Source organism: Carettochelys insculpta, chromosome 9 (genome assembly GCF_033958435.1).
Source record: "Carettochelys insculpta isolate YL-2023 chromosome 9, ASM3395843v1, whole genome shotgun sequence".
NCBI classification, from domain to species: Eukaryota; Metazoa; Chordata; order Testudines; family Carettochelyidae; genus Carettochelys; species Carettochelys insculpta.
The window spans coordinates 19,413,110-19,701,467 of NC_134145.1; the positions used below are offsets into that span (position 1 = coordinate 19,413,110).

At 41.6% G+C, this 288,358-nt stretch overlaps 6 protein-coding genes across 13 annotated transcripts; 3 read left to right on the plus strand and 3 right to left on the minus strand.

Moving 5' to 3' along the window:
- Positions 1–485: 485 nt before the first annotated feature.
- On the plus strand, positions 486–104,438 carry SGIP1 (SH3GL interacting endocytic adaptor 1). Its single transcript, XM_075003249.1, has 25 exons — positions 486–531; positions 4,106–4,190; positions 9,147–9,171; positions 12,956–13,033; positions 16,736–16,792; positions 19,254–19,308; positions 21,407–21,582; positions 31,862–31,873; positions 39,215–39,226; positions 41,656–41,680; positions 44,808–44,859; positions 46,786–46,871; positions 48,399–48,491; positions 51,037–51,111; positions 53,260–53,715; positions 59,951–60,078; positions 62,171–62,297; positions 68,900–68,959; positions 91,543–91,654; positions 100,042–100,197; positions 101,059–101,191; positions 101,503–101,705; positions 102,232–102,296; positions 103,046–103,210; positions 104,234–104,438. The coding sequence occupies exons 1-25, from the start codon at positions 486–488 to the stop codon at positions 104,254–104,256; spliced, it is 2,505 nt and encodes an 834-aa protein (XP_074859350.1). The 3' UTR covers positions 104,257–104,438.
- Positions 104,439–116,364: 11,926 nt separating this feature from the next.
- DYNLT5 (dynein light chain Tctex-type family member 5) lies at positions 116,365–141,970 on the plus strand. 4 transcript variants are annotated; one of them, XM_075002342.1, is made up of 5 exons: positions 116,365–116,523; positions 117,636–117,759; positions 121,521–121,606; positions 137,879–137,993; positions 141,463–141,970. In XM_075002342.1, exons 2-5 carry the CDS (start codon positions 117,647–117,649, stop codon positions 141,626–141,628), a joined length of 480 nt encoding a protein of 159 aa, XP_074858443.1. In that variant the 5' UTR covers positions 116,365–116,523; positions 117,636–117,646; the 3' UTR covers positions 141,629–141,970. The 4 variants fall into 4 exon arrangements, with proteins under 4 accessions (XP_074858443.1, XP_074858440.1, XP_074858442.1 ...); XM_075002339.1 differs by lacking the exon at positions 141,463–141,970 and adding an exon at positions 139,226–141,025; XM_075002341.1 differs by lacking the exons at positions 137,879–137,993; positions 141,463–141,970 and adding exons at positions 126,788–126,912; positions 128,280–130,314.
- INSL5 (insulin like 5) lies at positions 135,630–137,871 on the minus strand. The gene is made up of 2 exons (XM_075002344.1): positions 137,697–137,871; positions 135,630–136,299 (listed from the first exon to the last, which is right to left on the minus strand). Exons 1-2 carry the CDS (start codon positions 137,869–137,871, stop codon positions 136,055–136,057), a joined length of 420 nt encoding a protein of 139 aa, XP_074858445.1. The 3' UTR covers positions 135,630–136,054.
- A 2,937-nt stretch (positions 141,971–144,907) lies between the features above and the next one.
- DNAI4 (dynein axonemal intermediate chain 4) lies at positions 144,908–174,225 on the minus strand. Of its 3 annotated transcripts, XM_075002338.1 has the most exons (18): positions 173,968–174,051; positions 173,422–173,500; positions 172,395–172,584; positions 170,550–170,743; positions 169,047–169,156; positions 168,654–168,810; positions 164,564–164,703; positions 161,649–161,816; positions 159,528–159,725; positions 157,607–157,869; positions 156,023–156,109; positions 151,529–151,680; positions 150,751–150,908; positions 150,424–150,545; positions 149,468–149,566; positions 148,538–148,764; positions 147,177–147,330; positions 144,908–145,253 (listed from the first exon to the last, which is right to left on the minus strand). In XM_075002338.1, exons 3-18 carry the CDS (start codon positions 172,566–172,568, stop codon positions 145,209–145,211), a joined length of 2,448 nt encoding a protein of 815 aa, XP_074858439.1. In that variant the 5' UTR covers positions 172,569–172,584; positions 173,422–173,500; positions 173,968–174,051; the 3' UTR covers positions 144,908–145,208. The 3 variants fall into 3 exon arrangements, with proteins under 3 accessions (XP_074858439.1, XP_074858438.1, XP_074858437.1); XM_075002337.1 differs by lacking the exon at positions 173,422–173,500 and having other exon boundaries at positions 164,564–164,664; positions 173,968–174,225; XM_075002336.1 differs by lacking the exon at positions 173,422–173,500 and having other exon boundaries at positions 173,968–174,225.
- A 6,782-nt stretch (positions 174,226–181,007) lies between these two features.
- Positions 181,008–235,386, plus strand: MIER1 (MIER1 transcriptional regulator). 3 transcript variants are annotated; one of them, XM_075002913.1, is made up of 13 exons: positions 181,008–181,234; positions 198,995–199,019; positions 203,999–204,144; positions 209,484–209,645; positions 215,145–215,277; positions 217,735–217,799; positions 219,560–219,632; positions 225,163–225,314; positions 226,291–226,372; positions 228,198–228,292; positions 229,448–229,575; positions 230,765–230,901; positions 232,129–235,386. In XM_075002913.1, exons 1-13 carry the CDS (start codon positions 181,226–181,228, stop codon positions 232,452–232,454), a joined length of 1,533 nt encoding a protein of 510 aa, XP_074859014.1. In that variant the 5' UTR covers positions 181,008–181,225; the 3' UTR covers positions 232,455–235,386. The 3 variants fall into 3 exon arrangements, with proteins under 3 accessions (XP_074859014.1, XP_074859016.1, XP_074859017.1); XM_075002915.1 differs by having other exon boundaries at positions 215,145–215,259; XM_075002916.1 differs by lacking the exon at positions 209,484–209,645.
- A 21,393-nt stretch (positions 235,387–256,779) lies between these two features.
- On the minus strand, positions 256,780–284,267 carry SLC35D1 (solute carrier family 35 member D1). The gene is made up of 12 exons (XM_075002779.1): positions 284,065–284,267; positions 283,241–283,274; positions 283,063–283,149; positions 282,445–282,512; positions 281,014–281,085; positions 279,871–279,939; positions 277,311–277,413; positions 274,768–274,860; positions 265,476–265,543; positions 263,268–263,346; positions 260,285–260,367; positions 256,780–257,582 (listed from the first exon to the last, which is right to left on the minus strand). The coding sequence occupies exons 1-12, from the start codon at positions 284,265–284,267 to the stop codon at positions 257,474–257,476; spliced, it is 1,068 nt and encodes a 355-aa protein (XP_074858880.1). The 3' UTR covers positions 256,780–257,473.
- Between the last annotated feature and the right edge of the window lie 4,091 nt (positions 284,268–288,358).

A 288,358-nucleotide genomic window follows, 5' to 3' on the forward strand; every position in this document is an offset into this window, starting at 1 on the left:
TCTAATGCACTACAATCTGAAGCAACTACAGTTACTTTCACAGGAAGGGGTGTGGGGTCTGGGGGGGAGTTGGGAGAATGAGGGAGTTGTGGCCTAGGAGAGAGTATCGTGGTGCAGGAGAGGTGCACGATCTGGGAGGGGGTATGCGTATGAGTGCCGGAGAGGATTCTGACCTGGGGCAGTGCATTGGGGTGCAGGAGCAGGGGTGCAAAGGGTCAGGGTTGTGACCTGGAGCAGGGGTACAGGAAGGGGAGCACAGGGTTGGGATGCAGAAAGGGCTGGGGTTCCAGCAGCAGGTTCAGGCCAGAAGGCACTTACCTATGTGGCTTCTGGCCAGCAGACCATTGGGCACCTCGTACAGGGGTTCCCTGTCTTCCCCACCCTCACATGCTGCTTGAAGAGGCTAGTTGCGTAGGCCATGTGCTCTCTGATCACCATGAGCCCAGGGGGAAAGAGGGCCTCTGGGTGCTGCCCATGTCGCAATCATGGCTCAGGCAGCACCCCTTGGCCAGAAACCAGCCAATGGGAACTGTGAGATTGTGTTGCGGGTGGGGGCAGCACAGAAGCTCCCTTCAGAGAACACATGGCCCCAGCAATTGGCTGCTTTGAGCAGTGTGCAGGGCATGGAAGCCTCCTGCTGGGATGGTGGAGGGCTGGATCTGGCTGTTTGGTGAGCTAGATCCTGGTCACGGGCCATATTTTGCCCGCCCTGCACTAACACTAACAAGTGTTCCATGAAACACCAGATATGCATGGGCCCCAGTATGAGAACCACTAGTTTAACAAATCCATGGCCATTAGGATAGGCACTGGGGTTTTCTTTTCCTAGGGGTGCTCCACCCCTGCTCTGCCCTGAGGCCCTGCTCTTGTCCAACCTCTTCCCACCTCTATTCTACCTCTCCCCAAGGCCCCCTGCTTGCTGGTCTCCATCCTTCCACCACCCCGCTTCCCTAGCCACCAAATAGCTGATCAGTCGTGCTGCCAAACATCTGCAGCTGGTGATGCTGAGCACCCACTATCTTTTTTTTCCACGGGCGTGCCAGCCCCAGAGCACCCATGGAGTGGGCTCTGATGCCACCAAGAATGTCCCAGTGTAATGGACGCATATCATGACTAGTCGGAGCTTTGGGTCTACAGGCCGCCAAGCACACAAGCTAAAGGAAAATCTCTCCTAGAATGTATGAGCTGTGACAGAGAGCTGAGCAATTCTGATGCTGACCTTACCCTTATTCTCATCACAGAGTGGGCAAATATTGTTAAACCCCCATTTTATATACAAGGAAATTATATGAAATATTGGGTGGTTATATGGCATATTACTAACTGATCTCGCAGAAGGCCTAAAGGCTTGAAGGACAAAAGGACTCAATGTGCACAATCAAACTATAAATCTGACATTTTAGCAAATTAATTTTGAGGAGTGTGCCTGGGAGCCAGATGGCCTTATTTGTGAGACAGTGAGTTGAAGAATCATATCTAACTTAGGGAATTCTAATGAAGGTTCTTAAATCTTGAATAGCAACTGATTATTATTTCACAGCTTTTGCCATATTTCCTTTGCTGTTGTAATGAATGCCTGAAATAGCATTATCTCTGCTATTCCTAACATGATACAGGCAAGTCCTCCTTGATGGCTACAGAATTAGGTCTGCACTTTGCAGTAAAGTTTGTATGAATACTGTTGTTTTAATGGCACTTGCCCATTAACTAGTGATCAGAACTTTTCAGGTTCTGTTCTGAAGAATGCCAGCTTAATCTGCTGACATCAGAGGACAAAATCTTGCAGTCCTTCAGAACTGTGGTTTGAACTCTGAGAGTTTGTGTAAAGGTAGCATGAAAACCTAGTGTTTGTCTCATAGAAAATAGGGCAGATTTTGTTAGATCTGAAAAGTACTTTGAGATATGCCATAATAAGTGTAGGTAGCAGAATTCAACCTGGGTGAGCTAAACAGCCTTCTATAGCCCTCCTATACTATGGGACAAATCTGGAAACCCTACAACTGCTTTTGTTCAATCCTGATTCACAACTCATTGAAGTCAAGGAGAATTAGTACTAAATAAGGGAACACTAATGACTTCATGATTTGGCTAAGTGCATCTTTGATTGTTCTTCAGAGCTGCTATTATTTTTGGTATTTGAAATGGGCTGTTTATATTTTGGAAATACTCTACTTTCTTTGCCTTCAGGTAAGATTACCATCAGAACAGAAATACTGAATGATTCTTGATTTAGTCTGTTTCAGCAAAACCAACAAAGAGTCTGGTGGCACCTAAAAGACTAACAAATTTATTATAGCATTATTGTCAGATGCATGAAGTAAACACAAAAGAAACAGATATTAGGGATGTAGAGATGGGAGTGTTACATCAATGTTAATTCAATCAGGTGCCTCCAGACTTCTTGTTTTGCAGTGGTTCTTGTCAGTGCTTTCTCAGCGCTGATACTTGCTGGTATTAAGTACCAGCACCTCAGCAGCCACAGTCATGGGACTAGCTAGCGGGGGTGGGGGTAGTGAGCAAGCTGAGTGCTGGCTCCTCTTTTTTTTTTTAAATACAAAAAAGACACGGTTTCTTCTTTTGAATGACAGTGACAAAGACTGGGTGCAGCAATCTAGATTGCAGAAGAAAGCTTGGCAGGTAATTGTTTCATGCTGAGATCTTTGAGTACATTGAGAAGGGTATTTTACAAAAGGTTAGCAGGAAAGACCATTTGAGGTGTAAAATTTTTTGCAACAGGTTTGGCTAGCATTTCAGTGCTCCAAAAAAGCACTTGTAACTTGGTGCTGTCAGCATTATTTGAGCTTTCTCTGCTTCACCTCTCAGTCCTCTGGTAGCTGTTGGAGTCACAGAATCCTTTTTCCAGCATGAAGTGCAGATTGCATAGGCACTGTTTTGTAGATAAACCAGCATTTGTCCGGGGGTAGAATGAAGAGTATCATTGTAGCAACAGAAGTCTAAGTACAAGAGGGTAGACATTACCTCCTAGTTAAACCATCCATCACACAGCAAACACAAACTTGGAGTTTGGTTATTTATTTTTTTTATGGATAAATTACATTGATATTTAACAGGCTGCCGGACTGGGTGAGGAGCAAAGTTCCCCTGCAGCCTGACAATACAAAAGGGCTCCTGGCTGCGACTGCAGCTACTGTGGCAGAACCCTGGGCCCTTTAAATAGTTGCTGGAGTATGGCATGGAGCACTCTGGGCATCGTGGGTGGGCTAACATGCTGCAGTCCAGTTGGCGCTGGGGGCTAGCCCCCCCACAGCTCTGCGCCTTCTGCTTGAGTCCCCACCCCTTCCAGGAAACAAAGCAGCCCTGTCCCACCCCCTGCCTTGCACAGGGTCCTGGTGAGGCTGTTGGCCCCACTGATATTTATAATACAAATATATACTGTGCACAGTGCTTAATTTGCTCCAGTCTTACCACAGCTGAGCCTGGGCATGTCTAAGCTGGGTAGTTCATAGCCCCAGCCCCTCTGGCTTCTTGCATCAGTTATGAATGTAAAAATATTCCTTGAGCCCCAACACCTCTATCATTACAAATTAAGTACTGACCACACAGGATGATATGTAATATATTGGTATATTGGCAAGGCTGATTATTTGCATAGGTCTGAGCAAGGTAACTATGTATGGATGGTTTTGCTTCCATGTTTTTTTTTTAAATTTTTTAGAGCAGACATACCCACACACCCTCTTCCACATATATACACCTGTATAAAATATTACTCTGTATATATTAAAAGCACAGAGTTGAGAGTAACATTATGAACTCTTTTGAACTTTGGACACAAGCTAATTTGAGCACTTTACTCCTTACAATGTATTTCTATGGGCTAATAATCTGTCTTGGTTGTCAGAATTTTTTAATGAAATTATCTGTCTTAATACCAAAAATGAATATGGATGGGCCATAATTAGTGAGTGATGTGTAATGTTCAATAAATATAGAATAAAGTAAAAGGTATGTTTTGATGAACTGGTAGAAGGTATGAAAATATGTCTTAGTTATAAAGCCCATCTGTTTTTAATTACAGCTGCTTGTGAAGCGTGTGATCTTTATTTGTGTTTATTTTAGCATGATGTTAATACAGCTCTCTGAGTCATCTTCATTTTGTTCACAGGATTGAAAAAACGTACAAGGAAGGCCTTTGGAATACGGAAGAAGGAGAAGGACACTGATTCCACGTAAGTCTGTGCAATACAACTTAATAAATTTATGAATGGCTGAAATATTTACACCGGCACATAATAGAAGTGCTGCATACACTTCACATATGTAGTATACATTGCTCTCCAAAACTGGCAGTGCAATATTCAACAACCCATTTTAAAATATTTCTCTTTGCTAAGGGACAATGTTAGCATAAGAACAAATGGATATAAACTGGCCAGGAATAAATTTAGAATGGAAATTAGGTGGTTTGAGGTTCCAAAACAGCCTTTCACTAGTAATAGTTAGGTAAAGCAACTAACTGGAAGGACAAATTTAGGAACAAGGATTATATGGCAGGATTGTCTGCAATAACAATGGACTGGGCTCAATGAACGAAGTGGTCTGATCTAGGCTTGTGTTCCATGTTCATATTAATTTAGTAGCTAAATGAATTAGATGCATGTTCACTGTCTAATGTTGAAAGGACAATTTAGTATCATGCATGTTTCCAAACTGTGGTGATGGTAGTGGTATGCAATTTAAAGGAATATTACTGCTGAAAGTGTCTGTGCTGAAACTACCAAGCTATATGTATTCTGCTGAAAATCTTTTTTAGCCGCACCATCCGTTTAAATGTGCTGCCTTAACAGAAGGCCAAGGCGAGTCCTTGGAAGAGGAAAGCACTCAATTGGCTTTGTGTTTGTGCTTTCAGGGGTAGGTATGGCTTAGGGACAGAATCAAGGAGATGTTTCATTTCAGGGCAAAGATGATGGTAATCATGCATAATAGTATTACCAATTCTTAAGGGTACTCACTGTTAAGCTGGTTTGTTCTAAGCGCTACTTCCATTTCATGGAAAGCATTCAGTTTCTGCAGCCACTTAGGGGAAGAGGCATATATTTGAGTGTACTCCTTTCCAAGTGTGTAATTTTGTGCTACTGCAATACACTGTGTGTTTCTTTGGTAAGAGATACACCATTATAATAAGTTTATTTTGGAAAAGTTTTAATTGAAAATGTGCCTTCTGCAACAAGAATTATACAGGAAAGAGCGAAGGCAGAAGGCTACAATGTCACCTGCAGTATAGCTGAGCATACAGCAGCCTCTGGAGAAATGCTGAGCTTATGGAAGAAAGGGTATCTGGTGGGTTAGGGTAGGGAAAACAGGTTTCTCAGATGTGCTTAGCTTTTGACAATTCAGAAATTCTTATATTTTTGCCCAGATAAAATATGTTACAAATGGTTGCTACCTTGCAGTAATACCCGCTCCACAAAAAATAAAATAAAATCTGGGATATTCCTAAACTCATAAAATTGGACATCTGGCCTGTGAGTACTGAACATCCTTACAGACTTCTCAGGGCAGTCACCTCAGAAAGGGGTGATACTGGGAAAGGCAGAACACTAATGCCACAGCCATGTGGTCGCTTAAATATCCAACACTGATGTGAGCATTACTGGAGCCCTGTGAACACATCCAATATTTCCTGGACAGATTGTACTTTTTGACTCTGACAACCTCCCTCTGACTTCTACCTAATGAGGACCATGTTAATCTGCAGATGAAGCACCATAGGAACCCTGTAGCTCAAATTTGCTGAGCACATGCACAGATTCAATACATCCCCAGCTGCCCTGGCCATGTTCCCTTTATAACCTCTGTCATCTCTTTCCGTGGTGCTGACTTGCTTCCTGTCCCTTAAAGAAAGGCTAATCAGTGGCCTGGTGTGGCCCTTGGGCAGCCTTTCTAGACTGCAGAATACAGAATCTAGCCCCTGGTTTGCAACAGACCTTCCCCAGATAGATTGAGAGCTCTCTGCTGCTATGCTGCTGTGAGTTCTCCGTTGCAGCTGCATGTTGCTGTGTTATTGACATGCACATCAAAATAGGGCTACTTGTAGGATTTTGCTGCCCTGAGCAAAGTGGAGACTAATGAATATGTTGTTTCCAGTTACATTTTGATGCCATAGATCAGAGGCTCTCAAACTGTGGGTCAGGACCCCAAAGTGGGATGTGACCCCATTTTAGTGGGGTCAGAAGGCGTGGCTTAGACTTGCTGAGGTTTGGGGCCTGAGCAATTCAGCCCTGAGTACTGGGGATCAGGTTACATGCCCCCCTGCCTGGGACTCAAGCCCATCCCTGGGCTTTGGCTTACTGCTCCCTTCCAGAGTTTGAGGCTCAAGCAGGCTCAGGTGTCAGGCCCCTCCCTAGTAATATTTGTTGTCAGAAGGCGGCAGTGGTGCAATTAAGTTTGAGATCTGGTGCTACAGGCAATGGCCTTTTCTCCTTCAAAGACAGGAGGTGACATTCTGTAAATTTCATTGCCACACTGAAAGTGCCTGTCCAAGCTGTTAACCCCTGGAAATCTGTGCAGCAAACAAAGTGAAAAATAAAGGAAAATAGAGCTATTGAATCAGCGAAATGGTATCAACTGTTATATTGCAATCTTGGCTTTTGAATGGGTTGCTTAGCAACAGGAACCACAGGCTCAAAAACCTAGTTGAACTCATTGAAATTGGCTGGGAAACAGCATGTGAGGCCCCCAACTGCCTCAGATAAGAGCTACTAGGCAGGTGAGCTAGTTGAGAAGAGATGGGATGAAGGCAAAGAGGAGGAGAGGTGGGTGACCACAGTGAGAAGGAGAAGGGAACAGATGGATAAAACTGAAGCAATGGAGATAAAACAAGGACCCATGAGGTAGCAGAGGTGGGATGGGTGGGTAGAAGAATGAGGAGAAAGTGACTAAGATGTGTGGAAAGTGGCTAAGACCAGAAATAAAAGGAAAAAGCTGTGAATAAAAAGTGGATTGGAATCAGAAAGAAGAAGAAGAAAATATGAAAAAAATGATGGGGAGAGATACTTGAATGCCTACGTGTCAGCCAGCCAGACTACAAGACAACTAAACACACCCAAAGACATCCACATGGGTCATGTGCAGTTTCATTTTTAATTTTTCATAAAGACAGAGCAAACAAAGACTGTAAATATCTTTGCTTAAAGAAAATTGAAACAATATCTAGTTACTACATTGCATCTAACCAATTGCACAATAATAATTTGATCGGTTCATTTTTAATGATGTGTTTTTACAGAGGCTGTAGGAATGCTAATGAAAGAGTTAAGATAATGAATCCAAAAGAGGAAGTTTTTAATAATGACATAATAAGATCTATGTTAGGGGAGTATCGGAGGGGTATGTTAGGGAAAACACTTTAATTAGTGAGCTACTGATGTGGCTTGTCTTCCTGCTTAGATTGGATGGATGGGGTGATTTTTTTCCTTTTGTGCCTGGGGAGGAGGCTAGGATACCATAGCATAGAATTTAGTAGGATTTAAACAATTGCAACCATAAGCAGTAATTTAGTTAATGTGTCCATTGTAAATCTTGGTAGATCTACTTCTTGAGCAAAAGGAGCACACTTGTCTTGCAGCTGCAGACCCAAAAATATCTGCTTCCCACGTCTCCAACCTCTAGAAGAAGTGGGACTACATAATGGGTCCTTCACTGCTCCCTGCTAATCCCTTTCTTTGAGTTTGTCTGCCAATCAATCCTTAATTTTATTATGCATGCATGAGGCCCAGTCCTCAGTTAACTCCACTGCAAAATGAGATCCTATATGCATTTTCACATTTTGCCCTTCCTTCCCTTTCAATGGGTCAGCTGACTCCATGAATAGTGCAGTAGTAATGTCCTATTGGCATTGTGGTACAGGTATTGGGCTTTTTTTTTTTTTAAATGCTTGTTGTAAATGTAATGAGGACCTTTTGGCTCAGAGCACAGAGACAGCATAGCATTGAAGCGGAAGACACACTTACGTGTCAGTCTCTTGCAATTCTAGCTCTTTCTTGTTTAGTATAGCCTAAAGCCCATTTCTGCAAATGCTGTTAAGTGCATTCCTTAATACAGTAACTAGTTCTGCGACTTCAGTGCAACTACTGCTCCCAAAAGAAAAGACAACATCTGTAGAATGTATATGGTGGATTGGGCCCTAAATTGTCAGTGTATATTTCTATTGTGTCTTCTCAAAAAATGTACACTATGTCTTCTAGTAAGGTTTGAGATTGGTTTGGTAGTTATGAATGTGATATGTTAGATCACAGAAGTCCCCTGGAGATTGTTCCCTGGCACGCAGATCAAGCCACTGATGTTTGCCTTCCTGTCCTCTGGTGCTGCGCATCACTCTGTCCTGCTGAGCCAGAAGCTCTGGTCTCCTCCAGACAAGGCACAGAGTTAGGGTTACTGTCCTGCAGCAGAGCAACCACAGACACTGGACTAGCTGAGTTGTGGAGTAGTCAGCAGGATTGAAAAGTGATTGCAAGTAGAAACAGACAGATCAAAATAAGTTATTAAATCAAAATAAACAAAACATGTCAGTTAATCCTAATCCACTAAGAAAATTTTTACATGTAATTTTTACCAAAAACTATTGTTCTAAGCAACTCTTTTACAAATTAAGCAGACTCCTAGCTTGTGCCCTATCCTTCTCCTGTTCAGTCTTAGATGTTTTCAGCAGGCATCTTAGCTGGTAAGTCAGGGTCTCTTGGCATCTGATGACTACCCCTATTGTTTGTCTTCCTCCTTTTTTATCTCTTTGCCCAAGGTGGGAATTTTTTGCATTCAGAGGATCATGTTACATGACCTATTTTGCATAAAGCATCTTTGAGTGGTGTATATCCATATTCATAAGCCTATTTTCAGAAAACATGGGGGATCATGACGATCAATATCAGAATATGAATGTAAAGAATGATCACTGAAAATAGAAGTCCACATTTCTCCATAAGAAGGGATAGAGATACTAAGACCGATGAACATGTTGTTACCACTACTGGCCTGTGGTTCTTATAAGCAATTGGAAGGTGGGTAGCTGATTATAAAAATCACAGCTCATGTGAATTAGCTAAGAAAATTGTTTCCAAAGGTTAAATACCAAAGGCTGAATTAGACTGTTTTTCAGCTAATGTGTACATACTTTTGCTCTGTTGCAGAGGATCACCAGACAGGGATGGAATCGTAAGTACTGAACTCTTCTCATCGTTTTTTTTCTTAATGGCATTCAGTCTATGTCTAACTGAAAGCATCTTCCTCTTCAAATCAGTTTAAGGAAGTCATACTTTCTCTATTTATTTTTAATATAGTAAATATATTAAAATTCTCTTTATGAAAAATCTATTTTTTTAAATCAGAGGAATCCAGTACTTTTTTTTGGAAGATTGTTTATTTTTGGCAAAAATAAACAGTCAGTATCATTGCAGTGCCAAAATCATCTGTGTTGTACATACATCCACTTCATAAATCCCCTATAAAAATGGTTCAAAGGTAATTTTAAATAAAATCAACTGTATGAAAGCTGCTTTTTATTATGAATGGTTACTTTTTATGGAAAATGGACAGTATTTTATGCACAATAGATTAATAATCTGCAAATTTATTAAAATAAACATGTCAAATTTGACTATTTTCTGTACAATTTTTATTTTCTGTATTAAATTGATAATAGAGTGATTACTTTTAAACTATTGCTGATTTAACCTATAGTTTTAGGAATGAATGTCCCTACTAAAATTATACTCTAGAGGAGACTTGATTCCTAAATTTCAAGTTTGCAGAGAAGTATGTTGGGTTCAGATCTGGATTTTACTGTAAATTGTTTTTAGGAGATTTTGTACTCGGATTTAAAAAAACAATCATGCCTAACCTAAAAATCAGGAACATATTCAAAAGGAAAACTGATGCAACTGGATAACTGTTTTAGTTGCTCTGCACCATATTCAGAGCTCTGGAGAGGAATCTAAACCAGTCATTTAAAAATATCACGTCTCTCCTGTAAAATCACAAAAAATTGGAATGCCTTATTACAGTTTGAAGAGGCATAAGTCTTTGGCATCTGACCCAAGATCCTTAGCTTTGAGATAACCTTGCACTCATAGAGCCCTTGTCATTAACTGTTAAACAATAGCGAGATATGAAGTTTAGACTACTAACCTTTGGGTAACACTTTAATCAAGGCTCTATTCATCAGGGGGAAAAAAAAAGGAAATGTAGCATTCCAGATTACATGAAACCGTGAAATGAATAAAATTGTTTTCCTTAGTCTTCAACCTCTGTTTTTCCTCTTCTGCTTTTTAACTTTTCTTTCTGCATAAACTGCCCTTGGACTCATCCTCCTATCCTCTGCTTTCTATTCTGCCGCTCTCAGGCCTACATTAGGAAACAGTCAATTTCAGATACGCAATTCTAGATACGGAAATTGTGTAGCTAGCATCGACTTGTTTGCAATTGACTTGCCTGGCCATCCTCACTGACAGTTTCTCCCGTCAACCTCCCTTACTCCTCGCATCTCGCAAGAAGTACAGGGGTTGATGCTGACCCCGACAGGTCAATTTTGTGCAGCCCTACAGATACAGGTCCTTACCCTGAGTGCATCAATCTTTCAGGGTAGTGTAGACATAGCCTCAGACTGTTTAATTTCTTTTCTAGGTCAGTTGCAGCCAGAAGGTTGCCTTGTCTCTTCTCTGTATCCACTACTCCTCATGTTTCAAACACAGTGCAACTTTCCTTTTATCTCTCTGTACTTTCCTATGTCTCCGGTAAATGTGACCCCTAGGTAATGCTATGTAGGGGAATTTGCTCCTCCAGCTGTTTGTCCTGTGTACAGACATAACCACAGTACACTTCTTAGAGCAAGAAAAAAGAGTAAGGTGATGCCCCCGTATATGGAGTCTAAGAATGAAGCACTTCAGAGAGTAGCCATGTTAGTTTGTTTTAGCAAAAACCCTGAATAGTCCTCTGGCACCTTAAAGATGAACAAGTTTATTTGGGCATAAGCTTTCGTGGGCTTCTGACAAAGGGGCTCAAGCCTATGAAAGCTTATGCCCAAATTCATTTGTTTACCTTTAAGGTTCCAAAGGACTCCTTAGTTTTTAAGAATGAAGAGCTAATTTAATAGATTAGAAGACCCAATGCTGTACCTTCTGAAAGCTTCTGAAACCAATGGCAAAACCGCTGTTGATTTCAGTGACAACAAGCTTGGGTGCCAAAATGGTGAGCAGTTTGTCAGACCACATGAAGGCTTTTTTGTTGTTGCTGCTGAAGAGTAGCAGATGTCGTTAAGAGCTAGTATCACAGGCCTTCTTCAACAGCAGATTGATAGCAATTTTATTGTCAGTGAGCTAGAGAGTGGGACTGAGAGAGTAAGCATGAAAATGACTCTCTAGCCTTGTGATTAGAGCCCTCAACAAGGATCCAGTTCCCTGGTCCAATGACTCATTACTTATTTATCTATAGTGGAATGTCTTCAACATAAGAGACTGAGGGAGCTCCACATGAGAATATCACATACACTGATGTGAGAGGTAGTAGGTCCATCTTCAAATCCCTTCTCCACCTCTGGTGGAAAGGGGACTGGAACCATTGGTCTCACTCACCTCAGTTGTTGTGGTGAATTAACCACTGAGCCAGTGGGGCCCTTCAGGGGCTTAGGCCAATTGGGGGTCCCTAGAAAAAAACAGTGCCCCCATGTCCTGACTCCAGGTGAAAGGGATGAGGGGGGGCATCCACTTACTCTGGCCCAGGGCTCCACAAACCCCTGAGTCAACATAGCAGGTTTGTAACCTAATGACTGTGCTAAAAGTTATGAGGGAGGTCTTTCTTCCACCTTCCATGCCTCCAGTCATTTGTATGAACCCTCTGGTAAGCAGCCTCTGAGCGCTGCTAGCAGATTGGGTCCTGCAAGTGAGTGAGGCAAAGGAACACCTTCCTTCCCCTCATTTATGCATCACATTGGTGCCCAGACCTCTAGATTCGTAGAGAAAATATACATGTAGAGGTGGAAACATAGTTGATGGAGAAGTTTTTGCTGAAAAACTAAAGTGCCAAGCAAGGTGTTAGACCCTGCAGGTTTGAGAGAAACTGAGTGGGGGTAATTATTCACATAAGTCCTATAGTGTATCTAACCCTTAGTGTAACCTCCTACAGTATGCCATCTTCATGGCACATTCTTGAAATCCCAAACTGACTGTATCAGTTGATGGCAATTCTTGTTATAGAGCAGGAATTCTCAAGTTGTGGTCCACAGCAAATTGGTTTTCAGCAGCTAACTTGTATAAATAGATAAGCCCCTGCCAATCCATGGATATCTACTTTATATCTACTAGTGTGGATGCAGGTATTTGCAGCTCATTTTTGCAAATGCAGATATCAATTGTGCATCCATGCAGGAATCTACTAATAGACAAACAAAATGTAGTGAATCCCTTCCTAATAGTCCTTTTCTATGCAAGCAACTGCTATAGTTTCCAGAGGAATGATATGTGATTGTGCATGGGAGGCAAGATGGTCTATCGATCAAATAGAGTGGAGGTGTCCATGAGACAGTCACAAAAGCTTATGTCCTAAGAAATTTGCTAGTCTTTAAGGTGCCACAGGGCTCCTTGTTCAAAGTGTCAGAGCTCTTAATATACTGCTTGATTTTGCCTGCCCATTTTATAGAGTCAGGGCCTAATTCAGTAGGATCAGGCTTTTTAGGTGCTTGTGAACCAGGAATAGGATCTGATGTGTTCTTGAGATACAAAATACCATTGAGTTCCTCATAGCCTCGTATCCGCAAAGTCTGCTGTCTGCTGAATAGAGCCCTGGTGTGTGTACCAATGTTTCCTTTACATTTAAAGGAACCAAATTTGGACAACATTGTTTTTTAAAAATGTGTTGCGTGTTTGCTAACTCCATGTCATTTTTGTGTGTTTAAAACCCTCCTGATATTTTAACACTTTTTCTACAAAAATAAAATCCATTCCAGCTCCCCAGCCCTCATCCTCATGAGCCATCCTCCAATAACAAACCAGAATGTGCACGTGAAGGAGGGAAAAAATATTCGGTAAGGAAACAAATTTCAGCTGAAAACTTCCAAAGGGTTATAAAAACAGTGAGTAAAAAAAAGTGTTTTAGAAAATGTTGGACGAATTAGGAAAAATGCCTTTCAGACTCTTATATAGTCAGGGAAATCTGGTATGTTAGCTATAAATACAAATGTATTACTAAAATGTAAAGAAAAATTATGTAGGACACATTCAAAGCTCATTTTTTAACTCCTTGGCCTCCAAAATAGGGTACTATACTCCGTTCTGCATTTAAGTGTTCTGATAATACAATGATGAGCATGCTATAAAAACAGAAAGACTTAGGGTTTGTATACATAAGGAGTTTGCATCAAGTTGGGGTGACTCTACTACTCACTCACCTCCTCTGGACTATCTGAGGACCCTTTGGACACATTAATAGTTCATTAATGTGCTTTGATTAGTTGTGTTTCAAAGAGGTTTAGCTCAAAAGGCACTAGTGAACTGTTAATGTCTATCAACAGATGCTGCAGATAGCTGGTTTGCAGGAGACTGGTGCAGGGTACAGCCACATCCCAGATTGCTGCGAACTAAATGTTAATGTAGACAAGCCCCTACATGCTTTGTGGACTGATCCAATTCCAATAAAATCAATAAGAATCTTGGGCCCTTAACTTTCGGTATTTGAGTGCCCTGGTGCTACTGTTAACCCAGTTACATTCTGGGTGAGGCTGCTGTCTATTTTAGTTGCCTGAGTTTGAAAACTGGGCTTATATTAAGTGTCTAAATTAGAGAATTGTTTAAACATATTTAGTGCCTTAAGAGTGGCCCAACATGTTTCACATGCATACGTTTAACAGATATTTTGGAGCATAAGCTTTCGTGGGCAAAGACCCGCTTCATCAGATGCATGGGGGCAGAGGGGTGGTTTCAGAGCGGTATTTAAAGAGTGGGGTCCCAGCAAAAGGGAGGGCCAGAGCCGACAAGGTCTATTCGGTCAGGGTGGAAAAGGCCCTTTATCAGTAGTATGTATGAAGAGAGGAAAAAAGAGAGGTCAGATGGGAGTGGGAGGGGGATATGGCCCATTCTCAGTCTAATGTGGAGATGTTAACATCTAGGGCAGAGAAGGTGTTAACACCTAGGTGTTAACATCTCCACATTAGACTGAGAATGGGCCATATCCCCCTCCCACCCCCATCTGACCTCTCTTTTTTCCTCTCTTCATACATACTACTGATAAAGGGCCTTTTCCACCCTGACCGAATAGACCTTGTCGGCTCTGGCCCTCCCTTTTGCTGAGACCCCACTCTTTAAATAACCCTCTGAAACCCCCCACCACTCACGCGTCTGATGAAGTGGGTCTTTGCCCACAAAAGCTTAATCTCCAAAATATCTGTTAGTCTATAAGGTGCCACACGACTTCTTGTTGTTCTTGCAGGTACAGGCTAACACGGCTATCTCTCTGATACATGCATATATTTGTTTAATTTAAAACCTCTCAGACTGGTAAAGAGATTGTTGATTTGAAAATAAAAATTGTTTTGCTGCATTTACAGTGTATTTGAATTGTGTAGATTTTTTTTTGGCATTTTTTATTGTGTGCTGACAAGACAGTTGAATTTGCTTTAAGATGAATGTAACCATGGTGACGTTGGTAATGCAGTGCAACTCCTGTCTGAACATCAGAGTGGACTTCATCTGCATCTTTCTGTGGAAAGGTGCTTTTGGGTTTCTTGTATAAACTGTTTGAGTAAACATTTTATAAGTTTGCAGTTAAGATTTATATTGAGAGTACAACTTTCCAAGATCAGGATACAAGTCGCCCAGCTGTCAGTTTTTGTTTTTCTAATTAACCAATATTGACAAGGGAACCATTTGTGGGTGAGTGTGCGTGTGAGTGCTTGCGTTTGAGCATGCTAAATAATAGCAGGGTTTGACCCTAGATCAATCTGAACCTCTTTAGAGTGCCAACATACACCTCAGGTGGAAAATTACTCACTTTTGCTGCACCATTTAGCATACTTTCTGAAGAGAATGCAGTTTATTCCCCATAAGAAAGCAGCATTACTTTCAGCAGAAGCCAGTAATATCCGTTGGCATATCACAACTTTTTTCCAGAAGAGATTAAAGCAACGGATGATGACTAAGCAAGCAAGCTCATTTATATAAATAAAACTTTAATTTTGAAAGTCTTTCTACATATACACTTGTGTATGTCTAACCACACAACTACCTCCATTGCAGTCTGAGGAAAGCTATGTATATTCAATAGGTGAAGGTGTGCATATCTGCCCAATTCGTGGTGATTATGAAACACAGGTTGGATCTCTCTGGTCCAGCATCCTCAGGACCTGAGCTGCCCCAAAAGAGGGAGTTTGCCAGACCAGGGCTACGTCTACACGTGAAGCTTACATCAAAATAGCTTATTTCGATGTAGCAACATCGAAATAGGCTATTTCGATGAGTAACGTCTACACGTCCTCCAGGGCTGGCAACGTCGATGTTCAACTTCGACGTTGTGCGGCACCACATCGAAATAGGCGCTGCGAGGGAACGTCTACACGCCAAAGTAGCACACATTGAAATAAGGGTGCCAGGCACAGCTGCAGACAGGATCACAGGGCGGACTCAACAGCAAGCCGCTCCCTTAAAGGGCCCCTCCCAGACACAGTTGCACTAAACAACACAAGATACACAGAGCCGACAACTGGTTGCAGACCCTGTGCCTGCAGCATGGATCCCCAGCTGCCGCAGCAGGAGCCAGAAACCCTGGGCTAAGGTCTGCTGCCCACGGTGACCATAGAGCCCCGCAGGGGCTCGAGAGAGAGCGTCTCTCAACCCCTCAGCTGATGGTCGCCATGGCAGACCCCGCTATTTCGAAGTTGCGGGACGCGGATCGTCTACACGGTCCCTACTTCGACGTTGAACGTCGAAGTAGGGCGCTATTCCTATCCCCTCATGGGGTTAGCAACTTCGACGTCTCACCGCCTAACATCGAAGTTAACTTCGAAATAGCGCCTGGCGCGTGTAGCCGTGACGGGCGCTATTTCGAAGTTAGTGCCGCTGCTTCGAAGTAGCGTGCACGTGTAGACACGGCTCAGGGGAGGTCAGTCCACTCTGGGCCACCCTGCTCCAGCCAGTGAGACTCCTTGTCCCCAGCAGCAATACCACCTAGGCCAGCAGCAGTTCCACACCTCCAGCCTGTGGAGCTCCTCCCCAGGACCAGTAGCAGCTCCATGCTCCCAGCTGCTGGGGTTCCCTGACTGGGGCTGCCAGCTGCTCTACTCCCAGCCAGCCTGCCGTTAGACCAGCTCTCTGGTCCAGCAACATCTGTGGTCCAGAAGGAAAGGGGTTCAACCTGTAATAATTTTGCTTCCCTTCCTCACTGCAGTATTGTGCATTTCACTTAATAGTTGTTTATAATGTGCTCTGAAATAGGATGTGAAGTAGGATGTGAAAGACTCTACAGACATCCAAAGCATCGTTTATTTGCTGTGAATTGCCTTATTTGCTACAAAAATCATTTTTCACATTATTTGAAAAATGTTATCATTTGTATGAAATAACTGTTTACTACACAGGCCATCATTATCACCTAACCCTACAAACCAGTTTCCTTAAAGGGTTTCTAATCTGGCCGTTCTGCGACAGGCTTCAGTAGTTTGCTTCAGATAGAGACATTGTATGATTCTTAGCTCTTCAATTTAAAAATTGTACACTTGTTCTCACATGTATTACAGAAGAAAAGCAATGGAGCGCCAAATGGATTTTATGCAGAGATTGACTGGGAAAGATATGTAAGTATCTGAATTATCACCTCCCTCTCTTGTGTATGGGTATCAATGCTATGTGATGGGGAATTCACATACCATCATATGCAAACTTTCTGGGACACCATAGGGGCTCTTTGGCATACTTGGCTTAATCTAATTCTTCACTTCCCCCTGCCGCCCCCACCCCTTTGCTCTCTGATTTGCTCACCTTGATATTTTTTTTTTCTGATTTGTCAACTTTGATTACTGTTTTGGTTCTCTATGCCTTAAATATTGAGTCTGTTCTGGTCTGGCTATGGTCTGAAGAAGTGGGTCTGTCCCACGAAAGTTCACCTAATAAATTATTTTGTTCATCTTTAAAGTGCTACTTGACTGCTTTTTTGTTTTGATATTATATAGACTAACACGGCTCCTTCTCCGTTACTACTCATATGCTGCTTGTTTGTTTTCACTGCTTGTTTTTACTGCTCCAAGTGTGATTGTTTCTTATTCAGCATTCTGGTCTTCATTTCACTCTCATTACTTCAGGATGAAGATCGCATCCTGGAACACTCACAATCCCAGCCTGGTTCAAATGTTACCACCTATTGTAGGCAGACTCAGTTTTCCTTTCCAAATATTGTGTTATGTTGACATCGTGATTTTGACAGTGCTTCATGAACAATCAATTTAATCCTAGATAGTTTTCTCTGTTGTTTGTGTACTCTGCAGACAAAAGGGGAGAGAGAAAAACCTGAAATTAAAAAAAATAGGAAAAGGTAATTGTAAAACCACAAAAATTGATATGAGAGAACTAACCAATTTTTTTTCAGGCTGAGTGTGCCTCTTTAAGTGATGCAGTGAATCTTACTGTTCAATCAAAATAGGCAATTGTAAGAACCACATCATTGTGGGGAAATAAATGAATTCAGGTATTTTATCACCCTAAGAATGTACAGTTGAAACCTAACCCTACTCTGAAATATCTTTTTATATATTTGTGTTAATTAGATTTTGTAAAATTATCCAGAGACTAGGTAACTCAGATTACCCATTAAATACCAATTACTATGAGTAAAAAGGAGAGGTCTATTTGAGACTGATTATATCGTCTGTATGGAATACGTCAAAGTTAATTCAAAAGAAAAAAAATTCAGTTGAACATTGAGATCAGTTACCTGCAAAGAAGCTAACAGTTCAAAACTATGGGCAGGTTTAAACAATAGGCAGGATCAATGGGGCAGCAATCAATCCAGCAGGAGGTTCAGCTATTGTGTCTAGTACAGACACGATAAATCAATTGCTGATAGCTCTCCCATTGACTCAAGCACATCACCTCAATGAAAAGTGGAAGGGAAGTTGACAGGAGAGTTTATATCTAAGTACGTCAACGTTAGCTACACTATTCATGTAGCTGAAGTTGCATTAACTGAGATCCATTTCCCCACATACTGTGGATAAGCCCTAATAACTTCTACCTTAACTGTCTATGGATTGGATTCTATAGTCTGTGTGATGGAGTGGGGGGAGTGCATGTGTGAGACAAGCAGAGCAGCTCCCAGTGGCTAAGGATGACCCTGAGACTATAACCTAGGCTGGCAGGTAACACCTCCACCCTGAACAAAGAGGAGGGTGGAGCCAAGCTGCTTGTGAATTGGAGGCGGCAGTTAGAGGCTGGGGGGAGAGGGAGCTGTAAGGCAGCCAGCCTGAGGAGGGGGGAAGCTACACCCCAGAGGGGCACCCCTCGGGCTCCTCTCCCCAGGACGGGTTGGAATGACTGTCTCTGACTGCTGTACAGATGCTTCTGTGAGAAACTGGGCATCTGTTGCCTAATAAACCTCCTGGTGTACCTGCTGAGTGAGAGTCACTCCTGCCAGTGGACGGGGTGCAGTGCATGGGGACCCCTGAACCCCATCACAGCCTGTTCTATGGACTCAAAGGACAGCAGGGTCAAATGCTATTCTAGAATGTATGGGCTCTTGATTAGATGTCCTTCCCTTGACGATTAGTGTTTTTATACTACATCCCTGCTTATTTTTGGGGTCTGCCTTCCGTTGTTTCCATTTCTCTTCCCAGCACTTTCTACCTGCCTAATTCTGGGGACCATAGGTGCAGCAGTTTCTTCAGTGACCAGCCCGAGATTGTTAAAAGCCTATGCAATTCCTACAATCCCACCTTTCTTTTCTCTCCAAACCCTTGCATTTGCCATGCTAGCTGTGTGGAGTATACTTGGTTGGCACTTCCAGAGTTAACTACAATATAATTTACCTTGTCATGGTCAGGTAGTTTATAAATATTAGCTGCTGCCACCATTTTATGCCTCCTGTAAACAGACACTTCTTTTCAGTTTGCTCTACTTTTTCTCGTTTCAGGTAATGCTCACTATTGAATCAGCACAATATTTCCTTTGCTGTATCCTCCTAATAGAGGACATCGCCGGAGCTGCTCTTCAATAAAATGTTTAACAAGAACTTAATTACTTGCTTATATTTTGTACCCTACCCAGAATTCACCTGAGCTTGATGAAGAAGGATACAGCATCAGACCAGAAGAACCAGGCTATATCCTTTATTGTTAGCTTTACTTCTCAGTTTGCAAACTGTAACATGATCTCGGGTTCATGGAATGGTCAAGGAAATATTTTCCTGTTCACTATTATTAAAAGTGAAGCACAATGGAGAATCACCCGATACAGTTAACCAGAAGGCACATTTAATTGCCTTGTTTTATTCAAAGGAAATTAACAGAAAGGAGTAATCGGATAGGAAGTGCACTGAGAAATAATTATGTTCAGTGCATGCCACTAAAACAGATGTGATTATAATGCTCTTAGTGAATAGCAGCAGATTTGTAGCCTTTTTCTTTGGGTTGGCAGAGATTGGAGGGGTGAAGAAGCATTCATTGGGGAAAGGAAGCAGTTTACATCTCTCTGCAGCATGGCTTTGGCTTTGTAACAGAACATTCAAACTAGGGATCTGAGCAAAAGTTACGTTTTTCCTTGAAAAGTAGGAATGATCAAATAACAGAACCCAAATCTCTGGATTCTGAATCCTGTTTTCACCTCTGCTATAGACACACTTGAGCAAGTCACCTAACTGTTCTTTAGTTTCTCCATCTATAATACGGGAGTGCTACTATTTTGCTATTCCTCGTACATTGAGGTTTACCAATTCTGAAATAAGGCATCTGCTATTTCAAAATTATTTTGAAATAGCGGTTGCATCATGTAGACACTTGCATAATTATTTTGAAATAGTAGCTGCTATTTGGAAATAACTTGGCTGTGTAGACATACCCCCTATGAAAAGTAATATAGAAATGTGCAGAATATTATATTTAAGCTCCAGCTTGTTTATGCTGATCTAATAGGTGGTGTAATTGTTCACTCTTTTCCTTTTATCCATTTAAATGGGCATAAACAGGTTCAAGAGGATATATCTTGTTTCTGTAAAAGCAAATCTAAGCAAAAATGAATTTGCCTTTTGAAAATCACCATCCACTTTCGGTGATGGGTAACAAGCTATGAAAGTGTAGACACATATTTTATTTAAAATACCTATATCTAGGTTGTAATAGGCATCACAGAAAACCCTTAAGAAACTATCATAAATTTTATTTAGGTACCGAGAACCATAACATTTTAGATGTTCTCAAAATGTAGAACAATAGATACGCACTGGCCTGGGCCATCTCTTCCACTGTGTCACTCTGAACACAGGTCTGAGGTGTTCACAAGAAAAGAGTTTAAAGCTCACATATGTTCTCCTGTCATCCTCCTCCTGTTGGGCAGGACCTCTGTTTTTTGTTTGAAGAGACTGAAGAACTTTGTTGTCCTAGGCTATAATAATCAGCTGAGGATTGGCATAGTGAAGGGATGCTGTGGCCAAGGTTCTTTTCTTGCACTAAGGATAGATAGTTGGAGGACAGTTTGGAGGACCTCAGATTTAATGCTACACCCTTTGCACTGGTGTGATCTTCCTTACTGGCCTTGCTAACTTTACAGGTAGTCTGTGTGTCAGTGGTGTGATGCAAAGCAGCCACACTGCATGCAAGAATCTGGACTGTGCAGTGAGCAGCCTTTGGTAAGTAGACAGTAGGAAAATAGCTCTTAGCTTCCTCCTCTGCAGCCACAGAAACTTCCTGGTTGCCTATTAGTATATGCAGTGTAAACTGGTAAAGTGCAGATTGGTTGGGGAAAAAAGACTTGTTTGCAAATTAATGCTACCCCACAATGCAGTTTTACTTACTTTTATGAGCAGTCAACAATTTGCATCCATAGTGTATATATGTATATTGTGTTTTAATTATGTATTTATTATATACAAATACAATAAAATGGAAAGGCAGGAATAGGATTGGCCAAAATGTGTCCTCTGTTACCTATTTTTACAGGTGAACAGTTGGGGTAAAATTTCAAAAATATCTAAATCCCATTTTCTAAGGTGACTTAGGAAGCTAAATCTTATGGAAAATCAAAGGGATTTGTGCTTCTGAATACCCATGTCACTTTAGAACATGGGACAAAGGTACTTTTTAAAAACTTTGGGAGTTGAAAGGGTGTGTGTGGTGGTGAGTGGGGGTGTTCTACTGTGTTGCCTCCACCCTGTATAAAAAAGCCTTTCTCTTAGCAGAACAAACATTTCTTTAACTGTGATCTACCTACCAAAGGAAAGCATTTTTATTCCTCAAGCGAATCAGAAGAAGAAGAAGAGTCACACAAGAAATTTAACATTAAGATTAAGCCTTTGCAGGCTAAAGACATTCTTAAGAGTGCAGCTACTGTAGATGAATTGAAAGCATCCATAGGCAACATTGCACTTTCTCCATCTCCAGTGGTGAGTATCTTGTGTTTTAATATTTTACAAAGCTGGGAGAACAATAACACCCTATCCAGATTAATTGTACTAGTGACCAGCAAGTCTGATAATTGAGTGGCAGACTGATTTGCAGCTAAATACAATTGGTTTGCTTTGTCTGGTTTAGTCACCAGGCAGCTAGGAATAGCTGTTAGAGCTGCAATGACATGATTTTTAATAGATATTTTTAGTTCAGAATGTGCTAAAATATTATGAAGTTTCTTAAATATGTTAAACTATGAAGTCTTCTTATAACAACTTGTCTATCCTTGATTTTTGTTTTAGTGAGTTTCCCACTCCTCCAAATGGCCAAAATATACGTATACTTTTTTTTATTTAAAAAATAGTGTTTGCTATTACAGTAGAATCTGGATAAGCCTAACTCCATTTATCTGAAACTTCCCATTGTCCAAAACATGGGGCACCTTCCTCTCATATCTGTTAATTGCACATAAACTTCCTCAGATATGAAAACATAGTAGATCCTGATACTGCCAATCTTACATTGGGCAGTTCCATATTATATGTCATCTTACTGGGATGGATAACTCATGTAAAAAAGTTACTGCTCAATCAGGGTAAGGGTGGGATTGGTGTTTTAGTATCTCTAACACTTGAGATTGTTGTCTTCTAGCAATAAGACAATTGAGAGAAACTCCACTGAAGTTTTTGGTGTTACAAAATGTAAACATGGCAAAGTAAGATCAGAACTAGGCCTTATGTATTTCCCTGCTTTTATCTTCCTTCTTTCATCTTCATGTCTTAATTTTAACTTTAATTTCATTTTCCTCTGTACCTAAAAATCCATCAGAACTACCTCTTTTCTATCTGTTACTTTTCAGATCACAAACACCTACACATCTTTGTAGTAACACATAAGAACATAAGAATGGCCATACTGGGTCAGACCAAAGGTCCATCCAGCCCAGTATCCCATCTGCCAACAGTGGCCAATGCCAGGTGCCCCAGAGAAGGAGAACAGAAGACAATGATCAAGTGATTTATCTCCTGCCATCCATCTCCTGCCCTTGTACTGAAGGCTAGGGCACCATACTTTACCCCTGGCTAATAGCCATTTATGGACCTAACCTGCAAAAATTTATCGAGCTCTTTTTTAAACCCTAATAGAGTCCTGGCCTTCACAGCCTCCTCCGGCAAGGAGTTCCACAGGTTGACTGCGCACTGTGTGAAGAAAAATTTCCTTTTATTAGTTTTGAACCTACTACCCATCAATTTCATTTGGTGTCCCCTAGTTCTTGTATTATGGGAAAAGGTAAATAATTTTTCTATATTCACTTTCTCCACACCATTCATGATTTTATATACCTCTATCATATCGCCCCTCAGTCGCCTCTTTTCCAGACTGAAAAGTCCCAGTCTCTCTAGCCTCTCCCCATATGGGACCCGTTCCAAACCCCTAATCATCTTAGTCGCCCTTTTCTGAACCTTTTCTAATGCCAATATGTCTTTTTTGAGGTGAGGAGACCACATCTGCACACAGTACTCAAGATGTGGGCGTACCATAGTTTTATATAGGGGAAGTATGATATCTTTTGTCTTATTTTCTATCCCTTTTTTAATAATTCCTAACATCCTATTTGCTTTACTAACTGCCGCTGCACACTGTGTGGATGTCTTCAGAGAACTATCCACTATAACTCCAAGATCCCTTTCCTGATCCGTCGTAGCTAAATTTGACCCCATCATGTTGTACGTGTAATTTGGATTATTTTTTCCAATGTGCATTACCTTACACTTACCCACATTAAATTTCATTTGCCATTTTGCTGCCCAATCACTCAGTTTGCTGAGATCTTTTTGTAGTTCTTCACAATCTGTTTTGGTTTTGACTGTCCTGAACAACTTGGTGTCATCTGCAAACTTTGCCACCTCACTGCTTACCTCATTTTCTAGATCAGCTTTCTGTCAACACTGTCCTACAATATTATCTGTGCATTCCTTAATAAATAAGTAAACCTGGATTTCTAAAAGAAGGACTGTATTTCATTAAACCATTCCTGTTTTTCATTCCATTGTCATGTAACTACTTCAAGGCTTACTAAGATCTACTTCCTATCCCATATATATATATAGAATTTATATATATATGGGATAGCAAGTAGATCTTAGTAAGCCTTGAAGAAGATATATATTCACATTCAAACTCTAAGCAAGATGGCAGGCTTACAAAGCCATGAAACTCATAGATATTTGAGTTTCATGGCTTTGCAAGCCTGGCATCTTGCTTAGAGTTTGGATGTGAATACACCCTAAAAAAATCAAAGTAAATGTAAATCAAAACTGCAATCTCCACAATCTTAGGCCAATGCAATGTCACTGAGTTTTGTGAGCATCCAAGTAAAGCCATTAAGTCTTCCATAAGGGAAGAGTTTTACATTTGGGATGAAACCCAAACTCTTTAACAGCTTGTCTGTACATTTTTTCTATGGAAATTTCACCTCAGTAACTGTCCCATTTAGTAATTTTAAATTTGTTCTCCTCATTGTGATCAGTGTGCTTCCTGGAATTTCACATTCAAAGCCCAGCATCTCTTTTAAAGTTCCTTGGATCATGTAACATTATCTACACCAAATCTGTTTGTGTTTCTCTTTGCCACATCACAGCCATATAATCCAGTGTGTACCTATACCTAAGGTAACAATAACATTTTGTGGGAAGAGAAGAAATTAAAAATAATAGAGGAAGCACTAAAATTATACCAACAGGATCAACTGTGCATTGTCAGTTGCATTGATAGGGGCAAGGAGATCTAATAAGTTTCACTTAAGTCTGATTTATACTCCTTTTGAGCAACAGAAACTCCTGCTACTTTTCCCAAGTAGCAGGTGCTCTATGTAGAATTTGAATCTATAAATTGGAACAGTTATCCCACAATACAGACCCCATTCTGAGATCTCTCATCCTCACTAATATCTCATATATCCATAATTTATGACTGGCAGATGTGTAGTACTAACTCATCAAGTAATTGTGTACTTTGGTCATCTAATTGCCCTAAGGCTTTTGAATATGGGGCTGATCTCATGCTGAAAAATATTAATTATCGTGAAATATGTTTGCAGATAAAGAGAGAGGCATTTAGGCTATGCTATCGAGTGCTCTATTGACAGAAGTTTCTGTTGAAAGATATCTTCCGACAAAACTTCGGTTGACAGATCACAGACAGATGACCAGGTGGATTGAAAGAGTGATCCACTCTGCTGACAGAGAGTGGCTGGACTGCCCAGCTGCTCTCTTGACAAAACAGCTAACTGTAAGCACAGCAGACAGAGCTGCCCAGTGTCCCATAAGCCCTGTCTGTCAACAGAGGGGCCCCCCAGAAGTCCAGATGAGCTTTCTGTCAACAGAATCTGTCGAAAGAGGTGTTCTTCCTCATGGGGGAGTGCGATAAGGCTGTTGACAGTAGTGCTGCAGTCTGTCAATTTACTATCAATAGAGAGCTTTGGGAATCTGAATGCTCCCTGGGTTTTGTTGACAAAACACCAATTTGTGGACAAAACCCTCTAGTGTAGATATAGCCTAAGAGAGTAGGAAAATTTGGCCAGTTCTTGGCAATCACATTTTTTCTTAGCTGTTGCTGGCTTTAATGATTCTGAAGTGGGGAAAAAAAAACCTCTCACATGAAGCAACGTAAAGGTAGGTAGGCTCATGTGGCCACTTGTTCACTTTCTGCCTTGAGTTCCTGAAGATGAACTGCAAGAACCAAAATCCCACAGAAATGCACATTTCACTAATCACACTGCAAGGCCAAAGCCTATTTTCACTTACAAATTAAATGAGTGTCCGTGTCCTAGTTTCTGTGATTCTTTTTGCACTGAATGGGGAGTTTGGCCTTTGACTGATAGGAAGCAGGATTTAATCCTTTTGCAAACACGTTATGTTTGTTAAGTTGCTGTTGCCTGAAGCTCTTCCCTTTTGCATACAAGCGCATCGGGTGTCTGGATTGTGGCTAGTCTTTGTTCTAGACAGCTGACTTGTACAGTTATGCAACCGTAAAGATGCTGCAGCTGGCCTGGAGGCGTGACAGCAGCGTATTCTGTGGCTGTGTGCGGAAACTAGACTCAAGAGTCAATCTGAGACTCCCATTTCCTGAGCCGTGGGAGATGCAGGGACTGTAAGTTGTGCAGAATGATGGCTTTGTTGTTCTGTGGAGCACGTGGCTTCTGGATCTACTGACGCTGCCTGGAGGAAATTATACTTGAGGCTAGTTGCTGTAATTCTGATCACAGAAGGGAAATATATGATTTAGAAAGAAAAATTTAAGCCAAGATGAAATGGGAGAAAGAGAAAAGATTCTAAGAGCCTGATCCTCAGCTACTGAAAATCAGCACGGTTCTGGTCAGTTCAGTGGAGTTACAGTAGTTCACCATCAGCTGGAGAACCTGACCTTAAATGTCAACATTAACTGGATTACATGTGATCTGTCGGCAGTGAAGAATCATTTGTGATGTTATCTGAGATAAAGGCACCAGTTCAGCTTCTTGGATGCTACCAAAATACACCCAGCAGAAATCAAGGATCCCTCCTTTGTGCTGTTCTGACTCTGTTGCTGGTCTCAGCAACTACTACCATATGTTGTATTAAATTAGCCTGAGGTTCTGGACTTCCATATATTGACCTATAGCAAGTACGAAGGGTTGAATGTGTAGGCCAGGAATGCATAGGAGAGATGTGCTAAAGGGCATTCCCCTTTCCTGATACACTCAAAAAAGGAAGGCATGTGTCATTAAGCCCCTGCACTGGATGCAACCCACTGCACATGCGTGATCTTCCCTGGCTCCCTTAATTTTTGCAATCTTAATACAGTGACAGCTGGCCACAGAGCAGACACAGCAGCCATGTGGATCGATCTGGTCTACATAATGAGGCCATGACAATCAGCACTGAAGCAATGAATCCTCATGCACCAAATTTTCTGGCCTGGATATTGTGTGTGAATGCCAGACTTTCACCTTCCAAAACAAGCCATCTGCTCTCAGCTCACCCATGGTCAGAGATCCCACAGTGATCAGAGGAAGTGTTACAAAGATTCATTGAAAGTGTATCTCAAGAAAATTGATGTGGCCATCACAAGATGGGAGGAGCAAGTCACCAGCTGACCTCCCTGGCACCACATTGTCCATCAGGCAGGGGCCTGCTTCAAGAAGTGCCTTGTCCTCAACTTTTCAAATGTCCAGGTTAAAAACATATATATTTTAAAAGTTGCCTAGATACAATTGGTTTGCTTTTTAATACTTAACTTAGAGCAAGTCCTGGAGGGGTAGCCATGTTAGTTGGTAGCTTCACAAATAAAAGCAGTCCTATGGCATCTTAGTGTGGTTTAATTGATTAAATGCTAGATTGGGATTTAAAAGAACCTGAGTTCCATGCCAGGCTCTGGTCCTAGCCTGCTAAGTGACCTTCTGATTCGGTCTCCCAATTTATAAAATGAGAATAAAGATAGTGGTCTTGTTTGCAAAGAACTTTAAGATCCAGTGGTGAAAAGCCTCAGATAAGGGCTAGGAATTATTACTCTCAGAACAGAAGCAAACTGAACAGGTCCTGTAGTGCCACATCCTTGTGCAAATGGATGAAAAATACTTATAGTGACTAATCGAAGTAAACTTACTAGTCTATTTTCACTGTTGTTGACTGATAGGGTGGAAAGGGACTGCAAGGCTTATCCAGTCTAACCCCCTGACAAGGTGGAAATTTTTTTGTGTCTAAAGACAGATGGCAATCCAGTCTCCTCTTCAAAACCTCCAGTGAAAGAACTGCTGCATCTTCCCTAGCTCCAAAACTTTAATGGGACAGGGTGCGGGTAAATAGCATCCCTAGAGAAAATCAGGTTACTTACTGTCAGGATGCTATTTACCTCCATCTGTCCCTTTAAGGATTTGGAGTTCTAGCGGGGTACAATGGGAAAACAGGAAATCGGACTCCCCCTTCCCCCTGCCTTCTTAATTCTGGAGTGTAACATATATTGCTGCATCTTGTTTACTATCTACCTTGTCCAGCTCAAATGTAAAAATGAAGCAGACTACATTAAATGGAAAAACTTTACCTATCTCCCTATATGTTAATCCTTTGTCTGTGGGTAGGGCAAGTCTGTGAGCAACAAACTGAAACAAGGCTAAAAATGAAATGGCACAATGGATCTTGTTAGTAAAAGTCTAATCATCCCATTCTCACATATAAACAAGTAAACCTATGTACATTGATCCCATTATGCACTGAAATGAAAATAATCTCGAGAAATTTATTATTGTAGAAATAGTGAAAGGTGGTCACAGCAGGGGAAAAGAGTCAGTGAACAGTGTGTGGCAGCTGAAGACTAGACCTATTGAGCATTCAAAGTTAGCAATGGATTGTGAAGGCTTCCAAAAATTCTGCTTTACTGTCACTACTATTCGGACATGAATAAATGGGTTTACGTATTTTGCTAATTCGTAGTGCCATTACACTTGTTTCTTTTATAGTTATCCCTACCACTACCAGAGGTGTGTCCTGTCTCACTCAAAGCCCATTAAATTAATTACAAAAAACGTGGCTCAAACTTCATTTTTAAAAGATGGTTTGTGACCAGAAGGATGCCAGGAGGCATCCAGGTTTGTGTGTTCCCTACTCTTGTCTCCCTTGATTCTTCGGGGGAAAAGTTATGACACTTCAATTTAAAGATGTCTGAAAGAAAAACAAGACTTGTCAAGAAATATAAATAATCTTGAAATCAAAAGAACTATGCAAGTCCCTAGGGAAGGAATCTGGAAAGTGACTTGCTACATTTTTCATAACAAAAAATAAAGCTGCAACTATTTGGACAGTTTTCAGGGTAAGTATGTTGCTTTGGGGATGAGAATCACACATTTTAACAGTGGGATGTTGTCCTGTCAAAATTAATGGTATCCTAACACACAGGTCAAACAAAATCTTCTTTTCTTGAACGTAGCAGAGATGAGAATGCTGCAGTTATTTGGTGAGAGAAGAGCTGAGAGCATCCTGCTACATTTTAATGGCCCTGTTTTATCAGATTACTGGAGGAACTGTTCTCTTTTAATGTATGATCGCTCAGTTATGTTTTGTTAGACTCTCAGTACATGCTCGCATAGGCATAGAAGGAAAATAAGGTCAGATGGCTGCTTCTTACTGTCTTGCGTGGTTGCACCTATTTTTTTTTCTGTTGTTTGGAAGGACTTCAGTTTCATTTGTTTCTTTAGTTGTTGGGGTAGTTCACAATAATGCAACCTGACAGCATCAGATACTATACCCTCATTTGCTGCAGAGTTTCACATCCCCCAGCCTCCCTCCATTGGCAATTCCTGACATGTTCATTGCCAGCTATTTGCATGATAGAAAAGTCCAATCCCTCTCAAGGATAAAGTGTTTTTGGTGATCTCTTAAGCAGTGTTTATTTCTGCTGAAATGAGTATATTTCATAATACAAGCTAATGAGTTAGGGTTCTGACCTAAATTTTTGCAGTGCATGTGGAACATCGGTAAGTGCCAATATGTGCAAGGCGGAATATAACCTGGTACCTCTGGATCTTAGTGTATGAACCTCTACCACATAAGCTAAAAGCCATTTGCCTCTTAGCTAAGGCTCTAGAGCAGACTCTTTATTCTAGATCAGTTGGATTGATCACTTTCCCAGATAATTGGACCAACAACTGTTGGCCACGTGTACAATGTTCACAAATGAGTGAACTGTAAGCACGCCCCAATTGAGGTTGACTATAGTTATTAGAATAAGTTTCTGATGAAACCACGTTAGCATGTGTTAAATGGGACAGTAAATCACATCCAGACAATTAAATAAAAGTGGCCTGACTATTCAGAAATATTGAGCTCACACAAATTTTATGGACAACCAGGGTATACGCAGGTGCTCCATGCCTCTGAAAATTGTGTCAGTTTTATTTAAGTGCCATGAACTTTTGTCCGTACATAGAGGAATAATGACCTGAATACATCACTTTACTCTGAACGTAATATCCTGGTAATATTTAGGAAAACTGGAACCAGTCAGTGGGTGACCCAATAAAGCTATCATTAATTTTTACAGGAATAGTGTTAACGTTTTGAGACTGTCAAAATCATTAGAAAAATATTTCAAATTATTATTTTCAGTTGCACTGGAATGTTCAGATCTGTGTAAATGAACTGTATTTGCTAGAAAGATCATGTTAATAAGCCCAAGGTGAACCCACATGTTTTTAATAACAGAGACATTCGCCATTCACTGTAAAAGTTAGCTTTTTGATTTACACATTAACGTTCAACTAGGGGTAATATTTCTTCTATTTCTTGCTCAACTGAACTTCAAAGTGATATGTCATCCTATTTGGCACAGTAACATAACCACCCATTAAAACCAAAAAGCTCTGGTTGCCATTCCCAGAGTGACCACCGATTTGATACACTCATGCTGGAAGACAAAATCTCATTTAGAGAGATGAAAGGTTTTTTCAGGTGTAATTATGGTTCATAGCTGCTGCAGAGCACACAGTCATGGCAGCACATGCAGCAGGTTCAGTTGTTTCCAGTAAGGATTTACTTATGACATATAAATAAATTAAAATCTATGTTCTGAAAGGCTGTTTACTCATTTGGGGGAAATTTAGAATGAATTCTCTGACTCCCTCCATGGAGTGGCCATGAAGATAAGTTTCTTAAGATCTCGTTGAAAGACTAGAAATAAGGGATAGAAATAAATAGTAATTTTTATTTCAGAAAGGAGAGAGGTAAATAATGTCATTGTTGCTGTTCAACATATTAATGAATGTTATGGAAAAAGAGTTAAACAGTCAGATGGCAAAATTTGCAGATGATAGAAAAATACTCAGGACAGTGTAAGTCCAAAGCAGACTGAAAGGAGCTACAAAAGGATCTCTAAGAACCAAGTGACTGGGCACCAAAGTAGCAGATGAAATTCAGTGTTGGTAAGTACAAAATAATGTACAGTGGAAAACTAAATCTAAATCAGTTACATTCAAGAAAGAGATTTTAGATTTATTGTGGCTAGTTCTCTGATACATAAGAATTGTATTTCTGGTTGCCTCATCTCAAAAAAAGATGTATTGGAATTGGAAAAGATTTGTAGATGGTTTGGAGAAGGGCATAAAAATTAAGGGTCTGGAACAGGTTCTATATGACATTAAAAAACTGGGACTCCTGAGCTTGGAAAAGAGACGATTAACTGGGGACATGATATTGGTCTATAAAATCATGAAAGATATGGAGAAAGTGAATAATGAAATGATTACTTATCCCTTCCCATAACACATGAACCAAGAATTACTCATAATATTAATAGGAAGCATGTTCAAATCAAACAAAAGGAAGAATTTCTTTAAACAACATGTAGTCAACCTGCAGAACTCACTGCTGGGGTATGTTGTGAATCCCAAAAGAGTAGTGGAATGAAGAAGAATTAGATAAGTTCATGGAGGCTGGGTCCATCAGTTGCTATTTGTCAAGATTTGCACCTCTTTCCACCTAGCATAGCAGCTGAAGCATGCTATGGGATAGGAAGACTGCTGAAAAAGTGGAAGGTTTATTTTAAAATGGAAGAACTTCTGATGAAAAAGATGCCAGAGCTGACCAAGTGGGTGGGGTCTGAAGAGGCACAATGACAGTGGAGCCCTGCCAGTAGGCAGTGGATGCTATAGTCAGTTGGAATGCAGGGAGCTGAAGCTGCAGACTCCAAAGCAACCTCCTTGCTTACCTTGCCCTAAGGCTAGGCCTGAAAGATGTAGTTGGAGTCACCTATCGTGAGCCACGTTGGCTCTATATCTCCACCCCCTACCTAAAATGCTAGAGTACTGAGCTTGGTCGTGATATTTTTAAGGTGCCTGCAGCTTTTTGAGATTGGAGTCTTTCTTTGTATTTGTCAAAGCTTGTAGCGTTCAGCACTTTATTTTCCAGGCATGTAAACCCTGTTAAGAAATTAAAATTTTATCTGAAAATAAGCTTCCAGTATAGTTAAAAATAACCATCTATGCCAATAGCATGCAATCATTTCTGTAAATGACTTAAATAAAATTGATGTGTTGTATGCTATTTTTCACTATAATCTTATGTCTGTCAGAATAACATTCCTACTGTTTGTACTAAATATTACTATTTTACTGTCCGTTTAACAGGTAGACTCTTAACGCTGCTTTTCAAAGATGTAGATCTTTTGGTTTTCCATGTATTAATTATTTTTAGAAAATATCTCATTTTCTCATTTTCTTTTTTTCTTTTGGCTGCATTCTTTTAGAGGAAAAGTCCGGTAAGAAATAATTTGCTCTTTTTCTATCTTTTGATTACTTAGAAAAAAAAACAGAATACTTTGCTTTGGTGTTTTTCTATCCTCTATCCATTTTTTCTCTTGTTTTTGGAACTGAAATGTAAAATGCAAATACTGTATATGATTGTTTACAAGTGATGGCACGATCTTTCTCCTGTGGATTTAATTTAAGGGTATTGTACATAAATTTAATTTTTGTACTCTTTGGCTTGCATGAAATGAAGAAAGTTTAAGGGTGTTTTTGTTTTGTTTTGTTTTTGCCCAGGGGTTTATGGCATGAAATCCTTTTCCCAGTGTAGCCAATGAAAGTCTTCACATTGACTTGGGTGGGCCATGATTTCACCCATTGCACATTTAATGCATGTTACATTACATATCCCATTATCAGATTATGAGGAAACCAACAGTTGTACAGCATAATCTTTGCAACTGTAGTAATAATAATAATATTAATGTGTTTTTGCCAAGTACTTTCATACCATAACACTGTGTAGGCCTCCACAGAGTTTTGAATGCTAACTGAGGGATGTCAGCAGAAGGCTCGCAACACGAAAGACTTCTGTTAGGAGACCTTGGGTCTCCCAGCAGAAGCCTGCAATCTAGACATAGCCCAAGAGCATAACTTATTTAGGCATATTAGGCAATGTAGTGATGCTGAACATTCCTACTGTCACTCTGCTTCCTTACACTATCTCTTATTATTCAAGTTTTCCTAGGGCATACGGTAAATATTTTTTCTTCCAAAATAGTTTTGAATAGATTTGAAGGGAAGCAAGTGGAATTTTTACTTATCATTAAAAGGAACCAAATGTTTAAAAAACTTTACAAAGTATCTTACTTTTTATTTTTAATATGGAAGAAAATATTACTTTGATTAAATAAAAGAATTATAAGAGGACTTACTAACTAAGAAAAGCAATATGCAAACTGATCTTGTAATTGTAGAAAAAATGCAGGGCCAGATCCTTAACTTAGCTAACTCTACAGAGCTCCACTGAAGTTGGTGGAGATATTGTCTTGTATGTTAGCTGTGGTTCTGGCTTATAAATTTCACACCAAAACAAAAATACATTTTGATTCATGGTCTCTGTACCTCTGAAACTTTAAACTGATGTGAATAAGTAAATTACAGGTGGCGCTTTCTTGCAGTGCAGCTGCATTGCTGGTGGGTTAGGCTCTCAGAGTGACTTTTTTTTCTCTTCCAGAAATCTGGGACTTCTTGATCCTGGATGCTTGCATAAAAATTCACAAATAACAGTCAAGTTTTATCAGAAAATCTAAATCAGAATTTGAAATCATCTTAAACACTTATGCAGCTAACTATCTAAGTCACTGTTGTTTATCCAGTCCACCAGGGACTTTGTCACTCATTTGCCGAATTTCATGTAGTTATTTTTCAGCTTTGTGTATTTCCTTTGCTTAGCGGTATGGAGAGCACATTCATATACATAAAATGGTCTGTCTGCTGCGGAATGGGTGATGACATGTCCCATGGTAGGCTAGATGATCTATTCAAAGATACAGAGGTCTGATTTAGTCTTCATTGTGGATATAACGTCCATTAACTTTAATGGAAGTAATATGTGTAGAACCTGGGGAGAGTAAAGACCAAAAAATGAGATGGTACTCCGATAATGGGAAGTTGGGAATTAGGAGGCTGTAGAATGAGTCACGCTAAAGATTTGCGATGAAGATTTCAAGTAAATCTGACTTTGTCATGTAAAGGCACTATAGTATTCTCTATTTTTAAAGAACTAAAATTCTTGTCAAACTTTCACAAATACATAAAATTAAAAGCCTCACTGGACTAATAAACTGATCGCATCTATTGCATCAATGAAACAGTCTTCAACTTCTCAGATTTCTGAATTCAACAGAAAAAGGACTAACCATTCCATGAACTTAGCAAAGACTATCTTGAGTGAAACTGCCAACTATTCATTAACAAATATCACAGAGCTATGGGGAACGTCCAATAAAACATCAGCTGAACAGTCCTATATTTATTGTACGTCGAACAGTCTGCATAGCTATAAGAAACAAGATTATACCCAAGGCAGCTGTGATTTTGATATGTCTGGCTGATAGCATGTGAAGTTCCAAAATTCCATACCATCAATTTGCAGAATGTAACTGAAACACAATTCTGAGAAATGTCATGAGTAATTTCATCTTAGATTGACACATACATAGTGATAGTAAGTTGCAGGTTTTGGTTACAGGAAAAAGATATTTTTTTACAGGTTAGCTACAGCAAATGAAAAAAACAGGAAAAACCCCCTCTAAGGCAGATAAGGAGGTTCTTTGGAAAACTGAAAAATCAGATACATTGTTTCATTTACTTTCCCTGTGACCTTGCCATGACTGACCACGATGACATATGTATCATGGCTTTTCCATTTTTTTTTCTTACAGCAGAACCAGATGCTTTAAGAAATGTGAACATATCGAATCCATGACTTTATGTGGCACAGAGCTCAGAAGAACTTGTGTGGTTCTTGATTTGGAAAATCCCCAGTTGCTTCTAAAGCCTTAAAATAATTTAATTGTACTTGATAATAGATCCTTGAAAAATTCCCCCTCCACTGCCAATCTGATATTTGGCATTAAGAATATGTGTGTGTTGGCAGAAAAAAGAGAGAAGTCCTTGCCCAAGTTCTGTAACTGTTGATTACTATTTGCAGTAAAAACACCACAGTTCAGCTTAGCATTTTCTTCAAAAATGGTTAGTACTTCTGTATCAAATTCCTTTAGCCTAAAAAGACTGTCTTGTTCAGGGATCTGTGTACATGAGAGAAGAATAGTAATAGTTTTTAAAAATATGTAGTACTTTACTCTCAACTATATCAATGATTTCATGAAACTGTTAGTTTTATGCATAGGTTTTAACTTATCTCCGCTATAACACACACACGGTGTATATGTGTATACACTGGAATGGTGTATATGTGTGTACATTTGTTATACACCTGCACACACAGGCTACGTGTACACGTGAAGCCTACATCAAAGTAGCCTATTTTGATGTGGCGACATCGAAATAGGCTATTTCGATGAATAACGTCTACACGTCCTCCAGGGCTGGCAACGTCGATGTTCAACATCGACGTTGCGCAGCACCACATCGAAATAGGCGCTGCGAGGGAATGTCTACACGCCAAAGTAGCACACATTGAAATAAGGGTGCCAGGCACAGCTGCAGACAGGGTCACAGGGCGGACTCAACAGCAAGCCGCTCCCTTAAAGGGCCCCTCCCAGACACAGTTGCACTAAACAACACAAGATCCACAGAGCCGACAACTGGTTGCAGACCCTGTGCATGCAGCATGGATCCCCAGCTGCATCAGCAGCAGCCAGAAGCCCTGGGCTAAGGGCTGCTGCACACGGTGACCATAGAGCCCCACAGGGGCTGGAGAGAGAGTGTCTCTCAACCCCTCAGCTGATGGCCACCATGGCGGACCCCACTATTCGAAGTTGCGGGACGCGCAACGACTACACGGTCCCTACTTCGACGCTGAACGTCGAAGTAGGGCACTATTCCCATCCCCTCATGGGGTTAGCGGCTTCAATGTCTCGCCGCCTAATGTCGATGTTAACATCGAAATGGCGCCCAACACGTAGCCGTGACGGGCACTATTTCGAAGTTAGTGCTGCTACTTCGAAGTAGCGTGCACGTGTAGACACGGCTACAATGGGCCAAATGTTCAGCCTTCCTCTAGTTGCTTTGCTTTACTCTGCTCTGGTAGCACACAGCAGCCATTAAAACCTGCAGATCCTGTCCTCTGTGGATTCCTGCAGCATATGTGGTAGGAGATGTACACAGGAACACCAATGTGTGCTCAAGGTTCCCATCCAGTGGTACAGCACTTATGAGTCAGACAGTAAGGAGCAATTTAAAGGATATCCAAGGTTGCTGGAGTTCCTAAGCCCAGGCTGAGTGAGCTGCAGAGTATTTTAAATCGGACCCCCGCTCCCACCTACTGAGCCAAACTTCTCAGTTGCAGCTGAAGATCTATGCTGGCATCTTGTTTACCGTTTGTATCAGCATGTAACATTATAGTGGTACAGAAGAGAACTGTGAATCCAACACAAACTAATAACACCTTGTGTTGTCCAAGCATGGTATGTGAAGCTAGTGACATAATTGATGGATGCACACATCGAAGTTTCTCATTGGGACTTAGTACCCTCTAAAGAGGGAAGGGATTTTTGTAGACTCAGAGAATCATAGAAAAGTAGGACCAGAAGGAACTTCAATAGGCCATCTAATCTAGTCCCCTGCGCTTAAGGGTGGACTACATAGTAGATCATTCATGATAAGTGTTTGACTAACCTGTTCTTAAAAATCTACAGTGATGGTGATTCTGCAACCTCTCCAGGGCTTTTATGTTCATTGGGAAACACTTAAGAGGAAAAGCCAAAAGGCTTTATGTGTATGTTCAGCTTTCCACCCCAGTACACCTATGAAACACGCTCCAAGGTGCTGGCTTATATTTTTTCTTGTTCTGCTATTGAGTTGCCTTCCTCTGTACAATAGCCAGAACAGCAAGGTCAGATGTTTATGGAGGGTGGGGTGAGTGCTCCCCCATAATCAATTCTTCATGTGCTTTGCCTCTGGCTAAATATTCTCACTTACTCCTCACTCACTTTGTACATTGGCTCATGTTAACAATTATTTTTCCTTATTAATAACAGGATCGTCATTGAGCTGGGACAGCATATCCCCAAACCCCATGATTTTCATTTCAGTCACTTGAAAATTTCCAAGGAAATATTTCTCTTTCTGTTTATGATCATCATTTCACTCCTCGAGATAATTTTCAGTAGAGGTTTTTTTAACGCGTAATTTTGTCGGTTTAAAGCAACTGCCTCCCAGTCCAATTCTGTTTCTCAAATGCTTCTGTAATGCACTCATCACCATGGTAGTTAGTTGCCACTTACTTGAAATAGTTGCTGGTCTGCTGCAGTTTCTTTATCCTCGGGTGATTTGGGTTTGAAGAATTTCTCCCCGTAGGAAATCTGTGGCTTGTTTGAAGCAGTATTCTCTAAGTTTAAAACTGCTGGTGGATGTGACTATACCCTGCATAGACTGCATAACCCATTAAATTGCATTGTAGAGGTGGGTAAGACTCGAGGTGTGTTTAAACACATCGTCTTCATTTGACACCTGACTTAGCACCCCAAAATACTTAATCTCTTTTAACAAAATTGTTATAACTTTATCCTTATCATTTTTATATTATGGGGGCTTTTTTGGTTTTTTTGTTTTTGTTTTTATTTTTGACTGTCCTCATGGAAGGTTCCTGTGAGCTCCAAGGATGGCTTCTTCCTGACTTTCCACATCTTGAGAAGAAACAGTCAGTCTTTCTATTGTTATCTATCAAATTGCTTTGTAGTATTTTGTGGCTTACAAATGTAGATTAAAATGAAACCAGCCAACTGCTGTTCACTTGAGATCGGACCCAGGATTTAACTCAAGGTGACTAGAGGTGGAAGACTAGTGCCCCAAGCTACACATTCAGTGATTTAGACAGTACTTGGTCCTGCCATTGGGGCAGGGGGCTGGACTCGATGGCCTCTCGAGGTCCCTTCCAGTCCTAGTGTTCTATGATTCGATGATTTTGTATCTTATTTTTAGTGCTTCAGTCGTTTGTTGCTCCGAGATTTGAACTTTGACATACAAGCCCCTCTAACTCTAATTTATTAGTCTCAAGATGTAAGGGTAGCTAAGTGGCTGAAATGTGCAGAAACAATTCCAGGTGCTTCAGGAAAAAAGCACAAAATGAGCATACTCCCCGAGAGATCCGTAGGACACAGTGTTGTTTTTTTCTGGTAGATATTTTTCCTGTAACCAAGCACCACAACCTGGTGCTTAATTTCTAAGACTTTGAGCTTGGAACTGCTGAGTTCTAATAGCAGCACATCATGATTCTCTCTGGGCTTGTCATGTGCTCCCAGTCCTGCAATGAGCTCCAGTGACTCTAATATTGGTGATACCTGGCATTCTTACATCTCAGCTCAGAGGGAATTAAGAATGCTCAGCACCTCAGAGTCAAGCCCTTAATCCTCTGTCTTTCTGTATTTTCTTCATCTGTAAAACCTGGATAATAATATGGTCTGGACTGGCTTGTTGAGACAAGGACAATCTGGCAAGCTTTTCATTGCACACCTGTATTCAGTACTCTCTCACTCTATAATTGTGATAACTCCCAACAATAGTTAAAAGTGTGCACTCTTTCTTGAAAAAATATCTATTGACTCAGCTTTATTTTATGGTATGAGCCTAAAGAAAAGAGGGATTATTGCAAGCAAGAAAGATAAAACAAGATGAAGGGAACTTGACCTTGAGGTCAGTTGCATACCTTTTAAATTTGTTTGATACCATCTCTCAAGCTTCATTGAAAATCTGTGTGTTTTCTTTGATGGTTTTTCTCATGAATCTGCTTATGTGGGTTGGTTTAGGCAACTCCTCTCTGATGTTCACTATCCCAGCTACTCTGCTGGATACGGGCTAGTTGTATGGTGTGGGGCATGGTAGCTAAGAACAGAAGAGATAGGCGGACAACATGAGCAAAACAAATTGACCCCCCTGCTTGCCCAGTATCCTGAGAGATGGAAGGTGCTTTTAACCACAGAACTCAGTTCTGAGGGGGTGAGCTCCAGTGCCACAGGAAAGGGGAGGAAGAAAATGCTTACCAAGATGCCTGAGGGCAAGTTTACACTAGAACTTTCAGATATGCAATTCTAGCTACTGGAATTGTGTAGGTAGAATCAAAGTATCTGAAATCAACTTACCTGACTGTCTTCACTAAGGAAGGTCAATGGGAACATCTTCTCCTGTTCACCTCCCTTACTCCTCACTAGTACAGGGGTCGTCTGCCAATCCCAGACAGATCAGTTTTGTGTCTTTGTCAGATGCATGAAATCATACTCCAGCACATCAACCCTGGCCAGGTTGATCTTCCACATAGTATAGACAAACCCTGAGTGAGGTACTTACTACGCCTTACTACTACAACTTCAGGTGCTCCAACAGACATCTTTCATCCCAATGTGATTCTGGAGCCTAATGTTTATATAGGTTACCCACCCCCCAAAATTCCTGTGGTTAGCCTTGTAAAATGCTGAAAAGCAAATATAAAACACGTTTGAGGTCATCACCATTAATGATCAAAGCACAAATTTGGGCAGAGGTATGGGAGTTCAGTTTTCAAAACACCATATTTATTTAAAGAAAAAAATCTCATGTTACCCAAGTCTGTTTTACTGATCTATCATTCTCTGACTAGGTGTCTGTTCTCTCTTCCTTCTTGCTGATCACAGAGGCGCAGTCCGGTAAGAACGCTTACAGTACTGTAGTCCTTACATGTGTTGTGAAAATGGCTGACTAGTTGTGGTCTGGTCTGGTCTGGTATATTTAGCCTTAAATCTTTTTTCCTAGGTAGCCATTGTGAAGTAAATTAATATAAATTTGGTGTAAGGTTGTTACATTTTTATTGTAACCTGAATGGTGTATCAGAGAGCAATCAATATACATGCTATTCTGTTCAAATACATATGTATTTTTATTAGTCTCTCAGGATTCACCCGAGCAGCAGTGTGAGGCTACATCTACGCCACCAGATAAATTCCATTTTAATAAATTTGGTTTTACAATGCTGGGGTTTATAAACTTGATTTTGAGTATCCTCAGTTCCCACAAAGTTGAGTTAGTGCTGCCATGCTAGAGTGGCCAATATCAACCGTTGCAGGAGTGCATTGTGGGAATGTATCGCACAGTTCCCTCAGCCCTTCATTCTGCACCCTCCCCTGGGCCTTGCTTCACCCCCACCTCTGGCAGTGCTCACCCTGCTGCCTGGATCCCAGATCCCTGCAGCTTGTGGGAGCGAGGAAACTTAACAGCATGCAGTGCCTGGCTTGTGGGAGCCAGGAGCAGGCACATCAGGGAGCCAGGTGCTGCGCTCGTCAGTTTCCCAGCTCTCACGAGTGGCAGGCAGCCAGAAGCCAGGTTCAACAGTGCCAGTCAGCCTCTGGAGGTTAATGAATTCAATTCAAAGACTAGCCTTCATTTGAACTGTTAAATTCAAACTTTATGTTACACCCACCCAGTTCCAATGATATTATGCTAATGATATTAGCGCTCCCTAAATCGAGCTAATTGTATTTACAGTGAAGACAGTCACTTGGTGCAATCGAGCTACCTGCCTTAAGTTTGAATTGATCTCGTAGTGTAGATGTAGCCTGAATGTGTCATATGGATGAGCGTTATCAGTTCTCACTGGGCTACTGAGCATGGTGCAGTGTTGTTCTCGCAGTCCAACAGGGTGAAGAAAATCAAAAGGAGCAGGTGCTTTAGGCTAATTGTGAGAACACTGTGCCCAGCAGACACACTAAAGCATTGAGCTGCTTGTTGTGGGAGATATCCCACGAGACTGTTCAGAAGTGTTCTCCCATGGCTGCCTGAGCCCTGTTGTTTACGAGCAGGCCTTGAAAGAACACAAGAATAGATGCTACCCAGATAGGTGGTAAGAATAAAAGAAAACCCTGAAAATGATTGTCATTCACATAAGTTGCATTTAGATACCTATTTTTTAACCATGCGCTATCCCTGTCTTCCCTGTCACTCTGTTCTCACCTTCCTTTCCCCCGCCTCCCCAGTCTCTGTTGCTGGCTTGCTGTTGCTGGGTTGCTGGCTTTGCTGAATATTGGTCAGGTTAGCTAGCACCAGCGCTTTCCTTCCTTTCCTCAGTAGTGCTCTGCAGACTTCTAGATAAACTTCTGCACTGCGTAATTCCACTGTTCTGCCTGATGAATGAATGGGACCAGCAGCCCTCAAAGTAAATGCAAATGAACTTGTAGAGGAAGAAAATATGCTCTTCCCTCATAATCAGTAACCTTCCTAGTGCAGCTGTCCCCCCATCATGAATGGCTGGAAAAGGCTTCTCTTTTTTGTGATTCAGATAAGGGAAAGCTTGGCATTTAGAAATGTCAGAAATGTCATAGAGCTATGTTATAGTAAATAAACTAAGTAATTACTACACAATATGGCATCATGATAACTGCATTAGGAACAACAATAACTTATGATAATATTGTTGTGTTGTCTTATGTTGTTGATAAATTCCCCCATCACCACTGATGTACCTCCCCCCCAACGCCCTTGAGATGGATATTACAAGCATATATTGCATCTTTTTCCCTTCTGTTTTAGAGGTTCTATGTCTGTTGTATGTCTGATTCCCCCTCTACCCAATTGCTACATATGTCTGGATTCTTGCCAGTTCACAAGAGGCCTGAAGTGTTCATAGGGTTTCCACTAGCATGCCAATATGTGTAAAAGTGTGAGTGTATGGAGTCCAACATGGTTTAAAATATTGAAAGTCGGACACTTGATTTAAACCAATTCACAGACCATCAAAGTTCAGAATTGTTTTAAAGGATGCAACATTCCAGCTAAAAATGACTAATCAAGTCACCTATAAACACAATGCTCCCAGGTAATGGATTTACATGGCCGCAAATCGTCTTCATTGTTTATCTCTGTCCTCCTTGACTCAGGAGTAACACTGACTCCATAACATGTATGTGTATGTCATAAAGGTAATGACCAGCATGTATGGGGGAGGGGGGGTTGGAGTTAAATTTCATTTGTCCCTTAGTATTGATGCTTATCTTAATCAAATTGAGATGTCAGTTTTGTACCTGTTTTACCTATAAATTATGCTCACCTTGTCCTAAACTTTAGTGTCTGTTTCTAATTCTAGGGTGCAATTAAAAGGAATTTATCCAGTAAGTATATATGTTTAGCTTACTGGAAGAGATATCTCCAGAAGATTGATTTTCTCATGAACTTGAGAGAAGGCAAAGCTTTCACTTCCCAAAGAGTAAAGGAGAATTCTAGATACTGCATATGGATTAAAACCTTTAAATGGATTTGGGATGCAGTGCATGTGCTGGTGAATTGCTGCTCCACCCTTCAGGAATGTGTTGCTTGTAAAATTAACCCAGTTTGTCAATGTGATTTGATGCCTCTAATGGCAGAGGAAATATGGAGCATTTTAAGTTGGTGGTACGCAACCTTGTTCAACAGACTATGATTCTTAGACTGTCAAATATTAAAAACATTATGTTTGGGATGAAGGAAAACTGAAGAAGGTGAAGCTAGTGCTTACACCTTTGTGTTCTCGAGTCAGAATAATTAAAGTTTCTGCTTTCTCTGTGGACAACAATGCAATAAGCTTGAGATGGGCCAACTTGGTGAATATATATACACACATCCCTTGATTTACAAATGTAATTTGTTTCATGAAAACTGTTGGTAAGGTGAAAATTCATAAATCAAAAATGAAGTTCCCATTAATTTCAATGGAAAAAATTCTGACTGGTTCCTGACTCCTAATAAAATCACCCAGTATTTTTCCCCACATATGCTACAATATTATACAGTCATAAAAATAAGAACAGTGCTACTTTATTGCTTTTTTGACATTTCTTACCACTAGTCAGTTCTAAGATAGTGGTGAAGAACATGGTGTTGATGCAAGTTCCATGGGCTCATTTGCATCGTCATCAGAAACAGCTCTGTAGTGACTTCAACCTCCTTAATTTGGGTTTTATCTTCAGCGTTTGAGGTTGAGGATCAGCTGATGGTGATGAGGGTTTAGGAGAAGGTGATGAGTTTGAGGACTGAAAAAATGATAAAATTGAAGTTTGTACTGCAGCCCTCTTTCTCCTGTCATACAACACCCGATACCATCAAATGGCTTCATAAATTTGCCATTTGCATACTGAACTCTGTTCCAAGTTTGGGTCACTGTCATTGAGAATTTGTAAGCTGCCTCCTATGCACTGAAGAATTTTGAGTGTTTGAGTGTCCAGCCGTTCTTGTAGTTAATCCAATTTTCCCCCCTCCTTGCCTGATAACCTTTCTGCATCCATCTGAATTAATTATTCATTAGTCAATTCTCCACCATATGACAATAACAGGTCTTGAACATCATCTTTTTCTACCTCATTGAGTTGCCTGTTGTATGATACAATTTGAAGGTCTTTCACTTCACCTCAAAACCACAGAAATCATGAACATATTTTGGCAATTGCTTTTTCCAAACACCATTCAGGATACTTTGAGTAATTTTATTCCATTCAGTTGTGGTATTTTCTATAGCCATCTTGACATTATAGTTCTTCCAGAACTGCTTAATTGTAGGTTTGTCTTCTCTGTCTGATGCAGACACAAGATACCTTATACCCAGTTGCAGATAGGAAGCTTTAGATGTAGCAGTTAAGCCTTGATCCATTGGCTGAAGGATGGAAGTGGTATGTGAGGGCAAAAAAACCCACTCAAACATTATCGCCATTGATAGGGTGACCGGGAGCATTATCGAGGATCAGCAGACGTCTATTATCCAAATTTATTTTCAGCACAATATTTAGAGGTGAATGATGAGAGGTACCTTGTTATGTAATCAGCAAAAAACTGTTTTGTCACCTAGGCCTTACAATCAGAACACCAGAGCACAGGTAACGATGCCTTGTTTAAGCCTTTAAGCACCTTTGGATTTTCTGAATGGTCAATAAGGAGAGGTTTCAATTTCACATCTGCTTCCAAATTTCCACTAAGAAGTAATGTCAGTTGATCTGTCGAGGCCATGAAACCTGTTGCTTATGTTTTATCCCTTAAAGTAAAGGTTTGAGAATACAAGCTTTTTCAGAAAAGTCCCAATTCATCGACTTTAAAGATTGTTTTGGAGACTATCCACCTTCATCAATTATTTGCTGCGATGTGGCTGGGAAAATGTTAGCTGCCTGAGTATCAGCAGATGCTGCTTCACTTGTAACATGCAGACTATGATAATGTGAATGTGTTTTAAAGCACTTAAGCCAACCTTGACTTGCTTTGAACATTACTTCAGGGGCCCCAACTTGCCTCTCTTCTTGGGTTTTCTTCTTCAAGTCCTCAGACAAAGATGGGGCTTTCTCCCTTATGATAAGGAAGCTCAAAGGCATGTTGTATTCATTATGGCTGTCGATCCAATCTACTAAAAGTCTTTCAAGTTTACACATTATTGCATCCCTGGCCTTTGTTATTCAATGCAACTTTTAAAAAAGCAGTCCAGTAGCACTTTAAAGACTAACAAAATAATTTATTAGGTGGTGAACTTTCGTGGGATAGACCATTAACATCCATTTCTGACATTTCTTTTATGTTTTCTTTCTGAACGAAGATTGTACGCGCTGTCAGTGCTGCCAAGTATATATCTTTCAATTGCTGTCCCTCTCAGTTCTCTTACTACCTGCAAGTTTGGTAGCTATGGATATTGTTTTCCTTGGTTTCTTGGCCTTAGTGACAGCTCCTGAAGAACTTTTTCACAAATAACAAAGCTGTCTGAAGATTAATATCACTCAGTCAAGATGACACAAACACAAGGTAGCACATGAACCAACTGGGAAGAACGGGGCAACTGAGGGAAATGAGTCATCCTCGCACTGCATTCTTCTGTATTCCTCCGCATTTGTTACTCATGAAGTTGGTGCTCAAACAAAGGTTGGGTCTTCTTTGTAGAGAAAATATGTTTGTAAATTGAAAAACATGTATAAATGTATGTTATTTGTAGCGAAAATTCATAGATTGAAAGTTTGTAAATCAAGGGATAAGTGTATTTCTTGAGAGTATATGTTCAGTGAATCAGGGTTTTTTAAATATAAGTATACTGTATATTCGTAAGGAGAAAGTAATGAAATTACTATGTGTTGAGGAGCTGAATTATACTTCATGATCTTATTATGGATTGATATCTTGTCTCTGACTTTTATGTCAGTGTCCTAGTTGCACATCTTTGAATAGTTCATGTGAAAAATTGAGATTGAGAATTCAAGTGAGATCTGATCTAAACAGTTGTCTCACATGTGACAGGTGAAGAGATAGCAAGACCAAGGCGTTCAACACCAACTACAGAACTTCTAAGGTCAGTATGAAAGAAACTGTTACTTAATCTAGGTATTGCACAGATGTTAGCCTTGGATTCTTGCACCAATGATAGAGATGAGCAGTTATGTTCTTCCCTAACATTTACAGTTGCTTTGGGAGTTCTTACTCTATTAGTTGTAAACATTAAAATCTGTGAGACTATCTAGATTTGATACCCTTCGTGATAGCAGCATCAGGAAAAAGCACTGCTTTAAAACAGCATCTTCAGAATTTCATCTTACTTCCTGGAACGAGTCATAACTGTAAGAATGATATTCAAAATGGACGTACGCTTCATGAGGTAAATTATGTCAACATATTCTCCCACCTACTAGGTCAAGATGATTCAGTGCTCACTTGAACAGTTCACTGTGGGCTTTAAGGCTGATAAGAGAGCTTTATTTACCTATATTTAGCACCCGTCCTGTGATAACTTAGCTGTCTGGTTATCACTAACACAAATCACCTTTCATTTCAGTGGTAGCTATGATGTATTTCAGTGATGAATGTCTAGTGTGTAATCAGTGCGTGTGTCTTGTTTGTAACCCATTTACCAAGCTATATTCTTTGGCACTTTTGCAAGACATGTCAGTCAAATTGTACATAAATGACAATAATTGTAGTTTTTCCTGAGGCTTCATTTCATGTTCACTCTAACAGCATTGTAAAGATATGTTCTTATGATGATAGTCACTGTAAAAAAAATTTAATAGCTATATGAGCATATCAAAAGCATATGCAGAAGTAAAGGCTTGCTGAGATACCTTCTTGATTTATATAAGTTTTCTTTATTCTTGCTGGGATGAGCATACTATACAACAATTGGGTCTCTTCTAATCTTTGGAATAAAGCTATGGAATATAGGGGATGAAACACAAAGAGATAGTCAAGCCAAAGATTTAATATTAAACATCATACTCAGGGTTGTGTTCTGCAACTGATGTGAAGTGATTCTTATTCAGAAGAATACTTGTTTGCATTAGGTGGAGTTATCTGTGCAGGCTGTCTATATTAGTTCTCTTCTTGTGTAGTATCAACACAATCTAATGGGTCTGTGGTCACCCAAGTTTGGCTCTTTTGCTATAATTGCACAGATCCTTGTCACCTGAATTAAAGATGAATCTTCACATAGTCTGTGTCTACACTGTGCCACCAGATGGGCCAAGAGCCTTGTTGGGCTCCTGGACTAGGCCAGGGGGCCCTGTTCCCTGTCCTGGAAGGGGTGAGGCCTCAGGAGAAAAAAGGCAAGGATGAGGGCAGCTAGCCCTCAGTGCCACATGGAACACAGTGTGCCTCCCAACCCCGCGTCTCTCCCCAGCCCTCAAAGCCTGCAGGGCTTGTCGCACAGGGCTCCAGCTGCAGCAGCGGCCAGGAGCTCCAGGCCCTTCAGTATTGCTGGGGCCTGGGGCAACTGCCCCCATTTGCTGCCCTCTTCCCCAGTTGGTGGGCCCATGTGCTGCAGTGAAACTAGCCGAGGGGGGATCGCAGCACACGTTGAAGTGCTGCAGTGTATTTTAAGTGTCTTGTATGAGTACTGCAGGTGTGAGCTAAAAGGTACCTTGTTTGCATTAACATAGAGCTTGTCAAATAGGACAACGTTAATGTGAACTAGGGTCAGTTACAGCACTATGGCATGTGCTGCAGCTGGACAGTGCAGAAAAGCTATATAGTCAGACACTAGCTCAATGCTGGCAATATCTCCTGTGGAGGGTGGAGTCTGCATACTGGTTAGCCCTCTAGAGCGCTGGTACTGCATAGTGCTGGTTAACCCTCTAGAGCGCTGTATATTGGTTAGCCCTCTAGAGTACTGGTTAGCCCTCTAATCTCACACAGAGCACTCAGAGGCTAGCACCTCCAGATCACTTTATCTTTTAAGCCCATTTGCAGTTTGTTCCTTATGTGTCTCATTTGTGTTATCCTGCAGCAAAAAAGTCCCAGATGATCCTTCAGCTCTGGCCCCGCTGTTTGGCCCGCCACTCGAGTCAGCATTTGAGGAACAAAAGTTGGAAGGTATGAACATCGACCAGGATGTGTCGCTCACTATTTTTGGTTTGTAGCATGGCCACTTTTAAGCATGGGAATGTTAACTTGAAATCGTTTTTTTTAAAACAGTGAATTCTGTAACAAGGTCAAATGTGAAACAAATCTGCCTGATCACTCCCTTCCAATTCCATCCTTTACAATCTGGCCCATCAGCATGGGGCTAGACGTGCCCTGGGGCCTAGCAATTCAGAATAGCCTGGGGCTCCTAGCCACTGCTGCCACTATGGTAGCACGTGGAACCCCAGGCCCTTTAAATCTGTGCCAGAGCTCCAGATAGCACACACCAGTGTGGCTAAGGGACGAGTGGGACAGGGATGCTGGCTGGCTGCATGCCCACAGCTCCATCCCTTCTGCCTGAGGCCCCGCCCCTTTCAGGAGTGTGGGACCAGCCCCATCCGCTGCCCACCACCACCCAAAAACCTAGCAATCCTGTCAGCCTCCTTGTGTACAATACATAGAAGCTGCCACAGTTTGCATGTCATAATTTGATGATAAACATTTAACTACCACAGGAGTCTGCAATTTGTGGCTCCGGAACTGATGCAGCTCTTTAAGGACTTCTTTGTGGCTCCCAATGCTATAATTGCAAAGTAAAAACAAAAAGAAACAAAACAAAAAAACCTCCTGATTATTTTTGATAAACGATGAGCACCTAGAAGCCCCAAAATGAACAACTCATATATAAATAGCAAATGATATGTGATCTCGGAACGCTGGATCCTCGAGAGAGAGACGTGGTTTGGGAGTGAAAGTCAGAAAGACAGTGGTACAAACACACATGTAAAGTGTGAGGAAATAGAATAGGTGAAAAGTTTGTGAGCGTCCTGTATTAAACATGTACCACATTACAAATCGTTGTGTGTGCACTGTTCTTAAAATAGGGGGTTACAAAAAGTACGGTTTGATGTTATTTGTTAAGCACCATTATTTATTCATATGCATTGTAGTTCTTGAATTATTGATTTTTTTTACCAAATTGGAAAACATGGCTGTTATGGCTATTTTTGGTTGCTGATCCCTCAACTAGTAGTTTCAAAGCATGCAAAACAATTACCTTCTTGTAAAAATTAAATTTCATAAGTGATCAGTTTCATAAGTAACTTACACTTCTGATACAAACCAAACCATAGTCACAGCTCACAGGGGATATCATCTGGTCCTGGACAAGCTCCTCAGTCCAATATAAACAGAACTACATGGGGTATAATTTCCTGGAGTATTTCTCTGTTGACTATAAACAGCACCCCAAAGAATACAGTATCTTGGCATTTTCTCTGTGAATGTGATATTTTATATTGGGCAGATAGACCAGGCTTTTGAAACCCTTTTAAAAGGAACAGCAGCTCCCTCCAGACATTGAGTCAGAGGAGGAGCATGTGCCAATCCAAGTACTGATGGTAGAAATTGGTATTCATAATTAATTAGTGGATTCTGTCATTGAAATTAAGTCTTTCGTATTGATTGGGTGTATGTGATTTGTTTTTGTGTTCTTAGCTCCTTTAGATCAAACTGAGATATGGGGTTCTGTCCAACCAGTGAACTCAAGTCTAGAGTCTCCAAAGCTTCCAAGACCTTTTCCCACCGGAAGTAAGTTAAGTGTGGATTATCAGTCTGAAAAATAAGGTGTTTCCTTTTTTTATTATGGGGGCTACAGTATAATATGAAGTTCTCTAACAATGTAGTCATATAGCAAGTTAGCCTACTTTTACTGGACTGGTTTTGAGTGTAATATGCTAGAATGGAAAAAGGACACAGTTTAATAATGTGTTGGATGGATGGCTTTCAGCAGGAAGGAGACAATGCGCTTCATCCCTGTAATGTATCTGAAATGTAAGGCTAAATGTGACTTTTATTCTTCTGAAGAATGAGAGAGAGAGAGAGCTCTAAGAACAAATACAGGACATGGTGAATGCTATAGAACCTGATGGCTTATCTCCAAGAAAAATCCCATTATCCTAGGCTTAATTCACAGTTATATCTCCAGAAGGAATCGTAGAAATGTGGGGCTGAGGGCATTTGAGAGGTCATCCTCTTCAGCCTGCTACACTGAGATAGGACCAACCAGCTACATCTAGGCTTTCCTGACAAATGCTTGTCTAGCCTGCTCTTGAAAACCTTCAGTGATGGGGAGACACCCCCCAGAAAACCTATTCCAGTACTTACCTGTCCTCAATAGTTTGAAAAATTATTTCTATTATCTAACCTTGCTTCAAATTAAAACTCTGGTACTTCTTGTCCTACCTTCAGTAGACGTAACAATTGCTCATCCTCTTCTTTATAACAGCACTTAAAGTATTCAAAGATTGTTATCAGTGCACCTTGAAATCGTCTGTTCTCTAAATTAAATATGCCTGCTTTTTGGTTTTTAAGCTATCCTCATAGGTTAGATTTTCCAAACCATTTTTCTGATTTTTTCCACATTTTTCTTAAAGTGTGGTGCCCGGAACTGCCCACTGTATTCCAGCTGAACCCTCACCAATGCTGAACAGAGCAGAACAATTACCTCTTGGCTTACATATGACACTCCTGTTAATAAATCACAGAATGATGTTACCCTTTCAGTAGCTGCAGCACATTGTTGCATCTTCTATTTATAATCTGTTGTAGTTCCCAGATGTTTTACAGCTGGCATTACCTACCCCCTAGCTAGATATTTCCCATTTTTGCAGTCATGCATTTGCTCTTTTTCTTCCTAAGTGTAGTACTTTGCACTTGCCTTAATTAACACTCCTATTGACACCGTTTGTCGAAGTTGTTTTGAATTCTACTCCGGTCCTCCAAAGTGCTTGCCACTATCTCAGCTTGCTGTCATCTGCAAATTTTATAAACATACTCTCTACTCTGTTACACAAGTCACTAGCAGCCACACACCATACCTCAGAAACACTAACCCAGGAACATATCCCTGCAACAAACTCCATTGCCAACTCTGTTCATATATCTTCCAGACACACCAACACCAGACATACCCACATCAGCCACGCCATCAGGTCCTCCTACATCTGCACATCCACTAAATAACAAGCACCAGAAGATATATGTTTATGAGTTTTGTCCAGTCATAAGTATTCCTTTCCTACTCCCCTCTTTTATTTTAATCTTTCTTCTCTAATCTTTATTTTCTTTTGGCCCTTCCTCTTTCCATGTAGTCTTTTCTTCTGTCAATCCACAAAAACACTATCTCCTTGTTTTGCATTACATCTTCTCTTGATTTGTTTCTTCCTCCTGTCTGCAGCCCCTTTTGAAACTGTTAATTTCACACTTACTACACCTTATGTGATGTCTCACCATCTCAATTCTAGCAAATCGAAAAGGGTATTTTGAGTGACTGTGAGCTAGTAGGTGCAGACATCTGACATTTTGTCTGAGACAGTAGAGTCCCTAGAGCCAGTTATAATTTTAGAACTTTCTGATTCTGGTCAGTACCAGGAAGGGAAATCATAAAAGCTCTGCAAATAGAAAAATAAAGTTAAGAAACATTTTTATTGTTAACCTTTGGGTTTCTTTCAAGATTTGGGCAGAGGTTGAGGTAAGTTTTATCATACAATGAGACTGACACACTTCAAATAAAAACCATGAGCTAAATTCTCTGCTTTTGGTTTGTGTTTTCCTGAAGAAACTTGTTAGTTGTATTAGGTGATATTTACTTAAATTTTCTTTGCCATGACCCCAAAGTAATTTAGCCAGCATAACTCTTCATAGTATTCTCCCTTCTGCATATAACACCTAGATATTCACTGACAGACAATCCTAGAGATTTTATTCTGAAATGCTAATATAGGGCCTTAAAAACAGAGCATGATTTGAGATTTTTTTAAAGAAAAATTTATCTGACTCTCATGATTCAGTGAAATAATGTGAGTTCCTCAAATAGTGGTGGTGCACCCTGATTGCCCTATAATCATTATTTAATTATTCAAGGCTATTAAATTAATCTACTGTGATAAAATGCTCCTTCCATGTTGCTGAATCTTGGGATAGGGTTGCAACTAACCTTTACCAGGTCTGCATCTTCAATGGCTTAAAAAGAAGACACCCTGAGAAGGGGAAACCTACAAAGAATCAAATACATGGTTTCCTATGAACTTAATGTAGCTCTTGAACTTATTCTTTCCTCTAATCTGTTTTTCAGCACCTCCACCTCTTCCACCAAAAAACATTCCAGCTACACCACCTAGGACTGGTTCTCCGTTAACAGTTGGACTAGGTAAGAATGGGGCGTAATGTATATTAGATCATGCACTAAGACTGCATAAGATATATGTATTGTAATGCATAACTGAGCATGATCCTGTAACCACTGACTCCAGAACCCCAGCCAACTTCAGTGCAATTTCTCTATGTGTAAATGCTCACAGAATCATGTTCATTCTGAGGAAATCTGCACAATGACCTTGTATTTGAATGTATTTGTATATGTTTAACTCACAAACATTTTATGTTTTCTTTTGATTTTACATGTTTTAGCAGCTATTGTGCTTGAAACTATACTAAATCCTACATACAGAGCCCTTGGTTTTTGAATGCTTTTGTTACCTTTTACTATCTATTTGTTTACCTCCTATCCTGCCTTTTGGCACTGAGGCCTTTTAGTAGGATGCTAATTTTAAAGTTATACCTGAAATTGTTGTTGTAGCTCTGGAAATTTGCTTGTAACATTCATTTAAAATGTTTTAAAGGTTCAGTTCTGATTAACTATGGGTACAAAACTAATGTTCCCTTTTCTCAGAGCAAACTGGAGCCTGATCCTGTCATTCTTGCATCTCAAACTCCTGTTGCTTTTCAATTACAGGCTTGGGTGCAAAGGTAGACTCTAACCCAGAATTAGTAAATCTCAATGTTATTCATGCAGGGGTATGCTCAATAGTTATAGTACCAATAATTCCCCTAATATGTATGGTGAAAGAAATCAAGGTTATGTGGAATCAGCAGGAGCAAATGAGATGCTTACAGCCTCAGGTTGCTAGCAAAAACAAACTTATAGCTAAAATTAGAAATGTGTGTTTAAATAAAGAAATGCACTCATTGTTTGAAACAAATGCATTGTATTTGAAAACAATAGTTACATTACACAATAAGAAAATAGCATGAAAATGTGGTATATTATTTAGTCATTTAGTTACATAGAATCTCTGTGCAATGAAAGTGCTCCATTCATCAATATCTTTATTTGAACTCAAGTGTCTTCATTTTTCCATTATTTATCTATCCAGTCAGGTGGCAGTTTGTCTACCTACATAAAATAGCATTCATCAACAAGAATAAATGAAATACACAGCCTTGAGTGACTATATATTTCCTGCCTTTGGCTTGCTGCACATTCAAGTATATGTAGGAGTTTGGGATTTTTACCCCACAGTATCATGTGTGGTAATAAAGAAAAGTCTGTTTTTAAAATTGAATATGTTGCAGTCCCTAAAATACAGCATGAATTCTCTGTAATAACAAAGTCTGAAGAGGATTTTCTAAAATCTGAGAATATGCAATAGATGTAGATGGATGCACATGAAGTTATGTAGTCATTATAGTAGAGGTTATACTGGGCACTCTGTTTCAATCACCTTCTGCTGCCGATTGTGTGACTTTGGACAGATCACTAAATTTCTGTGTTAATTATTCAAAACTAGGAATAACACTACCTCTCTGGCATGTAGTTAGGCTGGCTTGGCTTTGAGCTATGCTATAAAAGGTGCTATACTGTATAAGTGTCCAGTTTGATCATCAGTATTTCACAGTAAGGCAAGACGAAAGATAAGTACCAGAGGAATATGTGGGGTTTATTTCCACTGGCTGCAATACAGCTATGTTGATGAATTCTATTTCCACATTGGTCATGAAGCTAGATTTGCTCAAAAACTGACAACAGATGATGTGTGATGATTCAGTTCATGATTAAAGTTATAAATGTTCCAAAATAGTATATGTGCATGTATCAATATCCAGATTATCTCCAGTTCTGTGTGTGCATATTTAATATTTAGCAGTAACTCACAATGTTAAGTTATTTTGACAATACCTCATGAACATCGTTAGCCAATTATATATTTCAGGACAAAGCAAGTGTAATGTAAAGTAATATACACAAAAGGAATACATATGCTATATAGTGCATGCTTTTTTCATACAGTGCATATATTTTAATCCCATAAATGTTTTTGTACATTGTGCGTAACTGTATTATGCAGATATTTTCATGCACATGAACTATGTCCCCAGTAGCGGGTAAGAAACATGCTTTTTAAGTATCTCTGCTGGAATGTAGCTGACTTTGCAAGCCCCGTATAATTGTAGAGTATCGTGCAACTTCAGCTATCAAATCAATATTAAAGTTTAAAATAAACTACTTTGACCACAGGAAGTGACCAGACAGCAACAGAGGTCAAAAGTGACAAACTACCATCAATCAATGACTTGGACAGCATTTTTGGCCCAGTATTATCCCCCAAGTCTGTTGCTGTTAACGCAGAAGATAAGTGGGTCAATTTTTCTGATCAGTCCCCGGAAAACGTAACTGCAGAGTTGACTTCAAGGGAAAAAGTGGTGTCCCCAGCTGTGGCATCAGAAATCCCAGCTGAACCTCCAGCTGTTGAAACCTCCCGCAATGTTCCATCACCTCTCAATTTAGAAGAGGTGCAGAAGAAAATTTCTGAGCAAGCCCACGTTAACGATGATAACTTAGAATCAGCCGCCTCTCCTAAAGATTTTGGGTTGGGACAGAGAGCTACACCACCTCCCCCTCCGCCACCTACCTACAGAACAGTGGTGTCGTCACCTGGACCCAGCTCTAGCAGTGGCACAGGAAGCACCAGTGGTATGTCTTCTAGCTTGAGTGTGCTTCAGTGTGCCCATGAATGCCTTTTTGCTGCAGTGTGAACACAACTGTTTAGCTGCTCTTAGTTGGCTTTTTAGCATCAGTCATTCCCTTTTGTTTGATTGTACTGTGCCCCCAGTGGCGTATTTTCATCAAATGCTCTTGTGGTCCAAGTCGAGCTTGTATCCTAGCTATCATGCTTCCTTTTATCCTGCCATTGTTGAGTGTCTGGCAGGAGGAATTGTGACTCAGCAAATCAGACTCCAAGGTGTAACTCTAGATAGGTTTTCACCAAATACCATAGTTACTGCCTCAAACAAGTGCATATGCTCAACAATTTGAACTACTCTCCCAGATACTCACCAGTGCTTTTGTAGGGCCCCAACCTGTCGACAGCCCTAGAATTTGCACAGTTGCCAGCCCTCCAGGGACTGCAAAATAAATACACACAGTGGAAAAGCAGACAAATCTTGGCGAAGTTCTCAGAAAACAAAACTGTCGCTCTAAAGTAAGGCAGGAAGTTCTCTGAAGTCACTCAGCAGGGTAGCCTTGTTAGTCTCTAGCTTCACAAATAACAAGCAATCCTGTAGCACCTTAATGTGTAACAAATTTATCTGTTAGGTAATGAGCTATCTTGGGTAAGATTCACTGTCTGCTCACATGAGGCACTGACAGCACATGTGCGCCAAATCACCTTAAAAGCTAATGAAGTCAAATAAACAGAAGCTCCGCAGACATAAGTTGAGAAGCAGTAAATTCAGTACATCTCTACTTCATCATCCTGAGAATGTCCTAGAGAATCCTGGATTATGTGAGGCTGAACTAGGCTTTAATAAATGTTTTTTTTTAATATAAAAGCCATAGAGTAAAACATGGATTTGTTTGAAATTTGCTAGTTGATTGGCTTTACCAGTTTAATTTTAAATTATTTTAATTTTAATTTTAAATTAATTATGTCCAAAGACTTTGTTGAAGGTTGGTTTTCCTAGTGTCTTTCATGTCATTCTCAAGGGGGATACCACTGATCACATTATTTTTAATGACTAAAGGCTCGGGTATGTAGGCAATTTACTGATAGAACTAGCTATTATACTGATATAATTGTACTGCCGTAAATATACTACTATTTGTTTCTAAATCAACATGGCACCATAAGCTAAACCAGCAAAAGACTCTCTTTTCTGGAAATAAGAAAGTCCAGGTGGGAAGTAAAAGCAATACAAATATAGAGCATAATTAGATCAGTGTAGATCTGCTAATCAACTTCTCCAGATAGATTAAGCCTTAAGCAATTTAGAAGTTATTGGTATTTGGAGAGTGCCATGTTTTACAACTGCACTGATGCTAGCAATGAAAATGTGTTTTGAAAGTCTTTGTTTGCATTAGTATATGTCCCACTTAAAACCAGTTATTTTATTATTACTTAGTCAAGCCATGGTTTTAATTTTAAGTATAAACATTTGTGGTGCTCAGCACTGTAGTGTCAGAGGGCATGAAAAACTGGAGAGTGTTCTCAAGTTAGTTTTTGCCTCCTTCTTACATTCTCTTCTTCATGTGGCAGAATTTAACTCTCATGGAAATCCCTAAGTGGGAGGAGTGAGGTTTCAGATGAGCTTTTAACTAATCCTGACTTCTACCCTGGAGGTTAGCATTTCAGAGGTGGATTTTAACGTTCTGGGTTTGTAAAGTGTTCTGTATTGAAAGCTGTTGGTCATACTTGATGTGTGCTAGAGCTGAGGATGCTCCATATTTTATCAGAGACGGACCCTACATCTCAGTGATATTTTTGTTTAACACCAGCTGATTTCTGAGTTCTGAAAAATGCACAAAAATACTGTTGCTCCCTGCTCTGAAGTGTTAGCCTTCTAAAAGTAGTCACATGCAAGATGGATAATTTTGGAAAATTCCCAGCTGGGGAAACATTCTGTAATAATTATAAATAGCTTATCAGCACTGCAGAAAAGTTGGATTTTTATGATGAATTTCCAGGAAGATAGAATAGTGGCTTAGGGGGCTGGGACAGAGAGCACATGCCACACATTTATAGAGGCAACATGGAACACACTACACAGAGGGGAGTGAGAGACATTTAAAATCACTGTAGTATGGTCACCATTGGGTACTGATAAATGACAACAGGGTGTGGGTGAATTCTGAACATAATGTAGATATTCCCATTAGGCAATGTCTTCCTTAATTTTGCTGTGTTCTTGAAGATCCACGCTGTTTCCCCAATAGCTTTGTGTTAGCATGCATGTGTGTAACTGACCGCTTGTCTTTTAGCGTGTGATCAGTTGGTATGTCTGACTTCTTTGACAATAGTGAGGTGGGAAGCTATCCCACAAGAATAGAGGATGCAGATTGCCCTGTGTGACTTTCAAAGGGGCAGCAGTTGAGGAGTTTACCATTGGAGGGCAAGTCTGACAGTTTGGGTTTTTATAAGTCCCTTCCCTTCTGAGTTCAGGCACATCTTTCTGTCTTCCTTACCTGGGCTAAAATAAGTGCCTCCTTAAACTCTGAACAGATCTTTCTCCTAATCCATTCCAAATCCTTTGGTGATATTCCTTCCTTGGTTTGTTAGGCTCTCACCTAGTGGGCGTTCAGTTTCCACTTGCTTTGGGGCATCATAAGGTCAGAGCTGTCACTGAATGTATTGTCCTTCTGTTCCTGGGAAATCCTAGAAGTTGTGGGATTTGAACTCAACAGCAGGAACTGTTGGTTCTGCTTAAACATCAAAATGGAGGCCAGTTGGAGGCCATAATAGGAAAAGATGGAGAGGTCCTTCTCTCAGCCATCTAAGCCTTAGAAAGGGAAATGGGAGGAGTGGGGTTTTGGTTTCTGTTGCTTATTAGAGGCTGAAAATTGGGTTGGCTCATTGTGTTATTAATGAGTTGGCTAATCGCTCATTTTCAAGTAGTTCATTGAGGAAACACACATACATGCTCACATGTCTGGTCTGCATATCTAATTTTTAATTTCTGCTTATGCTTTATTTTTAAGTAGAGTAGTGTTAATTAGATATGCTCCAGGGCTGTAAAATGGCTTGATGGCAGACCATTTTTCAAGGCAAAGAGTTCTGTAGCTCTGCCACTGTAATTGGATTTTTGCAGAGGTGGGATTACATTCAGTTACATGCTCATTGGTGGAATTCTGCTGCATTTGCTTGGTGCAGAAACTGATGCAGAAACACAAGGGAGTTCAAGGGATTCTCAATGTTTCAAGAATAAATATAATCCATCTTAAAATTCTGATATTTAAATCATTAACAGTTGTTGCTTCTCTAAATACTTTGAAAATTAATATGGATAAATACAGTTATAACCCTGTCCCCTTAGAATTCCTGCAGCCATTAGATTGTTTCTGTTGAATAATTTCCTGCTTGCAGGGCAATAAGTTCTTTTTTATAGGCTGAAGTGGAAAATTTTCAAACATAAATGCCTCAAGTTAGACTCCTAATTTCCAAAGTCCAAAAATTGGTGGCCACGATTTTAGAAAATCAGAACCTAATTTTGACCCAAAATTTTATGTAACACAGGGACAGTTTTTTGTTTCTAGGAATTTTATTTTCAAATTTGCATGCTTTTAAAATAACCAAGTGTTAAATTCTTAAGGCAAATGATTCTGTTTTAAAAGGAAAAATGGAAAAGTTAGCAGCCCATTCTACTACTGTATACAGTTCAAAAATTAGACAGTACAGTGCTAAATAGAATGTGCTTTCAAATATTCTGTAAAACTCATCAACAAATGGGTTTACAAACAGCCCTGAAAGTCCAGCCGTATGTAACCTTATATTTATGTCTTTTCTATTTAGACATGTCAGTAAATCAAGTTTACAGGTTGAAGAACTTTTAAGATATTTTTTGCACAGTATGCTATAAAATATGCATTTGTACAATATCAGTTATTGCTGAACTTGCCTTAGTATTTTAAATTTTCTTAGTTATATAAAAAAGTATGTCACATATTCGATGAAGTACCCCATATCTTTCCTTTTCATTAGGTTGCAGCAAGTCAGTTTTAAGAGCAAAGTGACAGTCACCAGTAACAAAATGAAACATTTGAGCTTCACAGTTAACTACTTAAAATTTTTCTTTTACGGAAATTATATTTTTAAAACAAATTGTATTAAATGGATTCTTTTTCACTCCCCAGAGGTCTTCTAACACTCAGTTCTTTCCCCATTCCAGTCCTCATTCATGTTTAATGAGAGGCTGCCCTCTTACAATAATAGGCAATGAAATTAAAATCAAAAGAATTGTGTAACATATGTCCCCATTGCTGTAAACTATTTCTGCCAAGGATTCTGGTTTTTGATTGGTTTGGTTTTTTACACCATTCAGAGTTGTTTATTTTAAATGTCATCTTTTTTAACCTCAGCCACGCTATCCGCTGCATAGCCTGGATTTGACATTGCATCACGGTAATTTTTTAAAAAAGATGATAAAAAGAATGAACATATCTGAAGTGAATCTTGAATATATCATGTGTTCAGCAACAAGAGCTGAGCTCAGTCTTACAAAGCATTACTGCTCTCTGTGGCACACTTAGAGTGAGAGAAACTGAGAGGAATTCAATCTCTTGATCTCTAACAGGATAAATTCTTCCCAGTCAGTTATGTCTTGGCCACCATACTAACAAATTATGCTGGCTGAAAACATTTTTTAAAGCTTTTTCTTGGCATGGACCTTCCTCCCAACCCTGCGGCCCTGTGGTTTGCACAGTGCTATTGTTTTAAATGTTCAGTGAAATCCATAATACATCTCCTGTCTCATATATCCCATTTTACATTTACTCTTTCATGTAAATCCATGACAATGTCTGAAATAACAAATGTCTTATGCCAATGACAATCCTTGAGAAAAGCAGGCCCGCTGAACAGCACATATAAAAATAGTCTCCTTACTACAGGAAATAGATTAGAAAATGTCAATTACTAGAAGTTTTTTTCCCTCATCCAAAAAACCTATGAATGTATAAACATCATGACAACAAGATGTTCAGAGGTAAAGGAGAGAGTCTTACATAAAAAATAACCAGAAGAGAAATCAGGGGTTAGGAGAAAAAATTGTAGAAGTTAAACTGAAGAATACCATAAAGTTATCAGTACAGTACGAACCTCTCTAGTCCAGCACTCTCTTTGCAACATCTGTAATTCAGCATGATTTGAGTGTGCCAGAGGAACACTTACCATGGATGTGGCCAAGTTTCCACTGATCTCATAAAGTTTATTTAGTCAGCAGGCCTGGCTCTCAGTATTCTGTGCTGTTATTTAGCTCAAATTTACCTCTAAATTTCTTCTAAGAGCCCAGCAACCGTAGTTGCCTGTCATAGGCCGTGTCTACACGTGCCCCAAACTTCGAAATGGCCACGCAAATGGCCATTTCGAAGTTTACTAATGAAGCACTGAAATGCATATTCAGCGCTTCATTAGCATGCGGGTGGCCGCGGCACTTCGAAATTGACGCGCCTCGCCGCCGCGCGGTTCGTCCCGACGGGGCTCCTTTTCGAAAGGACCCCGCCTACTTTGAAGTCCCCTTATTAATAATTCGAAAAGGAGCCCCGTCGGGACGAGCTGCGCGGCGGCGAGGCGCGTCAATTTCGAAGTGCCGCAGCTGCCCGCATGCTAATGAAGCGCTGAATATGCATTTCAGCTCTTCATTAGTAAACTTCGAAATGGCCATTTGCGTGGCCATTTCGAAGTTTGGGGCTAGTGTAGACGTAGCCATAGTAACTCACTGCAATAAACAGAAGTAGAAAATAACCTCTTGCTCCTAAACTGTCAGCATGCAATTTACAGATATGATACTGACATTCAAAAGAGAACATTTAAAATTTCTGATACTTTAAATAGAAATTTAAAAATTTTCACTATAGAGCTGCAGCATTTTAGCCTCTGATTTTGTGTTCAGAAAATCCCACCTAGAAGTCTGCATTATTGTGTGCATGTGCAAATTTAGAGCTCAACATGAAGCCAGCTCAAACCAGAACTTTCATACTGTAATTTCAGAGCTGATTGCTGAGTTTTGGGCTTTGCTGTGGCCTCTTTTGTTCTAAGTTGTAACTCATTCCTTCACACTCCCATGTTTACAGATTGACTTGCAGTGTGGGAGCTGTGAATGTGAGTTAGAAGCTGGATTAGTGTTTGCTTGATAGCACGCAGTACACTGTGGGGAGTTCAGAGTTGAAAGAGTAGGCTTGAGTTTATTCTTGTATTTATTGCCTGTGTTTATTTCAGGTTCTTCATCTCCAGCTCGTCCAGCAACTCCTCTGGCTGCTGGCAGTAGCACTACCCCACCACCTCCTCCGCCTCGGCCCCCATCTCGGCCTAAACTGCCTCCAGGGAAACCTGGAGTTGGCGATGTGGTATGTTTGCCCTTTTCACAACCACTAACGAGAAAGGAAGCTAAAAATGGATCCAGAATGTCATATTTGTTTCCAATCTAATAAAAAATCAGTAGAGCTGAGGAAGTAATTCATGGGAAGTAAATGAGTCTGCACCTGGTCCCTGATCACTTTAGCTTTTGGGAAGTTATTCATTGTTAGAAATTGCACAGGGGAGAATTTCTGTGAATAATTCTTGCTGGGTGGATGGCTTGCTGACAGTTCACTGTGAGTATTCAGAATGAGCTGTTTGTTGATTTTGATTGGACACAGTTGACTGTTCTATTTGGATAGACCTAAACTCTTAGAATAAGGATTTTTTGTGCAAGTACTCATGATTATGAATCAAAGATTTATTTTCTTAACAAATTTTCTAACACTGCCTTAAAATATGCTATTTGTTGCAACATTCCTGCCACTAAATTCATTCACTAGAATGTTTGCAGAAAGACAACACAAAAAGGACTTCAGTGTAGCCAAAGTGAATTATTTTTATTTGAGTTACTGTTTTTTTCAGTTAGTTATTCAGTCCTCCAGGTTTAAGAGTATCTGCAGCAAAGTGTAGATTAACTCTAAAATACAGAAGATGCCACACTCGTACATGCACGTTTCATATGTCTGAAGCTTTGCTTCAATTGAAAATCCTCAGAAATAAAGATGTGATTATCATAGGTTGCTACTCTTGTGCCAACGGCAATTGTATGCTAATTTATGTTAAACTAAGTCTAAGTGCTGTTCACACTAGTAAACTTACCTAAATAACTATTCCAGGATAAAAAGCAGTCAAGTAGCACTTTAAAGACTAGTAAAATAGTTTATTAGGTGAGCTTTCGTGGGACAGACCCACTTCTTCAATTGAGTCTGTTCTGGTCTGGCTATGGTCTGAAGAAGTGGGTCTGTCCCACAAAAGCTCACCTAATAAACTATTTTGCTAGTCTTTAAAGTGCTACTTGACTGCTTTTTGTTTTGATAGTGTATAGACTAGCACAGCTTCCTCTCTGTTACTATTCCAGGATAGTTATTTCAATAAATTTTAAAGCATAGATAAGCCTTGAGCCGATCCCCTGCTGCTAATTTGATGTGATCTTTTAGAAAACTGAGACCATTCCAGTGAATTAGCAAGTTAGGTCTAGTTTGCATGGGACATGGTATTGCTCTTACAGTATTTAGCCTGAGTGTCTTGTTATAGGAACACTGGGAAATCCTAACTGGCTGGTGAGGAAGGAAAAATTATTTCCAGTCTTGTTGGTATATCTTACTACAGTAATTGACCTGTCCCCCCATTTTAAATGCTGTATAAATAAGAACAAAACAGACATTAAAATAGTATGATTTGTAATTCTGCTATAAACCTTCTCGATATTCATGCATTGTGGAATTAAGGCCCATTCCTGAAAGCACTGGGCCTGTAGAATTCTTAGTACTGCTTAGAGCGCTACTGGCCAATGAGAGTTTTGCCTGCAGAAAAGTTCCAGAATCATGCCCAGAAAAAATAATTTTCTGTCTGTCTTTGCCTTTATACATATATATTTCCATCATAGTGGGTTGGCTCCACTAGGACCTGCTGAGCATTTACCACTCCAAGTGGGTTATTGAAACCTTTAATATGTGTGAGTCTAGCCACAGTGGTATCTCACAAAATATTTTACTGTTTGGCATTTATCCATGAAATACCATCCATCCTGCCTTTTCCAGTCTTAAATTGCCATCTCATAGTTACGTGGTGTTGTAGGGTCTAAAACAAATGCTGGGCCTTCCATGTCTGGAATTTTCCCCTCTCTCTCCTGTTTGTTTTAAAATTTTAATGGCACTGGAAAATTTTTGGAAACTGTAAAAATATATAGTGGCCAGAGATGAAAAAACAAACCTAGACTTGCAAGACAGTATTTTTCACGCATTTTCCAAGGCCCTATCTGCTTTAAAGCCTCACTCATTAACATGTGCATTAAGCGAATATAAAGATTCCTGGTTTATGAAAGCCTTGTGTCTGTGTTCACAGACATCTATTTATATTGAGTGTATATGTTACAATATGTATATTTTTAATCTTGCATTATTTTGTGTTTTTCTACAGTCCAGGCCTTTTAGCCCTCCTATTCACTCATCCAGTCCTCCTCCGGTAGCACCTTTAGCCCGTGCTGAAAGTACTTCTTCCATATCATCTACCAATTCCTTGAGTGCAGCCACTACTCCCACAGTTGGTAAAAACCACAGGTTTCTTTTGTAATCTTTTATAAAATTGAATGGCTTTTTAAAAAACTTGAGTTCCTGAATCCCTCTACTTTGTTATATCATTTTCTAAATTTTTGCTTTCATGTTTACATTCTTTGAAAGCAGTTTAAGTGAAAGTGAATAATCCAGGTATGAAATATAAACTGATAGCCAAACTATACCGGAGTTTTCTTATTCTGTTGAATATTAACGTGTGTTAAGAATCTGGTATTTGGTAAAAGTAGACCAACTGAGATCTGGTGCTAGTTTGAATTGATATCTGTACATTTCGCCAAAAGGGAGGGGAACATTCTTGTTTTCTTTTTGGCAGGAGGTAGGTTGAGGGAGCCAAGATTTTATATCGGACAGTGGTGTCCCAGAAACAATTACCATGTTGAGTTTCAATCTGATATTGGCCTTTAAAGTGGTATAAAGTAAAACTTTGTGGTCTTGCAAAAGCTTTAGCACTTTTCCAAAGGAGCAGGGCTTCTGACACGTCTTAGAACTTGGAAAAGATGGTGTAGTTTCCTTGATTCACTTGCTGCAGTAGATTAGGTAACACTTTCTGGAGTGTGAAAAAACAAATACAAAAAATATTGTAAGGGTGACAGCTCCTAGGTTTGGATGCTTCTGGATCATGGCTTTCTCCTTGGGAGCTCCTTCTTCCTCTTTCTTGGTACAAAGTACTCTTCTATTTTCTCGGTCTCTGCCACTTTCTCATTTGTAAGCCCTTTGCTTCATCCCTCCATATGGACTCTTGTTATCTGCTACAGACTCCAGATCTCTTTTTTTTTTCTTTAAATTCTCACTCATGTTCTCTCTGTTTTCATCAAGACATCACTCTCTTGCTTCTGTTCACCTTCAGTCCCTTCGAAGTGTTCCCATTTTCCATTATTTTTCACCTTTATCTCTGTCCCGGTGTTATCACCCCTTGCTGCTCGCAGCTTGCATTCACCATTTTCTTTCAGGATCATTTTCAGTTCATGTACTATATGGGATTTGCTTTGTGGAGGAAGGAGGCTTGCACTGCTACTAACATTTGTTTTTCCTGGTTAGCCTGAAATAAACAGTGTACCTCTCCCCGCCTGGAACCAATTTGCTATTGTTGAATGTTCAAACCGAGGACAACTGAAAATCAAAATTAATTCCTATGTGTGTATTGTCCCCAGTCTGATGTTGAATAGCATTTACGTTTAGAGAGCCTTGAAATACAGTTTTGACAGCCAGCTTTATTACTAGGCTTTATTCCTAAGGCACAGAAATGATTTTAGGAATTCTTTTTGTTTGTTTGAAAATGGAGGTGGTTTGAGACAGAGTCCTAGATTTGTCCTTTGTCCTCTAACATGAGGAAAACACTGGATCTGAGTGTTTGCACTTTGTGTCTGCGTCTGGCTAAAACCCAGAGGGCATTTTCATTTCTTTTTTAATTGTTTGCTGTAGCTTTTATCATTCTACCATTGCTTTTTTGTTTTCAAAATGCCTTCTTTGTGTTTGTATCCTTGGTTCCTGCTTCCTGATGGTCACCCTTATAGAAGTTGCATGTCTCTGAAATAAATGCATTTCAATTAGTCACTATATAACTTATAAAATACAAATTAGGATGTATTTTCCTCTAGTGTACAGAGGACTGTGTTCCGCAAGAATCTTTGCTCTATATGTATTAAATATCATGAGGTCTAAATGGCCAAAAAAAAAAAAAAAAAGTATGATTTGTAGTTCTCATATAGCATCACTGAAATTGGTATTCATTAGCATAAGCTTTCATTTGATATTTGGATCCTTATAATTGGGCATACTTTGAAAATAGGATCACAGATACCATAAAGAAAGCAAAGGTAAAGAACAAGTTGATTTGTATTTCAGATACACTATATAAAAAGTTTGGATAAAATTTGGATGGGTCTCTGAGCAAGTCTAACTGTTGACATAAACACTCCATGTTTTGCCAATACTGCACATTCTCACTGGATTGAACAATCTTTTCCAATGCAAGAAACCTAAACATTCTTCCCCTCACTAATCATGTTGAATTCTACATGTTTAATTTCCTGGATATCATAAGTCATAAGGTGTCATAAGGCAGAGGGAGGGAACTTGTTCTTCCTTGCCTCTGAGGATAGAACAAGAGGCAAGGGACTTAAATTGCAGCAGGGGAGGTTCAAGTTGGACATTAGGAAAAAGTTCCTAACTGTCAGGGTGATCAAACACTGGAAAGAATTGCCAAGGGAGGCGGTAGAATCTCCATCACTGGAGATATTTAAGAAGAGGTTAGATAGATGGCTTTCAGGGATGGTCTAGAAAGTGCTTGGTCCTGCCATGAGGGCAGGGGGCTGGACTCGATGGCCTCTCGAGGTCCCTTCCAGTCCTACTCTTCTATGATTCTATGATTCTATGATTTTGTCAGTGAAAGGAATTTTTTTCTGCTTCTCTCCTTATATGTGATTTTCAATCCACTTCTTCAGTCAGCATACAATGTACCAGGGGGCAAGCACAGGGCACTGTTGTAAAAATACTTCCTTTAAGGCTGTAACTACAAAGAAAGCAGCTAGTAGTATTTAATTGCCCTTTCCATTCTTAGATTGTACTTTGGGAGATGAAAGCAATACTAGTTGAGATCAGAGTTACAGCTTTGAGCATCAGAATCAAGATTATTGGGTATGAGTATAACTTTGGTATGAGTTCATTATTCTGAGCAATAGGTTAATGGTAAAAGGTTCAGAGGTCAGATCAAAGCCACATCCAAAAATAAAATGTGTATTATAACTGTCATAAACTGTCTAAACTTTTTTGTTAAAAATCAGATTGTTTATCTCACAAGAAGTAAATAGCTTTTGTCTGCATAAAGGGTTTAAAATCTTCCTAATTATATTGAGTTAATTCCCACACCAATTTAATAAATTGAATTGTTCTTGTGCAGTAGGAGCACACTGTAAAATTACCTTAAAAATAAGAGAGCCTACATGACTGCATGTCACAAGATTTATGAAAGCTCTCCTGGGTGCCATCTTGGAAAGGGTGTTCCTTCAGGAAATTAATCCCTATGGCTGCTGCTTAAGCTTTTAAGGTGTTTAATTTTTCAGTTTTTGTGGATGTAGGCAGTGCTCCCAGTAAACAATATTGAGATTGTTTAGAAGATAATAGCCTTCTACAAGCTGCCCAAGTGATCCTCACTACTGACACTTCAGCTGTAGCAAATAGAAAACTGTGGCTCCTATATTGCGCCCCCCCCCGCAAATTTCCCTCTGTCCTGCAGGATTCCAACACCTTTGAAGGAAAGTGCAGGGAAGGTGCATCCTTGTTGGTAAAACAAATGCAGAAGGCAGAGTTCTGGCAGGAGTCTTCCCTCCCTGCTCATCCCTTTTCAATAATGGCCCCTGCATATGTGGAGCTCTAATTTGGAAGGAGCAATGTTCTTGCAATAGGGTGTGTACTAGAAAGGCCAATCCTAATTCCTTCATCACTGGCCATGGCATGTTCCAGGGTGTCTATTTTAACACAGATGAATTGTTACCGAATAAATTTTTCATTGCACTAGGCACATGCAGGTTTTTCTTTAGCATCAGGAATGAATGTGTTCTCTTCTCATCTTTTTAGTGGACGAGTGTGTTTATTGTAGTCATTAGCAGGACAGCAACCCATTTCATGTTCTAGTTCCTCTGAACCCTCTTCCTGAACAGTACTGGAGGTGGGACTATATTCCTAAAATATTTCTCTGTTTTGCTGAAGTGCTCCCTACATTTCTGCCATGTCACAAGCCCTGTGGGACTGCTTATTGGTTTCTCTCAGAACCAGCATGGAGTACTTGAGATTATCTGTTTAATATAAAATCAGAATGTATACTTGTTGTGTCACCTGGAAAGGTGCATGGATGTTGACAGAGAAGGCAGAGGTAGGAGCTTTTTTGAGAGGTATCATCAGCAGTTTCAGAAGCCTAGGTAAATCTTTCATGGATTATGTGTTGGCATTTCATATAAAGGTGATTAAAGGGCCAGGATGAAAATGACTGCAACCCATCCAGGATCCCCCAGTGAAATAAAAAGTTAATGTGTGGCTCTCTTTATGGCAGCTGAATTTGCCATTTGGCTACATCTGCTTCCATTTTGACATAGTGTTGATTTTTTGCTATAAGTTAATAGGGACGGAGGCAGCAGGTAGGCCTATGCTAAAACAAATAAGGCTGCTGAAAGTGTTAAGACCATAAGAATAACCATAATGGGTCAGAAGAACAGGCCGTCTAACCTGGTCTCCTGTCTTCCAATATTGGATATTGTCAAATACTTTAAGGGAATGAATAGAACATGTAAATCATCAGGTGATTGTCCAAGTACCAGATTCTGGCAGTCAGAGGTTTAGGGATGTCTGGAGCATAAGCCTGCATCTGACTGTCTTGGCAAAAAGTGATTGGTGGACCCATCCTCCAAGAGCGTCTCTAACTGTTTTCACCCCATTTGTACATCTGGCCTTCTCAGCTTCCTCTGGCAATGAGTTCAACAGGCTGACTGTGTGTTGTGTTTCGTAGCACTTCCTTCTAGGCAGCCAAGAGAAGCAATCAAAGCTTAAGACAGCAGTGTGTCCTCAACAGAAAAGAGCAGTAGTTGTGGAACATTCATAGCTCAGAGCCTACATGGACAGTGACTCTTAGTCAAAACTATATCTGGCCAGGGGAGCAGAGTCTCTGTGGGCCCCTGGGCAATGTGTTTGTTGTGGGGGAAGGAGGCAGCTCTGCACCCCCAAAGGGGCAACCCTCAGAAGGAAGGTGCGGGACCCCGGGCAGTCAGTGGTGTGCACTCCCCTCTTCCTCAGAGCCACACAAGGCTGCCCTTCGGAGGAAGGGGTGGGGCCTGGAGCAGCCAGTGGTATGCCTCCCCACCCCTGCACAGATCAAGGTGTGTTTCCCCTGCCCTCGCCATCCCCTGCCCTCTGCACTGCACGGCAGAAGCAGTGGCCAGAGGTCCAGGCCGCTTTGAATCACTGGAGCCTGGGGCAACTGCCCTCTCTGCCCTAACCCCAGTCAGCAGGCCTATACATGGCCACTCTTAAACTAGATCTCAGTTCTCTATGCCTACACTTGATGAACCTACAGGTCTGCTTGTGGCAAAGTGGTGGTGTTTTTTTTAAATTTTCTGAATTATAAGAGTATTGGATTTGCGTTGTGTTGAGGCACTAGCTTCTCTTTAGACCCAGACATTCTCTGTCCACTTGTAATATGTATCTGTGCAAGTCCAAATACAGTAATGAACAGAGCATTTTAACTATTTCCACTGTGCTGTTAGAGATTTGTTTCCTAGATGCAAAGATTGTACCATGAGATGAACCTTATCCAAAAGAATATTGAACAGAATTATTTTTACTTGTGTCTTATTGCAATTAGGTTTTCCTTCTTTGTTGTTGTGTGTGCGGTTTGAATAACCCAATCTAGAAAGAAAAAGATGCCGTCCTTTTTATTTAAGTGACCTTTCCATTAGTCTTCTCATTTAAATTCTTCTTTGTGTTTTGTTGCGATAGTGCAGTGCTTGATTTTATTTGGGATTTGTGTTTTTATTCTTTTGTCTTTTGCGTTTCTTTTGCTCATGGTATCAGAAGATGATGCTTTTATTGACAAACTGCCCTCGTTTGAAAGGCGCTGTGAAACGCCTGCAGGTACTGTACAAGCAGAGGGGTTTCAAGAAATCTGCATTAAAACTCCAAGCCATTATCTTATGAGTGCCTATGAAACTTATGGACATGCTTTCTCCTCAACCACCATGAATGTCCGGTGCATATGACATACATGTGTTTAAAAATGGAACTCATGCCACAAACAATAGCAGCACCTTGCATGACAGTTTTTCAGTAACCAAAAAGATTGAGAGGTGATATGCTACTATTTTATAAATTTAAATTGAAGTAATACATTTAACTGCTGAAAAATACATTTTCTAATTATTTCAACCATACATAATATCTATAATGTTTTTTCTCCGGTATTTTCAAGGTGATATGAATCCACGTAAACTGGTAATTCTGGTGGGAAGGGGAAAAGTCCAATTAGATACTTTCTACTCCAGGCACGTGACCTGGAATTTTATGACCCAAAACACAATTTTTAAAAAATACCTACATTTGACTATAGCATAGTGTTAACACAAACAGACAATGTAAAGTACATCATCGTGCCCAATACAGTTTGCTAATCCTATTTAAGCACCATAGAGACATCACCGGAGAAGAAGAGGATAATGCAAGTGACAAAATTTGTCAAAACTAGTGCAGTTAATTATACTAAACAAGCCTGCATGATCAAGAAGCCTCTTCTGCTCCATGCCTACGCAACTACTGTACCATCAAGCAGGCAGATGCACCCCTCCAGCTAGACTTCCATAGCTTGCTTTTTGCTTTCTGTTTTCTAAACCAAAACAAACAAACAAACAAACAAACAAAAAAACCCAGAGTTTTAAACATCACTACCCCTTTTCCTTGCACGTTAACAGCTTGCAGTGCCCCTTCCCTCCCCCCTTAGTGAGATAAGTTACCTGCTCTGTGACTCACACTGTGTCCTTCTCTCTCCCTCTCCTTAACCTTTCCCATCCCGCTTCAACTCCTGGCCATACAGAGAATGAGCAGCCTTCCCTCGTTTGGTTTGACAGAGGAAAGTTTTATTTGACTTTTGAAGGTAAGTAGTACATAGCATACCAGCTTATAACTTACTCCCCTTGGTCTTACTATTTCAGTCTTATGGTTTCCTTCAAAAGTTCCCTTTTAATTTTTTGTGTGAAAATGCTATGGCTACTTAGATGACAAATCACAAGTTCAACAAGGACCATTTAAATTTGATTTTTACCTATGCCTCCCTCCAATTATTTTTTTCAAGGAGAAAAAAGAGACTATTCTCATGTGAATCATGAATATATTCTACAGTGCTAAATCAGTAATATTGCCAAGGAACTTGACTCTGTCAACCAGGGCTTCTTTTTACACTCTTTTGCAAACCACTAGGTACACTAAATGTACTGTTACACAAAATGATGACTGAAACCTAAATTACTATTTTATTTTCTATGGTTCTTCACCCTTGTCTGGGTGATTTAACTAGTATTAGCAGACTGCCCATTTTAAATGTCCTCATAAACCTGTGGTACATGTAAGGCATATTGGAGAATAAAGTGAAAAAATTTTGGTATGATTATATTGAGGATACTACTCAGCATTTTGTACAAATAGGAAAAAAGGGACTGTGCCCTATAGTTGTGGTACTTCTAATGTATTTGGCAAAATTAATCAGCCTCTGCATAATCCCAGCATTGGTTGTAATTAATTTTCAGTCAGTCTATAAGAGTGAGTTATCCTTCTGAATTAGAGAGCTGTCCAATTAATCTGTGCATTTTGAATTACAAGTAATCTTTACAACTCTTGCATTATAGTTGAGTCTGTAAAGCCAGTATCTTATAAATTCTTGATTACAGGGATTATATAAGTCAATTTTAAAAATTCACTTGAGGGTAAAAATGCAGTCGTCTAGCTTGTGAACAAATTAAAACACAATCTGTTTGGCCTTTACATTTTAACTGTGTGCAAAAGACAAAAGTCCACTTTATTGGTGTAGTTGGCTTACTGGAATTTCTTGCTGATCAGAATTATCAAGTTGATCACTCTGGAGATGGAAGTCCTCTGTGTAAAAAGAGACTAGGCACGGTGGGTACAAGAAATACAGGCACCCCTCCCTGTTAAAGACATCAAGCATGACTTAGGAGTCACTTGGGTGGTGAAAGAGTAACTGAATCTCCATGTCTATTCAGCAGTTAGCCTGATATTTGAGATTACTAAAAATGGTGCAGGTATGATGGTGGCTTAGTGAAGTGAGCACCTGTCTAATAGACATTGGCTGAGACCATCAACTTTAGTTATCCAATCATGGTAACTGTAGGACACTCACAACCTGAGTTAGTTGGCATGTCTATGGGTGATTAGAATAGAACAGGAGTGAGTAACCCCCTGAGCCATCTAGTTTCTCTGCTTTTTTGATATTAAAAAGTATTGGTGGAGTTATTAACATTGGAAAATCTGCTCTGCTACACATGAAGCCTATTTTGCAGCGAGGCTGTAAAATGCCTATATTACAAGTGTTGTGGTCTATTTGCCTGCTTGGGTGAGGACAGTCTGAGTTCAGTTGAGATGCTTACATTGTTAGGTTTAGAGAAGTTTATAGATTATATTTTGACATTTGTTCTTGAGCTAGCATGTTAGATGGAGATGGGCAAGGAGGGATAAAATCTGACCCCTAACCTGTCCCAAGCATTTCAAAAATTACAGGGTTTTAAAATAAAATGTATACAGTATTTATCCACAGTATTTGGGAAGAGTTATAGTCCTCTCTTAGGGGGATATATTCTAGCCAGAGAAGGGTGAGTTTTTTAGAGGTGGAGACAGTAAAGTTTGTCCTAACTGGCATTCTATCATCTGGAATGCTCAGATAAATGGCATTTTAACCATATCTAGATTTTAGTTACGTTTTCCATTACTATAGTATAGTGAAAGTAAATACAAATAAATACAGCAAATCCAGTATAAGTTTACAATGTACACTACTACTGTTATTGGTAAATAAAGTACTCGGCATACATTTTTGCTTGTTTCTTAATAGCTAATCTTAATTTTCGTTAGTGCTATGCATTGCTAGATATACCTCTATCTCATCCAGAATATTTAAACATCTGGCAACCTCTTGGTCCTGGGGCTGCCAGTAGGAAAGAGTTTACTGTATAATTTGGCCCAGGGTGAGTCCAGTTCAGAAGTTCTAAAGTAGGCAATGGGTGGTAGATAAACAATAGACAGTGCTTCAGTAACCTCAATCAATGTGATTGGAATATCATTCCTACAGTCTTTTCATCTGATCATCCACTGGAAAAGGCCAAGGTTAAAATCGCTCAGGTATTTACAAAATCCACAATGGAATTATTTCTTTCCTTCTGGTCATTGGCTTTATTCCAAAGGTTGCCATGTCAGTGGATCTGTGGGATCTGTCATCTTAATCTACCACTGTTTCCAAGTGTTTGGATTCAGAGCCATCCAGAGTGAACATGTGCAAGGTCGGGCTTCTTAAATTAGAGTCTTCAAGAAAGGGGTAATACAGAGGAGGCAAATCCATAGAAGTTTAATCACTATCTTGTTACTTCAAGTCTTCTATGATTGTGCTTATATTTACTGAAGCTTTCTTTCCTGCTACCATCTTCTTCGGAAGCACTAGTTCTTGAGCAGCTATTTTCACCATCAAGTACCCAGCTGTTTCAGGTGCTAACTCCTTTTTGTTGTTGTTGTTGTTGTTGTTGTTTGTAGGTAAGTTAGGAATTTTTCCTCTGAACAAGAGCCAAAAACATTACCTTTCTTTTTCCTCTAGTAAAAGTTCCCCAAACAGGAAACTGGCTTCTGTATGTACTATTTCAGGTTTCCTCTGTAGTAAGTGCTCCACTTAGGAAGGAACAATCAGTGTCACACATACAGAATGGGAAAGTACTGCCTAGGAATGAGTACAGCAGAAAGGGATCTGGGGGTTATAGTGGACCACAAGCCAAATATGAGTCAACATTGTGATGCTGTTGCAAAAAAAGCAAACATGCTTCTGGGATGCATTAACAGGTGTGTTGTGAACAAGACACGAGAAGTCATTCTCCCGCTCTACTCTGCGCTTGTTAGGCCTCAGCTGGAGTATTGTGTCCAGTTCTGGGCACCGCAGTTCAGGAAGGATGTGGAGAAATTGGAGAGGGTCCAGAGGAGAGCAACGAGAATGATCAAAGGTCTAGAGAGCATGACCTATGAAGAAAGGCTGAAAGAATTGGGCTTGTTTAGTTTGGAAAAGAGAAAATTGAGGGGGGACATGATAGCAGTTTTCAGGTATCTAAAAGGGTGTCATAAGGCAGAGGGAGGGAACTTGTTCTTCCTTGGCTCTGAGGATAGAACAAGAGGCAAGGGACTTAAATTGCAGCAGGGGAGGTTCAAGTTGGACATTAGGAAAAAGTTCCTAACTGTCAGGGTGATCAAACACTGGAAAGAATTGCCAAGGAAGGTGGTAGAATCTCCATCACTGGAGATATTTAAGAAGAGGTTAGATAGATGGCTTTCAGGGATGGTCTAGAAAGTGCTTGGTCCTGCCATGAGGGCAGGGGACTGGACTCGATGGCCTCTCGAGGTCCCTTCCAGTCCTACTCTTCTATGATTCTATGATTCTAACTCTACTATGGATAAAAAAGTCCTAGAAGCTGTTTTCGTCACTCAGTAGTTAGCATGTTGCATACATCAGCATTAGAATTATGGTTGCCAAGTATTTCTTTTGCGCTGCTAATATCTTGAAAAATCTGATATGGCTCAACTGAAGTAAAGTGCCCACAGTCCATCACCTACCAGTTGTTTTTCTTAGGGTTCCTGTAATGAAGTTACTGGTGATATAATGCCACACTAGTTCTGAAACCAGGTGGATAGGGTATTGAAGAATGGGAGGAGTTCTTACCTTCTTGCCTCAGATCAACTGCAATTATCTGTGATGACCAGAGAAGCATGTTGGCTGCCACTGGACATGGTATGAACAACACCAGGACCTGGGAATCTTAGTGCCACAGGTAAAGAACATGGAGCCCATAGATGTCATTTCATGAGCCATAGTCTTGCTGGAGAGGACCTTGAGGGCTTCAATCCACTGGTGAGGCCCACCAACATAGGGAGAAAGGACAGTTGCTCCAGGGCCCAGCAATTCAAAGGGGCCTGAGGCTACAACTGCTACTGCAGCAGTGGTGGTGGCTGGAGCCCCAGGTCCTTTAAATCACTGCCAGAATGCTGCTCCATGTGCTCTGGACAGCGCTGAGGGCTGGTAGGGGTGCACTGTGGTCCAGTTGGCATTGAGGACTTGCTGCCCCCAACTCAGCTCTTTCTGGGAGCATGGAGCCAGGTCCCTCCCCACATACATTGGCCAGGGGCTTGCAGAGGCTATCACCTTCCCTGACATTGGCAGTATGGTAAAATCCTGAAACAGAAGCTGAACCAAGGTAAGGCCTTTGTGGTGATGTGTAAGTGGGATGCCAGCAACCAGTTCATCACTGGGGACAGCTTCACCTGATTTGTTACCTGGAAGTTCATCCACAGGGCCCAGCCCAGCTGCATCCCGCTGAACAGAACTATCCACCATGGGAATCAGGACAAGCAATGCAGGAAATGTGGCTATGCTAATGAGATGCTACCCAACATGTTGTATAGCTACAAGCTCCATTCCAGAGCCTGACAGCTACAACACAATGCCAGCCAGGTTACCTCAACGGGACCCTCCCACCATCTGTAGGGTAGGTGGCTGTGTATGCTGCCTTCCCCCAGAACCAGCAGCCAACTGTGACTGCATCATCACCACCACCAAGGACCAGAAGATGATCAATCATTGTGGGTGTCACAGTTTTGTTTTGAAAACAGGACCCTAGTTTTCTGTGAGGCTAATCTTGAAATCTGGAAAAATATGCCCCTCTAGCTGACACTTTGAGAACTCGGGGTTACCAAGTTCAACTCAGGTGCTGATCATTGCAATCATAGGGGCATGGGGCTCCAGTAAAGAGCGTGTGTTGCAAGAATGTGAAATTGGTCAGTGCTATACTTGGTTGATGTGGCAGCTCATGGTGTTGGATGCCATCAAGTCAAGGGACATCTACTTACAGTACATCAGCAAGCATAAGCAATACCAGAAGAGGTGAGCCGGGGTGCCAGTGAGAAATGAAACTGGAAGGTAACTGAAGTACTTCACTGATGGATTATATCTATTACAGGACGACCTATCATATATGCTCTCTTACTGAAGGACAATCTACATTTATGCCTGTATTTACTTTCTACAACCAAATCTCTGCAACTTTTCATGAGTGATGTACCCAAGTATTCATATTGTAATATCTAAACTGTATTGTTAAATTTATTCACCTAAAGATGGGTTATAGCAGATTACGTACTATGTGTATTTTACAAGGTAGAAACCAGATTTCTGTACTTCTGGATAACCTAAGCATTGCACCCAGATACATGACCTCTCTTTCCTTAACCTATACATTATATAATTTTAACATTAGCTTTAATAAAAAATTGTATTCATTTCCATAGCTGCTATGTATTAGTAGCTGAACAAATCTTGTCCATCTCTAAATTCTATTTGCTGTTTCATCTTACTGCTCTCTTTCACATGTGTGCATAGCTATGGGGCACCATAATAAAACTTCCATTAAAATAAAAGGGGCAGAACTTTTCATTGTCTCTTTCAAGAATCCACACAATGTATGACTTTATTGTGGTACATCTTAGCAGCCACCACTGACTTTTTTTTTTTAAAAATACTACTGCTGCTACCGAATATTTCATGTGAAACCTGGGCAGGAGGAAAGGGACAGGAGCTGTTTCCAGCTGTAGGGAAGAAGGAGGAGGCCCATGTCTTTGCCAGGCTAATATCTTCTCCCTTACCATCTCTCCTGTGGCTGGGTTTTTGACAGCACAGGGTTGAAAAACAGCTAACACCTCCAGGCTGCTACCAGACACCAACATAACCCAGCTATCTCTTGTCCTGCTGGCTACAGCGCAGACAGGAAGGCCTTCAGTGAATCTGGTCAGAGAGACTTGACTCAGCAGGGGAGGGTGCCAAGGGGACAGAGCAGCCTACTTACTCCTTTGGGGCAGACTAAGAGCAGGAGATTGGGGGTTGAAGGGGATGCTCCAGGGGCAGCTGTGGGGCCTACAACTTAGGGGAGTGACCAGGGTGGAAATCGCTGAAGATCAGGCCATGCAGTGGGCCCCTATTTCCTGTCTGTCTGGCTGCCCCTTGTTGCAGTGTGGGATTGGGGCTGTTAGCTGGCCCTCTGGGGTCCAGGCTGCTGCCCAGGTAGCCCCACAGGCATTATGGGTCCAGGATCCAGGGCTGCTGCATGGCTAGCCCCACACAGTGCAGCTCCAGCATTTGGGCCTACTGCCTGTCCGTGGTCCTGGTGGGTCACATAGTGGGGCCTGGGCTCTGGGGCTGGCAGGGTTCCAGGGCCCTGGGCTGCTGCCTGGCTTGCTCTTTCCAGCAGGGCTCTGGGGTTATGGGCTGCTGCCTGGATCCTGGCCACTCATAAGGGATCCAGGGTCCCAGGCTGCTGCACAGCAGGGCTCTGGGGTCCCAGGTTGCTGCCCCTCCTGCTGCATGTGGTAGATGTCTGGCGCTGCCTGCCAGCTAGCCCCACACATGAGGCTCTAAGGGCCTGAAGGCTGTCTTACAGTCAGCCCTACAAAGCAGGGGTCTGGGGTCAGGGCTGCCTGCCACCAGCTCCTCATAGCAGAGGTCCAAGGTTGGGACTGCTGCCCTGCTGCTACACCACCCACCCCATTAGGTTGGGTCCAGGCTTCTTGTCACTGGGCCCCCATGCGCGACTCTGCCCCTGGCCCCACTCTGTGGAGAGGTCTGTGGGTGGGATGCACTGTCTATAGGTGTCAGGGGACACTTACGGACATGCTATGGATCTCAACTTGTGGTCCAGCCACACTTTGTGTGTGCGCCAGCCTAGCCAGAGGCAGTGGGGGAAGGGAGGAGCCTGCCAGACTGTTTATGGGCTCAGCTCTGACCAAGGGCTGCTTCTCCAAACAGTGCTGGAAGCGGGGCACTCCCTGTCCAGGGAAATAGGGAGGTGCAGCTGGGCTGGTAGGGGGCAAAAGGGGAAAGCACAGAGAGGACAGTGAGAGGGGGATCAAGTGAAGGTTTGATGGGTGGGGACACCAAAAGTGCCCCATAATTGGCTGCTGCCTGGCACCTGCCTGCACTCACCAACCACTTATGGCACAGAACAGACGGGGGTGGTGATCAGGGCCCTGCTGGCTGAGAGCCAGCATGAAGCAAGGCCTGCACTGGTGGACCAGCCGGGGGAGCAACTCATATCACATGCTGCATCTTCACCCCTCCACCAGCCTCGCACACCCACCCCGTCATCAGCCACTGGCACTTTCCATTTGTGCCCTGCACTAAATTAGATGTGCCGTTGCCACGGAGCTGGGTGGCAGGGGGATTCACGTCCGGAGAAGACAATTGGGATTGCTGCTCTACACTGATTTGACTGATTTCCTCACCTTGGTTCTGAATTTACTGGGGGGAGGATGATCATCTGTAAGCTGAACCTATAGTCCTTGTGGGTTGTGAAAATAAGGGAAGTGTTGGGTCCACTGATGTTTAACACAGTTGGCTAATGCTCAAGTGGTGTGAGGTAGAAATATATCTGGACTCCCTGAGATCCTCAGAAGACCTTTGGCAGAGCCATCTCATCCACAGGACATTTCAGGGTGGTCACCCCAGACCCATGCTTCGTTCTGCAGTGGCCACCTCAACCATTTTATAGATGGGACACAAAAGGTTACCTGGGGGCCTGGTGTGGGGCAGCAGCAGGAGGTGTCCTCCGCTCCTGCACTCACCACGGCTGTGGGAGCCTGAGCAGCTTGGCAGCCGCCTCTGCTCTGCCACATCACCTCCTACCAGCTGGCTTCACTCTGTTTCACCACAGCAGCAGGAAGCAGAGCAACTTGGCCCCAGGGCACTCTGGTTCCTGCTACCATGGAGAAGTGGGCCACAGCAGGCCAGGATAGGGTGGTGGGGCAGAGTGGGGCAGGCTGCAAGGGTACTCCATCTCCTGTCGCCATGGTGACTGGGAGTGGGGGGGAAGAGAACCCCACTTCTGCCCCATTCTCTAGCTCAAGCTGGTTGCGGGAGGGGGCAAAGGTGTGGAGCAGGGCTGGGAAAGGGCATGGCTGGGAGTGGAAAAGGGGTGGAGCAGGGGTGCGGTGGGGCTGGACCAGAGGTGAAGCAGGGTGGGGTGCCCCAGGCCCTCCAGCTAGGGCATGGGGGAGGGGCCATCCCCAGGCCTCCCTAGGGATGGGTCTGGCCTTCAGCAGACCCTGTGATTCTGGTTTACCTCATGGTCTGTTGAGGCTCTTACTCATTGCCCTGCCAGCAATTGCCTTCCTCAAAGAGAGGGAGTCAGTGGAATGGATTAGTCCTTGGGGAATCCTGAAATTTTTTATGGCTCCAAATGTAACAACTGAAAAATTTCCTGAGGACTAATGTGGAGGGGCTTTGCAGATATGGTAGTACTATCTCAGGCAGTATTTGATTTTTTTTCCAGAGAGTCTCTGCTTGGTTGTCAATAGGAAAACCAGGTGCCCATGGTATCCTGTTGCCTGCAGTCCACGAGGCACTCACTTTCAAACTAGCAAGGTAGCAATATCTCACAGCTGAGCCACCCTTGCTCATCCCACCTCCATTCTACATGCAGATACCCACAGGACAATCTAAACCTCTTTGTCTGACTTGATAAATGTCTGCTGGTAAAGGGGCGAGACAAGAATATCTGTTGTTTGAAAGGAATATAACTGAACAGGGTATCAGAGAGGTAGCTGTGTTAGTCTGTATCTTTGAGAACAACAAGAAGTCCTGTGGCACCTTATAGACTAACAGATATTTTGGAGCATAAGCTTTCATGGGCAAAGACCCGCTTCATCAGATGCATTAGTTGGGGGAGGTGGTTTCAGAGGGGTATTTAAAGAGTGGGGTCCCAGTAAAAGGGAGGGCCAAAGCTGACAAGGTCTATTCAGTCAGGGTGGAAAAGGCCCATTATCAGTACTATGTATGACGAGAGGAAAAAACAGGTCAGGTAAGACAGAGAGTAATTTCCCTTCCACCCATTATAGCTCAAATTTTGCAAATATCTATCTCAAAGTTGTGGCATCCAGGTTTATTTTTGGACTTGACCTATGCATTGTTCTGTAATAGTATAAAAGGAGATTGGATAGCATGATTAACTCAGTGAATGATACTCCTGAAATAAGATTTCTTCTAAAGATGAAGTCAGCTGCAGTAGATTTTGGTGGTGTATAAAAGGGCGTTGCATGATTTTGTTCTGCTGGTAAGCCATTCCAATGTTTGTTCAACGTTAATTGCATTGACCTATCTTGTTTGGGGACAGTATATATTCAAAACTAGTACCTATGTCCCAGCAATTCCAAAAAGTGGTGCAGCTGAGTCATTCTTACCTGTGTGTCATGAAATCCCATATTCACTACCATTTCCAATGTGGATACATAGTTGCATTTGTTGACAGTTGAATGCCTCGTTTTGCTAGTGTAGAAAAGACATTGGGAACAGAGAGAGAGAGAGGAAAATCAGAGTGATTTTTTGGAACTTCTGTGGTGCTGGTATAACCTGCACACCTCCTGGGTGTGATGTATGATCTCATCTAGTGGCACCCAGCCCACTTACAGCAGGGATCTCATCCTCACAGCCCAGGGGCCATCTATGGCCTCAGGAGTTCCACAGTCTGACTTGCATGTGACTGCCAGCACGTGATTCCCTGTGGCCTTTGATGGGGCATGTCCATACCCTTCCTGCAAGCCCAGCCCCTGCTCTGCCCACACCCTGCCCTTCCCTCACAGTGCATCCTTCCTGCAAGCCCCCTCCCCCATGGGACATGGCTTTGGGAATTTATTGCGGTGGGGTAGGATGGGGCAGCAACAGTGGTCAGGCTTTTTCACACTCACCAAGGTGGTGGGGACCAAGCTGAAGCAGCGTGGCCAGGCTGGCTTGGGAGATGGTGGTGGAGCAGAGGCTGCTGCATAGCTCCACTTTTACACAGCTCTCACCCCTGGGGTGAGCATGAACCCTGCTGCCAGCACCAGGTGGGATCTTTTCCTGCTGTCAGGAAGCAAGCATGCTGTCATACCACAACTCCTTGCCCTAAGCAGCCAGCCATTTTATAGCTGTGTGTCTCCTGTACCATCCTTCTCCTCCAACTGGTGAGTAATCTTAGCTCCTCTTTACCTTTTCATATTTCTGAGGGTGGCAGAATCTCTCAGACTGGAACACCTTCAGCATATGTCACGGAGATGAGGTTTATACTCTCAAGTCCTTAGAGCAAATCTAGGATTGCAACCTCCTTCCAAACGTCCCGCTGGGTGTGTTGTATCGTCACTACTACTGGCACTGAGACCGCTTACAGAGAGAACAATGTGTCTGTTCTACAGCCTTAGCTACCAACCAGCTGTCTTTTAGCTGATGCAGTAGATGCTCTTGTATTAAATTCCAGAGGACCCAGGTTCAGCTCTGCCTGCAGATGACCAGGCTGTCAGTGTTAAGCTATACATTTGTTAGATGAATATTGGCTAGGTAGGGAATATGGTCTTCTGGTTAAGGCATGGAATTGGTGTTGGGATATCTGTGTTCTGTTTTGGTCAGTGCTGTGACATTCTTGTGGGAGTTTGGCTTAATCATCTGAGCATCAGTTTCCTTATTTTAGGGAGGAAAAAGGACAACATTTAATCTTCAGAACACTTCTCTGAGGTAGTTAACTTGTTAATGTTTGTAAAGTACTTGGAGACTTGTTGTATTAATTTAGATGGAATATATGGGTCCCAAATGTCAAAGGTGTTAATATGACCCAGCCACTACCCAACAATAAAGAGTACTAACTAAGTTTTGGTGTTTGTTACACAAAGACATTAGCCTGCTTAGTTCAATGCGAAACATCAATAAAAATATGTGACCCTATATTAAAGAATACAAAAAAGAAGGAAAAGCAGTTAAAGCATTTTAAACATGAAGGATTACATAAGATGTTCACTTTAAAGCATCCTTGTTGCTTTAGGTGGAGAGAATCTTTTCAAGTGGGGGAAAATAATCCTGGTCTGACAGTCACTTAGATGGCAGTAAATACAGTGCTAAACAAGGCCACCTCAAATAGGAGTAGAGAGATTATTTTACCTCTGCATTGGCGCTCATGTGACCAGGGGTGACATGTGGGCATGCAAGAGGGGTCAAAGCACACCCAAACTCACACATCCTCTGTGCTACCAGTTGTAGTTCACGCTGCTCCAGGGTAGGGGCGGGACCACTCCTGTACTCACGGGTCATGATGCAGCACTTCCAGAGGAAGAGGCCAGGGAGGTTTATTTCAGGAAGCAGTATTTCCAAATAAAGGATTTTTTTTATTATTTCCACATGTAAATTATGGCATCATAACACGAAAAGGGGAAGAATATTAAAATGGGTTGGATTGGTTAAATAAGAAAATAGGTAAAACATCAGATTTGGCTTTTTTTCTAATATAAAACCTTGTTTCACCTGACATGAAAACCCAGATGCATCATTTCCTCCATGGACCCACGGGATGGTTAGAGACGGATTAAAATCTAGCATTACATTCAAGTGTAAGATTTTTTAAAAACTGATTGGATAACTTGGCAACTTGTTTCAGTAGACTGGAAATTGATCTACCAAACTGATGGTGCTTAAAATGATTTACTGGTTTTCATGTGTAAATTACCATGTATTCAATAGATTACCGATAGATGTAGCCTGCTAAAATGGGCAGAATGAGCAGTAAGCAGAAGCAATTCAGCCACCAAAAGACAATAGATACAATGTAGTTTTGATACAAACATTACAAAAACAAGGGTTAGATAGTTATCGCTGCAAAAAATGTTATATAAAATTTAACAAAAATATTAGCTACTGCTGTTTTAAAGGAGAAAAATAGACTAGATATGATTTTTTAAAAATAGCAGCAATTCATCATTCTCAATGGATGATTTTAATTGGGGAAGGTACAACATGCATTTAAAACCAGGTACTTTCTGTCCTTGAATTTACAGCAAAAAATATTCCAATTTAACAGGAAATAGTACACTGCTATTTAGTACAATAGATCATTCTTTGGTAAAATTAAATGGTTAAATCATATTAAGAAAATTAAAGCAGGCAGTGAACTTGCAGAATTCACAGGCTACATTTGCTGCTATAAATATTAGATTTACTCTCTTCCTTAATCCATTTTTTTAAATTGCCTTGTTTAATAAATCTCAGTGACCCAAATGCTGATCTAAAATAAGGCAATATCTCATTACAGTATTTCACTGATATTTTCTGTCCAATGACTATAATCTACTCCATGTAGGTCATTTAATTTAGTATGTGTAGGTTCAACTGCTGTGCTGCTTCTCAAAGAATGGTTAAGGAAAGCCAAGTGACAAAGGAGAAATCTATAGCCAGCTGAATTAAGGTCAGTAAGAAGGAGACGTTTAAGAATGTCAGGAACAAAAAGAACGCTGACAATGCTACTGATCCATTCCTAGACAGAAATGGTAGAACTATCAGTAATAAAGAAGAAAGGACAGAAGGGTACAATAAAAGTTTTTGTTCTGTATCTGGGGGAAAACAGATAATATAGGCTCATTATTAGGTGATGACAGCACATCTCCATTCTACTATTCTCTCTGGAGGATGTTAAGCAAAATCTACTAAAGGTAGATGTTATTAAATCACCAGATGCAGATAACTTGCATCCAAGAGTCTTAAAAGATCTGGCTGATAATCTGGCTGGGTCTTAATGTTGATTTTCAATGAATCTTAGAACACTAGTCATGTTCCAACAAACTGAAAGATAGTGTCAGCTTTTAAAAAGGGCAAATAAGATGACCGAGATAGTCAATTCAGCCTGACATCCTTTCCTGGCAAGATAATGGCGTGTCTGAAAGAGAAGTTAATAAGGAATTCAGGGTTGGTAATTTAATCCAGGTAAATCAACTTGAGTTTATAGAAAATAGATCCTATCAAGCTTATCTGGATATCTCTTTTGTGATGAAATTCCAAGTTTGGTTGATAAAGCTAATACACGGTATTATTGACATTTGATTAGGCATTTCCTTTATTACTGCATGACATTGATTAAAAAATACATTGAAATAAATTTAACATGACACATATTAAAGAGATTAAAAACGAGCCCACTTTAGCCTCAAAATGTAGCTGTAAATTTAGACTCATTTGTCAAGCAGGTGTTTCTACTGGCGTCCTGCAGGGACTGTTTCTTATGCTATTTAACATTCTTATCACTGAACTGGAAGAAAACATAAAATCACCACTGATAAAATTAAAAATTACTGGAGTAGTAAATCAGGGAGAGGAAGAGTTATGGATTTAGAGTGATTTGTCATTTTGATTGCTTAAATAAGATGGGTGCAAGCAAATAATATGTACTTTAACGTAGCTAAATATATTCATCTAGGAAAAAAGAATATAGTTCATGCTTCCAGTACCAGAGAGTCTATCCTCAGAACCAGTGACTGAAAAACATTCGAGGCTTATGTTGGGTATTCTGCTGAAGATAGTGCCATCTTGGGAGTGTATATCCAAGGGTCCTAATGTCATCCTGGGATGTATAAACAAGGATCTCTCAAATAGAAGCAGAGAGAGAAAATAATCTCTGCACTGGCACTTGTGTGACTGGGGGTGATGCATGGGGTGTGCACCCCCCAGTGCCCACCCTCTCACACTTCCCTTCAGCACCACTTATTCTAGTTTACATTGCTCTCAGACAGCACCACTTTGAGCACAGGGCAGAACCGTCCCTGCACTCACCAGAAGTGGTGCGGCATTTTTAGAGGAAGAGGCAGGCAAGGGTGGAGAAGGGGCAGAGTAATGGTGGGGCAAGGCTTGGGAATTGCCCCCGCCCAAGAAAAACGCCCCTCACCAGTCATCACTATGTGTGACTGCTGTTGGAATACTATGTCCAGCTCTGCCTCCCACAAATCAATAAGGTGTTGGTAAGCTGAAGAGGGTTCAGAGCCAAGGGAATGATTGATTACAAGATCAGAAAGAAGCTCCATAGTGATTGCTTCAAGGAGCTCAATCTATTTAGCTGATCAAAGAAAAAGCTAAGCAGCAACTTGATAAGAGTCTGTAAGTGTCTACATGAGCCAAGGGGCTCTTCAGCCTAAGAGAGAAAAATTTAGCATGAGCCAATGTTTGGACATTGAATCTGGCCGAATTCAGACTGGAAGTAAGACGTAATTTTATAATAGTGAGACTAATTAACCATCGGAACAATTTACCAAGTGTCAGGGAGTATTTTTCAGTCAAGACTGGATGGTTTTCAAAAGGATACATTCTACAGGTTGCTTTTGGGACATTTTAGAGCCTCTAATGCGTGCCATGGAATCTATGAAAAGAATTGTAATGCGATGCTGTAAAACCCTGATAAAAAATAAAGATTTTTTTTCATCATCTTTGTCAGATCATCCTGCCAAAATGAAAAGTTTATAAAATATGGATCCTGAACCAACAATTCATATCTTTGTAAGGGATGCCGCAGTATATGTTATGCCAAAACTATACTGCCTGTTAGCAGTGTTATCCAGTCTGCTCAAGTAAATATCACAGACTCTACAGCAGAACTTTATGTGGAAAGCCATTTTTGTTAATTATAATATTATGTGATTTTTATAATCACCTACTGCACTGCAATTTATGAATGCCTCTAGAGTCAGTTGCCTATTATCAGAATCTACATTCTGCTTAACCAGTTGTCCAACAAACGAACATAGAGCAGGTTCCCTCGTACGTACATAAACCCTGAGTACCTATGTCTTTAAAATGTGCAAAGTCTTACTCCGACTTAATTTTTGGTGTGCTTGATCACTGCAGGTTTGGTGGCCCAATTATAACCTTCTTGGCATAAACATTTATTGCATTACTAAAATGGCCAAATAAATTACTGAAAATTTTTTATTCCATTAATTATGTTGCTTCCCAAGTGCAGATTATATTTCTTCAAGGGATAACAATTACATGATAATGAATCACAAGGTTTTGTTTCTTGGTGGCTGAAGAGGCTTGGTCCTTCTTTTCCTGTCACGATATTTTGATGATTTTGATTCTGAACAGTATCTGCAATTTTCAGTTCCCACGTACACACGGTTGAAGACATGCACCTTACTTAACCTCCAATGAATTAGACCTTACAAAAAACTAAAAAGAAAATAGAATTGTGTCTCTAATAACAGTACAATTTCCATTGTGTCATTTGTACCAATCTTCAGAACAATCTAATATCTACTCTAAGCTTGAGAAGATGTCGGATAACATTTTTCAAATGAGTGTCATATTTGTACAAATGCGGTGGGGACAGTCACACTCAGCTGGCTACTATGACTTTACAAAAGATTTTTCAAACCCATATTTGTTTCTGTTGTCACTGCTCCAGTTTTGAGCGACCTGTGCTAAATTTTCTGATTTCAAACAGAGTAAGAGTTCTTCTGTTAGTACTCTTGATTTATTCTGGGTCCTGTATCAATTTGAACAAGTGAATTGTTCCCTGCTGTGTGTTTACATGAAAATGAATTATAACGAAATAACATTCACACTCTCTAACTCTCCGGTGGCCATTATTGTCTAAAATTAAAATGCTTTTGATTCACTATTGGTTCTCTGTACCTGTGTTATCCAAAGCTGTCTCAAAAGAGGGAACAATTAAAGGCGTGGAGTAGATGGAGGTAGAGATTGTTATAACAGGGTTGAAGGCTGCTAAGATAATAAAGGTAAAGGAGCAGAGCAAGTTGAATAGAGTAAGTAAAGCTAACAATAATGTTTTGACCAGCAGGTCATCTTGCAGAATAATCTGTAGGTGGACAGGTATGTGCATAGGGGTTGGTAATAGGGAGAGATGGCCCCACATTACATGTGCCACACATTTCGTTGTGAGGAAAATATCTGCAGGATTCATTTGATCAATTTTATGGACAAACGATAAAGCACAATTGGATGACCTTGATGTTGCACACAATATTTTCCTGCTTAGTTCAACATGTCACTTAGTAGGAGAGAAGACACTGCTTTTGGCAGTACAGCAAAACCAGTTTCTTTGTTCATCAACAAAGGAAAGGCAAAACATCAGTGTTTCAAATATAACCAAGAGAGGGGAAGAAGAAATATTAGAAGCAAGTCATTTTGCCTACTTTGGGAGTGAGATGTGTCACTCTGGTGACACCATGCTAGAAATCAAGCAACAAATACCAAAAGCATCAAACAACTTCCATAAGCTTGAAAAGATTTGGAAAGGTTGTCATGATTGGCATTGATGCACAAATACAGTTTTTAACATCTACATCAGGCTTATCCTCTTTCCTGGTGCAGAGTCATAGAAACTGAGAAGGTATTTCCAAAGTCAATAGCTATGGAAGATTTCAGAGTCCACTGGAAAGAACTTTGAAGTAGAGCAAAGGAATCTAAGGCATCAAACATGGTGTAAAAAGACAACAGACATATTTAGGACTCACTTTAAGGATGCTTTCCCCAACACAACTTTCACAGGATGGAATAATGTAAACACCGCCTGGGATGAGAAAAAGAAAGAAACCTGTAGAAACATTATGTAAAACTGTACCAAAAGAAGGCAAATCTGTTGACATGACTCAGAAGCCTGAACAGACCAGTGCAAGACTGAAAAATGGGGTAAACTGGTGCATGCACTATGTTCCTGAGGATATAGGAGAAAGGAAGAAAGACAGAAAGAAAAGAGAAATAGTGTGGGGTGGTGTGAAATCTAATCTTCTATCCCCATCCCGACCAAACGAAAACCCTGGATCTCTACTCTCCTGAATGCGTAAGGTCTCATCAGTTCAAATCTGTATATTATAATTTGATTCTGTCTGCAGTAGTGAGCTCTGTGTAGCTTTTCACTAATATGCTAACACTTTGAATCTAGTACATGACACTAGTGTAAAGGACAGGGCAAATAATTTTAGGTAACTCAGATATTTGTCTTTGCTTCTGTTCTGCTTATGAATTGTCTGTGAAAAGCTTACAATTGTCTAAATTGTATTCAAAATTATTCACAGAATTCTAAATCTTTAGCTCATTTGCTGCAAGTGTCTGTGAATATTAAAAATTGTTTCATTATGATTGAACACAAAGGTCATGGCGTGTATTTCTGTTACTTGGTTGTATGAAGTTAACTCCTAGTGACTATTCATATTAATAAAGTCAGTATTTGCTTTCCACAAATAATCTCCTCAATTCAATGTTTTGTTTCAGTGAACATTCTTGCCAGTAAACACATCCACTCAATCAAAGAAACTTAACACAAAAGGAGATGTGATAATATTCTAAGAAATTCATTTTAAACTGTAATTGAATATTCCTAATTGTTTACAATATTCATTCACCTTGCATTGACTGAAAGTTGTTGACTGTTCAGTGTGTTACCTGAGATGAGTTGGTGGTCTCAGTCCAGTTCCTGGTGGGCAGTTGTCCATATCACAAGAACTGTTATCTTACTGGCATTTCTGTACTCACATTTAGCTAAGAGGACAAAGACCAAATGGGCATGGAAACTAATCCCTGCTGGTCCTAGAAGATGGTCATTTCAGACCAGATTTCAGGCCCATGGGATTGTGGATGCTCATATTGACCTGGTTTTGAGAATTAGGTGTTGGTGAATTTGGTGCATTCTTTACCATTGGAGACTAGTGTTAGACCATGTTATGTTATTGGACTGTGGAGGATCCAAACATAGAAATGGGTAGCCATTACTTTCAAACTGTCAAAGTGTCATTTGTTCTTAAGTTAAAAGGTAACCCACTTTTACCATACTTTGTTTTTATGCACCTCTAAAACTATTGTAAAGAGATCAACATTTTCCTTCCAAATTCAGTTCTATAGCTGTAGGATCAATATAAAAAGCATTTACTCGTCCCATTCCTTCATCCAAGAGAACTTTGACTCTTTTTATGTTATGGAACATGTTTACATAAAAGCTGTGCTTTTGGGAGTAAGAGTAAATAATAAGAGACTTTAAATTAGATATACAGAGCTACTAAATAATTTCTATGAAGTTCTATCCTAGTTCTGAGTTTATGATAAAACATGGATGTGGTTTCCTCCAAATGTAAACTCAACTCATCATCATATTGCAGCCTGTCATTCTTCCCATAGTAATTTCATTCCTATTCTGATTTTTTTTTCACACATGCACTAAATAACTCTGGGCTGCCATTTCGAATGTCATAAATGATATGTTTCTAGATTGTGGATTGAAGCAATGTCCAGTTTGTTCCCTCTCTGACTGGGTATCTGGGTATTTTAGGGGATCTTTTTATTGTTCATTCTTAGTTTCAAATCCTGTTCTGTTCATGAATGGAGAATGCTGTTAATAGACATTCCTTCCTTGAGGGATAAGGGATCTTATGATTTGTCAGTTGATCAGCTTTCAAGAGTTAGGTACTCTTTATGATAAGAATAAACTCTCATACATTCACCTGTAACTTTCTGTTCCAAAAATGTTGCTCAGTGCAGAATTGCTCAGTGAGAGTTATATATGTGATTAATGTAGCTAAGCTGGAGATCCCTCCCGCAGAAATAAAACTTCTGCCTTTAAAATTAATTATGCAGTCCCAGGCTCAGAATATAGTATTTGGTCCTCAGAATGCTCAAAACCACGGAATGTTTCTGCCTGACCAAAAAAGCTTATTTTTTATAGATCTAGCTGCTGCTTTTCCAAGTGTTTTCCTTCAGACCTAACTGCAGGGATTTTGTCAGGTCTGTTAGCCGCTGAGCTGTTGTTAGAGATGCTTGGACAGGTACTACAGTCTGTTCACTTCAGTAATACAAAAGTAGAATGTGGCAGCATGGAATTTGGACTGAAGGTACAGAAGTGAAGTTGTGTGTGAGCATAAGAGGGCTTGCTTAATCTGAACAGTGATCATTTTTTGCATCAATTGGTCATTTATTAGTGCATTATTACATGGCCTGGTAGTCTTCACACTACACTGGAAAAACCCTCTCTGCAGCTCAGTATGATGTGTGCTAAGGAAATCAAATCTTTGCTTCAATATTTGTGTATATATTTTGTTTTAGGGGTGAATTATCTTGTCCAAATGAAGACTAGGCCTAACTGTGGACTCAGATTTACATGTTGGATCACTGAAGTTTGCGTAAACTTATTTAAGGTGCTTCTGGCACCTTTGCATGAAACTGTGAATGCACTTGTTTTCTGCCCACCTCAAAAGGAGTCATCTCAGATGTGTATTTGATGCACTCTTCTGAACAGTGCATGTGAATGGCTAACAAAAAAGTGGGCCGGTTCTCCAAACGTCTGTTCTGCTCATCCTATAGATCAAATCATGTTCATCTTGTGCAAATTTATCAGCCATCTTTTATTTCAGACCTTTGCTGAAATAATCTGCTTTCTTGATCCTCTTCATATGTAAATTCAACGAAGAGATGCCTGGCTACCTTCATTTTTACACTCTTTTAAGCTACTTTAGAAATTAGAAGTTAAAATCCTGGCAATCGAAATCAGCAATGGTCATTTGTGCCTCCTTTTAGAACTTTAGTTCTGTAGACTGATGAATGGACAGACAACATTGAACTGAAGATTATTTACTAATGCTTTCAGGAAAAAACTCAAGTATAACCTAATATTGCTGCTAAAACACTTTGTCTAGGAGACTTAATCCCCTGCAAAGAAAAGCTTTAATAAAAAGATGATAGTTACTTTTAAATATCTCCATGTAAAACTCATGAGCTGTGTCTACACTAGAGAGTTTTGTCAACAAAACTTGGGGAGCATCTGCACACAAAATGAATTTTGTCAGCAAAAACTGTCAACAAAAAAGCTGTGTAGACACTCTGTGGGGTTCTTCTATCAACAGAGTGGATCAAAAGATAGATCTGCTTTTATGTGTAGATGTGATCTGTTGACAGGCGTTTTGTCAGAACATCTCTTCTGACAGTAACTTCTGTAGACAGATGGTTCTAGTGTAGACGTAGCCATGGAATTCACAAGAGATGCTCTTGGCTGCCGACAGGGAAGGAGAGGGGTAAAGGGGACAGCTGCCCTGGAGCCCAGCAATTTAAAAGGGCCTGGGACTCCTGGCCATTGCTGCTGCTGCTTGGCAGCAGTAACAGCCCCATGCCCATTAAATCACTGCCAGAGCCCCACAGTGAAAGGCATCCTGTGGCCTATCAGTGCTAAAGGCTGGCTGGGGGAAGCTAGCCCCCAGCCCAGCCTCTTCTGCCCAAGACCTCACCCCTTCGGGGAGCCGGGAGCTAGCTCTCCCGTCCGCCCCCTCCAAGGCTTTGTGAAATCTCTCGTCAGCCCTGAACATGCAAAACCTCACCACCAAACTGCTGTGTTTTTGGCCTATCCACGTGTCAGGGAAGAAAACCCCTGTTGAGACATTCCTTCTTCCTTGTGGAATGAAGTTTACAGGGACGTCAACAGAACGCTCCTGACTGGCAGATCTCTTCTGAGTCTGGAAGTGTGCTCTGTCAACAGAAGTTTTGTTGACAAAAATCTGCAGTCTAGACATAGCCATGCTGAACTTCATCACAATATGGATTGAAGGTTTGATTGAAGGCATGCATTCATATTCGCAGAGTGTGAATGAAAGGTAAAAGGCATTAATCCTTATTGTTTCAAAACATTAGTATGTCTTGCATTGGTAAATGACCGCTGTCATTCTAATCTATCACAATGTCCATTAAAAGAGAAATTAGATCCTTGTCAAAATACTTCTTGATGCCAAAGGCACTTGTTATTGGAAATACTCCTCTCTGTTGCTGTTCTCAGTGAACAAGGCACCTCCTTTAGCTGTCAATGTGGAAAGTACCGTGTAACTCTCCCACATGGCCACGTTTAATTTATATGCAAATTCTGAATTGATCGACTCTTTTTCCCCAACATGTTTCTTACACTTCCAGCTTTTACCCATTTAACCCTGACCTAGGATTTCTTAGGTAGAAACATACTTATTGCCAGGGAAAGAAAAATCAGTGGCTGCAAACACTGAGGGATTAGTGCTTTTAGTGTTCAAGTTGATTATGCATGGTGGCAGCTACACAGAATCTTCATTATAAACAGGAAGTGCATGACTGGAGCACATATCTTGGTACGTGAATAACTAAAAGCTTCCCATTTCTTCTAATTATATGATTGTCCTGGTTTAATTGTTTTGGTTTTACATCCCTGCCTTTCATTCTGAATTTAATTTAAACCCAAACTCAGCCTGGATTGCCAACTTCTGTCTGATTCTGTGTTGAATTCGGAGTTTCCACCTGAAACTATAATTTATATTAGTCTTGTTTATAAGTGGGCTTAAAGGTTCACAAACCATTTAGGCCAAACTGTATCCTCCTACAGATGTGCCTAAGTGGGGAGGGCCTGGAAATTCCCTGAGGTGAATGTCAAAGTCTCCAGTTCAGCAAAGCACTAAAGCATATCCCCATTCGATATCTTCAGTAGGACTAAAATATGAGCTTGTGGTTTTGCTAGATCAGGGCCAGAGTTTCTCTGAAGTATTCCCATAGATCTCCAAGAGAACAACAAGAAGAGTTACATCTCCTTCGCTGAGCATTTTCCTATGAAAGGAACAGGCTGCAGCTGGGCAGTCACACAGTATGTGCAAACCCCATCTCAGAAAAGCACTGCTTGGAGCAACATTTAACCAGGCGCAGATATCTGCTACCTCTGGGGACAGCAGCTACTGTTAGGTCTGGGTGGAGTGAGATGGAAGAGAACTGCAGAGCCAGTACTGCCTTTAGTCCTGGCCTTAGGGCAAGGCAAGCAAGGGGCACCTTTAGGGCACTGTGCTCCAATTGAAAATAGAATCCACTGCCCACCAGCTGGGCCCTGCTATCAGTGTGCCACCTTGGGCCCCACCCACCAGGCAACTCTGTCTGCCTTGGAATAGATGTGCCAGTGTGTGCTTCCCTTTGGGCACAAAAACAAAAAGGCGGCCTTGGGCCTCATTCCTTCGAAACAAAACAGTGCCCAGTGTTTGACTGTACCCTGTGGGACAATGAAGCTTTTTTAATTAAAAAAGGAAGAAGAACATGTCACTCAACTCTCTTTTATAGTATCAGAGGGGTGGTTGTGTTAGTGTGTATCTGCAAAACCAACAAGAAGTCCTCTAGCACCTGATAGACTAACAGATATATTGAAGCTTAAGCTTTCGTGGGCAAAGACCCATGGCAAAAGTTTATGAAAGTTTATGCTCCAGTATATCAGTTAGTCTATAAAGTGCCACAGGACTTCGCATTCTCTTTTGTAGAACACAGAAGTGTACTGCATAAACTGTCATGCAAATACTGCCTTATTCATAAAGAATCAAAGTTCCTATAGATGTGTGCCACTGCCTGTGTTTTTCTGCTTTCACATGCAGTTCATAGTAAAGCATTTGCACAAAAGGAGGGTAAATGACCCTCTGTAAATATATTCAGTCCTATTTGGAATGCCAGAGGGACTTTTACTACTCACAAATAAAAACAAAACACTAGACCTGACTTTTTGTTTTTGGTAAATGATTCTTTATTCCCCCACCTCTGGTGCAGTTGGCTTTGAATAATTGTAATGCTTTATATACACATAACAAGTGAAAGCTTTTCCTCTGTTGCAGGCTCTTCTAGAGGACCCAGTCCTTTGACGATGGGTGCACAAGATACCCTGCCTGTGGCAGCAGCATTCACAGAAACTGTTAATGCATACTTCAAAGGAGCAGACCCTAACAAGTAGGTAACCCTCCACCCCATGGTATAGCCAACTTCAGGTACAAACCTGTCCAGTGTCCTATTTGGCTCATGGGTTATTATTTCCAAAGCTCTCCTAGGGCATGAATCAATCTAATCATCTAGCAAGGCTCTGACACCTTGAGACTGTAAAAACTACCTGGACATTTTAAACACCATTTTCACTGAGGGGCATGTTTGCTCAGTTTTTTGTTTATAATACAATTTTTTGTTCATTTTGGTCATATTAGAGTGTATTATGCTCTGCAGGTGTGTAAGTCCCTGTCAGTGTTAGAGGAAATTATAGGTGTGAATCAAAGAAAAATACCTCCATGTTGATGGCTCTTAGTAAAATTTACTAGTTATTATGAACACATCTTATTGTTCAGACCCAGTAGTTAGTATTTTTAAAGGTGGGTAAAGCAATTAAAAAACTCAGTGGAAACCATGCACAGCAGAGTGGATGGATGTCAAGCACTGAGCTCAGCACTTAGAGTCAGGGATTCCTGAAGAGTACCAGCACTTTCTCAATAACATGGCAGACTCAACCACTGACTCATGATGGGGCCTTGGGAAAATCCCTTAACCTCTCTTCAGTTCATTTTTCATACCTGTAAAGTGAGGACTATGTTTGCCTGTCTGCTTGCCTACTTTGCAGGAGTGTTCTGACAATTGAGTCAGGATAGCATTATGAAGGTCACATTTTATATCAAAACCTTGAGTGGGAGCTGCTGATGCTCATTAGGTGCGAAGTCAGATCATAGAAAGCCACAGTTCAAAAAAGTTCAAAAAAATAAATAGGGTCAGCATATATTTGAATCTTCTCCGAAGTCAAAAAACATTCAAATCTGGTGCTATTTTTTGTGGTCGTCTCAAGCTGAATGTATTACCACAAAACAAAAACATCCAGTTCCCAAATCGTTCTAGATGGGAGTTTCCAACTTTAACATATTTAGGATAAAATCCTGGCCCCAGTCTAAGTCAATAACAAAGCTACTGATTACAATGGGGTCAGGATTCACCCTTACTTTCTGTATCTAGAATAGGTATGACACGGATAATGGCAATTTTAAACAGCTTGACTGTCCCATAGATAGAAGTAGGTCATCTTGTATGTACTGTTGTTTGCATTGTGAGATGTACCTGCTATGGCTTTCATTTCCCCAAAGGTAGTACATAACAGTTCTTTCTTAAGTTTAATGGGGAATTTTCCACTACTCCTGAAAACCTGAGGATGTATCTCTCTCTCTTTCTTATTTTGTATTTTGGACAGTGAGGTAGAAAATCAATTTTAGTTTCTCTTCTGTCTCACTCTTTCCTGAAGTCCCTTACCGGGTTCTCATTTGGCCCTTTGTCTATATCCACCAGACAGGTAAGAGGCGGGAGCTCCTGGTGCAGTGCTCTTTAAAGGGAAAATCTTTTGCAGGGCGTCAAATGTGATTCTTTCGGAGAAAATAGGGCTTGGCTAGATGGTTGCTCACAGCTTCTGTGATTTGGGCCCTGCTTCTACAAATAAACATGGTGGAGGGGGGAGCGAACACAAAGGGACAGTGAGGGAAATTCAGAAAAGAACAGCAAAAGATAAGAAAACTTTGCTTCTGACTCTCAAACATGGAGTTTAGTTGCTGGAAATCGTCAGGTACCACTCATGTCACTCAACCTTATTAGCCACCCTGGGTTTAGACCACGGTTCTCTCTAATTTTTTTCCATCCATGGGCAGAATAAATTTTGTTAAGTGCACCAAGGCATGTGTGGATGTGCACTACCAATAGAAACACATGCTGCCGGCTGAGAGTGACTGTGGGCTCTCTGCTAATCAACTGGTGGCACCTGAATCTCTCCTGGGTGGCCTCTTAGCTTACGGGGAACACTTATCTAGGTAGATAAGCTTCTGGTGGAATCAGGCATGCAAGACATTATTCATAGGCAGTTTCCTTCCTCAAAGCAAAGTGTTGCATAGACACAGAATAAAAGAGACAAGGGAATAAAGATGAGCTAGAAATGTACATGGTCATGAAGATAGAAATGTAATCTGGTTCTCTTATCTTGTCTGGTACTGTCAGAACATCTCTTGGGATCAGGGAATTGACTTACCAGTTACGGTACTCTCAGTCTTGTCATGCTAGTCAGTGTGATGGTGCTAATGTTCCAGTGCCCTGCCGTTCTCAGAGCTCACTGCTATGTTCGTGTGTGTACGTTGCCAAATGTTCCTCAAAAATAAATGTGCAAAGGGGGGAATGTGCAATTTTGCCCAGTCAAACTATCCAGTCGAAACAGGCTTCTGATGGTCTGTGAATGGATGGTTCCTCTCATTTTAAGAAGGTTCTGGTGTCTTAGCACTTTTTTATAGCCACACCAGAAGACTTGAAAACCCCTCACCAACAAGTCTTTTCATTCTAACACTTCTCTGTCTGTTTTGTGACAGTCTAGCAACAGTGCTAAATAACATGTTTGACAGTAAAAATTGCCTTTCTGCCATCTTTCACCCACATTGAGCAATTTAAAAATTCAACCTGGCATACGGCTTAACACAACAGATACAACTGAGTAGTTTTGTATTAATGACTTAAATGTTTTATCAATATAATTAACGGGGGCTAGTTTTAATGTACACATATATTATGCACATAAAATATGTAATGCTGGTAATAAAACACCTTACAAATATGAAGGATATAATATTCTCTTAAGGGCTATTCTTGGGTTAGAGATACCTGGGTAGTTAAAACCTCTTACTAAGTTTGACTTTTCAGGCGATAAGATGACCAATTTTCTTATACCTACAAGCAAGCAATCCAACAAAAGAAAATTTCTGTTTCTGTGTGTCAAGCTCATCTGTTATGGGTTGAAAAATATTCTTAATCAACATTGATTTCTGTTCATCAAGAAATTAATTTTTAAATGTGAAGAGAGAGAGGGACCAGAAATGAGTCTGTAGGGTTTATTAGGGAATAATATACATGTAATCTGCCACTCTTCTTCCCCTTACTACTTTCTGTACATTGCATTCTGAAAATCTGACCTGATGCTAGCTAGTATGGCTATATTAACCTGTTGTCCCTCCATCATAAATATGCTGGGCCAAATTCTGCTCTCATGTCCACTGCTGTAAATCCAGTGTAATTCAACTTTCCATGAAGGTGATGTGTTGTTCTTCAAAGTACTGCAGGCATTCAGCAGCCAAGATTTACTTTGTCTTAACATCCTGCAGCCACAGAGAGCTACAAAGAAATGGATTGGCTGAAGGTCTGCCTTTCTCTTTGGTGACTATCGTTGATTTGCTCAAGAGGGGTGGGTTTGTGCAAGAGAGGCCATGTCTAGATTAGAGCAATTTGCTGACAGACGTTTTTGTTGGAGGATATCTTCCGACAAAACTTCTGTCAATAGATTGTGTCCAGACCGCAGAGCAGATTGCTGTTTTGATCCGCTCTGTTGACAGAGAGCAGCCAAACTGCCCAGACACTCTCTTGACAAAACAGACACACAGAACCACAGCAGACAGGGTCACAGTGGGCATGTCCTTCTGGGAGCCCTAGTGATATGCGTCCTTAAAGGGACAGCCCTCCCCACCCCCTGCCGACACCCATTCCCTGCCCATGTTGAGGCATGCCTACCTCCACAAGGGACAGCACAGCTGCTAGAGCAGGGCTTCAGATCTTTCTGGGAGACACAGTTCTTTCAAGTGAGACATGGTGCCTGAGCAGCCCCCAGGTTCATGCTGGCTCTACACAGAGGTGCTTCGGCACCTGCTACACCTCCTGACGGCCATCCTCCTCTTCCTCATGGAGGGTGAGCCCAACACCACCTTTGAGGAGCTCACTTCTGCTGGCAGACGGTCACACCTACATCTGCCCCCTCACCTCAGTTCTGACTGGTGGGACTGGCTGGTCCTGGGCCATTGGGAAGGACCCGCAGTGGCCCTAGAACTTTTGCATGCAGAAAGACACCTTCCTGGAGCTCTGTGCCTGGCTCACTCCCACCCTCTGGAGACAGGACACCCAGCTGCATCCTGCCATCCCTGTGGAGAAGCAGGCTGCAGTCACCCTGTGGAAGTTCACCAACCCAACAGCTACCGCTTGGTGGGAAACCAGTTTGGTGTGGGGAAGTCTACCGTTGGGGTCCTCCTTATGGAGGTAAGGCACTGTCAGGCTGCAGTCTCTGCACAGGTGCGGGGTGTCCTACCAAAGAGGGTTTCTCAGGAAGTGGGTTCAGGAGTGCAAAGGGTGTGGTTGGAGGAAAGCCATATCCCTGGAAGACTGTGCTGTCCAACCCTCATACAGCCCAGCTTCATGGGGGGCTCCAGGAGAGATTTGGGGAGATGGGAGGAGGCCAGGGACACCCTCCCTTAGTCCCTGACATGTGTGCAGTCCCCACCCTCTGCAGGTCTTGATGGCCATCAACACCATCCTGCTGTGGGAGACATGGACACAGTTGTGGCCAGATTCACCACCCTAAGGTTCCCATACTCTATCAGGGCTATCAGTGGGACCCACATCCCAATCCGTGCCCTGGAGAATAGCACAGTCAAGCATATAAACCAGAAGGGATGCTTCTCAATGGTGCTGCAGACTCTGGTCAACCACCATGGCCAGGTCATAAACGTTTGTCAGGTGGTCAGGCCAGGCACATGACACCTGTGCGTTCCACAACTCCAGCTTATGCCAGAGGATGGAGATGGGCACATTCGTCCGCTGTTGTGAGCTGATGGTCAGGGATATTCAGGTGCCACTGTGCATTGTGGGAGATGCAGCCTACTCCCTCATGGCCTGGCTCATGAAGCCGTTCACTGACTAGCTGGACACCAGCCATGAACTCTTCAATGACCACCTCAGCCAGGTCAGGTTGCAGACCAAGTGTGCCTTCAGCTACCTCAAGGCATGCTTCAGGTGCCTGCTCACCCACCCGGATGTAGGGAAGCACCACATCCCCCAAACTGTGGCCATGTGTTGTGCCCTGCATAACATAGTGGAGGGGGAGTGGAAAGAGAAGGCCTTTCTCCTGAAGTGGACGGGGTGGATGCTGACTATGAGTATGAGCAGCAGGGTGCAGCTCCAATCCACCAGGCCCATCAGAATACGATGCAGATCCAGGAGGCCCTGAGGGAGAGTTTCTCCTATGGCCCTCAGTAACCCTCCCCAGAGCACTCCCAGTAGGGTCCACAGGTGCACAGCCCTACCCCATCCCCACCATGACCCCTTCCTTTGCCCCCTCACCTGTCCCCAACCCCTGCCCAGTAAAGAGGGATGTGGGTGTGGAGCTCAAATAACATTTTACTGAACTAAAGAAAAAACAGTGTGAAAGAAACAGTGTAAGAAAAAACTATTTACAAACAGTGCCATGCAGTGAACTATTTACAGTGGGGTGGGGGACTTGGGACATGGATCAGAGGCATCAGATCTTTGATGAGGGTTTTGGGACAGAGCTTGTCAAAATGGGAGGGGGGTCTGCAAACCTGAGGGGGAGCAGGACCCTGAGTGGCATCTGCATCAGGATCCCCTCCTGCCACAGGTTCAGGGCCCCCATCAGGGCTGGGTTGGGGCCAGGAGCAAGGGGAGGTATGAAGGCAGCAGGGCTGTGGTGGGGTCTGGGTGAGCCTCGGGAGCAGTGGGCAGAAGGGGAGTGGTGGGGTGGTCCCTTTCAACCAAGGCTGCAGCCATCTGGCTGTATATGGGTACATTCTGACACTTGGCTTTGGGGTCCTGCAGTGTCGTCATCTTCTCCCACCATAGGTCCGACAGGGTCTGGACCTTGGCACTGGTTCAGGAAACGGCCCACATCTTGGTGCCCTCGGGTGGATTCTGGTCCCCCTCAGTCTACTTCTTCAAGGGCCCAGCGGGGTCTCGGGGTGGCTGGCTTTCTGACATCTGGCAATGCTCTCAGGCATGGAGGGGCTGAGAAGCCATAGGGGACTGCAGATGGTAGCTCTGCTGTTTCCATGTTCTCCACTGCCTGCCACAGAGTTTCCTGCGCTCCCTGAAGCTTTAAGAACGGCCTGCTTGCTGTAGGCAGTGTCCCCCCAGGGCACCTGCACAGTGCCCTGGACACCTATTCTGTCAACAGAAGACCCCCTCTGGAACATCCAAACCTGCCTTTATTGACACATCTCTGTCATCAGAGGCATTCTTCCTTGTGGCGAGCAGGGTACGACTGTTGACGAAAAGGCTGCTTTCTGTCGACTTACTGTTGACAAAATCTGCTTGGTTATCTGGACGCTCCCTGGGTTATGTTGACAAAATGCCAGTTTTGTTGAAACAACCTTCTGGTGTAGACATAGCCAGAATGAGGTAACGTCTTTAGCGTGTTTTCAACTTTGGTCTGTATTTCCTGCTTTGTATGTTTAGTTGTGATCTTATTTGCTCTTAGCAGCTTGAGTATTTTCAGTGAAGTTTTTATATATTTGAAATTTATGAGTCCTGTATAGGAGCTGAGGATTACTCTGAAGTGCTTTATAAATGAAGGCAGCAGGTATCATTATTCCCATTGTACAGATGTGGATGTGGAGGCACAGAAAGCGGTGAAGTGCCTCGCCCACGTTTCCTGATTTCCAGTTCTGTGGCCTCATTGCCCCATTCAGCATGTAGCTGATAAACACAAACTAGTACCACTAGAATACCATTTCACACATCAGTCCCTCATTCCATGCAGCAGACATAGTACTGTACTAAAGCCCATCTTCTTGCCAGAATATCCTTAGATGCCTTTTGCCACTCACTGGAGAGCCAGGGGTTGTCCTATCCATGTTAGTGAGCAATATCCTCAACAATTTCTCTGAAAACATTAAGTATATGTGTATGAATCTCTTTCAGTGAGCTAGGTTCTCAGCCACGAGTTTAGAATCATAGCTGCAGAGGCTGTGTTATGAGATTCTGGTCCAAATGGGGCTCAAACCAGCCTGTGGCATAACTAAGAACAGCCTAAGGGTGCTATATAGACCACTGCACAGCCATGTACTCCCCACTCTGCCCCCCACCCCCACTTTCATGGTGGCTTTGCAGTAGGAACAGCTGAGTGTTTTCAGATGAGAGTACTTGAATTTGAAATCACATTCATATTCCATACTACATCTTCTCCCTGCTATGACTCCCTCTTCAACTTAGATTTACAGAATGACTTTGATACACAGTCACACTCTGTATTCTCAGCCCCTAAACTTTTTACTGCATGCTGTTTGCATAGCAAGGCGGAAGATATAATACGATCACTAAAAGATACAGGCATATAAATTCAGAGACCGTATTTTGAAATGATTGTTCCTGTAAATGATTGTTCCAATATTTGGATGCCAAGGACATTGTGGTCTGCTTCTTTGTATTAATGTGCATAGATCAGCAACAAGCAAAGAACTAATAGTATGGTCACCAAATTAGTTTGAGGCCTTGAAACAACAAATAAGCAAGGAAATAAAAATGCCAAAAATCAATGCAGAGATTTCCCAGTTAGTCTTTATATTGTATCCAGAATGCAGCTTATACACAACCTTCTGTTTATGGCATCGTTGCATAGTATTGTTCCATTTATGACTACTGAAATCCTGAAAGCTACTATTTCTTTATTAAAGAGTTGGCCTTGGCACTAATCTTGTCAGTCTTTATCTCTAACACCCGCGGTGCTGTGGGCTTGCCATGTCTGTATAAAGTTGGCATCAGAAAGCACCAAGTGGAATGAGTAAAACTAGGACAAGGTGGGCCATGTTATTTTGTTTGTTTGTTTGCAATTGTTTGACTGCCAGAAACAATGCTTTCCAGTATCTTGAGTACTCCTCTATCAAAATAATAATTCCTGCATTTTGGATATTTCCTACCTCTGAGTTGGACTCTTCCCTTTACCATTCTGAGCCACTGGGGGAACTGGCTGAGCTGAAGCTGCTGTTAGTGTGGGTGATAAAAGCTTCCCCTTCTTCCCCTCCCCATGTTCAAGCAGAGACTCTGAGACACTGCATAAACACTGTGAGTGGGCTGCTTCTATGACCAGAAGACAGCAATAACTAAGGCTGGACTGGGGGACCTGGGATTGAATTACAGCTCGGTTCCATTTGCCTGGCTCAAAGAGCAAAAAGCTAAATCTGTCCTAAGCAATACTGCACTGTTGACAACTGTTCAATTTAAGATGGTTGGTTTTGTTTTTCTGTTGTGAAGAGAAAAGTGAGTCCAGAGGCATACAGAGAAAGATCAAGTCTTCCGTTTGTTGCCCAAATATTGAATTTTTTCTCTATTCAGACTAATGCTGTTTTAGGAAGGAGTAGATTTTCTTTGCAAGTGTAACAAGGAAGGAATGAGATGTCACCACCTCCGTCATGCCTGGCTTGATGCAGATTATTCACCACCTGGGCTATATTTTAAATTGCTTTCTTTCTTCTCTCCCTTTGTCTTCTTTTATTTGATTTTTGAAGATGTATAGTGAAGATAACTGGAGAAATGGTCCTGTCATTTCCTGCAGGAATTACCAGACATTTTGCCAATAATCCAGCCCCAGCTGTTCTAACCTTCCGTGTGATAAATTACAACAGGTTAGAACACGTCTTGCCAAATCCCCAACTTCTCTGCTGGTGAGTATAATTTTACAAAAGCTTTGTAGATACTTACAAGAAATGTTACTCTGTAGCTGCAGTAGGAGAAATGGGGAGTAAGGGAGGCAACTGCACAGGGTCCCAGCGTTTCAAAGGGGGCTGGGGCCTGGAGCTCCCAGCCACCACTGCTACCTTAGCAGCAGCAGCAGCAGCAGCAGCCTGGAGCACTGGGCCCCTTTGAAAAATGCCAGGGGAGCATTGTTCCACGCAACTTTTGAGCACTGGGGAGGCCCAGTGTCATGACTGCCAGCCCTTTGTCCCACCCCTTCCACTCAGGACTCCACCCCTCCTGGGGCTGTGGATCCCAGCTTCCCCAGGAGCCCACAGTGGCTGTCATCCCTGCTGCACTAAAGTCACTTTGGCTGTGTGTTCATCTTGAGCTGGGGAGGCCATTCATAGCTTGAGGAGACATAGTCCCATTAACTCTCAGCCAAGCTGATTGTTAAAGATAGAATGTAGCTTTGGCAGTGCAAGCCGCAGGGCAGGCTAGTCACCCCAAAGGGGTGCCTGTCTAACAGCAGAATAGAAAGTTTTAACAGAGCTTTCTCTCACTCTGGCCAGTTCTAGCCAGTGCTTATTAGGCCCTCGTTCTCAACAGCATTAACTTACAAAGTTATATATGCATGTTACATCTGTGGAGATTTTTCCTGCTGAAGCCAAGGTAGGTTTTTCATGAAATATTTAAAAAAACAGAAAAAAGGGGATTGTTTTGTAAGTGTAGAATTAAATCCTATTGTACAACATATTTGAGGTTACATCCTCTGATTATTTGGAGAAGAACTTACTTGTACAGATTGTGTTCATAAAAATGGTTAACCATTTATTTTTATAAACCCACAGTGACAGTACACAAACTGATGCCAACACAAAAGAATTCTGGGTAAATATGCCAAATCTGATGACTCATCTAAAAAAAGTGTCTGACCAGAAACCGCAAGCAACGTATTACAACGTGGATATGCTCAAATACCAGGTAAGTGCTTTTTCAAAGTCAAATTTTGTAAAAAAAATGCCATTAACATTGTAACTTTTATAGAAATTGTCTCTGGCACAGAAGAGTAAATTACCTGAAACAGTCTTCTCTTTAATACAAGAATAGCTTTGCACAAGTATTGTCTTTTCAATACCATTGGACTGTGTGTGACTTGAGTCCCTTACAATCTTACTGGGGATGTGTGGGGAGTTCTCTACTCTAAAATCAACAGTGATTTTATTTCCACAGATTCAGATTTCTCCCTCTAATCCCAAAGAAACTAAATATTGTTTTTTCTCTCTTTTTCTAAGGTATCTGCCCAGGGTATTCAGTCTACTCCATTAAACCTTGCAGTGAACTGGCGGTGTGAATCTACAAGTACTGACCTTCGCATTGATTATAAATATAATACAGAGGCAATGACTACACCCGTAGCTCTAAACAACGTCCAGTTCCTAGTTCCCATAGATGGAGGAGTAACAAAACTTCAAGCTGTGCTTCCACCTGCTGTTTGGTATGAAAGTCTAATACAACAAAGCCATTCCCTATTGTTTGCCATCCTTGTCACTTTCGTGCTCATAACTGTACTTCCTCCCCAGCAGAGATAGAGATATGCTGGTATTTGTAAGGCTCCAGCAGAGACGTGCAGGATCACAATGGGAATGCTAGGCATGAGGATCTACTTTCTGCAGCAATGGAAGACATGAAAGGCTCTTCTGATTTTTTTTTTCCTGTCATTTTCACAAATGAACTGTCTGATCTTAACCAGCATGCGAGAATGTGGAAGTCATTTTAATATTAATGACACTCAGCACTTTGAGTGCTTTTCAGCATAGATCTCAAATCACTTTATAATCATGGGTAGGCCTTACGGTCCTGGTTGTGCCTCTGGATAGTACGACCTCATGAAACTCCTAGCCAGATGAAAACATTTTCAATTAATTTCACACTGTTCCCAGTACCTATTCTGGAATGCAAATGACTCAGAAGGGCTCCTTCATTTCTCCCTCATTTACACTGCTTTGTTCCTTTTTTTAAAGGAATACTGAACAGCAAAGAATATTGTGGAAGATCCCTGATATCTCGCAAAAATCAGAAAACGGAGGTAATAATGCATGTTTACATTTAATTGATTTCAGTTACTAATTGTTTTTAATTAAAGACATTGACCAGTTTATCATCTTTGTTCCCATCCACCAACGAATCAATGACATCATAAAATACTGTTCACAGAACAGGAGCAAATTAGCTTTGTAAAGTGTGAGCAAAATCAGTGTAACTGTTTGGTCAAATGTTTTCCTTCCTGTTTTAGGAGTGTAAAGGAAATGGGTAAGGACTTGGGTTTTAATTTCATCAATGAAAAACCGGCTGGTTTGTAAAACTAAGTGTCCTCAGCCCCAGGGTGATCTTACAAGTTTCTCCAGGATTAAGTAATTTCCATTATCCCCCTCTTCTCTCCCGCCACCCCACAAACATTTACTGTTCTCAGGGCCTCACCTTGGACCAATGGCCCTATAGCATGCTATAGGGCACATGCCTGGGGTCCGGCACACTAGCATTTCATTTCTGCTTTGCATGACTCCTGCAGCTTATTTGCTTCTGATTTATGTCTCTAAAATCTGCAAAGGTCACAGGCTGCTGAAGTATGATTTGATGAAACTCTCACAGTCTGATCAATGTACGGTTCCTGCCATGCGTACAGCTTGGGGAACCAGATCTATTTGTAGACACTTTTGGAATCAAGAATGTCATTCGCTATTACATTCACTTGGCTGCTTTGCTAACAGCCCTCCCAGCAGCAATGCATGTTTTGTTCTCTTGTAATGGTCTCCGTCTGGAATTCTTAATCCAAAGGTGTGGGTTCTTTGCTGGCAAGATTCCAGCTGTCGGAAGGGCCGAGCAAACCTGCGCCTTTGGTAGTGCAGTTTACAAGTGAAGGGAGCACTCTCTCCAGCTGTGATATCGAACTTGTGGGAGCAGGATACCGGTTTTCACTCATTAAAAAGAGATTTGCAGCAGGTAAGTGCATCACAAAGCCCTTCTCCTTAGCAGGGTGGGGAATGTATCAGGAAGAGCAACAGGGACAGCAGCTTTAAGTGCCACTGAGGGAGCTATAAGCATTTCACTGGCAGAATCTTCATAGGACGCATTGAAGAAGTGCAATTCCCACCCAGACTGGCCCAACTACCCTTCCTGCCTGTTTGTGAATATCATCAGAGGTGGAAGCGGGCTGGTGCGGCCCACACCCAGACGACAGCAGTATTGGTAGGGTCTGGTAGTGCTGCTTGAGCAGTGCTTCATTGCCCTTCTGTCCAGGGTGAAAGGGGCAGCAACATTAAAGCATTGCCACAGCAGTACTGTGGATACTCCTGGCAAGGTCAATGGGTAGGGAATAAAAGGGGCAGCTGCCCTGGAGCCTGGCAGCATAAAAGGGTCTGGGATTCCTGGCTCCTAAGTCAGCGGTGAGTAGCCTGGGTCCCTCAAGCCACCACTGAAGCCCCAGGGCTGCTAGGTGCTGCTGCTGCAGACCCAGGACTCCCATGAAGGACTGGCTGGAGGTGTCTGGCTCTTCTTCTTGAGAACCTTCCCCTTTCAGGGGCCGAGAGCCACCCTCTGCCTCTTCCTAAGGGTGCCAGGCCTGGTGCAGGGAGCGCCAATGAGTCCTGGTGTTTACTGTCAGCCCTGAATAACATTGTCTGGGTTCATGCCCCATGGTGGAGTGGAAGGTGAAGCTAATGGGACACTAGAACCCTGGTCTCAGTGGATTTCTTGCATCGGGGGTCCAGTGTCTGGGTGCCTCTAGGACAGAGAGAAGGAGCACCTGTGTGTGAAGTGTGGCCCTTGTGTGACAAATTCATATTCAAAAAACGCAATCAAGATGTGATTTTTGTGGTGATCTGGATAAAACCAGGATTGCGTCACTGATGAAACTAGGGTAAGATCAAGTATCACTGTTGAGTGTTAACACGGATCATCTAGGTGCAAAAGAATGGGAGATAATTATGCTCAGTAATCTGTTGTGTTAACATATTCTATTTACAGGAAAATATTTGGCTGATAACTAATTGAAGCTTATGCAAGTATACGGAAAATCCAGATAACCAAGGACTCCTGTGTGTGGAACGGGTTTGAATTATGGTTAAGGGAAATGAACTAAATCCTGCACTTGAGGCACTTCTATTGGAAGTGTCAGCGACTTTCAGCATTTTTTTTTCCTGAGAAAACACCATCTTGACCAGTATTTACTTCTAGATGTAACATTGGTAATGGTTTTAAAATGTAATTATTGTATTTGTAAATTGTACTCATTCCAGTAAGGCTGTATTTTGGCAGTTAGACACTTGAGTTTTAGCATTTTACCATTCATGAAATGGATGTAATTTAAACTGTGGTATACCAATTTAATAGTAGTACTGTTGAATGGCACAATGCTTACAGAGGTAGATTACATTTTGTCAATGTATACGATTTAAATACAATACTGATAGCTGTTAAAAAGAAGGGGGTGCCTCATGAAACGAAAGATAAGTAGAACCTGCAAACTAATTTACTTTTTTTTCAGGCCTTAGTATGGCTTACAATAGGGATAAATACAAGGTCTATCTTCAATTGTTTAGCTGGTTTAACTCCAAAAGTATATTCTATTAAAGGTTGAAGTTATAACATATTCCCCTCCACCAAAAAAAGAAAGAAAAAAAAATAACCAAACCAAACTCAAGGTTCACACTTGTTAAAATACACATTTCAAGTGTCAGAGTAAACAATGCAACTTTTCCAATACTGTTTTCTACTTTTATGGACTCTAGTTTCTTCCCAGTAGCCTGACACTTTGCAGATGTGTACATTATTAAATAAGCAGGCAATCTGGCAGTCTGTGATGACTCTGAGCCTGCAGAACTCTGGAGAGTGATTGTATTAAAGGACACATTTTCAGCAACTGCCTTCACTTTGGCAATCCTGCTTGTTGGAAGATTTGGAAGCACCATGTGTGAGATGCTTTATGGACATGTAAGAAAAGTTACTTGTCTCAATAGTTAAGAGCTACACAAAGCCAGGCCCCAGCCCCAAAGATAACTGATAAAAGAATGCAGTGTAGTTGTACTGTGTGGCCCTGATACAGCACTTTTTATCCATAGTTCATAAAGTATTTTACACAACTGAAAAATGATTTTACTCTGGGGAAACGGAGGCACTGAAAGCTCAAGACCTGCCTAAGGTGACAGAGTTGATTCCATGGCAGAGTCAGAAATAGAGCCCAGGTCTCCTAACTCACTGTCTCTTGTCTTGTCGACTGGATGGTTCTGTGTTGTGTAAAGACTGAGTCATTACAGTGGTTATACTTCGAAAAGTTTGAGCTGAGGGAGCTAACGCCTGTGTCTAGAGTGGACTGGACTAGCAGAACTAGCAAAACTTTTTCAGTAGGAGGAACTTCTAAAGTGCTCCCAATGTATATCTGGCCTATGATTTTCCAGGCCTGTGGATTTATTTATTTTATATAGTTATTTATTTATTTGGTAAGCTAGCATTTTTTCCAACACTGACCTGTCATGGAAGCAAAATTGAAAGATTGTAAAGTGAAACAAGAAAATGGGATTAATAGTTTGGCAGCTAACTGTGCCCATTGTCCATTTTGTATGCATGGTAAACACATTTGTACATGCAGATCTTTTACCCAGTTGCATCATTTGCATAAGAAAATAGCTGTACTTGGAAAAATAGTTGCATGCATAAAGTGGGTGTTTAAACTTGGAGCCTGTGACTGAAACTTTAGCCCTGTTTCTACAGAGGTTAGCAGAGTCAATCTTATTTCCACTACCCTATTTTCCCTGTGCTTGAGAACTGAATTTCATGCACATACAAAGAGCAGAATGTCAATCAAGATTTTCTGCGTGGCTTCAAGATAAGAATATTTTCGTTTGCATAGGAAACTATTTTAAATAAAACATCATTAAACTTTGCAAATTTAATGATGTACAGCCTACAAGGTGAACCAGTTTTCAGGAGAAAGGGGGCATTATGTTTGTCTTCACAGTTCTATTATATTAGAATGTGATGGAATATTAATTTCACAAGTCTTCATCTGATGGGGCAAACCAGATGTTTATTGTTTTTATACTTAGAAAAGTCTCTGAGTGAGCAAGATGTCTCATCATGGATGAATTGCAAAAGTAAAGACAGGGCAGAGCCAAAACCCTAGGTCCAAACACTCCATTTTAGACAAAGTTGGAATTCAAAGGCAATACACATTTTGTGACAAAGAACCAAAAACAGTGCAAAATGCAATTAAAAAGTATTTTTGAGTTAAAATAGGCATGTGTTAGCCTGCTTCTGGCCAACATAATTATGTCATTTGTGACATTAATGTCTTGTCAGCTGAAAGGTAGTTTCTGTACTGTTTTAATGTAGGAATTGTGCTGCTGAGAAAATGAAATACCCATTCAAAATTAAATATTTAAGTTGTTCTGATGTTGAGGTACCCAGAGAAACGACAAGAGCATCCATTAATCATGATGCTGGGTAATATGTGTAATGCCAAATAATGCTAATTTTCACCCTCTAATTTCATTCCTCATATCACTAGTTTCTCAAAGGTTGCCAGCAACAGCTCACGGATGTCAGCTGAAAATAAAAAAACATTATTCTCATGTACTTCTCCCAGATCATACATGCTGATAAGTGCTTATTAGCAGCTGACGTTTGAATGCATTTTTAAGTGCACCTTTCTTTAAAAATTACAGAGAGCAAGTAAGGAAGCCTGGATATATTGAAATTCTGAGCCAAGTCATAGATTAATAACTCAAGATCTATGTTAAAGATAATCAACTTTTGTTAAGTTATCAAAATTCATACATCCTCCACACATTTAAAAGCAAACATGATGGTATTCCTAAATAGGATACTTCCTTGTGTAGTTTGATTCTTCCCCTGATTGGAAATATGGCTGTATTGACTGTGTAACCAAAATTTAAAATAGGAATTGAATATAGGACAAGTAATATAAAAATGAAAACCTACAAGAAAATGTTTTTCAAGTAAATTTATGAAATATACAATACATTATTTGTCAATCCATGCTTTAAAATTGCTATCTGTACAAGAATGTTTATTTAAAATGTAAATATTATGGGTACACACATGCAGCTTACTTAGGGTGTGTCTACACTAGCTGGCTACTTCGAAGTAGCTGGCACAATGTTGAAGTAGCACTTGTCGCGGCTACACGAACTGTGCACTATTTCAATGTTGAAATCGATGTTAGGCGCTGAGACATTGAAATCACTATTCCTATCCGAAGATGGGAATAGCGTCCTACTTCGACATTGAACGTCGAAGTAGGGCATGTGTAGACGATCTGCATTCTGCTATGTCGAAATAGCGGGGTCCTCCATGGCGGCCATCAGCTGAGGGGTTGAGAGACGCTCTGTCCAGCACCTGCGGGGCTCTATGGTCGCTGTGTGCACCAGCCCTTAGCCCAGGGCTTTTGGCTGCTGCTGCAGCTGGGGGTCCATGCTGCGTGCATGGGGTCTGTAACTGGTTGTCGGCTCTGTGGATCTTGTGCTGTGCAGGCCGAGTGTGTGTGGTAGGGGCCCTTTAAGGGAGTGGCTTGGGGCTTTGCTGGCCCCTTATTTTGACAGGGAGCGCTTGTGTGTGTGGACGCTCCACGTTTGTTTCCAGGGCAGCTCCTTTCAACATTTTCCGTCGCTACTTCGACGTTGAACATCGATGGCACCAGCCCTGGAGGACGTGTAGATGATACGCGTAAAAGTAGCCTATTTCGATGTTCTTACGTTGAAATAGGCTACTTCGACGTAGTGTGCTAATGTAGACGTAGCCTTAATGTTTTGTGTTAAGGAGATTTAGAACTCAGTAATGATGAACACAAGTTATGGCATCTTCTTAAAATACTGCTATAAATATTTTTTCTACTTTTATTGTAAAATGCCCCCACCGAACTAACGTAACTTTTGAAAAGAGTACAATATCCTCAGTAGCTAGATTTTAAAAACTGCACAGCCTCCCTGGTGTGAGGCTATGGCTACACTACTGTTGCTATTTTGGGCTACAAATGTATCCTGAAATAGCAACTCTGGGCTGACAGAGGTAGTGGAAACCTCGAAATAAGCTAACACAAATCGCTTTGCACAAATTGCGTAAGCTGTTTTGAGTTACGACTACATGTAGCCATAGCCTATATGAATAGACTCTTAGGGGACAGAGGTTAGCCATATATATTGTACATTTTCCATTCAGAAAAACTCTCTCCCTAGCTAAGCTGTGGTGAGGCTAACAGGACATTTTCACAAAGAAGAGCAAGTAAGGGTATAACTTTATTTCAAGACCTGAATGATTGATTTAACAAACTGTAATTATATCCATCACAACAATATTATTTAGCACTTATACAGTTCTGTCCTCTCTTTCAAAGTCCTTTTCCAGCATCATGTATCTGATACCCAGCCTTTGAATAAGTGTGCTTTTGCACCCTTGTGCATACTTGGTAGATACTGCAGGTGAGCCTTCAACCGAGCAATCTGCATGCAGGTGTGCAGATGTGTGTACGCAACACCTGGAGTCAGCAAATTGGGCTCTTCATCACCCACCTGATGATGCCCCTCTGACATAGAAATGCCTAGAAATTCTGGACTAGATGGTTAAGTTTCAAATCTTGGTTCCTTGAATAAAAAGCAACCAATTCTGTCTTAGCATGGGTGCTCTAAAGTTTTATACATCAGTTCTGTGTTCTGCATCTGTAGTTTATACCATCAGAATCTCCAGATCATTAATCTGCTTTGAGGTGCTCCAGTGGAACAAAGCAGATTAAAACCTGGTTTCCGTGCATACCTGAATCCTACAGTGCTGCAAGTCTGCAATAATGGAACCTAAACCACTCACCTTCCTGCTCCACAGTGAAGTAGGCACATACGCCCAGGGGCATCCTAGCTGATCACTAGCTGCTAGAGCAGACCTTGTGGGCTTTTGGCAGCTGATGTAAAATGGAGCAGCCTGAAGTCTGGGGAGTATGAGAGAGGCACAGGATCAGAGAGCCACAGAGAGGTTTTCGAGTTCAACAAGAAGTCCTGTGACACCTTATAGACTAACAGATATTCTGGAGCATAAGTTTTTGTGGGCAAAAGATGCATCTGGTGAAGCGGGTCTTTGCCCACGAAAGCTTATGCTCCAAAATATCTGTTAGTCTATAAGGTGCCACACAACTTCTTGTTGTTCTCGAAGATACAGACTAATACAGCTACTCTCTTGATACTTGAGAGATGGTTTTAACATCCTATTTGCTTATCCATCCCAACCCCTGACTTGCGGTAAGCGCAGTGTGGTTGGTTAGAAGGAGTATCTGAGACTGCTGGGTCCCCAGCATACTGGCAGAATAATTACCACATGGAGAAATCATTCAGGAAAACTTGTCAAATATGTTCAGGACAAACAGGCTTTTCTTCAGTATCGCTTATTCATGTCTTCTCTTTCCATCCAAACAAATCAAACCTTTCAGGTTCCTTTGTGAGAAAACTCTATTAATATATACTTTCTTCAGTCCCTGTTGGTGTCTCACGGTCGTGAGTCTCTCTTCTAGTTTTCAGGTCTTTGTTTACGATTGCAGTTGAGGCATCTAACACACTTGTATTATTCTTCCAGCAGTGGTCTGGCTCAGGGTGGAGGAATTTAACTGTGTCCATCTCATCTCGGTATTTGGGATTTAAGAGCACAAGACTGTCTCCTCTGACTTGAGTGTGAGCTGACGCTAACAGAAAAGGAGGTGTGGGCAGCCGTTTGGGGGATATTAGATATGAGAACCAGCAACATGTAGGGAGAATAATAGTCCTGCCACCCAATTCCCATGTTATGCTATCAGCTAGTGGAAGAGTCCTCCTCGTGGGACGAAAGGATACAGCAAGATATGCCATTCCCGTTTAAAGTCAAAAAAATTCAGAAACACCAGACTCTGTCTCAGAAGCTGGTGTATAGTTAAGGTGTTCTTTTCCAATTATACCTTGGTACCATTTAGAAAATACATTCTTTTTGCTACCCATAAGAAGAAGAAGATGTGTGAACACAAAATTTGTTTTTAAAGTAGTGTGATTTCATGTTTGATAATTAACTAGCATCCACATTTACTCAAATGTATTAAAATATCCTCAGCTGTCGTATTTTTCTCTAACAGTGTGCCGAAGCTGCCAACCTCAACTCTGATTTCAAATATTCCAGGGCTATTAACTTGGACTAAAACTTTTTCAAGTTCAGTAGATTTTTGGCCCTTTGTGAAGATAACAGCCATGAGTAAAATTGAGATCTGGATTCAGGTTTGGATTAGGGCCCTTTTCTTTTGTCTGGTTGAGTGAAGTAGCAAGCAGAAATTAAAAGAAAGTATTCAGCTAGCTGTCTGTATGCTTTTTCTTCCATTGTTGCTGATACAGGTTGAACCTCTCTAATCTGACACGCTCTCGTCCAGCAACATCCATTATCTGGCATGATTGTAGTTAGCTGAATGACCAGTCCTGACTCAGTGTTCTGTGCTGTTATTTAGCTCTAATTTCTCACTAAATGTCTTCTAAGAGCCAAGTAAGCAGTGGGAGTGTTGGACAATATTGACTGCTAGACAATATTGACCTCCTGTAGTCCAGCAAATTCTCTTGTTCAGCACCAGTCAGGTCCCAAGGGTGCTGGAATAGAGAGATTCAACCTGTACCCACAAAAGCCTGAGCATGTAAAATCTCAATGCAGGCAAGATTCCATTGAATTGAACTGGAGTTTTTACCTCCATGGTGGTTGCAGACTTAGGTCTTTTAGACTATGTCTACATTTGCCCCCAACTTCGAAGGGGGCATGGTAATCAGGGTGATGGGAGATTACTAATGAAGTGCTGCAATGAATATGCAGCACTTCATTAGGCAAATTCTCCCCTGCAGCAACTTTGATGTGTCAAACTTTGAAGTGTCGGCATTCCATGTAGCCCTGGGCACTTTGAAGTGCCTGTACCTCTTTGAGTAATTACTTCATTAGTAATCTCCCATCACCCTGATTACCATGCCCTCTTTGAAGACATAGCCTTAGATGTTAAGAATATTATTTTTTTTCTTCTTTTTCAGTTTGGCATCCATTCATTGTATGTGAATGTGTCACTCTAGGAGCAAACATGGCTCTATTTCTAGTTTTATTTGTATGGTACATAAGAGGGTTAGAAATGGAGGCCTAAACAGCTTGACTGGGCACACATACTATATCAATTTTCACCTCACTTATGTTCCTCCTTATGTAACATGTCTTTAGTCCAGTTCTCCACCTCTTATTTGTTTTTAATAGCTATGTCCACCATGTAATAGCTATAACTACCGTATAATACGTAGTAGACTTGGAGTTTGGCTATTTTTCTTCTCAAATATCACTGCTTTTCTGTGCAGCCTTTTGTTTCTACTTACGTAAAGCTCCTATTTCTGCTCTGATCCATTAAGGTTCCTTGGTATAACCTATGCAACATAAATGAGACACACACACATATTTGTCCCAGTAGCATAGCCTTGTGGACAGGGAATTACGTTCACCCAACCAGAAAGCTATTTCAGCCTGCTAAAGATGGGACTGATAGACAGCCCCATCACTCTTTGATAGGGAGTGACATTGCAAATGAATTCAGGACCTGCTAGTAGAATGATGCAATATACGCATGAGCTCTTCTGGGAACACTGGAGAAATTACATACATCTGCACTGATGACAGCAAAGGTCCAGCTTTTATTTTGTTTTAATGTTATCAAAGATAAGCATTAAATATTTAGTTTAAATGTCTAGTGCTCAGTTTTAAAAACTAGGGGTTTTAGAAATCTACATCCCCACATAAATCAATTAGTTGAGCATCTAAGTAATATAATTTGGGTAAGCAAAATGGAAGGCTGGCTTGATCTTTAAAAGATTTTGTCCTTAAAATGAGAAATATATTTTGGGTTTTTAAAAACACAATTGTGGGCTATATCTATAAGATGATGGTATTATGTTGACTTGAAAGGGTAATGCTAAAGAGCACAAAAGAAGACACTGTGTACAAATGTTGTCGTACTTTCTGAGATCCTTTCGGCATATGCATAATATGAACAATCACTGCTTAATGTTTTGTATCAGACATTTTAAAATGGCTGAATCACAATGAAAGATGAACTTTTTAAACAGCATGAGAGGAACATTGCTGAATGTTTACAAGGCACCATAAAAATGGATGGTTTTCCTCGGTTTTTTCATGCCATTCTTTGCTTCTCAGTTTTCTAGTTTTACAGTCACTTGTTATTAAATTGAGTACAGTTCCTACCTGTATGCACTTCACTGAATGGTATTCATTTTTGCATTTACAGAACTCTGAATAGCTTGACAATTTTCTAAGTACAGTATAAAATATCATCATACTTAAACACCTATTTTGTCATGGATGTAACAGAGCTGGTTTGATATATGGATTTATTTATTTCCCCAACTCTTTTATTAATGGACATTGGTTTTACATAAGATTCTTTGTTTAAAAACCTTCATTTTAAAACTTACCATGACCAAAATATGTATCATGTAAAATGCTATTTTCCTGTAAAATTACTCCTCCATAAGACTCCATTCCAAAACCAGAGGTTTTATTTTCTTGCAGGGTTATTATGAAGGGAATTCTTATGGAGTTGACGCGCTCTCATGCTAGTCAGCATTTTGGTTATTGCATCATTCAACAGGGCTAGAAATGAGCTACAGAAATGTAAGACAATGGCCTCTCCTTATGTGATTTCCCCCTTTTTCTTTAGGAGTGGAAGCACAGGCATTGTCGCTTGAACCATTTTTCTTGAAAATGTCAAGTGTTTGGTGATGTTACTCTAAGATTTACAGATAAGCAGGATGTTACTATGGGCCAAGCAGTATGTGAAAAGTCAGTCTAAAATTAGCTTTTTAAATGAGAGTGTCTATAATATTAATGATCATCTAAGGTGATACCTTATTAATTTCTTACAAGTTGCATGGCAAATCTTAGTAAACATCTTAAACCAAATGTGCACTGCTTAAAATCACAACTTTCTCTCCCATTCAATACCTAAGAATGAAAATCTTATAGGTATTTTTAGGAAGTCCAAGATTTTCCAAAGATAATGATAACGAATTACTTCAGGTCAAAGAAGTTCTTCAAAATGTACATTGTCATTTGATGAATTGAGTCAAATTAATATATTCCAATGTAGAATCCTAAAGCTGCAAACATTTATATATATTTATATATGTCTTCAGTGGAACTTCAAAATTGCTTAATTTTCAGTGTGAATTTTCAGTATTTACATGATTAGGTCCTATTTACTAAATTTCATATTGTTAGTAATGCCCCAAAAACCCAAACTAAGTCCCAGAAGTGAATTGGAATTCCAGGTATACTGCCCTGTATTAAACTATATTGTTTTATAAAATACCTTGTGTATAAAATGTTTAAATATTTGTGGAATAAGTTTCACAAGTATATTTTTAAGATTTAAGTTAAAAAATTAGTCTGGCCTTTTTAGCCTACACGTACAATAAAATATGCTGTACCTTTAAATATACTGTACCTGCCCTAGTTACTGCTTAGTCTGTGATGAAAACTTTGCTGCTTACCTAATGTTCTCAGAGAAAAATTGTAAAAGATACAAAGATTTGTTGCATTTGACATACTGCAACAAAGCTTTGTATTTGACCACTGGTAATATGAATGTGTTGTATTGACTTGTTGAAGATAATCATGAAATAACATATTTTAAATGTTACTTGCCTTATAGATTAGGATACAAATATGTGGATATCATTTTTGTATATAATGGTTTTTTATAAATGTCTTTCCTTCATATTTCCCAATGACCCATTTCACAAATCCTGAATATGCAATTATCTACCATATAGACTATTACAACAAATAAGGTCCCAATTTCAGAACAAAGTTTATTAATTGTATACATAAGAACAAAATTAAGTACTTGATTAAGTTGTAATTTAAATGTGATTTTTTTTCTTGAAAATAAATTAAAAACATTACTCAGTTTTCTTCTGTTTTGGATGAGTTTTGTTTACAAATAGAGTATTTGCAGTGTTACTGCCACAACTTTAAACACTTGGCAATGAATCAGAATTGTCTGCTGGTCTCTTTGGCACCATAAATCTCAAATAATGTTTTCCCCTGCCAAAACATTTGTATGTTTTATTTTAATCACTTTGCTAATTTAGTGCCAAAAAAGAAAACTGATACTACACTGTGTCTTACATGTATTACAGGTAGTGATCATGCAGTCAGATTTCTGTGATAGTAATATAGAGTTTCTTAACAGCAAGGTGTATGTAGGCAAATGTGTAAATACTTTGTATTCAGAAAGAATTTTATAATGTTTATATTAGGGGATAAGATTTCAGAGAGGTAGCCATGAAAGTCTGTTTCAGCAAAAAGAATGAGTGGGAGTCTTGTGACACCTCAAATACTAACAAATTTATTTTAGCATAAGCCTTCATGAGTTGGAGTGCACTTCATTAAATGCATGAAGTGGAAGCTTCAGTTAGACAGGTATATACAGTACTTGTTTTTGTTTTTTTTAAGAAAAAAAGAGCTGGTATGCAGCAACTGCCCCCCACCCTCACCCCTGCCTGCAGGGTTCCCATAGCTGGGGCTGTGGGTAGAGCTCCCTGCCCTGGACAACTCCCAGCCCCAGGGCTGCAGGGGCTCTGGGGTTCCCCACGCCCCGGCTGGCTCAAAAGGGCTGGAGCTGTCAGCAAAGCTCCTTGCCCTAGCCAGCTCTCAGACCCAGGACTGCCAGGGGTCCCCAGCCCCAGCTGGCTCCCCAGGGCTGGAGCTGGTGGTGGGGCTGCGCACCCCAGTTTTGGGGTTGGCAGGGCCCCCCTGCCAGGAGGTGCCAGTACAGCATACTGTGCCATAGTCAGAAAAAAAGCATTGATAATAGCACACATGCGTTTCTTATTTCTGTGCTGCCGTATTCAGAGCTGGGCAGCTAGGGAATGGCGGCTGCTGACAACAATGAGTAAGGGTGGCAACCTCATACCATGCCAGCCTTCCATTGGCACTGCTGTTGGCAGCAGTTCTGCCTTGGGAGCTGGGCTCCCAGCCCCCTGCTGCTGCTTTGCAGCAAGTGCCCAGAAGCCAGGATAGCAATACTGCACTAACTTTGTAACCCTCCACAACCTCTTCTTGGGGCAGGGCCTGGCAACCACCACCATGGCATTTCAGATTTAAAGTCATAATATTTAGGGTTTTTAACATCCTGGGGCCATGAAATTGACCAAAATGGACCACTAATTTGGTAAGGTCCTGACCTCCCAGCCAGCCCCTCCCTATCCGGTGTAGCCTGGGCTGGAGCCCTCTGAGCTGCCAAGGGCTGGGTAGGGGGAAGAATCGGAGCGAGCTGGATCTCGGTGCCTGTGCTAAGTTTACCGCACCAAAAGGGCGGTGGCACCGGAACAAGTTTGGGGGTGTTGCTGAGTTACACCCCTCCCCCTTACAGCTGTACGTGCCCCTCCAATAGTTGAAAAAACTCCCCCAGACCAGACCACCTGGATGCCATGTGCCGTGAGGGCGTCCGGCGCCTCACCGCTCCTGGGGGCAGCTGATTAATTGTGGGTGGAGGCCAGGAGCAGCTCGCTGGCCTAGCAGCGAGACGCCGGTGCAAAGCATGCGGCCGCCGGCCCCGGGGGGCGGCAGCAGAGCTCGTGAGGCCGGTGGGCGGCGAAGGCAGTGGGGCTGGCAGGACCTGCGGGATCTGCCCCCAGGCCAGGAGCCTATCTGGCAAAGCCGGCAAGTTGGGGGGGAGAGGACGAGGGCCCGACCCCGGCCCTGGCCCTGGCCCTGGCCCTGGGAAGCTGCGTGCAAAACCTAAGGGTGCTGCCCTACCTCCTGCGCCCCTGCACTGGTGGGGGGAGGAGGCGGAGACCCACTGAGCGCAACCCTGTATACAAGAGGGCCCACTCCAAGCCGGGGGAGGGGTGGTGCCACTCGGTCCGTCTGGGCGCCTCCCGCACGTGCCGCAGAGCACCACGCTAAGCCCGAATCTCGCCCAGCCACGCGCTGCTCCAGCCTGCCAGGGGAGGGTACGTCACAGCCCCGTCGCGTCCCCCCCCGCCCCGGCCCTACCGCCAGCCAATCACAAGCGGGCTGGGGTGAGCCGGCCCGGCGCCGGGAGAGCTTGGCTCCCGCCCCGCTCTGGCCGCCGGGAGCCCCTCTGCGCACCGGCTGGGCCGGGCCCCCGGCGGGAGCCGCCCCCTTTTGGCCGTAACCCTGGAAACCAGCCACGGCAGCAGCTTCTCCGGCAGGCGGCACTTGGCATGCGAGCGGGGGTGAGTGAGGGCCGAGAGGGGGGAGCCAGCTGGGGTGTGACGGGGCCGGGGGGGTGGGGGGGAGCTGGGGTATGACGGGGCGGGGTTTGGATCGGGGCATGGCGGGGGAGCCGGGGGCATGTGGGACTGGGTCGGGAGCGGTTCGGTGGGGGTAGCTGGGGGACTTAGCTGGTGGGGGACGAGGCAGACCCTGAGCTCCCCTCCCTGCGCCCCAGCCCTCCCAGGCTCCGGGGGTCTCTGGATGGAACGTGCCTCACGTGTCTGTAGCAAATTGCAGCCCCGGAGGATCTCTCTAGCAGGCCCCTGCTGCAAAGCGCCTGCTCCTGGGTTACAAGTATCACAGAGGTAGCCGTGTTAGTCTGTATCGTCGAGAACAACAAGTCCTGTGGCACATTATAGACTAACATATTTTGGAGTGTAAGCCTTTGTGGGCAAAGACCGTGCATCTGATGCCATGGGTCTTTGCCCACGAAAGCTTACGCTGCAAAATATCTGTTAGTCTATAAGGTGCCACAGGACTTCTTGTTGCCTCTGAGTAGAGGATAGAGCCTGGACTGAGCTTTGCAGCAGAGGTGAGACTAGCCCAGACTAATAATAGAAGTTTGTCTTGTGGGCAGCAGGTTTTCCAAGGTGGCTCTACTATTCTGAAGAGTAAGAAGAGACTGCATTTCTCCTCTTAGGGTGTGTCAGACTGCTCTGCAGGCTTCACCGGCAAAGGTGTTTGTAATTTTCAGTTAGTCCTGCAAAAGGAGGGAGGGTTTGTAGCAATCCTCAACTATCTTCTGGCTATTCCTATGTAAACAGCTGTTCGTGGGGCTCTAGCATTTTAATTGTGCTGCTAAAGTCTTTTCACTTTATGTTCTGTGCAAGCTCTTTGCAGCAAACTCAGAAAGGAGGTATCATTTTGAAGTCAATGATGTTTATTATGTATACAGAACAAACTTTGTGTCAATGATTATTATTTCACTGTAGTAATGTAAATTCTCTTTTGGACCAATCTGTTTTCAGTAGAGCACCTACCTCCATATGCTGATTTGCTGATATATATATATTATAATTAATTCGGTCCCCTGTATATTTGAGGGTTTTTGTCACGCTGTGTAAATTTTCAGATTTAATAGACATGTCGGACATGGCTAAGGATAAGGCAGCGCGCATGTTAAAGAGGAGAGGCAGCATATCCTCTTTAAGCAGCCATGAAGTCAGAGCAAAAGAATTCCTTGGAAAAAGCAAAGAGTAAGTAGTTTTTCTCATTTGGTGGATAAAATAATGTCAATATATCAGTTAGGAGAATGTTGCATTGGAGGAATAGAGAGTGTAATTGTTGAGGGGCTGTTTTGAATCTAACTCTGCAGCATTATGAGAGCTACTTTTCTTAGTAATTGCTAAGGGAAAGTGTTCTGTCGTTTAAGCAGAACTTGAAGTAAAGTAAGAGTCTTTTTTTCTCATCGTGTAAATTATGGCCCCTTTTTGTTTCAAGAGACGGTGGTTAGCAGTGGTTGCGAGGATCTATGGGCAGTGTTTGAGGCTGTAGCTTCTCTCGTGAGTTACCCATCCAATATTGGATTTACACAGTCGATTGCAATAACCACATCAGTCTATTTCCGAATGTTTGCGTCTTAGAGTTTTTCCTTCTCAGACAAAGTTTTTTCCATGGGTTGCACACATGCTGTCGAAGGATGGTGTGCCCTGTTGTAGCAATTGTCGCCAGGTATTTCAATCTGATTATGTAGATTCCCAGGATTTTCATAGAATCATAGAATACTGGGACTGGAAGGGACCTTGAGAGGTCGTGTCCAGCCCCCTGCCCTCATGGCAGGACCGAGTACTGTCTAGACCATCCCTGATAGACACTTGTCTAATCTGTTCTTAAATATCTCCAGAGATGGAGATTCCACAACCTCCCCAGGCAATTTATTCCAGTGTTTGACCACCCTGACGGTTAGGAACTTTTTCCTAATGTCCAACCTAAACCTCCCTTGCCACAGTTTAAGCCCATTGATTCTTGTGCTATCCTCAGAGGCCAAGAAGAACAAGTTTTCTCCCTCCTCCTTATGACATCCTTTTAGATACCTGAAAACCACTATCATGTCTGCCCTTAATCTTCTTTTTTCCAAACTAAACAAGCCCAATTCTTTCAGCCTTTCTTCATAAGTCATGTTGTCTAGACCTTTGATCATTCTTGTTGCTCTCTTCTGGACCTTTTCCAATTTCTCCTCATCTTTCTTGAAATGTGGGGCCCAGAACTGGACACAATGCTGCAACTGGGGCTTAACCAGCGCAGAGTAGAGCAGAGGAATGACTCCTCGTGTCTTGTTCACAACGCACCTGTTAATGCATCCCAGAATCATGTTTGCTTTTTTTGCAACCGAGTTACACTGTTGACTCATTTAGCTTGTGGTCCACAATAACCCCAGATCCCTTTCTGCCATACTCCTTCCTAGACAGTTGCTTCCTATTCTGTATGTGTGAAACTGATTGTTCCTTCCTAAGTGGAGCACTTTGCATTTATCTTTATTAAATGTCATCCTGCTTACTTCAGACCATTTCTCCAATTTGTCCGGATCATTTTGAATTTTGACCCTATCCTCCAAAGCAGTTGCAACCCGTCCTAGCTTGGTATCATCTGCAAACTTAATAAGCGTACTGTCTATGCCAATATCTAAATCATTGGTGAAGATATTGAGCAGAACCGGTCCCGATACAGACCCCTGCAGAACCCCACTTGTTATACCTTTCCAGCAGGATTGAGAACCATTAAGAACTACTCTCTGGGTATAGTTATCCAGCCAGTTTTGCACCCACCTTATAGTAGCCCCATCTAAGTTGTATTTGCCTAGTTTATTGATAAGAATATCATGCGAGATTGTATCAAATGCCTTACTAAAATCTAGGTATACCACATCCACCGCTTCTCCCTTATCCACAAGGCTCGTTATCCTATCAAAGAAAGCTATCAGATTGGTTTGACATGATTTGTTCTTTGCAAATCCATGCCTGCTGTTTCCTAACAGCTTACCATCTTCCAAGTGTTTGCATTTGATTGCCTTAATTACTTGTTCCATTATCTTTCCTGGCACAGAAGTTAAACTGACCGGTCTGTAGTTTCCTGTGTTGTTCTTTTTCCCCTTTTTATAGAGGGATGCTATATTTGCCTTTTTCCAGTCTTCTGGAATCTCTCATGTCTCCGATGATTTTCCAAAGATGATAGCTAATGGCTCAAATACCTCCTCCATCAACTCCTTGAGTGTTCTAGGATGCATTTCATCAGGCCCTGGTGACTTGCAGACATCTAACTTTCCTAAGTGATATTTTTAACTTTTTCTTTTTTTATTTTATCTTTTAAACCTACCACTTCCCCACTAGCATTCACTATGTTAGGGATTCCTTCCTCAGACTTCTCAGTGAAGACCAAAACAAAGAAGTCATTAAGCATCTCTGCCATTTCCAAGCTTCCCGTTACTGGAAGCTTTTGGATCAATGTTGAATTTTTTCCTGGCATTTTTGCATGTATCCTTGAATCTTAGCTTTGGTCTTTCTCGTGTTTTCAACACATGACAGCTCACCAAAGAGGATTAGAAACTTCACCTTGCCAGTTTGCGTAGGTGGTCCATGCCTCAGAACCATATAGCAGGATGCTCAATACACATGCCTGATAGATTAGTATCTTTGTTTTTACTGTTAGTTTAGGATTGTTTTGTGCTCTTTTCATAAGTCTGCCAAAAATAGTAGCTGCCTTCCCGATTCTGATGTTCAGTTCTTCATCCGTGGCTAGAGATCCAAGGTAACAGAACTGTTGAGCCACATCTAATGGGCTGTTATCCAGAATGATATTGGGTCACTGAGGTATACTTTGAGTGAATACAGCAGTTTTCTTCATGCTACTATTTTTGGCAGACTTACAAAATGAGCATGGAACAATCCTAAGCTGACAATATAAACAAAGATACTTACCTGCCAGGCGTGTGTATTGAGTATCCTGCTATGTGGTTCCCAAGCATTGATCACTTATTCGAACCAGGAGCATCTTTGCTGCTTTCACAGAATTATGAATATCAACTAGGAAGATAAAGTTTTTAATGTAGCTGTCCTGTCAAGATCTGGCATACCCAGCCTCAGGGCAATCCTCAACAACAGAAGACTATGATGGCTTGGTCATGTGAGAAGAATGGGCAACAAATGTCTTCCCAAAGAAATTCTCTTTGGTGAACTGTCATGTGGGTTGAGAACAAAAGAAAGACCGAGGATTCAAGGATACGTGCAAAAACGCCATGAAAAAATTCAAGATCGATTCAAAATCCTGGGAATCTATATCATCAGATCAAAATACCTGGTGACGATTGCTATGCCAGGGCCCTTCATCCTTCAATAGTATATGTGCAAGCCACGCAAAAGAACGTCGTCTTAGAAGGAAAAGTGCTCAGGCTCAAGAATTCAGAAACAGACTGAAGTGGTTATTGCAATTGACCGTGCAAATCCAGTATTGGATGGATAAGCCATGAGAGAAGCTGCAGACTCAAATACTGCCCATAGCACCTCACTGCCAGTGCTACCCACCATCTCTTGAGAAGAAAAGGGCCATAGTAATAGTACTCCACTCACCTCCATGCAACTCAAAATTTAAATTTTTCTTAAATTCATATTAATTTGCAAAACAGAAGCTCAGTTTGGAATGCAGTTTGACAAATTAATGCATTATCTCCTTTGAGAACAGTCAGCTTTACAAGGAAGAACAGCTACTTTGTTTTCACTACTCTTTAGTGTTTAATTTGGCATAACGATGTGGCCCACTGAGTGACAGCACATTTCTTTAGCACGTAATGTCCTGAGAAAAGGCATTCTTAATTAATGCCTTTTTGACATAAATCCAAAAATTATTTAACATTTTTCTCAGACACTTGTTTCTCTCTACCATCTAAACTTTTGCAATTTATTTTTATCAACATATGTTTTCAATATACACTAGTTCATATAGTCACTTTTTGGATTATTTTTAGCTCCATGAGTACGGTCTCTTATATGGATGAACCTGGCCATGATATTCCTCGTCTTGCCATTCGGTTGGAGAACACTTATCAGCTGGGTATGGAATACTTCCTCCTCCATCTAGCACTCAAAAAAAAAAAAAAGACCCAGTACAGGTTGAACCTCTGTAATTTGGAACTCTTTCATGTGGAAACATCTGTAATTTGGCATAATTTTAGTTAGCCAGAAACAGTTTCTCATGGTCCCATAAAGGTTTGCTTACAGCCACCAGTCCTGGCTCTCAGGGTTCTGTGGTGTTATTTAGCTGTAATTTGCCCCTAAATGTCTTCTAAGAGCCCAGTAAGCAGTGGAAGTGTTGGTAATGTGCTAGACAATATTGACTTTCCATGGTCTGGCAAATACTGTCATTTGGTTCTGGTCAGGTCCCAAGGGTGCTGGATAATAGAGGTTCAAGCTGTATAGATATTATTGGGTGAAATGCAATGGTCTGTGATATATCTGTTAAATTAATTGTTCTCAAATTGTAATGGTCATAACGACTCCTGTTAAAACAGCTTTGTCATAATAGAATTTTGTTGAGAGAATTTTGGGGATCAAAATTTGTCTTAGTTTAAAATTGAAAACAGTACGATATATGTTTTGATTGGACACCTTAAATTTATTTTCAATGTTTGGAGTGTACAGGGTACTACTAATAGCAAGAGAAGGAGTTTATCCTTTTGGGCCAATGGTATAGGAGCAATCAGGGTATAGCATATTAGATGGGTAATTCTTGTCTACTTCATGGTCTTGGAGCTGGGTGAGAAATGGTTTTCCCATCCCTGTAAAATATTTGATTTAAAAAAAAAAAAACATTTTGAATTGGGGCAAAAAGTTTCAATCTTGAACATTTTTGTGATCTGGCAAAGCAAAAAAAGATTGTTCCTGTGAGTGGCAGGCAGCTGAGAGCCAGGCTCTGGCCTGCCTACCACTCACAGGAGACAGGAAACTGACTGGTGCTACTGTGATGGTTGGTTTCCTGGCTCCTCCATGTCTTAGAAGACATTTAGGGGTAAATTACAGCTAAATAACAGAACAGAACACTGAGAACCAGGACTGGTGGCTGTAAAAATACTTTACTGGACCACAGCAAACTTGGCCACACACATGAAAAGGGTCATTCAGCTAGCTAAGATCATGCCCCATTATGTATGGTGCTGGATGAGAAAGATCTGGATTAGAGAGGTTCAACCTGTATCAGCTTTGGTTGTGTTCTGTGCTTCTCCATTTTGTTTTTAATCACAGATAACTGATCTGTTGCGTTTTGGTCTGGTCTAAATCCAGCCTGTTCCTGTGCCAGTGCCATTTCCTCATACTTGCATGCTCTTCTGCAACCCTTTGGTAAATGCTTTCTCTTGTGCGGTTTAACTGTGACAAACTTACATTTCTAATTCAAACGCTTCAGAATGGGAGACCATAATAGTTCATTTCTATAAGCGTGAAACAGAGCGTTGATCAGATTTGAAACTATTTTTAAACTATTGTTTGAATCAAGAAATGTTGAAACTGATCTTTTCCTATAAACAATTTCAATGAGGGCTAATCAGAATTTTTCAATGGGAAGATGGTTTGCTGAAAAATTCCTGAATAGCTGTACATGGCTGACTGGTAGATCATCCTGTAAGGCAATCTTTTTAATTGAGACTTGTGCATGAAAATATACTTAGAACACTTAATAGCAGTGGTGGGCAAGCTATGGTCCATAGAGATTCCATGTGTGGCCTGTGAGACATTTTGTTTATTGTTGCCCATGTGCATGGTTGCCAGATTCTGCTGGTTTCTGTCTGTATAGTTTTCTTCCTATCACTAAAGTGACATGAATATCAAGCAAGCGGGGGTGAAGTGATGTGTGTGCTGCTTGTGCACAACATTGACTGTAAGAGCTGGGTCCTCCCTCTGCATACAGCTAATGCATTGCTATGGTTCAGTCAGCACGTGCTGCAAATTCTAGGTGAGCAAGTGTAGTTACAAAACTAACCTAGCCCAAGAGACCATCTGGGTTGTGACAATCTTGTGGTCCACAGAGATGAAGGAGGGCCTCCACACAGTGTTGCTCATCACTGCTTTATAGGTGCAAAGAAACATGCATTTCCGCCGCACAACTTCCTGATCCACAGCTATCTTTTTCCAAGGAGATGGTAACATTTCTTGACCTTTGAGGCAAGTGAGGAAGAAAACACTTCAGCTGCTGGTATTCTGCTGCCTATAGTACTTCCAGTGCTTTGAAGGGAATTACGTCTTCATTCAGCAGATTTCAGCATGCAAGAGGTATAACAACCCATTGATATTTTAAGAACATAAGAATGGCCATACTGGGTCAGACCAAAGGTCCATCCAGCCCAGCATCCCATCTGCCGACAGTGGCCAATGCCAGGTGCCCCAGAGAAGGAGAACAGAAGACAATGATCAAGTGATTTATCTCCTGCCATCCATCTCCTGCCCTTGTTCTGGAGGCCAGGGCACCATACTTTATCCCTGGCTAATAGCCATTTATGGACCTAACCTGCAAAAATTTATCAAGCTCTTTTTTAAACCCTAATAGAGTCCTGGCCTTCACAGCCTCCTTGGGCAAGGAGTTCCACAGGTTGACTGTGCGCTGTGTGAAGAAAAATTTCCTTTTATTAGTTTTGAACCTACTACCCATCAATTTCATTTGGTGTCCCCTAGTTCTTGTATTATGGGAAAAGGTAAATAATTTTTCTATATTCACTTTCTCCACACCATTCATGATTTTATATACCTCTATCATATCGCCCCTCAATCGCCTCTTTTCCAAACTGAAAAGTCCCAGTCTCTCTAGCCTCTCCCCATATGGGGACCATTCCAAGCCCCTAATCATTTTAGTCGCCCTTTTCTGAACCTTTTCTAATGCCAATATATCTTTTTTTGAGGTGAGGAGACCACATCTGCACGCAGTACTCAAGATGTGGGCGTACCATAGTTTTATATAGGGGAAGTATGATATCTTTTGTCTTATTATCGATCCCTTTTTTAATAATTCCTAACATCCTATTTGCTTTACTAACTGCCGCTGCACACTGCGTGGATGTCTTCAGAGAACTATCCACTAACTCCAAGATCCCTTTCCTGATCTGTCGTAGCTAAATTTGACCCCATCATGTTGTACGTGTAATTTGGGTTATTTTTTCCAACATGCATTACCTTACACTTACCCACATTAAATTTCATTTGCCATTTTGCTGCCCAATCACTCAGTTTGCTGAGATCTTTTTGTAGTTCTTCACAATCTGTTTTGGTTTTGACTGTCCTGAACAACTTGGTGTCATCTGCAAACTTTGCCACCTCACTGCTTACCTCATTTTCTATATCATTGATGAACAAGTTGAACAGGATCGGTCCCAGGACTGACCCCTGGGGAACACCACTAGTTACCCTCCTCCATTGTGAAAATTTACCATTTATTCCAACCCTTTGTTTTCTGTCTTTTAACCAATTCCCAATCCATGAAAGGATCTTTCCTCCTATCCCATGACCGCCTAATTTACATAAAAGCCTTTGGTGTGGGACCGTGTCAAAGGCTTTCTGGAAATCGAGGTATATTATGTCCACTGGGTGCCCCTTGTCCACATGTTTATTAACCCCTTCAAAGAATTCTAATAGATTAGTTAGACACGACTTCCCTCTGCAGAAACCATGCTGACTTTTGCCCAACAATTTGTGCTCTTCTACGTGCCTTGCAATTTTATTCTTTACTAGTGTTTCTACTAATTTGCCTGGTACTGATGTTAAACTTATCGGTCTATAATTGCCAGGGTCTCCTCTAGAGCCTTTTTTAAATATTGGCGTTATATTGGCCGTCTTCCAGTCATTTGGTACCAAAGTGGATTTAAAGGATAGGTTACAAACCACTGTTAATAACTCCGCAATTTCACATTTGAGTTCTTTCAGAACCCTTGGGTGAATACCGTCTAGTCCTGGAGACTTGTTACTATGCAGCTTATCAATTAACTCCAAAACCTTCTCTAATGTCACTTCAATCTGGGAGAGTTCCTCAGATTTGTCACCTAAAAAGGCTGGCTCAGATTTAGGAACCTCTGTAACATCCTCAGCCGTGAAGACTGAAGCAAAGAAATCATTTAATCTCTCCGCAATGGCACTGTCTTCCTTGATCGCTCCTTTTATATCTTTATCGTCCAAGGGCCCCACTGCTTTTTCAGCGGGCTTCCTGCTTCTAATGTATTTAAAAAACATTTTTACTATCGTTTTTTGAATTTTTGGCTAGCTGTTCCTCAAAATCTTTTTTGGCTTTTCTTTTTGTGTACCTGAATTAACGATCAAAAACATTCAGATACTATGGAGAAGTTGTTAAAGCTTAGATCAACATATACCCAAGAACTTTTCTTGCTGCTTTAGGAAGTTAAAGCTGAAGGGTGGCACAAATGTGAAACTAATTTAGAAAACAGTCTGGATTTAGATGGACTCCTTACCAGCAACTTTGTCGAGAGATCTCTCATATTGCATTTGTTTCAAGTGAAAGTGTGTGATCTGCTAACAACCTTATTTTCAAACACAGCTACCCATATAAGAGAGACCCATTGATATCTTACGCGGTTGTCGCTCTTGTTTTACGTGACAGTTTTCTGGAGTGGATGAGAACAAACAATGAATCTCATTATAGTTCCCCTACAGCTACGAACTTTAGCTTTGTTCTTAATTTTTTTGGCAAATCTATTACAGACTTGTAGTTAAAGAGTAATAATACACATTTGAAAGTGCTTTGTTTTTCAGTAATAAAAATCTCCCTCTCTCTCTCCCCCCCTGCTTGTTTTGCGGATGAATTAATATTCTTAAAGTGAAATATTGCAATAGCGCTGGCTAGAAGAGGTGCTGTGCAAGCTTGAACAAAGCACGTCATTCTTGCTCTTTAGCATCACTCCTGTTTCTACCCCCGGCCTCTTTTAAATAGACCTTAAACTATGCCAGATTGTATGATAGCTTTATAGTGGTTGAGATCATACAAATACATCTTTAGTTTTGTCCTGATCCAGGATTTAAATTCAGGTCTCCTGAGAGAGAGATGTGTGCATATACGTGTGTGCGCGCACACACACACACGCACGTGCGCGCACACACACACAGTGTACTAGTTTACTGTACTAGTCAGTCTCCTTTTATTGGTCATTTTAGTAAGTTTAAAAAAGCAGTTTACAACTTGTGTTCAGTTATTCTCAACATGGACTTATAAATTAAAGCACCATGAAATATCTATATATACCAGGTCCTGCAAAACGTTTTCCAGTGGTCACAGTAAATCATATTTTGAAGGACGTGCTGACTAGTTATCTCCAAGAAGAAAAATATGAAGCAGAGCTGTGCAGACAAATGACAAAGACCATCTCTGAGGTATAAAAAATAATTTTAGTACAGTTGGGTTTTGGGGTAAATTATGGGTCAGAGTCACATACACACCCTTCTCAAATCCATGCATTGGGGGACTTTTGTTCAGTATCTCCATACTTCCTGTGGTGCACCCTCTTCTGTATGTCTGGGTTGTGCATGGGGGGTGGGGGAGTGACTTGTCAGTCGAGTGAGTAGTGGGTGGGCCAAAGACGACATGCTTCCTGTGTCTTTCAAAATTTACTCAGAAAACGGAACAGTCCCAAGCTGGAGTAACCTTTGTGTGGGGCGCCCCAGATGGTCACGGGTTATTGTGGCCAGTGGGAAGTCGTTCTATTGCACTTGTTCTCCGAAGAAACCTTGTGGGTTTTTGTGTGCCTGGAGCAATGTGGGAGCATAGTGCGAGCTCTTCTGTTTATCCCCACAGTCTGCCAGATTTTGGGATAGGCAAACCCTGAACGTCTTACAGGACAATGCCTCGGATTTTTTTATTCTTCAGAATCTTCTTTCCTTGACTGTTCACATGGGAAGAGACAATATTAATAAGTAGAATATAGGACTTGTTTACCTGTGGATACTCAGGAAAATTAAAACCAGTATGCTTATTAAAATCTGTTAAACTTCCATGTGGCTGCTCTCATTTATAAGTAGTGTGAGTTCACTGAAGCTTATTCCTCCAGAAACATCCAAAATAGCCCCTCAGTGATAATTACACAATTGTGCAGGCTCAAATTCTATAATACAAGTATAAGCCTTCAGTGGGTTTGTCTAGGATAATAGAGTGGAAGTTGGGTGTCATCAACAGATCTGTTTGGTGAGAAAGAATAGCAACTCGCTCTTTTAGAGATGTGTCTAAGGCTAACAGGGGTAAAAAGCAGTAAAAGCTTACTTGTTTGAATGTTTTTGCTTGGTTGGTTTTGTGTATATTTTAATCAACGTCACTGAAAGCTCAGATGGAGACAATCTGTTAAACATGATGATACCATCCTTTTCATAGACGGTTGTCCTATTTGAACTGTGCTTTGCTCTCTGTAACTTGTGAAGCTGGTGTCACCACTTTTTAAATTGTAATTTCTGAAGTTAATTCTTTTGAGATACGGCATTTCCAAGAACTGATATTACTACGATCATCATTGAAAATATTGATTCATTAGTGCTGTAACCTCAGTCACTCATATTCCTCCCACTAGTGGAAGTGTAATACTTACAGGGTGATGTTTCAAGTCTATGGTTAGGTGATAACCAAGATTCCTGAAAATGTTTAATAATACTATACATAGCATGCTTATACTGTACTGTATCAACGCACTGATTTTTTGCCTCTGAACCTACTGTATAAAAATAATTTGTCTGAACATGTTTCTCTCTCATAGGTTATTAAGGCTCGGGTAAAAGACCTTATGATACCAAGGTACAAAATTATTGTGATTGTTCATATCGGACAACTAAATGAACAGAGCATGCAAATTGGAAGCAGATGTCTTTGGGATCCTGCGAATGATACATTTTCATCATATGCTTTCAAAAATACCTCACTGTTTGCTCTTGCAAATGTCTATGCTGTTTATTTTGAATAACCAATAGCTCTAGTTTCAGTGGAAGAAAAATATTTACATGTTTACATTATAGAAGAACTGTTAGACACAGTCAGTGAACGTACAGTTGTTTTAAAAAGTGGAAAATAAGCCTTTATGTGGTAAATGTAATTTAAATCTTGCACCCTTAAACCATTTTTGACCCTTGCTACTTTCCACAGGAAATGATTCATACTAAAATGACAATTTGCACCTGACTTATGGTTTTTCAGAGCTGCATATTACTGTATTAGTTTGTATCATTGTTATTTTCCCTAGTACTCAGTTTCAGTCCCAAGTAAAAAGGTTTTATGCATAAGGCCCATATGGAATTTGCAGAAGTAAAAAAATCTTTCCCTTCCTCCCTCTTCATGGTGTTAAAATGTTAGGCTGCTGTACAGCTGTGTCATGATCTATAGGCAGTACCCTACAGAGTTTTGCAAGTAGTAAATCCACATAACTGATTGTCTTCAGAGATGATGTGCCAGAGATGTCCCTGTGCAAATCCATCTCATGTGGCATCTCTGGTCAGTTTCCCCGATGAAATCTTCAGCACTTTTGAGTTGTAGATGTGGTTAGGCCTCTTGCCAGACCACTGAAGGGAGATCTACCTATTCCATGGCAGCAATGTCCCTGAGTCAAAGTCCAACATAAAAACAAACTACAAAAGTCGTTGGCCTTCTGGGCTCAAATTTCATTTCCTTTCCTTTCACACGGATCCCAGTTGCAGCAACTTGTCTTCACCGCTCTCACCACCCAGGTCCTGGTAAAAGATGAAATTACCCTTTCTGATTGGTCCCCACTAAAAACAACAAGAAGTCCTGTGGCACCTTATAAACTAACAGATATTTTGGAGCATGAGCTTTCATGGGCAAAGCCCCACTTTGTCAGGTGTGAATTTTTGCCTACGAAAGCTTATGCTCCAAAATATCTGTTAGTCTATAAGGTGCCATGTGACTTTGCTGTTTTTGCAAATACAGCATAACACAGCTACCCCTCTGATACTTGTCCCTAACTAAACTGGCTTACTTCTTTTAACTGCCCTCTTTGAGCCTGGCAACTCTTGCAGGTAAATCAGGATGGGGCTGGTTGAGTATAAATCATGGCTATATCTACACTACAATGATCTCTTCCAAAAATAACTTCTTTTGAAAGAAAACATGCACACACAAAAAAATGGATCAAAAAATTGATCCACTCTTTCAATAGAGAGTGTCCACACAGCCCTGCTCTTTCAAAAGAACAGAAAAATCATGTGCCATGAAAAAAGGGCCCCTGGAGCATCTACACATGTTTTTTTTAATTCCCTGAAATAATCTTTCAGAAAAAGATGCTGTTCCTCACCTGGGAGAGGAGGACAGCCTCTGGAAAAAGCACTGTGTTCTTTCAATTTCAGCACATTCTGTGTGTAGACACTCCGTGGGTGCTTTTGGAAAAGGCCCAATTCTTTTAGAAAGAACTTGCTAGTATAGGCGCAGACCATCCCTTCCTCCTGCTCCTATCTGCAATGTTGCAGAACTATAGAGGTTTCGCTGTTTATTTTTGTATTTGCAATCAGAGGATTTTGACCCTTGACTCGTAAGACTTAAAGGATATGAGAAAAAATCTAGATAAGTATAATGACAGGTAAAAACAGTTCATTATATTCAGAAATGTTTCATTGTACTGTAAGCAGCAATGTGTCTAATCAGTGGGATGTGTATGAAAGTCCATTTCCATTTTACTTAGATTAAATCAATTAAAACTGTACTGTGCTATGGTGGAATCAATGTGTTTAATTCATGTAGATGCTATTTCTTTATAGTTTCTAGATTAAAACAGAAATCCCATTCAAGCCTTGTATACTATCTTTTATCTTTTATCTATACTATAGACCAGGGGTCAGCAACCTTTCTGACGCAGAGTGCTGAAATTTTGACCTCTATGTATGGCCTGAGTGCTGGTGATACATTTTAAAGTCACTAAGAGCTTGTCCACACTAGCTCCCTACTTCGAAGGGAGCATGGTAAGCAAGGCATCAGGAGACTATTAATGAAGTGCTGCACTGCATATGTAGCACTTCATTAAGCTAATTCTCCCCCGCGGCAACTTCCAAGTGCCGGCTCACGTGTAGTGAGTAAAGAGTAGGAGTAAAGGGACTTTGAAGTTGCCCAGGGACTTCGAAGTACCAGCGGGTGAGCCACGGCTACACAAAAGCCGGCACTTCAAAGTTTAACACTTTGAAGTTGCTGCAGGGGAAAATTAGCTTGATGAAGTGCTGCATATGCACCGCAGCACTTCATTAGTAATCTCCTGATGCCTTACTTACCATACTCCTTTCAAAGTAGGGAGCTAGTGCAGACAAGCCCTAATAGTCCTACTTAAACAGCTTCATTAATAAATAAATTAAGATGCAGAGCTCTACTGTTTAGTTGGTGGTTGGTAGCATTGGCTGGTCTTTTGTTAATCCACAGGCTGCACGGGGGAGGGGAGGGGCTGAGCTCCTACCTTTCATGCCACTCTTGATATGTGTGCCAGGGATCCCGACCCCTGCTATAAGCCCTAAAACACTATAGCTGTGCTACTGTAAGATCTTTCATATGTAGCTACTCTGTGCTGGTGGGAGAGAGCTCTCCTGCTCTTAAACCACCCCCCAATGAGCAGCACTGGCTGTGTCAGCAGGTGAAACTTATGCTGGTGGTAGGAGGGTGTTATTTCCTGTACCCCGACTCAGATGAGTGGTAGTGTCGACAGCCTTATTTTCTTAAAAGGCTTAAATGTTATCTGTTCTGCTTCCTGTCATTTTTACACCTGAAAGTAAACACCTTGAAAACAGTTGATAAACTACCCAGAAAAGTTGAATCTGACAAAGAGAGTCTTTGCCCACAAAAGCTTATGCTGCAGTAAATTTATTAGCCTATAAGGTTCCACAGGACTTCTCATTGTTTTTCCAGAAAAATTGAGATGACAACATTCAGGATAGAAGAGAAAAAACTCTTTTTGCCAGATGCCATTGCCAGATGCCATTTTCTGTCCAATTTTACCAAATGATTTTTAATAATTACATCAGATACCACTATGCCTGAGAACATCTTAAATGCTGGAGCTAGAATATATAGATATTAGGGCTATTTCACTGCTTTTGAATCACTCATGGAATCCCCACTGATTCAAAGAAGGTGAATAAAGATGGGATTTATATGACATACAAAATCCTTTATATGACACTTCTGTGGGCCATACAGAGAGGCAGCATCCTTGCATCAGCTAAACCTTTTCTTTTGGCTTCATGTGGAGGCTTTCTGAAGGCTGGCAGGAGATGCTTCCACCTGGGGGTGGCATTACCTCCCAGAGAACAGTGAATTGATGCCTTCTTCCCAGTGAGCACTGCTCGTTCTCCTACCTCGCCTCTGACAAGACCTTATAAACTGCCATATGCTGTGGGTGAATTTGGCTTTCAGCCTTCAAAATATTTTTGTCTTCCTTCTCCTCGCCCCACCCCACCAAATAAATCGTATGAGAGTACTCAGGTATTATTGATGAGTCTGAACTCTTATATATTTCTCTGAATCAAAGATAGCATGTTACAATAAATCCCCTTTTAATTTATTATTGGATGCATGCGGTGTCAGGGTGGCACTCTTAGACTGTTTTTTGTTCAGTACTTAGAAGTCAGTGTTTGCCATTTAAATCCTCTAGCAACACCCGCTAAGTCCTGTAATATTCATTTTTAAATTACTGTAAACTTCCTTTTCTGTTTGAAGAAATGTGGAGGAAGGGGGCAAAAGGTAGGAAATGAAGTGTTATAAAGTAGCATCCTCCGATCCCTGATAATGCTACCCAGTTCTAGGCTATGTGAGAGTTCTGATAGACAAGGTCTTAGTCCCAGAGAGTTGTGGTGCACAGGATCCAGTTGGGATCATTTGGATGGATTGTTTCACATCTCTAGCTCCCAAGTAGCTTGGTAAAGCCCAACTACTTTGATTTTGAACAAATAGTGTTGTGGGAAGAGAAGAGAAATGTCCACCCTCCACACAGTGTACATTTTGGGTTTGTGCATTTTAGAGGCCTGTTGAGATATTGGATGGATTAAGTCATATTCATGCACGTATCCCTCTCATAATAAATGTTACCCAAAAATTTTCATGGGAGATTAAATTGTACCAAGATTTCAAGCAGGTCTGTTTAGGTGCGTCTACGCTTGCATTCCTCTTTTGAAAGAAGTATGCAAGTGAGGTATAAATTTGCATATTTGTCACCTTATTTGCATATCTTAATTTCAAAAGAGCTTCTTTCAAAAGAAGAAAGCCGGTGTAGACACTGCTGTTTCGAAAGTAAACCCCATCTCCGAAAGAATCCTTCTTCCCTTTATTTAATGGGAAGAAGGATTCTTTCGAAGATGGGGTTTACTTTCGAAAGAGCAGCATCTGCCCTGGCTTTCTTATTTCAAAACCACTTCTTTCAAAAGTAGGATATGCAAATGAGATGTCAAAATGCAAATATATACCTCATTTGCATTTTATTTGTCATATTTGCATACCTCTTTCCAAAGAGGAATGCAAGTGTAGATGCACCGTTTGGGTTTTAATTTTACACTAGAATGCAAATATTGTAGAACATAAGTTTTAGATTAAGTGACTTTCTAAAGCATGAAAAAACACCTTTTTTGGCATTTGAGAAACAGAGATGGTTTCCATTTATTTTTTCACATAACATGGCTTTATAGTTAGTGTTCTTATCTGAAATGGAGCTATGATTTCATGAGTGAAAATACCACAGCAGCATCTGTAATGAGAACCAACCAGTTTTAGCTCTCAATACTAAATAATATTTACAGCATAAATATCATATACTGCAGTTATATTGAACTGTGAAAAGCGGGGGGTGGGGAACAGACAAGGCCTGGGGATTCCAGTGTATCTTGATTTGATACTTTTCTCACCAGGCATTAAATAAAATGATGAGCGAGAATTCTATCCCATAAAGCTAGTTTATTTGCCATTTCTATATTATGTTCCTCTGCTACAGCAGTGACTATGTGAAGCAGGAAAATGTCCAGGTTTTACCTTTTTATAGCACTGAAATGGTTCATGGCTTTACTAGCTGATGTATCTTACTCCATAAATCATTTCTACAGTTTTGAGGCTTTCCTCTCCTTTTTTTTTATCAGAGGGAGCAAAGGGGTTTCTGTAAGGTGGAAAAAAAATGGTTTGTTTTTTTTTTTAAAAAAAAAAAAGCCTCTTAAGACTTCTCTAGAATACTGGTTTTCAGCCTGGGTTACACAGAGGTTTTCTGTTGTTTGTCAACTCAGTGTGAAGCCCCAATGGGGGTTGCTGGGTGGGTTTAGAGGGATTGCAAGTGCTGGGCTGGCAGTAGGGGGTGGCAAGCAAGGCAGTTGTCTGAGACCCTGTATCCCGCAGCACTAATAAGTGACATGCTTCAGACCTGTTGCCTTGGGGCTCAGGCTTGAGACAAGGCTCACAAATGAAAAACAGGCTCAAGTATCACACTGACATGTAGGTATGTTATTTATATTTCAGTCCATTTATTTTATAGGGTGAAAATGTGCTGTGATACTTTTGTATTTTTATGTCTGATTTGGTAAGCCAGTAGTTTTTAGAGAGGAGAAACTTAGGGTATGCAAAGACCAGACTCCTGGAAGGAGTAGTCTGGGAAGTAAGTACTGATTTTCTTACAGATATGAATGTTTAATCTTGGGTCAATTACTGCTGATGCTGCAAAGGAAGAAAATTAACGTTTGATTATACTTTGATTCTCTTCTGCACCAATATGCAGCATTGCGTTTATTACTTAACCTTCAATACAAGTTTATGTTCTGAAATTCTTGCCGTCATCTGTTTAACTAGGTCACAATGTTTTTTGAAAACACTCACCAGAAAAACAGGGGAGAGTATTAAACCCAGACCTTATTTTTACACTGCTAGTAAAATTTCAACAGTACAAGTATCTTAGATGCCTGAACTAATTTTCAAAAGCTCTTTAAAACCTGAGCCAAAGTTTACAGTTTGAGCAGTCCAAACAGCTGGTCAGCCTAACTTTTCAGTATAGGCTGGGCCGTAAGTTCTTAAATGCCTAAGTCACTTTTGAAAATTAGATTCAGGCCACTAAGACGCTTAAGTACTCTTGAAAAACTTTCCAACAGATCTGTTGATCTTCAGGGCAAACTTTCAGCCACATTTTCTTTGTTCCAGGAATGTGAAAGTGGGAGAGACTTGGGAAGCTGGGGAATTGCTGGAGATAGAGGATCATTCTTACTTTTTGCTTGCTTGGCTTGTTGATTTGGGTCATACTGGAGGATATAGCAGTTGTCTTGTTGCATTGGAGGTGTTTTGCTATATGTTTTTAATTAACATCCAAAATGCTGAGGACTTTTGAATAATTGTCGTTTTTAAAGGTACATAAAGATAATCAATATTTTGACTCTGGGTTCTTGGTTGAAGTCAGTGTCTAGTTACAAGAGGAAATATGCCTCTTGAGCACAGAATTGTATCTTCAGTCTCTCTGTAAAGGGGCAAATTTGACCTTATACCTAGAATTGACTTTGTGAAGATTTTGTTTTGGTAGTCATGGGAACACCAACTTCCCCCTGCTTGGGGGACCCAAGAAACTGACATGCACATGGCTGGTGAGTTTCCAAGGTCCTGCTAGCAGGGGGGAGATGGGAACTAGGTCAGTTTCCCAGGTCCTGCAAGTGGCAGGGGACCGCCTGGTTCCCACTCCCCACTACTCTGGGAGCCAGGAAACTGACCAGCCCTAGTGGGCTGGTCAGTTTTTCAGCTCCTGCAAGCCCGGGGTTCCCATCTCCCCCGATTTGCACAAAATTTGTGTTATGCAGGAGTTGCGAGGAACGCAAACCCTGCGTAACTTGGGGGGGTTCTACTGTACTAATGGTTGGGGCTTAGAGTAAGAATCTTTGCTAATGGGCAGCTTATTTCATAGTCACCCGTTATTAGAATTCTAGAAACTTTCTGTGCAGTTTTTGGTACTGGCCACTGTTGGAGATTTGAACCCTGGACCAGATGGATCATCATCAGTCTGATATCACAAATCTGATGTTGTGGGGGGGGGGGGCTTGAGTCAATTTCATTCTTATAACCATATTGGAAAGGTGCTAGAAATACTACATCTACGGCATTACTATGGTTTTGGTCTCCAAGTGAAAGTATTAACTATTTGTATCTCCACCTTTCTAAACCTGCTGTGGGATTTCATAATTGAGAAAGCAGAAGGAGAAACATAAATGGTACACTGCACACTTTATTACAGTTTACCCACAAACCCTGAGATTAGTACATTTACATGGGAAAATATTAGCACATGTGATTTGAACTCTCTCTTTAAAACATGCTAAATGCCTTATACAAACAGCTGTGCTATCATCACAAAAAGGCGTATCAAAACTGCTCTGTATTTTACCATTTAAAATTTAACCTTAAATTTTTGGTATGATGCAGAAAATAAAGCTAGAGTTCAAGAAATTCAATTATCATGGTCTAGTTTCCAACAGTTACATGTTGTGATTATCTTAAAATATTCAAGCTATTGGATATACTCCATCCAATAGCTGATACATTTTAGCACAGTGAACTTATATCTCTTTCGCTACATCCAATACTGCAGCAGGATGTAGTGAGCAGCGTAACTGCTTCCCGCCTTTCTTGAATAGACTTTTGCCTCTTGTGCCTTAAGTCTCTTTCAGATTGGGGTTTGGTCTTACGCGTTTCTTCACTCAGGAGTTCTGGATTTTGAATGCCATATTCCAAGGGTTCTATTGAATCACTGTTTTCACGTGGTAAATGCAGTTTACTTTTGCTGTCTTCTGTATAAAAGTTAGAAACAAACTAAAATTAGAGGGCATAGACTCCTTAGTAAAGTATATACTTTCAGCTCTAGCAGAAAACATAAAAGACCCTATGCAAAAAAAGTCAAAATATGTTCTCATCTCATTCTGGGTCATTATTTGCATCTGTTGTGGTCGAATGATTTGAGATTTACTGATCGTTAACATGTATTTCACCAGAATTTCACTGAAAGAGATGTCTGAGAATTAAAGAGCCTCATAGTAGTCATTAAAACACCTAATTCTTTTAAACCTTGTCTGTGTAACTGTTTCAGTACAATAAATCTGTTGATGCAGTTGCTTTGATGGAGTGAAACTAGCTGTATGTTTGCTTAACAGCGCAGCTTCATTCTGAACATTATATTTAAAATCAACAGACTGCACAACATTGTGGTACGTACCTTCCTGAAGCTCAAGAATCCTGGCTTTATGGATCAGATGTGAATAGTTTCAAGATTTTCAAAAAATTCTATCCTAGTATTGCAAATTGTTTCACAGCTGTTTGTAATTCAGGTGCGTTTTAAGGAATACCTGTATTTTGAAACTGACAGTACAAATATCCTTATTTCTTTTAAGACTGTTCCATAAAGTACAGCAGCAGCCACCTTTGCCTAATGCAGAGTTGAGTGATTTCCCTACTTGGGTAGTTCTATAAAGTGTTTTGCATGGGTATTTCTCACCAAACATTTTTCTCTGCATGTAGCCACGAGCTTCAAACTTGAACTAATATGAGAGTTACAACAAAAGCAGATGCTTGACTGGAAAACAAGAAATACATAGAAAAATGTTTTCCTAAAACCAAACTTACTTATTTAACTTTGTATAACTAAGGACCCAAATTTTGCATACAAATCCTAGCAGTGATTATTACATTGTTATGACTTTAATGTCTATTATTGAATTTTCTGAAATTTTCCAATAATTAGTTTGTACTGTAACATTTTTTTTGAGAAAACCATGTCTCTTGATGACAATGGCAAAACTTCCAGTTACATCAAAGGCCCAATATTTGTCTGCCTTGGAAACAAAAAAACAAAACAAAAAAAAAAATCGAGTATTTCAAAAGTTGACTAAGGGTTTAGCACACAGTTGGCTTGAAAATCTCTAGATCCTTTTTTTATTTAAAATAAATAAAACAAAAATGTAAGCCAGATAAGCTTCAGAGAAACATAGTACAAAGTTGTGCCATTTCACTTTCTTGTCTGAAATAAAGCTCCTACCATACTGACTCAAGAAATAAGTTTTACAAAGACAGAAGAAACTAAGCACCCAATTGTGCCCTGAGAGACATCCAGGGTGCATGAGCCCCTGCTGAGTTCAGTAAAGTTTGTGTGTGCATAAGAGGGAAGAAGTGAGCCCATAAACCAACACTTTACCAAATAGATCTTGTGGATTATCAGTCAGCTGCCTTCTCCATCGGGATCCCCCACAGGTGAAGACGACAGCTCTTACGAAGTCTCTCCCACAAAGCTTCATGTAATTCCCTTCACCTTTTACTTGAGAGACTATCAGGAGAGAGACTAAAACCAGACCCAAGATTGCTCCCTTCATTTTGCAGAAATAGCACCTGTTGGATCAGAAGTCAGCGGGGAAGAAAGCCAGCCAGCAAAGCCAAATCTGAGGAGTCCCTTGAATCCAGCCTATTTATACACAAGGTCCATTCACCCCATTGGGTAAGGGCTCATTTTGATGAGGCTTTAATGTTTGTCAAGCGTGTGAATTAATCAGTTGTTTCTGGTAACCATTTAAGTGCTTTAGGATTTCCACTTGGATTCTGAGAAAACTATAATTAAAGGTATATTTAGGTAGCACTATTGCTTAACAATGGAAGCATATTCAGTAGTGTGGCATGTTTATAGACCACTAACTTAGATCCAAGCTACTGAGTACCTTCTACAAAAAATGAATGGAAGTTTTATTGCATGGTTCATACATTTAATTGTGTGTGTTATTTTTGACTATAGAAAAGCTCAAACTTTTGCCACCAATTTCACAGCTGTGCTAATTATCACCATTTAAACAGAGACCTGGTCATTTGTAGCTGGAAAATCTTTAACTGCACAGCCAATTAATTTATTTCAGTTATTTAGTTCACATTTATTTAATCATATGTCTATTCCTCATTTTTGCTCTTTTTAAGAGTTTTTTTTCATGTAATTTAGCAATGAAATTTAAAAATATGGGCCAGATTTTCAAAGTTAGGCACCCATATCCATTATGCTCATGTGGATACTTTTTTGTGCACCAGCAAATCAGGTATTTGCACATGGTAAAATAGGCACTTTGTGTGCACAAGCAAATTAGGTATCTTTATTCCATCAACTAGATGGTACCCATATGTACATGTGCAGTTGTATAGGGCTACCATATAAGAAAAGAGGACACCCCTGAGAGGGAGTGTATCTGTGTCAGTATCTACCAACTCATGTTGTTGGTGGATACTGATACAGCTAAGCCACATCTACACTAGCAAGTACTTTTGGAAAATCAGGCTCTCTTTCGAAAGGTCCCATGGTGTGTCTACACACAAAATGAGCTCTTTCAAAAGTAAATCGAAAGAATGTGGTGCTGCTTTTGGAAGTGCGTCTCTGATCCCGGATCAGGAAGAACGCCCTCTTCCAAAAGAGTCTTTCAGAAGAAAACGTGTAGAGGCTCTGCGGACCGCTCTTTTGAAAGAGGAGTCCTCCATTGCACCAGCCAGCTGGTGCATGGAGATGCCTTCCTCAGTGGCAGTGGAGCATTCCAGCCACATTTAAAGCCACCAGGGCCCAGAAGCCCTGTGGCAGGAAGCTGAGAGTATGCTAGCAGTGAAGGCATGAACCTCCTGCTGCATGCCTTCGTGGTCATCCCCCTGTCACCACATGAGCCCAGCCCTCTTCCCTACTCTCCTCCATAACCCTCACAGGTCTCTCAGGAGCCCAGCCAGCTGCAGAAAAAACAAGTTCTCTCCTGGACAGAGTTGGAGCTCCGGGACTTTCTCGGCCTGTGGTGGGATGAGATCCTCTGGGAGATGGGCAGGAAGTGCCGGAAAGCGGCTGCATTTGCCCATGTTGCCACCAGCCTGGCTGCCTGGGAGCACCCTGCCCACACCCAGGAGCAAGTCTGGAGCAAGGCTAAAGAGCATCAGCAGGACTGTGCCTGGGCCCAGGATGCAGCTGGCCACGCAGGGGCAGGACCCACCACCTGCCCCTTTTACTGGGAGCTCTGAAGCCTCCTGGGGCGCCAGGACACCTTGCCATCAGCTGCCACCCTGGACACCGCAGTGGACTATCCGCACCCTGAGGCCAAGGTGGAGGCAGAGCTATGACTCCATGACTGCACTGTCCTGCCGGGCCCAGAGCTGGAGCCACCCTCCAACAGGTCCAGCAAGCATAGGGACCTCATCATCGAGCTCCTTTTGCAGTTGTCCAGTTGGGCGCCAGCCAACAGGGTGTTGCTGGACCTTGGCAAGGGGCCCTCTGATAAGTACCAAGCATGGCACATGCCCTGGCTTGTGGAGTGAGGTCACCTGCCCCCACCACAACTGCCAGCAGGCCACCTATACAGCTAGCAGCCCCAGCCCTGACACAACCCCAATGGCCACAGCACCCGGCAAGCCGTATTGGCTGCTGGTGATACTCAGCACCCATTCCTGTGGACAGCATCATAAGCCACACGCATGGGGTGGGGGAAGATGGGGCTGGATTGCACCTGGGGCCTACCACACATGGGTGGGGATTCTGTCAGTGCTTGCGATCCCCCATGGCTGCCATGCTATTGGATGGGATGGCAGGGGGCTTTTTTCCCCACAGGAGGGCGGGGGGCACAGCCCTTGAGGCAGTAGTGTGGGACTGACATGCCCCAAAATGCTGAGCTCCTCCAAGTGTGAACTGAAAGGTTCCTAATTTGCATTAATGAGGACCTGTTCTCCTGTTGTCCTCTTTGAGCACAGTTCCATCCAAAGGCATTATAGTGCAGCACTTTGTTGTGCTCTGCTATTCTCTCCCCCATAATTCAAACTGTGGGGTAATGTAAACAAGCCCTATATCTTACTTTCTTCAATTTAAAATGGGGAAACACACAGATGAAGTTACTTGTCCAAGGTCACCCAGCAGGTCGTACAAGTGGTAGTGCTGGGGAGAATCCAAGTTCTATGCGTGTCTCTCTTGTGTTGAAAAGGGAATGGGTCAGATTAGAGCAAAATTGAAAAATTATAGAAATAACCAGTTGCCTCACCAGTCTGGTTTTTAATCCTATCCCAGATGCATCTGAAGAAGAGCATTTTCTTTTTTTGCTTGCTTTGGAAATGAACTCAAATTTGAGTTGGTGACATTACAGAGAGTTTACATGGAAATCTGCATCGTGGCTAAGCTGCATGAAATATTTACAGCGCAGTTTGAAAACTTCAGTATGAGGCTTCTGCTTTTTGTTTCGATTTCAGAAATATGATTTTGTGAAAAACTGATTTTCACAGTTCTGAGTGGAAATGAGTCCATATTAAAAGAGAAAGCTCTTTTATTTTTTAATTCAAAAATTTGTTTTGCAAGGTCACTTTTCTCATAAAACATCATCTTTTTATATGTTGTTTCTGAACTCTGTTTATTGAAAATATCAAGCAAAGTTACACTCTGCAGCTGTTGAAATTAAATTTAAAATACATTCTTTTGTCATGCAGCCCAAAATTTATTGCAGATGAGAAAGTGGACTGGGAAAGGGACATCCTGAATTTAAATACAAATATCCTCAATTTTCAACTGTAGGAAGAGTATGAAATAAACAAATGCAAGGTATATAAATGTGGTTTTGTATTTTAAATGCTTAAAAGAGCTTTTCCCACTGTATGAAAATCTTTATAGGAGGATCTAGACACCTGGATCTAATCCAGATAATAGCTAAACTGATTAATTCACAGTCTTGTCAAGGGGATTGGAAATGGTTCGTAGAGCTTTTCATTCTTAGCCTGCCTTGTCCAAGACTGTCTGCATTGTACAGCTTACACTAAGCCTTGTCACCGTAAGGTACGTAGCATAGCCACTCTTTGTCGCCTGGACAGCTCTTCTGAAGACAAAATAAAACCACCTCCAAGGAGGATGGGGGGCACAGCCCTTGAGGCAGTAGTGCGGGACTGACATGCTGTCCGTCTCTTCCTTTCCATCCATACAGTTGCACCAACAGAGGGTCTGGAGAGCCCAGTCCCGTCCATCATGCTAGACACCCCACGGGGGGTGGAGAAGAGGGCCTGGGCAGCTGCCACCCATCAGCACCACAGCAGGCCCAAGCCAGGAGGGCCCCACCCTGCTGCCATCTGCCACTAGACAGAGGTGACTGAGTGGCACTTCCAGCTTGAGGAGGTAGACATGGCATGGCGGTGGATGGCCTGTAAAGGAACTCATGGAGAACCTGAGGGACATTAATGGCCATCATCTGGTGGCACCTGGCCTGGATCCTCCACCTCCCCTCCTGCCCCCACGCTGCTCCCTCTCCCCCCACCCACAAGCCCAACCCTGCTGAAGCCCTCCCACATCCTACCTCCCTGTAATTCCCACCCCATCCCAGCCCTGCCATGGACCCCGAACCCAGTGTGGGAGGGGATCCTGGGTCCAAAAGGGCTTTCAGCCCTCCACCCCTGCCCAGGACTAATGCCCCCACTTCTCCTCCAGGTTGAAGTGACCCCCCCCCGGCCCCCCAATATATATAGTTTTCCCCCTGTTCCCCACTGTAAATAGTTGCTTACACAGTATTGTATTTCACACACAGTTATTTGTGTTAAAAAGTTTATTGTTCCACCATCCCTGTGTCCCTTGCTTATGGTGGGGGGATGGTAAGGGGTGGCTCTGCAGGGAGGTTGGGGGGGCAATAAGGGATATATGTGTGTTGGGGGGGGTCATGTGTGGCGTGCTGGGAGGGGCATGTCACTGGGGCCCACGAGCAAAGCTCTCATGGAGGGCCTCCCTGATGCGTGCCCCGTCCCAGTGGACCTGGTGACTCAGAGCAGCGTCTGGCTGTTCGTAGCCAGGGCTGGACTTGGCCACCTCACCCCTACTCTCCCTGATATTGTGGAGGGCGCAGCAGGCACCCACCACCTGGGGGACATTCTGTGGGCCAACCTCCAGGCACATTAGGAGGCACCTGAAACGGCCCTTCAGGTGCCTTAACGTGTTGCGCTGCACTGCACTGGGGGGGCCTGGTTGAGCCTGGTGTTGAAGAGCTCCTAGGTGGGATGCAGGTGGCCAGCGTAGAGCTGCTCTAGCCAGGGCTGCAGGGAGTAGGTAGCTAATCTCCATTCTTCCGAAAGAGCAGCCAGGGCTGCGTTGCCACTCTTTTTCAAAAGAGCGGTTTGATCTGTCAAAAGTGTGGATCAGAAGATCAATCCACTTTTTGTGTGTGGACGCTCTTTCAAAAGACGATCATCCAGAGGATATCTTCCAGAAGATCTTTTGGAAGAGCACTGTCGTGTAGATGTAGCTATACGCTCGTTCTCAGAGGTGTCCTCTTTTTTTGAAAAGTCAAATATGGTAACCCTCCAGTTGTACATGGCTTGTTTCAAAAATCGGACCCTGTAGAAATATGGCGTTGAATGGAAATTTAAATTTAAAACAACAGGGTATATGGTGGAAAATGGATTATTTCCACATGTTCCAAACAAACTGCAGAAGAACTAAAAATTATTCTGTTCACCCTTTTTATTGTGGTAACATCTGAAAAAAACAGTTTTTGGAAGTGCACAGTTGAGAAGGTTTGTGACTATGCTGCACAGGCCCTATGAAGTGTGATTTGGAAATGTGTGACACTGCACTGTGGTCTTGCAGTATTATTTTGTTGGTATGGTATTGCTGTGCCTATCATGTCTGTAGTTTGCTAAACATTATTTGTGGTAACACATGCTTTGGAAAGTTGCTATGGTTTGGGGCAGTGGAGGTCAGAAATTCACTATTTAGAAACAATCTTCATGAGCAATCTTGAAGATCTTTATCACTTCCTAGCATCACAAGTGTTTCCCAGCACCATGACAGTTAAACTTTAATTGTTCTCTGCAGCGTGAGTTACTGCATGTTATAGGTGTGAGGGAAAGGGCATTTTCACTACTAATACCGGTAAGCAAACAGCTATCTGCACTGATGAACAGAAATCATGTGGTTTTGGTCAGATTTTTAATAATGATTAACACCATGATTCACCTTAATGGTTGTCCTCGCAGAAACGTGTGTGAATTTGTTTTCTGTCAAGGGTCATGCTAGCAGTTTTGTCATAAAGAATATAACGTCAAAGGAAATGAATGTTAATGGACCTCTAAATGATGCACAGTTTTGATACTGTGTTTAAACATTGAGCATTCACTGTAAAACAAATGAGACAGACTAAATGTTCTGTACATTTAAAAAAATACAGCTCACACCATAACACTCAAGGACAGAACAGATACTGCATTCGTCCGTTGACAGAGCATTTTACTTCCAGGCTTTGGTTATCTTTTTCTTGTGTCTAAAGATGGAGCTCACCCTAGCTGTGCAGAAAATAGAAAAGAACTTGGAATTAAATTGTTTATTGGTCACATGGGGGGATTATCTATTTTTATGGATACCCAATACCCCCAAATCCTCTAGAATTGTCCTCATGTAAGTACCCCCAGTTCCAGTATCATTATTTAATAGAAAATAGTGTAGTCTACAGAAAGTGTAAACAACTTTTAAACAAAGCATCCATGTTCAGATCTGGCCTGTCATTCACCAATGTGTAGTGATTTATGGGGGTACTGTATATAAGCTTTAGTAGCTTTTACTGGCTACTTGATGTTTACTTGTAACGCCCTGAGGCACTCTGCCTCTATCATTAGCTGTAGTTTGAATGTAGATGGCAAGGCATCTGAAAGAGATCTTCCTCATTTTGGTGTATTCCCAGGCAAGAGAATGTGAGGTTGAGAGCAAGAGGGGAAAACTGACTTCTAACACAGACTTGAGACAACGTCTTGATTTTGCATTGTGGTAATCTAAATACAAGTTTTTGTCTAGATCTTTTTCTAGTAAGTTAGGACCAAGATCTCACTGACGCTAGTGGATATCTTTCACTTGCCTTCGCTGGGTGTTGGCTAAGGCCTTCAATGTGCACATGTCAGGAAGGCAAGATGAAGGGAGTATGCATGAGGTTTGGACATGAATACTGTGAGGTTCATGATGGTTCCCTCAGGGGGTGAGTTTCACAATCTGAGGCTGTCCCCAAAGAAAGCCCTGTCTCTTGGATAAATGAGCTTTGTCCTTCAGGCCAACAGGTTTCTTGTCTGAGCAGAGCTGTTAAGGTACTGAAGGATGAGTCATTACACTAGAGCCATCTACACATGGCCCTCCCTTTTGGAAGGGGCATATTAATGAGGCACTTCAGAACAGGTTAATAAGGCACTGGCATGCACATTCAGATCCTCTTTAGCATAACTGTGGCCAGTTGCAGTTCAAAAGTGCTGCTTTCAAAATGCAGACTGGCTGTATAGATGCGGGCATTTTGAAATAAACCCCACCCTTCAAAGTTGCCTTATTCCCAGTTTGTTTTGGGAATAAGGGAATTTCAAAGTGTGGCACTTATTTCAAAGCGCCCGTGTCTATATGCCAGTCTGAATTTTGAAAGCAGCACTTTGAACTGCAACTGGCTGCCACTATGCTAATGAGGTGCTGAATATGCTTAATTTGTATGCAATGACGGGCATTTCCAGAGGAAAATTCACGGCATTCAGTTTGATCCCACAGATACATTGAATGATGGAAAAATTGTCACCTTTTATTAAACACAGTATTTCATCTGCTGGTGATTTTTTTCTGCATAATTAAATGGCAGGCTTCAAGATATACAGACATATAAGACATAATTATTTATTGTACTTTCCTTTGTTTACTGATTGAGAAGTATTACCAGTAAACTAGTTAACTAGCTAGAGCAGAGCCTATTATGTCATGTAAAGCATCCACCTGCAAAAGAAGAAAAAAAATTGTATTGCATTGTAATTCTGCTTAAGAAATTATCTAAAAAGCCCACTTAGTCCTAAATTAATGATATCCACATAATAGGTATCAAGAAGGAAGAAGTAAATGTCTGCGTTAATGGTATGACACTAGTCACTTTACAGATTCACCGCTCTTGAATAGTGCCTTTTGGAAATAATTGATGTGGTAGTTTAAAGGGATTTCATGGCAGATAGATTTTCCATGGTGTGATTTGCAACATCAGAGTTGACAGCATACACTTATTTAACCTTAGCCACTTCTTTATAAAAAGGGGCTATTCTTCAAGGGTGTCCCTGTTCCTAGGGCAGTTTGCACCAGGCTGTAGTCTATTCACTTTCTTAGTGGTAGCATTATTGTGATTTGAGTCTGCTGTGGTAGGCACTGTACATCACCCTGGAAAGAGACTCTTGCCCAAAGAGCTAACATGAGAAATAAGCAAAACAGACAAAGGGTGTGAAAAATAGTATCTCCATTTTGCAAACAGGCACCTGAGAGACATGGCCTAGACACAGGCAGTGTTGGAAATGGTATCTTAAAGCTCTTGTCCCAGTTCAATGCCTTAACCACAAGACTATCTTCCTACCTTAATTTACTGTAGATTTTTTGGTGCTTAAAAACGTAGAGAAGGCTTGCACCGTCTCATGGTAATTATGCAATACACTTTTAGGTGTAACAATTAATTACTTAAATTCTAAGATCTTTGGAGCAGGAATAGCTTTTTGTTCTGTTTGATCAGTGCCTAGAAAAAGAAGGCTCTAATCCATGACTAGAGCTTCTAGGTGTTCTGCTAACACAAATAATAATGAAGAACTATTGTTTAAGGTTAGCATTTTCTACACTTGACCCCCGAATATTACTTTACATAGTGTTTTCCAGTGAAATTGACATGCTTTACAAAGATGAGTAACAGCCCTGTTTTACAAACTGGGCCACTAAAGCACAGAGCAATGAAGTTACTTGCCCAGTGTTCCACTGACAGTGGTAGTGCTATGAACAGATTTAAGCAGAATGGTTGAAGGTATCCAGATAATGTGTGTGCCAGAGCACATGCAGACCCCACTCTATGCTTCAGGATAAATTGGCCCAGATATGGCTGTTGAGATAGAGGCAAGATGAGCAGCATGGATTCACTGCTGAGTACATCATATATTAATATGCCTGTATTAGCATGAAGTCCACAGAAGCTGTACTATAGGGAGACTCACTCAGTATTAGTCCAAGGAAACTGGAGAGACCTGGATTTTGAAACAGAGAAGTCCTTGCAGGAGCAAGGCCATTATTTTTCATCCAGAGTAAAGACAATGGGAGGAAAAGAGGCTAGTGTGTTTGTGAACGAGAGGACAGCATTAATGTGAGTCTCTATTTTGGATTTGTAGGAGGGTTCACACAATCAGCGCAGAGTCAGCTGAACATGGAGATTACTCATGCAAAAAAAATTAATTCTTGGGTGGGTGAGTCTTCAAGAGGGTATGTGATAAAATGTACAAACCACACCTCTGACTCCTTCCTCTATCAAGGAAAAATCTCTCCTTTCACTAAGGCCAGAGAGGAACATGTGTGAACTCTTCAGCTTTTGGGAGAAAGTCCAGATGTTGAACCCAATAATTCCCCTCCTTGCTGCAGCTATTTAATCAAGTAGAGTCCAAGTTCTGAATTGGACTTCGATGTGTGCCTCTGGTTCCGAAATCCTATTGTTTATGCATGTACAAGAGCAGGAGCCAGCTGTGCTTTGAATCCATTTGTGCCTTCCATGCATTACACAAAACATCTTTTATCAGCTAAACATTCGTCAACCTAATGATTTAAGAGAAGTGCTTAATGAAGGAAGATGGACCCAGATAAGCATAGGGCATCTTGGGATCAATCCACGTATCCTGCTAGTCATACCTTCTTACTATCTGAAGCAGTCATGTTCCTCAGCTCGTACACACTGACAGTTCCATCACTGTCACCTATTAGAATGCAGTCTGTGTTTCTAGCAAAGAGTACAGTTGTGAATTTCACCCCGGGGTTAGCAAAGATCACAATCAGGGGGTCCAAACTGAAAAAAGAAAATGTGTTAGCAGCTATTCAAGTGGAGACTAATAGGGCACTTAACTAGATGACTACTGCAGAACAAAATCACAGGAATAGGTTAATTCTAGTATTGCTATATCTTTACTTATCTGCATACGCTAATATACTTAAGTAATGGTGAAAGTGCATTTAGCTAGTTCTCTGATAAATACAGCTCAGATCCCAACCCTCTCTAACCAGGGTAACTTAGCGACCTGAAAAATCATCTGCTCACCTGCCCACTACCTGGGGATTTGAATTTTTTTAGAACCTAAATCATTTGCTCTTATGTGAATGATACACTGGACTTAGTTCTCTACTGCCTTGCACTTGGTATCGTCATTTGTGCTGGGCAAAGTGTGTGTTCAATGGGTCACCAATGTAAATGAGCAGAGAAGTCTGATTTCATACCTTTTTCTGCTCACTCCTCATCAAAAAACCTGAAAGGAGGAAAAGGGGGCAGGTGTCCCAACCCCACCGGTATCTGTTGCTCATATGCAAATGTCCCAAAATGTTTATACTTTGTGTGTGTGTGGTTTTTAAAGCATCCTTGAGGTGGTAGAATACATGACACCTGTGGTTCCCTGAGCTGTCCAGCTGCCTGCCCTGGATTTTTGTTTAACACTTTAGTCCATGCTACCCACTGCCTGTAGCGATGAGAATGCGATACAATCCTATTCCATCTAAATGCTTTGTTATTCCAAAACCAGCTCGGGCCTTGGGGCACTATTACGATTAAATATGGCATAACAAGGGTTTTTTTTCTGGTGGAACACACCGGAGCAGCATCCCGTCACCTTTTTCCTGTTATTTTCGTATTGCGGGGCGCCTCCAGCTGCGGTTTGTGCCCCAGAGAGCGTTTCCAGCCGTGGGGCGCCTCCAACCACGGCTCACGCGCTGCGGGGTGTTTCCAGCCATAGGGTGCCTAGGGCCACAGGGTACATACAGCTGTGGCACACATGCTGCAGGGCGCCTCAGGGTGACAGGGTCCCCCCACAACCTGGCTGAGGTTCCTGCAGCTGGGGTGCCAGCAAGGCTCAACCCTCGCTGCTTCCCAGCCATGGGGTCCCCTGTCCCACACCATGGGTGAGTACTGGCACTTTTCTTTTTTATTTATTTAAGAAAAAAAGCACTGCATAAGGGTACGTCTTTCTATTATTTCAGAATCCTCTTCGTGAAAAGTTGTTACTTACGTGCTGACACTAAGGTCCCAAATTTCCACTCTGCCTTCGTTCACTGCTGCAAATACAAAGGCTGATTTCGGAGACCACATAATGTCATGAACAACATTAGTGGTGGAACTGAAAGTTAAAATGGGCCTTACTGAATCTTGGCGCCACAAAATAATACTCCAGTCTGCAGAGCAGCTTAAAAACATGTCAGTACTGAATGGATTCCATGCTATCTTGTACACAGGACCCTTAACATGGGAGAAAAAGGAATTTCATATTATTCCAAAGCTACTAGGCTTGGATTTTCAAGAGCGCTTAAGCAAACTAAGTGCCCAACTCCCTGGTATTTTAGATGGGAGCTGGGGGCCTCACAGCCCTTTGTGTCTTTGCCAGTCTTCAGGACTGACAATACTATTATTTCACTGTCATGCACAGCATATTAGGACAACAAAGATCACAGAATGTGCCGTATGTTCTAAGACCAAAAATATTTTGTCAGTTATGTTGATGATTCAGTAGGGGTTTCGCTTTTCCCTCTGAGTCACTGTCGATTCAATGTCTTGTCATGATGTTAGGAAAAATTATTCAAAGGAGTGCAATCTGCTGGAGGACGCTAATCTGAGATTCAGACCAGTTGGGGTTGTTAAAATTCTTGTGGATGTTCACCTATGAATTTCAGGTTAATGGGATCACAATCTAATTATTAATTTTAAATAAAGCCAGGACTAAACTTAATTTAGTTACAGTCGAAATGCCAAGATTCTTTAAGAATTACTAATCCTATCTCTCTATTGAAGAGCATAATTTCTAAAGAGTTTTGAATGTTTATTATTTAGGCTAAAATCTGTATTGCCAAGTATGTTGTCTACCATATATACCATAAATTTATTCAGTATAATCAAATGTTTGTTCTGATCCAGTCACTTTTTTCTGTTGATTCATTTTACCCACCTTATGTGCTCGGTAGGTCTCTAGGAACTGCTCATTATATGAACAAGAACATTTGTGAATATGCCCTTCTTCTGTTCCAGCCAGGTACATATTAGTATCCTGAAACAAAAATCCAGGTATTTCAAACTAGAATTCACCCTGTAGGATATTTCATCTGAAATATTTAAAGAGATGTGTAGAATTTAGGTTGTGAAAGTATTAAAGGACCTGGGAGATGCTGAGCACTCAAATTCCCACAGTCATCTATGAGACCTGTGTTTATTCACCTGTCCTTGGTATCCAGCCCGAAGTCAGAGTTAACATAACTAAAATTGTGAATCTCACAAAATATAGGGGCTAGCTTGTCTGATTTTTCTCCTATCAGTTTTTAGTAATATTGTTACCACTCATGTACATTAGAACTATTCTATGGCTACTTCTGGAGAAACATTGACAAGCTGTGCAAGCTTCCCCTATACCTGAATCCTAATGTCTATTTTTGAACTGTTTTGGGCTCTCAGTAGAGTGTGCTAACAATGCAGAGATGCATGCAGTAGTTTTGTGAGACTGGAAAAAAACCACCCCCCACCCCCCTCCCATACACACATGACAGAAAAGAGAGATTTCCAGATGTGTTTCATTGGTGATGAATAAATCAGCTAATAGTAAAGGGCAAGTATATTAATTTTCTGGCACCAGACAGCTCCCCTTGTGAAATTTGTACTAATTCCCATGTGAATATTCATCCAGTTAGAGCAGCACTTGGGACTGATCTCGTTTATGTCTCTAGAATTTAGGAGACTACTACAACTTACAGGTTTTTAGCAAACACAGAAGGTGAAATCTTCACCTGCTGATGATCCATTGGTGTTCACCAGCTGATGAGGATCTGACCTATAATATTTTGTTCGAATAGACAAAAATTCAGCCAGCTGAATTTGAAACATCAATAGTCATAATGGATTTCCTGAGCCTACCCTTGGATGAAAGTCAAAGCACATTCCAGGTGCCTGTCGAGATATCAGAGCTTCACTTTTTTTTTCTTTTTCACCAGTTAGTTTTTTCCTTTCACTTGCTGTTCGCTTTAGTTTCATCAGATCTATATAAATAGACAGTACATGAAATATGAATGTTACATGGAAGAGACAGTAGCTTATTAGAGCATTCTGCATGACTCCTAAGTACTTCAGATAGTTAATAATTTTGAAATGTTTTACCTACAGTTTGTGTATGCAGGGAAATTGCCTGAAATAAGGTACTGTGCACTAGTCCAGTGTAGACAAGTCCTGAGAAAATATGCTCACCAGTGCAGCCTAGTCCTTTGTGTATAAACCACTTAGTTATTCTGCCATCTGCTGAGATGGAAATTAGTGTCTCTCCTTTGTCATCTCCCGTTGTGCCCCTGTCCTGTTCGATCCATTTCAACTGCCATACAGGGCCTATATGCTTATCAAAAGATTCACTAAAATAAAGAAATGCACACAACAGAGACATATGTTAACAGAAATAAGGGAGAACGCATTTTTAAAGTTATTACATAAAGCAACGAAATTGCATAGAACTTAGGAACAAACACTGCAGTGTGGCCCTATGGTTATAATGGTTATTTAAATTTATTTAAATGGTTAATTTTCATGGGAGAAAAGGTAGAGTTTTATGACATACCTTTACTATTTTAAAAATTTGTTTTAAAAGTACATTTTAGAAAATATTTTACAAATATAATTACAGAATAATGTTTAAAGTACTGAAGCAACTTTCTCTAGGGATCTGAACCATTGTACTTGTGCTGCCTTGTGATTGGCCCAGTCTAGTCTTTCATATTTATATATATCGAAGTCTTCATGCCTGTTTCTTTTTAAGTATATCCCAGCATTGAGTGTGTATGTTTCAAATCAGAATCAAGAGACGTCAGCAAAGATGGAAAGGGAGGAACAATCCAGCATTTCCCTGCATTCACTTAATCAATTTTTATTTTTTAGGGCACTGCTGTTCACTTACTACATTTAAGTAAGCAATGGAATGAATGTCCACAGCTAGCAAATATGAAAAAAGTACAAGGTGGGGAGTTTGTAGTTTTACCTGCTGTCCAAAACTGCAGCGGTATTATGGGTCTGTACGTTATAGATGGCTACTGTGCCATTGTACATTCCAACTGCTAAAAGGTTTGGGTTTGCCAGAGAGAAATCCAATGCAGTAACACCATGATCACATTGATAAATACGTTCTGGCCACTGGACAGAAGAAAACAGCACATTTATTTCATTCTTTTGACTTTTAGCTAATTGCTAGACTACCTATTATTTCTCTAATGCTACAAACACCTCACCAGATTCAACTTTAAAATTATAATCTAACTAACTGAGACTAGCTCTTGGTATGGCTGTCCAATTTGAAAGGTACAATGTGCAGCCATATGACTTTTGTATTGTAAATTAAATTTGAGATGGGCTTCACATGGTGGTGAGCCATGTAAGTGACTACAATTGCCCTGCACTATGGAGGAATGGATGAAGTGGGATGAGAGCCAGATTGCCATTACAACCAAACCTGACATTTGAAAAAAAGGCAAACCAATCACTTTTCATTTTTGTCCATCTCACAATTTAAAATCTAATCTTCTCTCTGATGTTTATACATGTGTTTTTCTAATCAACAGAAGTGGACTTAGGTAGTCTGACACTACCTAAATTGTTCATGCAATTTACTGTTTATAGACTGTAGCTAAAGAAATGCATTGGTCACATGGACCAAATTTAGCCCTTGTAAAGTCATGCAACTTTACTGAAGCCATTAATTTTAACCTCTGCCATCTGAGTATAAGTGTGCAAATAAGCATATTGCTTGTCAGCTTTTAATTCTCATGCTTGTACACTCAGATAACATAGAGATGGGAGCCATAATAAGTGGATTATTGTTGATCTTATATGTTAATTTCATGGTAACACAGACATAGATGTGATAGAATATCTAAAATCATAGAGGGAAGGAATGCTAATTCTTTACTCCTTAACTTAGGAATAGCTTTAGTCCAGGGGTGTCCAACACATGGCCAGTGGGCCAGAATCTGGCCCACAGAGCCTTTTTATCTGGCTCTTGGAGCTGGCAGCGGCACCATTTTTAAAAGGTAACTGAGTGGCTCCGAGTTGAATGTGGCTCTTTAAGAAGCCATTTTCATGTCTCACACCACTGCTGCCCGACTCCTCCTGCCTGCTGCACTGAAAGCATAGCACTCGACTGAACTGGGTTAATGGCCATTAAACCAATTAAATCAAGTCCTATGGTTTCAGTGAGGCACAGCGCTGAGAGCTATCCACTGGGGGGAGCCAGAGGGCTGGGGAGCTGCACAGCCACAGTGAAGAGGAGACTGCGAAAGAGCAGCTGACGGCAGCAGCATGCGGTATTCCAGTGCAAGGTAAATGAATCGTGAGTTTGGGGGTGCTGGTTTGGGGCTGCAGGGGGGTTAAGCCTGGAGACAGCTTGGGGCTATTTGGGGGTGAGAGTTAAGCCTGAAGCTAGCTTGGGACTGTGTGTGTGCAGGGGGTTAACCTGGGGATGGTTTGGGGCTGCATGGGAGGGATAAGCCTGGGAGCATGTGTACATTTTTACAGTATGAAATATTATTTGAACAATGATGCTTGAAAAATATGCATGGGGAAAAAATTAGATCCACCCATGTTACTGCAAAGTGACTTGTTTGATGTTGAAGTTAAGCCTGGGCACAAGGGGGATGGTCTGGGGCTGAGGGGGGTTAAGCGTAGGGGTGGTTTGGGGCTGCGTGGGGTTAAGCCTGAGGGTGGGGGGGGCAGTTTGGGGTTGTCAGGGATTAAGCCAGGGTGGGGCGTGTTGAGGCTATTTTGTGTTCAGCCCCTGGAACATGTAAAAAATTGCCATGGGGCCTCCCTGATTAACAAAAGGTCGGACGCCCCTGCTTTAGCCTGTTTAAAGTTTACAGCAGCACACAAGTAAATGAATTTGATTGTGTGTGTTCAATTTTATTATATGTTTAAAAATTATATTTTCAAAAATGTAAAAGAAATATTGAGCCAAATAATTTTAGGTCTTTACAAAACCATCTAGTATGATATAATTATTTCAAAGGTTTGGGTGACTCCTAATTTGTCTATATTATCAGGATCCTTCTGTATCTGAAGTGACAATTAAGTGTCTTTTGGAAGAGTAATGAATGTAACAATTCCTTTCAGTACAAAACAGCATTGCACTCCATCATATTGATTGGAATATTACAGGCATTTCAATGTTTTTAATTCCACTTCCCAGCTTACTACACTGAGGATCAAATCTTGCTCATATCACTCAAAGGTAATCTCAGTGAGGTTAGTAATATCTGCGTGCAAGCAAGATTTGGCTCTAAAGATGTACATATATAAGCAGATTTTGGACCCTCTCTTCCAGGGAATGTCTAGCAATTACACACTGAAGTAAGAGTAATTTGTAGACCCTGAGGTCCTGATCCTGCAAACCTTTGGTCACATAAAAGTTTGCATTTAATGGGTGAGTATATACAAAATTGCATAACTTAAAAAAACACTACATTAATAATAAAGAAGTATTATTTTGCTATATTATTATTATATTGGTATATTATATTGGTATAATAAATGCTCTTATAAAGCACTTTCCAATCCTAGATCTCAAGTTTTGGCTATATTTATACTAAGTATGCCCCAAAATGCTGAGCTCCTCCAACTGTGAACTAAAAGGTTCCTAATTTGCATTAATGAGGACCTGTTCTCCTGTTGTCCTCTTTGAGGACAGTTCCATCCAAAGGCATTATAGTGCAGCACTTTGTTGCGCTCTGCTATTCTCACCCCCATAATTCAAACTGTGGGGTAATGTAAACAAGCCCTATATCTTACTTTCTTCAATTTAAAATGGGGAAACACACAGATGAAGTTACTTGTCCAAGGTCACCCAGCAGGTCGTACAAGTGGTAGTGCTGGGGAGAATCCAAGTTCTATGCGTGTCTCTCTTGTGTTGAAAAGGGAATGGGTCAGATTAGAGCAAAATTGAAAAATTATAGAAATAACCAGTTGCCTCACCAGTCTGGTTTTTAATCCTATCCCAGATGCATCTGAAGAAGAGCATTTTCTTTTTTTGCTTGCTTTGGAAATGAACTCAAATTTGAGTTGGTGACATTACAGAGAGTTTACATGGAAATCTGCATCGTGGCTAAGCTGCATGAAATATTTACAGCGCAGTTTGAAAACTTCAGTATGAGGCTTCTGCTTTTTGTTTCGATTTCAGAAATATGATTTTGTGAAAAACTGATTTTCACAGTTCTGAGTGGAAATGAGTCCATATTAAAAGAGAGAGCTCTTTTTATTTTTTAATTCAAAAATTTGTTTTGCAAGGTCACTTTTCTCATAAAACATCATCTTTTTATATGTTGTTTCTGAACTCTGTTTATTGAAAATATCAAGCAAAGTTACACTCTGCAGCTGTTGAAATTAAATTTAAAATACATTCTTTTGTCATGCAGCCCAAAATTTATTGCAGATGAGAAAGTGGACTGGGAAAGGGACATCCTGAATTTAAATACAAATATCCTCAATTTTCAACTGTAGGAAGAGTATGAAATAAACAAATGCAAGGTATATAAATGTGGTTTTGTATTTGAAATGCTTAAAAGAGCTTTTCCCACTGTATGAAAATCTTTATAGGAGGATCTAGACACCTGGATCTAATCCAGATAATAGCTAAACTGATTAATTCACAGTCTTGTCAAGGGGATTGGAAATGGTTCATAGAGCTTTTCATTCGTAGCCTGCCTTGTCTAAGACTGTCTGCATCGTAGAGCTTACACTAAGCCTTGTCACCGTAAAGTACGTAGCATAGCCACTCTTTGTCGCCTGGAAAGCTCTTCTGAAGACAAAATAAAACCACCTCCAAGGATGGGTTGTAGTTTCATTGGAGGGAGAGTAGCTCATGCCAACAAAGTGCAGTCCACCACTTTGGCAATTTTCGGTCATTAAAGCTATTGTCATTTGGGGGGTTGGTGAGGTGTTTCCCAACAAATATGCAATGTAGACACAGCCTAACTATTCTAACCAGCTGTTTGATGGTCTTTGTGACATCAGCTCAGTTCACCATGGACAGATGTCCATATTACAAAACCACAGTACAGAAGATGAATGGGCACAGAGGGTAAGATAATTTCTATAGATACTTATTTCAGGTCAGGTCTGAGGCACATGGGTGGAAGAAGTGTGTAGTACACTTGTTCGCTAGTAACTCTCTTGTGACTAAGAGGAAAACTTTACTCTTCAGTGATTTCTAGCATCTTTTACCAGCACTAAGGTAGCTTAGATATTTTAAAAATAAAAAGAATTGTTAATTATTATCCATGTTGCAGAAGGATTTTAGTTTTGGGCCAACTAATGAACATTACTGCTAGATACTAATTGGCTTGCTTTCTCAAGCAACAGGAACTAAATTATCTTTTATTAAAACATGCAAAAGTATTACAGCAAAACGAAAACACCCTCCCCCCCAAAAAACCACACACAATAACAAGAACTAAAATAAATTGTGCTTTATCTCTACTTGTGTTACCATAGGATTCTTGACTGACCAGCAGCAAGCCAAACCTTTCTTCTGTTCTTTAAAACCAAACTGCCCGTAACCAACAGCCAAAAGATCCTAAAACCCAAAAATACATATAGGTGGATATACTTGAATTAGAACAGAAATTTAGAGCTAAAATGTTAAGGGGTAGCTTTCTGCCTGCAGTTAATTGTGCAAATCCTTCTACTCAGATAATCAGAAAGCATTTTATAAAGGTATGTTAATAATGTGTAGAATTTGACATAATATGGTAACTGTTTCTAGTTTTTAATATTTCAAGGGAAGACAATATTTCTATGATTGCCACCACTTGTGTTTTATAAGGAATAAACATGAAACTTAGCAGCAAGCACCTTACTCTTCAACGCCCTTAAATTGTATTTATCTACAGAAAACCATTTTATCATGAAATGAGCATTTTCAAAATAAGTATCTAACAGTCTTAAAATGCTTTGTTGTTAGGCAGTGTGAACATATGGATCAATATCTAATAGGTCTACAGATTTATACCAAATTACATATGAGGATCTGGCCCAAAGACCGCATACATGGCCATATTTCTGCGTTTCCCTCCCCTGCCCACAAGGCAATCTTGTTTTTATATTCCTTCTCCCCTATTTTCACCTTCTTTCCTTACATTGTTGTGTTTGATGTAGCCATGAGAAAGCTAAATCAAAGAAATGAGCTGTAGCCTGGTCTGTTAGTAAAAAGCTCTGAGGTCATTCTGACCTCCACCAGAAGCGAGGTCTACAATCTTGCACCAATAGCTGTGCTTGTCATTCTCATCAGTCCTTCCTGAGGAATGCAGGTGTCTAAGGAGATCATTGCCACAGAGCAAGAGGTGGTCTCTAAATTGTCTTGGATCCATGCCAGGCATGCTCTTACACATTAGTATTGAAATTTGGTATTTGACTCAGAATTCTATAATGAAAGTAGTCATCTGAACAGACCTGTATTGCTGAGAAGGTGAGCTGCTTCATATCAAACCAACTGAACAGCTCAGTGTAGATTTGTTCAGTCTTAGGAATGGTGAGGTGCAGTTACCTATCCTGAAGGTCAAGAAAGAATGGATCACTGTATCCAAAGGCATGTCTTCACTTCCACAAGGACTGACCCAGTCAGGGTCTATCTTCTGGAGTTCGATTTTGCATGTCTGGTAAAGACGTGCAAAATCGATTTCTCTGGGGTTGGTAGTCAACCCCTGTGCTCATCACTATTGCGAGGAGTAAGGGAGATTGATGGGAGAAATGCTCCTGGTGACTTTCCTTAGTGAAGACAGTCAAATAAATTGATTTCTGATACGTCAGTGCTAGCTACATAATTGCCATAGCTAGAATCGCATATCTGAAATTGACTTATTTTCCTAGTATAGAGCAAGCCTAAGTCAGTGTATGGAAGAGGAAGATACAGACTGGAGGAAGCAAACACTGCCTATCTGATATCAGGGATGAATCCCTCCCTCACACATATCTGCACCATCAGGTGCATCGAGCCCTGAGCTTATATTTTACCTTGATAATCACCCACACAATTTTATAAAAAAAGTTTAGAAGAATAGATTTGGTAACTCACTGGGTTTAATTTGTTCCAAGCCATGCTGCTCACATTGTGGCCATTAGTCCACTCACATGTATAGGACCACAGTCGTTCCAGACTGGGCAGCAAGGTTTCTTCTGGTGCTTCACTTAACTCTAACAGAATTGATGGACTAACTATTACTTCCGTTTGCTCTTTCTCATCTTCCTCTTCCTTTTCCCCTTCTTCCTCCTCCTCTTCTGCTTCTGCTTCTTCTGCTTCTACTTCCTCTTTGCTAGCATCAGCTGTAAGAACTGGTTCTAAAGTGTAACAAATATAGCAGAATCGCAGTAGTACTCACTTCACTAATCTGCAGTCCAGCTAATTCTGAGCAGAAATGCAACAATCTCATTCAACGTCTCAGCAAAAATTTTACAGTAGAGCATAGTGAAGACTGAAAGAAGTAAGACTTTGTGACCTTTTCAAAATTTGGCTAACACTTTTGCAGGATCATAGGAGCTAGAATTCTACATCAGAGCAGTGATCCAGGTAGGCTGGTATTCCATACCGATCTGTTTGTGTCAATTGCGGGACATTTCGTAGCTGGGTATAAGAACACTGCAGGAAGTAGTTGTGGAATAACCTACCCCAAGGAAAGCTCCCTCTTGTTCAGTGCTTAAGCAGTATTTTTTTCCAACTGTGATGCCAAATATTATCAATCCAGGTTTGAAAATTGTCACCATAGCATGTTAAATAGTTACTGTAAAAAGTTGTAATTACAGTGAAATTGAATTTATCAATGTAAAGTATAGTTACATTTAGTTTGCTAGTGTGTTTTGCTTAGTTGCCCATTAACAAAATTTGTGAATCTGAAATGGATTTCACTTCATTCTTGTAAAGTAATATAGATCCATTGTAGACTTTTAAAGGATCATACAAGAGCAAATACAACTAGGGGATTCACACCATAGAGGTTGCAAGTTGCGCTATTTTTGATGTGAGGATGTGGGTGAGGCAAAAGTTCTGGAGGGTCCTTTAATATGCAGGGTATAGTTGGCGGTGGGTTTCCCCTTTCATCCCTAAAATGCATTGCTTGTGGTCAAGTGTTGGATTGACAGTCTGTGATACCTGAAGCCCTCTGTCTGGGGTACAATACAAGATAGACCATGGCTATGTAAGCTTCCTCACTTCATGTGTTTTTAAGCCCTGTTTTACTTAGACCTCCCCTAATAGGAAGATAGTAGTTCACGCTAACTCCAGTCTGTTCTTGGCTTCTTTGCTGAGAATGCTAACAGTGGTCCAATAAGTGCCATACAGGATCTGCAGTGAATTCACCGTCTCATTCTGTATTGGCACTGAAGAGCCACTATTATTAATATGGTCTGAAGTGATCTGACTGTATATTATAGTGAAAATACCACGAACTTGTCCTAAACAATCTCTTTTCATCAGTAGGCCACAAAGTACTTTACAGAAGAGGTCAGTATCATTGCTCCCCTCTATCAAATGGGGACAAACCAAACACAGACTAGGGAAGTAATTTATCTGTGGCCACCCAGCAGGCTAGTGGCAAAACCAGGAATAAAACTCAGGTCTTTTGAGTCCCAATCCAGTGCTCTATCTATGAAATCATATTGTTTCTGGAGGCCCAAGATACAATGTGAAAAACTAGCTTGATAAATACTGTGGAAACAGGTCTCAGCTTACTGCTGTTAATAGTGAAGATGAGGTAGTTCAAAAACCATTTATCCAAACCTTCCACAAAGCTCTGTGTTTAGCAGGTGTTAACAAAATGGAACATATTACTGAACAAACACAGTTTGGGTTTCACAAATCCTTCCCCCACCTTTGTCTCTGTATAACAGAATTAATTCCTCTGCCAAGAATTCAGAGTAGAGGCATCTTTAGTTAGTATTGTTGTTAGTAAGGAAAACAGGCTCTTTCGTACTGAGAATGACTTATCTGATGAGAAGTATACCTATAAGAACAGGAAGTTGCCGATAAGCTGCAAGTTTGGGTTGAAAAACATTCTCCATTAGAACCCGTTCCATAAAAAATAAATCCTGCTGAAATTTTTCTGATTTTAATATAGCTTCAGAAAGGTCTTCCTCTTCTTCATGGATTCTGGCAAGAATAACACTTTCCAAGTCGATTATAGAACTTGAAGCTATGCTCTCTGGAAAACCAACAGATAATATTGAAAAAAGCAGGTTTAGTAGCATAATCCAATATGCTTATCAGGCAAAAGTCAAACAAACAAATCAACAATCTTGCTATGATCATCAAATAACTTTTCTTTGATTTTTTTTTTATTTCCAAAACTCTATCAAATGATAGTATAATATAAAACACCTATACTACAATCTCTTAGGGCTAAATTCTGCCCATGGGTGCATGTGCAAGCATCCCAAGTAATGGGACCCATATATCCAAAGGGCAGACTTATTTAGCATATAGGAGTTAAATAGGTCATGGGATAGACGAGCAGTCTCTTTCAGGCCAGGTTCCCATTCCTGGTCTGAGTATGTAGGATGTTATGGAACCAAAAGAGGCTCCAGATGACCCTGCATTGGGCTAGTTCCTAGGGGTTGGGGAATGCTGGCCAGTCAACACTCCTCACCTGGTAGCCAATAAGTGCTAGAGATTCCCAAGTGGAAGGAGATACCTACTGTCCCTTGGCAAGTGTCTCCTGCTTTTGCTTTGGGACCACCCCCCTTTCACTGCTGGCCCATCGGTTTCCCTGACTAGTTGAAGTGGGTGTGACATTATTATTAAAAAGAGAAAAACAAACTAAGATTTTTTTCCTGCATGTTTTAAAAGAAACATTTTTTCCTTAGATTTAACTATTCCCCTGCAGTGTTTGCAACTCAGATATTGCAACATGAGGCTCGGAATGTAAAATCAATTATAATATGATCATAAAAACAAATGAGGTGACTATCAATTTCCATTGTCCATGCTGAGTGACAAGCAATAAAACAACTGCATACATGGTGGAGAGTACTTGATTTTTTTATTTTTTCAGTTTTAATATTCTGAGGTGGAATTAATAATCTGATGAAGGAAATTTGATTTGATAACCTTTGTTTTTAATCTGACGTGTCCCTTTTAAATAAGGTGACAATCTTATTATTCTGCCTGGAAAGCTGTATTCAGGTCATGAAGGGAAGATGGGCTAAGAGTTCTTAGGAGACAGCATAGTTAATAAACCCCACAGAGGAGAGAGGCTTTTACATCATTCAGTAGCAACAACTGATTGATTAAAGGCACAGGAGTGACAGACTTCTAAGAGTCCTATTTAGGTCTCAGCTAGGAAGAAAAATGGTTAGAAACTTGGATGGCTGTTCCAGGTTCAAGGGAAGCACAAATGCTATCCTGTCTAGTTGGGTTTGTTTTGTTAATTGAGTACCCGGATGAGCTGCAAGACTGCAGCCTAGTCGACAATTATAGCATTTATGTCTGGGGAAAAAAAGAGCATGGAAGTTTTTTGGTCAGTAATTACTGAGGACTAGAAAATTTGTACAATATTTATATGAGGTCTTGTCTATAGCCCCTTCACTACACTTTAACTTTGTCTCTCTGGTGTGTGAAAAATCATCCCCTGCACTCGTGCCAGCCCAGCAAGTTACAGTGTTGTAAAGCACCACTGTAAATAGACTCCCAGCATTGTTAGCTACTCCCCTTGTGGAGGTGGTTCATCTAGAGCACTGGAAGACCCATGACCACACTGCCATGGCTATGCTTTAAACTTAGCAGTGTAGACAAAGCCTGAGAAATAGTACGTGACCATATTTCCCCATACCCGTATGCATACGTGACTCTCCAATGTATACGTAAGGTTTCAGAGAAAATGTAATATGAAATTTTATTTTTAGGCATGGTAGTGACCCATGTAACAAAACGCTATCATAGTACCTTTACACAAGGGGACAGAGTTGAGGTTCTGCATGTCACCCTAACCCTTCCCTTTTTTTTACTTCAAACAGCACAAGGTTAAACATGTTCTCAATATAATTTTTATAAAAAACAATATAAATAATATTCCCAACTCTATAAGAGAGAAACACTATAGAAATTTAAACCTAAAAAGGAAAGTTACCTCTATCTGTAGAACAAGTAGACATGGTTCGGTCACGGTCTTTGGTCACATTAGATTTACTGCTACTCACACTTGTTGGCCTGCTACTTCTTTCTGTTACTGAAGGTGTAAGTGTTGTTTCCAAGGCATTAAAGGAATCATACAAGTCCCAAGAAGTGGCCATTATCCCTAAAAATGAATTACAAAATACCATAGCACAACAGAACCTCAGAATTATAAACACCAGAGTTATGAACTGATCAGTCAAACACAATTCTTTTGTAACCAGAAATAGAGTCAGACAGCAGTAGAGACAAAAAAAAACAAAAAAAAAAACCCCACGAAACAAAACAGCACAGTATTAAATGTAAACTACTAAAAAACAAAGGAAAGCAGCATTTTTCTTCTGCATAGTCAAGTTTCAAAGCTGTATTAAATCAGTGCTCAGTTGTAACCTTTGGATAGAACTACCATAATAGTTTATTAGTATTTTGAAGTTATGAACTACCTCCATTCCCAAGATGTTCATAACTGAAGTTCTACTATGTTGTGCTTCTAAATATTTACTGTAAAGCACTACAACTGAGGGAAATATTACAGGTTGGTTCGTTGGTTGGTTTTTTTAAAACAGGAAATGTCAAATCTCTGTGGTAAAATGTCACAGAAACAGTCTCAAACAAGTTTGCAACAAAAGTGTCTGTGTGATTGTCATGGATGTACTAATGTAGTCTGGCTGTATGGTCTCCCATCAATGTGTGTGTCTACCCCTATTAAACATTACTATTTATTATTAAACATTACTTAGTCCTTATATACCCGTAGGTCTTTATGTATTCAACATTTCAAAACACCAAGGCTACGTCTACACTAGCACAAATCTTCGAAATCGCCATGTATTTTGAAGATTACTAATGAGGCACTGAAATGCATATTCAGCGCCTCATTAGCTTGCCGCCAGCCGCGGCTCTTAAAAATTGCTTCCTTTCGCTGCCACATGGCTCATCCAGATGGAGGTCCTAAGGACCCTGCCAACTTTGAACTCAGCAGATAGGAATAAGGGGATTTCGAAGTTGGTGGGGCTCCTTTCAAAAAGAAACCCCATCTGGACAAGCCATGTGGCAGTGAAATGCAGCAATTTTGAAGAGCCACGGCCGGCGGCATGCTAATGAGGCACTGAATATACATTTCAGCGCCTCATTAATAATCTTCTAAATGGCCATTTCAAAGATTTGTGCTAGTGTAGACACAGCCCAACTAATTCAAATAATCAGAATTACAGATGCACATAAAGTGGAGAATATGCTCCCAGGTTATTTCTGTATCTAAATCTGCATACATGTATGTGAACATTTATACCTTTTCTACTATACTATTCCTTTACATTTAGTTTATATGCATTAAATAAATCAAAGAAATAAGATTTAGAATACCTTTCCCCAACAGTCATTCTATTGCCTTCTTCATAAAGAAAATGTCAAAAAGTAGGCGCTGAGATTTGGTTAAGCTTCTAAAAGCCTGCATAATGTCCAAATTTGTCTGGAACACGGAGGCAGAAGTCTTTTAAGAGTGTACCTTCTGTGCTTGTCTGTGAAAGAGCTTCTCTTATGCTACAATATTGTGGTGTCTCTGCCTAAAGCTGAAATCAGAGGCGCTGGAAAAGCTAAAGACAAAATGGGAAAAATATGTTTGCCTCACTAAGGCTATGTCTACACTAGCCAAAAACTTTGAAATAGCTATGCGAATGGCCATTTCGAAGTTTACTAATGAACCGCTGAAATACATATTCAGCGCCTCATTAGCATGCGGGCGGCTGCGGCACTTCGAAATTGACGCGGCTTGTCACCATGCAGCTCGTCCAGATGGTGCTCCTTTTTGAAAGGACCCCGGCTACTTCGAAGTCCCCTTATTCCTATGAGCAGAATAAGGAATATGTATTTTAGCGCTTCATTAGTAAACTTCGAAACAGCCATCTGCATGGCTATTTTGAAGTTTTTGGCTAGTATAGACATGGCCTAAGAGATGTTTAATTTGAGTTTTGGATGAAGTTTTGCCCTGATGATGATACTCTGCCTCTGGTGGATGGAATACAAAAGGGGAGAGCTCTTAGAAGAAGCAACTACTACGTCCTTTTAATGGATGCAGAATGTGTGTCTCCCTGCACCAGTTTCTAAAAGCTAAGAGGCACAGAAGTCCTGCTGATGCTGCAACCCCTTCCCCATTGCTACATTTTTGTTGGGAGGCACACTTCAGGCCACTCTAGCATACCTCCATCTTATGCTCAAGAAATGCAAATACTTGTTCTGTCTGGCTCCTGCGTAGATGTATAAGCAGGAAAAGGACTGCCTCCCAGAGCTGCTCAGGAATTTTTTGACAAAACATTTGTGTGAAAAAAAAGGTTTGTTTGTCTGACCTGAAACCACCTACTGCCAAGAGATATTGAGAAATTTTTCATTTCAGATATTATTGTGAGTTTTAGGAAATGTAAAAACATTCTATTTTGACATTCTTTACATAAAAATTCCAGTTTTCCAGTTTAAAACAACTTTTCAAAACATTTTGATGGATACAAAACAAATGTTCAGATTTTCAGATTGCAAAAATTTTAGATTTTGACTTCATCCGAATCTGGAGCAAGAAAAAATGTGAAATCACAACATTTTTAGTAGGGCAGGAAAACCCTTTCCCAAACAGATCTACTCCCTGAACTCTTTACTAGCCTACTTGTGCACGTGAACAAAGCCTCAACCAAATCCTAAAGTCAGTCTTTAATTTGTTTGGTATTTATTTAATCTAATTTTAATAAGGAATCAGTAATCTAAATTTAATAACTAATGAACTACACTAATAACAATTAGCATATGTACAAAATATTTAATGGGAAAGAGCTTCTTGGTATCATTTGTTATTAGTTATCATTTTTCTGAATAATAATTTACCTTTATCCTCCATGAGAATTTTGTCACATTGAACTTCTTTATTCTTTGGTGCTCCGTTAAGAGTTTGCATCATCCTTTCCACATAGCAGTCGTTACCAACTCTATTTTTACAAAGCTCTGTGTAAATATTGTTCTGTTCCCTTAGAAAAATCACATGCATGTTAAAAAACCCAAATCTATTCATATTAAAACCACATCTTCAACAGGACATGGTGTTCCCAACTAAGGTCTACTGCTTCTGTCTCTTTTAGTGAAAACTGGGTTTGTTTGGCTCCAAATATTCCCTTGCAATGGCTACTACCTCAACTTTGCCACATGGTTTTATGTCAGAAAATAATATAGAGCTGCGCACGAGACAAAACATCAGATCCAAACATTCTTAACTTTGGAGAAATTCAGTTACAGTTCTGAAAGGCATAGCTCTGACCCATCTCTGCTACAAGGGTGAAGCTAACTAGATGCTCCCTAAATACAAAAGTGAAAGTGATTAATCTATATGTCTAGTCTCTAATAATGACTGCAGAAAGAGTAAAGAGGAAATGTCTTTTTAGTTCTTTGAGTTTTAGTATTAAAAAGGCAGAACTGGATTATACTGAGCCCGAATCTATGAATAATTTGGTCACTCTCCCACCACCAGTCAGTACACCATATATGCTGTACATACATATTAAATCAGAGTCAAATTATTCCCTGCTGCTTCCTTTACTTCTATTCTTTGATCACACTGTGATGTGATCTTATATTTTGTGGGCTGGAGAGCCACTTGGGACCCAGGATGAATTACGTCCTCCCTGCATCCTGTACTATAAGCAGCTGTCCATCAGCAATAGGCTGTTCAATATGCCAACAGCTGCTCACATGTCAAGTCACGAATGTGAGCCTGGATCCCAGCCCTTTCATCTTAATTATGCAAACACATTGTGACAGCCTTTTTGAATTCATGTAAGGTGTCCTGGCACTCTCAACCCCAGTGGAGTTCCTAAGGAAAGGCCAGGAATCTCTGAGTTTTGGGGTAACTCTTAGACAAGGTTCAGAAACTTATGCCAGGGAGGAAGGGCAGACTCGCAAGAAGCTTTTAGGCACCCTGTGAATCTCAGTGTAGTTCCTGTGATTTTTCTGAGCCTGAATTAGTTGCTTAGTTGTTTTATAAAATGAGTGGAGAGAGAGGGGCGTCTCAGACTGTGATTCATAAAAGCCAGCAAGAGACATGCATGCTTATCCTCCCAGAGAGAGGTGCCTGGTGTTATTTCTGCTAGTAATTCACAACCAGGAATTCCTCTCCTGGAGCCAAGAGGTGACACATAAGGTATTTTTTTGTGAGAATAGCTCAGGCTGATGCCCAACTCCACACATAATGGTGACAGAAGGAGGAGGAGAATGTTGCTACCACCCACATTATAACTTAGAGCCCAGTGGTCAGAGCACCACCTGGGCTGTGGGAGACCTAGGTTTCACTCTTGTAATTATTTATGCATAGGAGGGTGGTTTCAACTGTTGAGACTCAGAGAGCCCCCACACTATAATATCCCAGAGTTCAGTGGTAGAGTGCTCTCTTGAAGGGTGGGAGATGTCTTTTCAAATTCTTTCTCCCCTGCAGGCAGAGAGGGAGACAAACCCAATTTTCTCACATCAGAGGTGAATGTTCTAGCCATTGGGTTGTTATAAGGTGGATAACACTACCACCACTTGCTCTGCCACTGGCCAGATTCTGAATGGGACCTATTCTAACAGGCAGTCACTGAGCATACCTACCAGATGGGGCTGTGCAGGCAGTAGAGGTAAGCCTATCTTCTCTTGTTCATAAATCACTCCAGGACTTAGGGAGGAGATGGACACCTGGACACCTTCGGCTCATCCAGATGGGTGTCCTTTTCAAAAGGACTCTTGTCTGGATGAGCCGCGTGGGAGCGAAAAGCAGAAATTTTGAAATGTTGCAGCCGGCGGCATGCTAATGAGGCGCTGAATATGCATTTCAGCACCTCATTCATATTCTTCAAAATGCCTGTTAGCGTAGCTATTTCAAAGTTTTCTCTAAGTGTAGTCACGGCCCTTCACTGAGGCAGCAGTGTGCATGCCCAGAGGCAGACATTTAGATACTGATGAAATGTTTGCTTTGTGAATTTACATGCAAGTTTGTTTAGCTGGAGTTTGTAAATCATGGTAGAGACTACAACTGGGACTTAGGTGACTAACTTTAGATTTAGTCACTAAGTCTGGGATTTAGGCACCTATGTACCTGTGTGAATTTAGCCTAAAATGCCAAAAAGGGAGATAATTAGATCCAGCTAAGTCTATTTAGATACTACACTTTAAAAAGGAGTTGGGTTACCTTAGTGGGAGAAATAGACAGAAACCTCAGGGAAATGTAAGGATTATCCAGTTTGATGGCTTATAGATTTGTTTAGGAACTGCTGACTGAAAAGTTATGCAGCAAGCCTACATCCAGAGTCTTTTGACAAACTTGTGGATTTATGGGTTTGTTTTTTTTTATTATTTTAAGTAAACTTGAACTGCTATAAGTAAAGCAGAAATCCCAGAACAATTTTTGGGTTTTTGTTTTGTTTGTTTGCTTTTGCCTTTCTTTGTTTTGTTTTTATGGAAACCTAACTCCTGGAGGCTCTCTAACCACCTAGAACCAGGGATAGGTAACCACAAAGAATGGGTAGACTCTGAGTGGTCCTCCTTCACCTCAGTGGGATGCAGTACTCAGTGGGATTCCAACTGCAGTCCTCAGCTCCCCATCTGTTCCTTTCCCCCACTTGCCTCTTGCACCCTGGGGGCAGCAGAGTGCTGCACTTAACTCCCCCCACCCCCCTACACTTTCACAGCAAATGAATTGTGAATTGAATCAGAGCAGTTTGGGCAGCAGTGGAGATGGAACATGAATCAGGTGATTTGCGTGCTCTGAAAGTGTGGGGAGGGGAGGCATAGAAAGTGTGGGGCTTCAGGGCTCTGGTGCGCAAGAGGAATATGGGGAAGGGAGACAGCCAGGGGATCTGTGGACCACAGGTTACTCACCCCTGACCTGGAAAATGCTCCAAGAACAGTATTAAGTACAGTGAATAACTGTCTGAAAAGCAAGTCTCCCCTTTCTACAGCCTTTTTTTTTTTTTTAAAAAGACAACAAACATTCTTTCCTGTGTTACTAATGCCATATATTGTTTACCTGAGTGTGTCCCTTGGCTGTGTCTACACTTGCATTCCTCTTTTGAAAGAGGTATGCAAATGAGGGAACTCAAATGCAAATGAAGTGAAGATTTGCATATCTGACACCTCATTTGCATATTCTTATTTTGAAATAGCTTCTTTCAAAAGAAGAAAACCAGTGTAGACACTGCTCTTTCAAAAGTGACCCCCCTCTTCGAAAGAATCCTTCTTCCCTTTTTTTATGGGAAGAAGAATTATTTTGAAGATGGGGTTTACTTTCGAAAGAGCAGTGTCTACACTGGTTTTCTTCTTTTGAAATAAGATTATGCAAATGAGGTGCCAGATATGCGAATATGCACCTCATTTGCATTTTTGAGTTCCCTTACTTGCATACCTCTTTTGAAAGAGGAATGCAAGTGTAGACACAGCCTTAATGTTTGGGTTAAAAGTCTATTTTTCCTGTGTTTACATAACACTGCTCCATAATAAATGCATTTTAAGGAATAAAAACTGCTCACGTTCTTCCATTCCTAGGATGATAATATGGCTCCAACTGTTGGTAAATTAATTAAAGAATGACCTTTGTTTTTCAAAGCCTATTTTACATGGGTAAAAAGAAATGTTTTTAAATGAAATATTCATGGGTTTTGTTGTCTCTTGGATATTACCCATCCCTCCTTTTCCCTGGCTCTTTCCCAGCAGCTGAAAGGTCTAAATTCAGTCAGCAAGGCAGCGTAAAGGAGACTAACTTGTCATGTTTATAGATGAAGCGAGTCCAGTATGGCATTTAAACAAAAGTCATGTTGTGAAACGTAGGTAGTAAGGTCTCTGATCAGTATGTTCATGAGCCCTTTCAATTCTCAGAAGTCATTGGAAATTGAGGGCATTGAGCAGACTAGGGCTTGGGATACCAAAGTTTATGTGCAGTTGTACACATACATACTGAACTTTTTCAGCATCTTCAGATTCTACAGACACCATGACGGTTGGCATGTCCAATAGCCAGATAGTTTCTGTCTCTGTGAGGTAAATATCCACTCTCTTATCAATGTCTTCTTTTGTTAATTGTTCTTTTATCTCATCTCGCCTCACCTGTACCTCTGTCAAATCAAAGAATGTGAAAATGAAAATATTTTTCTGTTTTATGATCAAAAGATGAAAAGTTAATTGTAAAAAATAATAGTGTTGACTAGAAGTTGCATACTATGGGCACTGAGCTTCTTGAGAGATTCTCAGTACCAATCCACTAACTTCTACTAACTTCAGTGTCTTTCAGAATTTTACTTTAAAGCTAACAATATGAATCTCTGTAATTACGGAAGTATATTTTTTTTACCAGATAAGCTAGTAGCTGTGTCTCGTCTAGAACCAGGTTCTACTATTTCATCTGCCATAGACTCAGTTGTAGATGTGGTTGATTTAGAAATACTGCTGCTTCCATATGTCCTTTAATAATAAAGAAACATACAGAAATAGAAAGTGAGACTCTAGATATGGCAGTATTCAAAATAATACAAAAATAGCAAAGTACTGGTATGAGGAGAGCCATGTCACATTATATACTGATTGTGCATACAACAAATATTTACACTGCAGAAAAAAGGGGAAAAAAAAGGACAGTGGAAAGAAAATAACAAATTTATTCTGTGGTACTGAAAAGATGTGGGGGGAGAATTTAATGTGATCTGGGATCTGTTCTTATATAGTAAATAATCCTGAGAGGTGCTGGATACATGCTGGCTGTGTCTACACTGAGTCATAGGTGCTAACAATTTGAGGGAAATAAGCAATCTTGAAAATGCAAAATGGCAGTGTGTTTGCATATTTGTGTGAATAATGTGCATATTCATTAGGCTAATTTGCATATTTGTCACAGGAAATCGAGCCATGTGGACGTGGTTCTGCCAGCAAAAAAAAAAACCTTTCTCAGCAGAACCACAAGAACCACATCTGCACTGCTTGGTTTCCTGCCACAAATATGCAAATTAACCTCATGAATATGCACATTAGCCATACAAATAAGCAAATGAATCACCATTTTGCATTTTTGAGACTTCTTATTTGCATCAAGCTGTTGGCACTAGGGCTCAGTATAGACACAGCCTCTGTGCAATAGTATGAGCCCACAGTTGCCAGGTGAGAGTCTTCAGTGCTGTCCCCATCAATCCTTTGAAATGTGTTTGAAATGATAAAAAAAATCTTAAAAATCATATACTCTTAACTGTCATGTTGTGTTGAATTAAAAGGAAAAAAGTGATAATCTGTGTGTAAAGAAAGGCAGGATGAAGATTGTTTGTTTGTTTTTTAAGCATATTTGTATATAGCCATTTTCTTAGAATGCTTCGTTTTCTTCAAAAGGTGCGTGTGCCTAAAATATACTAGAGCATAAAGCAGTATAGGAAAATAGGCTAAGGAAGATGTAACTCAGAAATTATAGATTCTATTTTACTGGTTATTATTCCCAAAAATTTAAAATGACAAAAGTGCAAACACAAATTCATACAATGCTGCCATGGCAACTGTGAGGTAGATCCATAAAGCTGACTGAGTCTCAGCATTGCAACACCTAACAGCCCTGAATGAAATGCATAGGCTATCTATACAATACATAAGGAGATTTAGGTGCTTAAGAATGGGATCCACAAAAAAAAGCATGCTAATCAGGGAACCACCTAAGCTAGCTGACACAAAATGATCAGGAACTGGGAGAGGCCTTAAAGTAATTTGACCAGAGAGGGGAACCCAAACCTCAAATTATTCCTGGTACTTATATGCACAACCGTTCTCGAACCATGCATAGTTTTGGCCAGGATGTGACCCAAGGAGTGCAACAACATACCTTGAGAATGGACCTACTAAACTGGCATTAACTCCAGATGTCTGATGCATGGATAAGGAAGACAGAAAATCAGATGAAGTGGCTCCAGAGAAATCCTGTGCTGTTAAGATTTTGCTTTGCCTATGCATCGGAGCACTTGGTTCTGCACGATAGAGTGGACGGGGTGTTACATCCTTCCCTTGGTCATCAAAAATCTGAATATTTAAATAACATAAGAAAAATTACCTTATGTTCTCTAATCAAATGAAAATTATACGTAACTATGCAAGGTGGGTGAAGTAATATCTTATTAGGAACTTCTGTTGGTGAAAAAGACAAGCTTTTGAGCTACATATGACATTCATCCTAATAGCTGACATAGGGAGAAGCAATGAAACCTCTCTGTGCCAGCAGCATTGAGAGAGTAAATGCTGTTTGCGCACAGTGGAGGTTGTTTCAGGAATATGCTGAGAAACTATGAACACTGGGCTACTTGAGCCACACCTACTCCCTGGTCACCATTACTGACTTTTCAGGCTGAGCTGCTTTACACTAACCCTCGTGATGAAGAAATCTAGAGACCTACATTCTGGCAAAAGCTGGTATAAATCAGATGCTAGCTGGTTCTTAGTGCTAATATTATGACAATTATTAATATTAATTATTACTTTTTATTAACCCTCCCCCCAAAAAAAATCTTTCTTCTGCAAGAAAATATACTGTAAGTGGATTGTAAGGTTTCTAAATAAATTTTTCTGGATACTTTATATGGGGATTTCTTCTCTATGTCAATATCTCATGGATTTAAACACTGGTTATTTTCAATTTAAGACTATGACTGTTGATCTAAATTGCTGATTTTTCAGACCAATACAAGCAAGTAGTGGAGAAAGTCTGTTTCACTCTTCAATAAATCTATATATTCCTTGGCTACTGAAGTGAGTTATTGTGCACCACTGTAAATCTCTTAGATCTCCCAACCCTAGTTTCCCATTTATAAAATGGAGATAATACTTCCCCCCAGTGAATGATTGGAGGCAGTTACCATTTGTAAATTGTCTTCACAATACTGGAGAAAAGCTCTATAATTCAAAGCATTCTTATTACAAAATTAAAAAAGTTATTTCAAAATGTTTTCTTTTCCATTTTTTGTTTAATTAGGACAATTCACAGGTGTTTGTGAAAGGCTGCAGATTAACACAAATGAAACCTGCAGTTATCTAAGGCTACATTTACACTACACCCATCTGTCGACAGAAGATACTGTCGGAAGATATCTTCTGACAAAACTTCTGTAGACAGATCACGGCCACACACTAAAACAGATCACTCTGTTGATCCACCCAGTCTTCGAAAGCCCCTTCTTCCTATCTGGTATTAGGAAGAATGGGCTTTTGAAGATTGGGGTGTCCTTTTGAAAGATCCCCATCTCCACGGGCGGTGTGCAATTCGAAAGCCGCACTTTTGAATCGCCACAGCTGTCATTATGCTAATGAGGCGCTGTATATTCATGGCAGCGCCTCATTAGTATCTTTCAAACTCGCTCATTAACATGCCCCTTCCAAAAGGAGGGGGCTCGTGTAGACACAGCCTAGGTCTCTGGGCTTCCCAGCAAAAAACCAACAAAGACAGTTTTTTTTAAACATAATCCTTTCCAACTGGTTTTCTTGCCTTCTCGCACATGCACAGTGGCTTCCCGTCTTCCTAAACCATTTCTCCTTGTCACATTCAGAGAGCAACAAATTCACAGCTGCTTGGCAACTGTCCTCTTTTCCCCCTGCTTTCCATCTGTGTCTCTTTCCATACAACTTTTAAAATGAACAACTAAACATAATTAGAAATATTTGGTGTTGCAAAGTTTATTACCTGAATTATATGCCTGCTACCAATGAGAGACCCCTTATCCACGGTTTTGCCATCAGAAGTCATCAGCAAGCTTCTTCGGCTCAATGATCCCACTCTATTTGGATTGAAACCACTAAGGTAGCTCATTCGTCTTTGGCTACCAGTAAAAGAAATGGATGTCCTCTTCGTATTCATTTCTGGCTTTGATGTCCTATTTCAACCAAACAAAATACTATTAAGAAGTTTATATAGACTAACAGATAATCAACGATATAGAGCTGTAGTGAAGTTGTGGATTTCTATTACAATATATCAACCTCAAAATACAGACACATTTAAGTGTAAACTAGTAGAATAGAAAAAACACTAGCCTTCTTGTCTACTTATGGGTCTACGTTTGGTAAAAGGCAACTGGTGTGGAAATGAAGAACTAAGAAGGACAGTCGTTGGAGTAAAACAAACGATGACTATACATCTTGGTTTGGCTGGGACATTCCCTTTTTTAGGCCTTGTCCTGGCTGTTCTGACTTTTTTTGACAGAACTGGGAATTTTTATCGCTCGCAGCCACAGCCTCCCATAGCTCACAGCATGTGTTTCTGTTGTGGTGCACAAGTGCACATGCCTTGGTACACATAATAAAATGTATTGTGCCCATGGATGGAAAATATTGAGAACACTGGCAGGGGGAGCCCCAAGAGGAGCAGCCCACACTTAAATAGGCAATGGGGTGGGGAGAGGAACTTCAGGTGCTGTGGGAAGAGAGAAATCTGACTGGACCCATGCAGACAGGATGCAGGGAGAGTAGAGGGGGGCTCAAGCGGCCCTGAATGTGGGAGGGTGCAGGATGGGCAGGAGGCAAGGAAGCCTTGAACCAGTTACTCATAGGGGAAGGCTTTGTCCTGTTATCCTTTTAAGAAAAGATGGTCACCCTAAAAATGTAGGACTAGGATTCAGTTCTCAGCTCTAGCACAGATTTTCTTTCTGAGTTTGGGGGGAATCCTATATCTGTTGTTTTCTTTTCTCCAACAGTAAAATTAGGACTCCTACCATTTCCTTCCTTCAGAAGGGAGCTGTGAATCCACTGAAATGCCCTGGGATGAATGTTCTGTTTCTCAATTTTCTCCACCTATGTGCAGAATAAATGTTAATGTGTGTTCGAGGCGTGGATAGAAAACCTGTGCTGCCAGCTGTGGGGCAGGCTACCAATCAGCTGCGCAGCACCTGACTCTCTTCTGGGCAGCCACCCAAGCACTCAGCTTACTGGGCATGGGGCCTGCCATGTTTATGTGGAAGGTGACAAGTGCACAGAGGGCTGCTTGGCAGCGGCAGTGCAGGGATGGGTGCACCCGAAACGTGCCCTGTACACCAGCCAGGCGATAGCTCCGCTGAACCAAGGCCATGGATGGCACCCAACGAAACCTCAGTGCATAGGTACAGCGGGCGGCGGCAGCTCAGCCCACCAGCATTAGCGGAGACCACCACGAGCCCGAAAGCTGCTGGAGCCGCCGGGCTGGTGGAGGCGGCAGACCCCGGGCCTGCCACGTGTCCTCTAGAGCCCGGGCCGACTCTGGCCCCCCGCCACGGCGCACTCACTCGCTGACGACGACGCTGTGCCTCTTGCCCTTGCGGGGCTGGATGAAGGAAGACATGGCGGCGCGGGCTCAGTGCCGGTGTCCCGGACGGGGCGGCTCTCACAGCTCAGCTCTCTGCGCGCGGAGCTCCACCAGCCCGGCAGGAGCGTGGTTACATAGTAACCGTGGCAACCGCCTCCCAAGGTGCGGTCCGCTGATTGGCTGGCGGAGAGGGACGGACGCACAGCCTAGGCGATAGGACATAGGGTGTTCGGGACCTGTCGTCGCCGCCGCGGCTTCCGATGCTGCTAGTCGGTCGCGGCTCACACCTGCCCCGAGCCAGGGCCGAGAGCCTCCTCTGCCAGTCAGACACAGGAACTCCGCACTGCAGGGGCCGGGCGCCTCCCCCAGTAGGTATAGGAGCTCCACACAGGAGGGGTCAGGCTGTCTGTGCCCTCCCCCGCCGCACACACCAGTCACGCACAGGAGCCCCGCACCGCAGGGGCTAGGCGCTCTGTCCACCCTCCCTCTCCCCGGCTACACCAGTCAGGATATGGAGCCTCAAGCCTTCAAGTTAGGAGTTCCTAGCTAGTCTGCCTTAGGGTCTAGTGAAACAAACAAGCAGTCCTGTAGCACCTTAAAGACTCACCATTTTATTTATTAGGAGATGAGCTTTCATGGGAAAGACCCACTTCTTCACATTCTGGAGCAAAACTGAGGAATCTGCTAAACATAAAAAGTAAGGGGGGGATATGTAGCTGATTTTTCAGTTCTCTCTCTTCTGCTCCAGAATGTGAAGAAGTGGGTCTTTCCCATGAAAGCTCGTTAGCTAATAAATAAAATGGTTAGTCTTTAAGATGCTACAGGACTGCTTGCTTTGTTTTGCAAAGATAAAGACTGAGGTAGGGCAGACCACTTAGGGGCTATTGGGCTGCCCTGCTTCAGCCCATTTAATCAAATGCTCAGAGCCCTCCCTGACCATTCATAGACCATTCCCCTTTTCTTACTGAAACACACAAATCGGAGAAAATGGAGAGGGGGAGCGATGTTAAACTCTGCCTTCAAATGAATAAGGCATTGGGGCAAGTATGTGTTTTTGTCTTCCCCTTTAAAAAAACATTGCATCCATGTAACTAAACAGTACATGAAAGTAACAGAACTTCTTAACAAATAACAGCAGTCCTGTGGCTCCTTGGAAACTACCAAATTTATTAGGTCAGGAGCTTTTGTGGGTAAAACCCACTTCTTCAGATGAAACTTCATGCCTAATAAATTCGTTACTCTCTAAGGTGCCACAGGACTTGCTTGTTATTTGTGGCTATAGACTAAGCCTCTGAGAACGTCTTAAAGTATGTAAAATGTGAGTGCTTTGAAAAACTTGTGGCACTGGTGTGTGAGTGTGATAATATAAGTATGATATAACACATTTGTCCTAAAAGTAAAGAAAACCCAAATCACAGGCTTAAAACAAGACTCAGCCAGGAACAGCACCAATACAGGTTCCCCTCAAATATTTAGATGAATCAAGATTAATGATCTCACTGTGCCTTCCACACAGAGAGCATGTGAGTGTGTGAGATGGGGAGATTGGAAATGTACAAGATTTTTAAAATTGCACTGTTTAGCTATTTTGGTATTAATTTAGATTTAGGGCAGCAGAGAGACTTTTAGAAGAAGGAATACAATATATAGTCAAGAATGCTCTTGTTATAGTACAAGACCTGTGTGTAATTCCTGGTTGTTGCCAATTTCCCATGTCATCTAAGCTTTCTGTATCATCTGTAAATAGAACTAATAACATTTCCTTTCTCCAACACTTCACCAGTATTAAGATTATTACACTGTGTTTGTTACTGGTCCTATGGGTTGTGTCACAATCATAGGTGCCAGCTCCGGAGCACCTATGGGGGAAAATTGGTAGTGCTGCGCACCCACTGGCTGCCTCCCCATCAGCTTCCCACTCACTGGCAGGAGCTGTGAATCAGTACATTCTGTCCCGCCCCACATGTCACAGCATTCCGGGGGCACTGAAGAGGAGGAGCAAGGACTCCAAACCTTCAAGGGAGCTGGGTCAAGCTGCGTGGGAAGAGGTGGGGGCGAGGGCAGAGCAGGGGCAGGAAGAGGCAGAATGGGTGTGGTCTTGGGGGAAGGAGTGGAGTGTGGGGAAAGACCTGGGACAGAGCTGGGAATTAGGCACCCTCTGGCACTTTTGAAGGTCAGCGCCTGTAGTCATGAAGTACTATGCCACTGCCTCTGGGCTTTATGCAGTAGCTGTTACAAAGTAATAAAGATGAATTATTTTCCAAACACAAGCATTAGCAGTAAGAAAATTAAAACCTTAATGCCTCTAGGACACAGCCTAAAGAAGAGGAAAGAACATCCATTTCCTACACATACACCAGCTGTGACTCTCATGGATCAATTTATGTAAAGCTGTGATTGTCCTTCATGGTGGAATAGCAGGGCCACTGATACTACATAGAATGATGAGGGAAGGGTGCATTTAAGCAGCTGGTATGTTACCATTCTCCTTGGACAGCAAAAGAGGGATGACCTTTGCATTGTTGAACCTGTTGGTCTACAAAAGGTTTCAGCATCTTTATTCACCATCTTACTGTTTATGCCAGGATCCTGTGAGTCAGGCCGCTTGGAAGTATCCGTAGTAGGGGGTTGGGTGGTTGGGTCTTCCTTAAGTATGGTGTGCAACTCTTTATTAAAGTGGCAGGTCTACAGCTTGGCATTGGCTACTTTATTGGCTTCCCAAGCCTAATGATATGCTTAATGTAGTTCTTTTGATTTCACATAGCACTGGGTTGACTCCTGCATACCTCTTCTCCATACACTCTCCTACAAATGGCCACATTTCTATGGCTGGCCCATAGCTGTGCTTTCAGTGTCTTCTCTCCACAGACGGAGGTGGTCTAATAACTCCTATCTATTTCAGGCCAGAGCACATCTGAAGCATGTGGCCAGCATGGTCAAATAGACAATTTTCCATAATAATTGAAAGCGGCTTGAGGTGTGCTCATGAAGATGCAAAATGAGAAAAAAAGCCGGGTAGTTAACAATTATAACCAGGGCAGTCAGTGTCAAGCATTGTGTCACTGTTGGTGGAGGACCTGTAGAGTAAACGTAAGTAATACAATGTCTACACTTGTATTGATTTGATCTGAGTATATTGACCATGGCTCCGGGCCTGCGTATACTTACAGGAAGGTCGCTTATCTGAAGGTTGATCTTCCAGTGTCTGAATTAGTGCGTGTAGTAGGCATAAGAACATAAGAACATAAGAATGGCCATACTGGGTCAGACCAAAGGTCCATCAAGCCCAGCATCCCATCTGCCGACGGTGGCCAATGCCAGGTGCCCCAGAGAAGGAGAACAGAAGACAATGATCAAGTGATTTATCTCCTGCCATCCATCTCCTGCCCTTGTTATGAAGGCTAGGGCACCATACTTTATCCCTGGCTAATAGCCATTTATGGACCTAACCTGCAAAAATTTATCAAGCTCTTTTTTAAACCCTAATAGAGTCCTGGCCTTCACAGCCTCCTCGGGCAAGGAGTTCCACAGGTTGACTGTGCGCTGTGTGAAGAAAAATTTCCTTTTATTAGTTTTGAACCTACTACCCATCAATTTCATTTGGTGTCCCCTAGTTCTTGTATTATGGGAAAAGGTAAATAATTTTTCTATATTCACTTTCTCCACACCATTCATGATTTTATATACCTCTATCATATCGCCCCTCAATCGCCTTTTTTCCAAACTGAAAAGTCCCAGTCTCTCTAGCCTCTCCCCATATGGGACCCTTTCCAAGCCCCTAATCATCTTAGTCGCCCTTTTCTGAACCTTTTCTAATGCCAATATATCTTTTTTGAGGTGAGGAGACCACATCTGCACGCAGTACTCGAGATGTGGGCGTACCATAGTTTTATATAGGGGAAGTATGATATCTTTTGTCTTATTATCGATCCCTTTTTTAATAATTCCTAACATCCTATTTGCCTTACTAACTGCCGCTGCACACTGCGTGGATGTCTTCAGAGAACTATCCACTATAACTCCAAGATCCCTTTCCTGATCCGTCGTAGCTAAATTTGACCCCATCATGTAGTACGTGTAATTTGGGTTATTTTTTCCAACATGCATTACCTTACACTTACCCACATTAAATTTCATTTGCCATTTTGCTGCCCAATCACTCAGTTTGCTGAGATCTTTTTGTAGTTCTTCACAATCCCTTTTGCTTTTGACTGTCCTGAACAACTTGGTGTCATCTGCAAACTTTGCCACCTCACTGCTTACCTCATTTTCTAGATCATTGATGAACAAGTTGAACAGGATCGGTCCCAGGACTGAGCCCTGGGGAACACCACTAGTTACCCCCCTCCATTGTGAAAATTTACCATTTATTCCAACCCTTTGTTTTCTGTCTTTTAACCAATTCCCGATCCATGAAAGGACCTTTCCTCCTATCCCATGACCACCTAATTTACATAAAAGCCTTTGGTGTGGGACCGTGTCAAAGGCTTTCTGGAAATCTAGGTATATTATGTCCACTGGGTGCCCCTTGTCCGCATGTTTATTAACCCCTTCAAAGAATTCTAATAGATTAGACAGACACGACTTCCCTCTGCAGAAACCATGCTGACTTTTGCCCAACAATTCATGCTCTTCTATGTGCCTTGCAATTTTACTCTTTACTAGTGTTTCTACTAATTTGCCTGGTACTGATGTTAAACTTATCGGTCTATAATTGCCAGGATCTCCTCTAGAGCCTTTTTTAAATATTGGTGTTATATTGGCCGTCTTCCAGTCATTTGGTACCAAAGTGGATTTAAAGGATAGGTTACAAACCACTGTTAATAACTCCGCAATTTCACATTTGAGTTCTTTCAGAACCCTTGGGTGAATGCCGTCTGGTCCTGGAGACTTGTTACTATTCAGCTTATCAATTAACTCCAAAACCTCCTCTAATGCACTAAATCAAACCTTCAGGACATTCCCATTAACACCAATACACTTCACAGTCACAAGGAGTAAGGGAAACCAATAGGAGAGTTTCCTGACAACTTCTCGCTATGGGGATGGCAGGGAAAGTCGATCTAAAATATGTCAATTCCAGCTTCACAGTTCTCATTGCAACTTTCTCCACTAGGCTCTGTCTAGAATAGAGGGATTCTACAGCAAAATATCCATTTTGTTTACAAAACCTATGGAGCATCCAGACTCCAAGGGCGTTCTGTTGACAGTAAGTTGACAGAACGCAGCACTTTTGTCGACAGCCATGCCCTGCTCACCACGAGGAAGAATGCTACTGTCAACAGAAATCCGTTGACAAAATGCCAGTCTGGATGTTCCAGGGGGCCTTCTGTTGACAGGATGGTACACCACACAACCCTGTCTGCTGTGCTTGCAGGTGGCTATTTTGCCAATAGAGTGGCCGGGCAGTCCAGCTGCTCTCTGTCAATAGAGCAGATTGTTCTTTTGGTGCACTTTTGTGGTCTGGCCACAATCTGTTGACAGAGGTTTTGTCACAAAATATCCCCTGACTCAAACTTCTGCCAACATGTCCCTATAACCTCGACAGAGCCCTGGTAGACCTGTCCTCATTGTTGCTCATGGTCATGGTGTTACTATTGTAGGGAATGTTAGTACAATAAAGATCTTAGATTGGTGGTAGTCAAATTTTAGTGAAAACACATACACAGTTTGTAGTTCAGACTAAGTGTGTGTGGGTCTGAGGCCTAAATTTGCATCTCTGCTTTAATCTCTTATTTGAAAAAGCAGTGGCAATGACCAGATACAAATGATATAGCGAATCTAAAATAATCAGAACTCACAGTCATAGAAAAATGTTCGTTTATTTTTTAGTGTGACTATATTTATATTTCTGTTTTGAGCCAATTAGTTACACTGTACCTCACATAAGGTCTTTGTTCACCTTCCAGTGGTAGTAGTTAATACAATCTTTTGTCAGTCTACAGAAAATATCACTTATTTCTGCTGAGGTATCATCCTGGCTGTCAGGATTGGCAGACCTAGTTGGCATTTATAGCACATACATGAACCAGCTCACAAAGCAAATATTCCTCCCAGTGCTAATGAGCTCCCCAACAGATTATGTCACGGATCCTATACGTAGAATATTGGTAAAAATGAACTCTAAATTTGAACGTGACGTCCATTCACACATTTTTTAAAATTTGATTGTCCTAAATTCAAGCAAGCTATTATGCTTCTGTTGGCTTTGTCTTAATCTATTACCAAAGTAAATAAAGCTAAACTGTTGCAGTTTAAGACAGATGTTTATCCCCCTGACTTGTATTTGGTGAGACCCTATTTACTGGTGCCTTGCACAGAAGAAAGGAGACCTTTCTCATCCTTTATCTATTTAAATAGTAAACTCTTTGGATCCTGGACTGTCTCTCACTACATACTTGCATACCGCCTAGGACAATGGTACCTCAGTCAAGACTGGCGTTTTTAGAACCTACACAGTATTGTTGTGATCTTATCACAGGTATTAGGATACTTATGGCTCCAGCTCCTGGAGTCGTGTTTATACATGAGACTCTCAGCTTTCACTTTTCCACTATGCAAACCAAGTTTTTCATCGCCATGGGTATACAAAAAAGCTTAAAAACGCGAAATGAGTGAATCTTAGGGACAGAAAAATATACTTTTAAAATACAAAAAGCAGTCAAGTAGTGATCGCTTTTTGTTTTGATAGTGTATAGACTAGCACGGCTTACTCTCTCTTACTTTAAAAATACAGTGACTCTGACTTTTAGCCAAGTGCATTACTGTTTGAGATCTCATGATTTTTGAACGTCGGGGCTGGCAGAACCCCTACTGTAAATCACAATTTGCTGGTGATTAGCGTGAACCCTGTTAGCTGGTGATTTGCACTTGAGCGGGGAGGAGGGGCTGTTCTCGCTCCGCCTCCCGCTCCCTCTCCCCTACTTGCGGGGGAGGATCTGATTGGGTGGGGCTTTCTGTTCTCTACGTTTCATCGTCAGCTGTGGGCTGCGCGGCCTGGGAGCGCGCGTTCCGGTCTCGGGGGCGTGCAGAGGCCCGGCTTGGAGCGTGCAAGGGGTGCTGTCGGGGGCGCGCCCGCCGCCTGTGCGCAGTGACGTTGGGTGTCTTTGCCCCCGGCGGCCCCCCCCACTCCAGCCGCCGCATCCGTGACCCGCTGCCGGTGCAGCTTCCTTCGCCGCCGCGGCGATGTGACCCTCCCCTGTCCCCGTCCCGCCCGCCAACTAGGCCGACCAGCGAATATGGCGGAGGTAAGCGCCCGGCTCTGGGGCGGGGGCCGGCCGGGAACTTGTTGCGCGGGGCCGCGGTCGGGAGGAGCTTCCCACAAGTTAGTTACCTGGGAGGGGAGGCCGCCCTGGGTCTCTCCGCGGGCCCCGCCCCGCCCCGCCCCGCCCCGGTGGCTGGGGGTCCTGCGTTGGGACAGGAGGGTTGCGCTTGGGCAGAGTTCAGGGACGTGCCCCTTGCTGTCCCCAGGCCCGGAGCGATACTTTGGGGTGGGGACAGAGGCGCCGCCACTGACTCCGGCTGTACCCCTGTGGGGGGCGCCGCCCTTGCGGAAGAGGGGCGGGGGGCGCCACGCCTGTGGAAGGGGGGCCGTGTGGGCAGGTCGTCGGGGAAGCGAGGGCGCCATCCCTGTGGAAGGAGAGAGAGGCTAGTCAGGGAGAGGCAAGGGTTTCACCTCCATGCAAGCGGGCAGCTGGAAGTGCTACCTTAAGGGAGGCGGGGAGGTATCCAGCCTGCCACCTTTGGGGTGGGGAGGCTTGATGAGGGTTGCCACTCAAATGGCAGGACTGGAGGGAGCCAGCTAACCTGTTCCTAAAGTGGTTTTGGGGTGGATAGGTCCTGCACTGTGTGCCTGGAGATAGGAACTATTGTCTTGGGCGGGGAAGGAAGAAAAAACTCCTTCCCCCACCCCCTTCGGGGTCTAGCTGGGAAGAATGAGGAAGATAGGTGTATTTTCTCCCCTCTTGTGGGGCACATAAGATGCGATATTTAAAAAACAAAACCCACTATTTTAAGTGTGTATGGCAGGGATTCGTATGTTCTGATGGGGTATAGAAGGCCATGTTTTATCCTTCCTGGGGAATTGATCAGTTCATGTTCTGGACAGAGGGAGTAGAAATGTTGCTGAGGTTTTCTTAGATTTCAGATTGAAAATTTCAGTTAATATGCTTGTAGAACCATTTCAGGGAATAAAATTGTAAATGTTTATTTGCAGTTCATACAATTAAGCCCTCTTCTGTAGAGGGAGTATTTTTAGAAACAATTGTCTTATGTTTATTCTACTCAGTCCCATCCCTTTTTGGAATAAAGATGGCTCTTTATGGGGTGTTACCAGTTTTTTAAAGGGGATTGTGAAACCTTTTTTCCTCTATCTTCTCAATTCTTGCTTTATTTTAGTTTGACTTGGGGAGAGTTTTCTTTTTTCAGTATGTATCCCCACCCCCAGGGAAGAGCCTGATCTGGCATTCAGACCTCTTCCTGTCAGAGAAGTCTGTGTTGTAAGCTACTCAGTATCTTTGTCATATCCTCAGTATCATCAGAGTGGAGAAAACTTTTTACTTTTGTTATCTTGGAGGTCAGTGAGTCACAGTTTTTTCTCCTTCATTATTTCCATAATCTACAACTATGTAACTCCTTTCTCTTCTCATATTTTCAGGGCAGCAGAGGTGTGCATGTGAGAGAGAGAGTGTCTCACTAATCACTTGCATATTTTGTCAGTTGAATACTGCTGTTAGTTCTGGAGTCTTTTGCTTACTTTGCTGGTGTGAACTCATGTTCACCATGACTGTGTCTACACTACAAAAAACTTCAAAGTTGAGCAGCTACACTCACTCTACTTAGAAGTTAAACTTGGATGTAGGGCACTACTCCATTCCCGGGAATGAAGTAAGGACTTTGAAGCTGGGCTGTCTATTTTACAGTTAACTTAGAAGTAAGGGAAAATGTGTGTAGACTCTATGCTGGCTATTTTGAAGTAGTGCCTAACTTCAAAGTTAGTTCCTAATGTAGACACACCTTATGTTGCTTGAGCCAGTAACTGATACTTTCTGCATTACTTTCCAAAATTATTTTCTATAATATATTTTCCTTGAACACTAACATCATACAGTTCATAGTTCTGCAGAGTATGTGTTGATGGAGCTGTAGAAAACCATCTTGGTGTAGCTGGAGAAACATTAATTTTAATTTCATATTGCTTTGGTCTGGAACTATGCTTGTATTCAGTTGGACCTGATGTTTTGCTAATGAATAAAAGAACAATTCTTCAGCAACCACAGGAGAACTTCAGAAAGCTTTATTTTTTAAGACTTCTATGTTTCTAGGAGCATTCAACCCCACTCTGGCTACTAGATTCCCAGATGTGCACCTGGGGAGTGTGGGTGGGTTTGCGCTTAGCCCAAACTACTGTCTGAGTTAACCAACCCTAGCATACACTGCTGTTTTTTTTGCACACTAGCTCAAACAGAGCTAGCGCATTTGGCTCTGTGCTATGGGAAGTTTCCAACTGCAGTGTAGATGTACCTTAGGTGAGGAGGTATCAAACTGCTTTGTTCAAAGACAGAGCTTTTTAAGACCATAATTGTGGACAAAATGAAGAAATCTAATATGAATATTAAAATACTGGCTTATTTTTAGTGGAAGTTTGGGTTTAAAACAGTTTCTGTGGACAGGAACTCAAACCCCATTATGCTAGTGAATGGGAACAGAAAATGAAACTGATTTCATCTAAAGTGAAACTTCTTAAAAAAAAAAAAAAGTTAATACTGGTTCAAATGTTTTCTTTTTTAATATCTTACAGTTTGGTTTACTTACTAGTGTTTTTACTTCCATTTTATTTGTTTTATTTGTATTCATTTTTGTAGCACAAGAGCACCTGACAAATTTTAATGAATTTAGCTTTCTTCCTTTGAGATAAGAGTTCTCAGTTTTGGTAATCGTAACTCTGAGGTTCTACTGTACATTCATTCACTAATGGTATACATGCAGTTTAATTCACTTTTTCCCATATTGTAAGCTTTTGGGGAAAAAATACCCTATTATGGTATTCTGTTTGAAATATGGGTAGTAAGAGGGAGTAGACGCTCACTGGAAGACGATGATCTCACTGTTAACTTTTTGTAAAAAGCTTACATGTATAATGTTTTCTTTTGATTGAGTACCCACCTTTTGAGGATTTAAGGTTAGAAAATAGGTATGTGTCCAAGTGTAATTACATACATGCAGTTTCCTTGGCAGGTGTATATTCTTTTTAGCCCATATTAAATACTAAAGCTTCTAAGACTGTGTTTGGTCATTGACACCCTTCCCACCTTCAAGCTTTATCATTAGTGGTGCTATGGGAGGCTTTACCTTTGCCCCATGTGGCATCTGAAACCACCATCTTATGTGTGTTCCCATGTATTTTAAGTGTCTGCTAAATACCAATGCTGTATATTTTACTTTTGTGAAGCATTTGGTCTTTGGAGCGGTGGGGAGGGCACAGCGGTTCTAATTAACAGTAATGCAATATGCTATGTGAAAAAGTAGTATTGTCATTTGTTTTGCGATCATATCACCTCTGGCTATGAGCTCTTTGGATTTTACGAGTTGAGGAGGGATAGGCCTGAACAGTATGAAGGTGGGAAACTTTCGAGGAATCATAGGAAGCTACAGGAAACTTCAGTCAAGTCAGCCTTCATACTGCGGAATTAATTTAGCGTTATCTTGGTGCTCTGGGTTGTTGTGCCATCGGAAGTTTGCACTTCAGATGAGACATAAAACTGAGGTTCTAACAAATGTGATTAAGTTCTTCATCACACTTTTACAAAAATGAGTTGTCTTGATCAAGTGTAGGTAATTAGTTTCTGCCTCTCTAAATTCCTAAGTAGTTACAACCAAATTGGTTTGAGTTTGAATTTATGCCCATTAACTTACCTCTGAAAACTTACATTATAACACAGCACTTTAAAATTTGGAAACTGATAAACAGAACCAAATCTTCCTTAAACACTTTCTCAGAAGAAGCATCAGTAAATGGAGGTGATACGGCAGCTAAATCCATCTCAAGCATCTGATTAGCATGTGTACATTTTTTTATGGGAATCCATTTTTTTCTCTTAGCTTTCCAAGTGGAGTTAAGATGTAGAACCAAGTAGTAAACTTTACAACAGCCTGGAGGTGCAAATGTTCAACCTTCTTGCTAAGCATAAGTGAGGGCAAATGTTCTTGAATACTGCTGTTAATTGACTAGCCATACAAGGGTTCTGTAATACTCCAGTTTGTATATTCTTGTGTAAATGGGGGAATGGTCCTGCTATTGAGGAGGACTTTCCTGGTTTCTACACTACTCCTGTGAAAAGAGCTAGTGAAAGAATTTGAATGCCCACTCTGTTTGTTTTACCCAGAAGCCTCCCTCAAGGGCTTCCCTTCCACTTTCCTGTGTGGTAGAGTCTTTGAAATCCCAACAAGGCTTGGTCTGATTGCCTGGAGTAATCAGCCAGGGAGTCCCCCTTCCATGATGCTCTCTCTGCACTTGCTGTTCCCCAACTATATGATATATCCAGCTTAAAGCAAAGACAATTTGTTAAACAGCAATGCATTTTTAAGCAGTAAGAAAAAATGTGAATAGTTAACAAAACACATCACCTCGCCCTGTAACAAGGGCATTTATTTATTTGGATTGTAAGGGCAATTCACAGGATGTACCTTGTAGGTTCCAGGCCTCCTTACCAGGCCCTGACAGTGCCATAGGGATGCTGCTGTGCTCTGGCGGTAGCCATGTGCTGTGCATAACCCTCCTCTCCACCACCATTTGGGGTTATGATCCCTCTTCAAGTCTAGCCTGCTAGGCCTCTTGGCTCATGGAGTGTCCCTGCACTGGACTCTCTTGGCCAGAGTCCATCCTCATTCTCCTCAACTGTTCACCACACCTGACCCTGTGGGAGGCCCTCCTGGCCAGCCCAAGCTCCCAGCCACCTTGGCCTGATTTCCTGCCCCTCTGGCTCCCTGAGTGCAGCTTGCCTCCCAGGATGGATCAGCTTGTTAGGTGCTGTCTCTGTCTGTGGCTTCAACCCTATTCTAAGCACGGGTCTGCTCTATGGACTGTCTGTGGCTCTCAGGTTGGTGTGGCTCTGCCCCTCAGCTCAGGCCCCTGATCTCCCCTTAGTTCAGCCCCACTCCCTGACCCAGGTAAATTGGATCACACAAAGGACAGACCCTTCCTCCTACCTCCTGACTCCCTTATTAGCCTAACCATGGTGTCAATTAGGCTGACCTGGAATGTTGGCCTCTCCCCATTATTCTTGTAGACTGTCAGTTTCAGGGCTCTGATTTCTCATTGACCCTTCCCCTTCCATTTGTTACTGTGCTAGACAGTCCAAAGAGCCACTGAGTTTTAGTTAGGGCACCATAATGAGAGCTACTCTCTTAGAGAAACATGCATGTGTTGTCTGGAAGGTGGTAACTCCAGACTTCTACCAATCAATTGCAAATTATGTTGGCATGAGTAAGTCTACCATTGGTGCTGTATTACTGCAATTGTACTGGGCCATAAATCATATCCTACTGTGGAGGATCATGATTCTGGTAAATGTGTCCATGCCATAGTGGATGGTTTTCTAGAGATGGGCTTTCCTAACTCAGGAGGGGGTGTGTGGAAGGAGGGGCCAATAGATGGCACATATTCTAATTTTAGTACCAGACAACCTAGCAACAGAGTACATCCACAGGAGGGGATACTTCTCCATGGTGCTGCAGGCACTTGTAGATCGCATCAATGTGAGGTGGTCTGGAGAGGTAAATGACATTCATCTTCAGGAACACTGGCCTTTACAGAAAGCTGCAACCAGGGACTTTTTTCCAGACCGCAAGATTATAGTGGGGGATGAGAAGATACCCACAGTAATCCTGGGAGGTCCATTTTACCCCTTCCAGCCCTTGTTTATGAAACATTATGTATGGCACCTGCACAGTAGTTCAGAGTGTTTTAACACGCTGAGCAGGTGTCACAAGGTGGAGGAATGTGTCTTTGGCAGATAGAAAGCACGATGGGGCTGTGTCTGTGGGAGGCTAGACTATACTGAGGATAATAGTCCCATGGTCATAATCACATGATGCATGTTGTGTAATCTGGGTGAATCGAAGGGTGAAATGTTTGCTCAGGGGTGGAGCACTGAAGTATGGTGTGTGACTGCAGAATTCAAGCAGCCATATACTGGGACTGTAAGAAGAGCCTAAAGGGCTGCTATTAAAATCAAGGCAGCTTTGAGAAAAGAGTGAGACAGTGAGGGACACTACCATACATCTGTTTTGGAGTTGCTTCCCTGCTGCATCCTATATTAAATTCTGGGGCTATGTGCTCATAAAAGAAAATGCTTACGTAGCCTATACCTGGGACTGAAGTAGTTGCTATGTGAATTTATGGAACATAAAATGAATATTTTTTCCCCCCAGCACTCCTTTCATCACCTTGTTTCTGTGGAGGAAAGCTAAAGCACCTCCCTAAGCAGATCTTAGTTACTGAGTCTTGGATTCTGTCCTGTCTGGCAGAGGTGCTCTGCTGGGGCATTGTGAGGTAAACTTCAAGGTCTGCACTGCTGTGGACAATGCACAAAAGTGGGATTATTAAATTCCAGCTCATATTGATACATTTCACTTACAAGCACCTTTTGCAATACGCCAATTACTGTCTCATTGACCCTAGCCAGGTACAAATTGCTGTAAGTACCCAAAGCATGATGAGTGTTGGAGTTTGAGGGTCTGGGATTGTGCATGTGGACAAAAGAAAGTAGTTTTTGCAGGGCTTGTGATTCAGCTTTGCACGAAATTCATTCTAAAATTATTGCACACTTTTTCACCCACGTTCTTTCAGCAGACATCTCACAGCTGAGGGTAAGCAGGAAGGTCATCCTATTCCATGTGCAGCTCATCTTTGTGCTACTTTGGTCCCAGCAGAAGTAATTGCAAAATGGCATGGGACAGTGCCCTGCAGTGGGGAAGGAACAAAGCTGCAATGCCATGGAACCTGTGGCAGAGGATTAATTAGTACCCCAGGGAGATATTACAGAATACTTTTCTGAGGAATCCATTGAAATTTTGGTGTGCATCAGTATATTGCTTGGCCATACCAGTTAGCTATGCAGGGCAGCATCGAGCCCACAGAAACACAGCCAGCCTCCTGCTTTTCCATGCTCTTCACCAGGGGGTCAGCAAGCCCCAGCACAGGTGCCAAGAGTTGCATGTGAGCCGATTTTCATCAGCATGAAGAGTGGGAGCTCCTCCCCATACAGCCAGGAGCACGCTCAAAGCCATGCTGTCTGGGGTTTAACAAAAGACTAGCTAATGCTATCAATCACCAACTAAATGGTAAAGTACTACATCTTAATTTATTCATCAATGAAACTCTTGTTAGTAGGACTGTTAGTGACTTTAAGAAGTATCACTGGCACTTGGACCATACATGAGGTCAAATTTTGGCATTCCACCTTGGAAAGGTTGCTGACCCCTGCTTTACATCTACTACTGCACTCCGCAAGCCACAGCCATTTACCCTGCATTTCCTCTCCTGTTTCCTGGAGAGCAGCTGCTGAGACTGTCTGTGCACCTCAGGGGTGGAGAATAGTTCCTGGCTGCTTGCCCCACCAATTGACCTTGCTGGGAGCTCTAGGTTCTCATCTAACTCAGCCTCTTCATCAATTATTTTGTCCTCTGAGTTAGCTTCTCTTTCTGCTGCCTCCAAAATATCAATGGGGCTTTTGGTGATGGAGGTGGCATCCAGCACCTTACAGAAATGGCAGATCTTAGGTATAGCAGCAGAGTGACAGTTTTGCCCTCTCACCTTTATGGTATGCCTGATTCAACTCCTTGAGGTTGGCTCTGCTCTGCAGCAAGTTGTGACCATAGCCCCCTTCACATAAGCCTCAATAAATTTGCCCATGCATGTCTCAATCCCTATGGGTCACTTGCAGCTGGGGCGGAACAGGCTGTTTCCTATATATGGATCAGATCCAACAGCTCTGTGGTGGTCCAAGTGACAAATAATTTGGTACAATAGCCAGCCATGGTCATATGTGTAGCCAGCATGAGACCTGAGCCAGCAAGCAGGAAATGGAATTTAGAATTCCTGGGGCTTGCAAGGTAGGCGGGGCAAATTATTTACCTGGCTGCAGGGATGCAGGGTTCAAACTGCTGACAAGAGTGGCAACACAGGGATTGTGGGATGCTTCCTGGAGACCAATAAAAGCAAACAAAGAAAAGCTTCATGATGTCTGAATTGAATGTTTATCTACAACAAAGGGAGAAGCAAAGAAAAAAGTTTTGCATGGAGTGGAAATTTTTTGTTGCTAGAATTGGGCACTTTTTCCAACAGAAGTCAGGATGCAATGTGCACATTCTCACTGTTTTATCACCAAAAGGCCTTAGTGTCACAGCATAATACGGTGTGGAGCAGGCTGTTGATTTGATTAGGACAAGTACTTCAAGGGACCATTCAAGGCAAAGTGGCCTTTTAACTCTCCTCCAGTCTTTGGAGGGAAAGGTATGGCTTGTTCTGTGGGTAGCTTGCCTTTGTTGAGCTTGGGGGTGGGGGAAGTGTTGTTGGGAGGCCAGAAGAGTGGGCTTAGCAAAGATTTCTTCCATTAAGATGTCCCATATCTGCATGGGTTGATATCTATCTCACACCACACTGGAACTCATAAGAGCTGACAGCTAGAGGTGTGCAGTTGGTGGGGTGGTTAGGTATCGTATGGAGGTTGTTCTCTTGGAGTGTTTGGATGGCCTGTTCCATGGTGTGGTCTGCTTCTCGGGTAGCGTGCCTTCATTTGGTGAAAGTGATTTTGATTTGTCTCTATGCTACAATCTAAACACAAGTGTAAGTGCCATTAGCCTTCTTGGAACTCATAGGGCTATAACCCATGCAGAACAGTCACAGCTCTCCAAAGATGTGGGGGAGAGCACTTACCAACACAGCTCCCCAGAAGCACATGTGGCTGCACCCCTCATAGCCCCTTGTGTCGCCATTTCCGGCCAATGGGAGCAGGAGGGGAAACCTCTCCAAGCAAGTGGTTCCCTATGCTGCCATTTTCCCCAGCCCAGGGATTGGGGGATGCAATAGGAGCACACAATTCCTGCAGGCCAGGTTTGGCCCTGGCTTGCCTGGATCCAGCTCATGAGGCTCAGGGCTCCCCCCCCGACAGTGGGTACCCAGCTCTAATCCCCAACTACTGGAATGGGGGTGTGAACCCAGTGGGTGAGATCCTGGCAAACTGCAGGCTGGGTCCTGCCCACAGTTGATAGATATCCCCACCTGCCTTATTCCTTTGGTTCTGTGGTTTGTGAAGCCTGGCATGCTCAAGTATGGATCTGCAGAGATAATATTTTTGGGAAATGTATCTGGTTACTACAGGTTGAACCTCTCTAGACCAGCACCCTTGGGACCATGCCTAAGTAGAGAATTTGCTGGACCACAAGAAGTCAGTGTTGTCTAGCAGCATTTCCAGCACTTCCACTGCTGACTGGGCTCTTTAGAAGACATTTGGGGTAAATTACAGCTAAATAACACAGAGCCAGGACTGGTGGCTTCGAACAAATTTTATTGGACCTGGGAAATTTTACCACACCCATAAACAGTTGTCCAGCTAACTAAAATAATGCTGCATTATGGATGTTGTTGAATGAGAGAGTGCCTGACTAGAGAGGTTCAACCTGTAGTAGACAGACATTTCTTTAGCCTTTCTTTTATCTATGCCTTCTTAAGTGAAACATTCTTCCGTTGCAGCTCACAACCCTCTTGAGCAATACCACGGAATTTAAGAAACTGGCTAGTTACTTTGCTTCTGAGACCATTTTAGCAGCACTTAAGATGAGTAGTTTATATTATGCTTTGCTACCTGCATTAGCAAGCAATCCCACTCACCACTAAGAGGCCCACTTCAGATTTGTATCACAACGTCTCTTCTGTAGCTGTTCTATGAAATTTATCCTTGAAAATGAGGCTTCTATTTAGGATTTTCTTACTCAGTAGTTTTTACTCTCCCTTCATGCAAAGTGAAAATGAACTAAAATGGAATTTCATCTGTTTCTTCAAGTACTGTTGACCAGGCTAAATAAGCAGGGTTTGAATTTCTTACTATATGGGAATACTGCAGCAGGTACACAGGGGGCCTCATTAATTCACGCTCACTGATGGACCAATTTTGCATTCTTTAGTTTTTTGCAAATTTGGAGTAAGCAAACATAAAAGGCAGTATTGTCCATTGAATTTTATGAAAGCTATGTAGTGAGTAGGAAACTTGACAGTGTGCGAAGTACTTGCAGAAGAGTCATGGGAAAGTACTGTGTTTTCCAGTCAGTTAAATAATCTAAGTACAAATTATTAAAATTCTACTTTGTGAAGTTTGTGACATAGGCATTCTTTGAAGCAACCTGCCCAAACAAAGCTCTATGGATAATCAGTGGCAAACTAGTACTTAATGTGACTATATAATTTGGATAGTAGTAGATTAGTTCACATACATATGGCAATTAAATGGCCATGACAAGTATAAACATATAATTAAGGACAAGTATAAACATATAATTAAGGACAAAAAGAATGTGAAGTAACTAGCAAAATACACAAACAGCACAAAATTGAGTACAGCAGGAGCAAGAAGCCTGCCAAACGGTCAGTGGGACCACTGGACCGTTGAGGCGCTAAAGGAGCGCTCAGACAACAGGGCTGTTGCAGAGAAGCTAAATAAATTCTTTGCAGTGATCTTTACTGCATAGGATGTGAGAGTGATTACCACACCTGACAGTTCTGAAGGAACTCAGATATGAAATTGCAGAAGCACTAACTGTAGTATGTAACCTGTCATTTAAAGTAGACTCTGTACTAGGTGACTGGAGGGTAGCTAATGTACAGCCATGCTAATTTAAAAAAAAATAAAAGCTCCAGGGGCAGTCCTGGGTGTTACAAACTGGTAACCTGAGCTGCTGCATCAGGCAGAATGGTTGAAACTGTAATTTAAAAAAAAAAGACAGTGTCACCAAGATAGGTGAACACGCAATGTTGGAGAGGTCAACAAGGCTTTTAAGAGGTGTTATGACCCACCAATCTGTTAGAATTCCTTGAGGAGGATGGGGCTTAAAAAGCATGTGGGTAAGGGGGAGTCCAGTTAGTATAGCAGAGTTGGACTTTCAGAAGAATGTTGACAAGGCCTCCTCACCCAATGCTCTTAAATATGCAGTCATGGGGAAAGAGGGAACGTTGTCTCCTGGATCAGTAATTAGTTAAAAGATAAGAAACAAAAGTTAAGAATAAATGGTACATTTTTCACAATGGAAAATGGTAAATAGGGATCTTCCAAGTATCTGTACTGGGACAGTATTACACAACATATTTATAAATGATTTGGGTGGCAAAATTTGCAGACAGTACTGAGTTGCCCAAGATAGCTGAGTCCAAAGCAGACAGCAAAGAGTTACAGGGGGATCTATCAAAACTGATAATAAAGCGACAAAATGGCAGATAAGTCAATGTTGCTACATGCAAAGTAATGCACATTGGAAAACAATTCTAATAAGACATGCAAAATAGTGGGATCCAAATGAATTTTGAATGTCATTGACTGTTGCTATTCTAGAAAGACATCTTGGAGTCAAGATGGATAGGTCTCAAGGAATTTTAACGTAAGAACATAAGAATGGCCATACTGGGTCAGACCAAAGGTCCATCCAGCCCAGCATCCCATCTGCCGACGGTGGCCAATGCCAGGTGCCCCAGAGAAGGAGAACAGAAGACAATGATCAAGTGATTTATCTCCTGCCATCCATCTCTTGCCCTTGTTCTGAAGGCTAGGGGCACCATACTTTATCCCTGGCTAATAGCCATTTATGGACCTAACCTGCAAAAATTTATCAAGCTCTTTTTTAAACCCTAATAGAGTCCTGGCCTTCACAGCCTCCTCGGGCAAGGAGTTCCACAGGTTGACTGTGCACTGTGTGAAGACAAATTTCCTTTTATTAGTTTTGAACCTACTACCCATCAATTTCATTTGGTGTCCCCTAGTTCTTGTATTATGGGAAAAGGTAAATAATTTTTCTATATTCACTTTCTCCACACCATTCATGATTTTATATACCTCTATCATATCGCCCCTCAATCGCCTCTTTTCCAAACTGAAAAGTCCCAGTCTCTCTAGCCTCTCCCCATATGGGACCCGTTCCAAGCCCCTAATCATCTTAGTCGCCCTTTTCTGAACCTTTTCTAATGCCAATATATCTTTTTTGAGGTGAGGAGACCACATCTGCACGCAGTACTCAAGATGTGGGCGTACCATAGTTTTATATAGGGGAAGTATGATATCTTTTGTCTTATTATCGATCCCTTTTTTAATAATTCCTAAGATCCTATTTGCCTTACTAACTGCCGCTGCACACTGCGTGGATATCTTCAGAGAACTATCCACTATAACTCCAAGATCCCTTTCCTGATCTGTCGTAGCTAAATTTGTCCCCATCATGTAGTACGTGTAATTTGGGTTATTTTTTCCAACATGCATTACCTTACACTTACCCACATTAAATTTCATTTGCCATTTTGCTGCCCAATCACTCAGTTTGCTGAGATCTTTTTGTAGTTCTTCACAATCCCTTTTGGTTTTGACTGTCCTGAACAACTTGGTGTCATCTGCAAACTTGGCCACCTCGCTGCTTACCTCATTTTCTAGATCATTGATGAACAAGTTGAACAGGATCGGTCCCAGGACTGACCCCTGGGGAACACCACTAGTTACCGTCCTCCATTGTGAAAATTTACCATTTATTCCCACCCTTTGTTTTCTGTCTTTTAACCAATTCCCGATCCATGAAAGGATCTTTCCTCCTATCCCATGACCACCTAATTTACATAAAAGCCTTTGGTGTGGGACCGTGTCAAAGGCTTTCTGGAAATCAAGGTATATTATGTCCACTGGGTGCCCCTTGTCCGCATGTTTATTAACCCCTTCAAAGAATTCTAATAGATTAGTTAGACACGACTTCCCTCTGCAGAAACCATGCTGACTTTTGTCCAACAATTCGTGCTCTTCTACGTGCCTTGCAATTTTATTCTTTACCAGTGTTTCTACTAATTTGCCTGGTACTGATGTTAAACTTATCGGTCTATAATTGCCAGGGTCTCCTCTAGAGCCTTTTTTAAATATTGGCGTTATATTGGCCGTCTTCCAGTCATTTGGTACCAAAGTGGATTTAAAGGATAGGTTACAAACCACTGTTAATAACTCCGCAATTTCACATTTGAGTTCTTTCAGAACCCTTGGGTGAATACCGTCTGGTCCTGGAGACTTGTTACTATTCAGCTTATCAATTAACTCCAAAACCTCCTCTAATGTCACTTCAATCTGGGAGAGTTCCTCAGATTTGTCACCTAAAAAGGCTGGCTCAAATTTAGGAACCTCTGTAACATCCTCAGCCGTGAAGACTGAAGCAAAGAAATCATTTAATCGCTCCGCAATGGCACTGTCTTCCTTGATCGCTCCTTTTATATCTTTATCGTCCAAGGGCCCCACTGCTTTTTTAGCGGGCTTCCTGCTTCTCATGTATTTAAAAAACATTTTACTATCGTTTTTTGAATTTTTGGCTAGCTGTTCCTCAAAATCTTTTTTGGCTTTTCTTACTACATTATGACACTTAATTTGGGAGTGTTTATGTTCCTTTCTATTTTCCTCACTAGGATTTGACTTCCACTTTTTAAAAGCTGCCCTTTTCTCTCTCACTGCCTTTTTAACATGGCTGTTTAGCCATGGTGGTTCTTTGTTAGGTCTCTTACTGTGTTTTATTATTTGGGGTATATATTTAAGTTGGGCCTCTAGTATGGTGTCTTTAAACAGTTTCCATGCAGCTTCCAGGGATTTTAGTTTAATTACTCTACCTTTTAGTTTCTGTTTAACTAGCTTCCTCATTTTAGTGTAATTCCCCTTTTTGAAATTAAATGCCAGAGTGTTTGACCGCTGCGGTGTTCTTCCCAACACAGGAATATTAAAAGTTATTATATTGTGGTCACTATTTCCAAGCGGTCCAGTAACAGTTACCTCTTGGACCAGATCCTGCGTTCCAGTCAAGACTAGATCGAGAATTGATTCTCCCCTTGTGGGTTCCTGTACTAGCTGCTCCAAGAAGCAGTCATTTAAGGCATCAAGAAATTTAATCTCTGACTCCTGTCCTGAGGTGACATGCACCCAATCAATGTGGGGATAATTGAAATCTCCTATTATTACTGTGTTTTTTATTTTGATAGCCTCTCTAATCTCCCTTAACATTTCAGCATCACTATCACTGTCCTGGTTAGGTGGTCGGTAATATATTCCTAATGCCATATTCATATTAGAGGAATGAATTGTTATCCATAATGATTCTATGGAACATTTTGATTCCTTTAGGATTTTTACTTCATTTGATTCTATATTATCCTTCACATATAGTACCACTCCGCCACGCGCACGACCTGTTCTGTCTTTCCGATATAATTTATATCCCGGTATGATAGTGTCCCACTGATTGTCCTCATTCCACCATGTTTCTGAGATGCCTATTTTGTCAACTTCCTCCTTTGATATGAGGTACTCCAGTTCACCCATCTTATTAGACAGACTCCTAGCATTAGTGTAAAAGCACGTTAAAAAACTACCACTATTTATATGTCCGCCTTTCACAGACGCGTTGGATTTTTTTATATGAGATTGTTTCACATCTGATCTTGCCCATATATTATTTCCCACGTTCCCTATCTGACTAACTTCTAGGGAATCCCTATCTATGGAGCCTCGTGTAAGAGAAGTCTCCGTCCGATCCAGGTGCTCCCCCGCACCAATCGGCTTTCCCCCACCTCTTAGTTTAAAAACTGCTCTACGACACACAGTGTTAAGAACCATCAGAAAAGGTCTAATAAGAAAGATAATGTCATAACTCCACTATCAATCCATGATGAACCCATGCCTTGAATACTGCATACAGTTCTGGTGACTCCATCTGGGGGGGAAAAAAATAGAAAAGGTACAAAGAAGGATATCAAAAATGACTAGTACATGGAACTGCTTGCATATGAATATAGGTTAAAAAGGCTGGAAGTGTTAGCAAGGCAGCAGCTTAAGGGAACGTATGAAAAGTCTGTAAAATCCCTAACGGTATGAAGAAAGTGAGTAGAGAAGTGTGTTTACCCCTTTTATATGGCAAAAGAACAAGAGGTCATCCGATCAAATTAAGAGCAAGAGGAGTTCTTGGAGGAGCAAAGAAAGTCAGGATGCAACCCTATGCTCTGAGTATCCCGTAACCTCTGAATTCCAGATACTGGGACTGGGCAACAGGCAGGCCTTTTTTTTCCTGGCAGAAAGCCACAGAATGGCATTCCACCATATTTTTTCCCTGCTGCCATTTTTAAAATGCAGTTCCCCTCCCGTTGCCCCACTGGGGTGCTGCTGCCAGCCCTGGCCTTGCTCACATGCGTGGTTGGGCTGGAGCTGGCGGAGGGGTAGGAAAGCGGGGCTGGGACTGGGGTGGGCCCAGAGCTGGGGGAGTGGGGTTATTGCTGCACGAAACTGAGGCCAGAGCCTTGCGTGGCACGAGAGCTGAGCCCTCCCTGCACCCCCCACCACATCATGGGGCAAGGCCGGAACTCTGTACAGTGTAGGGACGAGGCCTCGCCAGAGTCTCCCCATGGGGCTGGGGCTGGAGCCCTGCATGGGCAGGCACCCCTCCCCGAGTCCCCACCATGTCACAGTGTGGGGCCAAGGCTCCCCCAGACATCCAGTGGGGCTGGAGTGTCGTATCTCTTCCCCCCCTCCCCACCGCTACCCAGAGTCCATGCAGTGGGGCTGGGGCCAGAGTCCTGTGTGGCTTGGGGTCTGGATGGGAGGGAGGATTCAGGAACAAGCAGAGGGTGGGGGTCTGGGCAGGAGCAGGGTCGGGGAGGAAGAGTCTGGGCAGGAGAGGATGTAAGAGCAAGGTGGGGTTTTCTGGGCATGAGGAAGGGGCAGGGGAAGAAGCAGGCTGGGTGAAACAGGGGATGCTTACCTCCTGAAGTTCTGTCCCCACCCCCGCAGGGGGACCATCAGTGGGGAGAAGAGTGCCCTGGAGAGATTTTTTGGAGACACAGTCTGACACTGCCCACCCACACTGCTCTGATTGGCAGGGGTTCCAGACAATCGGAGTGACAGGTGACGCCTTTTTCCAAGCAACCTCTGTGGCTGGGGCTTCCTAGTTCAGTGACATTTGTGGTCCTGGTAGACTATGGATGTTGCTGGACCAGAGGTTCAACCTGTATTAAAATCCCGGACATTTTTAGATATTTAAAAAACCCAGCTGGATGGAGATTTAAAGACCAAAACAGTAAAGCTCTGTATCTTCACTTATTAAAATTTGCCTTCCTGAAATCCACTGTCTCTACTTTGCTGTTCTCCTTTCTACCATTCCTAAGAATCATGAACTCCATGATTTCATGGTCACTTTCTCCCAAGCTGACTTCCGCTTTCAAATTCTCCCCCAGTTCTTCCCTATTTGTTAAAATCAAGTCTAGAACAGCTTCCTCCCAGTAGCTTTTTGAACCTTCAGAAATAAGAACTGTCTTCAATGCAGTCCGAGTCTGTGCCTTGCTGTGTTAGTTTCCCAACATATGCCTGGACAGTTGAAGTCCCCCATCACCACCAAATCCCGCCCTTCATCTCTGCTTATAAATGAAATTGGTGGTCATTGTGGTTTAAGACAGAAAAACAACAAAATCTCTTCAGCTGACCGACTGGGGGCAGGGGCAACAATATGAAGTAAAAATGTCTCTTCCAAAGCAGTGATTGAGGGTCTGCACATACATGCTCCAGCAGTGGGTGCACTGGAATTAAGTAGACTGGAAGCAGTTAGAGCGTGGCTGACCAAAGGATGCATTCAGGAACTGAGCTGATCATTCCAGCTCACATGGGAATTCTGCAGCATCGCAGTTTACAAAGGGGTTTAGAGAGAGCTTTTCCAGTACTGTCCATGTTGTAACCATCTTGTCAGTGGTGCCCTGGTGCCCCAGAAGAGCCATTATTAAATTAAAAGCACTTTTTTTCCCAGAGTTAAGTGACTACTTAGTATGGAAAAATTACTTTGGTCACAGTTGCCCAGGACAGTGACAGTGAAGGGTGTGTGTGTGCGTGTGTCTGGAGGTGCCTGGTTTTGGGGAACAGGGAGGGAGGGTATTGGGTTACAGCGGGGGGGCTGGGGGTACCTGGCTCTGGTGGAGGGGGATTGAGTTAGAGCAGGGAAGGGGGGGCGCCTGTGTCTCGGGGAGGGAAAGGGCATTTTCCCTCAAGCATTCTGAAAATCTGGCAACCCTACTCAGGCCCTGCGTGGGGGGTGTGACTCAGACCCAGCACAAGGCTGTTAAGCCACTGGGGGGTGGGGGGGGAGTTGGGACCCCACGTGGGGAGAGGTTTGGGCCTCCGGGTGAGAGCAGGGGCACATTGGGTTTGATTTCTGCCACCTTTTTTTTTTTTTTTTTTTTCCCCACCCCTGAGGTAAAAAGCAGTGGCAACAGGCATTGGATCACTTAGCTCCTTCCTGAGCTTTGTAAGGACTTTCTATTATGGTTTGTGATTTTTAAAACAATGGGAAAAAAAAGATAGGGTTTTAGTATTTAAGTTGTAAATGGGACTTCTTTTGTGATGTTCTACTTGTCATTTGGGAAATGGGGGCTATTTACCATGGCTTTAAAATTGCTGCGTTTTATTCTCTCAGAAACTCACTCATTGCTTCACAAAAATGAGGTATTCTTCACATTATAATTTGGTTAAATATAGCAAGGCTAGAAGTATAAAGACAGAAATGATTCTGTCATTTTAAACCAATTTAAAATTTCCATAGTGTTTCTGATATATTGGTGGAAAAAGTGCCTTCCAATGCACTGCTCATACTCGTTGATATTGGCTCAGCTGTTGACTTCACCTTCTATATTTGTTTGTAGAGACGTAATATGGAAAAACACTAATGGATTTTTTTTTCTTTTTTCTTTTTGATAGCCTTCTCTTCAGTCTTCAAGCCCAGGTAAAAAATTTCATGTAACTATTATATTGGAGAGAGAGGGGAGCAGTTTAGTGACATACTAGTCATTGCTTTCTACTATTTTAATATTGTTTCTATTGGAATTAACAGTGCAAAGTTTAAATTAAAGGCATTGTATTTCTATTTCATAGACTCATAGAATACTAGAACTGGAGGGAACCTCAAGAGGTGAAGTCCAGTTCCCTACATTCCTGGCAGGACCAGCACAATCTAGATTAGGGATGCACTAAAGTGGTGAGGGGGGGCACCTGAGGGGGTTGAAATCTCATAAGGGCCGTGTCTACACGTGCCCCAAACTTCGAAATGGCCATGCAAATGGCCATTTCGAAGTTTACTAATGAAGCGCTGAAATGCATATTCAGCGCTTCATTAACATGCGGGCAGCAGCGGCGCTTCGAAATTGATGTGGCTTGCCACCGCGCATCTCATCCAGACGGGGCTCCTTTTTTAAACGACCCCGCCTACTTCGAAGTCCCCTTATTCCCACGAGCTCATGGGAATAAGGGGACTTCGAAGTAGGCGGGGTCCTTTCGAAAAGGAGCCCCATCTGGACGAGACGTGCGGCGGCAAGCCACGTCAATTTCGAAGCGCTGCTGCCGCCCGCATACTAATGAAGCGCTGAATATGCATTTCGAAGTTTGGGGCACATGTAGACGTAGCCAAGGAGGTGCAGCACAATTGATTGCTTGGTCTCAGGCTCATCCATCTCATTAAAAATGTTGAAATGTTACTATTTTTACGTATGTGTATTTACACTTAAAGTTTTTCATTCAACATATCTTGCACATGCCAAAATTTCCATAGTTTTGGGATTGCATTAGACAGGGGGAGGGCTGCTAATTTCAGGGATGAAATATGGTGCCCACTATAAAAAGTTTGCTCACCCCTGATCTGTACCATCCCTAGCAGATGTTTAACTAACCTGCTTTAAATATCCCCAATTATGGAGATTCCACAACCACCCTAAGCATTCCAGTGCTTACCCTGACAGGATGTTTTTCTGAGTGTACAACGTAAACTTCCCATGCTGTAATTTAAGCCCATTGCTTTTTTGTTCTATCATCAAAGGAAGAAGAATTTTTCTGCCAGATCCTTGTAATAACTTTAACTACTTAAGTTATGTTCTGTCAGTCTTTTCCAAACTAAATAACCTAATTCTTTCAATAATCCCTCATAGGTCATGTTTTCTAGATCTTTAATCGTTGTTGTTGTTCTCTGGACCTTCTTGAATTTCTCCACTTCCTTCTTGAAATGTGGTGCCCAAAACTGGACACACTATTCCAGTTGAGGCCTAATCAGCGCAGAGTAGAGTGGAAGAATTGTTTCTTGTGTCTTAAGACAAGTCAGTTAATGCAGCCCAGATTTTTTGGCATCAGTGTCACCCTGTGGACTCATATTTAGCTTGTGGTCCACTCTGACCCCTACATCCCTTTCTGCTGTACTCCTTCCTGGACCATCACTTCCCATTTTGTATAAGTGAAACTGATTGGTCCTTCCAAAGTGGAGTACTTTGCATTTGCCCTTGTTGAACGTCAGCCTATTTACCTGAGACCTTTCTCCAGTGTGTCCAAATCATTTTGAATTATAATCCTATTACAAAGTACTTGCAACTCCCAGATTCTTGTTGTTCAAATTTCATAAGCATACTCTCTCCATGACATTATCTATTACAGTTTATCAATGTTGTATGGGCCTAATATTTTTAATTAGTTTGGTAGGTTGAACTGTTAAATTGCTTTTAAATTAACAGGAAAAATAATGTACACCCGTGAAAGTAACTTTTGTCTTCATTTTGTGTCAGGTTATTGAATCATTATACAATGAGCATGACAGCTTCCAATTTGATTTTTCTTATGTTAGATCTAGTTATTTAAATATATTTTATTTTCCTTTCCAAGATACAAATATGTATATGTAAACTGACTGTTTTCTATTCGCATACATCACAAAACCACCACAAAATTTGACATAGATGACAGCCTTTGATTAGTGGATGGCTGGTACAGAAAGTGTAGAAATTTATGTGGATCACCGATTAAGATCCCTTTACAGGTAACTGTAGTTGGCATAGCAGCTACCTGCATTATGCCTAGTACTTGACTAGTGACAACTATTTGTCCCGTATTCTCCAGGGCATGAAATTCATTCACATTAACAGATAAAGGCTACATCTACACGTGCCCCAAACTTCGAAATGGCCACGCAAATGGCCATTTCAGAGTTTACTAATGAAGCGCTGAAATGCATATTCAGCGCTTCACTAGCATGCGGGCGGCAGTGGCGCTTCGAAATTGACATGCCTTGCCACCGCGCGGCGCGTCTAGACGGGGCTCCTTTTCGAAAGGACCCCGCCTACTTCGAAGTCCCCTTATTTCAATGAGCTGATGGGAATAAGGGGACTTCGAAGTAGGCGGGGTCCTTTTGAAAAGGAGCCCCGTCGGGACGCGACGTGCGGCAGCAAGGCACGTCAATTTCGAAGCGCTGTGGCCGCCCGCATACTAATGAAGCGCTGAATATGCATTTCAGCGCTTCATTAGTAAACTTCAAAATGGCCATTTGTGTGGCTGTTTCGAGGTTTGGGGCACGTGTAGACACGGCCTAAAGCAAGTATCCGTATGTTTTTGTGTTAAACTGATCCTGCAATACACACTCTGCAATACCAATAGCCGCATGTTAGCTTCTGTGAATTACTGAAAAGCAGAAATTTCCATCACTTTCCTTTTAAAAAAACTTGTCTGATCTGATATGGTTAAACTCATTTCTTCTGGGCCTTTTAGTGTGTAGGTTGGCAATAAATACTAAGTGCTTGTTTTTTTACATCTTGCTACTACTGTAGCCAGTATTACATTATATAATGCTTTGTCCAAGTTGATTGCCATTGTCCAGTAAAATCTTAGTAGTTGAAATGCAAGCAGTTCAACGTTAGCAGCTTACTGTTGTTGGACTAACTTGTCTTGAACTGTTATACCACTTACCTGTACTTTATCAATGAAAGCAGTATAAACCCTTAAAATAGATACAGTTATTAGGATAAGGACTTTATACATCTATCCATGCTAGGGTGCTGTACTGGTAAATCACACCTGCATATACTGTTAAGGCTTAGTTTGTCTTTGTGCTTTGATTTTTGTTTGCTCAGTTTTCAGTGTGTTCCTTGAGAAAATGGAGGTTCTTTTAGAATTGGTGTCAATGCGGTATTTTTCCCCTTTAGATTGAGCGTGCTGCTTTTGGTTGCACACACGCACCTCATAGAACAGGAAGAGACCTCGAGAGGTCATCAAATCTAGTCCCCTGCCCTCTTGGCAGGACCAAGCACCATGCCCCTCTTTTTTTAAATCTATTTGCCCCAGATCCTAAATGGCCCCCTTCAAGGATTGAACTCTCAACCCTGGGTTTAGCAGGCTAATGCTCAAATGAAATTATACAGCAAAGAGAGACTTTTCTCCAAATTAGGCTGAGGTAATTTCAAAGCCAGACTTTACTCTGATATAAGTCTCACAAAAGGTCATGTTTTGGCATTGGAAATTACAGCATTAAATCCCTAATTTTTAAGACTTTACAGAGCATCATTACTTGGCATTATGGTCCTTAGTTGGCATTTTCACTATATGAAAGAATACTACCACACACAATAACTTAATAACTTATGTTATTTTGTAGCAACATAAATATCTACAAGTGTCCAGTACTATACAAAGTTGGAAATGTGTTAAACGAATGAAGGGGGAGAAGTGTTTTAATACGTAAATTCATTTTTGAACAGTATTATTTCTTGGAGATTGTGTCTTTCTGTGTTTGGAAACTGTCCCCAGTAGTGACTTCATAACTTGAAGACACTTACTGAGCTTCCCATTGCAAATTAGACACTAAATTTCACCTATTACTATCTCATTACTACAGCATATTTGAAAACATAAATATTGGTAAAACTGATTTCGTTTATAAATCTATTTTTATATAAAATCTTCATAACATTGAGCTACATATTTTCACTTGTTAAAGGTTTAGAAACTGAAAAACAGATGAGGTTACTTTCCCAAAGCAAGTAGTTAAAAGTACTGGGTTTAGAAGCCAGTAGTTCGTGGGTTTCAGCATTGTGCTCAGTGTAGTAGACTGGTCTGCCTTTTGTTTAGTTTTTCACTTATTACTGCTGATTGTTGGTATATACAGAAACAAGGAAAAGTCCTGGGGCACCTTATAGACTAACAAACATTTTGGAGAATAAGACTTCATGGGCAAAGACCCACATGCATTTGATGAAGTGGGTCATTGCTCACCAAAACTTGTGCTCCAAAAAATGTGTTAGTCTGAGGTGCCACAGGACTTGTCCTCATTTTTGCTGCTACAGACTAACACAGCTACCCCTCTTTTTCTTGTTAGTGTATAAATACTATAGGTGACACACACATCGTGCGAAGGGGAAAACAAAAAATAGAAAACTGCCTCAATACCAAGATCTTGAGCTAACATGCAAAATGTCTTAAAACTTCTGTAATTATGAATGGCAGTACATCCATTCACGTTCTTCCAGTTTCAAAAATGGTACTTTCCAAGAAAGCAAGAAAATGTCTTTCTTTTACATGGTCAATGTTTGTAGTAATGTATTTAACTCTGTCTTTGAAGGTAAAACCTCCTTAAGTTATTAATGTTCTGTAGGATTAAGATGAGGGTTTCACGTAGCAGAAGTAATGTCTTGCAACTGTAACTATGTGCAGGACTTTGAAAACTGAATAATCATATTGTCACCTTGGATTCATTCTATAGTTTTTGACCATTAAACAGGAATATAAACTTCTCTTAATAAATAGGACAGTTGAATTCTTTAATGCATCAGACTTTGCAGACATCTTCTGTTTAGATTTTATATTTAGTTTGAGTATTGGTGCAACTTAGGGACTAAGAGTTAGCTTGGCATTCATGATGTAACTTATCAAATTGTTTTAAAAAATTTTTATACTTAGGAGGTTCAGCAACATCTGATGACCATGAATTTGACCCCTCCGCTGATATGCTGGTTCATGATTTTGATGATGAACGCACGTTAGAAGAGGAGGAAATGATGGAAGGAGAAACAAACTTCAGTTCTGAAATAGAGGATCTTACAAGGGTAAATGGCACTTACAGGTTATAAAAAATACCATTTTGTGCAAGATACATTTTGTTGAATTTGATCATAACTGCATTGGCAAACAAATCCTAGGAATGCTGACCTGTTGAGGTACTTTGTCCACAGTTCTATAACGAAGCTGATAGGCTATAATACTTGCTGAGGTATAATTTGTTTATACCTACTGATGTAACTGTGACATTTTAGAGCATCTATAAACATAGCCAAATTTTATTTACATAAATTACTCCCTGTGCATTTGATTAGTGCATTTAATTTCTAATGTCAGTAAATAAAGTTCTAATTTTTTAAAAATTCTTTGTACAAACCTTCTTCCTCATACCATTCCCCTGATGAAGTGGTATTTGCCCCATTCTATTTTACCCAAAGCCACATAATGAGTTGTTAGCAGAGCTGGGATTAAAATGCCAATTAATTATGGATATGCATATATCTTAAAATGTGTACCAAAAGAAATTGCCTTCTAAATATTTTTATCTAGGGCTCCAGCTCTCATTTACATACCACTTAAATGGGCTGTTAGGGGATATGAACTTGGCAGAATCTTGACTTGAATTGCAACTGATTATTCAATCGGGAACAATACTTGGTTTAAGGATGTTCATAATGAATTCTAAACTAGTTTAAATGCAATCTTTGATCTCAGTGGTTGAAAGGCACATGTAGTCTCCAAATGTATATGGAAAGTACATTTTTTTTTCAGCTACAGTAAATCACTGCCAGCTTAACTTTAAAGAGACATTTAGCAAGTTCAATCTGCAAGTAATAATGAATTATCACATTTATAATTGCATGTTTTGTAGCTCCACAGGAAGTAAATCAATTTAGAGACCCTTTGTCTAGCTAGGGTGAATGCTTCAAAGTAGAATTCCTCAAGTGTGCGGAAAGAGCTTTCCATAAAATTGTTTTCCTTCCTTATATTTTTATATATAAATTTTCAAAGTGTTATCTTAGTGGTAAAATTGTGTACCACCTTGTGATGCTCTCAGTCATCAAAAGTCAGGACCGCCAGGGTTTGTTCCTTGGCGAGAGTTGAAAACAATGGTAGTTCTCCATCCTTCAGTTCTCTGCTGAGCAAGACAACGAGTGAGCAGTGGTGCTGTTCAGAGCTAGAGGGAGCCATGAGCTATTTGCTGAATAAGAAGGGTATTATAAATTGGCACTGACCTCCCCTGTACAGTTATCAGCCTGTTGTGAATGAATCTGTTTCTTGAATCCCAGCCAGCTATCTCTGGGCAGAATCTAGTCACTGGTTCTAGCTATAGAACTCAAGAAGAAATGTTCCCAAGATCAGAGCTCTTGTCTGATACCCTTCTTTGAAATGTGGAATGCTGTAATACAGTTCGCGTATATCCTGAAAACAGGGTCAGACCTCCAGACCCACGTGATCCATCAGTTCCACCTAGATTGTGGGCACTCTGGGCTTACTAGTTTCTGCTCTTCAGAGACAGTGTAGTAGGAGAAAATGGAACACAGATTTAGCAAAAGAATGGCTAAGCTGTAGTGACTTCTAAAGTATTCAAAATTTGTAGATCTTTGAAAATATCAAAGTTCAGATACACGCTGTCCCTTCCTAAGCTCAGCCTTACTAGTGAGTCCATACTTTGTCAACATCTCAGGCTGGGCAGTCTCTCTTGAAGTTCTAACATATGATGATTGGTTCCCTACAGCTTGCTAGTATACCCTCCATGCTCTTAAACAGAGCCTCAGGCTCTGTGCTATGTGCTCTTAGTAAGAAGCTCCAGATCTACTACTTGTGCTTATATTCTCCCTCTCACCCTAGCTGTGTAGGCCCATATGTACAGAAAACACTGTTTCATGGGTGTGGACCAATAACTAAGAAACAAAGCAATGGTCTTAGATTTCAATCTTGAGGGGTCTCAATTATAGATCCTTTAAGGTGTCCTACAGCTTTCCTGAGCTGGGAACCTCTGCAATATAATAGCTACCCTGGGGTAAGTTCACACTTGTGCAGTTACAATGCTTACACTTCTACAGATAGGGCAACATAGAGATAATTTGATACCAACTGGTCCCCACTTTGTCACAGAGGTTGCTAGGACCCCAAAGCTCCTGGAGCATAATTGAGTAAGGCAGGCACAAAGAATCCATCTAAATTGGAGTGGTCAGTAACCAGCCTGCAGGCCGAATGTGGTTCATCAGAATTAGCTGCCAGCTGGCCCAAGATGTATTGTGTACCTGAGAGTCCACAGGTATGGCCATGCTCAGTTCCAAAGGGCGGTGGTTCACTGTTCTTGGCCGGCAGGAGTTTCAGGAAGCATCATGGGCTGGGTTGCCACTTCCCAAAATTTCTGTGAGAAGTGTGAACTGCAGCCTCTGGGAGCTACAAGCAGCTGTACCTTTGGACACTCAGGTAAACAAAACATCTGGTGGCTCTCCAACAGCTAATCCTGACAAACTGTCTGGCCTGTGGGCAGTTATCGCCCGCCCCAATCTAAATAAAGAGAAATGTTCTAAATGCACTACAGTCTTATTAGAGGGTGAGGTAATCTGGATCAACTTCTGTTGTAAAGGGAGAGAGAAACAAGCTTTTGAGTTAAAGTTAAAGCTCTTCAGTTAAAGTAAAAAAAAAAAATCTATGTAGCTTGGAAGCTTGTTGCCTCTACAACAGAAGCTGGTTCAATAAAAGATATTACTTCACCCACCTTGTCTCTCTAATATCCTGGCATTGCATGCCACAGTCTTGTAGGTAGTACACATACCTCTTAGTTCTGACACAGGAAAATGTAGTTTCTCCCCACTTCTCTGTAAAGATTTACATACAGAAGGTGTCGCATTACTAAGGCTTTGGCCACACTACCCCCTCCTTTCAGAGGGGGCATGGTAATGAGCCACTTCAGCAGATGCTAATGAGGTGCTGCTATGAATATGCAGCACCTCATAAGCATAATAGCAGCCATGCGTGCTTTGAAAGTGCTGATTTCTAAACGCATGCCACCTGTGTAGCCGGGGGCCTTTTGAAATGACCCCCTTAATTATAGCAGTGCCTCATTAGCATCTGCCAAAGTGGCTCATTACCATGCTCCTTCCTAAAGGGGGCATTACTGTGGCCATAGCCTAAAGGTTTTCATTCCTTAAATATACTATAAGATGTTTGCTAAAATACTCTGTTATATTACAGTGTACCCAGAGGCTCCAATCAAGTTCAGAGTAGGATGACTATTTTTTCAAAAGGGGAGTCAGGACTTGGTACCTGTCTCTCCTGGTTCCTCCGAACTCTGGCCTCCAGCCAGGCCAAATGCTGGGGACTGTTTGGGTTAGGAGCTGCCTAAGGAACCTACACCGCTATGGGAGAGCCCAGACCTAGGGTGCTCAAGTCCACCCCCTGGCATATGTCCCTAGCCCACAGGATGTGCTGCCCAGGACAGATGTAAAGTCTGGGGCTTGACACAACACCTTGGGATCTCTGGGAGGCTCTTGCTACTGAGCAGTTCTCCTGTCTGGCCTAGGCAGCTGTGGGACCTTGGAAGAATGGGCGTCTTGTGGCAAAAAGAGACGAAGGCCCATCTCAGCCATTCTGCACCAAGAGGAGGCTGGTACTGTCCAGTGTTTCCTCTAATCTTTTCCATTCATTTTTTTTTTTTCCCCATCCACATGCAGAATAAAATTTTTGTGAAAATGTGTTGCACAAGTAGAAACAACAAACCTACCTGTGGCACTGGCATTTGAATCTTTCCTGAGTGGCTGCCCAAGCCCTCGGCTGACTGAGAACATTGGTGCTGCTCCTGAGCTTCAGGCAGACACTGAGCAGCACCATAAAGACTCTGGGACAAACACTGTCCTGGAGTCAGTTGGTGGGGAACTTAAGTTCTGCACTTCAGGACTGCTCTGTCCAGTTTGGGACAGGCGATCACCCTAGTTCCAAGCCTGATAGGCTAGCACTGAAAACACGCATGATACTGTATCCTTTTATGAAAAGGACTGAGCTTTAAGACAACACAACAAATCAGTGGAACAGTCACAATTGGAGAGAGGGTAAATAGCATTGATAGGTATATGAACTTGTAGAGATCAGCTGTGCAGTCTACATAGACTAGCTTTGTTACTTGCTTTTATGTATATTTTCAAAATACCAGTAATTCCTACGGTACGTGTATTACCATAAATAAAAACTAGCTATGCTTTGTTAAATACAGCATATTTTGTAATGCAATATATTAATTCTTAAAGTCCTTCCAATCATTAGTGTGAACCAGCAGTACAGGTTGAACCTCCCTAATCCTGCACCCTTGGGACCTGACTGTTGCCAAACAAGAGAATTTGCCACACTACAAGAGGTCAATATCGTCTAGCAGCATTACTAACACTTCACGTTTAGGGGTAAATTACAGCTAAATAACAGCACAGAACACTGAGAGCCAGGACTGGTGGCTGTAAACAAACTTTACGGTACCACAGGAAACTTGGCCACACCCGTAAGTGGTCGTTTGGCTAACAAATCATGATAGATTACAGATGTTGCTGGACTAGAGAGGTTCAAACTGTACTGATAAGTTTACGGTATGTTTTAGTTTAATTTGTAAAGTGTTTTCTCTTAGCCCCCAATGTCTCTTCTTGAGCATCTTGTCATGGTGTTTATATGTTCTGTTTTTTTGGATGTGAGGGAAAAGGCTTTTAGTATTGACACGTTCTAATATTTCCTATAGTAGTATAGTATAATAGTATTTTTATGTGCTGTGCAGTGGGTCTGCTTTTCTCAAGCATTGTCACTGGTGTAAGGCATTTGTTATTTCAAACATTGTGGGCCTAGGAGTGGGCAGTTATTTTCGATGGGGCAGGGACAATGTTCCCTCTAATCTGTTCCATCCCTGGGTAGATTTTTTTTTTTTCCATCCATGGGTGGAGTGATTATTTGTGTACCAAGACACACGTGAGTGTGCACCTCCAATAGAAACACACAACCTATCAGCGATATTTTAAAGTTACTTTTAATTGTACATTTGTAGACAATTTTTAGTAGTTTTATTTTAAAAAGTCGTGCAACCATGTGCTTAGTAGTATTCACCTTTTGCACATGCTGAGGAGTATCTGTGAACAGAGACCTGCCAGTCGCTATTGTGCATAATTTGGGAATGTGTAATTAAAATTAGTTAAAATTCCTATAGTTCTATGTTAGAAGTCCTGCCATATGTCATTCAAGAAATAATTTTCCCCAGATTTTGTAAAGTTTTCACATGTGCATTCCTCACATTTTTACCCATGATAGATTGTGCAAAATACAGATCTTAAAAATGTAGAGAAGGTCTGAGTCTGACACATCTTTGTAGAAGTCAAAATTTCATTTGGATGTTATTCAGGAAGGTGATATGCCAATTCATGAACTGCTTAGCCTTTATGGTTATGATGGTACGGTCCCACCCCCAGAAGAGGAAGATGATGAAGAGGAGGAAGAAGAGGAGGAAGAGGAAGATGAAGATGTTGATAATGATGACAACAGTGGGTGTAGTGGAGAAAACAAAGTAAGTGGCTTTAATTGGGAAAAAACTTTCCCATTTTGTTTTCTAGTACTATGTACTTAACCTCCTGAACTAGTTTGCCTCTTTCTTATTTAGTCACTACAGATTGAACCTCTGTAATCTTGCAACAACCATAATCTGTCATGATTTTAGTTAGCTGGATGAGAACTTACCGTGGGTGTGGCCAGGTTTCCTTTGGTCCCATGAAGTCTGCACACAGCCACCAGTACTGGCTCTTAGGGTTCTGTGCTGTTGTTTAGATGTAATTTACCCCTAAATGTCTTCTAGGAGCCCAATAAGCAGTGGAAGTGTTGGTAATGCCACTAGGATAATATTGACCACGTGTGGTCTAGCAAATTCTCTCATTCGACATCAGTCAGGTCTTTAGGGTGCTGGACTAGAAAACTTGTAGTAGACATACAAGCCCTTCTTGGAAGTGCAAGATGTCAAACAGCAGAACATTAAAACCAGCCACACTGGGTTAGACCAGTGGTCTGTCTGCCACAGTGTCCTATCATTCAGCAGTAGCCAGTGTCAGGTGCTCCAGAGGGAATGAACAAAACGGAATCGTTGAGTGAGCCATCCCCTCTCATCCACTCCGAGCTTCTGACTGTCAGAGCTAGGGACGCCCAAAGCATGAAGTTGCATCCCTGACCATCTTGTCTAATAACCACTGAGGAGCCTGTCCTCATTAACTGATCAGTTGCTTTTCTGAACACTGTAGTGTTAGCCTTCAACATCCTTTTGCAAGGAGTTTCACAGATAGACGGTGCATAGTGTGAATTACTTCCTTTTGTTGATTTTAAACCTGCCTACTTCTTGTATTATGTGAATGAATAATTAACACTTCCTTATTCACTTTCTCCAGTCACAACTGTATAGACATCTGTCATGTCCCTTGTAGTCATCTCTTTTCCAAGCTGAAAAGTCCCAGTCTTAGCTTTTCTCCTACAGAAACTATTCAGACCACTTAATCATTATTCTTGCCATACTCTTACCTTCTTCAGTACTAATAATCTCGTCTGAGATGAGGTGACCAGTACCTCATTCAGTATCCAGAACTGATGTGATATTCAGACTACATGGATTTGCACATGGCATCTTTATATTCTGTCATCTTATCTGTGCCTTTTGTAATGATTCCTAATATTCTTAGGTTTTTTGACAGCCATTGCATATGGAACAGATGTTTTCAGAGCGGTCCACAATGGTTTCAATATCTTTGAGTGGTGATATCTAAGTTTTAGACCTCATGATTTTATATGTATATTTGATTTGCAGTGTGTTATTTTGTATTTATCAGAATTTGAATTTTATCTGACATTTTGTTGCCCAATCACTTGGTTTTTTGAGATCCCTTTGTAACTCTTAAGTCCAAAGCAGAGTACAATCTTGAGTACTTTTGTAGTGTCTGCAAATTTTGCCAGTTCAGTGTGTCCATATTTTTCTCAATCACTTATGAATTTGTTGAAAAGCATTGGTCCCAGGACAGCTCCATGGAGGACCCACTTATTTACCTGTGTCTGTTCTGAAAATTGACCATTTATTCCTACCCTTTTTTCCTGTCTTTCAGTTAGTTCATGATGCATGACAGAATCTTTCCTCTTAGTCCATGACTGTTTAGTTTGTTTAATGAGGAACATTGCCAAAGGATTTCTGAAAATCCACGTACATTAAATCACCCTTACCCACATGTTCGATTCCCTCAAAGAATTCTAGTAGCTTTGTAAGGCATGATTTCCCTTTAGAAGACCCATGGGATCTCACCATGTGTCTTTCCCCCCCCCCCCCCCCCCAACAAATCATGTTCATCTATTGATGTCATAATTCTGTTCTTTACTATATGTAACCCACACACATTCTGGGTGTAGTATACTGTCCCTTCTAGTGGCACTGAGACCACTTTGAGAGAGAGAGTGTCTAAACTATAGTTTCAACCAATGTGCCCGGTATTCAGTTTAGGCTTACTAACCTATAATTGCCAGGATTGTCTGGGGAACCTTTTAGAAAAATGAGTATTGCATTTGCTGTCTTTCAGTCATTTGATACAGAAACTGAAACAAATAGTTTTTGCCATGTTGGAAGGCAAATCTAATATGAATTCTTGCATGTGGCTGCACTCCCAAACACTGCAGAATTAATTTCAAAAGGTCTCCAAAAGGTCTTCAAAAGTGTGGAAGAAGCAACAAGCAATACAGCCAATGTATCTTTTTGTGAGGAGGCCAAGTAACCCCTAGTTTTATCAGAGGACCCCTCTTCCTTCCCCTGCCCCATATCCAGTTATAGTTGATTGAGGATCAACTACTAATATACTTAGGCACTTTTACAGATGTTGACTCATCATTTTTGTCTGCTGAATTTACTGCAGCTTTATCTATTACCAAGTCAGTCAGATTCAGAATAGAACTTGTCTAACTGGACCAGCAGTCTGACCCAGTCCAGTAACTTTTATTCTCCTATGAAAGGCACTTGAACTTTAATCACTTGCTCAGAAAAGAGCTCTAAACATGTTTGATCCTTATAACACCCAGCATTGATACTGAGACAAATTACAAATTTCATATTACTATAGCATTATATACAACATAATTTTCTTCAAAATGTAGTGCCTGACACTTTTGAAAAGTCTGTGTGTTTGAGCATATTACTATGAATGTAATTAATCAATAGTTACTTTACTGATGAGTTGTGGTACTGGAACAGAGTTCCACTGTGGTTGCAGATTTCTTGAATTTCTGAATTAACTATTTTAAATCATCCTGACTGATTATATTAAAGGCTGCCAGTGACTGTTCCTGTATAATAGCTAAAAATAAACATATGGTTAAAATATTTCATGAGAATGTCCTTATGATCATGCCCTCTTTAAAATGCATTCCTATGAACTCTTAAGATAAATGAGCATCTTTCATTTTAGAAGGCATTTTTCTGCTTGCAGTTCTCCAGACTCTGCCATTAACTGTAGTTGTTGTTATTGCTTCTATACTGTCATGATATTATATCTTGGCTATTGTTGGTGGGCTTTTAAAGCACATAACCTTACAGTATTTCAGTTACATTATAAAATCCTTTGTACAATTAATACCAAAAAACTCAAGAGGCCAGGGAGCTTGAAAAGGGAAATAGTTTGTCCTTAATAAATAATGCACTGTTTATTATAGCGCTCTCAACTGAGGACCTGTGTTACCCATTTTATGGTATGGAAACTGAGGCACAAGTGAGTTAAGTATCTTTTGCAAAGTTGCATGAGAGATGCATGTGTGTTAAGATATCAATTTAGGGCCGTGCCTTCAAGGTTATTTAGCCTTTTTGCCATTTTGAGGAAGAAGCCAATTGGTTTGATTATGGATTCTATTAAGGTAATATGAAAACAAATAGAATCTAAACAAATATATCACTGGCTAAATTAACATAATGTTCCTAAACAAAAGGAGGATGGAACAATAAAATGACTAAATCAAAGACTCTAGTCGAGGCTGAATTGAATTAATCAAAGTGTTAATACCATAAAGTGGGTTCTACAGTTGATCCAATGATTTCAATTTTATCACAAGGTCAGTGAAACACATGATGACTCTTAGGTCTAATTTCAACTCTTGGATTAGTATGTGGAGTTGGTGTCCTGTGGTACACAGGAGATGAAACTAGTTTGATCTGGTGGTCCTTTCTGGCCTTGGCCCACCCACTTTTTGGGTGGAATGCACAGAATACACAAGCAACTGTTTTTAAAGTATGTAAATTTGTTCTTGTGATTTAAAAGCTCCCCAGTAAAAATTGCAAAGTCTGTGCAAATTGAATACCTCCTGAAAACCAAAAGTTTTACAGTTCGGATATCATGCTTACAGAAACAAGAAATAAAAGGTAGAAAACTAGTGGGAAAATGTACTTAATGCAATATCAAGAATGGAAGCTTTAAAATGACAGTAAATTAAAAATGAAAAGTTCCTTTGGCATCATTGATTTGGCTGTATTGCATTTGGATTGTTTGACTTCTTGTTTACCTATTAAACTTGCAACCTATATTCTGCTTTATCATTAAAAGCATAAGAGATGTGCATAATGTCTGAGATGTTGCAACAAATAAGTGTAAGCAAGTTGCATTGGTTATCTTTACTAAATGCATAAATCAATCCACTAACTGATTTTTCATCTTTTATCATATAATTTCAACTCTAAAATCTCCCCATCTGGTGGTTTCATTTCTGTACAACACCTGTTCTTTTAATGTTTGATCTTTATACCATTTTTGCTTAACCCGGTGATGTAGGAATTGGAGTATGCTGGTCTCCTTGAGTGAAATCTAATTATTGAAGGTTTTTATGATAAACTCTCACCTTGAAGAGTAACTACAAGCTAGGGATGTGGTTTGCCACTCATACACATACTTAAGCACAAGTATAAATAGTAGAATATCTGCAGTACTGTGGGCAGCAGTACATCTCAGTTGTGCCAAGAATGTGCTCACATGGGGTTCAGGCAGCTTTGTACTTGGCTCAGCTGAGCCATGCTGCTGTTCTCTGTGGTACTTTGGCCACATTACTATTTTTTACTCATGCTAGCTCTAATCTAGCTACCGTTAATATATATATACACTCGAGGAATCGCATTTCTAGGTCATAGTGTAAATGTAGTCTTCCACGTAATATTAGAAATGATTATCCAGTGTTTCCTAATTCTGATATTCAGAGAGCCCAAAATTCTGGGAGAACTATTTTAAAACTAGGGGCATTCTTTAAGAGAAAGTGAGATAAAGAACTCCATGCCTTTATAATGTCCAGTTTTTTTAGGTTATTGCCTAAAATATGGTCTATCAGAGTTTAAAAAATAACGCTTGCCAATTAAAAGTGAAGAGAATTTGTGCCTTTCAGTTTTAATGCCTGTAAGGTCACTGATGCATGTTCAGTGCCTAGCATGAGAATTTTGAAGAAAGCTTGTGATTCAGATGAATAAGATTATGCAATTGACTTATCCCTTGGTTCTAAGGTTCGCACACTGCATGTCCTTACATACAGTTTCACTAATTTAGGTCTGTGCTCCTGGAGAAACAGAGAATTACTTCATAATACAAATCCAGCATATCTCCATCCCTGCTTAGTTTGGGTAGGTAAAGGATATCAATTATATCATCTTTCTCAGACCCCTGGAACTCAGAAAATAACTCCATTCTCACAAATCTGACGGTACTTGATGTTGCTTATGGGAGAAAATTGGAACTCTACATTTCCGTGCTGGAAAAACTAAATACCATAGTTAATTCTAGTTAGCTCATTGAATGTTTTAACTTTGACTGACTACTAGAAATATTTTTTTTCAAAATATGTATCATTAGTGTATTTCATGTACTGTCTTTGTGAGTGTCCACAGCCAGTAGCACTACAGCCTATACTTCATTGTGTACAACATCCTCTTTTGTTTGAACTTACTGAAAATGTCATTTAATAAAAAGATGTTTTGTAATGCAGAAGTTCTAACTGGTCTTCTGTTTGCTTCCTTGTATTTAAGGAGGAGACCATAAAGGATTCATCAGGTCAGGAGGATGAGACACAGTCCTCCAATGATGACCCAGCACCATCTGTTGCTTCTCAAGATCCACAGGAGATCATTCACCCACGTCGATGTAAATATTTTGATGCAAGTATGTGATGTGTAATACTAAGCTCCATCATCTAAATTGTCTAACTTTATAAGATCTAGATTAATGGAGTACTGAGTTACTAAAATGTCTTGCTGCTTGTTTGTCAAATTTCTCTTCTTCTATCACTGTTCTTTATTAAGTCGTTCAAACATAAGGTTTTTTGTTGTCCACTGTCTTTAGCATATGATAAAGCATCTCTTTGTTCTACAAAGTTATGGACTATGTATATTAATCTTATTAAAGGAAAAAGATAGAAGTAAATCTGGTGCACAGTTTAAAAAGAGAAGCAAAATATAAAGCCAATATATACTTTAAATATTCTTTACGCTGTTTGTAACCTTGCATTGTAGTATTGCTCAAGTGCAGCATTCCTCCAAGGTGTGGTCTGTGGAGTTCTGCTGGTGATTCAGGAAGAGTTGGCTGGGTGCAAGGTGCTGGCCTACCTCCTTATTTTCAGCTGCTACTTCACACTAAAAAGACAATAAAAATACTTGCTTATATAACTATTTCCAGTAAGCAGTTGCTGTAGTTTCTACATGGAAGCTAAATTATTGTAAATAAGAGAGGTGCTGGTCCACAAGACAGTATGTGCTAAGTGGTGCTGGTCTTAAAACTTTAAGAACCCTTGTGTTAGTAAGTGAAAACTAGAAAAATGAAATTGACAAGAAACAAAAAATAAAACTTCCTGTTTCTGTTGCTTAATCTCAGTAATGACAAAATGAATAAATATAATCAAACTAAAATAGGTTTTTGAAAATTTCATATTTTTAAGTTGTGGAGGGAAAAGTTATACAGAGGGAAATTTTGCTTTTGAAATACTTGATGTCATTTTCATTACTCCTGTTTCCCTGCTCTATGTCTCCACAACTTTTCTGTTCCTTAGATGTGCTTAAAATTCACTCTTGCATGCCATAAACACAGTTTCTCAGTGAGGGGTACCAGGGCCAACAGCGGAACCCTGATGGTTCAATTTAGCGTGGCTTCACTAGGTGCACTAAATCAAATCCCGGAAGATTGACCACCACCGGGTTGGTCTTCTGGTAAGTGGAGATATAGCCTTATGCTGATATCTTAGGTTAGCTTTTGGTTCCTCTGCCAATGTTTGAGAGCACTGATTTGCGGTTGATAAAGGGGTTGTTCTTTTTTTATCACACATCCTCATATGCTGACATTGAGGCTGCTTTCAATACCATGTAAATGATCGTCCCTAGTACAGACTGTTGTTCAACAAATCCATATCCTGACTTAAGTAGTCCCAAATGTTGAAGTTATGATAGCAAATGCAAGTACCAGATGTTACAGGTATTAAGGAGTCTGCTTTCTCAGGGCTACCCATGCCTAGCTAAACTGACTGAGCTGAGAAATTCAGCCCTTCTGAATGTCATTGTGCCTGAGAATGTAACAGCTGAATTTGGAGTGCCCCACCTGTGGTTCTCCAAGGCTGCATCTACACTAGCAAGTTCTTTTGGAAAATCCAGCCCTTTTTTTGAAAACATGTGCAGCATCCACACACAAAATACGCTCTTTTGATCTGAAATCAAAAATGTGGCTCTTCTTCTGGAAGCTGTCTTCTGCTCCCAGATCAGGAAGAGTGCCTTATTCGAAAGCATCTTTTTATAAAAAAAAAAAAAAAAAGTGTAGATGCTTCAAGGGCCCTTTTTTCAAAAGAGCAGTCGTCATGGTGGCGGATTTTTCAATCCCTGGCCCATTCTTTTGAAAGAGCAGGCCTGTGTGGATGCTCTCTAGCAAAACAGCAGATCCATCTTTCGTTACACTTTTTGTGTGTGGAGGTGCTTTTTGGAAAGATCTATTCCAGAAGAACTTCTTCTGAAAGATTGCTGTAGTGTAGACATAGTCCCAAGTGTAAACAGTTCAAGAGAGGCTAGCTGTGATGCTTTTCTTGCTAGAAGGGTGTGGAAAGACCGGGGTGGATGCAGGACCTGAAATGAAATGAGTGACCAGCCTGCCAGGTATTTTTGAAAGTAAGGACAAGCTGGGTGTCAGTGTAATTACTGAAGACACTGGCATGCCTGCAGATAAGAGCTATCCTTGATCAACTGGGGTGTTTGCCTATAATTGTAAAGTTGGATAAAAGAGAGAAACTGTTCACTAAAAACCTGCAGTCTTTCTAATGAACATTCTGGATAGCCATTCTGAATAAGCATATTAGCTGCGTGTTTTGGTATTTTTTCCTTCTTTTACAGTAGAATTGGAGACCTTTCAATTAGAAAATAGATCGAGTTATGGTGGTCTCCTGCTTTGCTCTTCCTTAATGAGATCCCAGCCGTATGTTCATTCACAGAGAGGTGGTTGTGGCATGACAGCTCAAGATCCTAATAGCCTGCCAGCAGTGGCTTTGAGCAATATGCTGCCAAGACGCATTTTACTGGAATATAATGATGGCCTGAAAGAGATTTAGTCCTTCCCATGCAAATAGTGTCTGAAAATTTCTTGTAGACAGTGAAATAGAAGAAGAATCTGAGGAAGATGAAGATTATATTCCTTCAGAAGACTGGAAAAAGGTAACATTTAAGGGCTTGCTATATCATCTTTATAAATTGTGTTCTTAAATACAGTGTACTGTAGATTATTCCAAGCACAAGTGGATATTGTATCCTATCAACAGATGGAGAATAGGGAATAAGAGTTCACTGGCATTAGTTCCTATAAATAGGCTCCTTTTATACTAATGTGCAGTTTATCCAGTGTGCAGAATAAGTTGTGTAATTTGACAACCTGGTGTTTTTAGTTATCTTTAGCTTGTTTTCCATAAATCATGTCATAATTTTGTGATTAAAATGCAAATCCTGCCAAGTTAAGAATTTTAAACTTTGCTTTCCCTTCGCTGTCTATTTTGTAAAGTTCATGGTGTTTTTCGCTACCGTCGGGGGCAAGGACTGCTTTACTTAGGAGTAACCTCCATTTTTGGGATCCCCCACTTTGGCAGAGGCTTTAGGGAAACCACTAGGCAGAAAATCTGGAGTACAAGCAAAGGAAGTCAGTTACAGGGTTAGTTTGCATTTCTGTTCTTTCTCAGGTCTCTGAGTGCACCCTTTCAGGTGTCAGGCCTTTAACTTTTACCTTTCTAGAGTGCAATCAGATGGTTCTCCTCTTCCTAGGCCAGTCCCTGGCTATTGTGCTTTGTGTGTCAACAGTGTTTTCCCCACTAGGTCTGACTGAGTTTGGTCCCTTTTCACCAGTCATCACAGATGGCTTTCTCAAACCAAAGTGTTTAATCTTAGCAGTAGGAGTAAAGTGCAACATGAGAGGAAAGGTTTGAAAACAGTCTATATGCATGTTTCTTACTTGAAGATCTACCATCTGATGATATTGACCCAGAGACAACTATTTCACATGTCCAATGGGGGTGGTATGGAAGTGTGTGTCAGTCCAAACAGCTTATTGGCAACAACTGCCCTGGTCTCTGGACAGAGTGTTTTTAATCCTTCTGATCTGCTGCCCCCCTTCCCACCCCTTCCAGCTTGTCTCTGTAACAAGCTGTAACCTTGAGGTAGGCTCTAAAGTTTTGTGTTATTATTCATGCTGACATGTTTACTGAGAAGTAGTGTATCTTGAGCTGTTTGTTTCACTTCCTGCTTGTATTTTCCAGCAGCTGGCTATTAAATTAAACTAACATTGATAATCCAATAAACATGTCACACACAGTATTCATAAATTATCAGAACGGCTTTAAATCCATCAGACTCGATCCAACCAATCAGGAGAATGTAACTTCATTTAATGAAATAAATCCTGAGATGTAAATAAGTGACACTGAAATAATTGGTTTCTTTGTTCTTAACTTCACACCTGAGGTGCTTTAATACAACTCAGGTATTGAATGAAGTACATTTAATTGCCTTAAATATAATAAATAGATTCAAAAGAGTGCATATTTAATTCTTCTTTCCTCTGCCAATTATACCACATAAATAACTATAATAAATGTGCACAGTGTGAAGGGTTTTTAACTCCCAAAATAAAGGAAAAGGGTTGAAGGTCACATTTAATACATGATGACTCAGCTCTATAAACTACCTGCTTCTTCTCCTGCTCCTCACACCAATTAAAAATTAAGTTTTAGTATAGTGTGTTTCCTTTTAAAGCCTCCTCGCTGACAAATTTCCATGGATTTCTGCAATTCCTGTTGGGTTTTTCGTGTATTTTCTAGGTTACTGGTGGTAGGAGCTTAGTTGTTAAAAGGATGTTGCGTCTCTGTTATTGGTGGGGGGCGGGGAATAAGACTGTCAAAGTACATTGTTTGTTTGTTTTTTGAAAACAGGAAATCATGGTGGGCTCTATGTTTCAAGCTGAAATTCCAGCTGGTATATGTAAATACAAGGAGAATGAGAAAGGTGAGCTTTGATGCAATCAACATTTTTTAAATAATTTGTTCAAGTACTAAGGAAGCCTGAGGGAGGATTTCAGACAAGACATAGAAGAACTATGTATGTTGTGATTGGCATAATAATTTATGCCATCAGGGTTGGACACTTGACTAGTCCAAAATAATTGTCATTTGACCAGTCAAAGATTGCCTAATAAATTGACACTTTACATTATTTGAACAGTAATAATTGTAATGAAAGAGTAAGACTTTGTGGTCTTTCAGAGGTTCAATCTTAGATACTGGTGCCTAATTACATAAAGTAAATTATTTAACTGAGTTATTTTAACTTAAAAATATGTTAAACCCAATTATAGGAAAGCTCTAACAAGTAAAAGGAAGATTCCATGATACAATCAATAAAATGGTAGGCCACTGCCCACATCAGGGCATTCTAGGTGGAATATTTGGTGGTATTAGGCTTATAATAAGTGGTCATTTGACTGACTTGCCAAGCCTTCACATTTCACTGGGGAGTTCTGAGGAGTTGGTTAGAAAGAGAGAATTTACTTCTTTGGTTTCAGATTTACTTGTTGAGCCCTCTTTTGTTCTATTAACTAATATATTATGCTGGCTGTTATTAGTCCCTTTTCTCTAGTAATGTCTAGAAACTTTGTTGAAGACAATTATATATAATGGCGATCTCATATGTTGATGTAATTGGGGTAAGTATCATATATGGTAGAGGAGTCAGAGTTAAGGTGACACATGTACTTTTGGCTTTAGTATTCTCTGATTTGAATGCTTAACTGTTCAATCTTAAAATTCTCTTCACTGGATTTTTTTAATCCTGGTTAATATCCTGATCTAGGACTCTTTGTTCATACCATCAGATCCTCTGTGCTAGGCAGACCTTGTATAATGGAATATTCTAGGAAATTTAGCAACTTTGTGTCTCCTTTTGTTTTAAAGCAGCTGCTTTTGTAGCACTTGTGGTCACCAGAACTGAGCCTTTATTCCAGCACAATTTGAGTTCTGCAGAATAGGACTTCCTACCCCAGCTATAGAACTGCTTAGACACCAGAAGAAGAAAGCTTCCATCCTGTGCTCCTTAAGAGTTCCATGGCTAGTATGATTCCTGTCCTTTCTTGAGCAGCCTGGTAATGTGATAGATTAGCTTGAGAAAAGGGAATTTCAGTCTCTCAGGGTATGGAACAGCCATAAAAAATTAAAGCCACATTTTCACTTTCACTGCACATGGTCTTCCATGACACTGAAACTTTATGAATTGCATTTGTGACTTTTTCAGTGATGCCAAGCCATTTGGAAAATCTTATACATCCAGCAAGGTGTATAGAGCTTTTCATGCTAATTTCAGTTTCAGCACTTGCCTGACTTCTAGGCACTGAAGCGCTCATTGTTCCCTTTTATTCCGCTTGCAAACTTTCAGACTTCATACAAATGCAGCTCGACTTTGTTTAACTTCATAAGTTTAACAAGAAAAATCTATGGAAAAAGTCCTGTGTATCCTTGTAATGTGATTTGTATTAAAAGATTTTTTGACATGGCTGATTTTTGTTTGTGTTAAAATTTAGCAGAGAGGAAGTTAAAAAAATTTCAGCTAGATAAGCCCAAGTGAACTTGGGTTTTAAGATGGAAGCCACAAGGTTGCTTTTGCTATTAAATGTCACTGGGGTCACAAAGTGGGTCTTTGCCAACAAAAGTTTATGATCCAACAAATCTGTTAGTCTATAAGATGCCCCAGGACTTTTTGTAGTTTTTTTTAATCAACTACAGTTATTTTACATATTAATGCACTGAAAGTATGTGCCACTAGCTCTGAAGAAACCTACTTTTGGTGTTCCTTTTTTTTTTTTTTTTTTTTTTTTGTGATAGGTATCTTAACATTGAGCTGGGACTTAATAGTTCTTTCTGAAATTCAACAAGGTATACTTGTAATTATGCTGCCAATTGACATCAGTTTACTGTACTGCAAATGACTTGTGGCCTCCTACAATAAAAATATATAGGTATTTTCTGCACTGCAGAAGACTACAAAAAAACAGCTTTTCAGGGGCTTGCCTCTGTCAGTGGTTTAAGAACAGAAAATGTCATAATACATACTGCTGGAGTGGGGGGTAGTTAAAGTTTCACTAGATTACTACACTAGTGCTGGTATTTTTGTTCTGAACTTTTTTCCTTTCCCATCCACCATATTTTTATATGGAATCTTTAGTCACAGGCCTTAGAGTGGACCAGTGTTTCCCATTTACAATGGGAAGATAAATTAGCCTGACAATGTTCGTTCATACCCTTTGGCTCTCCACAGATCTTGTTCTTAAAAGATATAATTTATAACATACTGCTAATAATAAAAACATTTTGGGGTAGAATTACATTGTTGAGAACATAGGAAATCTAGTACTTGGCTGAACATGGTAGCTTAATGACCTGCTCGGTTTCCATGAAGATTCCATAGCAAATGCAGTTTTAGTTCAATTTATTTTTTTTTTTATGCTTCCCAAATGGATGATACATGGGGTGATACATGTCTAGGTACATAAGTGCTACAGCTTAAATTTGGTCAGTTTATCTTTAATTCTTTGGTCCCCCTCTGAAACTGTGGGCCAAGTCTGCTACATGTAAGCCAGATTCCCCCTGTGACTGCACCATATCTGTGGAGGATGTACACACTAGTTAGCTATTTTCTCTGAGGGAAAGGGACATTTATAAATTATCTTTATGTGTAGGGCCTTATTAATTGTACCCTCTGAAACTGAGTCTACTCAGTTATAGCTTCTTGAAATGACTATGCAGGCCTTTTTTTTTTTTTTTTTTTTTTTCCTTCCCCACCCCCTGCACACCCCCCCCCCCCAGTGGTTAAGACGAGTCGCATTCTCTGCAGCGATCCCAGTCCAATTTTATTGTCCCATAAGGCAAGCACTTTGGCTGTGAGCTGAGCAGAGCCCAGGAAATAAGTACTGAAGATATAAAGTTGGTGAGTTTACCTAGTACCATGGGCAGTGTAGCTACAGTCATGTTTTGCTGTCTGATGTTTCTCTTGCATTTCGTCTATGGATTCCAGGACAATGGAAAGTAGAGCATATCCGTGCCGGATCCCTTGGCACATGAACGATGGATTCATTGAACTATCTGACCCAGGTCTCTGAGGGAGCTCAGTTATCTACACACTACTTAATTCCTCTTCAAGACCGGTAGTTATTGGTCTGCTCCCAAAGACAAAGATGCAAAAGCACCAGAACTCTTGGGGAAGGATAAGCTACTTGTCAGATGCGCATAATAAATTATTGAGCTGGCTAAGATAATATGACTGCTTGATCTGTTCTTAATTGATAGTCTGACCAAAAAGGCAAAAAAGGATGCCCAATGGATCATTGCTGAGGACATTCATTTTTTTTCCAAAAATCTTCAGATTGTACACACAAGCGAGCAGAGGTGCAAGATGACACCCAGAGCTACTTGATCTGGAAATGTAGGCTTCGCTCCAGCAACTGAAGGACTTCCATATTTTACCCAAAAGCCACATCCACTACCAAGGAAGGCTAAACAGCATTGTATAGCTGTTGAGACCACATTAAAATCTGGAGAGGACAAAGATGTTCTGCAGAACATATAGGCTATATTTAGAATATAGGGACAATTCTGGGGCCTGGGCTACACTAGGAAATTAGATGGGTAATAACTGTGTTGCTCTGGTATGTGGAAAAATCCACACCTCTGAATGAAGTAGTTAAACTGACCTAACCTCCTGAGTAGACAGTGCTGAGTTGACTAGAAGATTCTTCAGTTGACCTAGCTGCCAGCTCTCTTGGGAGGTAGAGTAACTGTGCTGATAGGAGAAAAGCTCCTGTCAGTGTTGATAGTATTTTTCATTGAAGTGCTACAGTGTCTTAAGTGTAGACAAGCCCTCTGAATTAGCTCTATGCCAGTGTTTTTTAAATTTTTGAGATAAAACGCAAAACAGTAATATTTTTATGCGGAACACCTATAAAAATTTTCTTCAAAAAAAATTCAGACCAAAAACAAACACAGCAACCTATACAGCAAAAAACAAAATGAAGTAATTTAATCAGATATCAGAGCAATGAAGAAGTAACTTCGTATCTGGTTTTAATAACAGAAAATATATACCATCAGTATATGATATCAAAAAAGTGTCAGACGCTCACAGCACACCTGCGAGTTGTTCATGGAACACCATTGTTCCTCAGCACATAGTTTTAAGAAGCACTGATCTACACCCTCTTCATTAGAGTTCTATCTGTGCCAGTGGTTGTCAACTGTGGGCCACTTTCACCACAATCAGCACTCATCTGTGGCCCATATGACATCCTCAGGACCATACATATAGGTGTGTGTATAGATAGTATGGGTGACACACACCACAGCAAGATCTGCATATACTGCCCACGATAGTAAATAGAAGTAACAGGAATAAACTTTCTGGAATTTTTTCCATGCTAACATACAAATGTAAAAGCCTGGACTCTAGCAAATGTACAGAAGGCACCGAAATGTCTTTTGAAAGCAAATGTATTTTGAAAAATAGCAGATAGTTAATTGAATTTGTAACATGCTTAGATTTTGTTTGGAGTTCAGCAACCTTTTTATTATGCAAAAAAAAGGAGATGGAAATTTTTGAGGTTAGTTAAGAATTAAGTCAGAGCATCTGCCAGGGAGGAAGGGACAACCGAAACAATCCCTTGAAATGGTACCGAGAGAGAGAGATTATGGGACTTAACATTGATGATAGATCGGGTTCAGACAGACATTCCTTGTGTTTAGTATCTTCTAATGTAGGTTGAACCTCTCTTGTCTGGCACCCTTGGGACCCAGCCCATGCTGGACAAGAGAATTTTCCAGATGACAGGAGGACAGTATTTTCTAGCACATTACCAATACTTCCACTGCTTACTGGGCTCTTAGAAGACATTTAGGGGTAAATTACAGCTAAATACTGGCACAGCACGTGGAGAGCCAGGACTGGTGGCTACAAGCAAACTTTATAGGACCACGGGAAACTTGATAAGTGGTCATCTGGCTAACTAAAATCATGCTGGATGAGAGATTTCTGGATTAGAGAGGTCCAACCTGTAAACTCATAAAATGGTGCCATTTATAAAATTAAGAAATGTAGTAAATTCTTAACCATATCATATTTTGTTCACCACTCTTTGATTTAACTGCTGTTTTTTTTCTTTAGTTATACCATCCATGATATCTAATGACAGTAGTTTTTCAACCTGTATTATTGAGAGAGAGTTTGAGTCTTTAGTAATTGTTTTCAAAATAGTTCTCTGGTAGAGATCTTTTTCAGCAAAGTAGTGTGAAAATTGTACACAAGATCTTTCAAATAGATTTGAAAATGTCCCCGAATACTTAAATTTCAATTGGTATTCTATTTAAAATGTGATCAGTTGTTCTTATTTTTAATCACTTAACAGTCCTATTTCCAACTTAATTTTTTTTCTTCAAGGTTAAATAGAAGTTAATCTTACCAAATACCCTTTACTTATGTATGTTTGTTCTTAATTCAGTGTATGAAAATGATGATCAGCTGCTGTGGAATCCTGATTATTTAACAGAGGATAAAGTGATTGAATTCCTCAATGAAGCCTCGAGGAGAACAGGAGATGAGAAAGGAATAGATGCAATTCCTGAAGGGTCACACATTAAAGACAATGAACAGGTAAATACTGTAATTTGTAAAAGCCGTAGTGTTGTAATTTTATTTGTAACTATATCATTTTCTGCCCCCACACCTCATATTGGGTTTTTAAATCATTTTTTCCCATCTTACCCTTATCAGAAGAAATTTTTTTTACTCTGTCAACAAAAACATTTTTAAGAAGTTGAATAAATAACACTGTGTTCAGGGTTAAAAAATAACAGGTGCTTTGAGAAATATGGTTTTATTTGCAAAGACCTAAGTTCTGGCCTCTTTTCCTGTTGTAGATTTTATAGTTCTTTACTAAGTAGAACCAATTTCTGCTACTTCTTTAACAAAAGAACATGGACGTGACCATTCATGGGCCCTTTGATGTGCACGTATGTCCAATTCTCATGTCAGAACAATGTACATTTTGTTAACATGCATCTTTGGGGGCAGGGGGATAGGGGAGGCAGTGCTGGCCCTGTGGAAAAAATTCATAAATCCCTTAAAGCACAAAATCACCAGGCCTGCAGATTCCTAAGCTTAAGGATATAGTGTATAACAAAATTGCCAGACCAAGTTGACTACTCTTTAGTAACTAACCATATGTGCACATTTATTGAAATATCAGAATTGAGTCTGTCCACAGAATGGGCACAAGGTACACCTGTTGTCACACTTGTATGGCTAAGGATCAGTTGTAAAACTTCATCCTATAAATTAGAGCATGGAAGCTATTGCACTTAATATTAAAATACAATATTTTAGAACAAGAAATGAAGTTAATATGTGCATTATAAATGCACTGTCTATAGGTGTATAACCTAAAACTTATCTTATTTTTTAAGAATTCTGTGTGCTTATACTGCTGTTTTAAGTAGTTTTTATACTTTTTTGAGAAATTACGTTTTAGAATAAATACAGATAATTAATAGTTGCACCACTGTAGCAGTAAACAAATTCAGTAGTATATGGAGTCGGGTATTAAATGTGTAAGTTTTTACCTTTCCAGGCATTGTATGAATTGGTTAAGTGCAATTTTGATACAGAAGAATCATTGAGAAGATTAAGATTTAATGTAAAAGCAGCCAGAGGTAAGAGTGCTTCAAATTTTAAATGTACTTTCATTTTTCTCTCTCATACCACCTCTAAATTGGCAAAATCATTAAAATTTGGGCATTGATTGCTGTTGTCAGATATCTCAGATTACAGCAGGGTTTCACATCAGCACTTCATACTATAGCACTATTATGGCTTTTTCCCAAATCCAGTAATTAATTAATTCTGACCCCATGTTGAGAGCTTGTTTCTAATACAGCCATACAGGGACGTATTTCATATTGTGCTTTTAAAAATTGAGGGCCAGAATAAGGTTTAGGATAATGAATTGATGGTGATCATATAAATATATAAGTACCTTGGCTGTAGCACAAAGAAGAGTGTTTATGAATTTAAAGCTTGACTTTTATTCATTACTTTATCTTTATAATTTTTGTATACACCCAACTATCTTACCAGTTGTAGGTGGCTTATTCTCTATGGCTCTGGACTTTTGTATAATTAGCTGAAGTTCTTATATGTGAAATGTATACAAATTCATTATTGTAAATAAAAAGAGATTAAGCTTCTTGACAGAAAAATATTCTAATCTTTATTAAACTAATCTGAAGTTTTTAGAAGACACTTGGGTGTATTGTACTAATTTTTCTTTTTTATCCTTCTGATGATATTTCCCCTTCGTTTCTTTAGTTTTTATCCTTTTACTTAGTATTAGTTCTCCCTCTATTTCTCTATATACACTCCTTGCCTGCTCCATTTCTGAAAGGCCTTTTTGTAAAGGAGATGAGAGAGAGTTAGAATTCTAGACCTGTCTACGTAAAAACAACCACTATAAAGCATTGGTTCTCTTTTTCCTTCCTCACACCAACATTCCTGTTAATCTGTGCCTCTCTCTGAACATGAGTCCAAGCTATTCCATACACAGGGTAATATCCTGACTGAAAGTCAGTGAGAGCTTTGCCACTGACTTCAGTGGGACCAGAATTTCTCCTCCTGTGATGTGGAAGGTACGACAGCTTATTTGCTGAGGTGGGCGTGCCCTTGTCTCAATGTTTTTTGACAGCTGCTCATTTCAGTTAAATGTATTGTCAAGGTGATCTGCTTTGGCTTCTCTGCCATCTAAATTAGGGTCCTAGTGAAATGTCCTTTTGTTCTGAGGCTCTGACAGTGTCTCTCTCTTTACCAGTTCTTTAATGGTTGTTGAAAATAGTTTATCTGGTAATGCAGAAGGTATACAACTCTCTTCCGTACCTTTACATAGAAGGTATAACTGTGTTATGTCTCTTCATGTGATGTCCTGTTTCTGCTAGAAATATTTTTTTCATAATTTTCCCAAACATTACCAATATCAGTTGTTCATATTGGCAGCTATAGGACAGGCAGCCTTTTGACTGCAATAGCCATTTTAATCATCATGTTGGTTTTAGGCCTGTTCTGAGCAAATTTAAGTAACTAAAATAGGATCAGAATCTCAACACTAGGACTTTCAGTATTGCCAGCAGCACTGGAATGGAAGCCAAGTGTTTGTTTTCATTTTTAAGGTTTGAAAAATTTCCCTAGTGTCAAGTCTTGACTCTGTTTGTGTCTTTTGTCCCAGTTGCTCCAATAGGTAAATGATATTCAGCAACTGCTCCTCAGCTGATGCTGATTATCAATCTTTAACAAAGGGTCACTTTTTCACTTTAAGACTGAAGCAGATGCTTTCTGATTTTTTTTCACACCAGTAATTAGAATTTCTGAGGCTGTTCTCCTTTACTCATCATATAATCAAGAAACTTAAATATAGAGTATATTTGTTTCCATTTATTTTCCTTATGCTTTCACTTTAAAGTATGTTTGCTGTATTATGTTTGATTTCAGAAGAGTTAGCTGTTTGGACAGAGGAAGAATGCAGGAATTTTGAACAAGGACTGAAGGCCTATGGAAAGGATTTTCATTTGATTCAGGCAAACAAGGTAAGGGTGGTTTTTAAAATGTAGTTATTTTCCTATGAATAGCTGAAAAAATATTCAATATTTTTGACTTCCCTCCAAATGTGTTTCTTTTCTTTTGCACTGTGCTATACATAGCCTTTCATTTAGTTTGTAAGAGTAGGGTGTTCTGTAAAGACTAATGTGTTAGTTGGCACCTTAAGCGATGTGGGAAAACAATTCTGAAATGCCCAGTTTTCATTATGCAAGGCTTTTAGTGGGTCTTTTCACATAAAGGAGTTTATCATCTATGTAATTTAATGGTCAGAATGTGTTATCTTTGTAAATAGATTTAAAGATACTGTAGAGAGAGTGATAGAAATCTTCAGAAATGTTGTAATGTTAATACGAATTTTCATTTTGTAATAATTGAGTTCCTCTACTGATAGAATACCTGGATATTTTGGAGTAGAGTTCAAGATTTGGCTGTATACTTTGTTCAGAGCTCTAGGCAAATAGAACTTACAGGGCAATGATATCTTTGTTCAGAACCCAATGGGAAATAAAACATAGGTAGAGTCTCCTATTAGTCATGTAACAAAAATTTATGTTGGCAATCCTCAGGAATATTAGCGCTATGAATTTGCATTTTATCCAGAGGGGTTCTATCTGACAATGGCCAGCACCCGGTGCTGCCAAGGAAGGTATAAGTCCTCGTCTGTAGGCAGATGTGAGACAGTCTTCCCCCATGCCTTGTAGCTCTCATCCTGACCTCTAATAATTAGAGATGGGCTTTAGCCCTGAATTATTAGGTTTATTATATCCCTTTCAAAACTTGTATTATGTAAAAGTCTCATTCAGTTTTGAATCATGTGAATTTCTTTGCCTCAACTTCCTCTGTCAATAAGTTAGTTTTTGATTACGCGTATGATTTTGAATTTATCACCTTTTAATTTCATTGAACATCTCCATGGCCATATATTCAGATACCAGGAGAATAAACATACCTTTTTATTATTTTTATCCTGCCACCTTATTTTTTCATATGAAAATGAAAAATCTTAAGGGAATAATTTATAGTATGCTTTCAGTCTCTACTGTGGGCATGCAGGACAACTTCATGTATAATGTGTCTCATGGTCTCTGGCATAAGGTACATTTGGATTCATCAGTGTTATATGTGTGACACCTATTTCACAGGTACGAACAAGATCAGTTGGCGAGTGTGTGGCATTTTATTATATGTGGAAAAAATCTGAGCGGTATGACTTTTTTGCACAGCAGACCCGATTTGGGAAAAAGAAGTACAATCTCCATCCTGGTGTAACGTAAGCTGTGCTACTTTTTTGTTTTCATACATGTCAGATCAATAGTCTCCTCTTCTTACTGTTGCTCTCTTCTAAAACAGGGTAAGAACTTGATTACTCCCTAATTACAGTTTCCAGTAGAATAGTGGCCAAAGGGAAACGGATGCAACTGGTTCCAAGCAGTGTAATTGCTAAAAGGAACACTTGTTAGTATTAAGGCTAACAGTTTTACATTGAACTATTCATTTGATATAGCTTGCTTTCATTTTGTGAATTGTCTGAACAGATCCTTTTCTACAGCTCTGTTCATTGATGGATGTTTTAAGCAAACACATCATAAATTTCAAATTGACTTTCTGCAAGTATTCTGCAGTTCCACCAAATCTGTTTTGGCAGGCGTTTGCACCTGTAAACTTGTTCACTTAAGTATTAAAAGAAAAAGTAGTATGCACATGCAGAAAATGCTGTTTACATTTAAATGTAAATGTTTGCAGGTAACTATTTTCAGGATTTGACTAGATGGTGCTGTGTTTTGTTGCTTCTGTATGTTGAGCACATTGCCAGGAGCTCCTAGCATTCCTCGTTATGCCATTTTCCCATCCCATTCTATTTCAGGGACTCAGTGTACACACAACCTTTATTCCAAGGGCTTTCTATGGCCCCAATTGCCCTCTTCCTTGCGCACAACGGAGAAGATAACAGGAGGGTCACAATTAGTATAAGGAGATTAGAAAGTTACAGACTGGACCTCACTGGTTCGTCAGCCTAGGGACCCAAGTGGTCTGAAAGCTGGGAATCTACTAGGCCAACAGAAGTCAGTGTAATTTCTTCTGCTCCTGGCTACCGGTCCCCAGGGTGCTGGGGTTAGTCATTGGGCTACAGGGCTCCCCTCCCACATCCAACCAGACTCTGCTCTTACCTCATCTCACAACACTTCTGGCCCCAGCCTCCTGTTTTTTTTTATCCAGTGAGGGCTCCAGCCCAGGAATACCCAATGGGTCATAGATTACGCCAACCACGGGTGTTGCTGGACTAGAAGGAAGATTGTAGGGAAGTCTGGGTTAAGGAGATTCAACCTGTACTACTAAAATACATAAAGCAGGTGTTAAAAAAGGGAGGAGGGTGTGAGTGTACAGTATATTACAAACATATGCACATAACCAACTTCTAAGAAGCCAAGGTAAAGCTGAGCGTGTTGTTTCCCTTTTAGGGATTACATGGACCGTCTTTTAGATGAAAGCGAAAGCGCTGCTTCTAGTCGAGCTCCATCCCCTCCACCTACAACCTCTAACAGCAGTACTAGTCAGTCTGAGAGGGAGGACAGCACAAGCAACAGTAATCAAAATGGTAAGTAAACACTGGTTCTCCTCTCCCTCATTTAAAAAAAATGCCACATCTTAGCAACAGTATTGGAAATGAGCTAAAAAGTTGTAAGATGAATTTTTATTGAGAATAGAGGGCCCTTGAAATAAGTTATTCCAAGGGGTTCTGGCATGGTATCAACAGTAAGTTACAAAAATTAAGACCATAATTGCACATTCATTTCAATGCAAAATGGTTGGTGATTTAACTTTCTTGCTCTAAATGTTTTATCTTTTCAGGCTCAGCCCTACCTGCACCTTTGCAGGTGCTTAACTGAGTAGTTTCTTAAGTGTGTGTCAAATTAATCCTTCTCCAGTGCTTGCTTGAGGTGACACATCAGAAACAGGGTTAACTAATCTACCATACTTACTTGGATTTGGGTGTTGGAGGGTTAGCATCAGCAGAAGGAAGAGAGTGATAGACAGATGACCAAATGGAAGACAGGGTTGGTGGAGAAGGGACAGTCCTCTACAAATGCTTGGAGGTGAAGGCACCAGCAAGAGGAATGAAGGTGTGTGCATGGGAGGGCAAATCATATTGACCATGGACTCAGTGGGGGAGCCTTATGTTGATTAACATGCTACACAGAAGGTTGAATGGGAATCTGTCAGCTGCTTCGTTTCACCTCAAAGGACAGCCTTTACTGTTCAGACACCAAAAAAGAAACTGGCAATTAGGCTAGAGAAAGTTAGATGTGCACACAATTGTTGTTTATATTGATAGCATTCTAGGAAATCAGCTGTGCTTATTAGCTAATGCTGAAAGAATTTAAATCCACCTGGTGCATTTACTATTAGATTTTCTAAACATGACATCTCCTGTTAAAGTTTAATCAGTCAGATTCTTCTAATCAAATTGTAAAGCCTGAAGTCCTGAAAGATTAAAATTTGCAAAACTAATGAATCTTTTATAGTATAACTGAAATCCGTGGTGCCTTATCTAGGTTGGATACATATAGCTAAGAGGAAAAGCTGTAGTTCAGTTATCCAGGAAAACTGCAGTACTGCTGAACTCTTTAGAATGTCATGTCTCTATATGAACTGTACCTTTCCATGGCTTCAAGAAGGGACCTCTTGGAATGGCAATAATTTTGTAATGTGTCATGGTAAAGCTCCTTACACGAAGACTGGTTTTTTGGTTTTGTGGAACTAGGCATCTATCTTGTGATTGTTACGAATTGCTTAACTGGTTCATATTTCTACTGTAATGCAGGTATATCCACTAATGGGCCAGGTGAGATACAGAGTAAAGATGAAGTGAAAATTGAAGGACTGCATGTGAATGGACCTACCAGTGGCAAGAAAACACCTCACACAGATATGGACACAAATGGATATGAATCTGAAAACCTTCCCTTTGACCAAAAACTTGCTCATTCAGCTGCAACAAATGAAAATGATTCTGAAGAAAAAAATGAAAGGCCTGCGAAAAGGAGAAGAATCAACAGCAATGGGAAAGAAAGTCCAGGTTCCTCAGAGTTTTTTCAAGAAGCAATATCACATGGGAAGTTTGAAGAGCTAGAGGCTTCAGATGACTGAATATGAGAAACTGATTTTATTCCTTGGAGTAAATTCTGGGATACCTAAAAAAAATTTTCAGGGTTGATGGGTTACCTTACAAAATCAAAATCCTTGAAGCAATCTGAGATTTTTTTTTTTTTTTTTCTTGTGCCATTCAGTTGTCTCTGAAGTTCTGCTTGGGAGGGTTTTGGGCTTTTTTCCTGCCAGACCTGGAAATGCAGAACTGGAATATTTTTACTTCAGGCCTATGGGTTACTACTGTTCTGGCAACATTTAGGTGTTTGAGAAATTAATCCAGAAACTTGTTTATATGGTGAACACTTTTCTTGATTGATTTATGAAATAATTTTCTATTATAAACATTCTTTATTATTTGTAGATATTTTACAAGTGTAAAAACTGTATTTGTTAGAGGAGACGTGATTCACATTTCAAATTGTTACAAGTTGATGTGAAATTCTAAACCCCAATCGAGGGGCAGATGTAGAGATTTTCAGTCTAAATGAAGAGATGTTGTACACAATGAAGGAACCCCTATGAATCCTGAAAATTATGAGCATAGTTATTTTTATATATAGAAGTTTAAAAAAATAAACCAAGTCAGGTTTGTATGTGTAAAATTGTTGACATCAATGATGTCTTCCATATTCTTATCTGGGCTAAAGAAATACATTCTGTATTTTTCCAGATTTCTTTGTAGCCTTTGAAAGATTTTTACAGTACTTATGTCTTGATTAAGCTGTCCTTTCTTAAAACAAAAGCTTGTATGATTTTCTTAACTTGTACAATTGGTAAACTTTTATGATACAATAGATATTCTGGGCCTAATGTCAGCTTCATTTTATTTTGCTAAAGCCTTCTTTTAAAAAAAAAAAAAAAAAAAAAAAAAAAAAAAGCCACGCTAAAACAAAATTTTAGGTGTTTATATAATTATTACCAAGTCATGTTTACTTCTCAGAGAACTGTAAATCATTAAAATTATTATCAAGATGGTTAAAGGGGTCACAGGTTTGAGACTGACTGTTCAAATATCTAAGGATAAATAGTGATTTTTTTTTTTTTTTTTAGAATTTGAGTTAAGCATGATGCTTTTATTGCACGAACTTTCTTGCTTTTATTATACATTTTCAAACTTTATTTTGAGATGACAAGGCAAAAGCTTAATTTCAGCCAGATCCTTAAATGTTAAAACTTTATTAGCCAAGTTCAGGCATTGGATTAGTCACTGATTTAACTTTTAGTAATTTTGTTCAGTTCAGCGAACACAGAAGGGGTAGAGAACGGGTCAAGAGATTCTGATTGCACAAGTTGGGAATTTTATTCACAGCTGGGTACTGTGGCCTAATCTTATCTCCCTTTGAACCAATCAGTCATACTGTTGATTATTTCAGAAGGTGTAGAAGTAGCATCTATGTACATCGGTAGCATATATACATATAGTTATATATGTAAGAGGTAATAGTATGTGTCCTTAAAGAGGTGGTGCTGGAAAGAAAACCCTTATAGAGGGAGGGAAGGTGCTAAATCTATTCTTTCTAACTTTTCTGATCAATGTTTGAAATTCTGTTATCTCCATGAAAAAAGTTTATAGTGCCAATGCTTTTTAGCCACGGCTACACAAGTAAAGAGACTATAGGAAACATTGCCCTGATTAACTTAATTTATAAATTATTGTCTTCTGTGGTTTTACAAATGTATTGTTTTCTTTTTTTATTAGCTTATTTCTGCTGATCTTCAAAAGTTTAAATACATGTCTTCAGAGCTTCGGTTTGAAAATTGTAGTCATGGTTTCAAACTAATTCATTGTACTGACTTATAAAAAAACTTTTTAAAAACAGTTTTTTGTTTTAACAAATTATCATTAGGCAGTGCTAAATACAATGAGCCAGATTCAGATCTGATGTAACTCTGTTAACTTAGTTATATTGGATGTAACGTTACCCCATCGTTCTCATATGTTTTATGTGATCTATTTTAACTGCTTCATCCAGCATTAGGACATCGCCATTAATCTACCTAAACTTAGACAACAGTTAATTCAGAGTGTTTAATTTATGGCCTGCATTAATCTTGTGGAGTGATTTTGTTTTAGCAGGTGGTCACTGTCAATTTAAAAATTAGGTTTCACATAAATCCAAAGTATCAAGTCTTCTATCAGAGATGGTATTTGGAAGGTTTCAGAATGAAGGTAATATAGTGCAGTGCTTCTAAAAATCTTTACATCTTCAATCAGAATCCTATTTCCAATTTATTAGTTTTTGCATATTTGCAAGTGGAAATACTTGCAAAAACATTTTATAGGAGAAATTATAAATGAATTCTCAGGCTTGTGTGTAAAATAGGGCACTGTGTACATTTTCAGAAATGTTGATTTGTGTTTAATCTTTTTTTTATGATATGCCTAAAGAGGTCTGACATTCCATAAGCATATAATATGTAATGCTCAACTATTCCTGAAGAAGTATTTAATTATAATTTGCATTTTGGTTTTAAGCAGGTGTTTTTATACAATGTTTGGTTCATGGTCTTCAAAATGCAGCCACTATAACTTAAGTCATTGCACTACTAGTACTATTTAAAATTCTAGTAATATAGTAACTTTGATTTGTTTCAGAAACATTCAGTACTGTTTGGAACCAAGGAGTATTTGACCCAGCTTCCAAACTGCATTGAAAAGACAGCTGCTTATGTGGAACACAGTATATTTTTCAAGCACTGTCATGATGGGTCAAGTGTTCATGGAGTGCAGCGTGAATAAAAAATTCAGTTCAACAGAACACACTTTTGTTGGGCTTCTTTATAAAGGATTTAAAGTGATATTTAAAAAAAAAATTATGAATTAGTTTTTATACTTTTTTCCATGCATAGTAATTTTGCACTGTTAGTAATTTCCTTATCCTTTCCCCATTCCCTGTCTGCGATTCTGGAAAAGCATATTAAAATATTTTTAAATGGATCATCTGTGTATACAGTTATTGAGATTTTTAAATTCAGAGTGGAACTTTTAACTGAGTTTATAGATGTTCTTCTAAAGGATGTGCAAATGTCTTATGGGGAGCTGTTAGTGATTCCATAGTTAGGATTGTGATGTACAGCTATGTCAAAAGTTAAATTCCCTGTTTTCCTATTTAATTGAGTTGTCTCCAGATTTTACATTAACTTTTGGGAATAACTAATTGTTGCAGATGAAACAGCTGTGAAGGTGCTTTCTCAGGTTTTACAATTTTTCCACTCTTATTGCCTTGGTTTCCTTTAGCTAAATAACCAGAACCTCAAATTTCTCTCATACTCCATTATTTCCCTAATTGGTTATTCTCTCTGTGCTATACTGAGAACTGAAAGACCTGTCCACTTAAATTGGCTGCATATGGTTCCCAGTGCCTACTGCCTTCCTGATTAACCAGCTGCTTCTGAGACTGTGGAGAGCTAAGCCAGGCTGGGAGGAATGGTCACACATGTGGGAGGCCAGACCAGTGGGGATTTTGAACAGTGAGAGTTAGTGAGGAGGGACAGAATAGGAGCAGGTGTATGTGAAGGGGTGAGGGGCAAAGGGGCTGTTGAGGTGGGCAGGGGTTCAGAACTCATGGCCAGCTGGCCAGTGTTACGGGCACAAGAGTGTGCTGAGTTTTTGTGCCTCAGGGGCCTCATGCCCTTTGAGTGGAGGTGGGGAGTGTGGGTTCCTGGAGCTGAAGGTGCAAATGAATCATTACAAGGTTGCCCAGAGCAGTACATCTAGGGCTGTGGCTGCACTAAGGCACTAACCAGCCCTACTCTCCTTGCCCAGTGCTAGAAGTGCATGGGCTTTGGGAAGGCTGCAGGAATTACTTCCAACCACCAGGTGGTGCCTCTGCACCAATCATTAGGCCTCAGTGCCCTGCAAGGTCCAGTGTTGGACTGGGTCAGGTTTGCTGCTACCCAAGGACAAGGGAGGGACTCAGGCCTGGCGAGAAATGCCCCTGGCTCCACCATCACCACCCGAGAAACACTGAAATTCCTACTCAGTAGACTGATTATACAAGCTCTCCTCATAATTCTAGCCCTTCAGAAGCACCCCAGCTCTGACCAGGCACACACTGATGCACAGCTATCCCTGACGCAGCCTGCCCTCCCTACATGTGCCTCATCTGCCCTCCACTGAGCCACCCCTCCAGGGGCCAGTTGCCCTGAGGAGCCAAATGTCACTCTCCAGATACCCACCAGCTGTGCTGCCCTCCCACATGCCACCATACCCTGCAATAATCATAGTAACAGAGGCAGCCGTGCTAGTCTATATAGTATGAAAACAAAAAGGCAGCCCAGTAGCACTTTAAAGACTAACCAAATAATTTATTAGGTGATGAGCTTTCGTGGGACAGACCCACTTCTTCAGCTCAGAGGAGAGGAACTGGGGCATCAGTTAGAGAACTTCATCATTAGATAAGTAATATGGGTGACATGAAAGATAGTGTAAGTTCCAAGAGAGTCACTATAGTTATTAGTGTGAGACCTCATGGTTTCCTTCTCTTGGGTTAGCACCAGCAGGCAGAGTACCTTGAATGTTACAGGCACAAGCTCACATGTGTTCTGCTGTTACTACTGCTGTAAGAAGAAAGCAATGACTTCCTCTTGGTGTCGCTGATTCCTGAAACTTTTGTCCTCTCATCCAGGCAAAATGCACTCATGCTCCTGACCCTCTCAGAGTTGCTTCCTTGGTGCAGTAACCCTCTCTTCTGGGAGACGCCACACCTTTAGGGGCTGTTTGTGGCTACGTTAAGATAACACTGCTTCCCAGAAAGTAAGGTTAATAACTGGATGTAAATTACCACAGATCCAAGGTTTAAAAACTCAAAATGCCCACATGTTCTTAATCTAGTTCAATGCTAAGGATTATATTTATCATACAAATAGCCATAACTCATAAGGGCGCAGAGCTGAGATGTAGAATAAGTCTTCATAAACAGGGAACTGGGAAGAAAAGCATTCTGAAGATATGCCTCTGTATTTCACTGCTCAACCTCCCTAAAACGCACTAGGCCCAGGGGTAGGTTTTACTACCTAAACTCACTCGCTGGGCTCACTTGCCAACAGTGCCAGCTGAAAGAGCCGTAGCATTAAGAAAACTGCAAACTTGTTCTAAATAAAGAATGGGAGATGGAAGCAAACTTGAATTTTAATACACCCAGCATTTCTCCTCCCCCCATTACATTTTATGTGCACATATTTAAACATTTCTTTTTTTATGCCATGGTCTTCTGCAAATTCTACATATCAAGTCTCCTTATGTTGTCAATGTACATTACATGAGATTGGGACCTCCCCACCCCAAACTTCTAGAGAGTTCCCTCTTCTGCAAGGCCCTCTCACGTAGAGGAGAGATGTGGCTGGCACGTAGGTGGAACACAGAGGGGCTATACAGGGACCCAGGACTGAGCTGCAGCTGGCTCTGGGGTGCGGTGTGGCGGGGGGCTTGTTGTACAGGGACCCCTCTCCTGGAGATGTCTGGCTGTGCAGTGGGGGGCCTTCCCTGGCACTGAGCTGGCTCTGAGGTGGGGCACAGGGGCTTGATTACAGGGGGACCCCCCCCTCCACTGGAGCTGAGATGCCACTGGCTCTGGGGTGGGGCTCAAGTCTGTCACTGTAGCTGCTGGTGGTTGCAGCCTGGCACAGGCAACATTAAGCACAGAGCAGCCTCTCCAGTTAGCATGCCTATGGCCTGGCATGTGGGGCCCAGCTGGCCTGGGGTAGCACCTGTGACCCCCTCCAGGCAGCTCTAGCAGTGCTGCAGCTCCTGAGTACCCTAGGGTATCCCTTCCTCCATGACCTCTGCTCTCCTGAGGTCCCCCAACCCCCTCTGTGCCCCCTGGCAGCTTAGCTGCCCTCTGTGAGGCCCAAGCTGCCCACCCCATGGGGCCCAAACAGCCTCACATGCGGCCTGCTCTGCCCCCGCCCCCCAGAGGCTTAATGGCCCTGTGGGAGAAGCCTAAGCTGCATCCTGGTGGCTTAGCCACCCCAATGGGGCCCAAGCTACCCTGACAGGGCCTGTTGCCCCCCACCCACCCAGTGGATCCTGGGCAACCCCATGTGGTGCCCACTTGACCTGCCCTGGGCCTGAGCAGCCCCTCCACCCCCCCACCCAATTCATCTTAACCACCCCATGCAGAGCCTAAGCCGCCTCTCCCAGTGACTTAAATGCCACCGTCCCACCCCCCGTGAGGCCTGAGCTGCCCTGTGCGGAGCCAAAGCCTCCCCCTCCACCAGCCCCCAGCGGGGCCCAAACTGCCCTGTGTGGGAGCCAAGACACCCTGCCGTGGGAGCTCAAATCACCCCATGCAGGCACTGAGCTGCCCCCACCCCAGTGGCTCACCTGCCTCCCCAAGTGGGGCCTGAGCTGCCCCCCCCCCCACACACACACAGGTGCTGAGCCAGCCCCCACCTCATGGGGCCCAAATGCCCCCCCAACCCTAGTCCTCCACAGCCCCCTACTCTGGGGCCCCACTAGCCCTTCCCCTTCACCCCAGCCTCACATGTGAGGGCAGGGCTGGCAGCAGTGCCACAGCTGGGCAGCATGGTGTGACTGGCCAGAGGCTGGCAGGCAGTGAGGGGAGACAGGTGCCTTAAAGCACCATGTGCAGCTTGGAGCTGCCCAGCCACTTTTAAAAACTGGTTGCCTGAGAAAAGAAAGCTGGTGGCACATCCTTTCTCCGGGGCGGGGTGGTGAGGGGGCAACCCTGTTTAGTCACTGCCTCAGTCAGCTGGACAAGGGGCCACTTCTTAAATGCAGCTTTTTTTTGGCATTTAAGCTTGCCAAGGCTCTCCCTGGTGAGCCAAGCTGGTTGCCTACCATGGCTGTGTGCCTTACTGCGTGGTGGGCCCCTGTGCCTGCAATAAGGCGGCTTTCGAATCCTGCCAGTTCTCCAGGCTGCCTTTGCCCTTCAGGTGAGCCTGCCCATCTCGTCTCGGGCGGGGAGGCAGAGGCTGCCCTTCTGGAATCCAGCAGCTGTTTTACCACTCGGCTTCCTGCCTTTCGGCAGCATCCTGAAAGCCACCAGTTCATGGGCCCTGCAGCCCAGGTTGCCGCCACCCATTTGCATGTCAAGCATTCACGCCTAAGCACCAGCTGGCACACGGCAGTGCATGTAGCTAAGGCTGGCTTTCGCTGTGTGCCCCAGAGCACGGCCCTGTGTGCACTAACGCGCTCTCAGATGCACTGCGTGCCTGGTTACAGGCCCCTCCCCTGTGCCCTGCATGCCCTGGGGCTAGGCTTGGCCTGTGCATCTGGCTCAGTGACAGCCTTTTGCTCGGGGTGGGGGGGAGGGAGGGATGTCCAGCTTCCCATGGGCGCCAGCTTATGCGCCAGCATTGCCCTGGCCCCAGCCTCATTTACCACTTGGCTCCTGTTTTCTTACCACATGTCGCTGTTCACTGCTTTACCAAAAAAAGGGGAGTTACCGGGGTGGGGAGCTGGGCCCAGCAACAGGGGTTGGGTCCCATGCATTCAACGCAGCTGGAGGCACAAACAAGAACAGGTTCTGCCCGCGAAGGGCACACAGCCACTCATGGAAGGGCTCAGGGGTGTTTCTGGGCACACTTTCCGGCCCTGTGCCAATGTGTGTGTGTGGGGTGTGTGTGTGTGTGTGTGTGTGTGTGTGTCACACACACACACAGAGCTGCCACAATCCGCTGCCTCGATGCCACCAGGGCCCCCAATCCATCTCTGCTCCTGCCCCCACCCCAAACACTGAGCCCTTCCAGACCAGCCCATGCACCCCCCCTCCCTGACGAACACCTCCCCGCCCACCAGCCAGCGCCCTTACACACACACACACACACACTGTGCCCCCCCCGCCTGCTCAGCCCCTGCACACTCACCCCGCCCCCACCACCCAGCACACTACATTTTTTGCCCAGCCTCACAACCTTTCTGCCAGCCCTCCCCACAACCACCACCCCATTGATGCACCTCACCGTCCTCCCAGACCCTGCACTCCACCCTTATGCCTGCACCGTACGCAGAGGCCCACATGCCTACTCCACAGTGGCCCTGGCTGGTGCATGACACCCCGCCCCAAACCCCAAATTACTAGCCCCAGGCTCCCAAGGAGCAGAGGTGGAGCTTGAGTCTAGAATTGAACAGATTTAATGTCCTTTTTTTTTTTTTTTTTTTTTTTTTTAAAGTTGTCTCTTGCGGGGGTGGGGGGGGGGGGGGGGCACTGCCCCGAACGTGGGGTCTTTGCACATGTGTGGGCACAGTCTGTTACATTGGTGCCTGCCCAGTTGACTGGCTCATTCACAGTCAGCTATTCATAGCTGTGGCGTAGGAGTCCCCTGTTAAATCAATTTTCTCAAGAGGCACCTGTGTCACAGAACAAGGGTAGGAGGCGGCAGATGGGAGGGCCCATTATGACCCAGTGGTGCCCCAAATCAATGGGTGCCCAACACAGCGGTGTACTCTTTGTATGGACAGCTCTCGGGCTCTGACCAAAGTCCTCTGTGCTCCAAGCCATGAGCAGGGAAACTATCACAGGCATGCGTACATACGTGGTGTACACACGCGCGCACGCCTGTTAGCTGCTGGTCGGGTAAGATACCACCTATGCCCTTATTTTCATCCATCTTTAACTGCTAGGCAAGACAGTCCCTTCGCAGCGGGCAGGCTGAGGGATGTCCTGAGTCTAATTGCTAGGACAGGAAAAGTCCCTTTGCAGCAGGCAGCCAGGGTGGCTGACAGGTGCCCCAGAGAGTCTGTCCCATGGCAGCAGCAAGACTCAGTGCTCTTACCAATGACCAGGCTAATTGCAGCTGAAAAGCAGCTGGGGTCTTTGTTTTGTGCTGGGCTTGCACAGTAACAGGGAGCATCAGGTTACACCTTAACCAGTTACTTATTTATTGACTAAGGAGACTGAACTCTCTTGGTTAAGAACATAAGACTGGCCATACTGGGTCAGACCAAAGGCCCATCCAGCCCAGCATCCCATCTGCCAACGGTGGCCAATGCCAGGTGCCCCAGAGAAGGAGAACAGAAGACAATGATCAAGTGATTTATCTCCTGCCCTTGTTCTGAAGGCTAGGGCACAATACTTTATCCCTGGCTAATAGCCATTTATGGACCTAACCTGCAAAAATTTATCAAGCTCTTTTTTAAACCCTAATAGAGTCCTGGCCTTCACAGCCTCCTCGGGCAAGGAGTTCCACAGGCTGACTGTGCGCTGTGTGAAGAAAAATTTCCTTTTATTAGTTTTGAAACTACTACCCATCAATTTCATTTGGTGTCCCCTAGTTCTTGTATTATGGGAAAAGGTAAATAATTTTTCTATATTCACTTTCTCCACACCATTCATGATTTTATATACCTCTATCATATCACCCCTCAGTCGCCTCTTTTCCAAACTGAAAAGTCCCAGTCTCTCTAGCCTCTCCCCATATGGGACCCGTTCCAAACCCCTAATCATCTTAGTCGCCCTTTTCTGAACCTTTTCTAACGCCAATATAGCTTTTTTGAGGTGAGGAGACCACATCTGCACGCAGTACTCAAGATGTGGGCGTACCATAGTTTTATATAGGGGAAGTATGATATCTTTTGTCTTATTATCGATCCCTTTTTTAATAATTCCTAACATCCTATTTGCCTTACTAACTGCCGCTGCACACTGCGTGGATGTCTTCAGCGAACTATCCACTATAACTCCAAGACCCCTTTCTTGATCTGTCGTAGCTAAATTTGACCCCCATCATGTAGTATGTGTAATTTGGGTTATTTTTTTCCAACATGCATTACCTTACACTTACCCACATTAAATTTCATTTGCCATTTTGCTGCCCAATCACTCAGTTTGCTGAGATCTTTTTGTAGTTCTTCACAATCCCTTTTGGGTTTGACTGTCCTGAACAACTTGGTGTCATCTGCAAACTTTGCCACCTCACTGCTTACCTCATTTTCTAGATCATTGATGAACAAGTTGAACAGGATCGGTCCCAGGACTGACCCCTGGGGAACACCACTAGTTACCCTCCTCCATTGTGAAAATTTACCATTTATTCCCATCCTTTGTTGTCTGTCTTTTAACCAATTCCCGATCCATGAAAGGATCTTTCCTCCTATCCCATGACCACCTAATTTACATAAAAGCCTTTGGTGTGGGACCGTGTCAAAGGCTTTCTGGAAATCTAGGTATATTATGTCCACTGGGTGCCCCTTGTCCGCATGTTTATTAACCCCTTCAAAGAATCCTAATAGATTAGTTAGACACGACTTCCCTCTGCAGAAACCATGCTGACTTTTGCCCACCAATTCGTGCTCGTCTACGTGCCTTGCAATTTTATTCTTTACTAGTGTTTCTACTAATTTGCCGGGTACTGATGTTAAACTTATCCGTCTATAATTGCCAGGGTCTCCTCTAGCACCTTTTTAAAATATTGGCGTTATATTGGCCGTCTTCCAGTCATTTGGTACCAAAGTGGGTTTAAAGGATAGGTTACAAACCACTGTTAATAACTCCGCAATTTCACATTTGAGTTCTTTCAGAACCCTTGGGTGAATGCCGTCTGGTCCTGGAGACTTGTTACTATTCAGCTTATCAATTAACTCCAAAACCTCCTCTAATGTCACTTCAATCTGAGTGAGTTCCTCAGATTTGTCACTTAAAAAGGCTGGCTCAGATTTAGGAACCTCTGTAACATCCTCAGCCGTGAAGACTGAAGCAAAGAAATCATTTAATCGCGCCGCAATGGCACTGTCTTCCTTGATCGCTCCTTTTATATCTTTATCGTCCAAGGGCCCCACTGCTTTTTTAGCAGGCTTCCTGCTTCTAATGTATTTAAAAAACATTTTACTATCATTTTTTGAATTTTTGGCTAGCTGTTTCTCAAAATCTTTTTTGGCTTTTCTTACTACATTATGACACTTAATTTGGGAGTGTTTGTGTTCCTTTCTATTTTCCTCACTAGGATTTGACTTCCACTTTTTAAAAGCTGCCCTTTTCTCTCTCACTGCCTTTTTAACATGGCTGTTTAGCCATGGTGGTTCTTTGTTAGGTCTCTTACTGTGTTTTTTTATTTGGGGGTATACATTTAAGTTGGGCCTCTAGTATGGTGTCTCTAAACAGTTTCCATGCAGCTTCCAGGGATTTTATTTTAATTACTCTACCTTTTAGTTTCTGTTTAACTAGCTTCCTCCTTTTAGTGTAATTCCCGTTTTTGAAATTAAATGCCAGAGTGTTTGACCACTGCGGTGTTCTTCTCAACACAGGAATATTAAAAGTTATTATATTGTGGTCACTATTTCCAAGCGGTCCAGTAACAGTTACCTCTTGGACCAGATCCTGCGTTCCAGTCAAGACTAGATCGAGAATTGACTCTCCCCTTGTGGGTTCCTGTACTAGCTGCTCCAAGAAGCAGTCATTTAAGGCATCAAGAAATTTAATCTCTGACTCCCGTCCTGAGGTGACATGCACCCAATCAATATGGGGATAATTGAAATCTCCTATTATTACTGTGTTTTTTATTTTGGTAGCCTCTCTAATCCTTAACATTTCAGCATTACTATCACTGTCCTGGTTAGGTGGTCGGTAATATATTCCTAATGTCATATTCATATTAGAGGAATGAATTGTTATCCATAATGATTCTATGGAACATTTTGATTCCTTTAGGATTTTTGCTTCATTTGATTCTATATTATCCTTCACATATAGTACCACTCCGCCACCCGCACGACCTGTTCTGTCTTTCCGATATAATTTATATCCCGGTATGGTTACAAGCTATGTACTTTGTTGGTATTCTACAAGATTTATACTTTGTTACAAAGCTTACAAGGTTTACACTTTGTTCTTTAGTTGCCAATAGCTAGCATGTAACACTTCATAGATTATATTATTGAATGTGCACAAAGACCAGCAATACATGTAACAGGTCTCAGTCTATTACCAACGTGGGGCGGCCATCATTTTCACGCAAGTCTCTCAGGCAGCAGCAATATTAATGAGGAGGCAACGGGCATTCCCCTAGGACCTGGGGAGGCAAAGACCCTCCTGACGGGCAGGTAGAGGTAATTGGAGAGCAGTTAGAGGGGCTGCCCAACACTATACCTCTTGGATCACGTACTCTTCTTCCTTATCTAAAAGGGTGCCAGTTGAATTAACTTGGCTCACGACACTAGTGCTCACAAAGCTGCTTCACACTTGTGGGGTGGGGATAATTTTAGGGCATTCATGCTTTATGGGCCGGAGATTTTTCCTCCACCTGGGACATTTGGGTAGACAAATCAACTGATGGAACTTAGCCAAGGGCAGTTCGAGGCCCAGCTGTTTATTAGCCCATTGTCTCTTGTTGCAGCTCTGGAGCATCAAAAAAAGACTGTGCTTGAGATAAACACATCTGCGTGCTTGGGCATTCCAGGGCTGAGCTATCAACCTAGCTTACTGCTGCAATGCGCTCCGTGAGCTTTTCTTGAGGTTCAAAGGCATAACGACTGGCTGGGAACACTTCGGCAGCACTCAGGGGCTCAGGTACTCTTTGTGTTACCTGCGCTGGGTAAAGGAAGGAGTGTAGCCTCCAAACCCAAGACATGGCTTCAAGCCCCCATTCTACCAGGTGTCCTTCATAAGCTGACCCATCTCCTGTGGGCGTGCAGGTGGGTCATTTAATATTCAAAATGGTGGAAATGGGGTGGGGAGGATTTTGCACAGCTTTTTTGTGTGTGTGTGTGTGTCTCCAGCCGATCCCCATCATCTGCCCATTTGCAGCATTCATTCTCTGCCCCACAACCTCGACAGCCACCTATGTTTCCCCACCATGTGGTTCAACGTCATTTATTAGGACCATCCCAACTACATAAAGCCCATGCTGTTGCGCCCCCCCCGCCCCCCCCAAAAAAAAAAACCCACATCCCATCCTACTTTCACCCTGCTGCAGGAAGAGGTGTGTGGCAGGCGGGAGCGGTGTAGTGGCAGCAATGAGACACTGGATCTGGCACCCACTGGCTGAGCTGCAGAGCCAGAATCCAACATTAAGGAACTCCTCTTGCTGGAGGGCACCAGTCATGTCTCAAGGCAGGTCTGGCTCGGAGCCGGGGGGGGGTGGGGTTGGGTTCTGCCAGTCTCCTCTCCCAGGGCTGGGCTCACCTCTTTTGGCAGACTAATGGGGACACTGCTTGGGTTGGCGGCTCCCAGTGTACTTTAAGAAATGGTGTTGATGAGTCAATGGCATTCCAGGTGGGCCCCATAGACGGTGCTGTGCTGCCAGGGGTACCATCCTATAGCTGGGCAGGGTGACTGAACCCATATCTAGGGTGACCAGATGGCCAATTTTTTTAAATGGACTGTCTTGCATTTACACTCCTCTCTTCTACTAGTCCTGGTGGGTCTTCCCCCCGCCACTCCAACGCTGGGTGTCCCATGGCTGACAACAGGGGGAAATGTTCAAGGCAGGTGGTCAGGCAAAGCTGAAGCGTACAGGTCCAGTTGCCCCCCCGCCCCCCCAAATCCCCACACTGCCCAGTTTCCAGGCACCATGAGCTGGGTGAGGGCAGGCGATGGCTGGTTACGTCATCTCTGCTGCCCACCCATTGGCTGTTTACATTTCCCATCTCACGGTCCTCTCCCTGCTGCAGCCATTTGCCCTCCTGCACTCTTCCCACTGCTCCTCCATTACCCACCCCCCCCCCCCCAACAGCAGCCCATGCGTAGCCTTGTGAGGAGCAGCAGCTGCTCACTAACAGCCTGGCTGCCCAGCTGCTTCCTTGCCCCACTGTCTCTGGCTGGGCTGGCACCCAGGGAACCCTGGAGCCCCTGGCTCAGCTGGAGGAGCCAAGCCCTTTGCGTGCATCAAAGCCACACACAGCGCTGGCAATGGGAAAGCTTCTCTGCCCCTCAGCTAAGTTCTGGAGTGATGAGGAGGCAGCGATTTCTGTCCTGTTGGTGCCCCGACCCTGCAGGTCCACAGGTCGGGGCCCTGCCACCTGATGCTTGGGCAGCCAACCAGAAGTGAGCCAGGTGCTGCCCAGCTGATTAAGAGCATCCACAGCCAGCAGCATGGTTCTCCTGGTGGTGCACACCCGCCCGTGCCTTCCACCTGCAGATGGACAATATTGGCAGGAACACTGCTAAGCACTATATCCTGCCCTGTCCCCCACCCCACCCCCCAAGGATTGCAGGGCTGCTCTGTCCCCTAGGAACCCACCCTGATTGGGCCCCCTCGCCGTCCAGGTTGGCTGAAGGCTCTGCAGCCAGTTCCCGAGGGCCTGAAGCACAATGAAGCCTTAGGGCTTAACTCCTTTCTGCCCGGTCTGCAGCCAAGAGACAGGACAGGTGTGTGCCCAGCAGCAGCTGGGGAGTGGTCTTGTGGCACTATGTGCTCCCCTCCCCCTCCACACACACATATTGCCTTGAGATATGCGGTGCCAGGCACAAGGTGAGTCAGGTCCATCCCAGGGACGCAGCCAGGCCTGGAGGGTGGAGATCACTGGGCAGGGAGGGTTGGAGAAGGTCAGTCAATCAGTCACACACCATCCCTGCCTCAGAGACACATAAGGAGTATGTGTCGCCTCTCCCCATGCAGAGCTTAAAGAACTACAGAGTAGAGTCTTTTAAAAGGGGCTCAGCCAACTTGGCATTAATTTGAGTAGTTGTACTGCATGGTTCTGATTGTCTGCCATTGAACTCACTTGTATGCAAGTAATTTTACCAAGTGCTCCATATGCTGCATAGGGAAATAGAATCACCCAAAGGCTCCCCAAAGCAGGTGTTCGCCCACCACCCCTGCCAGCGGCTTTACCCTTTTGGACCTGGCAGTCCTCCAGAAATAGGCCTGTGTGTGTCCAGTAGACCTCAGCTGGTGGGACTGAACCTGGGACCTCTGACAGTTAGACTGTGTCTACACTTGCCTTCCTCTTTTGAGAGAGGCATGCAAATGAGGGAAGTTAAAAATGCAAATGAGGTGCAGCTTTGCATATATGGCTTTTTATTTGCACATTACTATTTCAAAATAGCTTCTTTTGACTGAAGAAAATCAGTGTAGACACTGCTCTTTCACAGATGGGATTTACTTTGAAAAGAGCAGTATCTACACGGGTTTGCTTCTTTAGAAAGAAGCTATTTTGAAATAATATGCAAATGAGGTCATATATATGCAAATATGCTATGTAGCCTGTAGCTCAGGCTGGTGAGCAAACTCACTAATTTGTCTCTAAATGGTGCCAGTAGATGGACTTACCACACCCAGGAGGTGGACTGGTATAAGGAACATGCCTGCAGGAGCTCAATACTGCTGAAGGAGCTGGGGAATGTGGCCACCAGAGAGTATTTGCATGAAAATACAAAGGTGGGCATATGTAAGTCCTTGTAAGCAAAGCCTGATGGGACCAGGCAAAGTAATGACTTTTTTTGTTTGTTTTTTGTGTCTTGTAAACAACACGGTGTTGTAAAGTCACAACACTGTGAGAATTGTGGAGTCGCCCCAATGCTTCAAGTTTTGTGAGCGTACAGCGCAGTCACGACTACAGTGTAAGATATGGATTACAGAGGGCTCTCCCCCCGCCCCAAAAGCATTGTGAGAGTGAAGGAGGAGGGGAAGCATAGTGGGTGAACCAGCTAGCTAGAAGCCTTTTGTCTATACAGTTATAACCTTGGTTTGACTAGTCTTTCCACCCTCTGCTCAAAGGTAGATGTGCTTATTGCTATCCAAAGATGGGCCTATAGCTATTCTGTGAGGCTCCATCTTGGTGGATACTGAGATGCCCTTGCTAAGGCCCCGAGTTGAATACTGCTGTAAGCTGAAATCACAGGGTTTTGTCTACAGCAAAAACCCACAAGGCAACAGCAGGCCACCAGTGGATAGCCTGTAGGAAGAGCAGATGGACAGCAGGTGTGACTGGCTGGTAGGAGCAGCAGGCAGCCAGCAGGAGCAACCAGTGGGGTGGCTAGTGCAGCAGCTGGCAGGGAGCAAGAGAAACACCAGACCAGCATAAAGGTTCAATGAGGGAATGCATCACGCTGCTGGGTCAGGGCCTGCACAGACTGGACTGACTTGTAAGTGGGGCATTTCAAAGCTGGGGGGGCTACAAAGAAAGTTTGGATGTGTGGATTGGCTGGTTACAGTATTGGGCTGGTGAGCCTGAGAGGCAAAGGACATCGCTCAATCCATTTGAGCTGGGACAGTTACGTGATCACTGGTTACGACCTCTGGGTGTGGTATTTTCCCAAGCTTATGCCATATGACTTTTCTGCCTCTTTCATTAAAAGTTTGTTTTCTACACTCAGACTCTGTGTTTGCAAGTGGGGAAGCATTGCCTCTCCAAGGTGCCCAGGGGTGTGTGAATTTCTCAGGCTACTGGGTGGGGGCTCCAGCCAGTTCTGTGTGAGATGGATGAAAAGGAACCCCTAAATGTTGAATCTAGCCCTAGTTGCTGCCACCTCCTTCCCGTAGAAGGGTTACATTAGTTACAGCTACCCAGGCAATCAAAAAAGAAACAAATCTGCAGGATCAAAGCTCAGAGCCCATCCTCCTCCTGAGCACTCGGCACCCAGCCCAAGCACCAAGGGCTTCCTGACCCACGTGAGCCTAAGTCAGCATGGCCTTACTCCCAGTTTCCCCTCTCACTGCTAGACAGCAGCCTGCAGTTTGTACAGATCACAGCAGAGCTAAGCCTCTTTGCCAGGCTGCACACTGGGGATGTCATCATGTGTGTGGCAGAGGAATGGATGGATGGTGACCGGCAGCTTGTACCCAGCCAGCCTGGGTCACCCATCTGAAGCAGCAAAGGCCTTGCCTACTTGTAAACCCCAGTGGGATTCAGAGTGGTTATTCCCCCACGTGTCCCCTGAGCCAGTGGCTGTGCTCATGGGTTGCCTGCAGGCATTGGCACCCCCATGGGCCCTGTACAAAACACATCTGCAGCTGGTGCCATGCAGAGGCAGTGTGAGGCGGAAGCATACTAAGCAATTGTTCATGGCTCCGAGCTGCTCAAACACTGCCCGCTCCCACATGTGTTTTTAATGTGCATGGAGGAGAATATTTGTACCTAGGGCCCCAGGTGGCTTAGGGTGCTGCTCTTTTTTTATGCACTAGCCCAGTGCACTCAGCCAGTGGCACAGTTGTGTTCAAAGTCATACTCTGGCTGATGTCGAGCCTGGCTATCTCCTCTGCCATGTGTAGTGTCCAAACCCGACAGTTTCTGTCCCAAAGGATAAAAGGAAACAAATCAGACATCAAGGTAACATGCGAAACCACCAGACCACTTGAAGCTCCCTGGAGGCTCAGTAGCAGATTCAAAAGTTCCCATCCTTCTACAAAAAACCCGCAACACAACACACTTCACAACCAGACTACAAAAGAAACAACAGAGCTGCAATTCATTTGCAACCATAACAATCAAAATTAGGACTGAATAAGGATTTGGTTCTCTCACTACTAAGGCAAATTTTCTTTCTTTCTTGGTATTCCTACCTCTCTCTCCTCTCACACACACACACACACACACTCTCTCTCTCTCTCTCTCTCTCTCTAAGGTGCTATAGGACACCTGGTTGTTTCATTTATTTTGTGGTCCAGCCACAGACTCACACTTTATTAACATGTACAACACTCTCCTTCATGCCGAGGTTCAGCAACTCACCTGGCACTCTGAACAATTCTAGGTGAATTAGAGAAAAAACAAACTGTCACAATCCTTCAGGAAAAAAAGATTTATTTACCTCCAGTACAAAAAATACACAGGCACATAAAATTTGTTTTGCTTTGACCTGACTTAGATACAAAGCCTGCAGTACATTCAAATCAAAATGGTTACCCTTTTAACACTAAAATTGTCATTGTGTAAAAAGACTCTATATAGAAAATCTGTATATAGTAAGATTAATAGCATAGAAAATATACTATTGTATTAATTTTGTTCACCTTCCCAGTGTATACAATACTATCTGGACATTGGCACTAAGAGGTGTACATTTACAAACAAAATCTTTTTTTTTTTTTTTTTAAACAGGACAATAAATCTAACCAGCAGATTTTTAAAAAGAAGAATGGGAAAAGTTCTCAGTAACAAACATCCTGGCCCAAGTGCCTCTGTACAGCAAAATGACAGCCAAAGAAGTGACTTGAAATAAACCCTATTTTTAAGCTCCTGACAAGTAGCAGTAGTAGCAGTCTTGGCTTAAAAAGGTAACTTGGCTAAACGAAGTAATAAAAAAAAAAAAAAAGTACCTCCTGGAACAATTCTGTGCTGTTCCTCTAAGAGAAGCAGCACAGAACTCTCAGCCCAGGGGAAAAGAGCATTGACAGCTTTAACCCACCTTTGCTTCTCCCTGCCCTTGAGAGGCCCTGGTGTAGACAAGCCTCCAGGGAGGTCTAAACTACATTACAGTAACCTCTCAGAGTGGCCCTGCAGGCCACAGAATTTGCTGTTATCTCCATCTCTGCCTAACACATCACTTCATAGCCACTCCTACCATTGACACACCACCTATACTTGCCAGAAACAGACTTACAGCTATCTTCCTCAGTACTAGACCTGGGGAGATCCTCTAAACAGCTGGAACTGGGAATTTTAAGGCTCTGTTACACTGCTATGGCCCTATAATTCAGCATAAAAGGGACAGAGCAGACATTCAGCTCTGTCCTATGGTCTTGTTAGAGCAAAAGGATTTCAGAACAAGTAATTTCTGAGCTGTCCATCGGCTGAATTAAGGGAGTACAAAACTGAAATACTGGCATTTTTTTAAAGTTTAAAAAAAAATCACTTCCATGATATATAATTTCCCCCCTCTCAGCAGGCCATCCTGATACTAATTTAGGAATGAGAAAGATCTGCCAAGTACATTCAGTTTGCTTCTACCAAATTTAAAATTGACGCGTGTAAAAGGAAAAGTGATCTGCAGCTAGACCAATAACCATAAACAAGACCACTGAGGAGCTGGAAGAAAGGGAAATGTCCTACAGCCTTTTGCATACAGTGCACAGTTGAAAATATTACTCTGCAGAAGCAGCTTCTCCAAAAGGGATCATATTTAAGGCTCTTACATTACAGATTTCCACACCTATAAAGATCCAGGATGAATCTTTGATTTACAATTTACTCAACTAGCTGGCACAGAAGTAGTTGAACTAACAACTCAATACAAAGAATGAGCAACATATACAATGGGGGAGGGGAGTACACAACAGCATTTGTGCGCATTCTGTTATGTATAAGAACTAAATCCACTCATAACCCCAAATCCCACCAATTAAAATTGTGAATCTAACCCTAAATATGCAAAGATGAAAACAAAATTTATCCATTCAGATCCAAACCCCAAATTAATTCTTCCAGTATCTTCTGTGGTATGTCAGAATAATGCCATAATTGCAGAATTCCCGATTTCCATACCACTTCTTAGATGTTGTAGGCAACGGCCTCTCCTCCAACCCTAGGATGCAAGAATTACGGACAAATAGCATTATAATGTCACCCACTGGAAGCAAATCCCTACCCCCAATTCCCTGGGCATATAAACTCAGTCAAACCCAGTCTCTTACAGAGTACAAATGAATGAGGGAAAAGGAGTGGAGAGTAAAAGATTTATGAGTTACAAGAGTACAAAACACAGACAGCAGCAACACTTTCCCCCAAGAGGGTGGAAGAACCCCACGTAGGATAGAAGATGATCATGACCAACCAAGAGTGGTTTTCCCTCATGGCACGTCTTACTCTTTCGCCCTCTTATGAGACAGGAATCCCAGAAAGATTGTGGGTGGCTGACGTGTGCACACACAAAACGCTGACTCCAAGACCTTTCTTAAGAAAGTCCAAAACATACTCTGAAGCAACCAAAACAGGATAGTGATATTTCTCAACTTGCATCAGGCAGAAAAGATCATCCAGGACTCAGAGCCAAGACCCCTGGGTGCCAGAAAGCCAACCAAATAGATAAATAAGATAAATCACAGCTGCCTTGGCCTGCCTGATGGTTTTCAGCAGCTTTTCAAGAAGCAGCCATAAACAAGCTCTGCAAATACATCTTACAGTAGAGTCCAGCGTCCAAGTGTCAGGAAACAAAACAAAGAAAACGGTAAACTTGGCTACGGTGCAACAACTCTCCCTTCAACAAATGGCCTAGAAAACAGAAGAGTGAGGCTTCAATCTCCTGGAGCCAAATGGCTGTGACTGAGCATGAGTACTGTTGCTCTCCAGATAAAAGGCCCTCAAGGAGAGCAGACCTGTCTTTATGCTGATTCTCAGAGGGGAGGCCTCCACCAGGCATGAGGTCCTGCTGGTCCCCAAACAGCTGACATACTCCACCATCATGTAATTGTTCCAATGAGCAAGGACCATGGGGACTGAGAATTAAGGATTCCAAAGCTATGAGATCCAGACCTGCAGTCTGAGGAGACTTATACTCAAGTGTGTTCCTCCATGTAACAGAAACTCTAGGATAACAAAATGGCCAGGTGAGAGCCCCCTCTAAACCTAAGAGATTTGGATCAATGGAAATACAAATAGGTGAACAGAAAGAAGAGCCACCCAAACAGCTGCAAGTGTTACACATGATTCCAGGAAGGATAGGAAGGAGTACAGGGGAAAAGGCTGAAATACACCTAGGAGACTCCTTCAAAGAGATGATGGTAAGTAGGGTGTCGGGAGATTACTAATGAAGTGTTGCGCTGCATATACAGCACTCCATTAAGCTAATTCTCCCCTGCAGCAACTCCAAAGTGTTAAGCACTTCATTAATAATCTCCTGACACCCTATTTACCATCCTCCCTTCGAAATAGGGAGGTAGTGCAGACACAGCCCTACTGACTGCAATGTGGTTCCATAATCAAAGAAGGCTCCAGGCCAGAATCGAGGAGGATCTGATGAAACACAGTATCTGTCCAGGGGGACTGAAAGACATTCCTAATGAAGAAGTTAGGACCGTATCCAGATGGGGAAGTTTCCAAGTGGGAAATTTGGACCACACAAGGTCACAGGTCCTGAGACTCTAGGAATAATGAGGCTGAAGGAGCTTGAGTAAGGTTATCAGGTATCTGAAGTGGATGAGGCCCACATTTTCACTAATTTCAACAAATGATGTCCAATGATGGCTGGGCTCAGGGGCCACAGCTGCCTTGCCCTGAGCTCAGCTGTGTTGCTTTGGCAAAGCAGGGAAAAGTAGTCTTAACAACGTCTCTGGGCTCATGAAAGGCCTGAATGCCACAGAACAAAGGGCTGACCTGTCAAATCATACCAAAGAGAAAGCTGGCCTACACCTGAGCACAAGCTGGGGAAGGGAGCTGCCACTCCCAATATGAAGATGGGGGGAAGAACAGGCCTCCAGGAATCCCTGAGTGGTGGTGGTTATATTCATCCATTCGAGAATCTGCCCCAGCTGAAACCCCTTTGCAGGATAGTAACTAACAGAGCAGCAGTTTGCTCTGCCTTTAACTCTCCAACCTCTGAGAGAAACCACTACTGGATTCCCTTTCTCCTTGCTTCTCCCCACCCCTCCTTGCAACACCATCAGTTCTGTTCCATTTTGAATTTAACGTCCACACAAAAGAAATAACAGACAAGCTGAGGCAAAGGCTCCAGGCTTCAAGAGGAGGAAAGGCAAACTGCCAGGACAGTGCTGAGGTCTATGTGCCCCAGGGCAGGATACAGAAGTTCTTTGCATACTTCCTTCCAGTTGATGGTACTACGATGCTATCTGTTCCACAATGGCACATTGCAAGGTGGGAAGACAAGGAGACATAAGGAGTGTAATCTTAAATTTATAGCAAAGTTAAGCTGAAAACGGCTTTTTACCACCTTTTTTACCTTGATGTTTAAGCACAGGCACATTTGTTGCATGTCAAGTTGAGACTACCGTATTTAAATAAAGATCCCAAAACAAAAAGAATGGGGGTCAGGACAGTCAAAAATTAAAAAGCAAATTTGGTTCTCTAGACTAGTTTACTTGGGGGGGTGGGAGGGTGGCAGGAAGGAGTGTTGAGATTTCCCGCAAGATCTGTATTTTCTGTGAGTTAAATATTCCATTAACTGCAGCAAGAAACACTGGGCACAAAAATATTCTAAAGTTTACTTTCCTCAAGTAATTTTTGGTGTACTGCCTTTTGCTAACCTGAAACTGGCCTACAAGAGTAAGGGATAGTTTTCAAATTGCTGACATAAGGGGTAGTGTTTCTGCATAGCCTAGTGCCTCTTCAGGATAAGATATAAGTGACTTTACAAACTGCACCACACAGCACCTAGCAGGACAGCCCCTTAGGATGACACTGGTAGCTATGCCATCACATCATGGCACAGTAAAGAATCCCAGTAGAGCAGGAGTGGCTGTGTGCTTTTAAGAAGCTAGCAAAAGTAGCAACCAATCAGGCAAATTTTTGAAGAATTTGTATTGAAGGATCCCCCATTTTTCCCCTTTGGTACATGGTATCACACAACATATTTCCATTTAGCTCAAGAACAGATAAGTAGGCTACCCTTAAGAATTCTGAAATGGAAGACTGACTAACAATGCAAGCTGCCAAAGAAACACAGTAGATAAATTCTGTCATACACAGTATGCTGATTAAATATTTGTAACAAAAATGTTACAGAAATTGTCATCTCAATTACATAAAAATATTCTAATAAATGCAATGTTTAACACCGTGTCAGTGAGTTTTCCACCAAATAGTCTTCTGAATGCAATTAGATTCTTTGCCTGTGAAAGACTTTTCTTTTTAAATGACTGGCAGGAGTAGGACTAAATTGTGAGGAAATGGTAAGTGTACAATTTTAACCAATGAAAGATTCAAAAGACAGAAATACTGCATCAATTTTACATTTTCTTTAAAAAAAATACTGCTTGACATTTTAAGAACATTTCTCCATTAGAAAGAGTTCACAAGGCAAAGAAATTTTCCTGCATCCAAAAATACCCTGAATCCAGCATACAATTTGGACCAGGTTAAAACAGAACTGTATTAATCAAGTAGAGGCACAACTTAAATGTACCAATTAATGAATTAACTAGACATCATCTAGAAGAATAAAAGGTATTTCTCTATTATGAGATAACAAATATTCATTCTAGGTCTCAGAGGGGTAGCTGTGTTAGTCTGTATCTTCACAAAACACAACAAGCAGTCCTGTAGCACCTTAAAGACTATTTTATTTATTAGGTAATGAGCTTTTGTGGGAAAGACCCACTTCAGATTCTGCTCCATGATCTGAAGAAGTTGGTCTTCCCCACGAAAGCTCAATACCTAATGAATAAAACTGTCAGTCTTTAAGGTGCTACAGGACTGCTTGATTCTTTCTAGGTGACAGCTTAAGTCTTCACACTACTTCTAGCTGCACAAAATGTAACTGTTAATTTACAAAATCAAAAAGATATCATTTCAAGTTTATTCTTGCACTGTTGTTTCAGAATAACAGGACACACTTGGTCCTGAGGCTAGAAGGGAATCAAAAACATTAATTCATTTCAAAAAGTGTCCTAGACACAGATTTTCCAGTCAATTTTCACGGTGTGCTAGGCTTTACCCTGAAAAAATTGCACGAGTTGTTTTAATTATTAAGCTGTCCATTGGGACTACTCGAGTAAGTACATTTACTTATGTGTGACTGCAGGATAAGACTTTTACTTTAATTCAGTGCTTCCCTGCTGAGTCTTCAATATATTATGTAAAATTGGAAGACTGTGTATCATTAGCCCTCCACCTATTCTTGACTTTCACATCAACTTCACAAGAGGTGCGGAGCAGTTGTGAGCATACAGAATCTAAGCAGGATGAACACAGACTTAAAAGTTCATGGGGAAAAAAAACCTGTCAAACCCGATATCTGACTCACTGAAATAAGTGCATTAGAGAACTGGTTTTTCTACTAAAAAGGTCTGCATTTGCACATGTAAGGTTGCACAGCTGCCATTCCTTTCCTTAATAGATGACAAAGGACTTACACTTCAGTATCCCTTCATTTCTGTAAATATTCCAGCTCTACAGAAAACCCCTCTTTTCTTTCCCCTTTTCTTGTTCCTCTGAAAGCTTAATATTGTCAAGAAATCAAAACTGACAAAATGCAGATCTCCTTTTCATGATCTATGCAGACCCTACACTGGCTTATAGTTACGGTCTATAAATGTTACCCTACTTCAGTAGCTTCCTTCACGAAAATAAACTGATCTGCTGGCATGTATTTTCTGAGATAAGGGGTGAGAGTCCATGTTGCCTGTCCAGGAGGCACAGCACAGAACTTGCAGCCCAGCACAAAGGGCAGTACTCTAGGTTAAATCAGCTTTGTGCCCAAATGCTTCAGGGCCTGGAGAGTCTGCCCTGTCTCCCACCTGGGTGGGGGGGGGTCTCTAAGCTGCAGTAGTCTAGCACAGCAGTTTTCTGGGCTGCAGCACTGCCCAGAATCTCCACACTACTCTATGTTACAGCAAGACTTCCCCTCCCCATGCCCACCCCATAAACCGCCCCCCCAGCTATGGCATACCCCCACTCCAGGTTTTGTGGGGTATTCCTCAGAAGACAGCCAGATACAGCTGTCTCTCCACAGTGCCTGCACTAAGGAGACAATTAAAGGGACGCAGGACTTTTTGAAACCCCTGACATCACCTTTTTAGACATCACGCAGGGGAGTCAATCATTCATCTTAAAAAGCTAATTAAAAATGTTTATGATTGCCCATTCATCTGCTCATCTGCAAGACAACCCAGATGGAAGCTCAACTGTAACTGTGAGGTTAGGACAAGTCTTCTTGCAAGAAAATAAAATTGAATCTAAGCACATTAACAGTATGTTTGATACACTCCTGTGAAATCAAAATGTTTACATCATCTGGGCACGGTTCTACCATCAGACTTAATCATAATAAGTAACATAAAATGTATTCCTCATAGTCTAGATTAAATTAACCATCTGTATATTTAATGTGCAGTCCATCATAAATCTATTTGAGTGACATTTTTAAAAGGCAGCATATTTAGATTGTGCAAATGCAGAGTACCAGCATGATTCCATACCAGATACCCACATTGTAGTATTTTTACTGTATGCTGCCAGTGATTGCTGAACAAAAACAAGGTGTTACTTCTTATAAGTAATCCCATGGTCATACTGCACTCTTTCCCTTAATATCCATCTTGATAGTAGCTTCAGACTGCTTGTTCAATTGCTCTTCTGTAAAAGTGATGTACGAATACACCAGGCTTCCAGCAATACTACAAAACACATTTTAGATAAAATAATGAAGTTATGCACATTAATATCAGAACTCAATGTAAATTGTTGCATAAGTAACATTCTACGTACTCTAAACACACTTTGAACTTGCATTACTTCTCTGGTTTACTAACAGAATACTTTCAGCTACAGATTATACTGCGATTGGTATAATTGCAGGAATGAAAATTCGACCAAAGTACCCATAGATCTCATTATGCCAATGCACCCAACTCTAGGACAGCAGTTGGATGGGCCTATAAAGAGTTGGTCAGCCACAGAAATGCAAATGTTTGATACCCTGCCCTAGTTTCATATAGGCTGCAAAAAGAAAAAAGGACATTAATTTGGTAAAATATGAGGAGGCTAAGCAAGCCGCTGAAGTGTCAGCCATAAACTTGATTTAGCTAGCAGATCCCTCTCTGCTCCCTTGAAATCAATCCTCTTCTTCATCTGGCCGTTCATATCTTGTTCAATCTGATTTATAACTCATCTTCTCTAACCACTAGAGATTTAGAGACTTTAATTTTATTATCACGTGCTTTGGTGTTGTGAAGTTACCACTCAGAAAACCTAGTGTGTTCTATGCGAAGCTAAAAACAGTTTCATTTCAGGTAGTTTTATTCTTGTAGTGTACCCCTTGACCTATGTCAGACCAAACAATACTGTATGCCCAAATACATTAAAAACCTTAAGCAGCTTCATTCTCTCTTACTAACTTCAGTTACAATTTTTTTAAAAAACTGTCATTTAAAAGATAGGAGAGAATGGTCCACATTTAGAGACATATTTTAGCAGCGTCACCCCTCCACCTTATTTTTTTTTAAATGAAACCATTGGCACTACTTGGAGGCTTTGAGCTGTATTTTAAAAAAAAAAACACAAACACAACCCTCTTCCCCGAAGGCTGTCTTGTAGGTAAGTCAAAAAGTAGGTCAGGATTGAATCAGCTTTTCGTTTACATGCACTGAATACCAAACAGACCCTTGATGTTCTAGTAGTGCAGCCTACAACAAGCAGTGAATGCTTACCGGGTGAGGACATATTATGGAGTGTTTTTAAAAAAGAACCAGGATGTGTGTGTGGGCACATGCATGTTTGCTTTCCAAAGTCATTAATGAAAAGGATAACTATTTAAGATCTTAGGCTCAAGGGAGGAAGGGGTTGTTTGTTCTGGGTATTTATCAGTTGAAAAGATAAGTTTCTGGATATCGAGTTTGTTCGTTTTTTTAAGTTACATTTGGTAAGTTATTTTCCCGTTTAGTCTCAACATATAACATAGGGTTTGCTGTAGCACATATGATCAATGAACCAAATAGTCTCATTCCCTATCCTCATACAGTAGCAGGATGCTTCAAAGAAAGACACGAGACCCCAGAAACGCCACAATACGTCAAGGAGGGACAACGTATTAATTAGTCCAGCTGATGATTTGCTTATGCCCGGAAATAAAGAAAATTACCGATATCCAGCTTCTTAACTCTAACAGAATAACTGAAGATTGTGATTCCATTCATATGTCTATCTTAGGCTTTAATATTGCTACTCATCACTGTAGTATTGAACATCTTCCATGCCAAAAAACCCCCTGGAATTCCCAAACATGCTTGATCAAGTCTCTGGTACTTCTTCATTCTGGTGCATATACTCTGTGTGGCAAAGACTTTAGAGCATTTTAAATTTCTCCTTTTAGTTAGTACGGGTTTGTTGGATAGAAGGGGACATTAGTGTTGTGTCATTCTTATAGTGAAAAGTCTTCAATGAAGAAGAAAGTTTTAGAGCATTTCATAAAGGTGGCCAGATTCTGGATTCACCTGACCACAATAGAAGTCTGTCCCAGAGTTGTAACATATCAATAGAGAAAGTTTTATCCCATCTGAGAGCTATCCTAGGCCACAGGCTGCATGATCTGCTATGTCCCAGAGGAATGTAGCCAACAGAAATTCAGCTCTTGGTACTGCTTTGAAAATTTAGGACCAACAGTTTAAATCAGCATTGGAAACTAACTGGGAGACAGTGGAAGGATTTGAGCATGGGCCTGATATTCTCATGAAGCTGCAAGAGTCTGATGTTATACCACCATCGCATATATTATATGGGAATCTGTTGCTAAATACAAACCTTGGCAGCTTGAAGGTGACATGGTATTATGTCAGATGACCTAAAGTTCACCTTTCTATGTGTATTTAGAGCAGCAACCAATATTTTGTGTAAAAATAAGATGTCATGAAGAAAATATGCTTGATTTAAAAAAAAGACACACTCATAGTTGTCACAGTGAATACAGATCTGTTTCTATGAAAGGTTTTATCCCCTTAGGTTTCTGCACCTTCCTCTTCCTTTACCTTACCAAAAATGATGAACAGTAAGCTGGTGACACAAAAACAAACATCCTAACTAGAAGCCATAAGCACAATCCTGCAAACAATTAGGGACATATTTAATGTTATGCACATAAAATATATCATCTGATATCAGTTGCACTATTCATACCCATGACTCTTTTCAGGATCAAGACTTCATACCTAATAACTTTGAAGTGGGTTCCTCCCAACAGAATTCAACAAAGTGCTGTTCTACTTTGGAAAGTGATACGATTTGGATGGTTCAATACTGCTTTCTGTAATTCCATAGTAAGTTTCTCAATTTACAAGTTATTTTGAAAAGCGTTACATTCAAGAAAAGTCTGCAGCTTTCTTACCTGATATTTAACCCAATAAAGTTTGTCCATGTGAAAATATAGTCTCCTCCAAAAAACATTCCAATATAGGTTATTAATATATTCTGGAAAGAAAAGAAGATTTACACATTTTGCTTAGAATTTTTGAACAGCAGTTATGAATATTCCACTGGTACAAACAGGATGCTGAAACAAAACAGAAAAGAGTCAGAAAAGAGAACAGTGTGAAAGAAACTGACATTTGCATTGGTAACTGATTGAAAATTACTGTATCAGGGCTACTAAAAACATTACAATATTCAGGCTTTACTTTTTTGTCTTACTAGGTTACTCCTTCATATTGCCCCAAACTGTAACAGGCAAAAAAAATGCTTTTCCTAGACAACGTTACAACAATGTACCTAGAGCCCTGAATTCTTCAGAAAGTTCTCTTGCGCTGCCTCTCTTCTTTCCCTGTAAGTAGGCAGATGCTGAAATGTACAACAAATGTTATCTTTCAAAAGTTATACATTTCCCAAACCAGACATACTGCTGCCAGCCCAAATTCTAGACTTAACAGTTTCAACAGCAGCTTTTTAGTTCTGATCATGTTTTTATCTCCTCCTCAAACTTCACTGATTTTGTTAAAGACTTCACTTAGCTCTCCCGTCATGTCAAAGTTCAATATTCTCAGCTTTAGCCTCAAAACCATCCCAAGTGCTTCTACAGTAGCGCTCCCAAGAGCTTTAACCCAATGCATGAGGCAAAAGATACCCCAGCATTTACCCAGCAGCCATCCACATACAGATGCTGGCAGCTATAGACTACTATTGCGAACTTGTATCAGTGAATAGAAAGGCACTCAAAGGGACATGGGAGGGCTCTTGGAGATCACTAGTCCTGAAGGGAAGTTCTGCTCTAGAGGAGACAAAAGTGTCCATATCTTTTCTCTCTTCCTTGTCTATCCTCTGACCACTTACCCATGCCAAGCATACCCATGCCAATGATGAGCTATATCCTTTTGTGGCTCACAAAGCAAGAGAATAATTAACTACTTTCAGGATCAAATCCTATCTCCTATTACAACTGTGCTAATTTAGATACAATGGGGTTGTACAGATTTAAATGACGACAGTACCCTGTCTACAGACTGTCTTACAAGTGATATGCCAGAAAGAACAAGTGAAACACAGCAATGCCCATCTATATGTGTAGATTTGCTGATTCAGCCTATATATTAGAAGATATATATGGTCCTTCTGTTCCAATTTATAATTCACTGCAATCCCAAACATAGTAATTTCATAATTTTACCTATGTAATACACAGTTCCAGTTGGTTGCTGGTTTCCCTTGTCAACCTTCCCCTGTACAGGCAGCCAAGTTAGCTGACTGCAGATACGCCGATTTTAGCTACAGAACTGCCATAGCTAGAACTGCTCAACCCTCTTAACCTTGTGTAGGCACAGGCTCAGACACCAATGACTTCAAGTCCTCAGCTCAGCCTGTTCACCTCAAATCTTCAAGTCAACAGCTCTACAAACAAACTGCAGCAGGAACAAAACAGCTGATACACTTGCTTCTGCAACCGAATAATTTTGCCTCGACTTTTAACACTGTTGACAAGAGTGTTTGCAAAATCACTGCCAATAAATTAATTGTAAATGATTGAACTGGAATACTGAAATGCTATTGTAAGTAAAATACTAACAGCTTTTCCTTCTAAGTCTCAGATTGTTTATGCTACAAGCTCCTAGAGAGGAGATAAAATAATCTTGATAATCTGAATTGCTGAAATTATATTTGAATGTTAAAAAAGACCAGCAATGATTCAAATTCAGAAAACATGGGCCTATGAAGACATATTGAAGAAAAAAATGGGTTGTTTAGTCTGGAGAAGAGAAAACTGGAACACAACAGCTTTCAAAAAAGGTTATTATTAAAAGGAGAGCGATAAATTGCTCTCCTTAATCACTGAGGACAGGAAAAATAGTAGTGGACTTAACGTGCAGCAAGGTAGACTTAAGGTAGCAAGTTTCTCCTAACGTCTATCAGGGTAGTTAACACTAGAATAAATGGCTTAGTGAGGTTGTGGAATCTCCATCACAGGATTTCAAGAACATGTTACACGATAAGCAGATTACACTGTAGTCCTGTCTCAGTGTAGGGGATTAGACTGGAAGATTCAACAAGGTCCCTTCTGGTCTAAACTTCTAAGTCCTATGCTTAATATTCATTAAATTGCCAACATCACCACCTTTCCTTAAAGTGATCTGGTACATGAAGAAACAGTGCTATTTTAAATTGGTAACTTATGAATTTTTTTAAGTAAAAAAATGTTAAACACTTACTCCAGATTCAAAGGATTTAGCTATAATTATTTAGCTCTGACCACTGGTAAATTATTTATGTGAGCAATGATGAACCAAACAGAAATCACCAACCCTGAAATGACATTCCACTACTTGAGTACAAACTGTGACAGTCGCCAATGCTCCACGACAACAGAACTCACCACTGAACTGCAAAATAATACACTTTGATCTTAATTTATGCAAGGAACAACATCCTCACTTGCCCAGACTCATTCTCAATAGTGTAACTTCTCCATAATCGGGACATACAGCCAAGATTGTGAGTGAAATATTCATTGCTTTTATGTTGTAGGGATTTTTCCCCTTTCTTAATACATTATTCATAAGTCATAAGTAAGAGTATTTTGGAGGGTCCCACAACTCCTAATAAGAACCGCAGGTGAGTAAATGGGAAGTCACATCCTTGAACTGGCATTGAGAGAGACAATCACAAAGATCTGGCTTCCTGTTCATGGTTTCTCTAGACCAGGATTTTTTAAGTAAGTTGGTGGATAAAATTACTTGGCTCTCTAACCCCTTCCACTCATATAAAAGCCTCTGAGAATATAAACATTTATACTGCTTTTGTAAGCATCATACAGGTACTGTCGTAACACAAGAAATAGAAGCTTCTTAAGCTTGACAAACGGTTAAGAGATTTATGCCATTTACCTTAATACAGCCAACTATTGTAGTTGTAAGAGCAGAATTATACTGAGTGCAAAGAATGGTTGAGTACATCAAAATAAACCTGCAGCAAAAGAAAACCAAAAAAAATTCAGTTTTTCAGAATTTGAAGGTGCACTTATTATACTAAAATGCCACCTCATTCCCCACTTTTAAATGTACACTACAGTTTCCATCACTACTTTCTCAAGGAAACCTGTATAATTCACTCTCATGTTATCTCCCAAAACAGACAGCAAGAGCATCCCCCTATCATCAGGCATACCATATGGTATGCCACTGTCCCCTGTAAGCTATGTGCTTGGCCGGCCCACCATATGAGAGTCAAATACCACCCTGCCGATTAGCAGAGTGCCCATAGCTGGCAGTGAGTGTTGCTATGGATGGTGCACAGCTGCATGTGCCTAGGTGTATATAAAAATTTATTCTGCATATGGATGGAAAAAATTAGAGGGAACACTACCATACACTATATAATAGGACCTCACGAACAGGGCCATCCTTTTGTGATCGTCGTATTTTAAATACGTGAGCACACAGACCACAAATCCTAAATATACTACAGCACAAATGCTACAGCTCATTCTGTTCTACAAGAGTAATTTATTATAAAGTTGTGTGTGTAAGTGTGACAAACTACGTTTTTTAGAGGAAATGATATCTTAGTAATGACTTCTTCACTACGCTCTTATTTAATTCTGATTACGAAGTGGGCCAGTCAAGTGGCCACTGGCGTTTGGGCAGTCAAGTCTGCATATTAGCAAAATGAGACTTGACGACACTACTAGTTTGTGTAAAAGAAAACAGCAAGACATGCCATTGCTCATAAAGACACAGCTAAATTTAAGATAAGGAATATGTTACAGGTATGCAGTCTCTCAAAAAAAAAAATCAGAGTGCATGGTTACATCTAAATTTCTATTTCACAGGGAAGCCTTTTAAGCAATAACCTCTCTCCAAACTGTTTTGTACCACCACTGAAAATGGACTTTCTGCTAATATGTACTTTATCAACACTAGAACTTCTCTATAAAGCTTATTCTTCACACAGTCAGGGCTTTTTTTTCCAGCCAGAATGCCGTGGAACGATGTTCTGGCACCTTTCTTCCCAGAGATGCCATTTTTGAAGAGCCACCCTTCCCACCTCCCGACTCTGCACATGGGCGGCTCCAGATGAGAGCTGGGCAGCTCTTGCTGCCCCAGTGCCTGCAGCCTGGTGCGGCTCCGGAGTGACCCCAGTGGCACTTATGTGGCCCCAGTGCGGCTCTAGTCGGCACGGCCCCTGAAGCGGCAGGGAGGTAACTCGCCAGCATTCACTTGAGCGGAGGGCTGGAGGTACCTGGCTCTGGGGAGGGAGGCGGGCAATCAGTTGGAGGAACAGGGCTGGGGTACTGTGGCAAATGTCCAAGGACGACAGTCACAAGTGTGATGACCCTTGGGTTATTAGCCACCACTTCTCTAAGGAGCCATTTGTGGCTCCCGCCACTGCTGCTGCCACTCTCTTCCAGCTCCCTGCCTGCCATGCTGAAAGAGGACTCAATTTAATTGGTTTGAGTTGAGTCCTGTTTTTCAGCATGGCAGGGCACTGGGAGCCGCACCTGCTGCGCTGTAAGTGGTAGAGAGGGAGCCACGCAGCAGTGCGGGAAGGCGAGTGAATCCTGGGTTTGGGGTGGGGCTAAGCTGGGGGCAGTGGTTTGCACCACGCTGGCGGATCGTTAACTTGCCAGGGGGTGGCTCGGGCCCTGGGCAGGGGGGGCAGTTAAGCTGGCAGGGGAGCCTGAGCCAGGGTGGTGGTTAAGCCAACAGGGGGTCAGCTCTGGCCCTGCCAGGGGAGACAGTTGAGCTGCCAGGGGGTAGTTAAGCTGCCGGTGGGGCAGCTCGGACCCCACTCGGGGGAAGGTGGCTCAGGCCCCAACAGGTGGTGGTTAAGCTGCCAGAGGTGCTGCTTGGGACCCAGGCAGGGGAGTTAAGCTGCCAGGGGTAGGGGTGTGGTTTGGGGCTCGAGTTCCACCACCTTTTTTCCAGGGCAAAAAAAAAGCACTGTGCAGAGTTAACATTAAATGGAAGTTATGTGCATATTGAGTACAGAGCAGGCCCTCCTATTAAGACACTTACTTAGGACCTGTTGTTGGGGATGCAGGAGAGAGACTACTGTCTGGAAGAAATACCAATAAAGTTAAAGTAAATCCTTACCCCATTACACAAGAGAGTGTATACTGGATAATGAAGAGTGTATCCGCCCAGCCTTTATATTCCATTGCCTGAAACAAAACAAATCCAATCTGAAATGTGAAAAAATTATGTTCCAAAGTGGACTTTAATCCTTTAACATTTATTGCACTTAACGTGATAGTCGGAAGTGAGCATGAAAGTTCCTAGGATCAAGGACATAAGGAGCTCATTCACCAACACTACTACAGCCTTCTGAATACAGCAGCTTAGTCTGAATCCAGATGCTAGAAATGAAAAGCTGAAAGGGACCTTGCCAGGTCACAGAGTCCAGCCGTCTGCACTGTGGCAGGACCAAGTAAATTTAGACCATCTCTTTAGACAGTGTAGTTTTAGCTGTATGATCACAAGATATTAGAGAGACAATGAGTTAGGTAATCTCTTTTACTGCACCAACTTTTGTTGATAATAGAGAAGCTGTTAAGCTTATACAGAGCTCTTCTTCAGTCAGCCCAGACCTGAAGAGGAGCTTTGTGTAAGTTCAACAGCTAGTCTCTCACTGGTCCAGTAAGAGAGATGACCTCACTCATCCTGCCTCTTTTAAACCATCCCTGAAATGTGTTTTGAAAAACCTCCAGTCATGCTGATTGAACAAATTTCTTTGAAAGTCTATTCAAGAGCTAAACTACCCATAGAGTTAGAAAGCATTTTGTAGAATCTAATTTAAAGCTCCCTAGCTGCAGATTTAGCCAAATACTTTTAATCCTATTTTCAGTGGACATGGAGAATAATTGACTGCTCCTCTTTATAGCAGATTTCAATATATCTGCAGACTTATCAGGTCCCTGAGCCCTGGTCAGCCTTTTATCAAGACTGAACATGTCTATTGTTTCCATTTTTTCACATAGGTCAGGTTTTCTAAACCTTTTATGATTTTTATTCCTCTCCTCTGGACTCTCCAATTTGTCTATATCTTTACTAAAGTGTAGTGCCCAGAATTGGACATGGTATTGCAGATGAGGCTTTAACAATGCGGACCAAAACGGAACAATTACCTCCCACGTCTTGCATATAAAATACCTGTAAATACAATCCAGGATACCATCCCTTTTTGCAGCTACTTCAAAATGTTGACTGCCAATTTGTGATGCACTATAACCTCACTTTCTTCCGCAGCTCCAACCCAGGTGTACCTTTCATTTTCCCTTCCTAAGTGAAATGCCCTGCACTTATCTTCATTTAATTTCATCTTGTTGAATTCTCCAATTTGTCAAGATTGTTAGGAATTCTAATCCAGCCCTCCAAAGTGCTTACAACCCACTTGATGTTATCTGCAAAATTACTAAGCACACCGTTGACTCCCTTCTCCAAGTCATTAGCAAAAACTGACTCATACCAGACCCAGGACTGACCACTATGAGGCTCCACTAGGTGAGGGTTTGATATAATACCCTGCTGTTTTATAACTACTCTTTCAGGATGGTCTTTCAACCTGTTGTGCACACACCCACCAGTAAATTCATCTAAGGCTCATTTCCCTACCCTGCTTTGAGAATCTCATAGGGGACTGTGCCAATAGCCTTACTAGTAGTAGTAGGCATCCTTCAGTCTGCATAGACTATGGATCGTGCCCTTTAAAGTTTCAATTGAGGACTTCATTTACAGCATCAATTGTGACTATGAAGACCCACACAAGCGTGACAGTCCTTGCTGCATCTCTTGCAGATGTAGTGGGTGTCTGGCAAATCCTTATTGTGCTTTCTGTGCGCTCGCTTCTCCTCTGCTAGCTGTCTGATCTTCATCTCGCCCTTCTGAAGGCCCTTGTGTAACCCCTGCCTCCATCTGCTGCGGTCATCTGCTAGTTCTTCCCAGTTGTCCAGCTCGATGTCTACCTCTCTGAGGTCTCTCTTGCAGACATCTTTGTAGCACAGCTGGGGGCATCCGGGAGGTCTTTTGCCAGAGGCTAGCTCACCATACAGGATGTCTTTTGGAATCCTTCCATCATTCATCCTGTTGTGCACACACCCACCAGTAAATTCATCTAAGGCTCATTTCCCTACCCTGCTTTGAGAATCTCATAGGGGACTGTGCCAATAGCCTTACTGAAATCCACATATCACATCTACAGCTTGCTCTCTTTTCATTAAGACAGGAAGAAAAGCCAAGGAACAAAATTAGGTTTGGCATAATTTGTTCTTGACAATTCCATGCCAAATCTGTGAAGCAGCCATGGTATTAGGAGATGACAGGCAAGAAGAACAAGAGTGCAACAGCTTTTCCCTCGCCTATGAGTCTACATAGGAAAAAGAGGCACGTGGTAGTTTGCAAGACCATTAGTAGCCAGCCTTGAATTCTTGCGAAGCAATTGCAACTCATGAGACAGTTTGCATTAGTCATCCACTTACAGCAGTATCCAGCATAAATAAGTGAAAATGGAGGATGCTTAATCTAGTATTTTTGGCTTTAAGACTAGGCACCACACAATACAGGATGTTCTTATGCTCTACATTTAAAGCATGGTATATACTGATCACGGCTGATCTTCTTTGTTAATTTAAATACAGGAACCAACTAGGCTTGAAGGGAGGAAGAAATCAGATCAAAGCTTTAATCTCTGCAATAACTACTCTGGAATTTTGTTTCTACACCTTGAGATTTTCAAGCATTTGCAATATACTGCAACTGAACAGTTTGACTATTTGGGGAAGGAGACTGTTTGATTTTTTTTTTTTTTTGAAAGTTATGCATTTACTTGTCAAGCACTTACAGTTTAAAGACACACTGTATAAATTATTCAGTTATGTTCAAGGTCTCAAGTAAGTGTGACTTAAATTCTGCAGCAAAATTACCTGGTGTGACAGCCTGGAAATTCTACACCAGTTTCTGATAGGTAATGCTTCTGGGCTACAGATGTTTGTACTGATGATGCCTAACTACAATGCACAAGTTTGTCAGGTGAGAACTGGTGATTTTGACAGTGCCTATTGGTTTGCCTATATTACAAATGGTACCCGTTTATTTCAAGGTGTTTAACAAAATCTGCTTAAATAAAAATAACTTTTAAAAAATCCAGGCAAAATATGTATTACAACTTTGCAGTTCAGAACACTGAATTAATTTTTTTTTATTATACAAAGCTTCATGCACCAGGAACTGCTCAACAGAATTTTGTTTTCACATAGCTTTTTAATTCTCTGTGTTCAAGTTATTTACAAAGTAGTGCACAGACTCTGAAGTCAAAAGAGCAGTTCAACTACAAGTATTCAAATCTAACACATATTGGCTACGTCTACACGTGCAGCCAACATCGAAATAGCTTATTTCGATGTTGCGACATCGAAATAGGCTATTTCGATGAATAACGTCTACACGTCCTCCAGGGCCGGCAACGTCGATGTTCAACTTCGACGTTGCTCAGCCCAACATCGAAATAGGCATAGCGAGGGAACGTCTACACTTCAAAGTAGCACACATCGAAATAGGGATGCCAGGCACAGCTGCAGACAGGGTCACAGGGCGGACTCAACAGCAAGCCGCTCCCTTAAAGGGCCCCTCCCAGACACAGTTGCACTAAACAACACAAGATACACAGAGCTGACAACTGGTTGCAGACCCTGTGCCTGCAGCATAGATCCCCAGCTGCCGCAGAAGCAGCCAGAAGCCCTGGGCTAAGGGCTGCTGCCCACAGTGACCATAGAGCCCCGCAGGGGCTGGAGAGAGAGCATCTCTCAACCCCCCAGCTGATGGCCGCCATGGAGGACCCAGCAATTTCGACGTTGCGGGACGCGGATCGTCTACACTGTCCCTACTTCGACGTTGAACGTCGAAGTAGGGCGCTATTCCTATCTCCTCATGAGGTTAGCGGCTTCGACGTCTCGCCGCCTAACGTCGAAGTTAACTTCAAAATAGTGCCCGACGCGTGTAGACGTGACGGGCGCTATTTCGAAGTTGGTGCCGCTACTTCGAAGTAGCGTGCACGTGTAGACGCAGCCATTAAGATACATTATACAACCACACACTTTAAAATGTATCAATGAATTCCGAATGTTATTTTAGAAAGTTTTTGTAAAAACTAACATTTCACTTCTTTACTGGTGACAAGCATACTTCTACTCAGTAATAACAGCTCTACAGCAGGGCTGAGGTTGGCCCAAGTCAGATGATTCAGGCTCACGGGCTAAAAACAGCTGTGTAGACATTGATGTTTCCTCTCATAGGCCCACAGAGGTCAGGCTCCAGGCCGAGCATCCACACAACCATTTTACAGCTATGAAGCCAGAATCCAATGCACTTACCTAAACCAGCCAGCCATGGGTGTTTAGCTGCAGCATAAAGATACAAATCTCCAAGAGAGGAAAAATTTACTATTCAAATACAGTTGCTAATGCTGTTATTGGGATTTGAGGTCCATCAATTTCTAAATTATTTACATTTAGAACAGGCAAACAGTTACTAATGCCCACTCACAACAGACGCTGCCAAACGGATGATCAAATCCCAGTTGTAGTACTATGAATGGCTTTGAGAATGAGTTATTTCTCTCACAGAGGTACAGTGTTTATTCCATTTTACACCTGAAGATTACAACACATACTATATGAACACACACATGCGCACTCTAAGGTTGTGTCTACACTGGCACTAATCTTTGAAATAGCCATGCTAATGGCCATTTCGAAGATTACTAATGAGGTGCTGAATTGAATATTCAGCACCTCATTAGCATTAGGACACTTCCCACAGCTCGGCACAGCTAAATGGGGGTCCTTTTCGAAAGGACCCTGCACATTTCGAAATCCCCTTATTCCGCTCAGCTGAATGAAGATTTCGAAGATGTGTGCCAGTGTAGACACAGCCTAAGCGTATTTGTCTCAGGTTACAAGTACATACATACTTTAAAAAATACCTATACTACACACAGTAATCAGGCTTGGCAGCATTACATTTTAAGTAATTTCTATGGATATTTGTTTTTTAGCTTTTTATTTATCAATTTAAATTTCAAATTTGCTTAAAATTGTGCATTAAGCATTTTTTTCTATTTACATCCATTTAAATTTTCACAGTCGTGGGAAATTATGAGGGCAGCAATTATTTAATCACAGTATGCAGTGAAACTCAAAAAGCTAAAGCTTCATAAACATTAAAACAAGAAGTGTCATCATGTCAAATTATAAAATATCTTCAATTCACACTCTAAAAACTCCCCAAGTGATATTTTTTACCAATCAAAATTTGAACCCTCATCAATGGAAATATTTTTTTCTTCTGTGTTGTAAGTGTAAACTGAAATTGACATTTACCGATAAAAATCAGATTCTTCCAAACCAAATAATCCACTGATGCCATAAAAGTCTTTGTTCCATATAGTCAGCTATTGCAAGGTAGAAAATACTGAAGACAAAATATAGTTTCATGGTTTTCTACGATAAAGTGGAAAGGTTAATAAAGCAAACTATGATGCTTTCATTTCATATCTGCACACCTCTGCAATGCCTATCTGGTGCCTGTACCATACTTGTTAATGAAAGATGCTGTGAACATTAGTTTACAAGAAAATCTCAGAAACACAGAGTTTAACTTCATATGAGAACCTTTGTTGTTATTTTTAGCTGCATTAATACCTGTGCCAACTTCAAACACGTGTACTATGCTGAACCAAGGAAAAAAAACCATAAGATTACTTAAGGAAACAGACAAAGGCCAGTTTTACACTAGTGGGGAAAAAAGTTAATTTAAGACATGCAACGCCAGATATGAGAACTGCATAGCTGGAGCTGATGTACCTTACATCGATCTAGCCACCGTCTCCACAGCAGGTGGCCAATATAAGAAACTCTTCTGCTGACCTTCCTTATTCCTTGCAAAGTGAGGAACACCAGGGTCAAAAGCAGTACCCTGATCATTTGATTTAGTCATGTTAAATCAAACCCTGGAAGACAACCACGAGTGCATCAATCTTCCAGGAAGTACAGATGTGCCCAAAGACTATTAAACAACCAACAATGGTATTAGCATAATGTTGGAAGAGTGAGAAAGAAAGGAGTGCAGGGAGCTCCAGGGAGAGGAATGTGGGAGGGATAGCTCAGTGGTTAGAGCATTGGCCTACCAAACCCAGGGTTGCGAGTTCCAACCTTCAGGGGGCTGCAGGTTTAAAAAATCTGTCAGGGAGGGTGATAAGTCCTGCTGTGAGTGCAGGAAACCAGACAAAATGACCTCCCAAAGCCCCTTCCAGCTCCAACAGATAGGTATATCTCCACATATAAATAATTCCTGGGGCTTTACTTTCTGAGACAGTAGAATATCATGCTGCAAAGTGGCAATACTCAGAGCTGCACAAGCCTCAAGTCTCCTTTGATTTAAACATTAATCACTCAGGATGCTTCTACTAAGTTAGCTTTTTTTGCTGTAGAGATTCAGAGACAGCGAATGAAACACTGAATTCATGCCACTATGGCTCTTTGAGTAATGCTGATTGCTAAGCTGGCTCCTGAACCACTGAGCCTGGACTATCACTGCCATAGCGAATGATTCAAGAGTAGGGATGTTAAAGATTTAAATCAGTAATCCTCACCCTAAATGTATGAGGCTTACTGGTTAACTGGTGGGGGCTGTTCCATCCCCTCGGGCCTGCCATGGCTGGTTAACTAATTAAATGAGATTTTACATCCCAAATCAAGAGTAAGTTGTCCAGAGCATTGCCTCATTCATTCCCAGAGCAAACAGTCCAGCAAACACAGGAACACCGCTCACTTAAAAGGGAAGATGACTACAATACACGAAGATTTAAACATTGCTAACCACCAAATAACTTCAACAGTTCTGAGGGGCTCTCCTTGGAGTGAGCAGGAACCGCACCTTTCTGCTGATCATCTTGTATGAAAACAGGCCATAAGATAGTAGGTGACAATATGTTGCTAGAGGTAACGTGATAATGAACTAAGCTTCTCAGAAAATTTAGCAGAGCATTATTAATGGGTTTGGCTGTCTGTGCTTTGAGTTCTCCTACCAGGCTGCCCAACGTTGCTTAGTTATAGTTAGCATGAGGGAAGTCTCCTGCTTTGTTTCCTTATCTACACACTGTCCCGAACTGGTTTTGTTCAGCTAGAACCCCACCATTAGTACACATCCCAATTTCTATTATGTAGCCATATGATGATAGACTTCTCCATTAATACTTTGGGAAGAATACTTTGGGAAAATGTTAAAATGTTAAATGTTAAAATGTTAAAAGCTTTTATTACATGTCTTCCTATAGCTCTGAAATCTTTTCATCTGATAGTGAATCCTCCACAAAAATCCAGTTTTTGATCATATTTACATAACAGATAACTACTCTGCCCCTGTGGCTATACTTACGGTCATCTCTTTCATATCCAGCATTCTATTATCTCAAACTCTTACATAACTGGCATTTTAACCGTAAGTAAATTTTAGTTACATTTTCCATAAGTACAGTATAGTGAACATAAATACAGCAAATCCAGTATAAATTTACAATGTACAATATTACTGTTGTTGGTAAATAGAGTACTCTGCATACATTTTTGTTTATTTCTTAGTATCTAATTTTGTTTTTTTTTTTAGTTTTATGCATTGCTAGGTATACCCCTCTATCATCCAGAATAATTGAATATCCAGCAACCTCTTGATCCTAGGGCTGCTCGATACTGAAGAGGTCACTGTATTGCTTTTTAATACATTTCTGGATTAGCAGAGAATGCAAAAAAATGGAGTAAAATGATATGCTTTCGAAAAAGCTTTGAAATAAATACATGCATTTATTAAATAAAGTTTCACAACCCTGCGAAGGTTGAGTTTCCTGGAACTAAACTTAAACAGAACAAGTCTTTGTTTACCTTCACTGCCAAGGTCTTTTTCAGAGAGCAAAAGAAAGTTTATTCAAAACATTGGGAAGAGGAGGTTTTCTACAAATACTGTGAATACAAAGACTCTACAGAGCAGCACAAAGCTGGCATTTAACTCCATGTTTGTTGGCTCCAATTTATAAACGAGTACATTTTCCTCAAACACGTTCCAGCTGATTTGCCTTTGGCTATCTCAAAGAGGGAGTGGGGTGAGGAGGACAGACGGACAGACACTGTGAAATATTTTGTCTGTTCACACTCAGTTCTTCTCACAACTAATCAGATACTCAAGATCTAATCTAGGACATTCCCAGCATTATGATTGTTAGTTAAATTAAACTTCTCATTGAACAGAAAGATATTCCAACTAGTAGATATAGCTTTAGATCACAAAACTTCCCTATTTAAATATCTATGCAGAATCACAGACACCCCAAAATAGTTAATAGTAAGTGTACATGGACTGTGACTTTAATAAAGGAACAATGCTAGTAAATGCCTTCTATGATCGTATGTTTTCTCTACTGGTATGTAACAGATTTACTCATCTGACTTTCACATTAATTGGCTTTACCCATATAAATGCCTTCAGAGTTTGAATAATAAAAGGACATTCCACCCCCCCCCTTCCCTCACTCCCCAAATATATAGCTGTTACACCATTTCATGTTTTAGTATAAGCTACCAATGGGTGAAAGTCTCAAGTGGAACCTCAATACTATTCTCAGTGCTTGCATGTAAGTAAGTTCTAAATTTGCACACAGATGTTAACCACATTGCTCTGCAGACACACAAGCAGATAACGTAATATACTGGTAACAGTTGACATTAGCAAGTAAGATTTACACTGTTCAAAATCCACTCTATATAAACCAACTATCTCTACATGTCAAAAGAAAAAAGGCTAAGACGACTGCAGTGTTTTACCTTTCTAGTATAAGCTGATCAGCAATAAATCTTCTGTGACAGTCATCACTTCTTCCTAGTATTTGGTTTTAATTATTCTATTCCTTTTTCAAAGAAAGGAATTGCTTAGTTCCCATAAGGACGAGCATAAAGCCATTCCAGGGATTTAGTCAGAAATAAGGTCACTTATATCAACAGTAACTAATTCTCTGCAATCCTTATACTTAATTTTATGGGGAACCTCTGGTGTTTCTTCTGCCCTCCCTCCATAAATGATCCCTTGCATCCAAATTCACTATATGGCACATATGATTTAGTATTAAGCAGGGGGCAAACTATATAGTATAATTTTTCATTTACATATTAATGACAAATTTTGTTAAAAAAGTTGATAAGTTTCAGGAAAAAGTCATTCTGCATTCACTTCTGAGTTATGATGAATAACAAAAATAAACCATTTTCCAAGTAATATAGAAGCACATATTTGACAGAAAATGTTTACTGTGCAATTATAGATTTTCAGTTTGGTACCAGAGTCCTACCTTTTGCGCATCTCCTGTGAAACAGGCAATAGCCAAGGTGGGAAGAATCATAAACAGTGCATTGTAATAAAGCAGACCATACTTTCCCAGCTCCTAGGAACAGGAAATAGTTGCGTATTTAGATTGGCTCCAGCAAACAGGGACATAAAACCTTATATACAAACTATAAAAAAACCCAGGTCTCATCAGCGAAACGAATGTAGTATTCCTTCATAGCTACAAGCAAAACACAGATATTTAAATATTATGAAACAGACCCATCTTGCATGTGACATTTTAGAAGTGGGCAAATTCAGTGCCTGGATGTTTTTCAGAGACCGATAAAGGCACTGCTGAACTATCAGGCACCACCAAAATTCAGGTCTTAAGAATTCAGGCACAGCTGCAGGGCCACAGGCTTCATTTCAGGTAAAGAAAGCCATTTGGTTTGCAATTCACTAAACAGGTAACAAAGGAGACAGAGTTCAGATGTTGTCCAGAACATGAGCAGTGACTGGGCAGCCTCTATGTAAATTACCTCTCTGGGTCCCACAAATCAACCACTGATGTAAGCACAGCCAAACTGTGGTGGACTTGAAGAGGAGGTTTCTGGAGCTCAAAAACTGTCTCCTTGCTCCAACAAAAGCCGGTACTATAAAATATACTATCTCACCTGTTTGTTTGTCTTAGACACCTGAAAGCAGCAATTATTACTGAGCCCTCATTCTGATGGGGTTTTCTGCATCGCTATAGTTTGGCCCTGTTTACACCAGCAGCCAAAATATTCAATAATTTTCTGAGAGGAGGCAAAGGACATTGTTGGGGACATTGAGCTTTGACATGAGGGATTTCAAACCCAGACCAATTTCTAATACAGACAGAAAGAGGAGTACCTCCAGCAGGCCTCATGAAGCACCATTTATCAAACTTGTAAAGCTCTCCCTTGTGGTTTGTTCATTAGGCAATACTTTCACCTAGTTTGACTTCCATTCAGATGGCTTGGAAACCTGGTTAACAGTTACCATTAATCAAATGAAAAAGTGTCTTCCTGATCAAACCCTGCATTGTGGGATACAGATATACCTACGGTATTCCTAGCTCAAAAGTTTGCACAATATTTTGTGCAGAGTAGATTAAAATTATTATTTTTTAAAAAGTCCAATTTTTAAATCAAATGACATTGTGTCACAAACATGCCACACGTACACTTAAAGTCTCATAAAAAATGAAATTATGGCTCTAGTCTGTCCAGCCTAACTACTACAGATTGAACCTCTCTAGTCCAGCACTGGCTGCGGTCCAGCATGATTTTAGTTAGCCTGATGTCCATTCATCATGGGTGTGTCCAAGTTTCCCATGTCACACAAAGTTTGTTTCCAGCCACCAGTCCTGCCTCTCAGTGTTCTCTGCTGTTATTTAGCTGTAATTTACCCCTAAATGTCTTCTAAAAGCCTAGTATGCTGTGGAAGTGCTAATAATGCTGCTAGACAATATTGACTTCTGTGGTCCAGCACCAGTCAGGTCCCAGGAAAATTCTCTGGTTCAGCGTTGGACAGGTCCTAAGAGTGCCAGACTAGAGAGGTGAAACCTGTAGCTTTTGCTTCTTGCAAGTTCCTGTTTTCTACTTCTGTTTCTCTGCAAACTAAAAGGTAACATTTTTCCTCTGTACCTAGCAGAATGAAGGTTTGTCCACCTCCTCCTAGTTAAAAATTACCTTTAGCCCTCACACTGTATGCTATGCACATGTCATAAGATCATCCTTGCACTTTCAGTGTAGCCAAGTAATCAGTTTCTCTTTTTCAGAAGTTGAACTCAGAAATACTGGTGAGACCCTAGGTAAATACAGCACGTTATGTTCAATCACTGTAAGGAGAGGAACAGGAACTCTCAATTACCCCAAAGTGAACTAAAGAGTATCCCTCTGCTCCAGTGTTTAAAAATACACAATTGCCACAATAAGGGCAGCAGTTCATTGCCAGGTTTTTCTGCAGCAAAAAATAGGCTGAAGTATCAGCTCTCCCCGACTTTGAAAGCAGAGGGAGGAAGTGGTCAGACCACTGTCAATTGAAGAACCAGGTATTTAAGTTTTTAATAAGACCCTGACTTTGTAGCTAAATAACCAAAATCTATTACTTCACCCAGACACAAATACATACAGCTCCAAATAAAATGAACTAGTTATGCTTGCAGTTTGACATAAGTGAATCTACAGCTTACTTGAAAATACATGCAACTAAGTTTATCTGTAAATACAAGTGTCAAGTTAAAATCCAGAAGAATATTGCTCGGGACAAACATAAGAACAAAAAGTATAGAAGTTCTGTTAAACCATAGTGACAATATGGGATGAATTTAGCAACTAAGCACAATGCTTGAGGAAATGAACAGCTCATCAAAAGACCATATTACCAACTGCAGTATATGCTCACATTTGCAGTCTTTAACAGTTAACTTGTTATTCATTTAGTGACAATGTGCAGATTTTTATATGTGGCAGTGCTGTATATTTGCCATTGTGTTGCAAAGAAACAGCTTTCCTAAAGAAGGAATGGAAGTCAGCTTACCTTTGAATCCAGTTTCTGTTTTACATATGCACCATTTGCAGCCGTCAAGACATCATTAATCAGGATAAAAATATATCCTTCTAGATCAAATGCCAAGTCAGCACTGGAGGGGGAAATTAAGATTTTAAAATTGCTCAGAGTGTAACATTTATGAAAGTCCTCTGTGTTATATTTCATCTGACAAGTTTCATGTAGAAAAGCCGTCCCATCTGGCAGGCTAGCCTCTGCAGTTGAGATACTGAGCTAAGACTCAATATAATAAATGCTGTACTTAGCACTACTAATTGTACAAACAAATGTCCCAATCCCACAAATGTCACAAATACTTATAAATGCTTAAGTTTACTATCCTGAGCAGACCCTTTAAGATAAGTGGAATTACTCCCAATAACACAGTCCAGCACAGGCATAGAAGTGTTTGAGGATAGGGTCTTTAATCTGGGAGCATTCTCCTCCAGTTCTGGATGACTTTTTTAAAAATGAAAACCACAATTATGCCATTAACTAGCTGTCTAGTTTTCTCACAGGTCATCAGATGAGTTTTTCCCCCCCACTCACCTTGCCCTGACAATGAAATTCAGTATTTCCATTAATTTCACAACTGCCATGTAAAAGGATCATCAAATATTTTAAAATTAAGCTTTGACATGATGACTTAAGCCTTGTTCGCATTAGAAAATTGTACTGCTTTCACTTACATTGATATACAGGTGCTTGTTCCAATATATTTTATTCACTCTCTAGTAGGTAAATAAGTTATACTGATAAAAGGGACCTTAACATCAATATAACTGCTTCCACACTAGCACTTTTAGGCTGTGTCTACAGTAGCTGCCAACTTCAAAGGGAGCATAGTAAGCAGCGTGTCAGGAGATTACTAATGAAGTGTTGCGGTGCATCTGCAGCACTTCATTAAGCTAATTCTCCCCCACAGCAACTTCGAAGCGGCAAACTACCTGCGCGTATTTCAAAGTGCTTGGCTATTTTGAAGTCCCTTTACTCCTCAAAATTTTGGAAGTTTCAAAACTTTCAAAGTGCCTGGGCACTTCAAAGTACCAGTGGGTTAGCCACGGTTACACACAAGCCAGAACTTCGAAGTTTGCCGCTTTGAAGTTGCCACGGGGGAGAATTAGCTCAATGAAGTGCTGCAGATGCACCACACCACTTCACTAGTAATCTCCCAACACCCCTCTTACCATGCTCCCTTCGAAGTTGGGAGCTAGTGTGGACACAGCCTCACAGGCATAGTTATATGTAAAAGTAACAGTAACACCACTAACCAAATTTGCAGAACTTCACATGCAGATCAGGCCACAGTCCCCATTCTACTATCTATCTACATGACAGTTTTACTACAGCAGACACTCGATTTACGTGATGGTTGGGCTCCCACGCAACCTCACATACCCCGAATTTCATGTAAGTCAGGGGCAGCTTTTTCCCCCAGCAAAACACCCATGGCCGCCGCTTCCCCAGGGCTGGGGAGGAGGTGGGGGAAAACCAGCTCCCCAGGGCTTGGTGCAGCCAGGAGGAGCCACCCCTCCCCCCCATATCGCCCTGTCCCATATTTGAGACAGAGAGATATAGTCACCCTAACCATGGGAGGAGGATAGGGGGAGTTAAGCCTGGGGTGGGTTAGAGCTGCAGTGCGGGGTGGAGTTGAGCCGGAGCTGCACACAGATGGGGAGGGAGACAGCTAAACTGGGGGGAAGACTGAGCCAGAGCCATGCATGGGGGTGGTGACTTGGAGCCCTGCTTGGGTGGTGAGCTGGCCCACCAGAGGCGGGGCCGGGAATTTGTGGTGATGGTGTTGAACTGGGGCCGCATGCAGGGAATTGGAATGGGGCAGAGTTTGAACTGGAGCCACGTATGGGGGTGGTGAGCTGGGGTTGAGCGTATTGAACGGGGGCCACGCGGCACCAGAGGGCTGACCCAGGGTGGGGGAGAGTGGGATTTTGAGTTGTGCTTAACTAGCATTAACCATCTCAGACAGAGAAAAAAATGGAAGCTGAACAAGGAAAAATTATCTTTTTAGTTTAGAATTTTCTAATTGATCTACTCATTGCAAAGCATGCACACAAGATTTTACCATTTAAGCGCTACCTTTAAATAATTAGAATTCATGAACTTTAATAAACTTTTAAACTAAACCACCACCCTCTGTACAAGCCATTTCAAAGACTGAGGCCGTGTCTACACTAGCACAAATCTTGCCATTTCAAAGATTACTAATGAGGCACAGAACAAACATTTCAGCACCTCGTTAGCATGCCGCCAGCCGCAGCTCTTCAAAATTGCCACATTTCGCTCCCACATAGCTCATCCAGACTGGGGCCCTTTTTGAAAGGACCCCAGGAACTTCAAAATCTTCAATTTCAAAGAGCCGCAGCCAGAGGCATGCTAATGAGGTGCTGAATATGCATTTAAGTGCCTCATTAGTAATCTTTGAAATGGCCATTTCGAAGATCTGTTTCAGTGTAGACGTAGCCAAACTGCCATAATACAAAATATAAACAGCTAGGTAATACGAAGTGGACAGGACAAATGATGGAAGTCTTACCTAGCAGCTACAAATGCACCAATTATCATTGCAAACACTGTCATTTGAATGCCCCAAGAAAATTTCTTCCTGAAAAAAAGAAAATAACTTTACTATCACTCATAAGCACAGTTCAATTTTGACATCACAGTACCATGTCTAGTATTACGGGAAGACCATTTGCTCTGGATGGGGTGTAACATGTTAGTAAGTGCTGTCTAAGCCAAGTAATTGTTGAAGGTTTCAGCTTGGTGTTACAGAACTAGACTCAATACTAGAGAACTCGAACACCCATCTGTAAGATATTATCACTGTGGGCCACAGAAGTTCCCTAATGCTGCGGTGACTGTCCACTAACACAAACTAGCCTGAGAACAGGCAACATTCCAGGGGGATGAAAGACATCAGTAATACACTCAGGCTATGGTTACATACAGTGCTCTGTTGACAGAATTCAGTGTTGGAAGACATTTCCCAACAACACTTCTGTCGACAGAGTGCGGGGACACACACACCCACCCACCCACCACCCCCCTGGAGCACAGTGTACAGGACTGCCTGTTCTCCTGGAGGCAGAACACTGCTGGCAAAAGTGCTGAGTTTTGCTGACAAATTGTCGCTACTGTAACTGTAGCCAGAGTGAGTGACTCTTGTAAGAGGTGGTGTGAGTCACTTTGGAATAGCCTCCCTCTTAGAGAATTACAAAGTAGGAGAAATGACAAACCGATCTATACACAAGGAACTAATGATTCTGCCTACAGCCAAGTGAAGGTTGCTAGAATCCAACTATATCAAGATAATTAAGGCAGAAACTTGACCTCATGTCAAACAGCCATAATACAATGCACCCTCACTATAGGAATCATCTCTGTTAACCATCTGGCAGATGAATGCAAGCCACATATGGAATCTGCCTAGTGACAAATGTGACATAGATGTAGTGTTGAAAGTGCCTTATGAATCAAAGAACCTTAACATTTCCTCCCTTAGCTTTGTAATTAAATATATAAACACTGCATTAGATGCTTGTCTTTCCATGATAAAAACATGAGGGTGAAGGACCCACTCACCATAAGACAAGACAGAAAAAGAAATACTGCAAGCACATCCACAGACTTAGTTATATGAATCTAAGGTTAACTGGTAGCTTTGGAAACAACTCACTTGAGTAAAATTCCTTCAGCAAACATTGTAAACAGAATAGAAAACCTTCTCAGGACTGTGAACATTGGTAAGCTGCAACAGAAAAAAAATAAAGATAAGCGTGAAAAAACTACCAAGTTCACAGATGCTTTACACCCCAAACTCCTTCCCACAGTAATACGTTGAATCATTGCCAAGTTATTTTATAGGAACTAAGGCAGAGATTACTATCTGAGCTGTACAAAACTACCACAACAGTAAGGATTGATGATTCCAGGAGGGATGGCACTGAATTTGATAGCCAATAAGTACTACAGGTTGAACCTCTCTATTATGGAACACTCTCATATGGCACCATCCGTAATCCACAATTATTTTAGTTAGCCGGACCACCACTTATCATGGGTGTGGCCAAGTTTTGTGTGGTTCTATAAAGTTTGCTTACAGCCACAGTCCTGGCTCTCAGTGTTCTGTGCTATTATTTAGCTGTAATTTACTCCTAAACCTCTTCTAAGAGCCCAGTAAGCAGCGAAATGTTGATAATGCTGCAAGACATTATTGACTTTCCACAGTATGGTGAATTCTCTCCTTCAGCACTGGTCAGGTATGGAGGCTTTCAGACTAGAAAGGTTCAACGTCTCACACAGGAAGTCTCCATCTCCTACAAGCTGAATATACTAACATTTCTTCCAGAAGTTAACAATATAATAGGGTTGCAACATTCATGAGGGTTCAGTGTTAAGAACCCTCATGAATGTTAATTTTCAGGAATGGGGGCACCGTCGGAGCTTAAGTTCGTGAATGTGGGAACCCTGCTGTAATTTGATTTTGGAGAGCTATTTTCAAGCTCAAATCTATGAAATCCAGAGTAACAAATGAATGTTGATTATATTCATTGCCGAATGTATCTATTTATCTTAAGGCTTCACACAGTTCAATAAAAAAAATGTTTTTCATGAACAGATGGGTAGCTGGTTTTGGGGTCCCCCCCCTTCCACTTTCCCTGAAAATAATGTATTTTCAAATCAGCAAAGTCATACTGGTTCCTCCCTCCTCTTCCCTCCCTCAGCCCTTTGCTTCAGCAGATTCAAAGGCCAGCATCTCTTAGCACAGTCTTTCCCCACTCCTTTCTCTCTCTCCCCCCAGATGCTAGTTAAGAGTAAGAAAAGAGACTCCTCCAAGATCATAGGAATAAGAATCAATGGGCACATTGACATCAGTAAATGCCAATCAGTAAAATGCCATCTTGTGATTAATGGCCCTTTTAAAAATCTTTCACATTCCAAGGCCAGAAAGGGACACCTTGATTACTCGTCAAATAATAGTTTTAATCCTCATTCCACTACACGGCCACAAATCAAGTTCACGGCGATAAAAAAAAAGATTAGTTTTCTCCTTTATATAAAATCATAATACATTATAACCTCACTAAGTGATAAAAGTTATCCATACTTCAGTTTCTTTGTGCTGAACAATCCTGTGATTTGGTTCCCAAAATATAGAAGAGGTAGTGGAAACGTCTAGAAAATTACAAGAGGGACAAGACTCAATACAAATTAAAGACGGGTAAAAAAAAAAAAAAACTCCTCATTCATATAGGTATATGCGTACATATCCAGAATTCTTCCATTCTGAAACAGTCAGTTCTCTCACATACATTCAGACTCATAATATTATAATGCACTGACTCTAACAATAACAACAGATTACAAATAGAGAACCATCACGCTATGGTGACAAGCAAAACATTTGTGCAGCCTATTTTAAAACCTAAGTTACAACACGCTTCTGAAAAACGCATTAGGTTAAGTAATATTTTATGAAACATCAACAGACCATTTCTGGTTGCGTATAGATAGTGACTTCAAAACTAAAGGGAGCATAAACTGAGAAAAGAGACATACACGAAAATACAAAAATAAATACAGTACAACTGCTTTACATTATTTCTTTCAACTCTAGCTAACAGATGGTTACTGAACTTTTTAAAGAAGATGTACATTTTAAGGTTTCTAGACCTTACAAGGATGGTAAGAACTGTGTTTTAACTAATGTAGTTTAAATTAGTACCTTTCGAGGTATATGTCTGTCAAAGTCTGGAAACTTCACCACCCTGAGTGCCTTTCCCACCCAAAGCACAATCACCGTGGCCAGCATCTGTAAGAGAAGCACAAAACTCTCACTGTTCCACCCACAGACCCCTCCTGTACACTACTAGAAACATGAACTATTCGGGAATCTGACTAACCTGGCCCAGTCCAACACATAAGGAGGAGGGAAATCTAGAGAAAAAATAAATACAAAAGTCAGTAAATTACACATCATGCGTTCAAACACATTTGAGATAGAGAGAGAAACGTCACATATAAATATAATCTACCTCGCTCCCCTTCAATATTTGCCCTGAAGCATTTCCAGCCCAAAGTTTAAAAAGGTGGCTATCAGGGCATACAACACGCATGAACCAACAACTTTGGGATGCTAACCATTTGTTTGCCTATGGTCCACAGTCTAACTTACCCTGAAGACCTCCTTTCGGGAAGCAAACCTGCACCCAAGCCTGCTCCACACCAGTGAAACCCCACTGTAGTTAGCACTTACTCAGCCAGCTCATCCACTGTCAGCGTGGAGCAGTCAGCAGCAGCCACACAAGCGCCAAATAAAAGTCAGGGCGTGCACCTGAGCTGGGGCACAGGGGCTCACAACTGGAGGCCCAAACCCACCCAACCACAATCTTCAGTCAACAGGGGGCGCCCCAGCCCGCCGGGTTCCTATGCCCCAATGCCACCCTCGGAGCATCCCCTAAGAACCAGCCACAGCTGAGCATCCCCTGGTGGCCCCGGCGCCGGCGGGCAGCATTGCTGGGGAAGGGGGGACCAGCGGGGCCGGCAGGGGGCACGTGGGGACACGCTGTAGTCATTACAATGCAGGCGGGAGAGGAAGGGCGGGAGAGAGGCAGCGCTCCGAGCAGTCAGCTCCGGCCCCGGGCCCCACCGCACGAGTTAATGTACAGCCCGCCCGGGCCGCCTCCCCCCCGCAGCACCGACCTCTGCCCGGCCCGGCTCGGCTCACCCGTAGCTGGTGAGGACGCTCTTGTTCACCACCACGATGAGGAAGGAGCTGAGCCCGTAGAGCGCCGCCGCCAGCAGCTTGAGGCAGACGCTGAGGCTCGGGGCCGCCATGCCCGGCTCCTCATCTCCGCCGGCGGGGGCTGCCGCTGCCGCTGCCGCTGCCTGCGCCTCGGCTGCCTGGCGTCTGCGCGCGGCGGCCGACATGGCTGCTGGGGCGCGTCCGACGGGTGGGGGGCGGTGCCGGGCGCGGAGCCCAGGGGGCGGTGTCGCGCGGGCTGGGCTAGGGGCTCTGCGCTCTGCCCAGGCCGGCGGACCGTGGCCGGCAGGCCGAGCACTGGGGCGGGTCCCGCTAGCGGTCGCGGGCGTGGTTGCCGGGCAGGGACTAACAGGCTCCTGGCTGCCCTTGCCGCTAGCGGCGGTGGGAGGCTGCATCCGAGCCCTGCGCTGGGGGAAGGCGCCCGCCCGGGGCAGCAGCGCCGAACCGAGCAGCCGCCCCGCCACGTGCGGGTCCAGCGCTGGTTAGGGCCCTTCCAGGGGCCTGCGCCCGCAGCTGCCGGTGCGAAGGGCTAGTTCCCCGCCCCCTCGGACGGGTGCGACGGAGGAGCGGGCAGAGGCTCTTGCAAGGGCAGGGTGAGGGGCGGCAGGTGCTCCTCACTTCCCCCCGAGATCAGCCCGCGCAGCGTTTGATCCAATTCCTCCCAGCTCGGGGCGGGGGGTCCTTGGTGCTCCGCCTTGGCCCCGCTCCAGTTCATGTGCATCTTTGCTAAAGGGTGAGGCCCAGGAGTGGAGCCCCTTGTCGAGGCAGCCGCCTCCCGCAAGCGACGTAGACCAGTATGGTGACCGCCTTTATCCTGGCCCCACCTCTGTTACTGTAACCCACACACCAACGGCGTGTGCTTCACTGGCCTACAGCCGGGGAAGCCCTGTGGCATCTTGTAGCCTGACTGATATTTTGAAGCAGATATTTTGGTAGATGCATCTTTGCCCACAACAGCTTATGCTCCAAAATGTTGGTTGCCCGAAAGGTGCCACAGGACTTCTCGTTGTTTTTACGGTTACACACTAACACGCTTACCACTCTGATACTTGCCCTATGTAGTGGCACCAAGACCCTCTACAGAGAGAGAGAATGAATGTCCTCTACAGCCATAGCTAAGCACCAGCTAGTTATGAACTCAGAGTGTAGAGGCTCATGCACTCAGCTACACAAGTCCCAGGTTCAGATCAGTCTGTGGGGAGTTACATCAACACCCCGTACAGTGATATGAGCCCTTTGTGGGAGAATTGCCTTACACTGTAATCTATTGAATTTGTGCTCCTATGTAAGCCCCAGGTTCATTTCAGTGATACTAAGGCCTAACCCCATGTTGTAGTTTTGCATTTCACTTCTCCTTTTTAAAGGTGAAGTACTTGTGTTCTCTGATTTTCATCTGGTTGAAAGCAGACCAGTTCTTAAGGATAATTTTAAATTTGAGTCATGTCCAACCTCTCCCAACTTGATGTGCAAATTTTGTAAAACTAAACCCTATTTCCCTAGTTTGGTACAAGAATCTCATGGGAGACCGGCAAAAGCCATACTAACATTGAGAGATAGAAAGCAGGGAGAAACAGTAGATTTGCTAATAGACCACTAACCCTGACAAAGAAGGAAATTAGATTGGTTCAGTATGATGTAGGTTCCTCTAGGTATTGACAAATGGCCAGTTTAATAATTTGGTTCAGTATTTTTCCGTGAATCAAAGTTAGTCTGACTGGTCTGTAATTCCAAGGGTCATCTTTGTAATCATAGACTCCAAGGGCTGAAAGAAACCTCAGGAGGTCAGCGAGTCCACCCCCCTGCCCAAAGCAGGATCAACCTTAACTAAATCTTCCCAGCCAGGATTTAAAAACTTCTAGGAAAGGAGATTCCACTGTTACGCTAGGTGATAGGTATTATGTTTGCCCTTCTGCAGTTCTATGGGACCTCACCCATCCTCTGAGAGTTCAAAAATAGAAATACTAACTGTTCTGAGATTGCTTCGAGTAATTCCTTAAGCATCCTTGTTTGAAGTTAAAAATCAGGTCCTATTGCCTTGAATACATTCTTTAACTTATTCTGTTTTGCCTTTTACCCCTTCTCTCTTGTGGTTAGTATCAATTGTATTAAGCATCTGGTCACCTATAACCATTTTAATAAGAACTGAAATAAAAGACACTCTGAAGGGGAAAAACGTGTGCAGGGCAGCTGGCATTTTCTCAAGGAAACAATATTAAAAGCATAACTATTCCAAAGCACAGGAAAAATAGGGAGATGGTAAGAGGCTAATAGGTCTCCAACAGGAGCTCTTAAATGAACTGGAAATCAAAAAGAAACCTATAAAAAGTAGAAGCACGGACAAATGGCTGATGGGGAGTACAGGATGCCGTAAGAACATGGAGAGAAAACTGAACATATTAATGCACTGAATGAGTTACACCTAGCAAGGGACATAAAAGGGAATAAGATGTTCTTTACCCTCAGCTGGTAGGATGGCTGAGATCACAACCTGCACCCTGATGTTGCTACCAAGCTGCCTGATGGTACTGGGATGAGCAGTGTGGGGTAGTGGTCAGAGGGATGGGCGACCCTTGATAAACTGTGTGGGACATTTCAGATTCAGGTTCCAGGCAGGCGTTACACCTCTCAGGACATCATGTCAGGTCAGCAGATGGATGCCTCCATCCCCCTCAGAAGGGAGTCCCCAACTACCCGCATCCTACACTGCCTCCCCTGGGGTGTAGTGGTCATAAGCCTCCCAGCTTTCAGAGCAGATGACTCTTCCTTCTCCTGAGCCATTGGGGTCTGTTCACTACCTTCTGTTGTCCATACCCTATAATAGTTCTTCCTGTCAGTGCATGGGGTGACTTGAGCAGAGCACTGTCTACTGCCTGAGGTACCAGTGATTCGTCTCCCGAGCAAGCAGCCAGTTCTTCCTACTGTGGTCTCACTATGGTTAGCTGTGTCACTTTACATCCTCCATCCCAGATATTTCCACGTGGACCCTGTCAGCAGAGCCATCTCCTCCTGCAGCTCTCAGCTGCGCCCTGAGGGATTCTGCCAACAGACACCTTTCACACTGTAGAATAGTAACAGAGAGGAAGCCGTGCTAGTCTATACACTATCAAAACAAAAAGCAGTCAAGTAGCACTTTAAAGACTAGCAAAATAGTTTATTAGGTGAGCTTTTGTGGGACAGACCTACATTCTTCTTCTTCGAGAAGTGGGTCTGTCCCACGAAAGCTCACCTAATAAACTCTTTTTCTAGTCTTTAAAGTGCTACTTGACTGCTTTTTGCTTTCACACTGTGTGGTTCCCTTGCCTTGCTTTCATCTGCAGGGACTTGCAGGCTGCATTCCTAGCAAATCAAAACCAGGGCCTGGGTGGAAGCCTCCAGGGTCAGGATGCCTCTCTGGCATGGGACACACAAGTGCAAGCAGAGGTAGAGCTACCAGTGATGTTGGCAAGATGCCATTTTCCTCCCATTATAACTGTGAGTTCAGGAAAACACCACACAACTTATCTCCCTAAGCTCGCTAACACCCCTTGCTTCCGAGCTGCCTTTGTCTCACCAGCCACTTGCAGCCTTGGCTCTACAAACAGTTGAAGTTCACTCTTATCACTGGCCTATTCAATCAAAACTGCTCTTCTCTCACTCCAGAGAAAGCAGGTTAAAAACTATTTGACTGCAGGGCAATGGCAATCAGCAACATCCTACCTCACTTAATGGCAAGTTCCCAACACAGGAAGGCCATGTCTACACGAGCCCCAAACTTCGAAATGGCCACGCAAATGGCCATTTCGAAGTTTACTAATGAAGCGCTGAAATGCATATTCAGCGCTTCATTAGCATGCGGACGGCCACAGCACTTCGAAATTGACGCGCCTCGCCGCCGCGCGGCTCGTCCCAACAGGGCTCCTTTTCGAAAGGATCCCGCCTACTTCGAAGTCCCCTTATTCCCATCTGCTCATAGGAATAAGGGGACTTCGAAGTAGGCAGGGTCCTTTCGACAAGGAGCCCCGTCTGGACAAGCCACATCAATTTCAAAGCGCCGCGGCCACCCGCATGCTAATGAAGCTCTGAATATACATTTCAGCGCTTCATTAGTAAACTTCAAAATGGCCATTTGAATGGCCATTTTGAAGTTTGGGGCTAATGTAGACATAGCCTAAGACAGATGTGACCCAGAGATGCTCACCAGCTGGTTAACTCCCATAGCCATCCATCTGCCTTTATCTCACCAATCATGTGAAGCCTGCAGAAGTGCTGGGGTTATAGT

Bases quoted from the DNA above. Each gene is read 5' to 3' on its own strand.
- SGIP1 (XM_075003249.1), top strand. From the start codon at position 486: ATGGCTCAGGCAGCACCCCTTGGCCAGAAACCAGCCAATGGGAACT. The intron at 51,112-53,259 runs GTAAGAATGGGG...CTTTGACCACAG, and splicing joins TCCGTTAACAGTTGGACTAG to GAAGTGACCAGACAGCAACA. The intron at 101,192-101,502 runs GTAAGTGCTTTT...TCTTTTTCTAAG, and splicing joins TGGATATGCTCAAATACCAG to GTATCTGCCCAGGGTATTCA.
- DYNLT5 (XM_075002339.1), top strand. From the start codon at position 117,647: ATGTCGGACATGGCTAAGGATAAGGCAGCGCGCATGTTAAAGAGGAGA. The intron at 117,760-121,520 runs GTAAGTAGTTTT...GATTATTTTTAG, and splicing joins TTCCTTGGAAAAAGCAAAGA to CTCCATGAGTACGGTCTCTT. The intron at 121,607-137,878 runs GTATGGAATACT...TTCATTTTGCAG, and splicing joins GGAGAACACTTATCAGCTGG to AAATAGCACCTGTTGGATCA.
- INSL5 (XM_075002344.1), bottom strand. From the start codon at position 137,871: ATGAAGGGAGCAATCTTGGGTCTGGTTTTAGTCTCTCTCCTGATAGTC. The intron at 136,300-137,696 runs GTAAAGTGTTGG...ACTTTTATACAG, and splicing joins TAATCCACAAGATCTATTTG to AAGACAGCAAAAGTAAACTG.
- DNAI4 (XM_075002336.1), bottom strand. From the start codon at position 174,023: ATGTCTTCCTTCATCCAGCCCCGCAAGGGCAAGAGGCACAGCGTCGTC. The intron at 149,567-150,423 runs GTAGGCTCAGGA...TTTTTGTTTCAG, and splicing joins GCTTTGACTTTCATCCAAGG to GATACTAATATGTACCTGGC. The intron at 147,331-148,537 runs GTAAGTAACAAC...TTCTTTTTTCAG, and splicing joins TGGGACCTTAGTGTCAGCAC to TTTGGACCCCCTGATTGTGA.
- MIER1 (XM_075002913.1), top strand. The intron at 226,373-228,197 runs GTAAGAGTGCTT...GTTTGATTTCAG, and splicing joins TAATGTAAAAGCAGCCAGAG to AAGAGTTAGCTGTTTGGACA. The intron at 229,576-230,764 runs GTAAGCTGTGCT...TTTCCCTTTTAG, and splicing joins AATCTCCATCCTGGTGTAAC to GGATTACATGGACCGTCTTT.
- SLC35D1 (XM_075002779.1), bottom strand. From the start codon at position 284,267: ATGTCGGCCGCCGCGCGCAGACGCCAGGCAGCCGAGGCGCAGGCAGCG. The intron at 282,513-283,062 runs GTACTAATTTAA...GTAATTTTCTAG, and splicing joins ACAGACATATACCTCGAAAG to ACGTTTCCACTACCTCTTCT. The intron at 260,368-263,267 runs GTAAATGGCATA...TTTTCTTTCCAG, and splicing joins CAATAGTTGGCTGTATTAAG to AATATATTAATAACCTATAT.